Below are 288,358 nucleotides of genomic sequence, written 5' to 3'. Positions count from 1 at the left end.
GGAACATGCCAGAGTGTAGCAGTGTGTGGTTTTCTGACAACACTCGGGTCTTATGGTACAGAAGAATAAATATGTTAAGATTTGAATACACAGATGATGCTTGTTTGTGGGATCAATTCAATTTTCGTTTTGCTTTTCTAACTGGATTTACTGACAATTAGAAGATAAATACACAGTATATCACCAGCCTTAAAGCCAGTGGTTTAAGATGTTTTCTTTCACATTTTTCTTCCTGGGCTGTTCAAACCGGGAACCCTCCAGATGCAGCTTCCCCAGAGGACCAGGCTAAGGCCGGTCCTGCAATGTGTCCCAGCCTGCCAAGGTTTATGTCAGCAGGATGGATGCCAGTTTCACCCTCTGCCTCATTCTCACCCCCTCTGGCTTCATCATACATAGAAACAAGCCTTGAACTACTTGTGTTCCTTTTTTTTCCCAAACTGCTGGCTCTTTATTTGAAACCTGGCAGATGAACTGTGGCCAAAACAGTGCTGTGCTTGAATTCTACATAGTCAAATCAGAGGCAGGAAGTTAGTTGCAGCTGACAATTTACAATAACCAGAATAAAATAAATCAGGTGTCAGCATTTAAAAAAAAAAAAAAATACAAGTCAGGGTAAGGATGTGAGTTGTTGCTACAGTACCCACTACCTGGAAGCACTTTTTGGCAATTCACTTGGTAATGGCTTTTAGTGACTTATGTAAAAAAAATAAAAAACCTTACCACTGACATTTACATTTACTTACATTTACATTACCTGATTTATCACTAAAATATGTTGTTACTACTGTGTAACTCCTAACAAGGGCATGACTTCTAAAAATGAGTAAAAATCAAGGTTTTTAAACTCAATTAGATGACAGAATAAATTATGTATGAGACTACATTATATCTGTTGTAAGATCATTTATATTGATAATAAGAATAAGATTCTAATGTCAAATCATATTAGAGATAACATTTATCTTGTATCTTATCAATATAAATGTCAGCCAATGTGGAATTTTGTCAGTAAAAAGGTGATATTTTTTGCTTCAACCTGCTGACAGTGCATTTTTGGAGTCTGTGAGAGATCTTTAATTTTAAAAATGCAGAAAAGAATCAGAATCAGGAATGCTTTTTTGATCACTTCGGGGAAACTGAGTTATTTTGCAGTTGCTTCAACCAAGAACAGAAATAACAAAGCATGGCGGATCATAAGAAAAATAGACAAAAGGAAATACTATGTATGTATAAATAGCATGTAAAATATGTACATTACACTACAATTAACAATATACAGTACAGAAAAATAAATGAGGAAATATATAGAAATATGTATATTACGGTGTAATAACAGTGTACCTAAACAATAACACTGAAAAACTGGTTTATAAATAAGCATTAAACGCAAGAATATTAACTGGAGTATTGATAATCGTATGAGGTGTTTCTCTTTCCTTCAGAATGGAATTATTGGAAATAATGCTTTTTCTTCAGAATTTAAACTTTTCATTCAAGGTAGAAAAGCCTGAAAACCTGCATTACGACCAGACACTGTAAAACTCTCCATCAATGCCTGTAATAAAGATGATGAAATGTATTATAATGTATTCAAGACTGAGACCAGTTTATAGGCCTTAGGACTCTCTCAGGTCATGGTCACTGTTGCCTTTAGCATTTTATGTCCTATTATTTTGTCTGTGAATCAATCTTTGCAGCATTATGTTAAATCTGATCTGATCAGAAATCAATACTTGATTATATCAATCAAGAACCTCCCATGTATAAGTAACTATGTAACACTACACTATGCTGTAGTAGTGATCAATTATTGTCTTTACAATAACCAATAAAAACAGTCGTTAGAACAGCATTTGTGCATATATTTAGTATTTCCCATCCTGGAGTGATTTTTTTTCCTTTTCAATTGCAGCTTTCAGTCATGTCTCCCCTTCCTCACCTCTCACATCCATTTTAGGCATCCACCCCTTCTGTCTTTTACACAGTCCACAACGTCATCAATTTGCTTGTTTTCTTCAGCCCACACAGCAGGTCAGTCTGACAAGGACAAACAAGACGCTGGACTGTGTTAGCGTGTGTGTGTGTGTGCTAGCGCGTGTGTGTGTGTGTGTGTGTGTGTGTGTGTGTGTGTGTGTGTGTGTCTGCCCACCCTCATGCCTTTCTTTTTTTTGTCTGTCTGTCTCTCTTGATGTACACCAAGGAAGTTAGGTATTACAGTTAGTTATCTTCCTTTTTGAAGGGCCAAAAATAAATATTAATATCAATAAAGAGCATAAAGATCTGTTTAGTGGAGACAATTATGTTGTGTTTCTAAAAGCAATGAGATTTTACTGATCAGTTTTGGACAAGCTGACCATCTGACAATATCAGGCCAGGCTGAGCCAGGCTACGTCAAAGTCAGTGCTAATTTAGTCATGACTTGTGAGGCACATGAACAGGCTGGATTTTAGTGGTAAAATAATGGAATGATGAGAAAGCAAGGAAAAAGAGGAGAAACCACAGGCACCACAGACTAACCTGTCACCATCTTGGGCTTTATAATTTATTTGGATAGCTGACATCTGACTCTGAAACGTATCAGCTGACTGTACTACAGAAATAACCTCAGCAGGCTTGGTCTTTTCAATTAGCAACAAATGTACAGCAAAGCGATATGTCTGCTACAAGGTTATTGCTCATTACTCTCAAAATTTGGTGGGCATTTGTTGTCGATAACCCTGGTTAAAAGGGCAAACATGTCTGCTCAATCAGGGTACAAACAGGGGTGTGGTAAACTGGCTTAGCCAAGTCCTCTAAACAGCAGCCCCCCCTGCCCGTTTCATGCACGTGCACAAAAATCAGTAGGCATGCAAATCAAGTCTTATGGAGCTGAAGTTGTAACTTGATGCTTCATGTTCAAAAACTTCACGTTTGATGAGAGTCCCAGCCTGAAGACATCTTTAGCAAATGTTCAGTCAGTGTGGCAAAATGGCTCAATAGTGCCATAAAAAAATTTCAACAAAGCAGCCCCCATGGCACATTTCATTCACATGTATGAAAATCGGCATGCACATGTATTCAGTCCAGACACACAAAAAACCACAACCTAAACCCAACAAGAAGTCGGCAACTTTAAATTTACTTCATCATATTTTACCATTTAAAGGTATTGAACTTTAAACTCCTCCAAGGTAATTGATCAGATCGACTTCAAAATCAGTGTGTGCAATCTAGAAACATTCACAATGAAAAATTATTACATCTACATGTCAATCAGGATTCATAGTCATAGCACCACCTGCTGGCAACAGCAAGTAAGTCCTGTGTGACAATCATAATATGATTTATATGAAATTTTCATGGTGTGATATACACTTGATATACTGGAACATAAAGGATAATTAGTGGGTGTCCTGTAGCACCACCTGGTGGAGATACCACTGGATTCTGAATGTCCTGCGATGTCCAAAACACTTGAGGTTTTACCCTTTTGTTTAAAGCTAAAACAAAAAGTCAATCAGTAGTTTCACTGTTTCAGTCATTTTTCAAGCAAACATCATCGTGTGCTCTGAGAACTTGTGATGGCCATGTTTTCTTCTTTTTTTTAAATTTTGCACTTTAAACAACTGATTCATTGAGAATGTGATCAGCTGATTAAGTCCAAATTAATATATTAGTAGCCATTGTTTAAAATAGGTGGTTCTAACTTCTCATGATAAAAATCGACCAAATTAAATATTGACATAAGCCCTCTCTCCTAGTCTACTGCTATATATCTGAATTTCTTCTGCATAAGTTCACTTCCCTGCATGACATTTTCAAGCTTCCAGGTGAGGCAGACTCATGTCAGGTACCGCAGGTGTCTCTTCCTTCTTCTGTTCAATAACTGCATGAGCTTCTCCCACAAGCACAGCGGTAGACCAATTCTAATGCCAAACACTCCATGACGCTCCATCCTTGTCAAAGTCCTATCCATCTGACTGTGGGTGGAAACAAGGAGAACACAGCAAGGGAATGTAAACTCCCCAGATCTATCAATCCCACAATCCTTTGCCGGCAAGGCCACAGTGCCGAACACTGAAACTCCATGCTGATCTGATATATGATTTATGGAAACAGAATTTCAAAATGTACATGTAACAACCAGAGAAAAACAATCGAACTATGTAGAGGCTGGCTTGAACCAATATAGCTGTTCAAAGAAAGTCTGAAGTCCAACTGAAAACTCAGAGTGAAAACTCAAAGACTGTTCAAAAAAAGAAAACATGACAAAAACCAGTGTGATTTGGAACAAAATGAATGCAAATGAATGCCAAACAACTATGAGCACATTTATGTTCACATTGCAGAAAAGCTGACACAAAGACTGAGGACAGCAATGATTAGTCAGTTTATTACTTTCAGTATTGTTGTTGTTGTTCAATGTTCTTTTTTGTTTTGTCGTCATTGTATTTGTTTTAATCAAGCCTTCAGGCAAACATTTACTCTTTCAGTGACAGAAATGTAAAATTAAGCAACCAGGAGAAATTGACAACTCCATTTTATCACAAAGAAAGAAATCTTTCTATCTGAGGAAACAGTTCATTAGACACTGGCAAAGAGAGAGAAAGAGGGAGAGAGCAGGATGTCGGGTTTCAGATGGATTCAATTTTCACTGTTTCTGATGCTGCTTCAAGTGAGACGATATTTAAAGATGCAGTTATTCCAACAGGACATGTGTTTAATCATTTAATCTTCAATTTTTCACACAAAAATGCTACATTTTCTCTGGTTCAAAACTCTAAAATGTAAATTTCAGCTGTTTTTCTTTGTCTTGTATGACAGTAAACAGAATATCTTTGAGTTTCTTACTTAAGGTAAACTAAGCCATTGTACTGATGGCTCATTATTCCAAAAACCCAGTATTCTGAAAAATATCCCACTGAACCGAAAGCCCATTTATCCCGAAAACAAACAGCAATTTCTCCAAAAATACACTCTCCCTACAGTTGTTAGTTCAGTGACTGCTGTCCATGGTGCTGAATCAGCAGGGGTTTTCCCCTCTGTGGTTTATCTTTCTGTCCTCATACTCAACAATATATCAAGGAATTTTACTGTTGCAGACAAATTTCCACTGTCAGAATAAAATCATAAGCGCTCCACCCAAGTGTTTAGGGTTAATGCTAACCTGACCTAAACCAAACTGTAGGGAGAATGTGTATGTTTGGAGCAATTGGCATTTTTTACAAGATAAATGGCTGGTGTACAAATGGTATTTTGGTTCAATTGGACATTTTATCGACTACAGCAAATAGTCATAATTGGGATTTCTGAATAATGAGCTGTTCACAGCAAAAAAAAAAACTTTTGGAGGGACATTACACACCAAAAACAAAAATCTATATTTTTCCTCATACCTGCAGTGCTATTTATCCATCCAGATAGTTTTGGTGTGAGTTGCTGAATTTTGGAGATCGACTGTAGAGATGTTTGCCGTCTCTCGAATATAATGGGACTAAACAGCACTTGGCTTGCAGTGCTCAAAGAAAAAAGCACAATTGAAAAACTGCAAAACAGCAATCTCTCTTTCCAGAAATTATGACCTGGTTACTTAAGATAATCACAGACCTTGTTGTGAGCAGTTTCATGTGTGAACTATTTTCTTTCTATGGTAAAATCTACCAGAACTATTTTCTTTGTGTTAGAAAAGGAAAGCAGACATCTCAATAGACAATATCTCCAAAACTTGCAACTCACACTAAAATAATCTAGATATACAGCATTACAGGTGAGAAGAAAAATAAGGATTTTTGGTTTTCTGTTGTGTTACAGACCAAATGAATTATCAAAAAATGATCAGTGAATTGCTTAATAATGACAATAATTGCTAGCTGCAATACCTAAAATTTAAAGTATATATATTTAATATTTCCTACTGGCCATGTGTGGTGATAGAGTTCAGGGACCTCCAAACAGAGTCTCTGATTGCATGAATTTTGCAAAAACACTGAACTGTTTCAGATCATTAAGATTTCTATCATTCTTTTAGACAGAGAGGTGCAAGATACAGTGTAAATTGCTCAAAATTACATCTTGCAATACATCTAACCCATTTGCTTTTGTACTAATATCTATAACTGCTTTTCAACTCCAAACATGCACTTTGCCAAGCTAAAAAAGTGCCATTCATATTCTAAGTTAATCGATGGAGAGGCGTGTGTGTGACAGAGAGGAAATTATGAAGTGAGGTGAGAGGATGATGAATGGAGGCCACTGAAGTGGGTCCCAGGTGTACAGCTGTGCAGCAGGTGAGGACAAAGCCAGACAGGATGATCTGTGATGATGGGAGACAGATGATAGAGAAACAGAGGGAGAGAAATGACACTTTGGGAGAAGAGGAGAGACACAAAACACTGCTGGTGCCGTTGCCCTGAGGATATTTTAATGTAAAATTCAGTGTTGTCAGCTGAGACCCATGAGGCCATGGTAACAGAGAAATACATCCCGTAGGTTCATGTGTTATTATTACATCTGAAACAATCTGGCAATTCAAAGAAAACTAACAGCAACTATTCTGATATCAGAATAATTTGTTTGGTCATTTTTAAGCAAAAGTACAAACATTCACTTGTTTTAGATTCCTAAATGTGAAAATATCTTGTTACATACAGCAGAAAACTGATTATGATTTGATTTTGGACTAATGGCCAGATAAAACAAGCAATTTGAAGACATCACGTTGGCGTCTGGGATATTGAAGAGGGCATTTTCAAAATTTTCTGACATTATAGAGATCAAAGGAAAATTATTTGTTGCAACCTTTGTTAGTATCTATTGATATAAATGTAACATTTACAGGTCGCCATTTGTTATTTGTGATTGGAAAATCAAATACTGTATCGGCCAAAAATCAACATTTCTGCTGATATGACAGTCCCATAAGTTGACATTTAATTAAGTGCATGCAGTGCGAGTATTTCTGTGGTGTGAAGATTTTTTTTTAAGTGTCTGAAACGAACAGCAAAGTTGCTGTCATCCCAATCATTATGAAGAAGAACAAAGATAAACAGGCACCAGTGGAAAACAAACCATCAGCAGTAGTTTTCTTCTTTTGCCAATGAATGTGTACGTTTGAAAAGCATCATATTTTATGCATCTACATGTGGGGCATCACAATAAGAGTAGGCATAATATATGTAATATGTATGCAAGACCTGATGGTCTCCATAAAGGTTTAAAACAATATGTGCATATGTTGGTATTAAATATATTAAAAATATATATCAGGTATGCCAATATCAGAAATTCCAATATTGCACATTCCCTGTTACGAACAATGACTCCAGAAGGACTTTGGTTTAATTTCTGCATCTATTTGTTAAACTTAAATGAACTGAAACTGACTGAGCTCATTACACAAACAAGAAACAAGAGAAGAACCAGAGCAATGGTAGAGGTTCACCTGCAGTTCAGGTAAACTCTGCATTCTTTTCTCAACTGGCAACCAGGGCATTAAGGTTATGATGCGGCTTGTTAATTGCTTGTACAGCCATAGAGACTTAGTAATAATTAAATCATTTTACCAGTACAACATGTGCTGTGACTCCTCTGATGATTAATGCCTCAAAATTCAATGCATTTGACATAGCTGTAAACTACAGCAACCATGTATGCTAGACTGGTGGGCAGCAGCAGATCTTCTTGCTCCTCAGCTTTAGATCTACTTACAGCACTGTACATGGCTAACGCTGCAGACACAACAGGAAGCAGGTTAAATTCCCAGACATTGACACAAGCTCAATATCATGTAGGACATAAAACTGATTATTTCTGCTCCTCGCAGGGTCAGCTAGCTATTCTTCAACATTGAAAGCTTATGCTTAACAGAAAATATGCTGTATAATCTAAAAGCAGCAGCTGTGCAAATGGTAACTCATTTTAAATCGGAGAAAAGCAGACAGGGCCTGAGAACAGATTTTTTTTTTTTCTGTGTATATGAGTGAATGCAGGCAAACATCTGTGTATGTATGGCAGTGCTGCTATGTGGTTCGTGTGTTAGCGAGAGATATTGTGACTATTACTGTAATTGCCATTTCGATAGCATAGTCCAAACACGCAGTCTACCAATTATTCAACTGAAAAATGAATATCTGAATAAAATGTTCTTTTGCTTTTCAGCAGGGAGAGCCAAGCGCAGAATAGACTGGAGTGTGAAATCCCAGAATTGAAATTTAATAGGAAAAATTCAACTTGTTTGGACAGCCAAAGAGCATTGGAAATTGTGTGTTTACCCACTGTGTAAAAGTTTAATAGCAGGAGTCGATTTGTGCATAGAAATAAAAGCAGAGATCAGTGTGCCACAACAAAAATGAACCAGAAGAGAAGAATTTAAGCACACAATATATGCATACACCTTTTGTGCATGCACGCATACATTCATAAAAGACAGCTAAACAGATTATACACATGCAAGATTTATTTACATGCATGAGTAAGACAGGTAGCAAAAAAGAAATGCATAGAAACATGCAGACAGACAGGAACATATAGGAGCGATAGATAGCAGCAGATTGCCTGAGAGACGTGCTTATCCTGTAAGGTAAAACAGCGCAGGCTGGTCATCCAGAAAATAGAAAGTGAAAGATGTTTTAGAGGGAGACAGTGGATAAAAGGTGATCCTCTCTCACTCTCAATCCCCCAGCGGTCACCCATGCCAAAATAAAAGCTGTCTGAGTGCTGAGGCAGGGGTAGAGACTGCTGGGAAAAAAAAAGACAAAGACAGAAAGACAGAAAGAAAGAAAGAAAGAAAGAAAGAAAGAGACACTCAGTGCTAAAATGAAGAAGAATTAACCCAATTGTAATTTCCATTTATCACACTTTTTTTTCACTGCGTGGTTATCTAAAAATCATAATAGATCTAAAAGGTTTTTAGATGAAAAGTGAACAAACAATGTCGATGTCAGATGAGATTACATGCCACAACATTAACACCACTGACAGGTAAAGTAAATGACGTTGATCATCTTGTTACATCGGTGGCACCTGTCAAAGGGTGGGATATGTCAGGCAGCACGTGAACAGTCAGTTCTTCAAGTTGATGTGTTGGAAGCAGGAAAAATGAGCAAGTGTAAGGATTTGAGTAAATCTGACAAGGACCATTGTGACAGCTACACAACTGGGTAAGAGCATCTATAAAATGGCAGGTTTTGTACAGTGTTCTTGGTATGCAGTAATTAGTAGCACCAACCAAAAGCGGTCCAGAGTAGAACTACCAGTTTACCAGTGACAGGGTCATGGGTGCCCAAGACTGCACATGGGGCGCAAAGGCTAGCTAGTGTGTGCCGAAACCACAGAACAGCTGCTGTAGCACAAACTGCTGAAAAGGTTAATGCCGGCTATGATAGAAAGGTGTCAGAACACACAGTGCATTGAAGTTTGCTGCGCTGTTAAAAGTGTATTTCATTGTAAGTTGAAGTAATATAATGTACCAAGTCTCATTCAGCATTCTGCTTTAGTGATGGCAGTCTACTTTTGTGGATTATAACCACTTGAAATTACATCCTGTTCCCTTACTCTGCTATTTTTATTTGAGTGAAAACACGTCACTTAGGCTTCTCTTCATATTGTGCATCTGACTTTATGACGTCCACATCTTTTTCAGATTTTCCTCCCTGCAGCTGAGCTGCTATTTTCTCTTTGTGACTTGGAAAAAAGTTAAGTCTAACACAAGAAAAAAATATGTCTTGTGATCAAATAATGCATTATGTTAGATATATGATCTACCTGAATTAGTAATTGTGTTGCTTAGGTTCTTCTAAACTCCCTGAACTAAACTAGCTGTTGTTAAGTCAAGCTAACATTAAGTCATGCTATCATTAGCAATTATAAAAATAGTGTAAAGCAAGTTCTGAGACTGTCACACCATAGAAATGTATTATTAACCACCCAGCCACATTTGAATGATTGAATGAATGATTGAATGATTGCAAAAAATTGCTAAGTATATAAAATAAGCTCTCAAAATCAAAAAATGTAGTTTTCTCTGCTCTAAAACACTGGTTATGCTATCTCAGTGTCAAACCCCACTACTACCTGAAAACCTTAAACATGGACACTTTGTTTAGCAGCTTTATTGGACATGTCCAGACATGTCTGAGCCTCTTGAGTCAGAGGATGGTGGCAGGATGTTTTTTTTTTCTTCTATATCATGCTGTTGAAACTGAAATGAAACTGCTGGGCTGATTTGGACTGAGAGAATCACTGAGAGGTACATTTGTAACTGACTAGTAAGGAGGGGGAAGGGGAGGCAGTGTCATTCATCTGTCGGTTTGCAGGGCTCAGACAGTTCTGGGGGACTATGGCTCCAGCAGGTCACCGAGCCATGCTTCAGGTCTTTCCAAAAAATTCTTAACAGAAAAGATCAACCAAACACTGGTTTATTATATTTAAATATGATAGTATATAGTATCAAGTACAAATTTATGTATAGCATTAACTTAATTCACAAGTGAATTGGGAAGAAACTGTTAAAAACAGAAACAAAAAGTCACTATATGGCAGACTGTTACGTTACAAAAACTCTCTCCTGGTGACAGCAGACTGCTGCAGTTACAGACCATTCGTTCATAAGGGGTTATTAAGTTACTTTTGTCTGCAGTAATGTCACTAGACAAGCACATAATAATAGTTTCTTAAAGGCTCTGTATTGTGTTTGCTGTCATAGAAGAGAAATAATAAAACCCTGTTCTTCTGTGTTACTACAGCATCCTCCAGGCATTCTTCATTCTTCAGTGAAACACTAACTTACCACGGATAGTCTAAATTCTACCAGCAGAAACACTGAGCTAGCTGACAGATAACCATAGAGACAATGGATAGTGAGGGTCAGTCAAAGAATTGGATATATTTCCAACTCCAGCAGTGAAAAGTGCAGCTGAAGGCTACAGGTAAGCTACACCGTGTCATCTTTGAAGTGTTTTGGGGTTTTTTTGGTTTTTTTCCCCATCAGACTGGCACTGAACGTGTGCAAGTACAGTAGGCATTGATGTAGAGAAAGAACGCAATTGTCAAACCCACCTTTTATTTCAATTATTTAAAAAATGAATGGTCATTTAGATCAATTGTGATTCAACACACCACTATATTGTTACTACTGATGTTTTCAGGCAAGACAAGCTTATAGACAGCACATTTTCAAATATTAAAGTATTTTCAGTGAAATTATTTGCAGTTGACTAGTGTTGACTGGAAAGTTTTAAACTAACTCAGAAGCCAATTTTATTACAACAAAAAACTTCATCAAGGCTAGTCTGACACCTCAGCTGGCGAACAGATGTCTGCTTCTTGTCCTTCATCACAGTCTTTCCTGTCCTTACAGCAGGTGGTTTGCATGTTAGAAAATGCCTTTTCTTCTCATATATAGGACACTTCTGTTTGGGATATGTTGCATATTTACCACAGATTTCCACTGAGACAGCAGATTTCCAGCCAAAACAGCCAACAAGCAGATGGTTTTCTATCAGGCCACTCATATACACCTGAATAATGACACATGCTGCTGGATGGATAATCGTAACACTATCAATTCTGCATGCCAGCAAACAATTACATTTTCTATTCATCAGAATCAAAACGCATTGCTTGTCCAGACAGAGGGATTCAGCCTGTGGACAAAGGGAGATTGAACATCAACAATGGGCAGACAGACAGATGATGTAAGCTGCGGATTATGATTTGAATAATTGCGGGCCCTTATGACCTCTGCTGGTGTTTCACATTGCATACTCATTGATCTGGATCGCTGAGAAACAATAAATAAACATCAAAGTGTGACACTCAGGCCGGTTCTCTCTTTCACTCTCCGACTGAAATGTCTCTAACTCTTCCTGCTGCGTTCTTCATTATGGCTGCTTCAAAGTAAATCAGTGAAGCAAAGTGACTTTCCAAGCCCCCTCTCTCTCCCGGTGGGGATTCTGCAGAAATTAGATTTTTACAGAGCAAAGGTTTCCTATAAAGGAATAAAAAGGCTGTTGTTTGTCATCTCTCATTACTACAGACACATTCAGTCTTTTCCTGGTGTGACACGTTGTTATGTTAAGCAAAGCTGCGATCAGTGCTGCCGTGTTATACATGTAAATACTGTCACATTGCAGAAGTGGAAAAGATGTTTCTTCAAAGCAGAACTGGGATGCCTACATCTAATGAATAATTTACAGCCACGAAGCAAACATGACGTGTGCAGCGCTCAAATATAGGTACACTGAATGAGAGCACACGTACGCTCACACTGTGACGAACATCTGGGAGTGCAAACATTCAAAAGTGAGAGGATGTATAATACATGTATGCAAATCTCATTTGTGCAGCAGAAGACACGTATGTGCACCTCTGAACTCCTCTTCCATATGCAGGCACAACTGGCGATTAACAATTCCAGACGTGCACAGAGTTTAATTGTGCCTGCAATGGCTCATTTGACAACTTAATTGTGGTGTTCCTCTAAAATCCGCAAGTAAAACAATTTCCCAGCTGTGTGAGGTAAACACTGGTAGACACACTGGAGGAAGTTAATTCTATTCTCCTCTCTATGGTGCTCCTTGTCACATCTAGGTCTATTACTAATGATTATGATTAATTATTGATAAATCTGTTTATTATTTTCTAAATTAATCATTTAGTCTATAAAATGTCAAAAAACTGTGGGGAAAAAATGTTTTCTGAAAGCCAAAACTGACATCTTCAAATTTATTCCTCTGTCCAACCAAAAGTCCAAATCCCCAAATGACAAAGAAATCTTTACATTTTAGAAGCTGGAACTAGCAAATGTTTTCTTTCCATCAACTAATTAATCAGATAATCAGATAATTTTCTTGAACGTGCACTTTATTCAAGGTAACGTTGTATTCCTCACTAGCTGTCGCCAGTTTCTATAACTTCTGGGAACACACAGGATGCATTAGAATACGTCTGAGAGTGAGGAAGAAGTCAGTGAGTGTGACTCAAAGTAATGTGAATAAAACTTCAACATTACTTCATTCTTGAACATGATTTGTTGTGTCAGATATCTTTTCTTCAGCTCTAGTGGTTGTTTAAAACCAAAGACACCTCCCATGATACCACTCTACTTCAGGACATCATCAAACTACATCTTTTGTTATTGTTTTAACATGCATTTAAGACTTTTTTTAACATTAGCCATTGTGATCACCAACCACTAAAAAAAAAATTTATGGACCAAATAACTAATCTTTAATTTGAGAAAATGATCAACAGATTCATCAATCAATGAAATAAACAATGAAAAGAATTGTTAGTTGCAGCCCTACATTAGTGATTTCACTGGTCAAATGCTCATTTCTAAAGCAAAATTTAAGAAACAACACAACATCAAAACAATTTCCCATCACTGATTTGCAGGAGGTAAGGGAAACAAGTGTTCATCTACCTGCTTGGTTCTGAGTGAATATCTTGCACATGAATTAAATCTTCATGCTTAGACTTTATACTCAGACTGCTGAACCCTTCTGCTATGAATATATTCACATTGAAGTGGTTCCACAGACTATTTGGTGCCAACAAGTCAAAGATAGACTGCCTTTGAAAAATTATAGAACTGTTGACTAAAACTACTCAAGTTTCAGTTACTGTATGCTGTTATATATGTTATATACTGTGTAATTTAACTTATCAAACAATGAGAAAAATTAGGTATTTTCTGTGGTTATGATGTAGCAAAATACAAAATAATTTATCACTGAATCATGTAGGGTAGGAAACTGCTGCTACGCTGCCATTCCCCAGTCAGTTATGTCACAGAAGGGATGTTCCTATCAGCTGATGTGTTGTCATCACTGATAGGGACCCCACCACAAGTTAGAGTATATCCTTATCAGGGCAAACCCAAGGACAAACAGTTTGTCACCAAGTATTGATCACTATTGATGCACTGAATAATCCAGCAAATTACATCATCTTAGAGACAATCAGGACTAGATTTCATACTTGATTCATGACCAGTATTGACCACGACTATTGAACCAATTCAACTGCTCTTCATTCTTTCAGCACCACTGGCCTCAGAACAGATTCATTGCTTGTAGTCTCTAATATTTCCCCTGCTCCTCCTCTCCCTTGTCTCTCCTCTACAGCCCCCCCCCCCTTCCCTCTCTTCTCACAAATGCCCTTTGAGACAGGCGCAGAGATCTTTATTCATTATCATAATCCCCTGGTCATGTCTCCTGAATACATTGCCATTTAAAATCTAACATGCATGCATGCGCTGTTATAATAAGCCATACCCTAAAACAAAAGCTAAAATTATCCCAAAGAGAAGTACGTTCTGAAATGTGGCACCTTTTTTTTCTAAAATCTAATCAACAGTTATAACCGTGAATGAACTGAATAGTCTGGTTCACAGGAGTGCTGAAGGCGCGTATTAATCAGGGACTTTTTCAGGATGGAAGATTCGGGCAGCTCAGTGATTTTCTCTGAGTTATGAGAGGAGCAAATGAGGAATGACTCTCCATATACCGTGATACTTTGTAATGATCCCAAATGATTTAGGGTAATCTGACATCACACCCTCAGCCTCACTCCCCAGCAAAAATCTGAGAGACCTCACTTGTTATGTAGGTCTCTGAATTCAGCAGGGCAGAATATCACTCCACACAGTTCAGCCAAGAACTTTTTCTTAGCAACCTGAACTTTGGTGCAAGTCAAACAAATGAGGAATATATAACGGTTAGATTTCACAAGGCAGACACCATTTAAGACATGATTTTTTTTTAAAATATACTTTACACTCATCAGTATGAGACATCGAGGGGTGGTGACAAAATGTTGGTATGTGATGAGACACCAGGGTGCATCAGCACCCTGGCAGTGTATGTGACACTGCCAGAAAGCCTCTTTTAACAGAAAAAACTTGATTTAGGATAGGACCATGTTTGGTGTTAGAATAATGTACATCACAGAACATCCTGTTTGTGTTTGAGCCATCCATCCACCTCACCTCCTCCAGACGCAGACATCTCTCTCTTTATAGTACGTCAAAAGCCTGGTTTGTCTCCTAAAGCTCTGGATGGGTTTACACCGGAGTCACTTGAAAGCCTGGTGCATCTCTTTCAGCTGCTAATGGGTATTGTTGACAAGCTGGTGACAAAACGTCAGTATTTGATAAGCTGGGAACGAGAACGTGCTGTACTCTCTGATCAGGAGAAATGGGGAGAAAACTTGAGAGGTGATGAGAAGCGTTGCGGAATCCTCACTGGCCAAACTGAATTGGCTCTTGCACGGCTGACACAGTGCGCATCTGCATAAAGTGAAATGATTCTTTCCACATGTCATGTTCATGCTGTGCACTTCAAGCTACACTGCCCCGGCATTCACTGTGTAGCCAAGTGTTCACTTCTTCATATGAAATTAATGGAGATGGAATTGGTCACTTGCCAGGTCATGTCGGTGTGGTTTCACTCTGCAGGAAGCCGCCATAGTTGCACGCAGTGGCTGTGATTGATTCATTTTGAAGACGGTGTAATTTGTGACACCTCAGCTACAATCTCTAGCACAGGGACATGTATCATACTTTGAGTACTTTAAATAGCTATGAGAGTAAGGTAATGGCCCGAGGCAGTTCAACCTGCTCAAAACCACCTATGAATTGCAAGCAGAGCCACAAGGACATTCAGTGGATTCAGGGCTGAAAAAAGGCCTGAATGTGTTAGATTTGTCATGTAGTGGAACATATTCATTTTCCATCATCAGGTAAAATATTAATATGGATGTATAGCGTGGATCTGATGTGAGCCTTGTTAATATGTTATATGCATGGGTGTAAATTAAACATACAAAATAAGAATGGTTGTGTAGATGAAAAACTGATGTAAAGGGAAGCTGTGAAGCAAATCTGTTTTATTGTAGACTTTTCCTTTGTATTTGTCTCCTGAATATGAGTCATATGTCCCCATTTTCTTTACCCATTTAGTCATTATATCCACATTACTGATGATTATTCATCAAAAGGTAATTGTGTTAACATTTTGTGTATCTACAATACATCCCTCTAATTGTTGCAATATTAAGAGATATTTGGTAAAAAAAAATATTGTGATATTTGATTTTGTCCATATCCCCTACTTTAGCCCTTCTTTATATACTATGGGATAGTTTAATCTTCATATCCTATAAAATCATCACTTCTGGAGAATTTATGGTAGTTATTTTAGGGAAAATGTGTATCGTATGTTTCATATATCACAGTATAGCATAAATATATTGGGATATTATTTATATTACATCAACAAACCTACCTCATCATCATGTTTAATGTTGTCTTTTTTTGGTTGGTTTTCTACCTTTTCATTATTTAAGTACTGACAATGACTGGAACTCAACCAAAAGTCAGTTAAATCAAATATTAGCATATTGTCGATATATTAGTATATATCTACCATTTGGCAGTTATATGAAATGCTACTTGAATGTCTGATGTCATTTAGCAAAATACATTCCTTAAACATGTCATCGTCAAAGTCATGACCAATATATCATTATCTGAATTTTAAAACCCAAATACTGATATCATCCACAAAAATCTTGCATTCATTAGGCTATGATCATAAACCACCGAGATTTAAATCTAGAATATATTCCGTTCATGTTATCTTTTACATTTTGAAATTGATTCAGCTCATGTCTTTCCAGGGAATAATGTTCCATTTTCTAGAACAGCAAAGCATAAAATGAAAGATGAGACATGTAGGAGCTGCAGACATGTCACATGAGTTCTCTAGCTCCTCAGCTGAATCTGTTTTAATTTGATTTTGCGTAGCTGGGTTAGCTTTTACCTTAGTTTGATTTGGTTTTTCATTGGTTTGAAATGCGGTTAGTGTAGCAGCTACAGTGGCTCAAGCTGCCCCTGCTGCCAAAGTGCCCCTGGACCAAATCAATAAATAAAAAATACACTGTTGTTGATGCTGCTGCCACTGATGCTGGTGCTGTGCTTTTTACATTATTAGTGATAGAGTCCGCCAGGCCCCTGTTTAACAAGCATCATTTTTAGCATTGACATTTATTCCTTTTAATGACTGATTGAAACGCTGCACTGATACTTTCTTTCTTTATATTCATACTTTCTTCTCCTTTTTTACTTTCTGCATGAAGGAAAACCATACAAGTTGTTCTTTAGGCTATGGGTGTCACAATTCCAATATTGGATCGAAAATCATAAAAAAAATTTGCTTTCGGTTTCAATATCCAAAACCAAGGGCAGGATTGGTATTTTTTTTCTCTTCACCCATGCCTACTTGTGTGTGTCGTAGGAAAAAAACTAAGTGACTAAGTGTTGTTTATGGGTAGCTGCACTTTTCAGTGCTGATGTCGGATAGAAAATACCATTCTTTGATTGACCCTCACTCCATCATTGCTACCGTTATCTAGCAACCAGCTCATCGTATCCACTGGTAACTTTTACCTGTTGTAAGTAGCATTTCACTCAACCTGCCTCTCAGGAACTATTATCAGCTGTCAGTGCTGAAACAAAAAATGTGATCAAATCATGACCTTAAAAACAGAAGTCAAATCAAAATGCTCAAAAAATACACAAAATAATGAAACCGTACAAAAGCCTAAAATTTACCTGTGAGAAATTGAGAGGATGGACAGCAGACTGGATGCAAAGCTCAGAATAACAATTAATTTTACAAGCAGAAAGCCAATAACAGCACCCTAAAGGCAGCACCGTGACATGGCTGGATGAGTTCAATATGCTCATCGATCTCCTTGTGATTTGTTAGTCACAAAAGGAGCTTAAATCCTTTTGCTTCACTCCAGTAATTTTTGGACTGAGGTTGAGAGTAGTGTTAATTCTGTTGATGTCCTTCACTAACACGCTGTGGCACCATGTGGTATTAAATACATTAAAGGTTCAACGTGAATGTTTTTTTGTACTTGTGGGTCAGACATCCACTCACCCGTCAATTTTTACTTAACCCTGTAAAATTGTTTTATGAATTATGACATGTTTAATCTAGGGCTGCAATGTCTATAAAATGACAGAAAATAGTGGAAAATACCCATCCCAGTTTTTCAAAGTCCAGCCAGGTCTTTACATATCTTGTTTTGTCAGTCTAAAACCCAAAGATATTTAGTTTATAAATAAGAGAATAAATGAAGAAAGAGTGATATTTGCATATTTGAGAGGCAGAAAATTGCATGTTTTGCCATCAATCAATTATGAAAATGCCTTTTTATTTGCCCTGGACCAGCAGGCAAGGCTTATTGTTGAGCCCTGATATTTATATTGATTATAACTGGTTCTCAATAATCTTGTAATTATTGTGGAGTGGAGTGCATGGAGCTGGATTTTTATTTGGTGTCGTGGTTAGTGTGTCATAACTGTCAGCGCCTTGATTCACTTGTTCTTGTACATGTGATTTTGTGGACATTTCAGTGCTTATATGTATTCATGCCCAGTGAAAATTGTTTATTATGGAATAAACCAGCTGCATCTTGGACCTCATTGCTACTGTGTTTATTAATTAATTTCTTAATTCTTGTTTTGATGTATTTATTTTTTCTTAATTTAGTCTGGACCGGTTACTTTATCTGGTACGGCTTTGCTTTGATTGGGTCCTGTGTAACAGTAAATCAAGTGCTTGTTGAGTTGGGATAATTTGCCTTCTCTGCCAAGCTTCCTACACACTGAAAAGACTGCTAGCACTCTGCAATCTTTCAAAGAGTATGAGGCTAAGTGCAAACACACACACACAGTCATGTCACGTACACTTTTAATGCTGCACACGCACACACAAATCTGGTACTTGGCCTGTCGCCAAGTGCAACTCTTGTGATTCTGTTTGTGTGTGTGTGTGTATAGGTTAAAAAACCTCGACAGGGAGGGAGCCGTCTATAAGGGAACTCCTAATCGCCAACACAAAAGGCCTCTATTGGTCTGCTGCCATCACATTTCACTTTGTGTATAATGTAATCTCTTTAATATCCCGGTCAGTCCTTTCAACCCCAGGAATGCTTAGACAGACGTTTTCACCATAATTGCCTCATAGATCAGGTCGGCTGCGTGGGGCCACAGTATCCAGGTGCTGTACATCAGCTGATCACAGCTTCAGATAAGAGCTAACCCTGCCTCTCAAGGTGAGTGCATGTAACAGTGGGTGGTGTGTATGTGTGCATGTGTGTGTGTCTACTTGGATTCAACAGAGATGGTCTTATCCATATAAAACAGCTGTACCATAGCTACTGCTGGATGTCAGGCACTCTTAGGTCCTCCTCGCCTGCCTGGTTTGATAAAAACTTAACTCAGAGGTTGTTTGTCCATCATCTTAAATGCTCTTTCTTTGCCAAGTTCAGTCTCTTTGTGCCACTCAGGACCAGTGATGTCAGGACCTTTAACCTAAGAACAATTCTTGTCTAGGCATCACAAAAATCCCTTTCACACAGAATATCAATGAGAAGTTCAGGGAAGAGTATATTCTTTGTTCCATAGGCTGCAATTTCCTTGATTAATCAATCAATATTCTATAAACTATCAGAAAATTGTAAATAAAATATAAATTACAATTTCCCAGAGCCTGATGTAATGTCCACAGACTGCTTATTCTGCTCATTTAGCAGTAAAAAATCCCCAAAATTCAGTTTAAAAGGATATTTTAGAAACTGTAACTAGTAAATGTTTGGCAGTTTTTCTTGAAAAGTGACTCAAAATGATTAATCAATTGTCAGAGTAGTTACAGATTAAAGAAAAAAAACAATGTAGAGACTCATGTATGAATAATCCCTCTCAATCGTCACGATGCACTAGAAGTAGTATGGTACTGTCGAGGGCTGCAAATAATAATTATTTTGATGCTGATTAATCTGTCGATTATTTTCTTGATTAATCAATTGTTGTTTGGTCTATAACATGTCAGAAAATGGCGAAAAATGTCAATCAGTGTTTCCCAAACCTCAACATGAGTCCTGAAATATATTGTTTTGTCCACAAACTAAAGATATTCAGTTTACTGTCATATAGGAGTGAGTTAAGAAGTTGGAATAAGAGAATTTAGACCTTTTTCCCATTAAATTACAACAACCAATTAATCAATTATCAATTATCAATTAAATTTGATTAATTATTGCAGTTGTAGTAGTGTCTATATCTGCAGAGACCCTACCCTCTGCCTATATTGTCTTATTTTCTCATATTCTGCTGCTTTCAGGACATTTCTCGGCATCCATCTTTCACAGGTGGTGTGTACCCCACAGCCAATAACAGTGTCAGGTTGAGAGGTCAGGACTCTATAAAATGTAGGGACCAGCTACGACATTGCATTCTCTGTTTCTCCTCTGCTCTCTGTCTGTGAGAGCTACACACAGCAGACTAAGAGGACACAGCGACAGAATGTACATGGTGCAGAGGAGAAGGCATGTTTATTTGTGCTTTCGAATCTAACCACTCAGAAAATAATGTGTTATTTCTCTGATTCACTGCTCCATTCTCACCAAAATTCTGAACACATCCTGGTTAATATCGGATGACGGTAAACTGAATATCCTTTAGTGTTGGACTGTTGGTCAAATAAAACGTGCAATTTAAACATGCCAAACAAACATGTCTTGTTCTTTCAGGTATTAATCATGTCAAATACATTAGGCCTTCCTCAGTAAAATGGCCTTTTAATTTTAACTCTCAAGATAGACTATCAGCTGACTCTCATCAGACTACCTCACAACTTAAACACAGAGAATCACGTCACTAAATCAATACATTGATTACTAAATTTGTCCACAACCTCAAACATATCAAGGACAATGGACAAAATATGAATAACAGCTCTCTGTACAGCAGAATATAATTTCATTGCACCCCAAATTACAGCCCCCTAAATGACCATTAAGTTGAATCACCACCTCTCTCTCTAACAATTTCAACCAAAATTGAACATTAAAACCTTAATGAAGGTAGAATTTAGTGCAGGGTAAGTGCACCTAATAAACTGGCAAAATTATAGTAGAATTATAAACATTTAAGATGAGGTCACTTTTGGTCTCAGCTCCAAATAATACTTTTATATTTTCCATTCATTGTATATAATAGTTTATTTTTGCACAAATAGAAAAATGAATAATACAGCAACCGAAGTAATAATACACAACCATGGGCCGGTTTGCAGCATTTCAATGGCTCCCTAGATCTCAGCAATTTAGTTGGTAACAAAAAAACTTAACACAACAAAAATGTTAACACGCACAAATAATTTGGCTTCAACACTAAATGGTTCCAACTTGTGAACTGCTTATTGCCAAGAGACCAGTGTGGGGCACAACACATAACACCTCAGCTACACTGAGAGCTGACTGGGCATTTATGGCCCTCTTTTACATTTTAATGTGTCTTTAAAAACCCCAGGACAGTCACTATACAGACTGAGCCAGAATAGAACAGGTGGGCTATTACACTTAAAACCCAATTCATTAAGGTAATCCAGGGATCTTCATTTTTTTAATCTCAGTTTCCAGCACTAAGTTCTCATTGCTCATTGTGTTTTTTTGCTTTAGGAGTCTCAGATATTACTTGTAAGTCAGTAGTGTGTTGGATTTTTCATGGATTTTCTTTAGATCAATTTTCTGAAGGTATCACTGATTTGTGTGTTTGGTGCAACAACAAATTAGCCAGCAGCTGTGTCCTAACATGGCATTTGAAGTATTGAGATCAAAAATAACTTGTCTGATTAAATCAGCAAATCAAAGAAAATTAAGTTAGGTGAGTTATGGTGAGGTGCTCCCTATTTTATATTTACCACGTGAAAAAGACTTGGATAGAGGTCTCATGGGTGTGATAATCCAGGCCTTATTACTCAGTCATCAGTCTTTCCCACAGGTCCAGATCACTGTGACACACAGTAACTGCTTTCTTCAAGCTTTTTAAACCTCAGCATTTCATTCTGCTCACTGGCACCGTCTAAAATGAAATTATTTTAGTCCAGAGAGACATAACCCTGCTGGAACAGGGTCAGCTTGGGATTTCACAGGTTTGAAAACTGTATAAATCAGGCCTCAGCTGACTCACTGCCAGGTTTTAAGGACGACCTTGGGCTAAGCAGGCTGTATATAGAGTAGATGGTATTTAGCTGTATCTTTGCAGCTGCGGCCACAAATATAAAACTGAGCGGAGAGATGAAGTGAGGATAATTAAAAAGGATAAATAAAAAGCCCTTCAGCAAATGTTGGAACATTTGCAGCATTTACAATACATTGTATGTGATTACACTGCAAGAGAGGAATTTAACATAAAGTGGAAATATGAATGAGAGGAGAAGTAGCAAGGCAAAATTATTAACGTGGGCATCCATGAGTGATAAAGTTATTGAAAAGAAGTATGGACCAAAAGGCAAATAATGAAGAAAAAGTAAGAATGCATGTGTCTGTGAACAGGAAAGGGAAGGAAAATAATACATGATTAATTATACACTAATGCTGGAGCAAAGCACTGACCAACCACTGAACTCCTGCAGGGAGAAACAGAAATACAAACACTTCTTTCTCTTCTTTAATCTCCTTCTCTTATTCATTAGAGTCATTTCAGTCTTCTTTTCTCTCATTTTCCTTTTCAATTTAAATTTTCTCACCTTCAACTTTTCTTACCTTCAACTCTGTTGCCACTTTCCTGAATTCTCTCTGCAAGTGCTTCCCTCTATTTGCATCTCTCATTTCTTTCTTCTCACTTTTCTAAGTGTCTGTCCTCTTTTGTCTTGTTCTCGTGTTCCTCTTGCCTCCTTGTCTTTCTCAATCCAGTGTTGAGAAGGTTAAGCTGAAGTACTCAAAACGCCCCAATACCCCAACTCTCCCACACATACACAAAACCGCATGCGCACCATCACACACTAGCAAGTACTAATTCCCCAAACCCATTGAGATTTCCCTTTAAAGGCTTCATCTACAAAGGCTCAAACTGAGGAGGTTTCTCCATTGAAAACACAGCCTGACTGTATCACAATTGCAGCAACCTTGAGAAAACTAGTTGTTCAAACATCAAGGTGAAAGAAGCTGTTGCTGCATTCTCAATGAAGCCCGGTCCAAGTCCCTGGACACGAGAGTTGATCTGAGAGGATTCGGGTGGATGTTAGCAAGAAGGAGGGGAACAGGATCGAGGAGCCCAATAGGTCAATCAAAGGATGACGTGGAGTTAAGGATCGGCATTGTCAAGGACTTCCAGCTGTCGAGTGAAATCAATTTCTGTGGGTCCAGGCATGTCAGGTCGAAGGAAGTTTAAATCGACAGCTTCGCTGTGGCACAAATCAGCAGAAACTTGCAGAACTGCTGGTTTCTGAAATTTTGCTGGAAGGACTGCGGAGGCACCCAGCTGTGAGGGATCTCAATGCTTGCAACTGCACTGCTGACTCACAGCTCATACTTGGTTTTATACAATATTCATATTAATTTGCTTTATATTTTCATATTTTTTATAGTCTTATCATGAAAGTACTGCCGTTTTGAATGCATGTGGTTGAGGATTGATTAGATTCTGAATATGTCTAGTTTCTTTCCAAGTCCTCGTTCAGGTTTTTGCCATATTATTTAAGTAAGATAAATACCATTCAAAGTTTAAGATACTTTTATTTTCAGTAGATTTTGTTTTCCTGGTTACATAATCTTTTAAAATGGTAGATGGCTTTGCATCAAATTCAGTTAACTTTACTGGAATTGCTATGGAATTGCAATCATCTTTTAGGTCAAGATCAACTTGACTTGCCAGAACTGATAAATGAAAAGCCGGAGTTCAAAACACAGTAAGTTTTTTATAGGTTGTGAGTTTAAAAAAAAATCCATATATTGATCTTTCATTATATACTTATACATATACTTTTCCATGGATGCGAGATGCTTTAATGCCATTAGTCTCGTGTTAATCTCTACAGGATTAGGAAGCTTTCTGCAGAGTGCAAGTGCAGAGAGTTGGGGGCCACAGATCAGAAGACATACAGAGACCAGTACATAATTTATAACCACATCCCAAAATGAACTAACACAGTGAGAAAATCATGTTGGAAGAGAGTGGAGTGTCTCTGAGTGGAAATATCTGTTCTGTTGGAGTTGATTTAAAGACATTATGAGCGCGGTGCCATGACGGATCATTGCTGTCTACTTACAATGTAACTCGGATCATCTGATCATGCTGGAGAATAAATTCTTAATGTAAACATTAATATTTTTAATAATGCACCAGGTTAGAGACTTCCTTGCACAATTTACAGCATTAGCTCTGAGAATTTCTTTCACATCTGAGCAAAATTAGTACTGTAAGTGAAATATCCCAAAACAAATCGATATTGAATCAAATCAGGAATCTGGTCCGGACCTTGTGAATCCAAATCAAATCAATTCAGCAAATTAGTGGTAATACCCAGCTCTAGTGTAGTGCTGTTATACCAATACTGAATATATGAAATGTTTTCAATATTATTTGTTCGCAATGTGGATACTTGGTACCAGCTGCATGAGTTGACACACACAGACCACTACAGTAACCACACGGGCCCGCCTCCTCTCACTTACTCACTGTGCTGTCTTCCCCTCACCATTCATCTTATTTGCATTATTTGTTGTCTAATTATTAGCCTTGTTATATTCAACTTTTAATAAAACATAAAATTTTACACCCTCAATGTTGAGTCAGTTTTTTTCCTGTTGTATCAAAAATGGTAACGCATCAATATTTTTCAAGGTATTATATCAAAATTAGAAATTCCAGTATCATGACAGCACTGCTCTGGTGTTACTTTTATTTAACTCCTCTGATGGAGTATAGATGGCTGAGACAGGAGTTGATACAAGTATGCCTCTTCAATAAACTGTGCTAGCTAGCTCAGAGCTTTCTTCCCACTTTAAGTGGCTCTTTATTGTATAAAATTATGAACAATCCTATGAACATGGCGCTGGGGGGAGTAAATTGGCACTAAAGAGAAAATAGAAGCTCAGAGAGCTATATGTCACATAACACATATGGGAGCCCTACTCTTTTCCCATTAGTTCACAGACCTGGGGAGCCCTAGGGACTTGAGGATGTGAGTTTCATAGTTGGACCCGTCTCATTAGCTATCATTAGTTGACTCTAGGGCACCATGACAGTGACTGGGGACATCAAAAACACTGCTTTCTTATAACATGTTGCAGCAAATGCAGGTCAAATCCCCTTAGTCAGGGGGAAAGGAGCACAAATTCATTAGTGTGTTTCTTAACAATACCCAGTTCCTTTAAAACTTCCACTTTAGAGATTGATTCTAAATACCTAACTCTGAGTGAATACCAATGTAGTGAATGGGAGAGTTTCAGTCAATATTGTTGGTCAAAGTATGATCTTAAGTGGACATGCTGTCTGTAGCTTATTAAGATTCACAGACCAACCCCAGCCCCACCTCTGGACTCTCCACTGCCTACACAAGACTTGGCCAGGATTGTTTCTTTGACTTTGGCTAATACAATTCCAATATCTGAGGGCACTTAAAACCTGATTATGCTGCTCTGGCTTTCCACAACACAGCCTGACTGTCTGATGCTAAGTAAGTAAAGTGATTTGCTCCTGAATTAATACAGTCGTTGAATAATCTAATTAGAATGCAGTTACAATGACTGTCAGACTCTGTTAGACTTTCCTCCCTTTGCTCCCAGAGGACGGGAGGTTGTAAGCTGCCATAAGACACAGAGGGAGAGGCAGGGGTATTAATCAAACACACACCTGCATTTCATCAGTGCATTTTTCATTCTTAGAGTCATGGACGTAAATACAAACGTACTTAATAGTTGTTATTTATAGTGTGCCATTATTGTTACAGTGTAGCTGAAAGGGTTCATATGTCCCACGACTTCTATGAATCACTGCATCATTACCATAAGTAAGTACATTCGTCATTGCTAGTAATGTGCGACTAAATTTAAAACAAGAGCCACTGTTTCTTGTGCTGTCCTCCTGACGTATGAAGCAGATATTAAGTATGAGGGTTCTTTGCTATTCAGACCAGGCCCCAATTTAGCAAGTCTGGGCTTTTAATCTGCCCTGAAATTCCAAGTGTTTTGATTTGTTAGTAAGTCAAACCATCTGCTCATTTGCCTGTTTTTACATTTGCATTTTACTTTATTTGTTTGCAAATGAAAAAGCAATTCTAAAATATGTGATCACCCAACGCCATACAAACACACCTGCTTTTACATGGATTTAAAGTGAACAAAACCATATGCAAGAGATATAGGAAGCTAAAAGTTTATAATATCTCCTAAAAGCTCAAGGCAAGATAAACAGAAGAAAAATAACAAGCCATTTTGTTGCACTTATATATGAAATGCATACATAATTCTCAAACACTGATCAGAATGGTAATACTGTTATCTGGTGTGGTTTTTAGTTATTTGTACAAGAGACACAACTTGACTTGGCAAGAGGAGTTTCCACCATGATTTTCAATTGTCTGTCTTGCACTTAACACACGCAGACACAAACATATTCAAGCACTTTTTTTTAAATCAAATTAATTAATTGAGTGTATGTGTGTGTGCTGAAATACAAACCACTGAGCTTTACTTTATTTGCAAACAAGAAAAATACTGGTTTGCTGGCTGTGTCTGTGTCATGATAATGATCATCATGATGAATCAAGTGAGCGTGGGAATTTGGATAGCAGCAGGGCCGGGTGTGAAAGTTTGACTAATGTAACCTTAGCTAAGTCTAAACAGACAACGTTGAAGTCAGCTGCTAACTAACAATCATGGATAAAAGAAACAGCCGCCTGCAATCCACCCTCCCTAACGTGTATGTCGCCTTGAGGATGTTTCTCACTTTGCTGGTGACAAACTGCAAAGGGGAGCACTCCTTTTCCCACATGGCGAGGATTAAATATTAACTGAGAAAAAGCATGAGTCAACAACACTTGAACTCTCTATCAATAGTGTTACAGGCAATAGAGTCGGAACTCACTTGACAGAGACTTTAATAATGTGGTGGAAGAGTTTTCGAGGAGAAAGGCCAGAAAGAAGACCCCTGCAAAGGGTTTCTCTCAAATTATTCACACATTATGGACTATGGTGGATATATTTTTGCTTCCAACTTGTTATGTACAATGAGAAGTAGTTGACATTGGTTGTTTTTGGAAAGCACACAGTTTGCATTATCATCAATAATGTGGATATAATAAGGCAGGGATTTACTGTATTTACTCATTTAACACTAAACCATGTGAAAAAGTTGAATTATATATCTGAAATAGAATGACTGAGACTTTAAGGAGTCATATTTCTGAAAAGTATGCATATCACACATCAGTCAATCTTTGTAACCCTTATTTTTGCAGCATATTTTTATATTGTACATAGAAATAGTAAATAAACTTTATGTAAACTTCTGCATTTAGCTGTTCCTGCACATCAAGCTACTGCCATCAGAAAATTATACATAAAATAAGATAGTAGGCCCAAATGAACAGCACAAATGTGTCTTTAAATTAATATCCTTCACATATGAAATTGGACTTGAAAGTATTGGACTTTGAAGTATAGTGCTACATCAGCTGTTCTTGTTCATCAAGAAGTAAACAATAAATAATTAGAAAAAATGTAAATGTATACCGTATATGTGCTCCTATCTCCAAGGGGTAGCTGCATTTTTAAAGCAACTGAGAGTTCTTAGTTTTTTTTTAGATTACTGTAGTTGGTCAATGTTGACTGTTAAAGCCAGAGTAACAGATTGAGTGAATAAGGTCAGCAGCTATTATTTTGTTTCCAGAGATCAGAAGAAATATGCCAGAAAGTCTGAGCACACGTGTTTTATGTTAAGCATGTGACGTAAAACTGATCCATTTGTTAAGATATTGTCACCTCAACCACAATGCTAATTTCCATTAGCACATCAGTGAGAATTCCTGTAATGTGTTAGCATCAAGCTAACAGACAAAGCATTTTTAAAAGATTGCTTCAACAATCATTAAAAACAAGAATCGTGATAGTTAAGAGAATCAATTGTTTTCTCCAACCCCAAAGATAAATGTAATTTCTAGAAGACACTGGTGCCTGCACTACAGGTTCTTAAACTCTTTCATGTCACGGACACCCCAACTCACACCCATTTTGAGAGGATTTTGTCTTAAGTAATCCACTCTGAGTAATTTTTTATTTTTAGGTTTGAAGATAAGTCAATCTAGTCAAGTCAACGCCTGATCAAACTTAGATCACTCTAAATTACAGTCAACCAAAACAGATAACTCTATGTCTTCCCTTGTTGTTCCAACTTCCACAAAATGTCAAAAAAGTAAAAAATTATATTCCACCTTCTGCTGGGCATCCCTTACAACCAATTTAAGGATCCCTGTTGATCCCTGGAGCCCAGTCTGAAAACCACTGGCCTACACAGCAGTACTGTGCCTCAACTCATCCTGTGTGGACACTGATAGAGTACCACTGTTTTAACTATGTCGCCTGTGTCAATATGGTGTTAAAAATGAGGAAAATGCTGTTTATAAAATATGATCCATTACACAATGTGACACACCATGAATAAATGCAGCCGATTTTATATTTGAGTGATGCTGGGTATTAAAATAGACAAGTAGGTACTATTCCGCCTAATGTGAACTCATATTTGAATGGACATAATATAAGTGGTTGTCAATCTCCCTGCTTTGCTTTTTGCTGGTACAGAGATTCTTCAGGCATTTAAGGTGAAAAGGATTTCTTTCCACCATTCAGTCAACTCAAGAGACTTTCTAGAGGAAAAACATGAGATTATTCTCCTCACAGACAGAGGAAACTTTTGCCTCTACTTCTTTAACACATGCAAGGACACCCCTCAAGGTGACGGACTGTCCGCGAGAGGAATTTCATTAAACCTAAAAAGCAATTACTATGGGAGTGTAGGTAGCATCATGTTTTCACCCCCTGCTACTGAGGTCAGACATCAACATTATGACCCATCCTCTTCATTAGCGTCCATCAGGGGAGTTTGTATAGCATCGCATCCAACTTTTTCTGTTGTTTAAAATGCATAGATGGACAGTAAGGTGGAGTAATTGGTAGATAGCGGGCTGGATATATGAAGGATTCTGTCGAAAGAATATTTAAGCAGCCCACAGAGGTACTGAAACTCATTCGCATTAACTCAGTGTGTCAAGATAACTCCCATGCAAATGCAAAACCTACTGCACCAGAGAAGACACATTTATTTGTCTGAAACTAGTTGAATTTCAAGTCATGTTATAATGACTTGCTCCCTGTTGAACACATGTCAAGACTATGGCTGAACAATATATCGAAATATTACCAAAATAGCAAAATATGTTGGACGTCAGGGGTTACAAGAGGTGATAATTAAACTTAAGCTTTGATAATTGATTTATTTTCCAGTTTTGTACATTAAAGTATCTTAAAATACCACAGTAATGTGTGTGAAATATGTCCAAGTAAGAGATGTGTTATCTTAGAGTACCATTATAGATGCTGTGCAATTGCCATATTAGTGCTTTACCCCCTCAGCAGCATTTATATTAAAATTTCAAGAAAACAAATATACCGTGATGCACTTGAATGATAGTGCTTTAAATTATACTGTGATATGAATTTTAGGTCATACCGCCCAGTCCTAACATGATGACAACATCTCAGAATTATAAACGACTTGTCGTAAAAAAAAAAAAAAAAAAAAAGAATAAAAAAAGATCATAGTAATAAACCTCTGTAGTTGTACACTACATAAAATTGTCAAGATAACCCACAAACACACCCTGAATGTAATTGTCTTACTTTTTAGTCATCAGCCGGTTGTGGACAGTCGTGCAGGTAAAGTCACATAGAGCAACTGGAAATGGAAAATTTTAATATATTGCCATACCTGCAGAGACCCATGTCCTGTCTCTTTTAGACAAGTTGATGCCATAAGATTCATTGAGCAATTTATGGCTCCAACTGTAGGCAGGCAATCCAATACAGGCCTGTTGTTATTGCCTATACGGCTGGGTGATTGTATATTTAGCAGACGTGACTACAGGCTCTGTGCAGCAGTAGAGAGACCCAGGACAAATTCACAAATACACTTAACACACTGTAGAGATGCTGGAAACAGTTGAATTGATTTGTTCAAGCAATCTGAAGAAGCAGAATAATTTTAGAATTTTATTATTTGGAAAATTTATTCGTCATACGCGCCTTAGAATTTTCTAGACTCTCTGCACCTCTCTGGCCCCTCTGGTGGTCTAAACCTCTATGCTCAAGGCCACCATCACTCTCACATATCATTTGTGACAACTGTGATGAAAGAGATAGTATATACCCACGTATGATACCACTGATATCTGTAAGGCTGCATTTTAAGCTTGACGATAACAGAAAAAAACACTGTTTTTCCTTCACTGGATGCATTTTCCAGTGGCTGTTTTGAACTTGACCATCACACTACTGAAAAGTCTTTGATGGAAAGACATGTGATACAAGCTGCTGGCTCTGTCCAGGTATATTTAGCCTTGGTTTGAGCAAAGCTAAAAAATCAAGCTCAAAATGCAAACCACTGGAGGCAGGAGAATGTTCCTACTTTCAGATACGAGTCTAAAACTGTCTTATGTGAGAGAAAAACCTCACTCAACAGAGACTGCAGCTGCTTTCAGCACTTCCAACAGCATCTCAAGTACAAACTGAAGAAAGCAAAGTGCCTTTTTATCCAGCAGTGCCCAATGCTGCGCAATAAAAATGTCGGCAGGTATTTATTCCAACTAAACACTTCATAAAAGCCGATTTCTGTGATTTTTTTTTATTCTCTCTCCACTACAAGGTACTAATGCGTAAAATGAGCTTCTACTGTTGGATTATGGTATCCCACGATTCACCACAAAGACTTTCATATTACTGAAAAGTACTAAGTATGACAAATGCCGAAAGACAGTATGTAGGACAAAACGAAATTGCAAGTCCCCATTTCTTTTTGGGGTTTTGTCTTTGAATGTGCCTTCACCGCCATAAGGGCGTTCAGTGACTTTATCACCAAGGGCAAAGGTTTGGTTTCAGAAGTGGAAAGGACACAATGAAGTCAGAGGTATTCAAGCACAAACATGTAATGCAGGTGAATGGGATTTTCTGTATTTACATCTATCTAGCATATAAAAAACAGTTGTCTGTATTTTCTTGTTGTTTATGCTTTGTACTTCTTCTGGCTTTTGTATTTTAAAGGCCCAGCTAGAGACAGCCAGAAATAATGTCTCTCAATCCCCCACCCACAACCCCCCAGACATGTGTGGTGGTGGTGCCTGGATCAGCAACAACCCCACCAGTACCCCCTTATTTTCTCATTATTTTGCTGTGCTCAGGACCTGAGAAATGTGTCTTCACTGTTTTTGCCTTTTAAAATATATTAAACAGTTGAAATAGGTTTAACCCCAAAAAACGTGCAGAGGTCAGCAAGTTTCCTCTCAGGCTGCAAAAAGACCCTAAAATCCTTTAAGTAACCTGAGAGGTAAAACCTAGGATAGAGAAACTAGCTTCTGCTAATAGCTGTCGATATATGAACATAGTAAGATTTTTCAACCCTTGATTGGAATAACAGGCCACAGTTTAGAGAGATTTTAGTGAGTAAATTAAACTGAAACTGTAAAAGTGCACGGACAAAATTTCAGCCCTGAAAACGTACGTAAGAAAATATTTAGTTTGTAGTGTGAATATTTATTCTTTGTAATGGGGCCTAACAAGAACAAAAGCTGGCAAATAATTAAACACTATTCAGTACAGTATTTATTGGTTACTGAAATGCAAATAGCTGGAAAATGGCTGTAATAAAAAGCTTTATTTCTCCTCAGAATCACTGCTATTTTGAGTATAAATCCTATTGAAAGTGGATTATAATTAATGTGTTGGTGGAGGGAACCTGACCAGCATGGTTCCACTGGAAGTCCACTTTACTCTGCTGTTTGAGGGCTATTAGCTCAGAACTAATTATTTGCATTGGTTTTTACTTACTTGGGCTCCATGGCCTTTTCCCAAGGATCTGTTTCATCACAGTGAGTCTAGCCTGAGGCATTTCCTTTCTCCAGTCAAGTGTACTCGAGACTAAGCAAGCGTTTTATGCAATGGAATCTGAGCGGGGAGAGGGGAGGCTTTTTGCTGTTGAAAAAAAAAAGAAAAAACTTTTTTCTACCAGTGCATAATGCCTCGATACCTCCCACCCAATATGCTTCAATGCCACTCATCCCTCTTTTGCAGAGCTGAGAACTAAAGTTAAATAAATCATGATATTTATGAGACTTATAGCTGTGAACCTGCAGTATATTTGTCACTCAGACAGTAGAGAAAAAACACGTCAATGCCAAGGCTAGTATATGTCTCCCGCCAGTAGCAAAATAATCACATTAGTCTCTTTTCATCTGTCCTCCCACCACCTCCATCTCTGTCTTCTTCACTGCAGTCATTATGTCTCAATGATCCTCTCTCTCAGTCCAATTCTCCCTCTCTGCCAAAGTGGCTCTCTCAGCAACGGTAATTCTCATTAATTATCACTGCAGGCATGTTCCAGTGCCAGAGAGCCCCAGGTGTCTCGGTCAAACCTCCCTGTTCCTGTTGGGGAGAGTCAGGCTTCGCTGGAACAGGCAGGAGGTCAGAAATCTTTACCACCCATCAGCGCAGCAGAGCTTAACTTTATCTGGGAGATAGAGGTAGATTAATGGTTTGGTTCCACTGATTGTGGAGATAAAGTGTGATTTTGAGGGCCAAAGATGGCTTTTCAATTGAGGATGTGGCTATTTTCAGCACACTTTTTCCTTAAAAATGCTTCCAAAAACTTGTATAATTTTATCCCCTAATAAGAATATAATCTTGCAGACAACACTAAATACTTGTATGTAGCAGCATTAAGATAATGGTTAGACAATTGTACATAATGGTATTAAAATGTGATCTGTATCTGAATACGTTATCTAGATTGTTGTACGGATTGCGTTTACACCTACCTAAGACCTGAACACAATGGAAGCCAAACTACCTCCACATGTGATCAGGCAGATCTGATTACATTCTGATTATGAAGCATTTAAAGCATTTGTAGCATAAAACCTGAGCAGACAGAGGTGCAAAACGCACTGCCTTTTTTGAAAGCCATGCATGGGGTGTTTTGTTTTGTTTTTTTTATTGTTCTAGACAAACACTAAATCACCTGTCCTTAGCCCAGTTGTTTTTTTTGTTTTTTTTTTAACTCCTTTTACTCCTTTTCCGCTCTTCACTGCTCCACCTGCAGTGGACCCCCAGAACAGACCCCCAGAAAAAGAAGAAATCAGAGGGCAATTTGCAGGGAAGCATTCAAAGTGAGCTAATGCTTGCTAAACACAAACCATGAACTGTATGCTACCAATTAGCTATTAGTACTGTTTGAATTAAACAACCTACCCAACATCTCAGGCACTACACTAACTTGCCTCCAGGCTGCTGTTTTCTGTTAAAATTATGGTAACTACAGTTGGTAAAAAGTTTGTCCTTAAAGATTGTTATTTCAATGCGCTGTAAACTTCGTCATCACCACCACAAGAGGCTCATTTCTCAATCAATGCAAGTAGACAATGGGAAAAAGACGCAAATGACGTTGGGTGCTTTTTATTTTTAACTGTGAAGAGCTGCAGGCATTGAAAATGCAAGCCGCCCAGGGTGCATTAGCAGCGTGCAAAACACTTAGCAACTGGAAAAAGATGACTCTCACTACAAAAACTGCACTTTGTCTGACCAGGTCAACTGGTGCTTTCACAGCTCACCTGTTTGGGTTCATTTAAGCTGGTGGAAATGTTGTCAGTCGAACTCTACAGAACCATACCAAGACCACCTGAAAAAGAGGTTCTTGGTACACTTTCAAGCAAATTCTAATGCAGTTTGTTTGTGGTTTGAAAGCAATGCAGACCAACCACAAGACTCAGTAAATCTTAGCATAAAAACAAAAGTTCAAATACTGGTGAAATACTCCACTAATAAAGAAGGTGATCTCCTGATCTGTCCAAGCAATTTATCCTATCTATAATTTAGCCTGTATTTGTACAAGATCAGTTTGTAAATAACACAACACTAGCCAAAACAAAGTTGGGTCATAGCGTGAGTGATGGGATATTCCCCGATAACAGACTATACTTATAAAAATTATAGTCTCTCTCTAGTGGATTATAGTTGTGCTTGTATCCTATTCCATATTTTATGAGTTACAACAAAATATACACCCCACCCCTAGCAATACAGTAGAAGATGCCTCTTGTTATTAATGTCTCTTCCTGTTTATAATTATTTATGACAGATGATTTTGATTTAGAAGACTTCATGTTTACAGATTTGTTTATAAGAAGTACGTGTGAAAATATAACAGACCAGATCTTTTAAAAAGTAAGAACAGAACCAAACTTTAGCGCCTGAAAACTATTCATAAAGTGAATATCTGTATCTCAAATTTTTCTGTACCTAATTCATTTATTCAGTAGTAGCATCAAATAAACTATTCAACACTTACTGCATGTTGGTGTGTTCAATCACTTTTATGTGTACATCCTCCCAGAGAAGCCCGCTTTACTATAAAATGCAGGTATCCAGATTCCACTGGTATAAAGTCTCTCTCCAGGCCAAATTGTGTCACAGCAGATAGTAGCGGCACGACACAAACTACAAGGATCAGACAAACGCTCCCTCTAGGCAAAGTGGAAGATAACACTGAGGAAAAAACACCCTTGGAGGATTAGGAAAGTGTAAGCTCTCCTAGGAAAATGATGACACTCTGGATAATAGAGGAATCCAATCTGCATCAGCACAGCTTCATAATCCCTCACCTTTTTGGCCCGTGTCCCACCAGGAGGGAAATGCTTTTCCTCATCGCTATGACAACCTAACATCTTCCAAATACAGCACATGCCTGAAAGGCTGTGTGCCTCATTAACAGTTAATAAAAAATCTGGTAAAGGGGGGTTGTTTAGCCCATTTTCACGACACATTTTTATACCTACTGTACAAGTGAAGACGTTTTCCACCAGGCATTGTTCAGTTTTACCAAAAGTTATTTCAGTCAGCCAATTTCTCCCCAAAACTTCACAACAGGCACAGAGCCAGATCCTGCTGTAATGTACAGTAGGAGTTACTCTGTGAGGACTCAGAACATGCTGCTGAGCGGCCATCCCCCACAAACCACCTCCAGCCACTGAGGGGAATAGACTATCTAGTGAAATGAGACATACAAATCTAAACCAAGCAGTCCACCTGATATGCAGCAGCAGATAATGATTCAGTTATGCATATTAAAATCACAAAATTGATGGCTTGGAGCAGACAGCCTCTTCTTGTGAAACGCTATGTAGTGATGATAAGCAGCTGAGGACCATTGGTACATGGGTATGAGCTTAAGGTGGCAATTTCTGCAGTAGCAAAGAGTATAACAGCAGCTCAGCAGTTTAGATGTAATTATGATATGAAGAATAGTAACACAAGCTGTCACATAATCACATTGGTTTGAGCAGATATGTTTTTTTAAGGTCTAGAATGAATTAATATGTATGTGGGGAGGAAATAGGAATGAGAATCCATCTTATCCATGTGAGACAAACATCATACAGAGTTTTTCATGCAAATATGACAGGGATATCATTGTTGAGAGTGGGCTGTGTGCAAGACAACAGTAACTTCATCCTTAAAGGGATAGTCTGGATTATTTGAAGTCGGTTTCTATAAATTAATCAGTATTTTACCTACAGTACATGGCAGTCAACACGCCCCCTGTTTAGAGAAGCAGCAGGATTGAGGGTCCTTGTTTTCCTAAGGGCCAGTGACTTTTTATAGTTGTTCCCAAAGAGGAGAGAGCATATGCAGCCACCTACAGAAAAGAGGCTGTGCCCAGCATTTTTTTTACGAGTGCTCCATATTTTTGCAACCTGCCAGTATTTTAAGTTAAAAATCTCTGAAATGTTCATAAAGATGCAGGTGTTGTCACCTTTTTTCAGGAAATCAATCATATATTAGATAGGGACTCATCATCTTGGATCCCAAGAAAAAGGAGGCTTTTCCTTTTTTTCCATGTGCACTGGAGAGCTGAGACTCAACTCATGTCTGTGAAGGAGCCAGAGGGAAAGATGTTTTGTGTCTCTGTTCAACTCTCAGCACTTTCGTAGCTTGTTGTAGCACTGTGTGTGAATCTCTGTGGTTTGAAGTTTAGTTTTTCGCCTGTATCGCTGTTTGTACTCTGAGGTCACTGGTTTATTTTACTGTCTCCTTTCAGCTGATAGCCCCTATCAAGACACACCTTCAAGCAAGCAGCCCTGATGCATACCCTGCTGTGCCGTGCTGACACGCCGAGTCAAAGCAAGGCAGCACATCTTCTAGTTGGTGCTCAGTGAAAAAATGCCAAACAAATAAATACGAACAGATCATGAAATCCAAAGGGGCGATGCTAGACTGTGCAACAATGGCAGTCATAGGAATGTTCAAGACATTGATGTCATTGAAAAAACAGCCCAGAGACATTCCAGCGCTCTGCAGCATCCTGTCATCCAGCACCATTCTGCCAAGAAAAACAAAAATGCTATGTGGACATGGGACCTAAATGTACAGGAAGGTAAACAATGTATTGCTGTGGACAGGTCAGGAGCAAAATGTATTTTAGCCACCTAAAAAAAGCCCCACCTTGTTTTATTGTGTGACTTTGGTGTTTTAAAAGGTTGGTTTGGATTCACTTAAGTCACACAATGCAAACAAAGAAACAGATGAAGGCAGTGGTAGACCAGCAACCCCCATGTTTTACAAGGTAAAATTACTGTTTTTGTCAAAAGAGTCTGGCTGTGCAAGAGAGAGCAACATTTGCCTTATATAACAGTGTTTTTTCTGCCAGAAAAAGCTGTCTGATGGCAAGGCAAAGGTAAAGACATGTAAATATTCTAAATATAGTGTACACTTAAATTGATATTGACAATTTTAGGTTTGCCCTTTATCAAGTGACTGAAATACCTTTTGTTACTGACTATGTTCACAGCAGTTTGTTACTTTGCTTCCTTAACCAGTACTCCTGTTTCTTCTCCACAATAAGGGGCATGTCGACTGCAATCTACTATAGGTAATCCACCAACTATTGACAATTACCTCATACAACCCCATGTTAAATAATCCAAAAAATCCATTTAAAGCATACATATATTCCCATCTTCTATTTGAGACCTTTGAACCAGCAGGAAACCTTAAAACTATATCAACAACATCTACAGCAAAAAATCAGTTTAGCCCGGAACAGTAATGCTCAAACATGAGTGATCATATTTCACCGCAATGTAAATCAACAGTGTGAAAGCACTATTCATCAGGAGCCAAGCAACCAGCAAAAGAAAAACGAGCTGAACCACTACAAGAAATTGATTCACTATCAATATCAGTGCAAACAATGCACATACATAGATGGAGGGCAGTATAATTTAGCTGATTATCAGCCAGAGGATGCCAGGACATAAACCATAAAACACATCTGAGAAGACAAAACAACAGCCAGCCATATCAGCCAGCACAAAAATGATGAAGAGAGCCAAAACACCCACTCTCAATGTGCATGTTAGAGGAAGCAGCAAACACTTACCTTGATGAAGTGCTGATCCTCTGTATCCCAGCGGAGAATATGTGCAGTGATAGATGTGTTTAAAAAAATATCCTGATATCTGTAACATCCACCAAGCCAGCAGGCCTATTTCAAAACCAGCAAACCAGCTCAGTTGTATACATCCACACATAGTTATTAAACCAGAAATCCCCAACTTATATGTAGACCCAAGGTTTTCAAAGTGGGAGGTGGGCCTCTCCAGGGGGAGTCCTAACTGTTTCAGGGTAGGCTCAGTGAATTGAAGTGAAAAAACATTACATTAGTTATCTAAAGGAGATCACATAGAGTAGCCTAAATGTGTGTGCTTTGTTTAAAGAGATAGTGTTAGGGATTTTTACTTTTTCCCCTGACTTTCCTGGAGTCAGAAACTAATAAATGCCTTTCAACAGACCATTTTTATATATTTGGCGTAGTTTTAAGCTATGTAAAAAAGCAATCCTGGGCTATCTTGACTCAATTCTTGAGTTTCTAGGTATCAAATAACAGAATCACAAACCCATAGACATCCTGAACTTAACTCATACGAAACAGTAAAATAAGGGGGTGCCTTTTTCCGAGCTTTGTCTGAGAGGAGGCCCACAGTCTCAGACTTTAAAAACCGCTGCTGTAGACAACAAGCACAAATTGAGACACAGACTACTATTACAGCACAACAGAACGATGGCTCTACTTGCAAAGAAAAACCACAAAAGACAAATACAATTGCATTAGCCTACATGTTCTGAGTCCAAAGCTTCACCAAATCATACTGCACAGCCACAAACATACTTGCCAACCCAGCATCAAAATTGTCCTGTATTTCTCCCAATTTATAACAAATGTTCACAGATGTTTTTCCTTGTCATTATTACAAACCGTTTCTGGCACCATACAGCATGTATAACCCCTATGACTCCAAAAGTCTACTGTTTCTACCAAACGTCTTACTGGAAAGAACAATTCCTGTTTCTCAAGGAAGATTTTAAAAGAAAGCGGTATGTAATTTGTAAAATCTGCAGTGTCAATTTTCTTTTAGGGGCAGGACAAAAAAAAGAAAAGAAACATCAGGCCAGAGGGGCAAATCATTCTGTATACTTCCCTGAGAATTAAAAGTTAAGTTTAAAGTATTTAACATAAAAATGCTGTTGCACTGCATACTTATCAATTTGTTATTTTAATTAACCAGAATGGAGGGAACAGTCTCTGAAACACACCTCCCTATTTTTGAGATCTCATGGTTGGCAAATAAGGCCACAAATACAACAGCTTCACCCAAACATGAAGAAAATACTGCAGTCACAGCACAGCAGTACAAAACAAGTTTCAGAGAGAGTGCAGAATACATGCAGTGATAAATAGACTGCGGTCTAAAAAACACTCCAGTATCAGTAATATCCACCAGGCAAGCAGCCTCATTTCAAAACCAGCCACCCAGCTCAGTTGTAAATATCAACACACATTTATTACATCCTAAATTTCAGACTTGTATGTCAACAACAAGAAGTCAAAATTGAGACATACAGCAATACTACAACATGATAAAGCTATCTTCCACTTTGAAAGAAAAACAAAAACACAAAACACAAAACACAACTAATGTACATTACATAGCTTCACAAAACACACTGCACAGCCACAAATACAAAAGCTTCAACCAAACATGAGGAAAACACGGCAGTAACGGCAGAGCTAGTTAGTAAGTAAACGGGTCTTACCTTTACGTGGTTACGCTAGCTTGGCTCCAGACATCCGTCCACTGAGTTTGAGGTGTAACAGTTGACAGTTCGGTCCGATGTCAGGGTAGAAATCACCCACAGCGTTAAGGTCCACTTTCATCTGTCTCCAACCTGTCCTGATATTCTGCTTCGGACGATGTTTCATCAGCTTCAAGGTAGAGAAGTTTCCTTGCTCGCATTCAATATGTTAGCTAGCTGCGGCAGCACCACCAGTAGCAAAGCTAACTGACTTGTCGTCTACTTCAGTTAATTTCACTCATCGTTCTACCTTCAACCGAGTCTCTCTTTTCTCTTCCTCCTTCTCTGTTCTCACTTTAGGTCGCGTAGGAGTGTTTCACCTGTTCATTTTCTGTTTATCATCAGCTAGCTTGGGCCAAGTCCCAGCAAGAACTCCAACGGCTAGTTCCCAAACTGCGTTTCTTAGCAACAGGTGCGTCCAATCAGTGTAGTTGCGCGCGCGCTCATTGCTGACCTGCCAGATTACAAAAGCACGCACATCCAAATGCGATAAATACTAGGTGCTGGACAGAAGCACATGTCAAAAAACTAGGAAAAAATAGAGTCTGTAGACTGGATAATGTCCTTCAAACATGACACAACTTGCAAGTACAGTACCATGTCCAAGGGCTCAGCTGACAGGTCATGTGATTACAAAATGAATACAAAATACCTGACTTGAAAAAATGTCCTCTATTAAAGCTATTATAAGGAGTCTTAAACTGGTTATGAAACAGTCTAAATTTAATACTGATATATCAGCAAACAAGACCAAATTCTGGTCAAATTCTACATGAAATCAGATGAAATGAGCCCGTGTTTATAGTTTTCCAGTCAAAGTTGCGGTGAGTATTACGTTCGCCAGTTAAAAAGAAGCAGGTGATTTTTGTGTAGATAATTTTATTTTTGACATTATATTTTGTGGCTATTACAATGGAAACACAACCACTTCCATCGAAGTCCACTGAAACAATTAAATAATACATTTTATAAACCTATTTCTTTAATAAAATAGAATAAAATGAAATAATTAAAATAATCCTTTTACAAAATAAAATAACAAACCATGGAATATTGCAGTGGTTATTATATTTATTTGTATCATATTTATTGCGCTTACAGTATTCATGATAACATGTTGTGGGCTAATATTGTTGTAGGCTTTAAATTTGAAATATTGCACAATGACTGTCTCTGCCTCACTAGCTGCTGACTTTCTTATAGCCACATAACTGTCCGTACATGTCACTGTACTATATATGGCCTATGCTAATATACTACCATCCATCCTGTATATATCTGACCTTTTACTGTATTCATATTTATACTCCTGTCTATACTTGTAGGCCTACTTATGCCTGCACTTTTTATTTTGGTAACTTCCATACATGTTCATACTGTTCATATCTTAGCGTATTTATATGTACCCCTCGTTGTTGATTCTACGCTCAACAAAAATATAAACGCAACACTTTTGTTTTCCCCTCATTTTTCAAGAGTTGACATAAACAATCTAAGACTTCTTCTATGCACACAAATGGTTTATTTTTTTCCTCAACGTTTAAGCACAAATTTTTATTAAAAATCCACATTTGTGAGCCCTTGCCATAATAATCCACCCACCTGACATGTGTGGTATATAGAGATGCTGATTAAACAGAAGGGTTATTGTAGGTGTTCCTTGGACTGGTCACAATAAACAGCTGCTCCAAAGTGTGCATTTCTATCTTGAAAAAGGAAATTTAATAGACACTGAACTGTGGACCTCATATGAAGGGTTATAGATAACGATCAGGTTGTTGATTGTGGCCTTAGGTTGCCCACTCCCCTTCAATGACTGTGAGGAGTTGCTTGATACTGTCAGGAATTAGAATACGCTGTCATGAAAAATGGGACCAAAAACAAAAGTGTATCATTTACATTTTGCTGTTTGCACATCTGGTTAGATGCTAAAATGCATTTCCGTGTCTCAGTGCTCTGTACAGTGACAATAACGTTGAATCTAACTTACAACATTTTGTACATTTTTTTTTATAACCTTGACAACATTTGATTTCAAAAATTCAGTTTGCTCAGTCTGTCCGTCTGTCCCTGCCTCTAGCAGGCCCCAGTTTCCCTGCAGGCCCATGCACTTCTGAGGGACTTTCCAGACCTGCCATTCTCCACCTGTCTACCACATGCCCTCAGGACTTTCCCACCAACTTCCCCCAGCATCCACCTGCTCACCAGCTCATAAGCCCAAATCGATCCCACCTGCTGACACAACTGCATCTCATTATCTCATCAGTCTTTCAGCGTATATAATCGGCTCATCATCAGCAATGGTGGCAGAAAATGTACTTACTGGGGCAGTTCACCCAAAGTGAAAATGCAGTCATTATCTACTCACCCTCATGCCCACTGCGGTTCGGGTTTATTTTGTTAGTCTGCAAAATACTGCTGGAGTTTGTGAAGTGAATGGTGGCCAGTTTTCAAATGTAAAAAACAACTGGGAAAAAAAAGCAAAATATGCTTCCATGCTACTCGTCTGGCTTAATCCACGTCTCCTAAAGTCCTGACATGCCATTTGCACACCGTCACAACACACACACACAGTTCAGACAGTGTGCTTGTGCATGTGAACGTGCTCTAAGCTAAGGATCCGCAGTGAAGACTCAGGCTGAAATCCTGGTGTAAATGACATTTTTTAAATCACCTTGGCATGTTCGGGGTTTAGGAGACTTGGATTACACCAGATGAGCAGCATGGAGGCATTTTATGTCTTTATTCTGTTGTTTTCTTTACATTTGAAAACTGGTCACCATTGACCTCCATTGTTTGAGAGATTCTGCAACACTGTTTTCCTGTGAAATTCCAGCAGAGTTTTCTGGACTAAAAATCTAAACCTGACCGTCAATAGTATAATCATAAGGGTGAGTAGATAACTGAATTTTTATTTTTGGGTGCTCTATCCCTTTACAGAGATGGATCACCCCAAAATAAAAAATACATGTATCTTTATACATTATGAACATGTCAGATGCTTGCCGTCGCTCAAATAAAATGCGACTAAATGTCACCTGACTTGTGGTGCTCCAAGTACCAAAAAAATACATTTTTAAAAAATCAACAGCAATGTCTCTTTTCCAGAAATCAGGACCCAGATACTCAAGACAATCTACTGACCTTGTGAGCAATTTGATGTAAGAGCTACTTTCTTTCTGCAGCAGAATTTATCAGAACTACTTTCTTTCTATCAGAAAGAAACATTAAGCTGCTCATAACAAGGTCTTTGGGTTACCTTGAGTAACTAGGTCCTGATTTCTGGATTTAGACACTGGTGTCAAATTTATTTATTTATTTTAGATTCTTTGAGCACTTCAAGTTGAGTGCCATTTAGTCCTGCCTTGAGAAGGCAGGCATCTTCACGGCCAATATCTTTAAAACTTGGCAAATCACCAAAGCAATCTAGATGGATAAATAGCACTGCAGGCCAGAGGAAAAATGTGTACTTTTTATTTTAGGGTCCCTTTAAAAATACTCAATGCAGAAAAATGTACATTGTGTCCATTCTACTATTGTATATTATGCCATGAAATTATTATCAGTGATAGATTAGTATAAAAGCAGCATTTTACTGTTGTAATTTGTTTAGGTGGAGCTCATTTTTAAGTCTTTGGCATATTTGCAATGAAATTACTTAAACAATTAAATAGCCATCAATTGATTTTCTGTTTCTGTTTCAGCTGTATACTGTTTTGTACTTTAATTTATAACAAAGCATCATATTTTCTAAACTCTTCATATGCTTTTTATGCAAAATCTTAATTTGTAAAGTAACCAGTGTAGTGGAGCAGAAGTAGAAAGTGGCATAAAAAGAAAAATAAAAGTATCTTAAAGTACAATACTTCAGTAAATGTTGCTGTTCCTTTGTGTTCCAGCTTGTTTTCTTTATCCTGAACCTGCCTGCACCTTTTGCCAGCTCCATTCCTGTTAACCTGTGGATTCTCGCCTACTTCTGTTTGGACATGCTTCCTTTGCCTGTAAGCCTTTCTATCATCAGTTTACCATTACAGTAAAATCACTGAACTGTTTGCTGTCTGCCTGGTTGTCTGCATTTTGGTCCTTTTCCTCGCTGCCTCGCACGCACCCCGTGACATTAAGACATCCATGGTTAGAGGCAAACACCTAATGTACTGAAAAGGTTTGGCAGCGGGAGCGAGGAGGTGCCAACATGATTATTCTGCCCCATTCCTCTACAAAGCTGTCCTGAAGCGATATGATTGGCTTCCAGCAGGATACTTTGCTTATGAAATCCTACACGAGCAACAGCAGCAGAGTTCGCAAACAAGCTTCACATGAGCGTTGACATTTGAATAAACCGGTTTATTGCAGAGGGTGCTCTGATTGCATCTACAGACCATCTACAAGTGACTTTGTATGCACTCACACCAGTGACATATATAAAGATGGACGGCATGACAGCTCCCTAAATGTGAAGCCAAAACATCTGGATCACCCTTAGGTGGTTGGCTGCAGTAAATCCTGTCCCCTCCATGTTAGTAGAGGGGACATGGGCCTCTTTTTAAAACAGTCTTAACATTCTCTAAACTGTCTCAACTCTCATAGGAGATCAGTGCATGCAATGCAGTAGTGAGCTTTCATTCACGCTTCAGAACCCAGTTTTGGTGTCAGTAAATTGGCCACCAAAGTGAAGAGATGTTTCATCATCATGTGAGCTGCACTGCTCAAAGGTTTAGCTTTTTTTTTTTTACTATGACAGTTTCAACCCTGGAAATGTTTCTTATATACAATCTCTGTATCTCAGTTTTGTTGTGCTTTTTTGTCGACACTGACTGCTTACTGTACAAGCATGTCTGTGCAGTTTGTTTGTTGTGTATCTCGTGTAGCTTTTTGGTGAAAGTTCACTCGGAAAAGTCAATGCTGCACAATACTGCAGAAAAAATGCATACAGTAAATGTGTTTGTGTAGCAGTGTGTTGCATGCAGGGGTGTCGTGGTGAATACAGAGGTGGTTAAAGTGTACCTCAACTTCCTTTTTCTTCCTGTTTTATTGATGTTGATGTAAAAATAGATTAGTAAACTCCCAGCCTCATTTCCACACGTGATACTGTAAACAGAAAATTCAACTTTGATCTTTCATGTAAAGTCATATTTACCACAAAATCACAATCAGACATTCCATGTCATAGATATTTGTGTAATATGCATCTATATCTGACAGATTTTGATAATTGAATGCATCATTTTGAATGTGATGGCTGAAACAATGAAAGAAGTCCATGTAGATCACCTCCGTGTTCCCAGCTCGCTCCAGCTTGTCGTCCTGGTGCCCTCTGAGGTAATTATAGGAGTGAACTACCTCGACATCCTCCCCCCTGGGTGGATTACAGAGGTCAGATGAGGCTTATGTGGAAGTCCACAATCAGCTCCTTCATCTAAAGTAAAAAAAAACATACAGGAATTTAACCTTTAGTTAAAACAAACTGTTTATTTTTAGCATGTGTCATCCATTTTTATCATACAATGTTGACTGAAAACATTGCATTTATTAAATTGTTAACTCTGTTTTAAAAATTAGAAAAACACTTTGACTGGGCTGTGACAACAAAATTAATTTAATGTCAGATGAATTCTAATGAGAGCTAAGCAAAAGCAGGTTTAAAATCCAGATTTTAAATTAAGCAGAGTTCTGTTGCACAGTTAAAAAATTTAGTAAATCCAAGATCAGTGATGCAAACCATAACTTAATAGACTTTAATCAATATGGAGATGCTTTCTTACCCCAAATTAAGATAAAGAATAAATGAGTGCTGTTGAGTGCCACATATAAAAGGGACGGGGAAACCATCACCGTCAGCTGATCTGTATTTCTTAACAAAACATTGAACTGCTTGCTAGCTAGCGTAAAAATACACCAAACATGAGTTTGTTTACTAGTTGACAAAAAAAAGTAAAAGTCATGGCAGCCTAGCCTTCTTATGATGGCTCAGCAGTGAAGCTCCAATTTTAAAACTCAGCTGGACTGAGTTTGTCCCTTGACTTCCTTAAAGGTACTTGATTGTTTTGCTCAATCCATCTCATAAAGGCAGCAAAATTAAAAGTTAATCCTGCTCATGCATACATTTAAAGTTAATACTGAATCACAGTTTAAACTGGAATTTAAAGTTCTGGTGCTGCAGAATAAATTCAATTCAGGTTCAAAGTAAAACTTAAGCTGGACCAACTAAACTTTCTTCCTTTTAAGATAGTTCTAAAGTTTGTTGCAGTGTAAATTTAAGTTAAACCATGATTTAATCTGTTTAAAAAAAAAGAATCCTTGTTGGTGCGACACAGTCTCTGATATGGATTCAAGATCTTGGCATTGGTTGCGGTCATGGCAGTGAGTCAAGTCCGAAGTCCCACACATTTTGTCCCCTCACAGTCTGTCGCTGTCACAGATACTACATAATGATGGTGAACACTTCACACCATCTAAAGACTGGTATATATTCATAGAACAGGATATGAAACTGATTCAGACCCCCGTTTGTTCTTATTCTTATTTTTTTTTTTCCATTTAACATCAAGCCCCAGGGCAGGTCATCATGTTTTTTTCCTTCACATCATAGCGAGCTGGTGAATCACTGAGCACCACCAGCCTTATGCTTTAAATAACATCTCAAACAGCAAAATCCATCCAAACACTAGATAATTCTTGTTTTGCATAAGCCCCTCTTTAAGCGATAACACACAGGCATTTATCTGCTTACACAGAAAAAAAAAAAAAGTTTTTTACTGTCTCTGTCAAATCATGTTGTTTTTGAGGTAATTTAGAAGATACAACATGAACCCAGACAAGGCTAGAGATGCACAATTTGTCTGTCCAGATCTGTGTGTATTTTGTCTTTCTCTGGCACTGAACTTTTACTGGGTAATGAACTGAGTCGCTGATCATCACACACAAGGACTTCGAGACAGTTCACTGTAAAAGAAGGTTTGATATGAGGTGGAAATAGTGCACATTTTACACTGTAACTCGTTCAATATTTTTATTATTATTATTATTATTATTATTATCGTTAGTGTTGTTAGTAATGTTCACCAATCTTCCTGAAGTTCATTTATGAGTGTATATAATAATATACAATAATAGCTAGAGTTCAATAATGATATATTCATGTACTTCTGAAGCCCAGTTTGTAGTTTGTCTTCTATACTAAATAAGACTGGCTGCCAGGTGAGCAGGAATCGGACCATTTTGTTTTTATTTATGTATGATAACCTTTCCGGTGTAATCAGGCTCAGGAATTTGTCAAGCCAGAGAGAAACATCTGGAGATTCATGATCGATCCACCTTTGAAGAATACATAACCTTGCTGCAAGCCAACAAATTCTCAACATCTATTTATAATTAACAGCATGTTTTTCTCCCTCATCTAGTCCGACAATACAAATGCCTTGATTTAATGTTGAGATGCATCAGTTTTCCTTTAAGCACTACACCAAAATTCAACAATATTTGGATAAATATATTGCTCTGCCAGTATTTCATTTTGGCCAGATTATTATTACAATCAGGATCTTATATGGGTCTGATGAAACGGGTAACATGCAGTTCATGAATGATCTTAAATTGTGTTTCATGAGATGCACTTGAGCAACTTATCTTTTTTGCATTTAATAAGTTCTTTTCCCAATCATCTTTGCTTATTGGGGTCCCAAAATCCAATTGCCAGGAACATCTACTGACATCAGTATCAATTTTCTCACATTTAAGAAGTTCCCCCGTACTGATAACTTAATGTCTTTTTATGCACTGAGGCAGATTTAACCAGAAATTTTTCAGGAAAGCTAATCTCAGCCTTCTTTTTATGGTGGGAAACCTAATGAACATAACAAGTATCTACAAAATTGAGTTTGTTCTGGTCTGTACTCTGTTCTCAACTGAGAAAACGATTTCAATTTCATTTCCCACTGGCAAATGTTTGTTTTTTATTTCTGTGTCTGCAAGATATCTCAAACTATAATTTACTCATGAAAGCGGCCTCTTTGCATTTTACTCATTCAGCATAATTATAAGAATTAAGTATCAATCAATTAAATATTATGTATGTTATTTATAAGGATGCTGCACATTTTGTTTAAAAATTGTCTGTCTTAGTATGATGACGGCAGCTAGAAAGAGACAGGAAGGCAGGGGGAGAGAGGGGGAATGACATGCAGCAAAGGTCCACAGGCAGGAATCTGACTCTTGATACATGGTGTATGCATTTACATGGGGACACTGAGGACATGTCCCCACCACTTTTTTAAATTGTCCCCAGCACTTTTTGTTAAAAAGCATAGCTTGCCCCGAAAACAAAAGTATGAGAATGCACTGAGAATTGTTTATCTGCACAAAAAGAAAACATACAGAGTCATGAGTGGTTGGATTTGACTCATGAGCTCTGCAACATCAGAACAACAACACAGTTTTGATGAATCAACCTGCTGGTAAAGTTGATTTATACAATATCTTTAGCTAACATTGTTAGCATATTCCTTCAGTTGTTTCTGTCTGTTGTTTTCTGTTCTGATATTGGATGTTTGTTATTACTGGACTGACTGATATGCACTGATGTTTTCTACAGTAGATGTAATATTGTCTTGTTCGATTGATTGACTGTCATGATGTTGCAGTTGTGAATGTGATGGATGACTGTTACCTGTGCTGTAGATGTTGTTTTGCATTTTACTGAGTATTTTAAATATAAATTTTAAAAATGCCTCAGAAATGCTGCAGTAGTGGCAAGTGTCCCTGGCTACTGTCTATTTAAGAAGTGTTGACAGGACCAAATGTCACAAAACAGTAAGGTTTGGAGAGTTTAATATTTTCTGAGGTGCTACAGGGGGTAAAAAGTTTGGGAAAAGTTGATATAAACAATTACTAAAATGTATCTATAACTTTTCCATATGAGAAGAAGTACTTTAAAGTAGTCAAGGGGACTTTTTAGATTTAGTTTAGCTTTGCAGCAAAGAAATGTAAGTTTGTGGTAGGATGTGACTTCAGCTATAAGATAAGATTTGGGCTGGAGGTTGCACATTAAACAGATGGTTAAGTGGTAAATGTAGTGGGTCTTTACAAGCATGAAAAGACAAATGTGTGTATCTGCTATTCTTCAGCAAAAAATCAATGGACAAACAAAGGAAGAGGTCAAAGAGAGTCACTTATCTATTGATTTTAATGTGCAGCTCTGACATTTAACTATTGTTTGAAGACAAAATAAAGCGATGACAATGATAAACTTCTGTTAGTCGGGGCATAATCTGGATGCTTTTGTTATTACTTTTTCCAACAACGTGTTCCTGTAGTGCTGGCAGCTGCAGATTAATATCATTCCTCCAGAACAAAAACGCTGCTGTTACACAAGCTCCCTATGAAAAAGCCTGACCTAATAAAAATTGAGATACATCAGAACGTAATCAGCCATATACCCAGGGGGTGCATTACTACAAAACAGTCATTAAGACACTTGACAGCTACAGGAATAAATTACTTCTTAAACTGCTCTATGGAACGATTTGACAACACGGTCTGACGGCGACATGTTTGCTGTTTCAAGCTGATTTGGGTGATTTTTAAGGACATAAGGACATAAACAAATTTGCTGCAGGAATTATAGAAAAAGGGAGATATTCTTATTATTTGCACTATTATTTTGCAGACATTTTAAGAAGAATAACTCAAAGGATGTGCAGTCAGGATATTTTCTTTCCAAGCATCGAACATCTCAATCGTTACCCATTAACCGGAGATGCGAGACGTCGCTTCCCAGCCACAGGTTTCGCCATTTGGAGAGAGAACGCTGAAGGTTGAAGCAAATTTGTTTTCGTGGCCCAATCTGGAATGGAGCACTTGCTTGATCAAGTTGACATTTAGCTCGAACACAGAGGTCACTCCATTGCCTTTGTGGATTGGAATCAAGATGAGATGATTTGTACTCAATTTCTCAATGGTAATCTGGTAGAAAGCAACTCTGCACCACCACAGCGTAGGTTTGTGTTTCTGAAGGTTTGGGTACAACAGAAAAACAAAATCGAGTGGTTTTATCGGTTAACAAATCCCTGCTGGAGAACAGGTTTTATTGGTGAAATTATAGCTGCTTTAAAAGGCAGAGGGAAGAGAAGAACACACATTGTGTCAAGCAGAAGTACAGATGCTTGTGTAAAAAGAAAGTCTCTGGTAAAAGTAGAAGTACTGATTCAACTTTTTTACTGCAGTAAAAGTGTTAAAGCTCTGATTTCTACCAGCTGTTTCTGTGCTTTTTTTTTTGCCTTCTTACATCTTTTACATGTTATTACGCCTTTTTCTTCTTATTAGTTTTTTGTCTTGTTGTTTGTTGTTTTATGTTATTTTGCTTGTTTTGTTACCTCTTTTACATCTTATTATGCTTTTTGTCATCTTCTTAGGTCTTTTTTACATGTTTTTTTGTCTTGTGTCTTTTTTGTCTTTTTGCGTCTTTTAAATTGTTTTCCTTGTTACATTATTTTGGTCTTGAGTCTTTTACGTTATTATTGTTTTTTGCTACGTCTTTTAAGTCGTTTTTGGTTTTGTTTCCTTTTGTTTGTTTGTTTGCTTTTTGTCTTGTTACATCTTTTATATTTTATAATGCCTTTTTCATCTTGTTATGTCTTTTACTTTGTTTTTAGTGTTGTTAGGTCTTGTTCATCCTGTTACTTTTTGTATTGTTTCGTTTTATGTCATATTTTGTCTTGTTAATATCTTGTTTGTCTTGCTGTGTCATTTTTCATCTTGTTATGTTTTTGCATTATTGCAAAGTGGCACTGATTTTCTTATATAGAGAAACTATTTTTCCCAAAAAGATATTTTCATATACCATCTATAAATTTCACAGACTGCAGACACTTGTTCACCCTTTTTATTTTATCTTAGACAACGTGACTGATGGCAGCAGCACACCCACCATGTCCACGTGAATCCAGTAACTCTTTTTTTAACAAACCACAGCAGTCGTAGCCTTTAAAACTGGGACAGATGAAGCCTCTCAACATTATATTTAGGTAGAGATACTCAGTCGTGACATTCTAGATGTGGACAGATGGTCATCAGTTCTTGTTGCACTGCAGTGCTATAAAAGCAACATCACTTTCTTTTACTTGCAAAGAATAAGCACAAGGCTTCATCTCCCCTTACTACAACCACGGGAACCGGCACGGCACGGTGCATTCACAGACACTGGTGGAGTTTTGTTTTTACACTCTATTTATTAATTCATAAAGCTTTTATCTGCCTTAATGTAGATGAATAAAAGATAGATGTCTCTTATTACTGTGCTGCCCGTGTGTGATTTCTCAGAAACTACAGATGTCAGTGAAATTTCATGGAGCTTTTGGCCTTCTGCAAAGAAAGAGCTAATTTGGTTTGAGGCCAATAGGACCACCATGTGCTAATTTCACTTTTATTAAAATGTCCTCCTGGGGCCAGAGAGTGAAAGACGGCCACCCCACCTCGGGGTAACTCTGGACTCAGACAATCAGTGACGAACTCAAGCTGATCAGTGACACCAAATGTCAAAGAACGCGAAAAAACATGGCTCATAATTTGTGGTTTCCTAACAGTATTTTGAGAGATTGCACTAAACTGAGGTAAATATACACAAGTGAGGAATCTCATTTTCCTTTTTTCCTTTTTCCTTTTCCTTCCTTTTTTTTTAGTTTGCTTTCAACTTTAAATGTAGGGTTATTTAAAGTTCTGAGTAACGTAAATTTTGTTGTGGACGTTACTTCCGTTGTGTCACTTCCATTGCATACATAACGTAGTTAATTCAACTCAAACCACAACCTTTTCTTTAACCAAACCAAGTAGTTTTTGTGCCAAAACCTAAACAAACAGTGACCGTCTTTGCACATCAATTAATGCAAATTAAACCAATCCCCGTGAATTTTGTGTGACCTTGCAATTTTTCCAAACAGTTTTCCGCAAATTTGACAAACCACTGTAGCATCCTGCGAGCTTAAACCCATCATAGCATGCCTCCACACAAATGTCAGACATGTACGTGTGTGTATGTTTTTTGGCATTTTTATTTATTTATTTATTTATTTATTTATTCATTTATTCATTTTTGTTAAGGGTACTGAAAAGAACACAAGGTCTGGTTCTTGTTAGCATTTATCAATGCTCTGTGCACTGTTGTATTTTATAATTTTGTGCTTGTTTTTGAGTTTGAGCTCCCAGGTGCACTTCTTCATTTACAAATAAAGTAAGTTTTGGTCGAATTTTTGTAATCCTGAGGCTTTTTGGTGAGGTTAATTTTAACACTCAAGAGAGTTGAACAAGTTGCCTTTTGATTTTTTTAAACAGTCCTTTTTGTATTTTCACTTTTCACTTATTTTCAAACACCTAAAAACACTGCAACATGCATCACATTTATTTTTAGAAAAACTGCTGTGAAATTAGACATTTTAGGCAACAACAATCCCAAAAAAAAACCTCACAAAATCCTGGAGGGACTGACTTATATTCTAGGCCAGTTCGTCTAGAATATCAGCCTCTTTTCATCCTGCTTTTCATGTTGGTCATACGATCCTGTTGTTCATATGTGTTGTGTGTTACAGACGTCTTGTTATCCATGTGGCAGTCAAATATATCAAGCAGTGGTAGCCTTTTTAAAGCCTTCGTGCTCATGTTGTGATCGCTGGCAGTATTATCACAGCGAGCCATGTCACTCCAGCTTAGACGGCTTGCAGGGAGCCCAGGTCGCCATGTAGCTGGATGGCCTTATCCCTGACTCACTCCTCCGCTGAGTGCACAGCAAGGTTATGTCACTCCAGCAGGCATACACTCTGTGGAGGAGCTGCACCGCCACAGTGTCGCTGCTCCTGTTTGGATGAACACAGCTTATGCTCTCTCTCTGTCTCACAACAGAGTCATTTTCACATCACTGTGAGGCTGTCAGCAGGGCCACGGTCACCTCGCTCTCAACCTACCACTCTGTAAATCAGAGCATTCACAGATAATGTGATTCTGAATTACATACCAACCAGTCAGAGTATTTTGCCAAACATCTTCAAATATCTCAATATTATGAAAAGGATCCCTACAAGGACAAACTGTTTTCTTAAAGAGTAAAATCTTATTTCTTTAACCAAAAACAGCAGATTTACTGCTTGTCAAACTCACCACACTCTCTTTAGAGAAGCAGTAATTTTATCATCACAAAATGCAAAATCAAAACTGAAACTAGAACTAAATAAACCTCACTAAAAACATCTTGGTTCATTTTTCCTCTGTTCCAACAATCACCAGATCTGTTTTGGTCGAAATAAACTCTTACTTTACAGAGTTAGATGTAAAAAAAAACATGCCAAACATCTTCATAGCAGGTGCAAAATAAGTTACGAACAAAAGATACAAGGCTCCATTTGTTCACTGCTATTTTTGTGGCCTGATGTTGCCTGTCATGTTAATCCACCAGATGACCAGAGGAGAAATAGTGAGTGAAACAAAGTTGAATGACTATGATTTATGTAGGAGAAATAAACAAACAAGAGTTTGCTAATGCTATCATGCTGGCCTTTACTTCATTAAAATTCAACCTTAATCCTTTTTTTTTTTTTTTTATCAGTTGCTTCCCCAGTGATTGATAATAACTGATAATAACTGGCTACAGCCACAGTGTCCTTTGAAATCTCTGTTCTGGAACACGTTTCATGTTAATTGAAGTTCAAATTAATGCCGAATGTTTGTCGAAAGAGTAAGTGTCTGTTTATGCATTGTAAGAAATCATTAATAATCTTTTTAGAAGGAGTAGATGTTTATAACGGTTAAATTGAGCAAAATGTTAATGGAGTTTGGCAGGTAGTGTGACAGGCGGCCATTGAACTCATACTCTGAAGTGTGTATTTTCAGAGCAGTGGTCTTTTGTTTCCAAGATAACGGGCTTAACTTTACCTTGACAGACAATTAACAGTTATAAACAGCTGATCAGCTTACACAGTGGATGATTTGCCATCATTTGTTATTTTAAATTTACAATATTACGTGTATCTTGCTGTCCTTCAGCATTCCTGCTGCCTGCCTGAGAAATAAACACAACAGACAGCGAAAACAAACATTAAACACACAAAGAAGAGGCTCAAATAAGGCAGTTGTGTTTCTCAGTTACATGGTTAATATTTTTAAGTTACAACTAAGATGAAGGACACAGCAGACAAGAGGTACTTTTCACAGGTCAGAAATGTTTTAATATGTTTGATAAACTGAAACTTCAACTTGTTTCAGTCTTTCCATTTTAATTTGTCTTACAGCTTCACTCAGTTGTTATATGTGACTGAAAAATGGAACATTTTCAGCAGGGAGCACACGCAAAATGTTCGTTCCCCTTGTTCGATTCACGAGTCTTTATCTTCACCTGTTTGCCATTTCATGATGATTTCATGAGCAACGGATCACAGACTTCATGTTGTGTTATCCCTCGGTGTTTCATCTTGATGCTTTGACTTTGTCCCGAGGCTGAAGCTGTTAAAACATGGCGCATAATTTCCCTGTTTAATGTCCTAAGTCGCATAAAATATGATTTAAATGCCAAAGAAGTCATCTTAAAGTGGCAACATGCTGCTTTTGACATTAGGCAATTCTTGTATCTGGCAGCCAGAGGACAGATGATTTATCTGTTTAGTCATGACCAGAGACGAGGAAACGAGAAAGACAAGAAAAATGATTGGGCTTAAAATAATGAGCTTCACATGAAGCAGGCAGCAACATGCAGATGGATTAGCTTCACACGTGGTACTGTGGCCACGAAACAACTGCAAAAACAACAACAACAAAAACTTAAATTCACAGTAAATGAACCTATATGATACTTGAGTGTATATTTATTGCTTTTTGAGGATAAAACAATCACAAATGAGACCCTCTTATCCAACTTACACTCATCACAGAACACATTCTCCACACATGGTGAAAGAAAGAACATGAATCAATAAGTCAATACATAAATAAATAAAGTAATACACAGCAAAACGAGGTTCAGAGGGTTCATAGAGTTATATTCAGCAGGGTTATCAGACAAGAAATAAAGGCACAAATACATGAAGATGTATTTCGAGATCTCAGTCCAGGGCCTGAACCCCATCATCTCCAATATAGTCCAGAAAAAAAACTTAAATGGTCGGTTCTTGAGCCAGAGGCTTATAACTTCTGCAGTGATAAGTTCCATAGTGCCCTGGGTCCAATGTGAAACCGTGAAATCCACTGAAGAAGAACATATCTTGCGCTAAAAAGAAGCACCTTAAGCAGCTTCACTGAGGATTTAGTGCTGGGGATTATATCCCAAATATGCAGAACTTAAAAATATTTATTTCTTTACACTCTTTGACCCTCATTAATAAAGAGACAGTCAAAGATACGAATGAAATAAGAACCTGCAGAAGTTTTACACTCATTACAGTATTTTGAAAGCACAGGATTAAACTGATGGTGACTTTTTTTAAACATCAAAGTGTGAGGGTAAAGGGTAAAAGTGAATGGAAGTTTTTAAAGAGTGTTTTTCAACCTGGATCCTACTTTCTCATGTTTTTGTGTCTAAGTGACTAATGAGGACAACAGTTCTTTGAATCTGGTCAAGTATTAAAAGAGATCTGCAGCTGGTTTCAGGTAAACTGAGTTACAGTCCCTCTGGATAACTGCACACTGTCAAAGAGGTTCACTAGAAGTGTTTGCTTTTGCCACTGATAGGTTCAGATTGTTATTCTAAGTGTCTGACAATATTATGGAAAGGATCCCTACAAAGACAAACTGTTTTCTTAAAGAGTAAAATCTTATTTCTTTAACCAAAAACAGCAGATTTACTGCTTGTCAAACTCACCACACTCTCTTTAGAGAAGCAGAAATTTTATCATCGCAAAATGCAAAATCAAAACTGAAACTAGAACTAAATAAAACTCACTAAAAACATCTTGGCTCATTTTCCCACTGTTCCAGCAATTCCAAAACAGATCTGTTTTGGTCGAAATAAACTCTTACTTTACAGAGTTAGATGTAAAAAAAAAATATATTCTGGCTCCACACGTCGTTTCTCCCAGCTGCTTCTCTGATGTTTGATCTCCCTGGTCGATATCTGAACCACGTGTCGCTGGAGGAAGGATGAGTCTGGCGAGTTCGACCAGAGCAAAAAAGACACAGCTGTTTCTGATCAAACAAAACTTATCTAACTTTTTTTTAAAAAGTCTTTCTTTAGAAACTGTTGTCCCCATTAGTCACTCAGCACCATGTTGAAAAAAAATGCAGAAGTTCCCCTTTAAAAACTTCCATTCTCATTACTTTCACTTCTCAGTTTGCCTGAGAAGAAGCTGGCACCTGAAAACTCATTTACACCCAACCTATTATTCAACCAATTGTTCTCTTGTTTTGCTGACATTAAACAAGTTAATTTGTCTGTAAAGGAAATGAAATTACTTGGTATTTTGTACCTGCTCATTAGCAGCAGGACTATTGTTCATCCCCAATCTGATGTCATATTTTCTCACCACTGCATTCATACAGTGGCTTATTTTCATGTTCTACGATTGTAATAATAGTTCAATAGTTCACGCCAAGAGTGATAACTGTAATATTTTAATTACTGTGTACAGAAGCGAGCATTAAAAGCCCTTTCACACCAAACTTGTTTGGTTCGGACTTTTCAGTTTGGTCTCTACAAAAAAAACTACAGGTGTGAAAGATCCTGACGAAATATGGATTAAACCTTTTCAGATGAAAACAGGAGGTCTGGCTCCAACTGAACCATGGTTTGTCTCATTTATACTTTCAAAACAATAATTTTTGGAGGTTTCTGACTTTCAGACTAATTACAGGAAGGTCTTGGATCAGAATCACCAGTTCAAGGACAACAAAACAAAATGTAGTAGCACATTGGGAGAGGAAGAGACCAAATCTTTAATTGGCCTGTCGACTTTTTAAAGAATCATTTGGGGGGAACTCACAAAAGTACGACACCTTTCAATTATTTTCCGTGAGAGAGGAATTAAATTGACAACACACCAACATCAGGCGCACACTTATCTACAAAAAGATCGTTGCCAGTTACATGCAATCTCACGCACGTGATGAAAGACAGGACGTACTTATTTCATTACAATTTTATAGTGTGCTTGAATACTTGCAATGTGAAATCCAATCAAATGTATAGAATTTAATGAAAACACAAACTTTGGTTTGGCCCAAGTTGAGACTTTCAGGTGTAAAAAGGCTCTAAGCTTCGTCAGCTGTGTGCAGAAGACTAATTCACCTCAACCTTTATTTTTTCAGTCAGGCATCATCAGTGTTAATCCAGTCAGCCAACTACAAATTGCGTTAATAGTACACGGTGCTTTGCACAGGACTCTTCCTTCACATTTTCCTCTGTATTCTTTCAACCAGCAATTCCAGAATTATTCAACTCAACATGACTGCAAACTCAGGCCAATTTACAATTTAAAGAAGTTGTTAAACGGTTGTTTTTATCTCCACAATGTTATCCTTATGGACTATCTTTGTAAACTGACCTTCAATAATTAATTACTTTGTGTACTTGTATATATGAATGTCAGCAACTGTGGGTGATTTTATCCTTTAACGGTTTTATCTGCCTTCTCTGTCCTTTTCCTTTCTAATAGATTTGGTTATGGTTATTAATTTAGCCCACTTAATAAATTAATAAATGTTTAAAAAATAAAACACAACTTAAAGATTAATGAATGTAAGCTGTATATTATACCCGTGTGGTGTCACTCTGTTGTGCTGTGATTAATAGGACTATTTGTTTTTGAAATACAACTTTTAAGAGCAGATATAAGAAACTGTAAAATACCATAATGTTAGTAAATAAAGTAGTCAAAAAAGTGAAAAAAAAAAAAAAAAAAAGTCTAAAAATGCCCCTTTGGATGATTGAAAAGGACAGAAAAATCAGAACTGTCACCACGTCACTTTTGAAAAACAGAACAAAAAGAACAAAACAAATTCATCAACTGTTGCAGAATGACGAATGACCCATAACAAAATATTTTAATGGTAGATAAATAAAACAACACATTTACAAAGCTCCTTATTTTCAAGCTTGACAGCCACAATGAGAATTCTCCATTGTTATTTGCATCCATTACCCTTGGAGAAAAAAACAGAAGAAAGGCATTGAAAAGCTTGACACACGGTGAAGACGAAGAAGTAAGCCTGTCCCTTAAAAAAAACAACAACAACATAAAAAAAAAAACCAACAACCCTAAGGTACCTGGAGTGCCAGCAGCTGTGCCGCACTCCGCCGTGTTGAAAGCTTGATGAAAACAGTGCTGCACTTGACTACCAATCCACCACCCTTGGGAAGGGGTGTAGATTTTGAATGAGCTTGATATCCACTGAATGAGAAATAAATGCCTCTCTTAAGTACCTGTCAGCAATGCGAGCGGAGCAGCAGCTGCGTTACGCTTCACTCAGAGCTTTTTAAAGCATCTTTGGCTGAATACGAGGGACGTAGAGGTTATTGAAAAAGCTCATAAAAAAGTAAATGCTCGCATAAATACACAACAGATTACATTTTCATTTGACATTTGAGACATTTAGCTGACACTCTAATCTAGGAGAATTTAAAGTGAGTGGAGCGGCAGAAAAACCTTCAACTGCATCATCAACCACAAATAAAAAAAAAATCAGGATGTAATGATGATTAACTAGTTTTTAAAAACACATAGACAGGTGTCTTTTTAAAGGCTGGAAAAGGGGTGAAGTGATATAATCAGGAAAAGAACCATCAGTAGAAAGATGAAGCTGATAAAGACTTAAATCAAACTGATTGTTCTTTGAATGTCAGCAACAGATTTAAGTTTTTTCCTGAGTCAGTGTGAAACTTTTTGAAAAACCAAGAGCCATGCTGGCTGCTATAGCAACTCTGTGGTTTGCATAAACACAGCACTGCTTTGAGCTAAATGCTAATGGCGCCCTGCTATCCTGACGTTTAGAAGGTTATATTGTAGTTTAAGCTAATATTGCTAGATGGAACAAAACACAGAGTGTTGTTATGTTGTGATGCACAATGACAACATTTCATGATTTGCTTCCTGTTTCCTCCCACAATTGGTCAACATTGACTTTATTCACCATAACAATGATCTCTTCCCTACGTTTAACCATGTTCTTATTATTGTAAAAATTATAATGAGGATCCCCAAACCAGAAGAAGAAGAAGAGGAAGAAGAAGAAGAAGAAGAAGAAGAAGAAGAAGAAGAAGAAGAAGAAGAAGAAGAAGAAGAAGAGCTGGGGTGCTGCACTATGAATGAGAAAGTCTGTGACTGATTGATGAAGTAACATCATTGGTCAGCTGAGTGTTGGAGTTTCCTCAGTGACTGTTGCTCTGTTAAAATATAGAGACGCAGACAGTCCTGACATACGTCCTTCAGAGATAAGACCGATGCCACTTTTGGCGATAGGGACGCTACATCTAGCGTAAACAAATCTTAACAGCAAGATGCAGACAGTCCGCATCCTGCGCGGATCATAGATACTGCCACTTCTTGTATATGTTTCAAATTAAAAGTCTTTGTTTCAAATTAAAAGCCCTCTAGGCGGACTGGGTGTTAGAGTGATGGTGCTGCTGCACAGCCAGCCGCTATTTAGTCCACTGAATAAGGCATGTTGTCTGGCTTCAATCTCTGCTACCATCTCATCTTCCAAAAGTTAAAAAGTAATCACTGACTGTAAGTTAGGTGCCATCAGTTTTTAGTTTGAAATTTATAGATCTCATTTTACAAATTTTCTTCTTAGAACCTATATAAGCAAGGTTTTTTTATGCTTAGCATCTTGTGTAATAACTGAGCAATGCAATAATTCAATGTGCAGCAATGTTACTGTCTGCGATGCATATAGCATTTCTATTTACACGATACATAAATCTATATTTTTCTGTATCATGATGCACATGTAGTTCATAATTTCCATTTTGTATCTGTGTATATTTGGTAGTGGATTGTATAAATTTTACACAAATTTATTTTTTACATTTTACCATCCATCCATTGTCCACTTGTCCCTGATCGGTTGCAGGGGAGCTGGAGTCTATCCCAGCTGACACTGGGCGAGAGGTGAGGAGAACATGCAAATGGCCCCACTCCAGCCAAATTTTTAAATATTTTCTTTTAATTGCTCTCTGCAATATTTTTTTCTTCTCTTGAATGAGTCAGTTAATAACGTGAACAATTTCCCCTGCGGGGGTTATAAAGTATTTCTGATTCTAATTCTGATTCCGATAAAGCACACTGTTGGAAATGAACTTAAGACTAACTTCAAGTACAGCTTCAACAACATTTTTAAAAATGAGGCCCCTCGACTTGAACTGGCCATCCTCCAGTTCCCAAGCCAAGTCCTTCCAGACTGAGATACTGAGGGACTTACTTTAGCCAAAACTGTTATCTGTTCCCTCAGTTAACCCAACCCACAAATATTCTTTGTCTCTATCTATTAAACAAGTTGTTTCTGAGCCTGAACCTGAATAAACAATAACCATAGCAGTGAGAGACCAGACAACACTCTTATTTCTTCAGCTGCTGCAATGACAATGGTGTTGTCCTACTGAAAGTGGCATCAGATCAGAAAAACACTCACACGCATCGTTCTCAAGGGCTGTTGTTTAATTTGGAGGACCTGTTGGCACATTACGCACAAACAGAAACGTGAAAAACTTGCTCTTTAAACAAAGACTCAGCCTTGTATTTACTGCTTCAAAGAGAGCCGATAACAAGCAGCACATCTGCCTTTTACCTACACACGGTGACATTTAAGGACTCACGTACCCACGCTTCAGATCAAGTGCTGAAATTAAACTTGAGCGTGAATAGAGACAGAGAGAACCGGGCTCGCTCCTTCACATGGAACGGTCTATATGTTCGAGGTGTGGAGACCCTCTTGTCAGGTGCAGAATTGCTCTCAAACTAAGAGATCACTCATACCAGAGCGCTGACACACGAAGAATGCAGTGTAATTGTGTGCATGTCTGTCATCTTCTTTGTGCCTGTTTTCTCTTGCTGTTATTGGCATTAAAATCCGTCCATACCTGTCCTCCCCTCTCCATCCTCTTCCTCTCCTCTCATCTGTTAATCCTCTTTCACTACAGCTCTTTTCTCACCTCCGTTCTTCCCTCCTCCCTCTCACTCTATATATTTTACATATGTCTCCTAACCCTCTCCTCATCCTCCTCTTCCTCCTCCCTCCTCTCTTCCTTATTAGTATTCATGACGGTGTGGCCCATCTATCCCAATGAAATGCTGTTGCATTTAGAAATGTTGCAGCCCTTCTGCCATCACATTCCTGGCTAATTTCGGATCATCATGATGAAAAATCACCAAGGTTTCCCCGCAGCCTCTGAGCCGGAGCCTGGAGTCTGTGTGTGTGTGTGTCTGTCCGTGTGTGTGTGTTGAAGAGTGACTGTGTGTGTGTTATGAGGTTTGCTAGGATTAAAGCAATGACAGATATTAAATGTGGGGCACAAACTCACTTCACAGTAGCCGTCGTTGCATTTACAACCGCAATTTACCGTAATTTTAAAAAACAGTGCAGGACGGCGATTGCAGCTCTTCAGATGGTGTCTGTTGTGATAAACAAGCTCTACACGCTATAAATTCTGTATCAATGCCGACACACTGTGTTCAGCTGCACTGAATCTATCATTATAGTCAGAAATGGAACCTGATGGATTTGATCTTATCTTGTATTAAAGAGATAGTTCACCCAAAAATGAAAATTCAGTCATTATCTACTCACCCTCGTGCCGATTGAGGGTCGGGTTTATTTTGTTAGTCTGCAAAACACTGCCGGAGTTTCACAGGAAAACAGGGTTACAGAATCTGCCAAACAATGGAAGTGAATGGTGACCAGCTTCAAACATTAAAAAAACAACTGGAAAAGATTCGGCAATGCTATTTTCTTGTGAAACTCAACTAAAAAACTAAACCCAACCTTCAATCGGCATGAGGTCGCATAGAATTTTCATTTTTGGGTGAACTATTCCAAAAGTTGCTCCTGACATACTTTGTCTCCAGAGAGGCCACCTACAAATTACCAAATTTCAGTCAGCTTCAGTTGTATTTTGAAATTAAAGGAGCAATATGAAAAACCCCAGTGTTAAAAAATTAGTCCAACAATCCAAAGAGTTAGAGCCATAGTCTGCATATTAACTCTTTCCCTGCCTTTGTTTTTTTGCAGTGCAGGTCGCAGGGGCTGTGGTGTGAGTAGCTTCGCTGTGTCATGGCTGCTCTGGAGGTCCGGGGACTGCAGTGGGAGCAGCCCTGCTCTCTGTGCCCAGATCGCAGCACTCTCTGACCAGGCTGCAGTATGACCTCCGTGCGCTGCGTTGTGCAGCCTGGCCGTGCCTCGGCTGCTGTGGAAGTCCGGGGGCTTTAGCACGAGCAGCCCTGCTCTTCAGCTGGGCTCTGTGGCCAGATCATGATGCTCTGACCCTGATCTGCAACTGAGCAACATACAGTATCTTCATGCATAATAGCGGCAGGGAAAGAGTTAAATAAGTTGAATCCTTATTTAATACACAACCTATGGTTGAAGCAAGTTGTTTCCTCTCATTTTCTCCTCCCCAGACTCAAAGCACAGGCAGGCTGCAGGAACACTGCACTGTAAGTTCATCAGCTGTCAGCTGAAGTGAAGCTCATCCTGAAAACAAAAGCCCACCACTCCAAAAAAAAAAACACACACACTGGAGTTCACTAAGTTCTGGCTTAGCTACTTTCCAAGTCAAATGCTAAAATGTTATGCTACCTGATATACTGTTGCTCCAACTGTCTGCTTCTGTTGCAGATTAGCATCAGTGTTTCCCTGCTGGCTCTATAGACCTCTGCTCTGGGACAGCCTGGTCATGATACTTGATATTTTTGCCCCACTAGAGGTGAGAATAAAGTTCTGGCTTGATATTTCATCCACGCAAAAAAAAAAAAAGTTATCATATGAGCATTACAGTTTGACGGGGTTGCTCATGCAGCTGCTGACTTTCTGGTCGCGTCTCACTGACAAAAGAACAAACCAATATATTCTGCTCCATTCGCAGAGAGAGATATCACAGCTGCTCGGAGATCTGCGGTGTATTGTCCACGGTCAGCTCGCCTGCAGTCAATCTTCACAGGTCAGTAGAAGTCAATAGGAAGTAAACACACAAACAAACACACACACACATACACACCTGCTCTTTGTTGCCAGATTGCTGACTAAGCTACTGTGGTCTTTTTTTTTTTTTTTTTTACAGCTTGTTTATTGGCTTAACTGATGCTGACATTGCATCTTGCAGCCAAAATGAAATAATTGTAAGACAACATGTACCAGCTTTAACAACAGACCTCTGTGTCCAGATATTGTACTGAAACTATAAACTCATATCCATAACCACTGCATAAACCCTTCTATCAATTAATTTATTTTTCTTAAACATTTCTAATTACATTAACAATCTTTTTTTCCCCCATACGAATAATCATGATGCAGTCGGTTTAATTATCAATAATTCACAGTCTGCAGGAATGAACTCATAAACAGGGTCACTAGTTGAGGCGGGGGTTGTGTTGTTATCAGTGGCACACTTTGGTTGTAATATGGATTATTCAGAACGTGTTGATCACAACAGTCAATCTTTTTAATCATCATCCGATGTGACCTTCACCTCCCCGTCATGCTGTTTCATCGGCTTTCCTGTATAAGCCCTCCCAAACAGTCCTGCACCATTTCACGCTTCATTTAACATGGCCTCTCAAAATCACCAGTCCAGAATGTGTGATCATTTTCTTTCATGTTTAAAATATCAATTTAACATAATAAAAATGTTTAACATACATTTATATATGATGTAAGGAGCTTATAATGCAGTTATTCATCAGGAAAAAAAAGAAACCTTGAGTTTCATTATTATTCATTTATTTATTTGCACAGTGACACTTTATATTTAAGTGCCTGTAGTAAGTGTTAGTCAATGGGTAATAAGGCCCTTATAAGATGCTTATTAATATCATTATGCATGAATAAGAAGAAGTCTTAATAACAGGTACATTTCTGTAGATTCTACTGCAGAAAGAAAATGCTTCTGCTCACAAAGATGTCTGTGGATATCTTGAGTAACTGGGTCATGATTTCTGGAAAGAGACACTGCTGTTGAGTTAAAAAAAGAAAGAAAGACAATTCCGGCTGCTGTGAGCGCCACAAGCTAGGTGTCATCTTGTTCCATTATACAGGAGAGAAGGCAGACCATCACAGTCGATATCTCCAAACCTCTGCAACTCTCACCAAAACAATCTAGATCGATAAATAACACAACAGACCGGGGGAATAATATGTATTTTTGATTTTCGAGTGAAGTGTCCCTTTAAGTAGTCTATAAAATGTTGATACATTTCTTATAAGTGCTTAGAAATGTCTTATAATCTAACAATAAACATGTTTATTGTGATGCTTATTGTGAAGAGTTTGCATTTATGATCAGTGGTAGTGTAGATGGAGGTCATAATTTTATTTAAAGATTTTATTTTATTCTGTTTTTTTTCTCTTGTTATTTTAGTAAGTGATTGGTTTAAGTGAATTGATGCATCAGTGTTCTTATCGTGGGTCTTGTCCTGAGCACACAGATATATATGTACTTTTTATTTGTACTTATTTACTTATTCTTTGTATGTCGCTTTATTTCACGACGGTATGTGAATGAAAGCAATGTATGAAATCAATACATGAGCTATGTGCATTCAAATTCTGTTATGACTTGTTTATAACTTCCAAAGTGAAAGAAGAAAAAACAGTAAAAACTTGGTCACAAGAAATGATCTTAAGTAGTCTAAAAACTGTTGTTGTGCTTAGAAATATCATATTTTCTAAACTAACTGTATTTACAGTGTTATTATTGACTTTTATAGTCTTATTAACACATGTTTATGTTAATAAGCATCTTATAAGGCCGTTTTTACCTATTAACTTAATGCTTAATACAGTCACCTTTATATAAAGTGTTAACTTTTGCTTTTAGTTCATTGATTACAAAATAAAAAGCAGCCATCAAGAAATAAGGGTTCTGCCACTTCTGAAGATCTACTTCGTGATGTCAGGAGACCAGTTTGATGCATTATTAAAAATGCTGAACCACTTTTCACAATGCATTTGAACCTGTACAACAGCTGGCGGCACAGTCGATACACACTGCCCAGGGGGAAACAACATCTTTCTTCAGAAAAATGCTCACGTCTCTCTTCCAGCTAATCTTCATTCATATATACAGGACTCACCTCTTTGGAGGCTTTGATGGTTGCATAGAAGAGGGAAAATCCAGTGTTTCTAAACCACTTATGACAGAGGACAGCTGCAGAGTCGGTGTGTAAACATCAGGGATCACACTTGAGTTACGGGTTTTAATGTCTGCAATTCTCAAACAAAAATAACAGACAATCCTCCAGCAGCTGGATCCTCAGGGTCCTTGTCATCAATGACCTCCTGATAAGGGTGGTACTAAGTATAAGAACTGCACAGCTGAGATTACAGGCGACTCAAGAGGGGAATGATCTACAGTGCTTTCAATAATAGACATCTACTGAGGCTCGATGCTTCCATACATATTCTCCACAAGTGGCTGATGCAAATATGTCTGCTGCTTTAGTCCAGACTGCACAATCTCAGAAGCTGCTGAATGAGTGGAATTCGGTGCAGACATTTTGATCCCCAGGGAATCAAAGTTTGTACAGAAATATAGTTTATTTTTATGGGTTATATTGATGCCGAATTGACAAGAAGACTGTTGCCATACAGCACAGCACAGAGTGTTTTGGTGAACATACGGCATTTGTTAATATTTCATCTCGTAAAGGGAGTTTGGCGTAATATTTTCCTTTACTTTTTAACATTTCATCACCGCTGCCATACCTCCCCTTGCCTTGTACAAATCTTGTGCCCCTACTTCTAACTACAACCCGGCAACCACGGCCTCGCAGAGCTGCTTGCATAACTTCTAACTCTTATGGGAAGGCCCAGATCCACGCTACATTCTCATTCTGAGCAGGGTTTTAAGTGCGGACGCTGGAAAAGTGACAAAATGAAAAATACTCAAACCAGATGGCATGCATACTTGATATGGTCATTTTCTGAGTGCGCTGTTTATGGATGCTATTCCTCCACAATGCAATGGACCCTGGGAAAAAAACAAATAAATTGTGGATGCTGGAGAAACAGCAGAGAAAAGAGATCAGAGAAAACAAAATAGTTCTGAATAGTAAAAAAATATGTTGCATGTTAGTCTAAATGAGAGTCATCTCCCAAGGTTGCAGTTGTGATGGACATCTGACATTGCACACATTATCAGATCCTGTTAGTATAAATTAATTAATTAATTAATTAAGCTTGTTTATTACGCTTGTATTAACAACCAAAGAGAACCAAATATCAGGAAAACTCATCTCTGATGCAATATTCACAGGAAATCATCTGCACAAAATTCACCCAAATCACTTGTTTGACACGATTTTATTGTGTTCACTATTTGGGTTCATTTACATGGTAGCTGTTCTGTATTTTCATGCCTTGAATATGATATGAAATATCCATAAAATAGAGTTGACAGTTTACTCAGTGATGAGATCAGTGAAATACAGAATTAGCATGTGGATTTGAGACACAGAGATAGTCTTGTTTGCGGTGGTGTAGGCCTCCTGCTGTGATCTACAACATTCATAAAGACGTCTGACAAACAGATCCTTTGTCGGTTTGACAGAACAAAACAGTTTTCTGGTGAAGATGTCTGCGCATCGGGCGTAATCAGCTCTTTTATTCCAACATGACACCCATCACTTGGACCAGTGCAGTTAACTAAATGCTGCCTGACCAGCCAAGTGTGCAAAGCTCTGCCTCACATCAGCGTAGCTGCTGTCAGTGGATGATGGATGATCTGGTCCTTCAGGCTGAGTTGAGTGAATTCTGTGTATTGTTCAATAGTGTTGAGGGCATCAAATGTACCAGCAGCTGCACTGTATAGTGTAGCCATAAAAATCAGAACCAGGACATGACAACCACGATGTTCCTGGAAATAATTTATCAGAAAGTTGAGGTTTACTTCAAGATTCTGTCCTACTTTTGAGAAGAGGGAAAATCATGTTTAGCTTTGTGAGCGTTTACTGTGGTTTTGTCTTTAAAAATTAACACTTTATTTTGGGCGTCATTGGGTAACCTTTACGTAAGTTTGGTATTTTTCAACCTGGATCCCATTTTCCATTTTTGTGTCTAAGTGACTAATGGGAACAAAAGTTTTTGAAATTGGTCCAGAGGGAGAGAGAAACATCATGTACAGCCAGAATATTTTCACATCTTACATGATGAAATAATTGAATTTATTTCAACCAAACCAGAGCTGGTGACTGCTGGAACCGTGGGGGAAAAAGTGATGAGTTTTATTCTGTTTCTGTCAAGTTTGAATTAAGATGACAAATTATGATAAAAGTAACTCTTCCTGAATGAATTAATCAGCTATTACTGGTTAAACAAAATGTATCTTACTCTTTAACAATTAAGTCTATCAATGTAGAGATGCTTTCCATAATGTCAGTGTCAAATATTCAGTTTAAAGGTGGAGCCAAAAATTCAGGGGACACACGGGAGTAAAAAGCAAGGAAACGCAACCTTTACAACATAAAACAGGAAATAACTGGACAAACCTCAAAACAATGACAGTCTGACACTTATAATAACAACCTGAGCCTGTCAGTGGCAAAACAAGCACTTTTTAGAGGACATGCTTTGTCTGTGCAAAATTGTCCGTAAGGATTATGTTGTCTTAGTTTTGTTACTGACAGCTGCAGTGATCTTTGTCAATACTGGACCAATTTAAAAAAATCTTCTCCATTACTCACTTGGACACAAAAACATGGGAAACAAGGGTCCAGTTTAAAAAATAAGAAGTAAAAGTATCCCTTAGTGGTCTGAAAGAAAACTTCTTGGATCTGTTTTAAGGCTTTACAAAATCTAGACTGTGACGGGAGACTTTGGCCACTCACAGGTCAGTAAGATAGTTGATTGTTGAGTCTCATTCTCAAAATGTCACTATTTGACAACCTGGGAATCAAATCATCTTTGAGACACTGATACAAACCATCCCAGCGACCTGGGAATGAGATGCAACAGTCAATCTTTCTCCAACTTTCTACCCCAGCTGCAAAGGACGCATGCAGAAATTAGTACGACAGTCCAAATAGTGAGCTGTTTGGAGCTGTTTCCCCCCCCAGCACCCTCTTCCCCAGACTTGGGGAAGCTCAGGCAGGCTGCAGGAACACTGCAGGAGTGCAGAACATGCACAACATCATAAACTGACTATAACAAGCAACAGTGAGTACTGTACTGCTGTACCGTAAGTTAAGTCTGTCTCACTGCCTGCCAGAATCCATTAACATAATGTTCAGTTTTAATTGTTGTAAACATCTACTCCTTCTACAAGATTGTTAATGATTTCTTATGACTCACAAATAGACACTTACTCATTCGGTGAACATTCTGCATTAATTTGAACTCTAATTAAGGTGAAAGGGGCAAAGTAAAACAGTTATTCCAGCACAGAACACTCAAACGGCTGCAGCTTTGTTGCTTTGTTGTTAGCATGTTTCGTTAACCTCTAATGGTATAGCAAGGTGATTTTATGATTTATTACAGTAAATATATTGTTTTAAATACAATACAATGTCAAGCTGCTGGCATCAAGCAGCCTTAACTGATGTGCAAATGGAGCCTGAAATACCAAGAAATACATGAATACATGAAAATACATGAACAAAAAAGGGGTCTGCCTTTGTGCTAATGAAAAATGTTTCAGTTTGAATGCACACACATACAAACATAATTGTAGAATCATGTGTAGGAGTGCACACACACACACACACACACACACACACACACACACACACACAGTACTTTGACCATGTGTCTGTGCACGCCTGCAGCAAAAAAAAGAAAGAAAAAAAAGAGACATTTGAATGGCTGAGTAATTCGTGGGAACAGCAACATGAACAGCACTGGCTGATGCAGCAGAAGTCCTTGAGGATAAAGCCGGGGATGCGTGTGCTCCGGGCTGGAGATGCGGTGGTCTTTCCAGTTTATTTAATATGATTTCAGTTAGCACAGTAGAGAGGCAAAAAGAACAAAAAACACACTGTGAGGATTGCTTAAATTTGTCAGATGGCTCTTCAGTTTTTTATTCCACATTTAGAAATGATGAGTGGATTCAAGTGGACATGGAAAAAAAACAGCAGACCTTGTTATGAGTAAACTCTGGAAACTTCAACTCTGAAATTTGTACTTCTTAATAAGTAGACAAAAACATCTCCTCATTTGGTCTTTTCAGTGTTTCTGACTCGTACATAAACCCTGCAAAATGAGGATGGAGCGACGTGCTTATGGGTGTCCTCGAGGTGCAAACATTGGTGTAGCAGCAGCTGGGACTTACATATGTTGCAGTGGCTCGCACATAGTGGATGTAGCAGTCACGAACTGGACTTTTTCTGGTGTACTTTATATTCCCACAAAATAATGTGAATGCTAATAATGAGTTTTTTAACCTTGGAGGCAATGCAATGTTTTGGAAAGGTGCAGTATATACAACAAGACATGACCCTCCAAACTCTTTGTATACCAAGAATCTCTCTAACTAGTTCCCTCGAGCACCGCTGTGGAGAAATCCAAACCTGAACTTCCCTGCCTAGTTACAGTTGCTAGAGCTACGATTGGACAACTGAACGGTCAATTTGTGTCACAAATAAAATGCATGTTCTCAGAGCCGGCGGTGACCTCCCAAGGGGCCAACCAACCTGACCCTTGTGCACCATTTACCATTGTAACACAGTCACACCTGACACCCCAGTGCTCCCACTACAATCAACCCTCCTTTAAACCAGTTTGCTCAGTCTGTTGCTCTAAGAATAAGTAGCTCTATATTGCAGACAGAGTAAGTCATAAAATATTTATTGAAAATAATATTTTCTACTAAATCTGTAATATATTTACTGTAATAAATCATAATATGACAACATTATGTCACCAGAGAATAAGGAAACATGTCAAATATTCACTTCTCTGACAGTGCTACTCGGACAAATCCTACACAATCCTATCCTAAACAATAGTCAGTGTCAAACCACTGCTTTCCATCTCGCATTAGTCCAGATTTGTTACTAAAACTTGATTGAGGCACCAGATAAATCATTGCCATCACGCCCATATCTGGACTGGTCCTTCAGATGGGGCTTTTTCATTGGCTCTTTGGCTGCACAAGTCAAACCATGCTGTGCTGATTTGTATTTCCATTGCACTGTGACGGTCCATCTGGGGCATGAGTGGGGGACAAAGCATCCCCAGCCCGCCTCCAAACAAGATGCAGTGATGAACTCCCTTTTCTCCCCCTCAAACAGAGATTTAACTCATGTCTCTGCAGGAGACCAAAGAGTTAGAGGTTTTTAGAAGTGGCTGTGCAATCAGCTGTCATTACTTTTGTAGCTTCTAACTGAATTTCTGTGGTTTGAGGTTTAGTTTCTCTCCTGTGACGCTGTTTCTACATTCAGGTATCTGCTTTATTTTTTATTATTTACTTCATTTTTAGCTGCAGATGACAAAACTAGATGAGTTCACTCAGTAGAGTGTTGATCTCCACCAGGCAACCTGTAAAGAATATTTGGATGTAACCCCTTTATAATCACCAGCATTTGTGATTTAATGACACATTTTCTTCTCTTTAACTATAACAGATTACGTTTACAATTATGGAAGATCAGTCAGAAGTCAGTATATGTTATATATAAGTTTAATATAGGTTTTTTAATCCCTGTTCGTCACACACATGTACACACCCACTCACAACCCATAGGATGATCGCCTCCAGGCATAACAGGAGACTTATTGTGAAGAATTTATAGGAAATGAAATGGGTTTCTCCACTGTTTTACAGCCGCTCTAAAGACAAGTATGCCACCAGTTTTTCAGACACACTTTCCAGCAGGCAGCACTGTTGTAATGGAGATGCAAATCCCTGCCATGCTGGGCTGATGCACCGAGTCAAACTGAGTCAACCCAAGTCAAACCAAGCCAACACATGTATGGAAACAGGGCTAATGGAAACAGGGCTAATGTGCGTGTATTGCAACTAATGTGGTAATAACTTATGCATGATAAAATGATACACATGTCACCTTTAAATAAACCATGACTAAACAGAAATTACTCTTTTTCTGCTACTACCTACATAACTGCTCTGTAAATCACATATTCTGTGCTGCAAAAGGAAGACATTGATATTTTAACACACTGTCCTCCCAGTTTGGTTACTCTGACCCTTGTTCCTGTCAGTGCCAGAGCTCAAGGCACTGAGGCAAAGAGGAACATGTCTGACGTTTCCCCAAACACCCTTTTTTTCGTCCTTTTAACAGTAAATTACTTCTAACAACTCATTTAAAAAAAACACATTAACATTTTTTTTTCTGTGTAAATGACTAAATGTCATTTTAATTGGGCTTTTAATATATTTAACAACTCAAAGAGGTTGCAGAAAAATGTGAACTTTCAGCAGGAATCTCGTCTGATAGGTTTTAGTGGGATTGACAGACGCTTACACAAAAAAACGTTCCTCCCCGAAACTACCTCCCTGTCATTTACAACCCCGTCTTACAGTCATGATGCGTGGGGCGGTAATGGGAAGTGATGCTGCATCGTTAGGTGTGAATGTGTGTGTCTGCTAATCGCCTAATAATTGGATGTGATGGCAGAACGTGGGCCGTGGTGATGAATTACCGGCAGTCGAGCTGTGAGCACAGCAGGTAGGTGGCAAATGCTGCAGGTGCTGAGTTGGTGAGTGTGTGGTTTCCTGCTGGTGCTACACACACACACACACGCACATATGTTAAGACACACTCATGTTACACTTTTGCAAGGATAAAGAATTTGCATACACGCCAGTCACACACCTATAGGAGGAATTGCATACCAAATTCAAACATAATGTAAGATAGAGGGGAACAACTAAAGCCTGAGGACACACACACATTCACACACACACACACTGGTGCGGCAGTCACATGGGAAAGACATTGAATCAGAGCTTATATAGAGGCAGCCCACCATGCCGAGGAGATCTGCTCGCGGCGAGCTGTGCAGACTGCTGAAGGAAGCTTGCCTAATCTACTCTCTATGTGAAGTGGCAGTCACACTGGTTCAGTCACTGTTTCGGGGCTTGAAGGAAAAGGATTCTTGCCATTTTCCTTTGTTCTCTCATTGTCTTTTCCATTTCATTGTCAGCGCTGATTTTACCCCCTCCACATATAGACTTGTCATTCCCGCAGAGGGGAGGACGATAAAACTGATGAGAACGGCGCTCAGCTTTGCACAGAACTGAGAGGATTTATTCCACCTAAATCTTTCAATGACTTCCCGATCACGGTTTGCCATTCCAGGAATGACTCGCTTAGGAAGCAAAAAATCTCACCACAGACAATTATGCCTTGTAATATGTATAGAATATTCCTTGAAGCTGCCCACTTATTTGTAAAGTAAACTGAGTTCATCAGGGATCCATGCAGCAATGCTTCTTACTAAAACTCTAAATTTGACAGATTAAATCCTGGTGTGTTAAAACAAAGTGGAGAGGTACTTTGGTGAGACCAAACAAACCAAATCCCCCTGAATGGCACTCATGTAAAACCCTTTTTTACTCTGGATGAATAAAACACTAACACCCAGCCTTCAGTGGGAGAGGATGCACTAATTTCCAGATTGGGCACATGTCTCTGCAACAGTTACAAATTTCCACCCCTTCTCTTGCAGAGGCAATGAGGGCACCATGTCACCTATATTGGTAACTTCTGAGACTCTTTATTCATCCGTCCAGCAGTGCTTGACCATCATTCCTTGCTGCTTTCTACTGTTTCCTGCTGTTGAAAGGGAACAACACGCTGCGTTCACTCTCTACTGTTTTCAACTTTTTCCAGCACCAGGAATCACAGTCAGACCTGTGACATCCACTGTTTCTCTGTGGAGACTCTTGCACCTCCACTAATTGATGCACCCCCAGTCAACAGCAATGTTTATGATACCACACAGAAAAACTTGCTATACTTCTCATATCATCACTAACCAGTCTTTTTTAGCGTGACCTGGCTAAGAGGGCAGCATAAAACACAGTAAATGAGAGAACCACAATGTCCAGCTAATGATGCAAGTACAATTTCTGTAAAAATCGACTTGAATCCCCCCTGTATCAGCTCTGACAATTTCAGGTCCTTCTGTAAATTGTTCCAGGAGGAAGGGGCTGCATATTTTAAAGCTTGTTTGCCTAGTTCTGTTCTAACTCTCGGGACCAGCATCTGCAGATTAATGCGAGAGCGAAGGCTGTATTGATTTTGGTTTCTGCACATGTATGTTCACAGATAAGAAGGAACCAGGCCAAGAATAGATTTATATATAAAAGCCAACCAATGCATGAGCCTATACTGGGCTGGGAGGATCAGAGGTGCAGTGCCCTGCTCTTTTTTATAACATACAACACAAAACAGCTGCCAAGCAGAGTCGCCTTTAGTCCTGCTGTCCTGAATTTCTGAATAATATCAATTTTTCAGACATGTAAATGTTATTCTTATAGAACAGGGGGGAAAAAACACACTTTGGTTGACCAGGTCATAACTACAGAAGAGTTTTAGGGCCAGGCATAAGAAGAGAAAAGGATGATTAAAACAAAAAAAAAGTATTTTTAAAATAAAGTCAAAATGTCAAGAAAAAAGTTGAAATACAGTCAAACTAAACCAGACGGGATTTTGTGGTAATTCCTGTCTCAGACTGCAACTGTCTGAGCTCCACACCTTCAGGATAAAACAGCTTGATCCATTGTCTCATTGTGTCTTGTGATACATGTCCTCTCTGAACTTCATGCAGGTGTAACCATTGATATCCTTGCATTTGTCATTTACCAGCTATTTCAGTTCGCACTAATGCAGCCAGCTCTTCCAAGCTTGTGTGGTTTCTCCTTCTGAACAGAGGCAGTTTTCGTCACAACCTCTTCAAAGTCCTTATACTGATTACCACACTGTGTTTATGCACTAAAAGAGAAAGAATGTCCCTGTTACAAAAAAACGATTCTGATGTACAACTTCACTGATTCATCTACACAAGGCATTCTGTAGAGGCAGACAAATGAAAAGTTTGACTTTAGTCTTTAAATTTCTTTCCTTTCTTTATTCTCAACATTTTGACTTTTTTCTCAACTTCAACTTTATTCTTGAAATGCTACATTAAAAAAAAAAAAAATCTCTGATTTAGTTTGACTTCATTCTCAACTTTCTGACTCTATTCTCACTGTGGATGAAGAAGAAAAAAAATCATCCTCTTCTCATTTTTTCCCCTTCCATCTGGCCCTAATACTCTTCTGTACATAACCCACTGACATATGCAATCAATGATTGTCACAAGTCACAAGCATTGCTTAATTTAATGGGGTCACACTCCAAATAAAATGGGAAGCTAGTTGGGTTACTAGATCCCTCAGGAGCTTCTTTAGTTATCTGAACATCACATATAAATTCTTATACACTGCTACAATGCTGTTACCAAACTCAAAGCAATTGTGTGTGTAATTACCCGATAAGGCTTTTTCAAAATTGGACTGATCTGCCTGAAGGCTCCAATATTGGTTTCTGATTGGTCCCAAAGAGGTCTTCACCATTTGCAGGTGCCAAAACATACTCATTATTCTTTTTTGTGCTGAAATAAAACCAAATGAGCGGCACAGTCTATTGAAAATTTCTGTTTCATCTGTTTAACCTCCCTGCTGCATCCAGTTGACGGCATTTTGAGGCATCATATTATTTCCACAAAATTTCAGGAGACGAGGCTTAAATGAAATGTATATTTGATCAAGACCACCGCAGAAATGGATTATCCTCTCTGTTAAGTGAAAGTAAAATCACATCTTAGGTTTTCACTCTGAATGTGTTCCACTGTTGCAGATGTGCTTGCTCGCTGTCACGGCCCTACAAATGTGAAATGATTCAGAACTAGCCTCAGGACAAGATTTGGGATAGAGTACATTTTACCGATGACAAGAAAGTAGAGAGAAGATATCCCTGAAGCCCAGGCAGGACTCGGTGTTCCACTACACTCGAGCTGGATTGTCAAGGACCTCTCAACTCCAACCTGCTGCTCACACTCGACGTGGAGAGCTGCCGTTTTCACACCCCGTCCCTGGAGAGACAGCTGTTCAAAACGTGCTCCTCCGGCATCCTGCATGACTTTTTCACCCTATTGTTTTAGTCAGACACACAAAAATGTCATTTGATTCAAACATTCGTTGGTCAAATATCATGACTGAAAGCTGCTGTTACTTGTGTTTGCAGAAAGATTTCATGGGTCAATATTAATCTTCCTTTAAACCCAGCATTGGATTTCACACCGAACGAACCCAGATGTAAAGATCATGTATTAATATAGGTCTGATCTCTGCCAGGAAAATGTCAATCAGATATGAAATCGGTAGAATTCAGATGGGAGAAAAAGAGATATCTGCTAAAAGCTTAATAAGATCCCACATAAACTGAAGATGATAAATTTTCTGTGTGTGATCCGAGGGGAGATTCTTGTTGGAGCTTTCCACAGCTGGAAACCTGGATTAATGGGCTAGGTCCCATCTTTCCTCCTTCAACTACAAAGTGTTGTATATGAGTGGCTCCTCATAGATACGGGCTTGAGAAGGCTGATGTAGATACAGATATTCGTGGTTTGATGCTTCTAATCTTGATATTCTTAGAGCTGGGAAAAAAAATTATTAACAATCCAAATGTGAAAGATGTCACTTGTTGTTACAGACCTGCAAAGAATCATCAGCAGACTGCAGTTTCACTTTCAGCTCATTGTTTTGGTTTTTACCACAGATGTTTCCAGATGCTGTTTGCAGCGACAATGCTCTGATAAACCTGCTGTCCCACCTGCCCAGCAACAAATGGCTAAACTCACAAGTCAGTCTCTAAAAATTTCACTCAGTAGAGACTGAGGACAGTCTTCCAGCTTTCGTTGCTAAATCTTTGTGGAAACAATTAAAACCTCCATCGCCAACCAATCCAAAATCATTAAGGCAGCCCTTCATATTGGGGTGTTGACATGCAGAAGTCATGTATCTACTACTAATGCTTCCAGCCAGTCATGTCCTTGAAAAAATGTAAGTGGAGGAGGTTTGTTAGCAGCAGCACTCACCAAAGTTCAAGCAACTATTTTGCATTTAGAAATCCCCAAGATGATCGATAGGCGGTGAGAGCTCCTCAAGACTATCAAACAGCAGACAGGCAAGCTAGCTGGTGAATATAGTGAAGCATTTAAAGATCCATGCAGGAGAAACCGTTAGAGACTAAAACAGTGAAATTGCATTCTCCAGTTGGCCAGAAACACAGCTTCAAATGATCGTTAGTGATGGTGCATAACTGCTGAATGAGTTAGCAAAGTTTACTAATAAGTTCAATATGTCAACTTAGTATGTGATAATATGTTACTGTTGTCTTTTCAACTTGTTTCTGCTGCCCCTGAGTGGCCAAAAAAGTCATTGCAGGTTTAATGACTTTAACAGGTAAATCATCATGTACATAAATGTAGTTTATAGCAACCACTTGCTAATATGTTTGACACAACAACTTTATGTATGTATGTTTTTGTTTTGCAGCTTGTTGTGCTGCCTCCATCATTTTTATGCAGCATGTAGACCAACATTGGCCACTTAGGGCTCCATCATCCACCCAACACAGCTTTCATGGCTGGTTTCAACCAACACAGTTATCATTCTCTTACCCTGCACCCACATTGTATAACTAGCAAATGTGCTTATGGCCGTCTGCATGCACATGAGCATGTTGGTCTTGAGATGAGGTGTGGTCAGGTGCATTGTTGGCATGTTGCTATCTTGAGGCAGCAGGAAGGGATTGCGTTATTTTCCTGCTGTTTAAATGGCAAATTATTCAGATAGTAAGATGCACCTACAATAGTGGATTCACAGCGTGCACACACACAGGGATGGACAATAGCACATATTGGTACTTTCACCAATTTGCAGTCAAATAGAGTTGTTTAATGGGACAGAGGACTGGGAGATGGTGGAGGTAGACGCTGTCCATATCCACTTCCCACTGCTGTCAAAGTCACTGCTGTGCTGCATTTTGCAAGTGGGTCATTCCAGCATCCCCTGAGTTCTATTTCCTCAGCAGAAAACCCTTCACTTCTCCAATTTGCTGAATGCACCATTTAATTAGCAATGCGCCAGGTGCAGGTGCACCTGCCTTTTAAAGGGAATGAAGATAACACTCATGTGACGCCCAAAACACATACAACCCCTTTGCCCTAGATTATGCAGTTTAATTAGTATAATAATCAATATTCGGAGTAACCTCAATTTATGCAGCATGTTTTAAAAACAAGATTACAAAAAAAACAAAAAACAAAAAAAACAAAGGCAATAAAATGACACTTACAATACATAATAGATATCTAATATGTAAGAGAAATTATGACAACAACTAAAATAGCTGTGATCAGAAACCTCCATCACATCAGAGATGCATCAGTCATTCAATAGGATTTTGTAAAATGGCCAATATTTGCACTATAACAATAAACATCTATATTGTATATTGATAAAAACCTAAAAAACAATGCATAGCATTCTTTGCTAATATTTCTGCTGGGAATATATTCTGACCGCTATGAATTATATGCAAATGTAAATTATTTAATAAGCATTACTTTATATAGGTTACATTACTCTTATGTTCCTCTCTGCTGAATGAATAAATGCATAATATTCTTTTCAATATTTCACAAGCAGATGGACAGATCAAAGCCTATTTTACTTTGTGTCCTTATTCAAATGAACAGATTTTCTCCCTTTCTTTAAAGAAAACAGACATTGTGTCTTTATCTTTGTCTGCTTCTCTGGACAGGAATCCCCAACAGGAGGATCAGACAGGGTCAGTGAATAGGACCGTGGTTAGCATGGCCTCAGCAATCCCTATCAAGTAGCAGTAATGTAACATGAGGCTGGAAGAAAGAGAATGCATGTCATCTATTTTAACGTTAACTTTGTTGAATAAAAGAGAAAAAACCAAAAGACAAAAAAAAGAAAACAGTCAAAGGGTAGTCACAACACTGGCCCAGAGTATTAATAAATCTCTTAATACTGGCCACTTGTTATTTTGCTCCAGTAATGGTTCACCGTTCTTTCAGCCTCTTGCAATTTTCACTGCTAGAAATTAACATATTTTTCTTGCTCTTATTAAAGAATTTCAAAATAATTTGATTTCTGTCAGGAACGAAGGGGAAAGGATTGCAGGGGAGCTACAAGTCTCAACCCAATTAGTGACCTCGTTCACTGAGCACATCTTGTCTTTTTTTCCCCCTTTCCTTTCTTCATCACACTCTCCATTCACTCCCACCCTCTTCATACCCCTCCTACTCCCCCCTAAACCCCTTTCTTTTCTTCTCCACTGGACTTTCTATCCTGTCACTTCTTTCCCTTCTCCTGTTTCCCTCTTTTCTCCTTTCTTTGCACAAATGAGTCCATTTTGCCCCGGGGATGAGACCACGGTGGTTAAATCAGATTGGGGCGAGGTTATATTTGGACTGTGGCAAGAGAGAGAGAGAGAGAGAGAGAGAGAGAGAGAGAGAGAGAGAGAGAGAGAGAGAGAGAGAGAGGGACAGAGAGAGAGGAGCATCAAACAGCTGGGTGATGACTGCATGGCCTATTTTACACCAGCAAATTGGCTGACAGTGGATTCCCAGGGCACATTGAGCTGACAATATTAGTAATATTAGTTTAATAAAAAACCCCAAACTCATTTGAAACCACCCCTCTAATTACCATTAACACACATGGATAATAATGCTGAGCCATGATGATGATAATGTGGGAAAAACTGGAGACTGAACTGACCCTTCACCAGAGTTCTTAATATAAAGAAATATCTGAAAATAAGGGATCTGATTATTTGTTGTGGTGTTTGAGGTTCTTATCCAGTGTCAGTGTGTTGCCTACAGAAGATGGCAGGTGGAACGCCTACAATTTGGAGAAGCAGAGAGGAGTACCAACATGGATGTCAAGCAATGAACTACTGTGAACAGGGTCAGCAGCAAAACATATTTTTGGAACTTAAAGTAGGTCCACCTAAAAAAAAAAAATCAATATCAGTTTAAAGTTACGATATATTCTGATTATTTTCAGATGGATTTTCCAATGGGAAACAGCTGCAATAAGCAAAATATCGCTCTCTGCAAAGCAACCAGACTCCTTTGGTTAAAACAGTAATTTTACCTCACAGAAGATGAGTCACCATTAACCCAAAAAAAACAGATCAAGGCAGTGGCAGAGCAGCAAATCTGAGAGGTGTTCTGAGAGGTAAAATGACTTGCTTTGCAGAGATGCATCCACATTTGCATGCATTCACACACACAACCACTTGACCTCAGCGGCTAAAGAAAAAGAGTTGGACAAAGTCACACCAATGAAAAAGGGACCTCTCTGCCAAGACCAGTGATGCCTCCCACAAGACAAGAAACAGACGGGGGGCATTTTTTTTTTTTGATCCTGTTGAACTGTGGCATGAATTACACATATGATGTTTATCAATTTAAAAGATAATTTTACAAGTCAAGAAAGTTGCAGTTGTTGAAATATCAGACTGTAAAGATATGTAATTATAAAGACCATACATCCAACAGTCACATAAGTAACATCATGACTCTCTACTTCCAAAAGCTAATGTTAGCCACTAAAGCTACGATCCCTCTGTGTTTTGTACTGGGATGCAGTCATGCAACAACAGATCTTACTTGTTATTCCTCTTCACAGCTGAGAAAAGGACCAGCAGCCTCAGGTAGGATGACATTGCAATGGACAGCGATGTTGGTGTCTGTGGCGTATCTTGTGCGAGACGTACTTCACTGAGTGGTTTCACACAAAACTAAACTACAATAAACTGCAACAGTTTTGATTTGACAAACATCATATGTCCTCTCTATGATGCCTTCCACAGAGTCTACAGTAAACGGTTCAGGAGTATGGTCATGTGAATCAGTGAATCAGTTTAGAAATTATGTGCCTTTTTTGTCACAGGCCACTCCCATTGACACGTCCCCTTTTGCCATTTGTCATGAGCAGTTAACCAGCTGTTGTTTGACTCATGACCGACCTTTTCACTAAATCTTGAGCAAGTCTGTAAATCCTTTGAAAGTTATGACCCTTTATGCGATAGACCACTCCCATTACCACATCCCCCTTTGCCCAGTTGGCATAAACACCACTTCACATACACACACTTGACCTCCATGCCAAATTTCAGCCTCTCTGGGTAAAAAACAGGCTGCAAAGGGTGGCAGTTTTTTTCTAGACAGACCAACTGACACATGTAGGAATCTGTAGTGTTGCTGGTTGCAGCTAAAAATCTGAACTATGTCTCCAAACTCATTACTCCCATCAGTTTTACATTGCTTGCTATGATTGACATTACATTCTCAGACTGAAATAAAGACAAAGATTAAAGCAAATAAAGCCATATTTAAGTAAACGATCACACAAGGGTAAGATGGTATTTTGTTGGCAGGGAAGGGAGGTTGTCTTTGCAGATTTGTTTTCATACGTTACAGCAGAGAGAATATAAAATATTTAGCTCTCATTTTTGATGTTGTTATTTCACCGTTTCTGTTTTCTTCACTCCACATTTGAAGATAACTTTCAGTGTCACCTGGAAACCACAACATCACCATCGCCAGCTTCCATGATTCATACTTACATAATGACATGAGGTGTGCGGAGTCATTAAGAAAACAAGCGTGTGTGCCAAGTGTGGGGGACCATGGCAGACTTGGCAAAAGTCAGACCACAGTTTGAGGCTGGACCTGGGACTCTCTGGAGTGAGACCAGATTCAGCAACAGCTTTCACCCTCCAGCAAATGTACTAAAAACTCTCATGGGTTTTGAAATAACTCCAATCTACCCAAGTGTATGAGCAAGAGTGTACAAGGGTTTTGTTAGGATCAACAGATAAAACACTGTTTATATCCCATAAATCATTCACAGTGGGAAGAAAATGTACTGGTGTGGACATTGTGAAGAGAACATCAAATCTATAGTTTGGCGGAAAATGGTTACCATCAGTGGCTAAAACCAGAGTGGACCCCAAATACGGTAGCTCTGCTTAATGCTTAAGTAATCATTATCATGATAGTAATCATCATCGTTTTTATATTCATAATAAATAAAACAGTAGTGTGACACCACAGAATTAGTGCCAAAATTTGCTTGGTTACTTATCCTTTTAGCCTCTTTTAGCTCATTGTTTTGGTTGTCAGGTCTCATCGTTGTCAACAACAGCAGCAGGAAGCATTTGTCTGCAGACAAGCTCGGTTCACAGCAGAAGAAATATAAAAGTCTTACAGCTAAAGAGGCAGACATGATGTCATATTGTCCTCGGATGTGGTGGAGACAAAAACAGAGCTAAAAAGAGACTGAATATGAGTCTTAACATTCGTAAGGTAAGAAGAGAAACAACTCCAAATAGTAATAATATTGTTCCATGACTGTTGGATTAGTGTCTAGACATTTGTTTGCTAACATGTCGACACCTGTGTGTCTGTTCTTGTCTGCCCCCTGGTGGCCAAGACTTGATTGATGCAGCTTTAAATTGTTTTGATGCTGTCAAAAAGTGCTATACAAATGAGTTTGCATCAATTCCACAATAACCTTTCAGGACATTGTGATTGAAGTAGCCTGAGAGAAAACTAGACTTCTGCACCTCCTCCTGGCTCTGTTTTCAGGCTGCAGAAAATCAGGCCTGTGACCAGGGACTCTGGCCAATCACAGGTCATTTCAGAGAGAGGGTTCCTCTGAAGTGGTTCCTCTGAAGTGGCTGGCTGTTTTTGCAGGGCAAGCGATTCTTTACGCTGCCGCTTGAAGTTGTAGGTTTGGTGGGAAGGACTTGAGTGAAACGACGCTGTGGAGAGAAGCAAAAGACTTTGAGCTGGTTTTGAAGACAGAAGCTTTAAGCTGAGCACTGAACACTGTTTGATTCTAGAAATATTGTTTTTTAAATCCAACTCCTACTGTACAAGTAAATCATCTGCAATGTAAAGCCAAAGTGCACTGTGGTAATGTTTTTTGGTCTTGTGCCATTCAGTTTTATTTTAACCATCAAGGGAAACCTGAATATATTGGTGGAGCAAAATGTATGGTGAAAGTGTAATGACTGGTCAAGGGAGCTATTATTAAACCCCATAGGCTACGGTGTATTAAACCACAGAAATAAAGGTAGGATGAACTCCATTTTTATGAAATGTTCTGTAACCAATGGTGTCAAATTCCTGCACTTGTAAAATAGGGAGGAGTCTCACAATAAGAGGAGCCTCATTGGGTATGAAAGACGAGTCCTGAGAATTTCCAGTCAGTGTGCTTTCCTGGGTGGACCAGTCCCCAGTTTGCTGTCCTGTCTGACCCTGCGTGTTTACTTGAACATTAAGAAATACATGTTTTGGAGGACCTGATGACTTGTGGCCCATCGAACGTTTTCTACCAACGTCACGAAATATGTGCTCACACTGTGTGGTCCGATCATCAGTCCACAACCTGACTGCTCATACTGTATCTATCTAGCTTCACACTGTGAGTGAAATCTAAAATAAACTGGCCCGTCGACCCCTGCAGATCATTCTGGCTATTAACGATTGTCAATATAGATTTGTTCGAAAACTAAGAGGCAGGGAGAAGTTTGTTTGCCAGTAATAATGCTAAGAAGGCAGAATCATGCTGCCTTGATCGTCTGTGCGAGCCTGTGTGCCAAAAACTTTGAAAAGAAAAGGAGGCGCCGGTGTTTATAGACTCTCAGGCGGCTAAGAGATCTTGTTCATTTTGCAGAGAGAATTTGAGGTAAGCTAGCCATGTTGTACTGTCCGTATTTTCCAGATTTAAAAGCTACGGTATCCTGAGAAATACAGCATTGTGTGCACTAATTTGGCATGGGCTTGAAATAATGGACGCTCATTTATATGTAAATAGTCTCAAGATACCAGACGATCTGATATCTTGCCATCTATCGATCATTTGGAGATTTCTAAATGCACAGTAGTTGCCTGGACACAACACTCTCCCCCCATTCTCCTCAGTGGTAGGCACACAACTTTTATATGAATTTGAAGGGCTGCTCTAAAGATTTTGCATTGGTTCTGCAATGCAGGTTGTTCTAAAATTCTCAGGAGAAGTTTAAGTTTTCAAATAAAGAATAAAGAAAACACACCAATAATGCACTGGGCCTTCTGTTTATGGATGCATCACATCCAAATATTGAAAATTCAGAACTTCTGTTTTGGAATTTGCATTTTTTTTTTCTTTCTTTTTTTGATGGACAACATTGGTTATAATCATCGGGTCGCTCATTATCAAAGAGCCAGGACTCCTCTGTGGAGCTGCCATCCTACATCAACAACTCATCAATCATACAGGGAGAACAGACGAGACACGCCGACTGATTTTTACACCAACGGTTGCAACAGTCGACCAGAATCCACCACAACATAATGTGAAAGACATCTTGTTGGTACGGCTTTGAAGGCGTCATGTGTTTATCTCCTTTGAACAGCCACATCCAAAGTAGCTTATGAATTTAAAATCAGCCATACATTATGTATACAAGGAATTTCTCACTTTCTCTAAGCAGGGCTGCATTAGTATGAAAATGACTGATAATTTTGACATCTGTAGATTCAGAGGAGTATTTTCCTTCAGTGTTGGAACGCTGTCAAAGTACTTCATGATGACAAAAATGTCCTACATGTAATTACCACATAAAGGCTGATCTCAGTAGGTTAAACACCTGAAGGGTTGAGGTTCTACCCATGACCATTTGCTCCTGAAGAACCCTCTTTTGAAAAAGTGTTTCTTAGACTAAGGGTTCTATAAAGAACCCTTTTCATCCATTTATAGGAGAACCTTTCATAGAGGAAAGACTTCTTCATCAAGGGTTCTTTGTACCATAATATAAAAATATTCTCTGTAGAACCCCTTGAGTGTGTTCTAGATAAAACCCTGGGAAATCCTTGAAGAACTCTTTCATCATGGTTTTTTGTACCATAATATAAAAAGGTTCTCTGTAGAATCTTGTGTTCTAGATAAAACCTTTCACATATAGAAAGGTTCTCAGCATAACCCCCCCTGGGAATGTAAAGAAGTTCTTGGAAGAATCCCCTTGGTAGGTTCTAGAAAACCCCTTTTTTAATAAAAAGATTATTGTTGCATTTGTCCGAGTTTTCCTTTCTTCTTTCCCCGCTATTTACACTTAAATATTATTACTTCCCTCATTCCCTGGACCACCATTGGGGAATGTGACAACATAGAGGGGCTCTCCGGAGAACCTCTCATAGGAGGTTCTGGGTGGAGTCTCTGGGAGATGGTTCTAGATAGAACCCTTTATTTGCCTTCTAGGTTCAACTCTCTGAAAGGGTCCCAAGTGGAAACTTTATAAAAGGTTCTATCACAAAGCAAAAAGGTTCACCTATGGGGACAAGCTGAAGAACCTTTTATGGTTCTAGTTAGCACCTTTATTTCTCTGGGTACAAAACAAGCACTTCATTTCTTAAATAACTTCTACAGAGCGCTGCATTTGAGATCTGATATTGTAGGAATATACAAACACAAAGGGTTTTTTTTCCTTTGAGTGAGCATTAAAAGCGTGTTTAGCCCTAACTATTTCTCTACCGCCTCCACAACAAAGGATTATTTATTTCTCCTCACCTAGAAAACCACAACACTACTGGGAAAATGGTGTTTCTTTTGATACATACATTATCAACAGCTACTCAGGTTGAAAACAAATCCCACTGAAGGGGGCAACTTTGATGAAATGACGCAGGAAGGAACGTCGGGGTTGTCAAAACTGTTGCCACAAGAGAGTCTTGGTTCAATATTGAGATGCCATACATTTCATCCGATATTTAATTTTCTGCTCGAATCGCAGAGTGAGAAAGTAATCATGCGCACGCGTGTCATCATTTAGACAAGTTGTCATGCCAGAATTAGAATTTCAATATGGCAGCATGCATCTGTCATCCCCAGATTAGACGTTCCATCTCTGCGGTTCTCATCCAGCAGGTGAAGTATAGGTGAAGTGCATTATATCACTGACAAAGCTTTCAATGCCAACTGTTATTCTTTCTCTCAGTTCACTGGTTTGTACTGGTTACACTCTTAGATTTAAAGGGTCCAAAAGGGTTCCTCCTGAAGGGCTGAGGGTTTACCCACAACCGTCTGCTTCTGAAGAACCCATCTTTGAAGACAGGGTTCAGTGAGGGTTCTTTTCCATTAAGAACCCTTTTCAGCCAAAGAATCCTGTTGAGGATTTCCACGATCCCTGAAGAACTTTTTTGTCACCTGGGTGTGTGTGAACCCTGGGTGGGTTCTAGATAAAAAGCTTCAAATACAAAAAAGTTCTCGGTAGAACCCCTGGGTGGCCTTTAGATGAAACCCTTGGACTATAAAAAGGCTTTTGGCTGAACTCCCTGAGTGGGTGTTTGTTAGAACAGAGGGTTCTTGGTGGAACAACCACTGAAACTTTCTCTGGGTTTTGGGTGGAACTTTTCACAGATGATTCAAGGTATAACCCTTTATGTTGGGTTCAAGTTAAAACTCTCTGAAATGGTTCTGAAGAACTCTTTGTGGTTCTAGTTAGCACCTTTATTTCTAATAGTGTATTTGTCAAACCAGTAATGAGTGGTGTGTGTAGAGATGTGAATGTTTGACAGCCATCAAAATAAAACAGGTGAGTGCATTCAAATGACACACAGAAGAGGAATTATTCAGTTTGAAAACAGGAGCACACACTCATCAGTGTCTATAAAAGCACAGAACAAGTCCAAGATTGATTTTTTTGTCTCATCTCTCTGATAAAACTCTACTATTAGCTGCGTGTAATTCCAATCTCTATTTAAGAATAAATTGCATGTTTCATGCGTATAACTGACTGGTTCCTCAAACCACTATTAGTCACCAACAGAGACAATTGAAATGATTGCCATTTATCTCCCACATTCACACACACAGGCTAACAGAGATCGTGGATCTCATCAGCGAAGACTATGTGTGCATTCATGCATGTGTGTGAATAATAATAAGCACTTCGCACAAAGTAATAGATGAGGTTTTCAATCGTAGTCAGCTGTGTATCGTGAGGAGAGTCACTGGTTACGCCTCTGCATAAGTAAGTCCAGTGTTTTCTTTAGAGGTGTGAGTAAGCAATGTACCGGACATACGATACATGAGTTATAACGTCTTAGGGATGAATAATGTAATACAACAACAACTCTGCAGCAGCATTGCATTCAGTTGTTCCTTTCTCAACGTCACCCGCTTGTTAAATACTCACTGGGCTGAAGCTGCACACTCATTCTTTCGTAAGTGACCAGATCACAGAACCGAGAGCCGAGCAGAAAGGCACATGATAAGGTCAGAAGGTAAGCTGATGAGGAATGTCACGGCTGGGAGAAACACTAAAGACTCAAATAATTGACTCTACTTACTCTACAGTCTTTTTTGTATTCAGGCTAAAAATTAAGTACTAGTAAATGAGGGTGCTTTATTGTGAAAATCTTGTTGAAAGTGAATACACAGGTGACTGTTAATTTTGTCACCTATTTCTTTCTCTTCATTCCTAGTTGTGCGTCAAAAGGCCTTTTGATCGTAATTATTCATCCTCATTTTGTTTTTTAGTCAAGTTTTAGTTGATCAGTAGTCTTGGCATTTTAATCATGGAGCGTGCCATGTCGTATTATTCATGTGAATACTGTTAACATTTTTTTATGATAGATAAAAAGTAATATTGTAATAATCACAATATTACTTATCATAGTCATCTTAGTCAGAGAAAACTGTAGCAATTTCAGTATAATTTTAGCACATGAAATATTTTTTATATGTTGTTTTTATTTATTTATTTAATGCTTATTTATATAGGGATAAGAATGTAGCATAAATCAAACCTTACAGTTCCCTTTGGATGGTCTTTTGTTACACAGAACCATCTGGGAACACGTCCATAGAGACTGTTTGGAAGGGAAAGCAATTGGATGAACCATCATTCACGTCTAACACGGACTAAGTTTAACCAACCAATAAATATTCTCCAGTTCTGACATAACTGATGCTCTCACAGTATCTACGCTAACCTTAGCAGGAGACGCCATTGTTGACTCAAGACAAGCCGTCTGCATGGGCGCTTCTCGCTGCCTGCGGCCGCCAGCAGTCCCCTCTGAGGAACTTGATTGACTTGTTCCGCCTACGGTGTAGACACAAGTGGATAGCTTAGAGCCTGGCTAGGTGAATTCTTGTGTGATCAGGTGATTGCGTGATCTCGCGATCTTGCAAATCCAGTTGCCTCACGTGGTAAACTCAAAAGGGCACCTTTCCACATTTTCTTCACCAGAAGGGGACAGTAGAGGGCTTTGCATCACATTGCCCACTGGGAGGGCACTGTGTAGGGCACTTTTGCACATTTTGTAAACTGTAAGGACACTCTAGATGACACTTCACATTTACTCTACAAGCAGGGCACTCAAGAGGGCATCCCAGGTGGCACTTGATCATCTATTTATTTATCACACAGGAATATGATGCTACTGAATAATAACCCTTCAACGGGTCTTAATCCATATGTAATCAAGTATAGGGCAAAGCCATCAGAATTCCACTGAAGCTGCACTGATTAAGTTTTTGCCACTAGAGGGCAGAAAATTATGGACACAGGAAGTAAAAACAAGCTCCTTCATTGTGAATATCAGCCAAATTTAATTTCACTCAAGTTGCTTTGTGATTTTTCAGTATTCAATCTTTGCACCCTACACCAATGGAGAGAACGAGCTACTAAAATAGAAGCTGTTATTAATGTAAATATTACTGGACACCCTATGATTGATAACAGGTAGAGGAAGACGAGTTAGTTCAGCCATGGTCATCACTGATACGTCTCCAGATTTAGAGAATGAACCTGGAAGTATTATATATTTTTCTTGCTGTCAACAAACCCCATGAAAAGACAAAAACCAACATTGTGTTAGTCCGTCTCTCTCAACTTTCCTGCCTCTCTCTGGCTTTCAGCCCCAAGCCTATTAGTTCCTGAAGATGTACATTTTATAAAATGGGTCACACTATTACTTGAAAGAACAAAAGACTAAAGAATTTAATAAAACAAAAGAAAGGACAGTCACCTCTTCAGCCAGCTCCAAGTATTCGTTCTGTTGTCTGCTCTGATACACTCCCTCCCTCCCTTCTGTCCTGCAGTCATCCCCTTTTTCCGCCATTCCCGTCACCTGAACATTCCCACCCACCTGTTCCCTATTACCCACAGCAGTCTTGCAATACATACAGTACCAGCCCATTTCCATTCTGTGTGTTCCAGATTGTCTAGTTTGTCCCCACCCTGTTCCAGCCTTTGTTCTGCCTGATCTGAAGACTGATGAACTCTGCATGTTCTGACTGGCCTTCTTGATTTTGATCCATGCCTGTTTTTTTTTTAATTCAAGTAAACTTGGACTTGTATCCTAACTTATCTGCCTGTGACTCATGCTTTTGGGTTCAAACTTGCTGTTTTTCTGAGCCATTTCAAGGACATTGCACATTGCTCAAACATGAGTAGACAGTGTAGGATTTGTTGGGGACTATTTTCACTCTGTCTAACCAGTGTGCAAGATGAACCGACACAAAATTTTGTATGGATGTTCATGGTTCCCAGGGGATGAATCCTAGTTCCATGATTTTTCCTCTAGCACCATAACGCAGCTCCCATACCAGAGGTGGCAGAGGTTGTCATTTCGTCTTGTTACATCTTCAAAGTGATTTTTGTTGCTGCATCATTTTATTCTTCTTACGTCTTTTTCATCTTGTTATGCTGTTTTTGTCTTGTTACATCTTTTACGCTACTTTCGTTTTGTTACGTCTTGTACATAATTTTCATTTTGTTATATTTATCGTGCGTGATATGCATTGATCGATACACCAAGGAATCATGTTTTCTGTGTGTTATCGTTTCATCCATTTAGGTTTAAATCAGTCTTGATGTTGAGAAGGAAACGCGCAGGTATGCAAAATAAAAAATAGTCAACCAGTCTCATCAAATGCATTAAAACAAAAGTAATTAGCCTGCTTTGAAGATGTGCAGTGTATTGTGGTGCAGTGGGGAGTTTGTGGCTGAGACAGAACCTTTCTGTACAGAGTTTGCATGTTCTCCTCATGTCCGCGTGGGTTCTCTCCAGGTACTCTGGCTTCCCCCCACAGTCCAAAGACATGCAGCATAACAGGTTAACTGATAACCCAAAATTTCACATAGGTGTGGACGTGAGTGTGAGCAGTTGTGTGTCTCTATGTGTCAGCTCTGCGATGAACTGGCGACTTGTCCAGGGTGCACCCTGCCTCTCGCCCCGTGTCAGCTGGGATAGACTCCACCCCCCCTGCAACCCATCAAAGATAACCGGTCATGGACAATGGATGGATGAAAAGTTAAAATTGGTCAGAAAAATAAACACTGATGTAAAGTACAGATACCTGAAAAATCTACTTCAGTAGAGTAACTTAGTATTTGTACTTTGTTACTTCCCACCTCTGCCCCCTACAGCTCACTCAAGGACCCCTGTTAGTCCCCATACCCCAGTTTGAAAACCACTGTATATAAGAAAACTTTCACTTTACACTATACTATACAAAAAAAATTTTTTTTTTTTTAAACTTAACAAATCTCTGCTGTTTTCATCTGGCACTTGTCAAGGCATTGCAGGTGTTTCACCATCTGTTGCCCGTTGGAGAGCCGTGCACTTTTAGATTGACTGTAAAATAAATCTACAACGCGACCTTTTTTTTTTTCTTTTTCCTTTTCAGGAACTGCGACTTTGTCCAAACTGAATCATGTTGTGGTGTTCCCTCCTTCCTGCTGTATGGTTACTGGAACATGAAGTTGTAATCGCGGCTGTCAGCGGTTTTTATACCCAGCCGTCGGGAGGACACGCCCCCCGGGTTCCCACCACTCACAGGGCAGAAAGTGATTAGCTCATCGCGGCTGTCAGTCACGCCTATCTACCGTTGCTTCCTGTGTGAGCCGTTGGACTCGGTCTGTCTGCAGAGAGTCTTCGGTATGGGCAGCCGCCTTGCTCCTCAACTTTTTACCGGAGATTTTACCACTGTTCCTCTTCGTTTGACACGGTTTATGTCCTCTGGAAATGGATATCTGATCGGAATAAACGGAAAGTGAGCCCGACGAGAGTTAATTCGACCGTTTAAATTCATTTTTTGTTGTTCGAGTTGTTGAAGGAAGAGAGGGGAAAATGCCAGTTGCAACTCTTCTGCCTTTTACCGCGACCCCGAATAGGAAGTCTGCCAGCCCGACCTCTTTCAGGTTGACAGAAAAATTCATTTTGTTATTAGTGTTCAGCGCTTTTATAACCCTGTGTTTCGGGGCCATTTTCTTCCTACCGGACTCGTCCAAGCTGCTTAGCGGAGTTTTCTTTCATTCCTCCGCGGTGGAGACCAACACCCGCACCGGTCCGGACAGCAGCGACTCGGGTTCGGCTGGAAACGACGAGAGGGTCCTGGCCAAAATCAGGAAAGACCACGAAAAAGCTCTGCTAGAGGCCAAGGATACTCTACAAAAACGGCCAGACGAGATTAAACAAGACATTATATCTGAGAAGGAGAAAGTTGTGAAGGAGAGTATGGGTTTAGGTGGGAAGGATGACAATAATTTACCTTTCGTTGAGTACCACCGCCCGCCCGGGGCGACTGGACACGAACCTCTGGACCCCGAAACCAGGGAGCGACGGGCTAAAGTCAAAGAGGTAAGGATCTGTTGAGCTCTTGCGCTGCTCGTTCCATGGGGAAAAACGTCACGCCAAACTCTGTTTAAAATCTGTCATTTTTAATTCGCTTCGTCTTAGGGCTGTTCATACTCATTATACAACATGACTCAACACCTAACACGAATCGTTCATATCCCCTCTACAATTCGGCGCACATATAATACATTAGTGGGTATTAAAGTGAATACAATTTTAACTTTTACAAAATGTTCACTTGTTATAACGAAAGTCCTCTCCGCCGATGTATATCGCGCAGAGCTGTGCCAATGAATGTGCGCCAAGTATACAACTTGTGATTTCACTGAATCCGGACTGACTGTAGTGAGTAACCTGTAGCCGAATTGCGCAAAATATCTAGGAGTGTTTAGCTGAAGATCTTATGTGACGTTGTGTGATCTACGCACACCTGTCGGTGGATTTGACACGTAAATTTGGCAGCTTTTTAAGCGGAGTTCGGCGTGATGTGTTTCGTTCCACGAAATTTTACAGCAGTCAGTTCCTGGGGGGAAGGAAGGAATGCATGTTGGATCCTCCGCCCCCCTCCGGGCTTATATACCTGCCTTTCGAGTTTCCCCTGTCAGAACAATACGGGGCTGCTGTTAAGCCAGCTCACCGGTGATCATGAATAAATCTGGGGGACAAAACCCACCTTTTAGCCCTTAAAGATCTTAAAATATGACCTAGATTCACAGTGAAGAAGGGGGTATTTTAAGAGAACCTGGAAATTTATGCTGCGTTTGAAAGCCCGACATTATTATTAATTGTTCTAATTGGACTCAAAATAACCCTCATATTTGTATTCCCAAATTGTATATATTACTTTTATTCAATAGCTTGTGTGTCCTCTGATGTGTCATTTCACACCGGTGAAAGCAAAACGTTAGCTTTATAGCCTGCAGCAGGGTGAAAAACACCAACAGGTAGCATGTCTGGTATCATTGTGTTATGTCACTGCACAGTGTGTACGTCTGTGTGTGTGTGTGTGTGGGAAAACAAGTGAAAAGCCCAGTGGTGAAGTCTCAGAGGTGGTTTCAGGTGGCTGCTGCTGTTTTACCCCTGCTATTATGAACCCAGCTCTCTAAAATGCTCACTAGGATTTCTACATGGAGATGACAGTCATATCTTCAGTGCTATTTTGAAAAGGGAGTTCTCACAGGGGGATTTTGGGGAGTAGGTCTGCTCGGCGCGATGGCTCGATTTCCATTTGCTCATTCAGGTGGTTAACTGGTTGACTTGCACAGATGAGCGCTGAGTGGGTGAGCAGATGAGGATTTGGTGTCCTGATTGAGCACATGTGGTCTGTGTGTAGACGTTCAGATGGACTGATATTGCCATATCATTTGAACATTAGAGATCTGCAGGTCACCGTGGCCCAGAACTGATATGAAGGAGGTCAGGATATGACCTTTTCAAGCAGCCTCTGGGGTCTTCTGTGGGACTATGGTCAATACTGTCAAAAGAAATATCAACATGATGTATTTGACTGAATACACCAGTATTAATTATACAGTCATATTGGAGATTACTTTTTTCCTTTTACTCTCTACATTTTAGCACAAATATCTGCATTTATTTATTATATATTTATTACATTTTCAAAACGGGCTTGTTACTTTATTTTTAATGCATTTGATCGTAATTATTGATTATTTTTTATTTGCCATTGTGTGTCGCCTTCACAATATCAAGACCAATTTCAACATAAATGAACAGAACAATACACAATCCACAGAAAATGTTAGAGCTGCCACAATTAATTGATTATGTATCAATTATTAATTAACTGGCAATTATTTTGATAATTGATTAATCATTTTGAATATTTTTTTGGCAGAAAAACCCAAAATTCTCTGATTTCAGCTCCTTAATTGTGCACATTTTCTGGTTTATTTAGTCCTCTATTACAATAAACTGTGTATCTTTGTGTTATGGATGAAACAAGACACTTGAGGACGTCATCTTGGGCTTTGGGAAAATTTTTCACCATTTTCTGTTAATTCATAAGCCAAACAACTAAATGATTAATCAAGGAAATTATTGACAGATTAATCAACAGTGAAACTAATCATTAGTTGCAGCCCTAGAAAAGATGATTCCTTGGTGTATCCATCAGTGCATATCACATATAACAGATAAACAAGGTAAAAATTATGTCCTTTTATACTTTGAGTACATTTCAAAGACTTTTTGCTTTTTCACAATTAAAAAAGCTGAATTAATACTTCTACTTGTGCAATCTTTTTTTACGCAAGTATTTGTACTTCTGCTTGAGTAAAGAATGTGTACTTTTGCCAATTCTTATATGAGGAAGACCAATCTTCTTCAGCTATAAACGTTAAATAAGTTCAGAAAATTGAATCAGTGAACGGTACTGCAGCTTTCAAGACCCTGAAAAAACAAGATTGAACTTAATCCCAAGATTATATTAACCAAAATTCCCCACACTGTCAGACTTAAATCACAGCATATTTTATAGATGCATTTGTTGTAAACGCTGTCCTGAAACTTAAAAAGTTCATTGCATGTATTTGATTTTAAAGGTACAGTGTTTGAAATGCCAACAGGGGATGTTTCTGACCTTAAGATGACATCACCTGCCACTAAAAGGTTAAGAGACCCTGCTGTCATGTTGTCAACCACACGAGTGTGGCATTAAACACATCATGTCGACGAGGGGCCGTACTGTTTACAAATGACAGTTTGCTGATGGTGTGCGTCCTCCTGTCAACTGACTGTCCTCACGTAGGCTAAATCACGGCTGTCTCATGTATTTGTCATCATGTCGACAGTGCACAATCCCAGGCATGCAGTGGAAGTGCAGCTTTTGTACTGAGTAGTTGTCTTTCCTGCCAGTAAAAATAATCTACAGGCCACTAAATCAAATAAAAAGCATAAGAATGAAGTCCTTTCCATGCTAAATAGCAGCATTTAATGTGAAATAAAATTGAGTTATTTCTGTCTTTAATCTGAAATTGTAACAGTTTACTCTAGAGATACATTCCCTTAATTTATAGCACATGTTGTGAATTTAAAGGGCCCAGCCAACCGAGCCCCTAATGCCTAATTTCCTCCTTTCCAGTTCTCTGTTTATATTTTGAAATTCAACTGTGAACCATGTGACTTTCAAAACAGCAACAGTGAGCTGGGAGAAAAGCCAACATAACCAAAGTCCCATTGAAAACAGCAACTGAATATTTTTTTGTGTTGTTAAGGCAGCTATCAGTGTTTAAAAAGTGCACAGATTGTCTCGCTCTGGGCTATTTTTTCAAATTGGCCAAATATTAGTTTCATTTAAATCTGAATGAAGTACCGCTGGTGCTAAGGGCATTTGACAAAATCTTTCCACAAGTAGCACAGATGATGCTTTTTGAACAGTTTAGCAGCTTCAGCAGCCTCACTGATGTTTGGATTCCTCCTGTGGATCTCCTTTTTTTGAAAAAGCATTTTTTCTCAGAGGTCAGAAGTTGGAGCTGGGAATAGTCACACATAAATTGACCACAATCCAGTGCAACAAGTCAGAGAAAAACTTCTTTGAGCTTGATAACAAAGTATTCTGCGGCATTTTGAGCATACAAACAGTGGAGGAGCATGACCACAAACAATACTGTGTGTATACTTGATTTGATGAGCCTCAAGTGCCAATAAACAGCTTTACTACTGTTGATGCATGGAGCAGCCATATTTAATTTTGAGGCTGGGGTTGGAGAGGTTCCTTTGACTTTCTGAATCGGAAATCCGACTTCAGGGGACATTCCAGTCAGAAATTTACAACTGCAAACTTGGAAATTCTGACTTCCCGGTTCAAATGAAATACATCATCACAGTAAAATAAATACCTCTGTCTTGAGATCACTTGAGTTGTATTTTTCTTTTTAAAACAAAATCAGCTGTGTTGAGTTTTTCAAATGTGGACCTAGGTCATAATAGGCCTTGTCCACCAACATGGAACCGGCCACGTTCTGATTCATGCGCCTAATTTTGAACCAATCGGAGTAGAGTTGCATCAATTAATTCATAAATTAACACAGACTTGTTTATTAAATCAATCATCAGCTAATTTGATAATCCGTTAATTAGAGTAATTTTTTAAGAACAGTTCAAATTTTATGATTTGAGGTTCCTAGATGTGAATATTTTTTGTTGGTTCCAAGCTTGAACCAGAAAATAGCAGGTTGTCATTGGGAACCATAGTGGATGTGTCATATTCTACAGGTTGTTGTGCATCATACAACACTGTGTTGACGATGCATCCTTGATTACAATGGTTCCACCCCTAAGTGGTGGAAACGCAGGCTGGTTCGCTACATAGCACCAAGGCCCCAAGAATCTTGAATGAAACCGGATCAAGAACCAAGAACTAATTTGGTTCCATGCAGATGTGCATTTCTAACAGGACTTCATTCCTTTTTATAGCTATGCTGTACAGCAGGTTCTGAAAAATGTGATGGGTGAGATTAACCTGACTGATCACATTTTATTGAAAGATCAGGCTCCTCCATGGGCAGCTATAACCAGTTCTTGCTGTGAACAACACCATGCAAAACTGGACAGGATGTTGACTACCATTATACAAAATATTTGGTGTTTGTGGTGAGCACTTGAATGGCTACTGACACTGTTTTCCATCAAGTCACCATTCCTGTGTGACAGCTGCTTATAGACTGTGCGGCTACAGTTTGGAACAGAGAAGAAAAACATGGCTGCCCATCTGCAACTGGGTACGTCTTAATCTCCGTTTGCTCAAAGTAAACTCACAGTGGTGCAGAAATGGTCCATGACAGTGCAATATTTTCTGACAGGAATACAGATGCAAAAGTCTGCCAGAACCTCCAACCTAATGAAGCAACTAATGAACACATTGTAAATTTATGAGAGAGAGTGTAGTGCTTTGAACTACAAGAAAAAGACATCACAAAAGTCTGTTTGTATATCTGCTCAGCGTGGCACAGGGTGTGTCAGACATGATGTACTTATGGTGGAGTCAAATGCAGTATCTTGTTTGTAAAAGAGAAATGGTATTTTAACTCTCCAGGATACAAAAAGCTGGCACAGTCATGACAACTTGACTGGTAGTTTGTGTTAAATCTAAAAGAGAAGCCAGAGAAGCATGCTTGATATCAGGCGTTTAAGTAAACATTACCATTCTTCTCTCCGCATTCAAGGTAAATCAGTCGCTGTGTTCATAATAAGGTAGATGAGACTGGAAAAAAATCAACAAGGAAAAGAAGAGTTTTTCACAAACCTGTTCATCTTATATTTAGAATAAATATTGACCCAGTGTTGGTTATGCCTTGTATGATTAAAGAGCAGTTATGAGAAATATCAGCTGATGTGAGTTTGCCAATATTCCTGGTGATTTGAGTCTTGCGGTTCCTGCAGCTGTGTCCTGCTTTGGTAGGACATAATTGGACATGCTGATCCGGTATATTTTAGGTATTCAGTTGACGTCTCCAGAGAAGACCAAGCGTGTCGCCCCAGATTACCTGCCACTGTAGTGTCAAAGTCAAAATAGCCAGACAAAAATATCCTTATCATCATCAATGAGTTCCAACATGTTTCAGGATATCGAAAAATGCTCCACACCAAAGAGATTTTTGGGGCATTTTCACCTTTATTGGACAGTACGAGAGTGAAGAGGCAGACAGGAAGTATGTGGAGAGAGACGGGGCTATGGGATGCTACAAAGGTCCCCAGCTGGAATCGAACCAGCAACGTTACAGACGTGCTGCAGCTATTTGGCCATCAGGTTGCTGCAAGCACTGCTATTCTTAAAACTAGATCTAATGAGAGAATTGTTTGTTTTGTTCATGTATCCTTTTCAGGATTTCATGCTTTTGGGCTGCAGTAATTTCTTGGAACAATACTACTAACTACCACTACTAGGACTAGTAATAATGCTTGTTGTTGTTGTAGAAGATTGACTTGTAACAGTAGTTGAAGTGGAGGTCATAATAGTACAGGTCAAAGAAGATGGCATTTTTAGTAGTGTTTAAATCTGCTGATTACTTTCTTGATGTCCATCATCTGGCCCATAAAAATGTCATCAAAAGTGAAAAATACCCGACACAATTTCCTAGAGCCAATGGTGATGCCTCCAGATTGATTCATTTACAACGTCAAAACATTACGATAACAAATGAGAAAGAGCAACGTGCAAGCTACCCTTGCCATCGGCACTGACACACCCCCTTACCATAACAGATGCTGGCTTTTGAACTGTTTGTGCTGGTAACAGTCTGAATGGTCCTTTTCCTCTTTAGCCCAGAGGATGCGTCGTTTTGATTTTCAGAAAAAAAAAAAGCACTTTGACATGTTGACTGTGTTTTTATTTATTTTTTACACGGCATCCCAACATTTTTGGAATTATAGTCAGAATAGAATAGTTTTAGAAGAAGTCATAAAATCAGCATTCAAGGAAGTCATAGCTGAAAACACAGCTTTTTCCCTCTCTCATACAAATAAGCTTTGAATAACATTTCTATTGATGTACTTTTCTTGACCAGCCATCTAAAAACATTATGCTCAAACTGTGAATATTCAGGAAGAAATATGTAGTTGACAACATAACTCAGCTATGCACTGTTGCTGCTTCTTTTTGTTTTAACTTTTCACACACACAGAACCCACCATTCCAAATTTCATTCCATTCAAAAGGACATTTAATCAAAATGCATAAATTGCATTCGGCTGTTTTGCTTTTCTCTTCTTTGAGCTTAAAATACCTCCACACAGCTGACATGCTGACGGGTCTCACTCACGTTCCAGCTGCTGTTCACCGTGACACATGCTGCTACTCTGTGTTACTCATCACACATCTCTCTTTACGACATGTTCAAAGTTTAGTTGAGCGTTTACGTGACAGTCTAGGCGGCATCACTGGTCGACACAACGCTTAAAGATATTGTTGTAAGCGCTGTCCTCCCTCTGCTGAGCGCCTGAATGTACCTGGACCAAAATAGCATCTGGTTAACTTGTGCATAATAATTAAAGGACAAATAGGCTGACATAATTTGTAGTCATAAGTGATGTGAAGAGGCAAAATATTCACCTTATTCTTATTCAGATATTTTAAGCCCCATTTAGACAAAGATGCATCTGACAGCTTGAGTTTTTTAGGCTTACTGTAGCTACATCCCTTGTCTCTTTTTGAAATTTTCTACACTTTGTGTTCAGTAAAGCCAATAACTCTGTTGACACTCTCTTACATTCCCCTCTTGACCTCTGTTGGCCTGGTGTTACTTGGTTGAGGCTTCTTAAATCATTTGAAGATAAAGCTCTGTGATGCTGGCTTCTTACTCATCCTCGCCACCATCTGACCCAGTTATCCAGGGATGTGCCCCTGCAGTGTCACGGTCTCGGTGGGTGAGTGTTGTGTTTGTGATGGGCAGAGGACAGGCTGCACTGGCCGCTCTGTTAAGGATAAACGACTTGTTGTGAGCGACCGTCACAATCCCACAATCAGCTAAGTCTGTTTGTCTGCTTGAAATCAAAGTGTCTCAGGAGACCCTCTCCTGTCTGCAGCCTGGACCTTCAGTCACTTTCGGTAGAGGCTTTGGAGGCAACGGCAGTAGAGGGTAATACAGAAAATGCTGGCTGATAAACAGAGGGAAAATCAAGGCAGATAGGGCAAATACTGGATGTGTAAACATCTGTGATATTTGGCACAGTGAGATACTTCTCTCTCTGGAAGCAACATGTTTCTTACCAGGATTATATTTTAGGAATTATAGCATTCATAGCCTCCTGGAATATTATGACATATATGACATATTGATGTTGAAAATTCATCTAACTACCTTCTCAGAGAGAAGGACAGTAGAAGAGAAACTTCATGTGCATGAGTGGTGAATGAGACCACATGTGGATGCAACCGAAACTGATCTCAACTTCCTTTGGTAATTATGCCCTAATTCTGTGTAATTGCGTGGTCAGGCAGTGTACTTGTGGAATTACCAGTCTTGGCAGAAGTCTCTTTAAACACTGACAGGCAGAAATTAACGTGAGAGCGTATGAATAGGTTCAAATGTGCATATGTGGACCACCTGCGTCACACTTCCTATATGAAACTGGTATCAGCATGTGTGCTGGATTCCAGCGCAACTGGTGCGGAAACTCTAACTGTTGATCTCTTGAGAAAAATAGCATTAACAAACCATGAGGGAAGAACATCTTTATATTTCGGACGGTGTAGGTCCAACTGGTAAGTTGTGAAATTTCATAACTCAGTCCCACAGGAGACCCTTTATACCTGACATCAAACCATGTCTCCTGCATATTTTTTGAACCTGCATATCTTGGCTTGCCAAACAGATTTTCATACTCATTACCTACTGTCATTTCCACATGCAATATTTTAAAATTAAACACCTTATCTTGCCTGTTCCCTGTCTACAAGTGTCCTCACAATCCATATTTAAAGAATGTTCAATTATTGCACGACTAGAAAAACTGTGGGACCCATTACTGGAGGTGGGTCAGGGTTGGCCAGGTGCCACAAATCCATATTAAATACAAATCCTTTGTCAAGTTCATCATAAAATGTAATGTTTTTGTGTCAGCTTTATTCATTCACAGTGGTAGTTGGTTGCTGAACTCAGATTTTAGTTCCACCAAAAGTCTTGGCCCCGTGTTACCTTAAACCTACTTCAAGGAGTTTTTAAGTGGTTATGAAACAGCCTCAATTTAATTATGATACTTCTATAAATGAAGTGATGTCCCGGTGTCCCAGGGACAGCAAAAATAGCACCCGGGAAACAAAGATATAGTGTCCGGGACAATTCAATTTATTACATTAATGCTTCATGCAATATACAGAATTTAAATCAGCCTAATTAATAATTAATTACTATGAGATATGTTCTGTGTGAATATGTAAATTTACATCGTTGTATATTAGGGTTGGATGATTTCCACCTATCTGGCATATGACAATGTCCACAGTGAAACATCATGATGGATGATGATATCATTGTTGGAAACACGCTAAGAGAGGCCTCCAGGAAAAAAAAGCAGCAACAGCTTCTTTTTATTTTTCTCTCCCACAAATCAAAAAAAGAACTTCACCGGCAACTCTGAGGGGACGCGCCACCTTGGTGGTGGTTAGAAAAGTGAAATTCAGGACAGTTGCAGTGTACTAAGGTTGCTCTATATGACTTGTAGTACAAAAGCAAACAAGGCCATCAGTGAGAAGATCGGTTAGTTCCATAGTATTCTTAATGCCCGCCACAAGGATGGATTCTCTGTTCAATCAGATAAAACAAGCCTGTGTTTGCATTTTCACAAACAAAGTTACACTGAGTAGTAATTTAGGTGGTTTTTGACATTATATTTTCTAGTTATCGTAGAAGAAAGACTACTGCTTTTCTCCACAGGGACCTCCAAAATCAACAAAATACAGAAGTTCCTTGTAGTAGCTTTAAATAAAAATTATTCCAGTGATTTTAATCCACAAGACAGATATTTGAAGTTTAAAGCTACTACAAGGAGTCATGAACTGGTTATGAAACTCGAGTTGATGCTGATGCCTTTTATATGAACTATGTAAACAAATTTGACCATCAGCTACTTGAAATGATTTTCAGAAAGCAATAATTAAATTTTTGAGGTAATATTTTGTTTTTATGGTGGAGTAAACACTTCCACGTTTGTCCACATTGGCCTCCAAATCAGAATATGAAAGTTCCTTGTCGTAGGTTTAAATTTGTAAAAACAGCACTAATAGCAGTTTAAAAATCTAAAATTATACTGTTTACTGGGAACACCCTGGCTCTCCACTGAAACTCTATTTTTGTGGCAGCATTTTTAAAATAATGACAGACTTGTTGCTAATTAATACACACAGACTCACCTTTTCTGCTCGGAGCAACCGCTGCTGTCCTATCTGACTCATCATCCTGCCACTTGTGCGCACGTTTGTGTGTGTGTGAGTGTGTACAAGTGTGCATCTGTGATATGATGAGTTGGAGCTTGTTGCTGTTTAAGCATGCAAATGAGATGCAAATGAGCATTTGAGTAGCCATAAGGACAGTGTGTTTCCAGTATTTACGCCTTTCAACTCACTATCTTAAAGGACAATCGCTTAACATCCTGCCAGCCCGTCAACCTCTGTCAGCACCTCTTCTCTGAAATGCACATACACACAGGAAACTGCAAGCAGCACACATGTCTTGCTGTTCAACCGTCTTGTCGTGGATTACACACTGGCGGTTTGAAAAGGTTTCTCCTCACTGTCCAAAGCCGACTATCTTCTCACTCTTCCTCCATCTCTTCATGCCTGTAATTTCCATCCCCTTTCTTTTCTTCCCTCCTCCCTTTTGTCCTTTTCATTCCCTCTTTGTTGCTGCGTCTCCTCTCTCTGCTTCCCCTCTCCCCTCGCTCCGTTTCTGCTTTGCTGTCTTCAGGATACAGTTCAGTTGCTTTTGCCCACTCCCAACACGATTGTCTTTCCACTGTGCATGCATGTGTGGGTGTGTCTTCATGCAAGAAAAAAAAAACAAAAGCCATTTTGCGGCTTCACCGATCTTTAGATTCGGAGGTAAAATTCTCTGTTTCTGCCTCTTCCCGTCTCTTTCTCAGGCTAACTTGGCAGCCTATTTCTGTATCGACCACATGAACTAATTGCCTCTTTTTCCCAGGTCCTACTTCTTTTCTTAGAGTGGAAACCAGATGTGTGTGTGTGTGTGTGTGTGTGTGTCAGAGTTACTGCTGGCCCCTCCAGGTGCTTTCTTTAATTGTCTAATGGCTATAATAGCTGCAGAACACAACCAGAACTACTGCTTCCTGCATGTATGTACAGTAATGTACTTGTGTGTGCTAATGTAGACAGAGAAGTCCTTTAAATCTTCTGGCAATGGAAACCCTGCTCATTTCCAATGCTAATTTTAGTAAAGATGTAGAGACGTCACTGATAGCTGCGTTTACTTGGAAGCTATTGAATAAATGGCCCAATAATGTGAACACTTTGATCAAAACAAACCGGACCATTTGGAAGGAACTTGAACTCTTTGAATCTTTTTATAATTTAATCAAAGGAGGAAAATTGGTCATGTAAACGGTCCTGTGATTGCTCTCTATTTTTAGAATATCTCCAGCTAGTTGCATGCAGTATCACATCCGGCCTGGTAGTATCATGAGGTCTAACCCTTCTGCAGAGGGAAATAAAGAGACTAACAGCGACTTCTTCTGTTCTGAGTTGTCACAAATCAAAAAGCTGGTACTGTGATGTTCACTATGAATTGAAACTGAAAGCCACCAGATTCAGTGACGTTAAAGCTGCTTTGTTTTGACTCTATGGAAAGCACGTGGTTTTACTCCATTGGTCGGGGTGCATGCAAGATAGTAGCTCATTTCCTACTATAAATGATATGAGCATGAAGCATGGCTATCTGTAGAGATGAAATGATAAGCTGATTAATCAATTAACAAAATAGTTGACAATTTTCTAAGTAATTTTGCAAGACCCACTGATGCTTGTCAGTAAATTACACTTTCATTTCATTATTCTCAGACAGACAGAAGACTGTAACGGGCTTCTAAACTGGTGCAGTGAACATTTATAAAAGGAAAAAAAACTGCATGCTTTTCTTTTTTCTGTTCAGTCAGAAAATTACTTTGATCATAACCAGTTAGCCTAACTATCAGTTGATGTTTCATATTTAATGTCAGCGGAGTAAGAGCCTGAAAATACAGCACCATACTGCACCATGCATCCCCTTTCATGGTGCGCTATGGTGGGGGGGCTTTTTTGCTGTTATTGACAAGACAGCTGAAATTGAGTAGAGAGAGAGAGAGAGAGAGAGAGAGAGGGGAGAGAGAGGATGACATGTAGCGAAGGGCCACAGGCAGGAATCGAAACCAGAGCTGCTGCAGATGACTGGCGGCCCCGGCACATGGGGCTCATGCTCTCCCAACTGAGCTACAGAACTGCCCCCCTTTCTACTTAATCAATCAAGAATCTGTCTTTGAATTGAGAACTGATCCTGAATCTAATTGTGACACAAATAACGTGCTTTTTCAGATTTTTCGTGATTTTTTTCCTTTTTCTTTTTGTTTTTTTTTTACCATTTTCTGACATTTTATAGACAAACAACGTATTGATTAATCAAGAACATGATTGACCGGTTCATCAGTGGCCCTTAGTTACAAACTTAGATTGGTATAGTACTTGGCAAATATATGTGTTTTTTTTTTTTTTTTTTCAAATTTTAATATTTTGTCATTTAATTTTGTAAGTTTAATATTTTTAACAATGTTTCGGTCAGGGGGAAGATTTTATATGATAATGCCATAATTTGAATTCATTCATGATTGATGAGATCAAAGGAAACTAAATGTAAATTCCCCTGGTTGAAGTTATGAATTGTAAATGACCCAGAGATTGTAGCCTACTGCAATATATCAGGATGTCCACCGTCTTCCCTTATAAAACAAATCATGCTGTACCTTCAGCCCAAGGCCAGGATGCTGGCAAGGAGTATAGGATCCAAGTAATGAATATTGTGATAGTGTAATAAAGTCACTGTAAATATATAGTCCTGGTGGATAGCCTGCGAGGCTTTAGATACTTTAAATCCATATATTAATATGGATTGTTACAGCGCGGCTCTTATAAAGTCAGTGCAGATCAATTGGTCCAGTGGTTGGGTTTTTGGGGGAGATAGCAGGCTGTGCTGGGGGAGGATGAGGATGAATGTGCTCATTCCAGTTCTTATGTTTGTAGCCTCCTGGCTCTGAGGTCTCTTTAGGAGGGAATATAGACCCCAGGGAGACTGATGGGGTCATTTTGCATATATACACATATACTTTTGGTGCACGTCTTCTGTGTATCGACTGTGTGTGTGTCTTGTAGCCTTTGTGTAGTCCAGCCATCGCCGGGGGCAAGCCCCAGCATCCCACACACCACAAGCCTGGATGTGGAGATGGTGATATATTAAGCGTTATTGCCTATAAGCCATCTCAGAGGTGCATGTAGCGCTTTACTGCTGTTACTGTATCTACTCTCCCAGCTCCGTCCCTGCTCATGCATAGTCATTGAGCATTCATTTGGAAAAAGCTGGGAGGCAAATAAATTAGATGGATCGTTATTACCATTACCTAGTATTTGTGCTATAGGTCAAGGCAGCAGCAAGCCTCCAAGCATGGACGGGAAACTCTTCAAGCAAACATATACATTATACCAACTGAAAGACACGCACATACCACCTACAGCATTACAGCCATGATGGTTGTGGACATGGAAAGTTATAGAAAGTTAGAGATGTACTTCACGCCACCAGTCCTGTGATTGTTCTGTACTTTATACCTACTCTACCAGCCACTTCACTTAGTGCCGACCATTAAATTTGAAACAAAAAAGGTTGGCTGATAAAATGAAAATCTCTCCTGCAGGTCTTTGCAGAAAGCATAGTTGGGTTTTTATTCATTTTAATAATCATGACAGTAGGTAAAATAAATCAAGCATGGCCAGAAAGCTACTGCGTTGATCATTTAGGTTTAGAGATTATCGTCATATTATATGGGCAGGGGAGATTAAAATTTGTTGTTAAATTCGGCCCCAGGTGTGAGGATCACTTTTTGTCACAAGCCTGAAGTTCTACTCAGGCTCCACGAAAAATGGCCGACGTCTCCAGAACAGCTGGTAAATGAAGTTTGAATTTAGAATATTTTATCAGCAAATGACAGTGTGAAGGTTTCTTGTAGTGATGAACCTACAGACAATTATCACCTGAATCTGCTAGTTGCAGAGCTTCAGAATGAGTTTCAGTCATTGTGTAGCTCTTCAGCCCACAACTTTAAATGTTTTTGTTAGCTCTCATGGTGTTGTTTGTAGCCACAACAGGCAGCTGCTTTTCAGTGAAAAATCTCCAAAAACTCTCTGCACACTACCTGCTCAGCACCAAACAGCAGAGAGGAACAGTTAGTTATTATCAACTTAACAACAGATGATATGTCAGTGTTGTGTTCTCAACTTTTCACCTCAAAGTGCCCAAAAATCTGTTATTATAGGTTTTAACAATTAACACTTCTATCGAACGACTCTTAGATAATTTCTAGAATAATCAGCTGCTGTAAAATATCAGATTATATAGAATACATGGGATATTGCTTATTGCAGTACCAGTTTTAGGATGTTTAAATTTTGGGAAGCTGAGACAAAATTGCAGAGTGTGTGTGTGTTGTGATGCATGAAGGCACCAGATGATGCAATTCTAAAAAAGATGTAATGTTTTTAAGTGCTCAAAGTGTGCCGTGCCAGTGAAGTGAAATGAGCGTAATCTGTTGCACATGTCATGAAGCTGTGTTGTTTGAGTTAGCGTGTGCCTCTGGAAGATGGAAACGTGCCTTCAGTCATCAGATGGAGGTATAACAGTCAGTCAGCTGATGTTGTGGTGCCTTTAACTTACACTAGACTGAGTGAAATTAGTGACTGAAAAAGCTGGCTAAATGAAATGTCAATAACAAGTCATCAATAACCCTTCAGGCTCCCTCCACACATTATTCGAACCACCTCCGTTTGATGCTTCAGTCCACTCAGTCCTCTCTCTCCTCTACTTGCAGCTTGTAGCCCAACCATCAACACAGGTAAACATAAACTAGTGTACATGCACTTAAACTATCAAAGAGCAAGTCCAGAGAGATAGAGAGAGAGAGAGAGAGAGAGAGAGAGAGAGAGAGAGAGAGAGAGAGAGAGAGAGAGAGAGAGAGAGAGAGAGAGACTGCTAGCCAAACATAACAACATCTAAAATAGATGTTTAGGTTGGGCAAAGTCTTGTGATGTTTCATTTTATATTTTTCCCACTCAGACCTCCTGTATGTACAGACTAACATTTTCAGCTAAAGGTGAGCTTTGCTTTTCTTTATTGAATCCCATCAATACACCACAGGCTTTGGAAATGGACCTGGTTTTACTGGTGTGTGTGTGTGTGTGTGTGTGTGTGTGTGTGTGTGTGGTCTCCTTTTCCTGCTGTGGGCAGCTGCCTATTGACAGATTCCAGTAGCTCTACAAATGTGACCATGTTTTATTAGGTGCACCAGAGAGTTATGAGTGCCCTCTCATTTGTTGTCTGTTGGTTTCTCTTCCCTTTTTTCTGGTGCTCATTTTTTTTTTTATCTCTTTCACCCACTTTCTGTCCTTACACACAGAAACCATACTGGTATCCATTGATTAGATTAGAGTCCCCTGTGACACTACTGAATTTTTTTGGGGCACTTTTGCTGACAGGACTCTAACTATAAATTCCTACACAGTTCCCTCGCCTTAAGAGAGATTTTTTTTAAGAGGCAGCATTATTAGACACAGGTTTATATTTTCACTTTGTAAATTTTGATCATATTTTAGTGAGAGGCCTTTCTGTTTTCTGATCTACCTCCATTGACTGTGTTAATTTGCTGTTGCTGCTGTTTGCCATTAATGAAAACACTTCTCCCATCTGTTTCACATTAAAACACTTCCAGAACTTCAGAGGGCATAATCCCTTCACTTATTGTGAAACATCTGCAGGAGATGTGTTTCATAAACGCACAGGTAACATTGAGAGAAGTACGGTTGGTGTTGAATTGGTGAATGAGAACAGCATTTCTGGTAAAAGGAGAAGCAAAGCGGAGTGGTATCACATGACTCTGATGTTTCACTGGTGGAATATTATACAATATACTGCAGTGTTTCTCCGAGGTGGACAGCTTTGGTGGGGGGGCTGCAGGGTTGGGGGTCACTGGGGGCTGCTTATCTGAAACCACTGCACATAAATTAAGTAAATAACACACTGTGGTTTGGACACCTGTAAATGGTTTGTTGGAAAATTGACCACAACAGGGCTCTGAATTAGATTTAAGCTCTTAACTTGCAGAAACAAAATACTGAAGTACAAATAGTACAAACTGTAAAGCAAAAAATGTTGGTGAATAATTCTCTAGTTTCTGAAAGAAACAAATGCATCCATATTTTTACAGTAATACTGAGCAAGTTCGCCAGTTTTCTAAACAGTTAGTGAGACTAGTTTCTGGACAGAATAATGGTAATTATTAACACAAGTTTTTACCAACATTACAGCATCCAGTAAGTACACTTAACATTAGGGCTGCAGCCAAGAATTATTTTCATTATCGATTGATCTGCTGATTATTCTCAGAATAAATATTCATCATTTAGACTAGAAATATATGGATTCGAACCCCTTTTTCTTTTCCTGCCTGCCAAAAAAAATCATAAAAAATGCTCATCACAGTTTCCCAGAGAACCTCTTTTGTCCAAACAGCAGTCCAAAACCCAGAGACTCTTTATGCATTTTTTCTTGAAAAAAGGTGGAAACGATAAACCAATTAACAAAACAGATCATTGTAGCTCTGCTTAATATCGACTTGACCAGAGGTTCTTGTTTGTTTTGTTGTTTTTTTTTCCTCTCAGCTAAGAACCCTTTACAAGATATGCAAAATATACTGGGGACCCTCATAAATGTGTCCCTGTGGAGAGAGCCATCATTAATGGGTGGCATGAATCAAAAGCGCTTGACTCAGGGAGGAAGGTTTATAAATATATATGTATTTATTTATTTTTTTTATCATGATAACTTAAATGAATGAATCTGAAAACTTTTCACGGACAGCCTGGCAGAGTGCCACAGACCCCTGGGGGCCCGTGGACCCCTATTTGAGGACCACTGGACTAGTCAGTGCAACGTCATGAAATGCTGAGTGAGTCAATTTATTTTACTACATGAACCCGAGTAATTTTAGATTTTAAATCATCAGTGAGTTCTGCACCAGTAACAACAACAGAAACATGCTGTTGAGGGAAAGAGACAGAAGTAGAAAGAAACCTGTGGTTTCTGACCATAAATGTCTCTGAACGTGAGGAATTCATAACATAACATAAATAAAACGGTAGGGAATGAATAGAATGTACTGAATTTTACATTATTATACTACGAATAATTAGTTTCCTTTTCAACCAAGACATTATTTGAATATGCCAAGCAGGTCCTGGTCTGTATTCAGATGAGGCATGTGCTTAGCTTTTGGATCATTAGCAGTCTCCAGTAGGACTGCAGGATTATTAGCATTCTTTTTGTTATAGACAGTGATGTATGTGGCTGCTGAGCCTCATGGGACTGTGGGTGAACACACACATGTAAAATCTATGGGCCGGAGCTGCCATTAATGACCGTGCCTTGTGCTGTTGTCACACTAGTTGGATTAGCGAGGCCAGGAGGTACAATTTGTCTTGTCTTGCTCAGAGCTAACACACTGCTAACTCATTAGCATTCAGAGGTTATTGATTACATTTAGAATTGGTGTTTAGATTTTTGGGGATTGCAAAAGGGCAAAGATGTGTAAAATGGCATCAGTTTGTTGGGTAAAATTCCTAATATCAACACAGGTAGTATGTTTAGAATAAATCAATGTACCTCTGTAGTCTAATGACTTTAGTCTTTAGTCTAATAACAATTTCTTTTAATATTCCTGCTTATGTTATGTGAGGGGCTCTAAATGATTAGATGCTAATGATAACAAGAATAGAGAACAGTGATTTTTTTTTTCTTGTTTGCAAACCATTACTGTACAATGAACACCATATATCTCAAAATGTAGTAATTTTAATGTTTTCCGATAAGTTGAAGGATTAGATGTTCTTTCACAGACTGATAGAATTCGCCTATGTCTTAAGTAAGCCATTTAAAACCCACTGGATTAACTGAATTTGAAAACAAATCTGTTTTTAGTAACACATGGAAAGTTGATGTTTCGGGGATACATGGATTTTCACAGGACAGTAATGAAATGTGTGTGCATGTAACACTTCTTAAAGCCATTATTTAAGAAACCCTGCTGATAGCCAGTTGTTTGTTAAATTAATAGCTTTATTAAAGTTAGAGGGAGGAGGACAATGTTGAGTCTAATTTAAAGGACCAGCATGTAAGATTTAGAGGGATTGAATATGGCAGAAATGGAATATAGTAAGTTTCCATTACTGTATAATCACCTGAAAGTAAGAATCATTGTGTTTCGTTACCTTAGAATTAGCTGTTTATATCTACACAAATGTTGGTCCTCTTCCACGGAGTCTGCTAAGTTCAGCTGCCATGTTTCTACAGTAGCCCACAAGTGGACAAACACGGGTGAAGTGAAATGTTTGCAATCTGCAAGCTCACTGCTAGATGCCTCAAAATCCTACACAGTGGTCCTTTAAAGTAAGAACAGCACAACACCAAGCAAATATGACATCTGTATGATTCTTGTGTGAATGTGTTCAGAAAACATCCTTTTGCATTCAGGTTTAGTTTAGTGTTATGTCTGACAGTGCGTTTGTTACCTGAGCTCGCTCCTGATGAGGAAGTGCTCCACTGTCACTGCATCCTGAGCTTAGCAATGCCCAAGACAACTACATTTTTCTTAGAGAAATACAAACAAGGCAGTGCACATTTTCCCCCGTAGCAGAAAGATCATGTGTGGAGCCAGAGAGGTTTGGCTATGTGAGACTACTGCAGCCCTGAACTTATCTAGACATTACCTGGGGAGCTGTATATGTAAAAGTGCAACATGCAAAAGTCTTTATCAGTTGGACCAGATGGTAACAAACTTAACCCCTTCTGCTCTTTCGTGCAAAGTCTGTGTAGTGTTCGATTCAGCCTATATGTGAATAGAGCAGGTCAATGTCTGGAGAATTCACAGCATTCAGCAAGCGACTGAGTGATTTCTATCATGCAGATGTCAGGCCCACTGCATGCTTTACTGAACCCCTCGCCAAAACCAAATTGAGTATTTTCAGTAGGTGAGAACACATCTGACAAAGATAATCCTCTGTTGTAGCCCAGCTATCTGGTACTTTAGAAGGCAGCCTTAGTTAACCTGGCCTGGTGCTGGTGTGCTAAACAGGAGCCAAGCTAATCTCAGTGTTAAGAGATTCCATCTTTTATATTTGGTGCAGTGAAATGTCATATTACATTCTTCATGCCAGCAGCAACAAGTTGCAGCACAAGCACTTTCATACTTTCGCCAAGTGGCCAACCAATCTCATCTTGAAGGAATTTGTTATTGTCAGTTCTCACATGAAAGCAGTGTTGCTGGATGCAGATTCGCAGGGCCTGAGAGAGAATTATGTCGCACACAGGAAGAGGAGGAGGAGATGGAGGATTGCAATTTGGAATGTATTAACACTCGCCAAGGAAGACACAGTTTCATAGAGTTAGTTTTGTCTTGATTAGAGGAGACTGAAAGTTTAACATACTCTATTGTATATGGGTCCTGTTCAGTGACTTGTATATTTGATGTGGGACAAATAGTCTACATAATAATGTGATTTCTTGTGGTACTGAAACACAGAATTTACACAGAACAGACACAGAATTTAGAGCGATTGCATGTGAATACATCATACTGGGAGACTTTTCAATCAGTCTTCACTTTCACCTGCATTTATATTCAGACTTTTGAATGTAAAAGTGAATAATAAACACCAAAATCCTCCCAAAAGTTTTGGGAAGATCTTCCTAAATGGGTGTGTTTCTCTCTGCTGACATTACCAGGGATGCGAGCCAAAATTCAGTCCATTATGCACACATCTGTCACGTGAGATGAGCTTGTTTTGTCTCGTCAGCTTATCATATTTCCCATACTGGGTTTTGTTACCACATGCTCGGGTTTCCCTTTCATTCAGTGGCTTGTTTTGAAGTTGACCCACCTGTTTGCACATTCGTAGGCATGTCTGTGATGTTCAAAAAGATAAGACGGCCCTCACAAAGTCCAAGGGCAGAAATGTGCCATTTCACATCCTGTCAACAAGATGCCAATTTATTCTTGGCAAATACGAGCTTCTAGGTGTTGGCACAAACCGGCTGGCTGCTTTCAAATGCTTGAGCTGGTTTGGATTTGAAACCCTTTAGGCTGTGAGCCTCCAGAGGGGATGAAGTATTTTGTGACCAAGCCTTGTAGCCCTGGTGATGGAGATGGAGGAAAATGCTCTTGGATATTCACTATTAACGTATCCCAAGCAATCCGGGGGGTTATGGCCTGCTGATTCTCTCTCCCTAATCCAATTCAGTCTAATACCCAGAATCATAGGCTGTCAATCACATACTCCATTTATTTTTCAATCTCCTTTTCCTCCCCTCTCTCCTTTTTTCCCTGTGAGGGCTAGCATTTTAACACACTGGCTCCGCCACCATCCTGCATATTGTATCAGTTAAGTACCTGATAATCTCCTGATTTAAGGACCATAAGAACTTGCTTATCTGACTGTTGGACTGTATCACATCATCTTTTTTATGCAACAAAACACATTTTTGGTTTGAAAAGCTAAAATTAGATAATGAAAGTGTATTTTTATTTGCAATATGGTTTATTTGAAATACAATTTGGTCATTTTTTTCATGTTTCATTCAGTATTTCTAATTTGATCCTTCAGAATTTGCCTGATTTCTTGGATATTACTTTCTAGGGCTGTGACGACATTGATTTTTATCTTACCACAGGGACAAAGCAACATATTCCCACAAGATGGTGGTTTACAGTGACTGTGACTTTCTTATTTTATTGAAGCACACTGTTATAAGCGTAACGTAGCTCCATTAAGGAATAGGGCAGTTCGTAATTTCTGTGCAGTGTGCAAGTGAGTGAAACTGACTGATAGTGACTCTGATGCTCGTAGTGGAGCAGAAACTTTAGATACGTTGTCAGTTTGGCAGTAAATGTACAGTTCAGGTTACAGTGTGTCAGTTAAATATTGATGATTCTTAAAACCAAGAAAAGTCTCGCCTATTGTTTCCTAACTACTGGAAAAGTGAAGGAGGGTGAAGTAAGACGAGCAGGTTAAGGCTAATGCTAAACTAATGCTAATGTTAGGGTTGTTCCATCAAAATGTCCAACGCAAGATGTCCTCTGCTGTTATTTATACATTTTTCAGCGTTGAAAACAGTTGTTGTTGTTATTTTTAGCTGCCCACCAGTAGTCTGAAGATGCCTTTGGTCGAGTCTGTAGACCAATCAGAGGCCATGTTCCTGACTCGTCAACCAATCAGGATGTGCTTCTGACTTGTGTGTGACAGTGCTGATCCGTAATGTATTAATAGATTCATGCGCCTATCTCAACATGAGTTCAACCCTTCAAAGTAAAGTTTGTGGTGATGATGACAGTGAGCTCAAGTTAAGTAGGTATCACATGATTGCGGTAATGCAGTTATTGTCACAGCCACTTGCATTCAGGGTCTCTCATCCTCATGTTGTCTGTTTGACAAATGATTAAGGTTTTTATCTTTTTGTAAATTGGCAGCCAAATTAAGCAACAGGACGGTCTGAGCTTGAGGCAAGGTTTACATACTTGAAAGGCATTTCATTCAGTTGTGTTTACAGTCTTTCTGTAATTAGCATCTGATTTACTAAGGTTGCAGGTAATGACACGATCAGCAAATAGGACTGCCCTCTGGGCACGCTCTGTAAGTGATAGAGAGCTGAAAAGTTGCAGTATTGTGGTGGAATTTGTGTGAGATCAGCAAGATCAGAAGTGAAATGCAGTGATGCTGAAATAGAAATATCTTTAATAAAGCAATTCCAGCAAGGACACAATTCAACTCCAGCTGAGAAAGAAACACAAAAAGATTGCTCATGAAAATCCACGCCATCGCAATATAAATGTCGTGCAAAGAGAGTGCATAGTGCCAGAGTGCATTAGCATCTCTGTGAATGTCAAGTTTAATGACCACACGGCCATAACTCCCTGTTTGCTCTTTGTTTTGGCATTATAAAAATGGTCATTTGGTATTACTGCTGTTTCTCTTTCTAAGAAGCTTTTTTTTGTTGCTCTAGAACTTATTCACTGCAGCTTCCCTGCACATTTTTCTGCTGTGCTCATCCACCACTGTCACCATTATTCCACTAGACAAACGTTTTACCCATCACACTCTTTTTGAAAAACTTACACCATTGCAATTTGTGTGGACTTTTTGTGTGATCTTGCCTTTCTTATATCCATAAAGGAGAGAGGTACATTTAACCCTTTGACCTTAACCTAAAGGACTAGTTGGGATTATTTCAAGTACTTATTGATCGTTAGTATATTACCTACAGTAGATGGTGGTCGACACAACCCCAGTCTGGAGAAACAGAGAGTACCAGGGTAGGAAGCTCAGCACTGTACTGCTTTGGACAGGGTTAGAAGTGAAACATAATTTACCTAACAAAAAAAATTAGTTCAAGGGTAGACTATATTTATATTTTCACAGCTTTACCTTGCTGTCTGACAGCCTTTTCCAATGGGAAACCGCTGTTATGTAAGTCAAATATTGCTCTCCCCAAAGCAACAAGACTCCTTATGGAAAAACAGTAACTTTACCTTGCAGAAGACCAGAGTTGCTGGACTTCTGCAGCCTCAATTGGTTAGTTGTGTTATTGTATGACGTTGATGAATCTGAACTAAAGTTTTTAAACACTTAAATCTTCCTTGAGGAGTTTGGTGACTTTGGAGAGAGCGATGTTTGTCTTGTACAACGGTGGTTTCCTGTTTGAAAAGGCTGTCTAATTGCAAGCTAATGTGGTGAAAACATATAATGCACTGATACTGATTGGCTAAAATACATTTTGCTGCTTACCCCGACCATAGCAGCACATTGCATAGCCTCCCACACCAGTAGTCCTCTCTGCTTCTCTAAACTTGGGGTGTGGTTCTGTTGTTAACATACTGACTATAGATAAGTACCTCATATTACCCCACTTCAAATAATCTGTGCTATCCCTTGAATTCATGGTCATGTTAACGCAGTTTGGTCTCTAATGTGAAGGTTAACTGCCGAGTCTTCTGCTTTCAACACCTCTTCCTCTTTCCCCCTGTGCTTTTCCCCTCAGTGGTTTGATCTCTAGTTTGTTGTGGTTTGTTTTCCTCTTTTCTCCGTGACACATGCGTTGGCTGTGTGCTGTGGTGTGCCCAGTTCAATTTACTGTGGAGAGAGGCAAGCCAAGTACACAAGCTAAATTATTCAGTCTGCATCCTGCAGCCACTCTAACACATGGAATGAAGAAGATGAGTGTGTATGTGTGTGTGTGTGTACATTATAATAGATTACTGGTCATTAGGCACAGTGGTATACTACATATTCTGATAGATATTAACTCATTTGAATGAACTTAATGGCTTGATTTTTTAAACTTGGAATATTATATCAGACATGAAGCCATTGAGAAAGGTCAAGAATAAAGACATGAAGAGACACAAAAGGGGGGAGTGAGATGGGAAAGTCTTCAGTCAAGCACAGTAGTTGCTAGTAGATGCAATTTTATACTTTAAACAGAACAATATGTAGCAATTGTGCATGCAAAAATGAGAAAAGCAGTCCAAATAATGAGACTGCATATGGTAGAAATCAAATTTAATTTACAATCTATGGTTGAAGGGACTTTTTTCCATACGCCCACTCCTCCCCAGACTCTGGGAAGCTCTGAAGGCTGCAGGACCACTGCAGTAGCTCTGCAGGAGTGCAAGACATGCGCAACACCATGAATTGACAATAACAAGCAAGCTGCAAGCTGGTCTGAAAATACACACCTGGGAGTTGGAGTTGAGGCTGCCTGTCTTGCTGGCTGCCAGACTCTATTAACATATTGCTCAATATAACTGTTATAAACGTCCACAGCGTCTGAAAGATCATTAATGATTTCATACGACTCATAAAAAGACACATACTCATTCAGCGAACATTCTGCATTAATTTGAAGTCTAATTAATGTGAAACAGGCATACAGAAACAATTATTCCCGTGCAGAATAGAAATTTCCAAGGGGGGCACTGCAGCTGCAGCATTGTTGTCAGAGAAGTCAGTATTTCAACTTAACATATTACTTTGATTTTTGATGACATATCATAGTCATTTTATGATTCATGACAGTAAATATATAACAGTTTTCTCTTTTAAATTTGACCAATTTCATGTCCCTCAAAGCCTAACTTAGAAACATAATATAGAGCATGATAGGGTGCTTAAATGTACTATTGTGTGTGTAGTGATGATATTAATTTACGTTTACTCGTGCAGAATCTCATCATAATGTCTGAATACATTCAGTTCAGACTGACACTTTCCTTTAGATAACCACTGTGGTATTAAATCAGTCCCACATCCATCACATCAGAGGAAAAGCACTCTGACCGGACCACAAAGGACACTATCAGCAACCTAACACATGTGCTGCCATAATCCAAACACACACACACGCGTCAGACAGTTTATTACAGACTCCACACCTGTTTTCATAGCCTGGAGGTGAGAGTCTCCTCACTGGATGTAGACTGTTGTGACCTGTGAATCTGAGTGTTTAAACACATCTACCAAACAGCAATAACTGAAGCCCGAGGCACTAAACAGAGCAAACCCCGCACCGTTCTATCCAACTCATTTTCTTCTGTTTCCTGTGTCTTTTTCTTATGTTATAGACTTGCCTCATGCCAGACGTTTTATCTTGTCATAGCAGGAAAAATGCAGTTGCATCTAATAACATGTAGTGAGCCAGTAAATCATGCTGGTAAGTTGGCATCAGAATCAGTTTCATTGCCAAGGAGGTTTTCACATACAAGGAATTTGCCTCGGTGTCATGATACCCAAATATTAAACTTCAACACATTAATGGTATACAGAAATAATACTTGATACCTCTTTCGATACCACAGCACAAAGAATGCCAGAGGCATACGATATAGTGTGATTAATTTTTTTCTTTGTATAATTTACAACGTGCACACGGTTCTGGCACAGAACTCACTGAACACTGTCTGGTTTTGCTATGCTGCAATTTTTAGGCAGGGCAATAAAGACTGAACAAACTAATATCTTGAATGAGCACTTAAATCATTTATTTTTCATTAGTACTTTTGATACAATAATTAACTGTAATTATTAACTGTATTGTTTTAAACACACGATACTTTTGACAGCCTTATTTATTGGCTAAGCTAATGCATAACAATAAACATAATGTGATAAATATAAAGAAAGAGGAAAGCGAGTACTGCAAGTCGAGAACATAGTAGGAAACTGATAATAACATTAGGGCTGGGAACTATAGTATATTGATATTATTGATATTAGTCAATCAAAAGAAAATGAACCATTTCAGTCATTTTTCAAGCAAATATATTCAATCATCTGCTGTTTTCAGCTTCTTGAAGGTGATGATTTGCTGCTTTTCGTTAAATAGTCATCCATACAATTCTGTTATAATTAATATTGAGGTATTTGATGTAAAATATTGTGATATTTGATTTTGTACATATTGTACCACCCTAAATAACATGAAAAATCCAATATGTATATCATAAAAACAATAAAAACAATGTAATTTAGATCAAATTAAGGAGCTGTATATTTTTATGCAGGAATGTGCAAAATATTTGCCATGGAAGTATTAATTAGATGCACAATATCAAGACCACAGGTTACAGTAAATTCTCTAACTGCAGCTTCATGTTATTCTTACTAAATGGGGATTTGTCACCCATGTGGAACCACTGGAGAAAGCATGCATAACCTTTGATCTGTGTTTGTACCACCAGAGAGTTTCGTTGGTGTTTATATTCAAGACACTGCTTGTCTGGTTCCCTCTTTGGTCTTTTAGGTGTGTTTGCAGAATTGGCATTGTGGAGGATGAAGTTAATAACATCATTTGTCATTTATGAGAGTTTAAGACACAGATAAAAGCCAGGATCTGGATTTAGCTTGACAAATGATCCAACGAAAACCTCACGTTCACATCAAATTCTCCAGCCGACTATGGCTGAAATCCACCCCCGAGAAGCTGCTGGTGTCCTTTTTAAAGCTCCCTCACAAAGCCACTTCTGCCCTTCTGAAAAATAAAGATTAGGACTGAACTGATCTGTTCCACAAAAAAGGGAAGAAAGGATTTGGCATAGCCTTCTCCCACCACTGCACTAATAGTTACAAATGGAAGACTTTTAAACTGTTTTAGCTGGCTAAAGAAGATTCATTGGATTGCTGCCCAGCTGGTAAAATAGAGGGCCACGTAGGCTTCCAGCTGGGAACTTCACTGGACCATTTGTCTAACAGTGAATCTTCATGACTGGGACAAAAATATATCCGCAGAGAAAAGGCTTATTTTTTGGAAGAATTAATGAACTACTTCTGTCTTAAATGCTACTGCTGGAGGAACTTTGCATGCACACATAATTCTTAACAGAAAAAGAGGTGTTTTATATTCAGCCTCAGACTTTTTGCAGTGAGCAAACAGAACTGTTTGTTTCATTAATTTAATAAGGATGGAAACATCATGAACTAAATTTATCTTGTGAAAATAATATACTGAGGGAAATGAAATTCACAGTAAACTGCATGCACAAAACTTTGTTTAACAACCAAAAGCTTGATTGTCTAAAAGGCTGATTAAATAAAAAAAAATAAGCTTTCAGAAATCTGTTTTATCTTCCCCAGGCTTCTAACAGGATATAAACTATCAAACTTTATTTGAGCAGGAATTTTTTATCATAGCAAATTACATAGCCACAACTGTAATGTAAATTGTGCAGTAATAATTATGCCTGGGACTATCTAGGTATTTTCAGGTAATAAATTTGCCTAAAAGATTAAACAATAGCATAGCAACTTTATTACCCTCCTTTTAATGTGTGACTTAATTACTCTGGAGTGGAATGAATCTAATTTGACCCGCTTTGTAGTGGAGACATGGCGTAATTATTACATTATCACACGTTTAAATATCATTACCAAGAAAATATTAGGCATTTTGAATATGAAAAGAAGAAATGTCATAAAATAGAGGAAACCATTTGGTTTGAGAGCCCAGGGCTGTTTATTTTTTATGTTCGAGTGGATTTGATGGTAAAAGTTAAGTGTTTTTCAAAATTGGATAAACCCACAGTGGGTTGTTTGGGTTGGTGGGATGTAAATGTTGATCGTTGCCTTTGTTTAATGGGATTGTAGAAGTGATTGGATTAGCAGACAATTACTCTCCTGGCTGATTAATGGACCCAGGAGATCGACACTTAAGGATTAGAGTCGAAAAAAGATAAGTTGATTAGTTGATAGACAGAAATCCAAACTTTTTCATTTATTGATTTATTGTTAAAGTAAAATTTCTCAGGAAAATGTTTCTTTTTCAAGCCTCTAAAGTTTAAATTTTGTTTGCTTGTTTGTTTTCTCGGTTTTATGATGGTAAACCAAACGATTGGTTGGACAGAGCAAGACATTTGTAGATGTCACTTGAGACTGCAGGAAACTGTGGACATTTTTGTGGTAAACTGGACTTTTCTCACAATTTTTAAGATTGTGAGAAACAAATCAAGTAGACTAATGGAGAAAATAATTTGATTTAATCTCTATTGAAAAGTCAAACTGCTGCCCTACACTGGATGAGCCTATGTAGGGATGGGCATCGAGAGCCAGTACTAACACGCTCCTGGACAGGCAGCGCTGCTATCCATATTTAATGTTTCAAGATTGGCAAGTGCGGTCTAATCGTATGTGAGCTACTCGCAGTAATTGGAAGGGTTTGGCTAATGGAGACTGAAGAGTTGCTGTAATTTTGGCCAGTTTCTGTCCACTGTACCGATCCTGGAAATGGTATCATACTCTAATTTCATCTGCAATGTCATAAAAGTGTTTGAAAGCGTGTTTAGTAAAAAGGTTAAAGCCATAATAATGTGTATGAGTAGACAAAAAGCTTTTTAATTTGTTTCTGTCAAATGGCCAAAATGGGCAGTTTCCAGATTTCGACTCAATCCAGCCAATTCATATTTCGTCATTATTCTCCATTTCCTTCTGCCCGAGCCATTTGAATAGAGCACAGGGTGTATTTTCTGGCATTCTCCGCCGTTCAGTCTTCAGCGCTGCCAACCTGTTAAACAAATGAGTGATGAGCTCAAGCTCTGCTGCCGGCCGCCGCCTGCCTTCTTCCCCCTGCCCGCTGCTGCTGAAGCGAGCAATGGATGTAATGGAGGGAGGGAGAGGGGAAAAAAAAAAATCAATCTGCCTTTCACAAAGTCTTCATTAGTTTGCCTTTTGTCAAACGGCTGGGTCAAACCCAATTGGGCTGCTTCCTACACCAAGAGAAAGGTCAAGTCAATAAATGTGTGTGTGTGGTCCGATACAGTTGTGCAAACCCGTACACACACACACACACCAGGGAGAGGTTTGAGAAGGGAGCGTTTAGCACTTCACCCGGTGGCATGAAAGGCACAGAAATGAAAAAAATTCTGTGAACCTTGTTAGATAACATCCACACAAAAAACCCCAAGAAACCCTTTCCCATTATATTCCACTCTCTAAAAAACAGCATGTTTTCAGAGTGGAAATGTAGCCTAGGTTTTAAAACGCATTCGTCATTCACTTCAAGATTATACATGAAGTGTTTTTTAAGCTTTCAACACTTATGAGCCGTGCCTCTTCAGTTCTTTCTTTCTTGATTATATATGTGAACTCATTTGTTAGAATTTAATTTAAAAAAACAACACTTGTCCTAGCCCTACAACACATGGCTGATAGCTGTTTTTGGCTCCATTTCTGGTCGCATAATGAAAGTAATCATATCGCCGACACCTCAGCGCTCGTGTCTCATTGTTACGTCTTTGTTGTCAATAAATGCGCTCCCACTGGGGTGTTATTTTACAGCCAGAACCAGGTTTTTAACCAAACAGTCGGCCACGGATATAGATTTTCTCCTGCTCTTCAATTTCATCATTCTCTCCTCTCCTCCCCAGTCGGCCGTCAGCTAATATTGATTAGTGTGTAATGTTGCTTTGCCGGCCGGTGTGGTCTGTTGACCGTATTATCAACACTGAGCGCTGTTAAGCACCAATCAGGCTATTAGGAAAGCCGCGTTTTATGACCCCAATCAGGTCAGCGCGCTTTGGCACAGGCTCAGCTTGTTAGGAGTGCAGGAAACTATGAGATTTAAACGAGAAACAGAATTTATTGACCTGGATTTTACTCAGTAGATGGTCATTGATTAGTCAGTGGTGGTCAGTAGATTGAATCATCATATTTATATTGGGATATGAAGAGGATTTTTTCTGATTTCTTTTTAATCATAATCTTATTTTAATTGATTGGAAGTTCTCTAGATCATAATAATTGAACTTATTCTCACTTAGAGATCATACTGAGTGGTTACATCGGTTTGTGACCGCAGTCCGATCTCCGATTTGGTCTTTGCTCTTTGCCGTCTACCTGATAATGTGACTCAGCAAGCACTTTGCTCCTCTGGTGAAAAAAGTACAAATGAAACCCTAATTATGTGCCTGCTGTGGAAATAAATATTGTCACATTTGCATAAATAAAAAGAGACCGTCACACCTGCAGTTTGGTTCGTTTGATCTCTACCAAGGAGAAATAAAAACATACATCATCGTCTTTTAGTGCTGGTGGTTTGACTTATTACAAATGAACCAAGAGCAGCATGAAGTCATTGACTGGAAATTTTTTGGTGATGTCATCCTGTTTTACCGCCTCTTATGTGTTTATTTATGTTCTCTGGTGTCCTTAAAAGAGGAGATAAGTGATTATGAGCATTATTAGTCAAGACTGCAACTGGACATTTTGTCGACAAACAACACAAAAAGACTAGTCAACTAGTCTAAATTTGAATTTCTGTTTAATCTGCAGGGGAATTAGTCATTAGGTACATTCCCAGTCGTATAGTTGGTATGTAGTCACTAGGTTTTATTTTAGAGGAACTGCTAAAATACACAGTTGTAACTAATTTCTTCTTCACATCTCAAAATCCCGTTGGTCTGCTTTGCTTTATACTGCAGACAAACACATCAGAGTTCAGTTGTAAACAGAGGCCCTCTGTTTCAGCTTCTGATCTGGTTGTTTGGTCTGCGCCAGAGTTCAATGGACAGCTGTCACACCGGCATTAACAGACCAAACCAATCACGTTTGACACACTCCAGCCCCCACTGTCTGGTGCAGAACATCAGGGCATTGTTTGTCTGTTCTTGAGGAAAATCAATTTTTGCTTTTGGTGATAATGATCACACACAGCATGAGAGTATTGTTTGAATCCTGTGTTTTCTTATGCCAGTGTTGTTCTGTTGTTTAGTTCCACATCGGACAGGCCTTGGTTCTTGTCTCATTGGTTACATTTGGTAGTTTACATTTCAGAATGAATGGTTTGGAGGGTTGCTTGCAGGGCTTGTTAGAAGATGTAACACTTAATGAATAATCAGATAACTTCCAAACACTCTGATTTTCTCAGTTTTCTTTCTTGTTCTTTTTAGCGTTTGCGCTATTTCCCGTTTCACCTAAACTTTTCCCTACCCAATATGTGATGCAGTATCATGTCTGGTTTATATACAGTATTGTGTCTGTGTTGGCAAGAAATACTTTGTTGGAACTGGAGCAACTGAATTTCTCCCTCAAAAGGTCAGGAAAAAGATGCACACAAGAGTGTCATTCATAATTGGCAGCTTTCCTGTTTGTTTGTCTGTCTTAATAATGTCTTACTAAGACATCAGCTTCACCTGAGACTTGTTTTCAGTGTACTGTAGGTGGAAGTTTTCTGTTGTGTTGTGGTTGCTCTTTCGTTTCACATAGAGCTGCATGCACAGTTTGGTATCTTCTGCTGTAACAGCTGCAGCTAGCCATCATGGAAACAAAGTATTAAACCCACTTTTCTGTCAGCAGAGACTGTGAGGAGGCAGCATCTTTTTTTTTTCCAGCAGTACAATACTGACCCATATATGGCTGTTGAAATTCTAAACCGCTTAGGAAATCCCTCACTGATCCCTGAAGAACTGGTCCCTAGGCGGAGAGACGGATATTGTCCTCTGTCTCCGAGCAGTGAGAACATGTGAGGAGACGAGGTGGAAAAATGGTTAGGTGGTGAGGTTTTGCTCCACAACAGCATGGGTCAGAAAGCAAGTTTGTAAACGGAAATGTCAGTGCTCCTGTGGGCTGTATCTTTTCAAGATTTCTACCGGCACAAAAGGAATTGTGGCAACAGAAACCTTGTTTTCTTCTTAACTAAGTCAGTGTAAGGGAATTGCGCTGGGAATAACAGGTTACTCTGAGTGTCACGGCTCACTTGTCCTCAGGGCTAATTGCATATTCATTTGTGTTTAGTACTGCTATGAAACCAGAGGATTACAATACTGTCTTTATATATAAAGCTCTGCAGCAACTTATATACAATAATTAAAATTAAAAATACAAATCAATTAACTATCTTATTTCCACGCAATTAGAGCTGGATGATAAATATTGTGGATTGGTCAATAATGGGAAATATTTATCATTATTTATTATTCTGATAGTGAAATTATAGCTGATAAATATTGGCTATAATAATATATGATTTGACAGATTATGTCAAAGCATTTAATTTGTATTCTTAGACAAAATGCTCGATAAAAGCCAAAGGATTTGTTGTTTTTTATGTACTTTAGTAGAAAAAATAAATGAACATTTGAAGAGTAAGAACTGTTCTTTGTTCTTGTTGGAATTACTACAACGATAAATCAATTAGTAATCAATAATCAGTTAGTTTAATATGTGGTCAAATATTTGATATGTTAATAAAATAATTTTTTAAAGAAAGAAAAGTCCAAATTCTCTGATTCCAGCTTCTTGAATGTGAATATTTTCCAGTTTGTTTACTATGACAGTAAACTAAAGTTCAACATTTTTCACCATTTTCTGATATTTTATGGACGGAACAACTAATTGATAGAGAATAACTGTAAATGGAAAAATTAGAGAGCTGTGAAATTAGTTGAATAAACTCCATATTGTGTATTCCTTCGTGCTGTTTCCATTGTTTTGTCCTCACAGAGACTTACTGATGCAATTATCAAGCATGCAGTTTAATGACCTGCCTCTAGTGAGCACAACAACAGGGAGGCATACCACGGATAACATTTAACAAACAATATTTTTATTAACTCAAATTCAATTAAATTAGATCTAATTAAAAAAAAACAACTCAAGTATTCAACAACATGAAGTGGTGGAAATCAGAAAAAAATAATGTTGTGTGATGAGCAAAGGATGTGGGTACGGATGATTAATCAAATTATTAAATTAATCTGCAACTGTTTTGATAATGGGTTTGAGTATGTTCTTGAGGGAAAAAGTTGAAATTCCCTGATTCCAGCTTCTTAAATATGAATATATTTGTTTTTTTTACTGCTATGACAGTACACTGAGTATCTTTGAGTCGTAAGACAAGACATTTGAAGACGTCATCTTGAACTTTGGGAAACACTGACATTTTTCACCATTTTAAAACAAACAATTATAAATAGATTATTTTAGAGAATAATTGACTAATTAATCATCTATGAAAATAATCATCAGTTGCAGCCCTTGTTGTAAGGTGCAAAACAAACCCCTCTTTGGCCGCCCTGCTCTCTGGAGGGACAGAACAGAGGGACTGATTAACAGAGCCTGGATTCATAATCTGGCAACACGGGCCAGGTGTCCCCAGAAAGCACTGATTACCAAACCACATCTGTGCAGACAATGCTGACTCACGGCAGGGGTCACCTCAGGAGCAAAACCTGAGCTCCTGACTTCTTTTTTGAAATCTCTAATCCATAATTATTCTCAAGACGAGGAGACGTGGACCGCAGTCATCACAGGTTTGGTGATGGGAGTTTTGTGTGCTCCAGCTGCGGATCTCAACTGTAATATCTCTCGTTCAGTTCTCCCAGAATGTCTTTTGATGAAAATACATGTATAGAATTTGAAATCCATTTTTGTAGTTTGCTGTGAAACCATGTGTATTGGAGCTTTGGTTATCACCACAAGAACATTTTGAGCTTTTCAAAGTCTGCGTTGTACTATAGTGCTTAGTGGACTGTTACAGTCTGTTCAATAGTTTTTTATTTTGCCTCGGCCAGTTGCATTGAAGCCCAAAGCATTGAAAGTCTTTTGAAAAATTTAAAATACATCCCACTTACAGCATGACCATTGTTTTCTATCATTTCTGCGTGATAAATCAACTAGTAGAGACTTAAAAGTGTCTGCATTATTTTGTCAGAGTCATACCATAGCTGAATGGTAATGCATTGCAGGCTATTTAAATCCACCTCTGCACTGACAAATGCATTTCCATTGCAATGATGGTGTAACTTTGATGACATAATGTTCACTGTGATGGATTATGTCACTCGTGTGATTTTCTGCAAATTGATTTTTTTTTTTTTTTACCAAAGTGGAAACAAATGGCCGCCCAGAAGGCAAGAAGACACGCTGAAAAATCTGAAACTCTACAGCCTGGTTTGAAAAATGGTCATCAGGGATATAAAGTATACGTGATTCAAAGTAAATGGGTAAAACAATATAAAAATACTTCTTTCACAACTCGAGGAACAAATGTCTAACTGCTTGGTGCACAGAGAGTTCTTTCTTCACCTCCTCACCTTTCATTTTTCTGCCTCTAAAGCCACCTTTTGTGGCTTTCAAAGAGCTGTTATTTGTGGCAGGCTTGGCTTCGGTTTTCCTCCTCAGGTCAGGCAGTCACTTCTGCAATATTGAGTTTCAGGTGCTGCCCCACACCAGAGAGAAAGTTGTCCCTTTATCTCCCCATCATTAAACTGCAGCTCACCGAAGGAATTGCTGCACCTGGGTTACTGGCCGGTATATTTGCACATTTGTAATTCTAATTATTTGTGCTCGGACTCATTTGCATGCCACACTTTGGTTAATACCGCACGCACAGGTGGGACAAAATGCACCTGCTGTGCCTGGAGGAGAATGTTGTAATGGTGGACAGTTTGAGCCTTCAAACACAGGTGTGACTGTTGACGGTGATAATATCTGGATTCCATTTAGCCCGGTATTGTGAACGCTGGCTCAAAGGCATCTAATGGAACAGAGCCTTCATTACTGTTATCGGCTACACCTGTGCTTTTTGTATTGTGATGACATGCCTGTTGTGAGAGAGCTCTATACATGAGAGCAGCCATACGTCACTTATCTGTCGAAAGAACGGCCACACCCTCTTTTGTTTGGTGATGGCACTTTCACAGCTTATTTTCAAACTCATGAAAAGTAGTGACACCATGCATAAAAGCTGCTGTGTCCCATTTTGCATGTCAAACAGTAAAATAAACCTGTTTGTGGATGGCCTGATGCACTGAAAATGGTAAACTGTAGACCCCAATCAGTCAATACATGTAAGTCTGTGGCAAACACTTCATCACAGGTTGCCTGCAGGTCAAAGTGAATCAGGACAGAATCTTGGTCATGGTTTAACTAAAGTTTTTACTTGTTAAAAAATATAGGCCTACTTAAAAATACCCTGCTTAAGAATGGAGTTTGATTCAACAGTCTGTCCACTCAGAGATGACTCACAAGTCTCTAAACTAGGAGTGTGGGGAAAAAACATTTCTTAATGGCATGGCAGTTCTCCCTTGAAAGGTTATGTCTCAATGCAGAAAAGTCAATAATTGGAAATTTTGGTGAGTATGGGTGAGAGTGAGCAATCACACATGTACACAATCCGACTGGCACCTGGGTTAAAAGCTTATGGAAGCATTTTGCCTCGCTTGAAGTTGAAGGGAAAAGGGACAGAAGAGGCGCACTATATGTGAGTTTTGTCTAACTGAATCAGTTGTGGGTCATTACACGTTATTATCACGTCGTAGCCCCCTGAATCGGAACTGACTCGAACTGCGAGGTGCCAGGAGATTCCCATCCCTACTCTGAATGCTTCGCTCAGTTGAGACTGAGGATGATCTGAGCTTTCGTTACTAAAACTAGGTGGACACAACCAGAGAGTTAAAAAAAAACTGCACTGAGAAACCAATCCAAAGTCTTTAGGGCAGCCCTTCATTGTTGCAGGAGTGACATGCAGAAGCGTAACACTGAGGAGAGTGAGGGCAGAGCATCGTATCCACAAGTTGTGTTATTGAAAGAATATAAGGGCCGCAGGTCTGTTAGGGGCTATTTTTTTGTTGCTTTCCAAGTAACTAATTTGCATTTTGAAATCCCCAGATGAACCGTAGACAGTGAAATCTCCCGATTATCTGAGACTACGCTGGGAGCAGAGGGTATTTCACTGTTAATAATTCACATGAATTGAGTTGACCTGCCTTCTAATAATGAACCTTGTAAACAGCATAAAGTAACATAGGAAGTGGGACTAAAACCGACTTGTTTTCTACTTCTCTTGGCTTGTATTAAAATGTTCCATTCCACCACACTTCATGTATTTGTATTTATGTATCCGCTTTCACCCAAAAAGAGGCGTGGCATGACAGAAGGACAAAGTACTCTGATGCGCTGCTGTCCTCCGTCTTATCTCTTACTGACGTTTGTCTTGAAGTCAGTGAACCTATTAGCTGCCACTGAGCTTAGGTGTTACATAACCAACCCTTATAACTCACCTTGTGTAATTTTGTCACCACCTGTCACTCCTTTTTCCATACATTCCCATACATTAGACTTCCCTCCAAGCCTTTCGGCTGTGTCTGTGTGGTGCACGGAGCCTTATTCTCCCCTCTGATATAGATGCAGCTCTGGGGTCTGGCACATTTCAAAATGTCATGTCATTTTCATGATGTTTAATGTGTCAAACCTCACATCTTCTGTGAGACTTTCAGTTTATTTTCACTCTCTCTGAAATACATAGAGACTCCGGGTATCTGGGAAGTGCCATTTACATGACGCAAGAAGCTTTATTTTTTAATGCGTGTTTTTGCCGACTTGATCATAGTGAATCTTTAATGTGCTCTCTTATTTATTCCCATAAAAAGCTGCATGTGTATCTGTAGCCATGCATTGGCTCATGTGAACTCACAGCTGTGGCTGTCTGGACTCAAAGATAGGGTAGAGAGAGATGCAGTAATGTAATTTTTATTTTTTTTTTAACGGAGGCGCACACTGTTTCTTACATCTCTACATGGAGAGAGAGGGGGTGGATATAGAGGGGGAGATTAAATCCAGGATAGCATAAACACAGACGTGGCTGGTAAACAGCCCTGCAGCACCCGAATCAACAAATCAACAACCATGTGAAAAAGCACTTATAAAAGTTCTTCTCTAAGTGCTAGGAAGCACTTACTTCATCATTTTAAACTTCTGATGAAATCAAGATCGTACTTCTCTCTGCTTTTTCTCGTACTGTTTGAAAGTGATATTGATGAAACGCTGCAGATTTGCTCAGCTCTCCAGCATTTTCCTGCACTTGTATCTTTACGTCATGCAGTGAAATGACATAGTTTAAAGAGGATATCAGTAAGAAAACAGCCCCAGAGCACGCATGTAGTCCTATCACCTTATAACTGTACTTTCCCATTAATTCTCTGCTCTTTTTAGCCGTCTGTTATCATAAAAATGTTTCAGATACTAATGTCCGTATGTTAGTTCTAGTTGTGATCGACGGTGTCCATGTGGCAGCTCCACAGCAGAACCTTTACAAGTGAAGAACCTGTAGAGCTGCAATGAATTAATCAATTAATTGATTAGTTGTCAGCTATTAAATTAATTGCCAACTATTTTGGTAATCGATTAATCATTTTGGGTCATTTTTAGCTTCTCAAATGTTAATATTATCCTGCTTCTTTACTTCTCTGTGACAGTAAACTGAAACAGCGATCAGTTCTTTTCACCATTTTCAGGCTTTTTATTACCAAACAACTAATGGATGAAAAAAGCATGCTTGACGGATTAATCGATACTTAAAATAATCTACATTAGCAACAACTTAAAGGAATATGCCACAGCATTTTCATTTGCAAACGTCAAGGGATTAAAGTAGTTTATTTATCATTATACAACACCATGAAAGCTTTAGTCCCTTCCTGCTACAAATATACATAGACAGATATACAGGCAATTAAATTTAGAATAAAATAGGACAAAACATAAAAAAATAGTTTAAGATTTGCCCTGACAGCTGCTACATGGCAGGTCTTCCAAAAAACTTTTCATCCTCCTGTTTATTTGACATAAACAGGAAATCACATGCTTCACTACTGTGAATGAAGTGAAGTGTTTTCTGGGTAAGCTCACGTTGGTGCCTTTCTGTTCATGTTTCCTGCTGAATTCAGTGAGATAATAAGTAGCAGTGTTGTGCCCACCCGACTGAAATTATGTGATTACGGCGCTGAAAATGCATTTCGTTGATGAAATACTGTAGTCGTGTCAGAAGTGCTACCAACGTCATAACTTTTCACAGTGTGACAGATGGCTGAACGTTGCTAAAACCACTGCATGTCAGAATCAATTCAATGACTCTGAGTGACTCTTTTATAGAATGTTTTTTTTTTTTTTTTATCTCAATCTGATTCAACTTTGAAGAGATGTTTCATAAGTTTACTGGAATATTGCTGAAAGATTGAGTGAAAAATCAATAGTTGCCTGCAGAGCACCTTCCATTATCCTCACAGGCCACATAATGCATCTCTGTTCTTTACTTTTTGGTTTATTTACCATTTGGTTTTGGCTTTTTTTTCCATCCTTTTCAATGCTTCTGTTTAAAGATAAGTATGAATTGCTTGTTATCACCACCTGTTGCGATAATCTATGAATCATTTTGATTTGCTTTTGTTAAAGTCCAAATTCTCTGGTCTTAAATGTGAATATTTTCTGGTTTCTTTACTTCTCAGTGACAGTAAACTGAATATCTCTTGAGGATATCATGTTGGACTTTGGGAAACAGTGATCAACATTTTTTTTACCATGTTGACTTTACTTTATGGACCAAACAGCTGATTGATTACTTGAGAGAATGATTAATAGATTAATCAATAATGAAAATTTAGCAGTTGCAGCTTTACTTCTATTGTTTCTCCTCTTTTTCGTACATCGACTTGTATGAATGGTCTTAAACTCAAACTTGTTGAGTTGTTTCCTGTTTACTTGATTTTTCTTTTCCATCAGTTGTGTATTTTCTGATATTTTTCTAGTCTGCAGTTGTGTTTTCCTGCTTCCTATTTGTGTCCTTGCTTTCTGTGACCCAGCCTGTTTCTCTCAGCATCTCCCTCTGTCTTTATCTTCCTCTCATTGAGATGGCAGGGAGTGAAGCAGTCAAGCATCTGTACTTCACCACACACTCACTGGGGATGCTGTTTTGGCAGGCGGATCGTACACGAGTGTGTGTGTGCGCCTTGATGTTTGTGGGGTCCAGAAGCCGCCGGTTGGCTGTCTGATGTCCTTATCTGCCCAACAACCATATTGTCATCAGCTCTCTCTCTCTCTCTCTCTCTCACACACACTTGCACACAAACACATAATGCACCTGTTACAAGGACGTTAGTCACAAGTGTTTCCCCTGAGACGGGATTCAGTTTCAGCTTCACTTTCACCACAGCAGCCTCTGGGGGAACTCACAAACATACAACCACGCACACTCCCTTCTGTCCTGTTTTACACACATTCCCTCAGTTACAGATTACTTAAGACACCCTGGAGCAAATAGGGTCATTAACCCCAGATCTTTGCACACCAGTCAATGATTTACCATCATCACTGTGTGTGCTGTTCGAACAGCAGTGTGACTGAATCAATGCCAAGTTTTCATTTTGGGGACATTTAAACGAGGCCTCAGTGGACTTTTGTACATCAGTGCTCATCTGTGGTAACATACCACTTTGTTTGGCCTAATTGTTGTATTGATAACACATATTTCTCTTTGTGTCAGTGAAACGCTATTTGTCGGGCTGCTCATTAAGCGTCCCTCAGGCTTGGAGTGGCTCCACTCTTGTTTTGTTTCACCCAAAGTCCAATATTCCCATTAAAGATTTGTTTTGTGTTAAATTTCTTGCCCACTTGGGGGAGTGTGTGTCCTGATTGCAAAGTCTTGGCCTTAGAGCCTTTTTTTTTGTAAAGGACTTTTGACAAGAGCTGCAATGATTAATCAGTTCTTAAATGTAAGGGTTTGCTGATTTCTTTGTTATTTATGATAATAAATGAATCTTGGCGTTTTGGACTATTGATTGGACAAAAGAAGCAATTTGAAGGCGTCACTTTGGGCTCTTCAAAATTGGCTAAAATAAATGGCAGATTAATCAATAATAAAAATAATAGTTGCAGTCGTACTTTTGTCAATCTATTTAATAAAGTTATTAATTGTTTTTAAGACACTAAATATTATTTAAATGCCAAAAATCAATTAAGTTTTTCACTGATCTTTGCTGCTCAAAGTGACATCACTTTGAGCTGCAAAGATCCTTCACTTTTATTACCCACAGACTGATGAATAAACTACATTTATTACATTTCTTTTTTTTTTTATATTAAAAATGTCATTAAATGTAAGAGCACTCCAGAGGTCTCCATACTGTTATCTATACTTAGTTGTTGGACAGACACCACAATTATGAATTGAAAGTGTCTGCAGTGTACAGCGTCAGAGTGGCAGCAGTCCCATTTCAGACACAGGCTACATGTTTAAAAGGGACTAATGACAGCTTGGCATGGCGTTGCTTGACAACTTGATAGTTTCACAGACTGAAATCTGCTGGAAGGGCAGTTATATGAAGCCCCGGCATCACCCAACGCTTGTGGGGTGGAGGCAGATATAAAAGTGAGTTTTCTGCTGTTCATTACGTTACCATGAAGGTGTTAATTGGTGCTAATTTGCCTTGATAGGGAGCTAACATTACAACCGCTGCATACTTAACATTAGTGTTACTTTACAACCTGTCTGTGGACGTCGGCTACAGTTGTTGGAATCGGTGTGGGGGATGTTTGATAGATCTGGCAACTCAAAACTTAATGTCTTTTGTTCAAAGCATGGAAAGGATCAAAGTAACCTGTCTTAAATTGTAGATATTGAGCATCATTGCTCATATCTTTTGTTATAAAATATCTGATGTAATCACTAACATGAGTGTTGTCACGAGTTTATTAACTGGTGGGAAATTTTCCTCACCCTGGCATCACTGATCTGAAGCAGTGTGAATACAACAGTCTACTATTTGTAGCTGCCGTTGGTTCCAAATGCACATTTTACAGGGTATTGTACCATTTTTTTTCTGTTTCAAATTGCCCTTATTATCTTTTTTTCCTCTGATGGAACCCCTCCAGCAACAGCAGAATTTGTCTCTGCTCCAGTTTTGTTTTATTTTTGTTTCCATATCAGCCAATTAGCCAATTTCCTATTATTTTATTCCTGTATGCATTAGAATACAAAGACAATAGATGTTGTTAATTACAAATGTAAAAAGAAGAAGTAAAAAGAAGATTTTTTTTTCTATTATGAGGCTCATGTTCATTGGAAAAAACAGACTAAATTCTAATCTGCATGTTCATCAGTGTGGGTGCTCTGTGAGTCTTTTAATTCCCTGCTGCTGCTGTGTGTTACCATGCTATAAGAGGAGTTCCCCTCCATTAGCTGTCCTGCTGACAGGAAACAGTTGTCGACAAGGTTCTGTCAGTGTGTGTGTGTGCACATGTGTGTACGTGAATGTATGTATGTGCTTGTATGTCAGCAGTGAACACAACACAGTTATTAGTTCACAGCCTGAGGCAGATCAATAGGCTGAGAAGAGATGTGAGGAGAGAGACACGAGAGAATAGGAATGAATTGAAGAGTGTGAGAGGAAAAGGTGATTATCAACACTTCTCACGCAGCCATTCTGTACCAAATAATCTCATCCGTGGCCTGTGGGTGTGTGACTGCATGCTCCTTGAGGTGAGAGCAGGTGTGTGTGTACTTAAGATCTTCCGGTTAGATTGGACTTAATGTTGGTGCCCTAGAAAGCCACTGCACCTTAAACACAGCGCCAGTTGGCAACAGAGCCATTGTGTGTCTGAAATAGCTTCAGCCGCCAGATCCTAACAGCGGTCAGCCTAGAAAATCCTGAGCAGTTAATCCAATTACAGTCAACACATAGGGATCCCGAGCATTAAATCCAATAACAGTTAATGCACAGGAATGTTTACCAGTGTGTGTCACACTCACATTTACATACTGAACCAGAGAACAGCACCCCTCACCTGTTGATTGAATGCAGTTTTGTGCTATTTGCCAAAATGTAATTCTGATATTTATTTAAATCCAAGCCTGGTTCCAGAACTTTAAATTTCTCGACATATCTCTGATTTTTTCAAGCATTTCAAGAGAGTCAAGTTTGTTAGCGGTCGAAGGTTTACGAAGATACCTGGATATCCTGGCTTGCTAACATGTTCTAGCTAGCCTTGTTAGCTAATATATTAGCTACTATCAAAATCCTGCTCGTGTCCCACCTCACTTGTGCTTCCTCATGTTATCATGACAGATCTATGTCTTGCACTGTAATTAGTAGCCCTTATAAATCTAAGTCTACCGCTAAGCCTGTTACCCTCCATCGGCCAAAAAGGTTAACACACTAGCTTATGCAAGCAGGTGGTTTGTTTGTACTTAAGTAAACATGTCCTCTCCGTTGTTTCCGTGAAAGCATCTTGTGTCTTAAAAGTATTATTGTATGCTAACTGTATACCGATATAAAGTATTAAAGATACTGGAGGTGATACTGGAGTGGGTGGATACTAGGGGTTGGTTACAGCACAATAACCAAGTCCTCATCAGACTTAACAAACAAACAAGAAAACAATCTGATAAAGCAGTAAAAGAAAGAGTCAGTAACTGTCTGGATATCTTCTTTAAATGCAAAATAGCCTTAGATATAAATTGCATGCATGTTTATAACAATAGGCTACATCATGCAGTACATTTAAAGAACCTGCACATCCTTGATACACCCAGACAGGTATAGGGATGGGAATTGATAAGATTTTTACGATTCCGATTCCATTTTCGATTCTGCTCGGTTCGGTCCTTTATCGATTCTCTTATCGATTCTCATTTGGAAAAAAGGAGAACAAACAGGAAGCTAGATGTGAACTGGAGCGAGTACCTGCTGGCTGCACTGGTGAATGATGTCGCCACGCACGTTGCGTAGTTTAAGCAAGCTATGCAGCGTGCGTGGTGACGTCATTCGTCATCGTTTGCAAAATTGGCAAATGATTCCAAGGAACTGAAACACTGGGAACCAGTTCTCAACAAGAACCGGTTTTTCGATTCCCATCCCTAGACAGGTATTTGCACTTATTTTCCTTGATAAGATCTCTTGTGCCTGTGCAGACAAAACTTGATTGACATGTCTTTGAGCCTGCAGTTAGCTTTGTTAAAAGTGGCGGGGCAGGTTAACTAGTAACACCTCTCATGTCTGTCTCATTCTTATTGCTTCAAGAAGTTTGGTAACCTCATTGAATTCCAGCATACCTTCACCGACCTTCAACCTGAGCAGAAGTCTCTTTTCACCAGGATCAAACCAGTGAAAAAAACCTGTGTGGGTGTTCAAGGTCTTTAAACGTACACTTAAACATGTATTAAATTGAATTGAGTGTTAGTTGGTCCATAGCATTGTCCCGCTGATCCTGTAATAAAGCTGTGTAAGTTCTCTGTTGCTGTTTGCATTTTGTGCCGTCTTGATCCCAGCATCCTTGAGCAGACCTTGGATCAGCTCTCATGTGTTGCAGTGCGGCATGTGGAGTGGAACAAGAGTCTTTGAGTAGATCTCTTAATGTGACATGCATATAGGAGCAGTAATTAGCAGGCTCACTAGCTTTAATTAGTGGGTTTAAATGGAGGAAAGCTATCGCTAGCTGTCCTTTTGATGTGTGTGGGAGATGTTATGCAAATTAAGTGGCTTTTGTTCTCTGTTTTTCCGTGTATGTGTGTGTGTGTTTAAAATAAGGGCACATGTGAAGACAGAGCAGCAGTTTTGATCTTGTGAGTTGTCTACCTGTCAGGGAGGGTTAAACCAATACTAAACCTCTCCAAGGTTCAAAAAGAAGCAACGCTATCGATGTTATGTGAGCGTATGTTGGTGTGGTTATCTGTGTGTCTTTATACAACACTGAGAAATGCAGATGGAGCACAAGGGATGAGAGGTAACTGTGCTAATTATCCTTCCCCTCTTCCTCTCGAGCATAGTATGGCATATTCCCTCATGTATTGCCATCTAATAACCATTTGTTCTGTGAAAAGCATGAAATCAGAGTCTATTCATGCACCGGGTTCTTCAGCTTGCGTGATGTAACCTGCTGAAGACGGTCTTTGATTGAAACGTTGTCAGTCATGCTCACAATATGAATAAAAGAATAAACTCTTGGGAGCGTCACAGCAGTGCGTGGGTATTTATTCCTCTTTTTCTTTTTTCAGAGGTGTCACTGAGCACCTGCACAGCGCTGGTGGTCTTGTGCCTTTTTTAAAAAGTGCAAAAATGATCAAGTGTTTTTTTTTTTGTTTTTTTTTTTTTAACCTCCTGTTTTGTGCCTTCCTTCTGAAAAAATATTCTGGGCCATAGAGCACAAGGGATGTCAGTTTTTTGTTTGTTTTTTTGTTTTTTTTGTTTCTTTTTTGATTGATTCACTGTTTCAGTCAAAAATGCAAAAATGATCTGAGCATTTCTTAGCCTCCTGTTTTGTGCCTTCCTTCTATAAAATGATATTTTGTCAGTTTTGAGGTTTTGGACTTTGGGGTGGGCAAAACAATGTCAACTTGGCTCTAATGAGTATTTTGTATAGTTCCTAATATTTTATACAACACTATGAATGAAAAACTCATTAAGTGATGATGAAAACAATTGTTAGGCAATTTGTAGTCTTACTAATGCCATAGATAGACTTTCTTTTTAACTACACGTTTGCATACATGTATCATTAATTTCTGAACATCTCATATTTGGGAAACGATGATTGACATTTTCACAATTTTCTTGACATTTTCTAGACCAAAAGAAACAGAATAATGAACAATCAAAATAATAGTTACAGCCCTTCATTGATTCATCAGTCAAACACCTTTATTAGTAAAAAAGCCAAACGTTCTCCAGTTCTAGCTTTTCGAAAATGAATAATTGCTAATTTTCTGTTTTAAATTATATCAAACTGAATATTTTGGGTGTTGAACTGTCATATCTCAAATAAAGCAAGACATTTTAATATGTCCACTTGGCTCTGATGAGCATTTTTGTGTACTTCCCAAATTTTTATGCACTAAATTATGAATAAAAAATATTTAATTAATAATGAAACCACTTGTTAGGCTTTGTAGTCTTACTAATGCTGGAGATAAACTTGCCTTTTAACGAAGTGTTTGTATCATGCATCATTAATTTTTGAAGAAGTGCGAAACCAATGCTCCAAACGGACGCAGGATACACGAGGCAGCTGTGATGCATAAGCGAACGTGTAGTTCATAGCAAATATCTCTGACCTGACAACACTGCTACTCGTTAAGTAGTAAATGGGCCAAATAAAACCAGCAACCGGTGGACAGAGTTGTCAGTGTGTGTTTCAGAGTGTACAGCCTCCACTAGATCATGTGCTGTTCTTTTTTTAATGGCCGTTGTAATATAGTGCAGCCTTTCACCACGTGGGTATTAAAACCTCATTCATATTTTATTGAACCTCACTTAAGCGTCTCTTGCTCTCATCCTTGTACGCGTGATGGCTGCAAGACAGGTGGGATGGTGTCGTCGTCCTGAAAACCTGACTCCCCGACTCGTTTCCTGAATTACAAAGCGACTGACTGGTTGATTGACTGGTTTACAGGGCTATTTTTAGCCACTCTGGTAACAGGTCACACTTAGAGAGCGACTCGTTGACCTACTGGTTTACTGCCCGCTGTGGTCATTTGTACCCACTTTTGAGATCATCACATTTAATTGCTGTTATTCTCAGTGAGTGTCTGTCATCTAGTGAGCTAACGAACAGTGAATCAGCAGGAACAGAACTAACTGTGCCACTCAGCACACACACATATGCAAACTACTGCACACACATGAATGTATATGCTTGCAAAAGGATATGGGTACTGAGAGGATGTATTGTACAGTAATAGAATCCCCCGGGAGAGTTTGTGCAGGCTGTACATCACAGTGCTGAATGCTTGTGTATGTGCTTTACTATATAGGTGTACAAAACTACCATTGTGCTGCATGGGTGGGCATTCAGCCTACAGAATACTATAGGTTTCAGTACAGTACCACTAAGAGCCTATACTGTATATGAAGAGCGTGCTATCACTGAAGTGTGTGTGCAGAGATTTTCCGTCTGAAGGTGGAGGATAAAGGGTTTTAGTGCATCTAATCCAGAGGCAGGTTCTACGTAGAAAGCTCTGGGACGATGCTAAACAACCTGGATTAGCAGAACAGACAAATGCCGCGCTGGAGGAGGAGTCACATCTGAGACGCTCTGAAATGAGCGTCTGGGTGTTAGATTGGAAACCAGTGTGCTTGCTGCCATCAAGGTCTGAGCCCGCACCAGATTAAAATGAAAATGAAATGAAACTTCAATGATTCCTGCAGTGGAATTAGGTGCTCTCAGCAGCACATAATAGGACTTGGCAGAGGAAAATGTTCCTTTTTGCAGCGAATTGAGTGATGTTTGGGCGTTTTTTTTTTAGCAGGGGTCAGCCAATCAATCAGCCAGCCATGATAATTGGCTGACAGACATTGTGAATAGGTCATTTGCCACCTGATGCACAGAAAAACATCATTAAGTAAACCGCTGCTCCTCTGGATGATTCAATCTTTGCAGCTGGAGCGACTACCATGTATACTAGAATTAAAAACTTTATAGTAGTAGTATACATGTAAATACAAACAGACAAATATGGTCATACAATTTATTATTACTCAAAGAGGTTTGTTGATCATGTTATTTCACTCATTTGGGCTTGTGTTATTTATTGTGTTGTCTATTGATTTCAGCTTGAGCTGTCCAGAAACATTAATCATTAAATTCAGAGCTCCAGTCGTAAGATTTTTTTGATCGGATTGTAGCCTTTTCAGCTGGAACAGATCAAATGGTGAGAATTTGGAGTGTCAAATCTTGGATATCTTGTCTACTCAATCCACTCAAATTCTCTCTTTATCTTTTGTTGCTGCATTGTAAGATAAGAAAGGCGTTGCATCATTAAACCTATGGATAATACAGCAGCGTTCGGTGGAATCGGGAGCTGACAACAGCTTTGATTTAAATGTCATGAAGCTGAGATAAATTCCTTGTAACTCTGGGATAAACACTGTGAAGAGGACTGATATAGACAGCTGATTGTCTCAAATTATTTAGCACCTTAATGTCCAAGGTGCAGATTTACAGTGACTGTACAGGCAATGCCAACATGACTCAGCAGCAGACCTAAGTCGATTAATCAATTACTTGATGGACAGATTGTTTGTAAGCAACTATTTTGATAATGGACTGGAGTTGTCATGATGCCAGAATTTTAAGCTTTGATACCAAGCGATAAACCTTGCACTGTGCTGGGACCGAAAAAGTAAAAGACAGTCTTTTTTTTTCTGCAAGCCAACTTTCAGGCAGGACATTTAATCTGAACTAATACAAGGATGTTGTGTCATTTTAAACACAAGAAATAGGAAAAAGTCTGAAGTACCAATTCTTTTGACAACCTTACAATCAATTAATCTGTTATTTAATTTTTTAAAAGTGAAAAGTAACAGTTTCTTTGTCTGATATTGAACTGATAAATTTGAAATTTTTGACTGGTAGTTGAATAAAAGTATGTTTAGATTAACTGGGAAAAATGAACGGTCTATTTGTTAGTTGGTGAGTAACAAAAATCACAGTAGCCCTACAGAAATGCCAAAAATATGTGTTTGGGTAATAGCTTTAAAAAAATAAAGTTAAGGTCTAAAGTCTTTAAACTCTCAAATATTGATGTCAGCCTAGAAAATACAGCAACATTTGGGCTGTTAACAAACCCAACCATGGACTATATGCACTAAATATTTCAGCTTTTGCCCTTATTCCAAAAAAAAACAACAACTATATTCTTACTAAACTGTTTGCATGGTTAATGAAAATGAATATTCCACTAATATTCCAGTTTACATGCTGCTGTACATACTCTGATTATGGAAAAGTGGAACAGCTGGAGCTTCTTGAGCCATTTTGCTTCTCATGAAATGTATTCAACACCTTCTTGAAAAGGTCGGCGTTGTGATCTTTGTGTGTAACCAAAAACCTGTTGATATCAGAGTCGTTCATGGTGTTCTAACGTAGGTATAATTCCTCCTTATGACCAAAAATGTGGGCTTTTCTGCAGGCGTCTTGCAAACTGTTGCCACAGAGCTAACTGTTAACAAGCAAGAGGACGTGTGTTGCAAATTGCAGTGAAAAGCCCAGTTGAGACCCATATCCTGATTGCACTGTAGTATACAAACACTGTTAAAACCTGGATAATACTGCCATATCCCACATCTTAACTGGAAAATGCTGCATTCAGAATAAGGCCTAATTCAGAACATGCTGTTTACATGTATCACTTTCAGAATATTGTCCTACTCTGAATAATGGTGGAAAGTCAGTGTGCATGTTATCGTAGTCAGTGCATGAAAATGACTTAATTCTCTTTGTTGAGCTCAAAGTTGATTGTCCTCTTTAACTCTCTTCATTTGTCATCTTCTCCTCCTCTCTCCCCACCCTCCTCCTCCTCCTCTCCCTCCTCCCTGTCAGATGATGAAACATGCGTGGGACAGCTACAGGCGCTACGCCTGGGGTTCCAATGAGCTCAGGCCCGTCTCCAAGCAAGGCCACTCCAGCAATCTATTTGGTGAGTGAGAGACCATACACACACACACACACACACACACACACACACACACACACACACACACACACACACACACACACACACACACACACACACACACGATTGATCTCTTGTCCCTGCCACCGGCGGCCTTGGCCTTTAGATTAGCAGCCAAATTGGCCGTCAGTTTGAGTCATCCATCTATGGACGCCTCTAAATGTCAACTTTATCATATATTTATATTCTGTTTGTGCTACTTGCCAGTTGTTGATGTCTGTGCTGTTAATGAGCGTGGTGACGCGGGGCATCTTATTCCGTCAAGGCTTCTTTTTCTGTTTCTTTTTCTTTTCTGATATTTCTTATTTCTTCATCTGCCTTTCGGTTGTGAAATAACAAACACAACATGCTGCCAGATGACTACGGGGCCTCATTAAAGGAACAGTATGTAACAATAGCGTGTGCAGAAATGAGTACGGCAGTCCAACTAGTGAGTTGGAGCCTTAGACTGTATATTAAATAGGTTGAAATTCTATTTATTATACAATCTGTGGTTGAAGTGAGTTGTTTCCCCCTGCACCCTGCTTTCCTGACTCAGGCAGGCTGCAGGAACATTGCAGGAGCACATGACACATGCAGCATCATAATTTGACCATAACAAGTGATGACGAGTCCAACACTGTAAGTTGATCAGCTGTTTATAACTGTCAGTTGTCTGTCAGTGTAAAGTTTAATACGTTATCCTGAAAACTAAAGCCCGCTGCTTTGAAAACACACACTGGAGTTTGAGTTCTGTCACTGCCTGCCTCACTGCCTGCCAGACTCCATTAACATATGGCTCGATTTATAAACATCTACTCTTTCTAAAAGATTATTAATGATGTCTTACAGCTCATAAACAGACACTTACTCACTTGGCAAACATTCGGCCTGAATTTTAGCTCTAAAAAACATGAAACGGGCAAACAAACACAGTTATTCAGGCCCAGAATAGAAATTTCAAATGGAGACACAGCAATTGCAGCCTTGTTGTCAGAGAAGCGAGTATTTCAACTTAACATGTTCCCTTGATCTCTGATGACATATGGTGGTCATTATAATTTATTACAGTAAATATATACAGATTTCTCCTTTAATAAATACTATGCACACACACGCTCACTTGTCTTTCTCCTATGACTGAGATGAGCGAGCCAGCCCTCAGTTTGGTTGTGTGCGTGTGCAGCAGAAGCCAAATTAAACTGGGATAATAACTGCATCTTTTGAAAGTCTTTTCTTATACCCCCCAGCCACACACACGCATTCATACACACACACACACAGACACACACACTACATGTTGCTCCTCGTGTTGTCTCATTGTGTTTAGTTGGCTGAGATCGCTGGCTTTAAAGCTGGACTCGGAGAACAGAGAAATCTCGCCAAAGTAAATATAAAGCTAAAAGGAGAGGATCCCACAGATCTGTTACGACAGCACTCGTGCCAATGGCAGAGGATCAGTGCAACTCATTAAAACTGTAATACCACCATGATCACATTTAATCTGCAGTGTATTTGGTTTTCTCCTAATTGTGTGAGGAGATAAAGGGACAAGTGACTTGAAAGTATTTTGACTGGTTAACATTTATAAGTCATGAAACTGATATTTTTAGGCAGTTTTAGAAGATCTAGACTCAATTTTATGAACGATATGATAAAAAAAAATGTTTGATCTTTACTGAGACTGTGTTAGAGTGGTGTGTTTGCAGGTGTTTTGCGTGTACGCTAAGTGTTTGTACACATAGTGAATACTGTAATTTATTCAGACTGATTGGATTAATAAGAACGGGAATTGGATTTTTAATTTGTTAAGATCTCATTCTCGCTGTCTCTTGACCTAATTAAATTCTCAGGGAGGATGTTTGTTTGGATACCTTTAGCTCCAGATATGTGTGTGTGTGTGTGAGCATGTGTGTGTCAGTGGGTGGTGTGTGTGACAGTTTAGCATAGTGCCGTTGCAAGCTCTCAGCTAGATAAGATGACATTCATGTGTGACAGAGGTAGCTGCACCTCCACTGCTGATAAGACTGGTCTCTTGATGCCAAGATAGACTTGATCTGGTTTGAAGTTTTCTCTCAGTGTTGTTTTTTTTTTTAATGCTGCCCTCCTTTATCAAACTGCAGGTCTGTCTGTCAGAGAAACCATTTAATTAGATTTTTCTTCGCTCCTGTAACAACAATATATTTTCATCAAGATTATTTCAAGTCAACTACCAATTAAGAAAAGAATGACTGTGAAATGGATGGTGTCAGCTGAGTGGGAGGAAGTAGAAAAATGTAAATGTGTGGTAAAAAATAGATTATTTATATCTTGTGGGCAGTGGGAAAAAAAAGCTGCAAACACATTGACTTACACATTTTCACCTGATAAAATTATTATAACTAACATGTTAGCAAACATTTGCATATTTACACATTCAGAACATGTGTTTCTGGCCAGTATTCATTTTCATTTTAGCTCAGTTTTGTTTGATGAAATTATCTGGCTTTATAGCTCCTAAATGCTCCACTATGTGCAGCAGTCACTGACTAGCCAGCCACTGACTTTGTCTGTCTGCAGTTTGGTGCTTAGACAGGCACTTTACAGTATTTATTTTAAATTTTTTTTAGTGTTTTTTTTGTCACTTTTCTGTTTGGCCAAACTTGCAAAGACAAGAGTTATTTTTAATCTAGGGTTGTAATGTCTAAAAAAGGGCAGAAAATAGTAAAAAATGTCCATCCCATTTTTTCAAAGTCCAAAGTGATATCTTAAAATGTCTCATTTGGTCAGTCTAAAACCCCAAAGTTTAATATAGTAATAAAATAAAGGTGTAAAAGCTCAATATAATTGATTTCTGGCAGATTTACTTGTCCGACATGGTGTTTTACTTTCCTTTGGCAAGTGGGCAAATCCTATTTTTCATTGAAAAAAAAATCTGCCTTGTTGGGTGTGGGTTGATGAGAACGCTGAGAGTTGTGGGTCATTAAAAACCAAAACAAATACCTAAAAGATGCTAAAATGCTTTTTAGAGCTGAGGGAAACTCCTGAGTTTGGTGATAATTATCACTCACCACAAACAACCCATTTCATAGTACACATAGTAATCTAATTCATTATCTTTTAGAGTGGGTATTTTTATATATTCATTTTGAATCAAAAACATTTTAACGCACCAAGTAACAGCTAGGCCTACCTTTAAACATGGTTCAGATATGAGGAACAAAACATCACTTGTCCTTCATCTTCTATTGGTGTTAAGTGTCTCATCAAATAACTTACACCTACGTTATGTAATTAATTAGACCGTTGAAGTTGACCTCTGAGGCCTGTGATTGGCTCTGGCTGACACAGACTCAGATACAGTTTTCTGTACAGTTTTATTCAGAGTTTAATGAATGGAGGCTGACTGAGTGAGCTTTCTGTCTTACATTAGTCCTTTACCTTGGAGTCTTCACTGCATAAAAAGGCAGAATTCATAATGTGGAGTTATTTTTGAACATCACGTCTCTGAGGTGTTTCTGTATCTTACATCATTAATAGAGCAGAGTTTGCGTTATTTGTGTCAAGGTACGAGAGCTGAGCTGTTAATTTTTGGGTTGCTACTCACATGTTTCTGTAATACTATGACAGTGCTTTGAGCATATATATGTAGGGTGGTACAAAGAAAGTTTGAAGCCACAGACGTGGGTCAAACCTTTTTTGTTTAATTTAAGCACGGAGATGACTTTTCTGATGTTTAGCCTCCCTTTTTTCTGCCTACATTCAGTCTCTCCGAGAGACTCTTTCAAGCTTTATCTGTCAAAAAAAGAAAGGATTGTCAGGCCACTGGGAGCATGCATAATATTTGTTATTTAGGGAAAGACATTTTATGAGACAGGACCACTCTGCTGTCAATCTGCATCTTAGTGCCAGAAAAATCACATTTCACACTTGTATCCTGGAGTGAAAAAAGTAATGACGTGTCAAATGTACACAAATTCCCCACAAGAAGTTGTTTTCATACAAGTGCCGAGATTGAAATACATAACTCAGTCACACATAACAGTCTTTGCCCAGGGGAACACGCCAAAACCCCCACTAAGTCTATTCCATTATACAGTGTGGAAGATTTACAGGCTCATTTTTAATGATTGCCTTCTTATGTTTAATGAGGAAATTCAATCAGCTTTGTGTAAATTCCATCCACTGTTTCATTACCGGAATTTATCATACGTAAATGTAGGAAGAGAGGGGGATGCAGCTGTGTGAATACTAATTGTTAGATTAGCCTGTTCAACTCTCTGTGTCTCTATGTTTCTCTCCCTCAATCCATCCCTCATGTCTGGGCTATAGAAAAGTAAATAGGTTTTAGTTGGCTGCTCCGCCAGACCTACTTCCATCAGTAAATAAGACAGCGTTGCCCCGGGGCCTTGTCACAGCCGTTTCCAGCTCCTATGGAACATGATGTATCACGATAATATTAGCCTGACCTGGAATATTATGCAATGAAGATACTTTCCATACCTGAGGCTGTTTCCCTGATATATACTGTAGTAACCTTTGGAGTTCTGGTTCAAACTAGCCAGGAGAGCTGGAAAATTAAAAACTTTGCTAACTGTAGTAAAAAAAAAAAAAAAGAAAAGGTCTGCGATGTCCTTTCCAGAAAATAAATCAAATGAACATGATATGTGTTACTGGACCTACTCCAAACTCTCCATCAGGAATGATTTGTAGCAGTGGTTTTTAAACTTTTTCTGTCGTGGCCCACTTCATGCCCCCCAGCCTGCAAAAATAGATGTATTTCTTTTTTTTTTTTTATCATTTTGTCATTAATCATTGTCATTAAAATACAGAGGACACTACTAATAACACGAGACAAGTTGCATTTTTTTAAAATAAACCCAAGATTCAGCTTCAGGGAGAGGTTTTCTGATACCAGTCCCAGTACTGGAAATGCGTCTGATACAGCGTAAAACTCTGGATTGGATATCGGCAAGTGTGTGGGTTTGTGCACCGATCAAATATCATGTGTTTATTTATTTATTTATTCGGCCCAAAAACAGGACTGTGCTGCCAGATATTTTTAACCTGAGCCTGAACATACAACAGTGACAGTTATAATATCCATACATGGTTAGTAGTATACAGCCGTTATATAGTATAATAAATGGATAATTATTTAACATGTGCTTTTGGAATTGTCACCAGACAAAGTTCAGTCATTGGAATTGGTTTTAGAAAGGAAAAAACTAGTATCTCTAGTTTCAGGGGAATAAAAATGAATGAATTTGGCCTCTAAATGTAAGGAAAAAGAAGAAAAATGTCCAAAAATTGCTTGTTTTTTCTTAAAAAGAGTTCTAAACACAAAGATATTTAGTTTTTTATCACTGGAGACAGGAAAGTTGCAAACCCCTCAAAACTGAGAAACTGGGACCAGTGAATGTTAGTTGATTAATCTGTCTATTGACTAATCAACAAATAATTTCAGGACCAGATTGTAGGATTTGGTGACACCTAGTGAGGTGAGGTTGTAGATTGCAGTCAACTCACCTCACCCTCCCCTTCCAAGCATGTAGAAGAAACTATGGTGGCACGTAAGAAGGCTGAAAGATCCTTTTTAAATCTATGTAAGATGGGCCTTTTATTTCCAGCGACATCTTTTGTGACTGAAGACTGAATAATGGATTTTTAAATATATAAAGCCTAGAAAGAATCTATTCACTTCAGAGCTGTGCAGGAGAAGAAGACTGCAGATGGGACGGATCCTTTTTGTGGGAGGTTGAATCTGTCCCCTCTGTGGTCTTTTCCCTGAAGGAGCACAACTCCTCCGTCTCAGACGCCAGCTGTGCTGTCAGCTGTTTCCTTCTCTGGTGTGTAGGAGGTTTTAATGTACTGTAGCGTTTACCATATTTTTGGGTTTGTAGTAAATTTTTTACAACATTTTCAGCCACCAAATACTTCAAAACACTCAGTCCTCAACTCAAGCTTTTAACTGACAAACATTAGAAGAAAGCGCTATTCATGCTGGCTTTCAGGTCGTATCTCAGTAATTTTTCATGGACCCTGATCAGCCCAACGTTTTCTAACATTTCTTATTATGAGGACTGCAACCAACGGTTATTTTCTGTATTTTCTTATTTTTTATGATCAGTTGATTCATCCTTTTTCTAAAAAATGTCAGACAAATTCAATAACACATCATATATAATGAAAAATGACATTTTCTGTTGATCAGCTAATTGTTTAATCACCTTATAATTTCAGCTCTGCTTGTTATCATCTTTTTTCTCTCCTTTTCTTTCATTCATTGCAAATAAAATATTCATAAAAATGATATCCATGCAAACTGAGCCCTCAGGACTGCTGAGGAAAAAAGCTGAATTCTTTCCCAGGGTGGGAATTTACCAGCAGCCATCTTCCCAAAATGTTGGCAGACAGCTATGTTTATCTTTTCAACCAACTACTTTGGCAGACAACCAGTGATTTGGGTTGTTTTATCACACAGTATTAGGCCTACAAAATGTGTTTTTATTTAACCCAACCACTTAAATAGTAAAGAGCCAGAGATGAAGAGGCAGATTCAGTCTGCTCCTAATATTGTATTACACTGTCCAATGCCCAGAGATCTGCTCATGTCTTTCCCTTAATGTTAGCAGCTGTGTGCTGAAGACTGTGAGTCTGTGAGATTAAGTGTTAGAGGGAAGCACACAGGTTGTGTTAGTATTTGACAAATTGTTTAAAAGGTCAAGATGCTGATCAAGTGACTCTGGATGTGTAACTCATTTGCAAATGAGCGCATACAAACATAAACTGCAGGAGACGGGGTTGTCCTGAGAAATAACGTGCACCTGTCCATAACATGTTGTTAATCTGAGGTCAGTGCAGAGGAGACACACGGGTTGAAACGTAAAGAGCAGTTCAGTGCAGAGGAGCAGCTGGTTACACCTTCAACACCTTTAACTGCAGCTGCAGAAACAACACAACTCTTAGACAGCCACGGGGATCCTCCTCTTATTGCTTTTTTTGTTGTTGAAATGACCTAATTTTCCCATTTGGATGATTTGTTTAAAGGTCCTGAAAACTTGTGTTCTCAATCTTTTTACAATTACGGAGTCCAACACGAACACAATATTTTCTACCACAATGTAAACAGTGTTGCAGTGATTTCTATAGTCATGTTTTTCTTCTTGCTTTTCTTACTGATTTGAAGAAAGGCTCTCGTGGAAAAGGATAATGTCACATACCTCTGTGCACCAATCAGGATTTGATTAGCTGAAATTTCGAACTCTTTGGCTAACCTCTGTACCAGAGGTTCTACAAAGTGTTGATGACTGAGTGCCAATTTAGAGACACGTCATTTGATTGAGGGCTGCAAAAAAAGCTCCATGAAGTTGTTGTAGTATTGGTGATTGAAGTTTAAGAGTAAAACCCCTTGACCACCAAATGCATCTGTTCAGAGATAAGACACATCACTTTATTTACCTCGAGGTACAACGAAGTAAAAGTTGACCAACTTTTCTTGAAACCTTATTTCTCCTCAACCATACAGCATTTTTTCTGTGTTCCTTACTGTTTTTTAAAATGCTGAATGACCAAACCATCAGCACTAGCACTGATGACAAAATGTAATTTCCACAACACACTTGAGGTCCCACTAGAATTTGCCTTCAAACAGAAGAAGTTTTTGTTCCTAACCTGACAGAAGCTTGTTAGGAGTGTGCAGTTTGATGCATTAGCTAAGCAGTGTATTTAATGTGGGCTATTGAAAGTAAAAGTGATTTAAATATAATACATGCATTTTATGTTATGTTGTGTACGGACGCTGCACAACATGTTTCTGAGAGTCTCATCGGTCCTTGTGCCGCACTTTGAGAACCCGTGCTCTATACTGTGATGTTTCATAGAACTGTAGATTATCAGACTTAAAAAGAGAGTTGACTGATTTTATGCAGCTTCAGTATTGGTGACTACTGTAAGTACAAAACTTTAAATCAAAATGACATTCAAGAACAATAACATATTGTAAATGAAATTAAAATGAAGTGCCGTATTGCAATAATAATTGAATTGCGCATTGATTGGGCAACTGAAGGGCAGACTGATTGCTGTTCCATCCAACGTCTCGACTCCTGTAACAGCTTTTCATTGCAGTGCAACACTTTCAGTCACAAACAATATTTCATCCAGAATATTCAACATTCTTGTCAATGCGGCTCTGTAACACAATTTGTGTAGCTCGCATATGATCTGTCCTGTAGAGGCTGACTGGTAGTGGCATTTTGGATGCAAAGTCGATAATATTGTGCAGAGTCGATGGATTAATTTAATAAACGTGTGCACTGTCCACAATCTCGATGTCAGTAACTGTAGGGCTGCTCCCTGGCAGAATATTAAACCACGACAATTTAAAACTGAACCTGGATAGAGTAGGAAAAAGCAATGATGTAATGCTTGGATTTCATCTGAACGCCTTGTCCTAATCAGCTTTTTTGTTGGTTTGAATAATTCAGAGTTTTGAAGGACAGTATAAGTATTTTGTAAAGCAAGACTTAGCTACAAGAGAACAGCCTCCTGTCCCTGGAGAGCCTGTTCACCCTTTTTACTAAAATTAAATACACCTAGAGGCGATGATGGCATCCATCTCTCCTCCTGTCGTTTCCGATCCCTCGCTCCATCTTTGAGCGCTCAACTCAGCTGTCTATAACGAGCATACTGCTATTGAGACTCACCCACACGAACAGGTACACCTCTGTATTTCTAAATCCAGAGCGGGTCAAATCCTTGTGACAGATGCTTTTGTGCCTTCAAGGAGAAACCGTAACCTGCTGAATATAGACGTGAGAAAATAATCTAGTGGGAGTGAAAATGACAGACAGACAAAGTTTCCAAAACGTCTCCGTTCTACTTCTAATATTCAAGATTTGAGGAATAAATCTTGCATAGGATTCTTGTAACTGTCCAAATCAAACGTCGGCCGTCCTTATGAGCCCCCGTCAGAACGACCACCGAGGGCTTTTTCCACCCAGATCTCCCGGACCAGAACACGTTAAATGTCCCCTGGAAGATGAATTATCACCTTGTTAAGTTTCTCCGGATCATCAGGAGCTCATTTGGAGCTCAGTGCCAGTAAATTGTCAGACCCAGCCTTAAGCCATACCCCGACTCCTGTTAGACATTATGGAATTTAATTTAATCTCAGACCCATTATAAGACAATGAGCCAGAGGTGGAGTTTGTACCAAGGTTTTATCATAGAGTCCAGTCCAGTTTTTTCTCACAAGGAGACGCAGGCAATTGAAGAAAAGTTCTCTAATATAGCACTCTGACAACATGGAGAAGACTGCTTTCTAAATCAATGAACGCATTACTCCGATAGCAGAGGGTTTCAGGTGAAAGAATCTCGTTCGTCCTTACTGTGGGAGCAGACTGCAATGTGGCTTATTTTCTACTCAGCTCTCTGGGAAGTTTTCTCGCAGCTACAACAAAGAGAATTTGAGTTTTGGATTGTAGCACTATAATGGATCACTGTGTTGAATTATTTTAAACTAAAATTCTATCCATGCTTTTCAGCAACAGGCACTTACTTTATAGATCTAATGTGATTGTGAAATTCAAGGTTCAATGTTGATTTATTTATCGCTCTGCAGCCCAGACAGTTGTACAACGAAGTGTAAGCTGTCGCTGCTCACAAAACAAACAAAAAAGACCTTTTATATACGTTGGAGTGCAGGGAGAGCCTGAGGAAAGAAGCTGCTCTGTAGTCTGGTGGTACAGCAGCAGATGCTTCAGGGCGAACAGGCTGGGGTGGGTTTCAATTAGAACTGATGTGACATTTCCCATCACAAGTTAATATGATGGCTTTGATGGTAATATGATGACTCATGGGGTCAGTGAGAGGCTGGGCTGTGTAACAAGTAGGCTAATGTAACTTATTGCTTCCAATAATCAGTGAAGTAATTGGATTACTGCTTCAATGAGTAATTGGTAATGTGTTATTAATTCCATTTACCCGGTCACTTGCCCAAAATTGGACAGGATATATGGTGGTTTTTGGCAGTGTCTGGTCTGGCTCTCGTCTGTACAGGGATTTTAGAAATACTGAGGTCGTGACTGATACTAGTTTAGCGTTTCCACAAATAACTGGTGCCGATTCTTGTTTCCTGGAAAAGTTCAGTGTCTCAGACAGATGGGAGAAATTTGGTGGAATGTCATCTTAATGCAACTTTAAGAATCAGTGTTTTTTTAGTGAGCTGGTGCTCCAGTTTCAGATTGCAGTTGAGCTTGACACAAGGGCGGGGCAATATATTGATATTATATCGAAATCGTGATGTTATATCATCTTCGATTTAGGACACCTTTATATCGTGATATGGCATTAGTCATAGTCTTTTCCTGGTTGTAGTTTTTCTATTATTTGCCTTTACCCACTTAGTCATTATATCCACATTACTGATGATTATTGATCAAAAATCTTACTTCTAATATTTTGTGAAACCACCAATAGTCATCTGTCTGTGGTGATATTGAGGTATTTGGTTAAAAGAATACTATAAAATCATATGTTGACACATCTGTACACATTCATTTGCTATGATTAGATTACTTATGATCAAAAACTAGCGGGTTTACAACTTTGCCAACGCAGCCAAACATCGAGCAAGTAAAACAGCATAAATAAAGATAAAGATAGATAAAGCAAGTGAGCCAGTATCAGGACACATCTAAACAAGTTAAAACAGGCTTTTCTGGTGTCTCAATTTTGGAGTACAGCGGTTTTTCCAGTAAAGCTGTCTGTGGTTTTTCCCGCTTGTGTGGATTCCTTGTTGTTCCTCTTTAATTGACACTGTTGACATGCCACTGGTTGTACTTCACAACAGCCAAACAAGCTAAAGGTTGAAACGTTAGTTCTTCTCGCCCGGGCTTGCCTCTCATCTTAGCCAGCACAGGAAGGCACTCATGTGTTCAACCGACCAAAAAGACCTTCCCATGGGGTTTGCATGTGTTTGTTTGTGTATGTCTCTTTGTTGTTTGAAAGAAACACATTTGACTAGGCCACAGAACATTAAAGGTCACTACAGATGTCTCCTGTTGCAGGCAAAGAGAAAAAGGCAGAATTTTTAGGTCGTTTGCCATGTAGCCCAGTGTGACCTGGACTGGGTTACGACAGAACATTGTTTTGTGCATTCACATGCATTTTCTGCGTGTGTGAACTAAGATGCCGTCTGTATTTTTGGTCTAAGCTGTGGGCTGTTTCAGGGGAAAATTCCAAGCTGATTTATCTGCTGACTCACAGTAGCTACAAGACATGTCTACTACATCACACGCCCCTCAAAACGGGTAGGTCTAGTCACCAAAACTACTGGGGTAGGGTTAGGAAAAGATCTCGGGGGCGGTTGTCATGTAGTGTGAAGTGGATTTGAGAGACTGCAGCTGAACCTTTCTCAAAAATCAGAACTCTGAAAATACAACTCAGTTCCAGTAAATGGACTGTTTGGTAGTTCAGAATATAACTTAGACATGTGGTACAGGACAGATGACACAAACTGGCTTATATAAAAATTTGCGCAGGTAAATTTGCGTGGGCATTATTTTTAAAGTTTTCCAACCGGCCATCGTCACCCCACCAACCGGCAACTGCCAATATTTACAAAAATTGCCCCGCCAGTAACCCCCACCAGTGATGGATAGCCTGTTTGTCTGTGTTACTCAGCCTGAGCTGATATATTGTTTGATGCTCGCTGTTTGCAGATACTATCAGTGTCCACCAATAACTAACAGGAAATGTCCGTGCAGAAATATGAAAGTAAAGATATGAAATAAAGACAAGTCTGCCAGGATATGAATAATATCTAGCATGTGAGCACAAATATATGATAGTTTACTGGTTTCAGGCAATAATGGACGAATATTTATTGAATATCAATTGACTGTTGGGAGCCCTGGTGGGCTATGGGCCATGGGTATGGATGTCAATGGTTTGCATCCAGCCAGGGACCTTTTTTTGTAAGTAGTTTCTCTTTTCTCTCATTTTCTGTGTGCCTTGTGTATTCTTATCTTATGTATTCAAATCCAAACAATCAAGTGCATATGTTTTAGTGTCGAAATGCTATTTTGCCAAATGTTTTCTCACCTGACCCGTCGTGGGTTTCTGTGTGACGACTGAAAAACCTCTTAGATTGAGGGAAGAGAGGGAAGAACAATAGTATTAAAAATACATTTATTTATAGACACTTTTCACAGTCATGAGTCACAAAGTGCTCTACGACAGCATAAACCAATATACAGAATAAAGTGCAAAGAATAAAAGAAGGAAGCTGACTCTTCCTTGAAGGACGGGCATCAGCATTTCTACCTCTGTCACTGATTTTTGTTAAAGGCAGAGTGGGAGTTTACATTTGAAACCCCCTGAAGAGAATGCAGTTGAGATGCCCTTTAAAAGATGGAATAAGAGATTGTGGAGAAAGACATTCGATTGAGTCTCATTCCCAGGTCTTCGAATACAGATGCTTTCGGTTGGTGGCTCAGATGAGTCACTCAACAAAACAATAAAACTTAACAATTGACTATCTTTCTCCAGAATCTCTTACTTCACTTTTAAAGGGCAACTCGACTTCATTCTTTTTGTCCTTTTTTGGTGAAAACAGGCACATAGGATGGGATTTAAAGGAATATTTTAGGCTATGTGCTGCTCTCTGTATTTGTATTGGCTGCAGTTTGCATGGAAATAATTCGATTTGTTAATTAAAAAAATCGATATGGTGCATTTCTAATAATTCAGTCAATGGTGCATCATTACACACTTCAATCATCTTGATGACTTCATCAGTCTCCTTGGGCAACAACTGAGAAGTATTTGCAAGTTTATTGGCAACATGAGTACAGTTTGTGTGCAGTTTGTTGCCCTGTGCTCCAAGATGAACTTTTCTAATTAGTCCATGATATAACCTTTGATTTTTTTAGATTTATCGAGGTGAATTCATTAGATAAGATGATAAATAAATATAAAAAACATGTCCTGTACTATTGTACTGGGATTGTACGCCTCAGGATGGGCTCTTGATCTTTGCCAGCCATCTCCCCTCTGCTAGTTGAGGTAAGCTAATTCCCATTATACTTCGACAGCCTGGTAAGACTTTGGTTATTTGCTGGACAGTTGGATGGATCCGTAGCTACAGGCAGTGTGAAGAAATAAAGGCCTGTGTATCTCCCGAGACACCCAGGCTTCGCAGCGCAGGTTATCTGCTTGGCCCTGCCTGCAGTGTTTTTAAAAGGCCGTTGGATGAATGAATGGCAGGCTTTGCCACAGATGCTGCCTGGGTTTTGTGATGGTCTCTTTTCTTCATGTTGTTTTTCCCTTCCTGTCTCCTGTGGCCTTTCCTCCATGCCAGCCCTCTCAATGGCTTTTCTGCTCCCTGTCCCCCAGAGTGATGCTGCCGCTCCTCAGATCGCTTTACTTTAGTGACAGTAGGAATACCCAGACGGAATAAAACCAGAGCTAAAGCCTCCCTTTACATTTTACACTTGACCTTCAAATGTCAGGTTTATGTAGCGTCCCCATTATGACAGCTAAAGTCAGTTTATGTAGCCTAACCACTTCAGCGTGAATAATTGTTTCTACTACCACGCATACAGGCATATTTCTGTCACCTGGGCTACATAATTGTACCTTAAAGCCATTTTTGTCCCCCTAATATGTTATTACTGCTTCAGCGACATGTTTTTATGCTCCAAACACAGTTATCTACTGAGTGTGGAGTGGGATTGAGCAGGTCACTGGCTGCACCAAGCTTTCTGCCAGAAACCGATTTGGGTTGTTGGTTTAAATCCAGCACAGATGTCTGTTTAACCACGCTCTATTATACCATCAATTATTACACCAATAAATGTTTCCCAGCTGCCTTTTCCACTGGTTAATTTGGACACAGAGTTTTTATTTTTCTTTATTTTTTTTTAAATTTACAGTAGGGATGAGTCCACCACTACAACTAATTTAACTTAAAATCAATCTCAATAACTTTGCTACTCTGTACATCCTATAATACTGCTCATTTTCACCTCTTTTGTGGATGAACAAGGACATGAGGAGGGTGTTTCTGTGATGAAAGTTTTAAGAGCCGAGGCAAGGTTGCAGTTTAAAGAAGTGTCTATTAGGGAGGATGAAGAAACGGAGCCGCAGAAGCTTCACCCTCTCCCTTAAAGTCGGCAGTGTGGTAGAATTTCTCTTTCTCTTCTCTTTATCTCTAAGCTTAAATGAAAACAGTCATGCTGCTATATTTTCTGTTTCAGTTGTTTTTTTTTTTGCTTTAACCAGCACCTCACAACAATGATGTCAGCACATATAAGGAGATATACTGGAAAGAACATGATCACCACTGCAAAAAGAGACTGATGTGCTTCCAGTTGCCTTTTTTTAGAAGAAATTCTGCAGTGTACAAAAATCAAAACGACATACAAAAGATGCTATTAAAAAAACACAATCTTAGACATACAGAGAGTTACCTCTTGTAACATACAGTGAGTGAACGAACTGTAGCAGATAGAGCACAAAAAATTGCACATATATTATGGCCAATGTTGCAGCGACACCAGTTGTGATTTCTCCCCCTGCAAATGAGTAAGAGAAGTGTTGGAGTTACATGCATGTTAAAGGTTAACCACACAAAAATATTATCAAAATATTGTCATTCAGGTTTACACTTTCCTGATACTGGGTTTGATTTGGGCTTGATTGTGCTCGCATGATGGAAATTATGGTAACCAAATAAAACAGTCCTCAAACTGATTAAACAAAACCTCTCTTGCTCCGAGTCTAAGCCAACTCATCAGCGGGGAACTGAAGCTGTTATCTCGCTCCAGACTTTCATAAAAACAGTTATTTTACCCAGAACAGCACAGGAGTTGCTCAATCTGCAGCAAGTAATGTTAGTTTGGATACAAGCTAATGTCCTAAAACACCAAAGTCACATGATAGAACAAACTAACTAACCAACTGAGGCAGCGGTAGTTCAGCAGCTCCTGTGATCTCTGAGGTAAAATTACTGATTTTTGTCAAAGGAGCCATTTCTCAAGAAATGGTCTAAACAGCAAAACAAGCTGTTTTTAACCAGGTTTTCTAATAGTTATGAACTTGTATTTTCGCTTAGATTTTGTGGAAGCGTAATAAGAAACTCAACATTTTTACTATTTCAAGCCAAATTTCCACAGGCATTTAAAGTTTACCCCACTGTTACTCATCTGTCTGTAATGTATCATTCATAACCTTTTCACATTTTAGAATTAGATTCTTATTTTGTTAAAGTTCAACACTCATGTAGTGCTGGTTCTCAGGGCAAAGATTACTGAAAATTGCTCAAGAATCCAATAAAAATGTAATTGTGTGACAGTTCTCAAGGGTCTTTATCAACCAAGTCTTTTTGATGGTGTCCACTTCAGCTGGAGGACTTTGTAAGCCACGATGGGGGGAAGCACAATCTGCAAGAACATAAGATCATAGTCAAACAAGATTAACTTTAGTGCGGTAAACTGAGATGACACCACAGACAGCCAGTCACCAGGATGGCGAATGAGGCTTTCGAACATGCTGCCCAGCCTGCCATGTGTGTACTGCAGCCATCAAAGCCACACGCAGTGTTTCGTCTTGGTCACAACCCCATCATTGTGTCAGACCAAATTTGATTCCGTTTTCCTGTTTCCTGCCAGCCTCAGAGCCCAGCTCCGTCGCTGGCAGAGCTAAAAATATTGTTATCGCCCACCAGTCAAGAAGGCTAATGTTTTTGGTGTCTTTCTATTTCCAGACAAGTCATTTACTTGGTTATATAATTTGACATTGAGTCCTGGGCTGCAGCCTCAGCTCCCACACAGCATTGTGTGCGTCTGAATCAGATATTCAATCTCTGTAATTGAAATGGATGGAGTAATTCTGCTCTGGCCTTCCCTCAGGTTTTCATGTGTGTATGTGAGAGTGCATGTGTGTGTGTGTGTGTGTGTGTGAGAGAGAGAGAGAGAAGGGAAGGGGTTGTATTTGGTTTTGTCTGAAATGATGTAAATCACACTCTGCACAGGGGTGGGTGGGACACAGACAAGGGAGCACTGCAGCAGCAGAAATGGGGGGTATCCATCACAAACACACACACACTGCAGCTCTGTGTTGTTCGTGCTCTTCTCCCGAGCCTTTGTTACAGAACCTTGAGTCTGCATCCACATTAATTAATTACACACACTCACACACACTGAACAACAGGCCTGCTCGCCCGGGCTTTGAACCTCCCCTAAGGCCTACAGTAACACACTGCAGCTGCACCGCCCATTTTCCTGATTCCTGATGAACACACCTTAAACACACTCTCATAGACATGAACACGCTCGTGCACACCCCTCGAAGTCTGCGTGGTCCCTGAAAGTTCCCACGCCTGAATAAACGAAGCAGCCAAACAAAATTAACACCTAAACTTTCCCAAAATATTCTCATATCTGCAGTCCGCCTCTTTCTGTCTCATATTTTACAGCTTTGCTTTAAATGCCCTCTCTGTCTCACTGTCAGATTTTCAGCACTCACACACACGTACAAGTGAAGTGTGGTAATGCCTTTCACTGCAACCTTGACAAAAAGTGTTGATGCCTGAGTATCTGGCAGCAGAAGCCAAAAGGTTAATACACTTTGGGAATGTGTGCGTGCGTGTTCGTGCGTGTGCATGCTTTCTGCCTACGATAACACGATTAGCCAAAGGCTTAGCCATCACTTTTCCTCACCTCCCCTCTGTGACCTCTCCGAAAATACAGTGTAGACTCAACGTCGAGGCGGTAGTTGGGGCTAAATGGGATCACCAGCTGGGCCCAGGGTGTCGAGATCTGGATCAAATTGTAGGATTAGGGATTAAACCTGGAGTTTGCATTGAGTTAACGTTGCGATATTGGGCACACTGGGACTGCTCCTCTATCCTGAGAGAACATTTCTGGGCTGAGAAAGGCAGTGAGCTGAGGAGAAACTTCAAGAAGGGATTTTTTTTTTCTTTTTTAAGATAAGAACAGGCTTCAGTTTTTTTTAAATATCAATGACACTTTGACTGCTGTCAGTCTTTTGAAGGCTGAGGCTGCTATTTTTGAGCTAAAGCTGCTGAGTCAGTGTGTAATGCCAATATTCATTTATCTCTACCAGTAAAGCGGGAATAAGGTTATGCTCACAGTCCTGTCTTTTTTATTTGTGTCAGAATGAGGAGAGAGATGGAGAAACATGGAAAGAAAGAAAGGCAGCTGACATTCAACAAAGGTCCTCGGCTGGAATAAAAATGGATGCGATTTCATATGCATCTGAACCATTTGCCCACCAGGACGCTTAGATAAGTTGTATTGAAGATGGCCTTCATTATTGCATATAAGTTTGGGGTTCGACAGCATTTTATCGAACCAGAATGTTTTCGAATCTCTCTCTTAGTTAAAAGAAATATATATTGTTTTCATGCTTCAAAACTAAAAGTAGCTCAGTGGAAGTATTATAATATTAATCCTACAGTACTTTATTCCTCTGCAAATATCAGCTACATAAATCACAGATTTTTCATCATGCACAATGCATTTAATTTTGCTTGAAGGCGAAATTGTTGTTGCACTGCTAAAGGTCACATAACCTGACAGGTCAGTGAATATGGTGTAATACTGGCAGTGGGCTACGGAGGAGCACTCGTCCTTTTCAACTTATAAAAAAAATGCCTCAAGTTCTTACTGTAAGATGGTGGGTTGCAGATAAATATTTAAGCTAGGTACTTGTCAGTCCCCTTTATTGAGAGTACTCTCCCAACAGTGTTGCACTTCGCAGTTGTTTCATAGACTTCAGTAACCTTTATCTGCACTTTAATTTAAGACTAGACTTGTTTTGATACCAGAATTTTAAACTTCGATAGAATACTAGTACTAAGAAATGATGAATGATTCCTTTCCTATCCATTTCCTATTCCTATCCTAGCTAGGATATTCATTTAATTTGTTTAAGCACTGGTCTCTGAGGCCACCAGGCTCCTAAATTTTGTGGCCAAAGTACATTTTTGGTGGTCCAAATATAAAATTGTGCTAAAACAATAGCGATTTAACACAGTCTTCCGTAATTGTGACGCTTCTGTTGTCCACTTTTCCCATGAATTGTAATGTGGTCTTTCCTGAAAGCATTTTTTTTCATGAAAAACAGGCTAAACTTCTCCGCTAGGCAGCACACACTGCAGTAAATTATGCCCTTAAAAATATCATATTCTAGACACCAGCTACAACATATCTGCCATCTCATGGTGACACCCTGTACTTGAATAAATGGGTGCGTTACAGTGGAATCCAGGCATAGGAAAGGAAATTGGCTGGAAACTGGCAGAAAATCGGCAAGCCTCTGAAAGGCTTTTGGAAGGGCAGGGGAATTTGAAGTGGCTGTAACTGTAGCTAGCCAGCGATGAGTACTGTTCACTGTTTTCATAGACCGTTGCACTAAAAGGCACAAAGGCTCGCAGTATGGGTATAAAACTTGTTGGTCATAGGGGGCCTCCTACATGGCATATTTGGTGGCCACAGAGTAACTTTTTGTGGTCATGGGCAACGGTAAATGTTGAACCCTGCCTCTGCACACAAATAGGATAATTCTTTTCAAATTAACAACGTGCAAACCATGCTGCTACAGAAACAGTCACTGAACACTGGCTGGTTTTGCTTGAGCTGAGATCTTAAATGAGAACATAGATACTTTTCTTTTATAACTTTCAACACTATAAATAATGGATGTCGTATCATTTTAAATACCTGGAATCAAAAGAGTACTGAATCTCTGTTGCTCAATTAGCACATGCTTATGTCACCAGTTTTTTCTCTTTGCACATGCCTCTAGTGATAGAAAGAGGATATATTGACTGTCTAAGAGAGATTTGATAAGGGATTTGTTGGCTGTTGAGTTTAACAAAGCTAAGTGACTTGGAACCAGATCCAAAACGGAACTGGCAATCAGAGCTCATCCCTACTCTCGTATAAAGTAGGAAGGATATGGGCAGAAGAAGGACAAAAGTGATTGGGGGAAAAGGTCTAAGGAAGATTAATTCATCAGCCAGTCACACACAATAAACGCTCAGTGTTTTCAGATGCACTTTAAAGCGTGATGCTGCCTGACAGAGGGGAGTAGAAAGCTTCAGGCTAAAGGGCACCACAGATTGAGTCACAATCCATGTGACCTGTAGTTGTAGGGCTGACTTTATTGTTGGAGCGGAGCTTTGCTTCACACGACTTCTGTGACATAATCCACGGCTCCGTGCTCAGGTTGAATTGTGTGCAGCTGGGAGCCCTGAATAACGGTGCAAGGGACATACGCAAACCTCACCAAGGAGCTCAGCGTGACCCAGAGCTGGAGGGCACAGCCGGCTATTGAGGTCACACGTTGCGTGCATGATGTAATCCACATGACATTTACTGTTCTTTAACTCTTCTTCTCAAAGCAAAGAAACTCATCCCACATATGTAGATGTGATATTACCTTATCATATACTTGGAGTATGATCTAATAAAGTCTATGAAAATAAATGAAATGGGATTACTTCATGGAGCTATACAAATATGAGCCTGATGCAATATCACAATGATTGATTTAATTGATAAGGTTGGTTTAAGTCGAATGTGTCTGCCAGAAATCTTTTTTTCTTTATCAGTCTGCACTTCTTTTATTGCAGTTGTCATTGTTGATTTGTTGAGTTGTATTTTGTTTTTCTGTCATCATCATAAGAAATGTAGTCAGCCAGTTTTTTGCTAATGTTCACTTTAAGTTTCACTTAAACCATTAATATAAATGATCATGTAATGTTTTCAACTATTAGGGCGGTTAACTGATTAGCAGTTAACCACCAAGAATGTTTTTGACTGGTTAAGCATGTTGGTGAATTTGCATACAGACACACGCTACTGTCTAGAAGAGATTTGCAAGTTTGTACATCTTGTTTCTTTAGTGTGCTCAACAACAAATAAGATTATATGTGGTAAAAGCCTATCCCACTTCATTTAAAAATCAATTTGCTTTGTCCGCTCAGCTGATTGTAGCACAACAAGTTAAATTATGAAATTGTTAACTCCATTCTCAACCTATTGATTATTTGATTGACTGATGCAGCTGTAATTGAAACTGTTACGTTTAGCTTTGTCTTTACCAGGGTTGGCAAAAGGAGCCCACTGCCGTCCTGAGTCGGCCACCCTTATTTCCCTGCTGTAAAAACTGAGTCCTGTTGTCCTTTTTTCAGGGGTATACTGTAAGTTTGTTTCTCAGTCTGCCAAATCAACATTAATGCTGTCAACACATCTTGGACCAAACCTTTGTCCTTCACAATACGATAACAGGCTTCAGCAACTCCAAATTATGCAGTAATGGCTTAAGCAGTGTATTGAAAATGCAGAGACACTCTAGTCTAAGTCACTTTCATACGAAAGTGACTTAGAGCTGTAAATGTCGACGTTCACATACAAAATTTGAGCTGCAGATTCTTAAACACGTATAAATTACTTACACTTTGGTGGTGATCCCTGCAAAAAACAGAGAGGAGCACTGCTGCAAAAACTGTTTCACTGTTTTTTTTTCTTTTAGTCTTGAAGAGTTATGAGATTAATTACTGTGTTGTAGTTTCTATGAGAACATGATTTTGATTTTTCACTGATCGTATCTTTTAGAGTTTTCCCGTAGTAGGGGAGGAAGTTGTGCCAAGCCAGCACTATCACTGAATTTCTTGCCCAATATGGTTTTCACTGTTTCCCAAATTGTTTCCTATAAAAACCACAAAGGCAATCTGCTGTCTTCAAACTTTATGGAAGGCTGTTTATTGTGCTACATAGCCGTGCACCTACACGCAGAGTGGAGGCAGAAGAACTGGAAGGTCCAGTTCGCTTTTTCTGGAGCTTTTAACCTCAAAATAGTCCTGCTTTTTATGTTTTTGTCCCACTGATATATTTATACCAAGAACAGGTATCTGACATATCAGACAAATCAAAAATATATGAAACAAATATATGAATAAGAATATTAATTTGCAAATATTGGTGTGCAAATCAATAGCAGAACAGAAAGGAAATGAATTTAAATGTACTACAAATGCATTCAAACATATGACTGTCTTTAAAATATGTAACAGTTGGGATTCAAAGAGATTCAAAAGGGATAAGTGCAGACTTATTGCTTAATCCCATGTACACACACACACACACACACACACACACACACACACACACACACACACACACACACACACACACACACACACACACACACACACCATGCTAAATTTGTATTCAACCTGCAGTTTATAGATTCAAACTTTAATGTGCACTCCTCAGTGAAGACTGAATAAGGAGAGATCACGTTGACCTTTTGACCTCGATCAACACAATCAGTGGCTTCTGTGTGTGTGTGTGAGAGAGAGAGAGAGAGAGAGAGAGAGTGTGTGTGAGAGAGAGAGAGAGTGTGAAAGAGGAAAGACAACATCACATTTGTCGATCACTCTCAATCACTCATGCACACACCCACATCACAGATTACAGCTCTGTCTTTGCTGCCTGATTGCGTAAAGTGAAGGTTATTTTGTTCTGAACAAGCAAACAATGCATCACTCTCCTGACACACACAGACACACACACACAGCAGTGAAGGAAGGAGTGAAGAAAGTTAAGGTTATTATTGACACCTCGCTGATGTAGTTCTATACCAGCTACTAATTAGATTTTGTTCATGACATTGTACAGGATACGACAGGTAGGAGTGAGTGTTTTGGTGTGTTCAGTTCAGAGTGAGGACATTCACCTATACATGTGATGAATGAAGCTTGCAAGGTGTGGTACTTTCTTTTCTCTTCTAAACCCTCCATCACCTGACTCAACTCGTTTTCTGTGAGAGGAGGGAAAGCAGTTGATGAGGATGGAAGGATGCAAACAAACAAAGGAAGGAAAAAAAGGAGATTAAGTAAGGAAAGAGGCAGCAGGATGGGAAGGAGAGAGGAAGGATAAAAGTACTGAAACAAGAAGACTGAAAAGGGAGACAAGATTGATGGGTACCTCATTAGATGACAAGTGATGTCGGAAGAGAGGAACAACTGGATGGATTGTGTTTCGAGGCGCACAGGAATGGAGGCACTGATACAGTTCGTTAACGACTTTTGGACCCCGAGTCGCCCATTTTTTCTTCCATCCCTCTCCCGTCTGTCCTCATTCTTTGTCTGGAAACAGAAAGGTAATGACTCTTGTCTGCTGAGGACACCAGCTCTTTCATTTTTCATCTGTCCATCCATATCTCCCTTTGCCATGTTCTGCTTTATCGGTTGTGTCAGAAAGGTCGAGCATCACACAAGCATGTGAGCCTTGTTTTCTTCGAACCGTCCCTTTTGTTAGTCAGCTATTCTCTGCAGAGCCCAATGCAATCATGTGTTTCTCCTCTGACATTCAGTGTATACTTAACGAAGACAAAAATATAATTAAAATTTTGCAAAAGTAGTACCTGCAAATAGCAGGAAATTCATTCCTGCTAATGGTGCACTCTTAGCTTGTCGCACTAGTACCTATTACTGGTGTCACATGGTGTTCAGGCATACACAGTTACAATACTTGCCAGCCGCCCCTATTGTGAGCATATTATCAATGCTCACAATGACATGTCTGCTCCATACAGCAGCAGAGTCGCAGCACGGAGTAACAGAGTCAGATTTCAGATGTAGCATTGAAGGCTAATCACAGCCTGACATGTGGTTGGCAAGTGGATATAGTTGCGCTGACTTAAATCTGCTGGAAGGGCAATTATGCAGAGCCCCAACATCACCAGTCATTGTGTGCAAGCAGTCATAGAAGTTGTTCAGTACAGTCAAAACTAAGGCTAACTTGGCTGAACAAAGTTACATATGATTTAAAAGCCTTCTGTATTTGAGGTAGTACGTCCCTTCAGCATGAGAAGCTGTTGCTGTTCATCACTGCATGATTGTCTCCATGTCTCATTCATTATTTTCTTCCTAAACCTACCCAGTTATAGTTCCGGACTGATGCATATGTGGACAGCTGTGGATCGCATAGACGCCTGTTAGTTCTGTTTATGTTTGTTTCTGGAGTCTGCTTGGAGGAAGCGCTCCACACCATTTTGTCAGAGCAAGCATGGGAAACGTCGGTGACAACAGTTGTGAGTTGTGTTAGTCTTATTGTGTTAGTCTAGTTCATGTATTTTCTTGTAAAATATCTTGTGTATTCGATAACATGTGCTGCACGTGTTGTCGTGAGTTTATTAACCAGTGGGAAATTTTCCTCACCGCGGCATCCCTATCTCACACTGGATGCAACAACAGGAAACAAAGCCAACTAGAAGTATTTCCTTACAAATGAGCCGAAAATGTTGGCAGTCGAGGACAAACCACAGAGGCTTTTCTGGAAAGAACTTTTACAAATATAAGGATTCTCCCAGCGTGACAAGCCCACCACCTACAGCAAATATCATAAGGCCTGCCTTCCCCTACCGCTGTTTCTTTACAGAAGCATCCTAGACTCTCTCCTCCCCCGCCACCACTCATGTTTTACAGAAGCATCATAGACGCTGCCCTCTGCTGAGCCATCTGCTGCTTCACCACGCTCACAGTCACAAACGAAGACAAAATCCTCAGCGGCACTCACATCACCTCCAAAATCATTGGACTTTGCTCTCACAACCTCTAGACCTCAGCTGAATCCCGTCTCAGTTTTTAAAGTCTCCCCATCTGGGCACAGACACAAATCCTGGCTCTGGTAACAAGCTGATTTTAGCAGATTTGTCGGTGCCCTCCGCCATCAATGCCCTGGACAAGCTGCCTCACAGACATCCGAGATCTTTTTGATTAAAGGCCAATCTTACTTACTTAACTTGCTTACAATCTGCGACGGGTATCATCTTTGTACTTTATAAAAAGATGAGTATGAGTATTCTTAAGATTATGTGCAATAACTGAGAGTTCAGGAAGGATCAATGACTTGCCAGCAAATCCAAGGCCACGACTAATAATGTTTATCATCAAATAATCAGCCAGTTATATTCTTGATTACTGTACTCTATAATATAAAAACAGTCTATACTGTAAGCAAGGTGATATATTACTGTTTTTTTTAAATCTAATTTTAGGAGAATTGTCACAGTATAAAGATTAAACCACCATATGCATAAAAAGTTAAAAAGTAAACTTTTTTTATGCAGTCAGCACAGTGAAGATAGATATCACCACAATTAACCACTGCCACAATATCTTCTTACAGCCCTAATCTTTAATGTAATATTGTGTTTTAATGGTACAAATGGAGAAATCCATATGCAATTTCAAGTCTTTAGTTTACAAGGCCTTTCAAAATTAAGAAAAAGATTGTAATTTAGATTGTTAATAGTGATTAGATAGATCTTGATATTATTTTAGGTGTATATTTTCCTTTCAAGTTCACTGAGAACGACAGCTGTTCTCCATCTTTAACAGTAAACTAAAAGTATATCTTGTAATTTTGTCATAGAAAGATTTCAGTATCCAGATAAATTATTATTAACCGGCACACTCTTACATATTTTGGCTTTCAATTTGAGTGTCACAAATGTCAGGTTTCCACTATTTAAACAAACAATGAGTTGAAAAAAAAAAAGAAATATAATCAGTAGTAGGCATTACATTAAAGCCCCCCACACACCCATCATCCACCCACACAAGTGTTTTCACTGATTTTGCCTGATTAGACCTCTTCTCAGGGCAGTGGGCTTGATTAACATCTGTCTCTCCTTCCTGTTAGTTTTGTTGAACTTGTCAGGGTGGAACAACTAAAACCTTTACCAACCCTTATCAGCACATAGAGAATAGTTATTTCCAGGGAAGGTCCACACAACCTCAACCTGAACGGAGATCGAGTCAGCCACAATAATTAAACACACTTAAAAAAAATTAAAAAACTGGAAAGAGAATGAATATACTTCTGTTACCTTGAGATATTTTCCTTTTTCAGAAGAACAAATTTCAAGAAAACCTCCACAAACCTTTCCTGTCCTGTGTAGCATCTTTTCTTCTCGTATCAGTATTCTGGTCACTCATGAACCATCTGTACCTCTCACCTCTCACATCTCACACACACACACACACACACACACACACACACACACACACACACACACACACACACACACACACACACACACTCTCTCTCAGGTACAGGAAGAGCAGTGAGGGGGAAGGAAGCACAGTGACAAGACAATGGACGGGAGGAAAGTGTCTTGTCTTCTCTTTGTCACTCTGGAGGTTTCAATGGAGTGAAAATGTGAGATGGATGAAAAACAGGAAGGACAAGAGACTACAACAGTAACTGGATCTGCTGACACCTCCATTCACATCATCTCTCTTTGTATAACACGACCAGAGGCTTGACAAAGCACTCTTTATCATTTGATCACCAATAACTGATGATGTTTGCCTTTTGTTACAAGTTTGATGTTTGGTCCATTCTTATTTTTATGCCTATGATGCAGCATGATTGATTACACATTTATTGCATTTTTGATATGTGTTTCCTTGCATTATCGTTTGTCATTCTTACTTTCTTCAGAAGGGCTCTGAATAACAGTGTTTGTCACTAAAACATGCATGCTTCAACCAAATGTTAAATGTTTAGGTCTGACTACATAAGGGACACCCTTTTAAGTATGGAGCTAGACCGAAGAGGCAATTAGTTTGGCTTTATAGGCCTCACTAGATGTCCACAAACCAGCAAGCTTAACACTTCATCCAATAAACACCAGTAAGAACAGCTGTCGTTTTAGCACTTTACTCAGTCCAAGTGTAAAATACACAAAGAAAAACATTTAACTGGGCAGTTTCCAGGTCTTTACAGTAGGTTAGCATAGTCCTCTATTAATAATATGCAACTAACTAACTAACTAATTAACTAAAAATTACCAGAAAAAAAACAGCTAACACTGTCATAACACAATAATGCACAACTTTCATTCAGATCACATGGATACTTCACTGATTAATATTAACTTTCAAACATTGGTTTTTATCAAACTCTGGTAGGATGGCAAGAGATTATCTTTGGTTACCAGCACATGGCTGATTTCTACTTCAGACCTCCTGCCTGATGGGAAAAGAGAACGAAAAACTGTTTTATCTAAACTTCCAGCAGGTGTCACTGTTGTTCACTGGATTAGATACATTACAGAACATTAGCTTAGCTTCACATAAAGGTTGGAGGCAGGGGTAACTGGCTAAACTGGCTCCGTAAGTAAGAACATCCACCTATTAACACCTCAAAAGCTCATTTATTAACATGTGTCCCAACAGAGAAGTAAAAAGTCAGTTTTAGTTTCCAGTCAGACTGGTGCTTTGGTGAGAGTTTCAGCTGGGATATGTGTGTGAGCAGCCAGTTTGCTACATTTAGTGCATTGTGTGCATTCGCTATATACAAAAAATAAACAAAATTAACTTACAGATATCAAAAATATTCTTACATCTATTTTCCTTTAACAGAAAAATACAGCATTGCACCTCCTTACCGAAGTAAGACACACTTAATTGTTTTTTTAATTCAGTTCATTCAAACTTTCAAACAGAAAACTGAAATTAAACTCTTGATTGAAATAAAACCTTAATTCACCACTTTAAATGTGAAAATATTCTGCCTCTGCAGGCAGGTAGTTGTGTACTGTGCTGCTGTCGCTGAGCAGCGTCTCTTGCTTCTTGTTCAGAGGCAGACCATTAAATTAGCTAAATAAAACTCCAAAAAAACAAACACACACAACCGGTGATCGCCGACATATTCGTCTAATAGCCCAAACCTATTATGCTTAAACGTTATCGCTGAACTTTTGCCCAATGACCCCAAAGATAAACACCTACCTCAGCTTTAATACCATCTCATAGTCTTTCCAGTGGATGTTTTGGTCTGAATATAATTAAAAGTTAATGATTCAGGTTTATCAGCAGCTTTATCCAGGAATAGTATTTGTATCTATTTCTTTGTAATAAAAATCAGCGTCACAGCTTGTAACAGTTGACTGACTTATCATCTCACAGTGGGTATTTTAAAGAAATAATAATAATTTCTAGACTGAGTACTGATGGACACCAGTAGCTCTGCACCTCTTGCTGATGATTCAGCATTGTGTCTAATGGAAAGCTTTTAGCTGCCTTTACATCCTCCCACCACTTACAGAGGGATATAAACCCACAGATTCTCACAATAACAAACCTGCGGCTTTCTGGCTTTCATCTTGACTCTACTTCGTAGCCACATCATTTTCAAACTTCTTCTCTCCTGACTTGGACTGTTTTTCTACCCTTATTATTATTTCAGCGTTTTTCTTTTTACCTTAACTCCCTGCCCTTCTCTCTGCAGGTCGGCCTAGATACACTGATGTATTAATGTTTTCATACCTGCTTTCTGTCTCGTTCCTTTCTCTTCACCTCCCCATCATCTATTTATTTTCTCTTTTTTTTGCCTTTTCTGTCTCATCTCTAAGTGGTCAGATAGCTCAGACAGATGAGGCCTTATGTTTATAACAAGTATGTTAGGACTAAAAGCTTTGCTGACGGCTCGGCGCTGCATGCTTAATGATTTATTGGGCTCCCCGGCACATACGCAGACGAAGGTGTTCGGGTGGTGCTTGATTCGTTAAGGGGTTTGGGTAATGACAGCGGTGGAATGATGGTTTGTGTGTCTCTGTGTGTCTTCCCTCCTGCTATGAGGCTAATCACCAGAGATGAGCAATACTCCCGACGTTTCATCAGCGCCGATAATCGCTGCCTCTCACCATCTGTTGAGCAAAATAATTTATTCAACCTCCAAACATAACTCTTAACTTCTGTTGTTTATTCAGAGCGTTTTCAGTGAGGCTGCTGCTAACACCTGTTGTCATTCGTACTGATAAAAGGAATGGTGCACTGACTAACAAGCTTTTAACATTTGAATGAACTTTATCTCAGTTTTTAAAGTTAAACTTTTTTTATTTATCTTCTTTACCAGCATTTTAAGTTTCCTTTGACCAGACAGATGATATATAAAACATGCTACTGAACACAACAACCTTGAAGAATGTACTGAGAAAGAGCCAAGTTCTAATCTGTCAATCTGTTTCTCTTGCAGGAAGCATAAAAGGAGCGACGATAGTGGATGCTCTGGACACTCTCTACATTATGGAAATGTCTGAAGAGTTTGATGCTGCTACCGACTGGGTAGAGAAGAACCTCGACTTTAATGTGGTAAGCAAGTGTGTGTGAGTGCCCTTGTGATGATCAACTGAATTGATTTTACAAAAGCTTTGACCCACTGCCATAAACCATGATGCAGTCAATACAGGCTTGAATCATTAATCTCAATGGCAGAGAGGAACCTTGAAGGTCTGGCCCTTAATGGGAATTTAATGTAAAACACCTTTAAAGTTCAGGTGTTAATGGACCAGAGACTCAGGCCTTTACACCTGGTATTAACATGTGTCCCGGGTCCAATCACAAGTGGACAGCACAAGTACAGGCGTGGATGCACCAAAGACACATCGAGGACGCATTGAGATCCGATTGGAGGTGGTCTGGGCTGCATATGGCCTCAATATTTCAGCAGTGTGTATGGGAATGTGTCCTGGGACATATTCTTGGACCACCTACTCAGTTGACGTCCTGTAAGTCTACACAAAACAGCTGTCCGATTTCCTTTTGGTTCACTGTCACGCAAATCATGTTTCGGTTCTTGTAACTGCAGGAGATGTTTGTGAACACACACTCTGTTTCAACTGACTTCACCATTTAACCCCAATATCCCCACACATGCTTTCAAAAACTGGGCATTTTTGACAATTGTTGCATCAGGAGAAACTGCATAAACAAAATGGCTACTGTAAATATTTAATCATTCATGCCTTCTTGTAAATGCGACATTAAATACAATATTAAGTTGTGTCTTTCTTTGTAAAAAAAAACAAAACAAAAACGTGGCAGTTTGTCACAGCATTGCTGTACCGGTGGCTACTCTGTGTCTGTAGTGCCTCTTCCTGCCAGGAATTTTGAGCACTGTTTCAACTTGTTTCACCATTTTAGCGATATTAAATGTGTCGGTTTTCACAATTACAGTAAACTTTAACCAGTATAGGAGTAGCCTTTGTTGCGTGTGAAGAAAGTCCCCAGACTTCTGCAAAACTGAGCAAATTTTTGAGAATTTGTGAAACACTGCCTCCAACAATTCTTAATTATTTGAGCTTTCGACTTTATGCAGATCTTACACCATCAAGGCAAACTGTGCCGAAACAACAACGCATAGACACGACCCACCAGAAGTGTGTAGTGACGTCTGCATCTGCAGAAACCGCACCCTACTCCCACGCCTTCTCAGTTTTCTCAAGTGTTCTCATTTTTTGCAGTTTTTGGGACACTCAACCAACCCCAAATGTTGGTATTTGATGTCCTGTGAATGAGACTCAACTATGAATTATCTTTCTGGTGTGTTTATGAACAGAAACAGACAAATCTGCCTTCAACTTTCTTTCTGCAAAAAAAAAACATTGTGTCAGTATGTGGCAGCATGTTTGCCACTACTGTTTTACTTGTGCTGGTTGAAAACAAGGATGCATTTCATGTTTGCAAATGTGAATGATCTACATGTTTATTTGCATATACAAAGGGGAAGTGAGATCTGATGACAAGTCACTTGAAATGCATGGAGATGCAATCTTACGCCATGTGTGTACTGATGTACTGAAAGCTGTCCACTTGTGGATGGATCATCCATGACACATTGATTGAAAAGGCTCTGAGACTCGGTCACGATGTAATTACAGATCTGTGAATGACAAGAGATGGGAGCACTGCGTCTGACAGACAACTGGAGGTGAAATAAAATAACTAATTTAGCACCTAGTTTAGATAAAGTTAGAGCCGAACTTCAGCCCATTAGTTTGCAGTTTGACTGTCCCTCTAAATAGGAGCTGAAATGGATGCTGGTCACTAGTCAACATTGTGGATCTCAAGATGCACTTGAATGCAAAACAAAAAACTAGATTTGGCAAAAACTCAAAATCTAGATCAGTACCTGTATGGAGTTTCAGCCAAATCTCTAAAACTTTGAGATATGTTGCTGACAGACGCACAGAAGTGAAAACATAATCTGCTTCCAACTTGCATTTAGTCTGAAGAGGGAAAAACATCACTTGTCAGAAAATTGTTGGATCAGAGAGAAGCACGGTGGGATATTTACTGTTAATATAAAATGATGCAAGTATTGCAAGAGGTGGTAAAAGATAAAGGTGTCTATTAAAGTAAATGAAAGACAAATCTGTCTTCTTCATATTTTGTTGTCTGCTGTGTTTGTATCCTGCCATCACCTAGAATAATAGATGCACAGTTTTCTACTCATTAGAACACTTAGAAACTCAGGGACCTTTTGAAAGCTGGTTGCCAAGGACGAAAGCTTATACACAGCGATCTCAAGTCCCGTAAAAGTTTTATGTTAAGCTCATGAAATTGAGAAAAATACGTAATTGCATTTGTTGCTTGATGCCACTTTTCAGACAAAGGCTGAAAGTCATGATAGATTTTTTATTTGGACATTTATTGGCTTTGATTCAGGTGAACACTTTGTCTTTATGTTCATGATCTAATGTTTGAAATAGTCTTAAAGTAAACTTTCTAAAGAGACGTGACAAGACGAGCAGGGAGCTGTCTGACTGGATTTCACCACATGTAGGTCACTGTAAGTGAACTGTAAGTGAACTGATGCTTTCCTTCGCTAGGATTTTAGAGTGTGTGTATATTTATTTATTGCATGTGTGCGTGTGTGTGCGTGTTGTTTACGATCAGCAATAGGATGGGAAAAAAGCCTTGATGTTGCTGCACTTAGCCATCTGCCTGTCTAAGCTGAGTCACTGATGTGTGTGTCTGTGGGTAACAGAAAGCAGCAGTGAATATAATATAGCACGATTTTCAGAACTAGAAAACATTAAAACCTTAAGAAAATATTCTATTAAAATTGTATTTTTAAAGCTTATTTTCATTGTAAGGAGTCAGGAGACCAAACAACTAAGGCCTTATAGACACAGTACAATCAGGACATAATATAATAAACATAATAAGCTCAAATTGCTGGGAATTTAATATTTTATATACTAAATGTAACCTTAATGACATGATATAAAACTTAATGTTATTTTCAATATGGTGCAATTATCCAGGTTTCTAATGGGCTCTGCTGGGAATAGATCACGATGCACGTAACACAACACAAAAGTTGTTTTGAGTGAAACAAAATTTCTGTTGCTCTGACTTTGCCAAATATCCCAAAAATGTGTAATTTACACAAAAACACATGTAGATAAACAATTTCCATATCCTGAAATCAAATCTGGTTTGATAAGTGAAACATGACACGTGAGCACAGGAGTCAAAGAAATGTCTGTTTCTGTGTGTGTGTGCGTGTGTGTATGTGTGTGTGTGGACAGGAAATGAGTGTATTGATTTGTCTTCCACAATGTTATCAATAAAACCCAGAGGCAAAGAGCCAAAACACATCTCATGGATCCATACACAAGTCTATTACTGCTTACTGTTTTCTTAGCGCAAACACACACACACACACACACACACACACACACACACACACACACACACACACACACACACACACACACAAACACACACACACACTGAGTTACACACAAACATAAAGACGTGAGACTGTACTAAAATACTGCTGAATGGATAATTAGGAATGAATCTGTTTCTGAGTTTGGTTTCTTTCGTCCTCTCAGGTTTTATTATTCGAAAAGCACTGGGTTGTGGACAAAACAATACATTTGAGGACGTCATCTTGGGCTTTGGGAACAATTTTCACCATTTCTTACATTTTAATGATCAAACAACTAATTGATTAATCAAGAAAATAATCCTTAGAATAATCTATGATGAAAATAATCATTAGTTGCAGCCCTAGATTAAACAATCGGCCGATTAATCAGATCGATTATCTAATAAAGTGGACGAAAAAGTTAGTTTGCTGTCAATGTAGCATTAATCCATAGGTGAATTAATAGATCAATGTGCTGACATGAAACACATTGTAAGAGTCACCCTTCAAATTATTAATTTATAGTGATGACAGTAATGAGCTCAACCTCTATCATGTGATCATGTGACCGCAGCGATGCAGTTATCATCACATCCCTAGTGTAGATCATTTTCTCAATTAATTGATTAGTTGTTTGACTTTTGATTTTTCAAAATTTCCTGACATTTTATAGACCAGTCAGTGTTTCCCAGAGCCCAAGGTGATATTCTCAAACGTTCTGTTTAGTCCACAATCCAAAGGTAGTCAGTTTACGGTCATAGAGGAGTAAAGATACCAGAAAATATTCACATTTAAGAATCAGAATTAGAGAGTTCAGTCAAAACAATTAATTGATTATCAAAATACTTGGCGATTAATGACATGACTTTCCCCTGTTTTGATATTGGTATTATATATTGCCATTGAAAAACCCGTATCCATCGACCTCTACAAAATATTGCACTCAGTTAAAAATACTGAGATAATTTTCTACAGAGAATATAATGAAGTAGTTTTGATAAAAGGCATCAAAGGTATAGAAGGACTGTATGTTTTTCAGTGCTCATTTCCGAAGAACTGCTGTACTTTTGCTGATAAGCCTAATGACACGGGAACATGTAGAAACGTCTGCAAGTAAAACACACACACTTTGCCCCTTTTCTTTGATGTTTGCCTTTATTGTGGAACCGTCCTCATTATAACGTCCCTGTTAAGAGCTGCTCATTAAAGAGAAACAGAATAAACAGTGGCTTTGTCCCTCCTTTAGTGAAGTCGTGACTGCAAACATGACCATGTTTGCAGATACCAGTTTATGCATCTCAGGACTAAAGACTATGTATGTCTAACATGATATAAACATCAAGTACTGTAGTCAAGTACGCCTTCAGATTAGCTTTAATCCTCTTCACTGAGCTGTTTCCAAAACTGTGGATGTTCAGTGTTTCAGCTTCACTTGTGGAGGTTTGCCACACCTGAATTTCCAGTGCCACCAAAATCCCCTGTGCATAATCCTGTCTTACTTTCAGCCAGCAGTCGTCCTGTCACTCAAACCGCACGCTCACAGCAGGGGGCCCATTGTCTTCTGATCTGCTGCAGTAGCATAAAGTCGAGACATAAAGCTACCTCTGATGCTCGACACTTTCTGCGTGTGCTTTAAAGTAAGTGCTTTTTAATGGGGAGGCAGTTATTGTGAAGCCACCACGGGAAGGCTTAAAAATTTAAATCTATTTAGGTTTGCTAATGTTAGTCGATTTCGACATTTCTCCTCATTTACCTCAGATGTTTTTCTGAAAAATCACGCAGACAAAAAAAAACAGATTTGACAGCATGATAGATGGCATGGAATCACAAGACGAGGACTGATGTTATGTCTTTATGAACAACGATAAACTTTTGCAACTCGAGTGAAATAAGCCAGGAAAGTAAGTCTTTAAATTACATTCTCAGAAGAAGTTTAAAACTTAAAAATGCTCCCATTGCACCACAGCTTATAGGAGCCTTTAAGGCACAGTTACCTTTAGTTGTCAGATAACTTTTTCTCTCTTTCCTTGTGAGACACAGGAAAGAGAGAAAAAGAGACAGAGAAAGACAAAGGTTTGTTTAACAAATATGGGAGCTTGTTTGAGACTTATGAATACAGAAGTGATGACAGTAGCCAGGAGTGTTTGTCTCTGGACGCTCCGCCAAGAAGACCTGAAGTAACAGATTTAGAAAAGGAGGGAATCCACATACGCTTCATGTCTTTAAGCTGCATGTCCACATCAATATAACTGTCCCTAAGCAAAGCACAAGGGTTCAGGTGGCTTTGAATTGTCAGCACACCAGCGCACAGTAACATGACAGCAGTGGTCAGTGGAGGAAACAGTTCTGCTATGTTTTTGTGCTCCTTGTAACTGCTGTGTAAACGGTTTCTCTCAGAAACTGCGGGGTATGGACTAATGGTTCATACCCTCTCAATGCCACAAGAGCGGCTGGCTAAGGAGTAAATTGTGCAAGGGACAAAAATATGATGTAGCTAGTGGTTTTACTAGATTTTAGTGAATTTAATTTAATTGATCTGGCATTTGTGCACTCAGCCAGAGCCACAGGAGCCAGGGGAAATTTAGCCAGCAGTATTCAATGTGCAATGTTTTCTAAAAAGATTTTTCCTACTCTGTAGCCACAGTTCTTTACCTTCACACAGTCTTTGAACATTGCATGATATTCAGAGAACATAGTGGCCGATGTACTATATAATGCAGATATCAAAACAAAGATAAGTGATATATTATTCCATACACAGTACAATCTAATATACATGGTTATCTTAGCCTGTAATGTGTGTTTTTAGATTGAATTTTTATTGATTAATATAATAGAAAAATACATTTGGTTATGCTGTAAATTGTTTTGGTGTGAGTAGCTTAGTTTTGGAGATATCAGTCGTAGAGATATCTGCTTTCTTTCCAATATAATACACAAGCCGAGTGCCTTTTAGTCCCATCATATTGGTGAGAGGGCAGATATCTCTACAGCAGGTATCTGAAACACTACAACTCACACCAAGATGGATAAATAGCACTGCAGGCCAGGGGGGAAATGTGTAATGTGTGTGTCAGAAGCAACTTCATTATTCTGTACATCATAACATAATATATGTCAGTGCCAGGCAGTAACAGTTTTAGATTAGATTTGCTGTTATCATTTAAAAAAAATAGATGACAGGGGAAATTAGGCAAATGTTTAGCAGCAGGACTATTCGGATATTTATTTGTTGGGTAAGTATTTTGTTTGGACATTTTAATCTGCACCGCCAAATCTATAAAACTGTGCATTAATCAAACTAACCCTGCACACACCTGTCACCTCTGCATTGATTTATTAAAAAAGTCCTGCCGTTTCCAATGCAGATGTGGATTATTATGCAATTTTGAGCTGCATTTCAGCGCTGTCACTTTATGATTGATATGTCTTGAGAAAGGTCCTTGACTTTTATGAATCAATGCACAGGTGATAAGTGTGTGCAGGAACTGACTTAGTTTCTTTAAAATGTGCTTTTGTGAGATTTGATTCCCCGCACCATAAAAAAGACCTTCCACTCATCTTAATCAAGCAAACTGCCAAATTATGCATTACAGTAGCGCAGCTGTCAGGACCTCCGAACCTCTGTAGCCCAGAAAATGGTAATTGTGACATCCCTAGATGTTGGTAAAAACAGTACCTGGCATGACTTCAGCATTACTTTCTGCTATTTTAAGTGCGATGACTGGAACAGTGTTTTGCCTGCATCACAAAACCTGAGAAAATATGACCGCAGCTCCAACACCTCACTCAGAGTCCCAGTGCAGGAGCCACACAGGTCACTGCCATTATTTCTTCACAAGCAGCTAAGCAGCACTTTTAAATCTATTTAAAGAGAAAGAGCAAGAGTTACAGGGTTTGTAGCACTCCCCAGACTTCTCCTGTCAGAACTCAAACGCGCTGGAACACAACTTACGATCACAAGCTGTAAAGTGACTGATGGGGAAAAGGTAACCGAACTTTTCCTGCAATGAGAAAACTAAAAGTACAGGTTTGAGTTTTCTGCAGTTTTAAGGCCAACAGCACAGTTTGTCCAGGCAACAAACCATTTATAAAAAAGATCATAAGATACACTTTTAATCTAAGGAGGTCTTATTGGACTATTATCTCATCGACTCATCTTGCTATAGTCCTTAATTAGTTCTCTGCTGGTAAAAGGTCATGCTTAGTCAGTTTCGTGTGAGCTCTGTAATGGCTTTAATGTTGCAACATCAGGAGGCTTGACTTCTCGCCCTCCAACTTTGTCAGGCCCTCTTGCTGGAGTGAGATAACGCCACACAACTGCTGACTCAGAGGGTCATTGTCCGACAGTTTAAAGCTGTGATGGATGTTAAAGTAAGGCAGACACTGCAGGAAAAGTGCTGGAAATGTTTGCTTAAAAGTACCGCATTCAGAACTGGTAAAATTAAGCTAAAATATTCCTAAATTCCAACAACTTAACTGTTTCACTTTTCTAGCTTATTTAAAACTGCACCGCTAATAAAAAGCAGGCAATAGGAAGCCATACTATTGTCTTTTTCTTTCCAGATGCCTGTGTTTTGTGGAGGAAATGATTCAGTTTTAATTAGGACGAATTAGCAACACAATCTAACTCAACAATCAGTCACTCAGACTTGGGGAGGGGGATGACGGGACACATTTTTGTCTGGCATATAATTTGTTTTTTTTTTCACAGGACAGAGTGTATTGTCCTATCTGCGGTTGACAGCAGTGGCTTATGAGAGCTGTCAGTCAAGCACAAAAACTTCATCTGAGTCAGGAATCTGTTCACAAAGACGTGAAGAGAGTGGGAGAGAGAGGGAGAGATGAAGCTCCATTGTTCTGCTGCCGAGACAAATGGCTTTACAAACTTGCAATTTTTGTTATTATTTGTCCCATTTTCTCTGCCAAAAACTGTCTAGAAATAGAGGCATTGTATTTTTAGATGTAGCACACTTTATCGCTGTCATTTATGGAAATGTTTGGTATCTAAGGATTTCTTTTTTAACTTTGTAGGCGATGTGAAGCCTGTGACAGTTTGGAATAAGTGCATTTTATCAGCCTTATCAGATTTTTGAAAAACCTTTCAAAAATCTGCTGATAAACCAGAGGACAAAATGACAAAAGATTTTGCTCATATATTAATGAATATCTTTCAGCGTGCATGTTTGCTAGCGGATCGATTCAATGAGGCTGCATTAAGGCTTTGCTTTGAACTGAATGCTGAGACGATACACAAGTATTGTGATGTGATTTATTTACGATTTATTGTGTTTACTCTTTTAGTAATGTGCTACATTTAGCTGTTCCTGCTCATCAAGTAGAGGACAATAAATAAAGTAGAAAATACAAATATTTGTGCTGCCCTTTCCTGGCATGCAGTGTCTCTTCCAAGTACTAGCTGTATATTGAGTTTGAGTTTTGACCGTTTGAGTTTGCTGTAGCTGAATTAAGAATGTGAAATCAGTGAAATGTGACCATGTGGCTTTTGCAGGTTCCCCAGCAACATCTTTTAACCATCTTCAAAGTGTGGTTTTCTTTTCAACATAGACGAGCCAAGCACACAACATATCTAAGTACAGGAAACAGAAAATAAGAAATCTGATAGAGCTTCCACTGGATACCAAGGTTGCTCAACTGTTATTGGAGCACAGAGCCAAAAAGGGGTGGGACTTAAGAACGGTCAGTTTTCATCCTCTGGCAACCATGAACGTTGGCACCAAATTTCATGGCACTGCATCAAATAGTGGCAGAGATATTTCATTCAAGACCAAAGTGGCGAACCAACCAACACTACCACCCTTTTATCTAGTGTGCCTAAAAATACAAATCCATTTGAAATTCTTTTGTGTCGTGATAATACTCCAAACACCCACAATGCAGGATAAAAATTCTACTCCTGCAGCAAAGGTACCCACTGCTCAGTACTCCCTAAACACATGCATGATACACAACACCATGCACATTGCTAAAATATTGCTGGATTAGCCACTTCAGAACACCTTAATGGCTCATTTGTTTATGTTGCTCATTCATTCACTCATGTTTCTTCTCTTTGTCCCTGTTGCAGAATGCAGAAGTGTCTGTGTTTGAGGTGAACATCCGGTTTGTTGGAGGTCTGCTCTCCGCCTACTACCTGTCCGGGAAAGAGGTAAGGAACATTCAGAAGGTTCCTGTGGTGTTTTTTCTCATGGTACCTCTGCAGTGAAGGAAACTTTGAAGTGTGATCTTGCTGCCTGTTTGCTGATTGATGTAACAGATGGAACAGAACAGATGATGGATGGTGGAGGTTGAGTGAATGAATGAGTGCTTGAAATATGCTGAAAATATTTGTAATATGCCCTCTAATAGCTGGTACAGATAAGTGTATCACACTGAGTGCCATAGTATGTTGGCACTCATACCAAGCTAGTGTAAGGGTTAAAGGGTAACTTTGGTAATGACTAATGGAAACAACAATTTTTGGAAGTGATCCTGTATTGAGGGAGGCCGCTGCAGCTGTCAGCTGCAAAACAGGCTGCAGTGTAATCCTCATAGGCAGTTGTGCGCTGTCAATGTATGCCCTCTGAAAGTGCTCGTTTTTGCCACAAACAGGATCAGGTTGTTATAAGTGTCTGACAACATTATGGAAATAATAAGATAAAACCTTTGGTTAAACAACAGCTGTTTTACTGCTCTCACCAAAACTTCATTCAAACTCGAGTCAATCACCAATTCTGGTTTGATCAAAATAAACATTTATTCACCGTCTTAAATGTGAAAATGCAGAACAACTTACCGCTCAGTGTCAGCAAAACCAAGGAGTTGATCATTGAGGATTCAAAGGATTCAAAGACACACACCCCTGTCAACATCAGTGGAGCTAAAGTGGAGCAGGTGAACAGCTTTAGGTTCCTGGGAATCAACATCATAGAGAAGCTGTCAAGGACATCAGACATCTCCACCCTGGTAAAGAAGGCTCAGAAACAGCTGCATTTCTTAAGGAAAGTTAAGAAGACAAAATTCCTGTGCTAGGAGATACAGAAGTAACCGCTGCTGTACCACCAGACTGAAGAGCAGCTTCTTCTCTCAGGCTGTGAAACGACTTAATTCATCCCCAGATTAGTTTGTGCTATATTTTTATTTATCTCATCAGCCAATTCCAATCAATCAAGAAGGAATCTATGTTGAAATCTTGTTATACAACCTTGTTGTAAATTATATATGAATCTCCTTGTATCCTTGAAAATGCTCTGGCTGTACACACTGTTTCTCTACGCTGCTGCTCTGATGTCAGACCTCCCTCTCACTCCTCTGAATTAAAGATTTATTCCATCCAAACCAGAGTAAGTGATTGTTGGAACAGTGGAACGACAAACCAAGAGAGGGTTTGGGTGAGTTTTATTTTGTTTGAATGAAGATGATGATGATAAAAGTGCTGTTTTCTGTAAACGGAGCCTGCTGTTTTTGGCAAGAGCGATAAAACAACTGTGGTTAAGTAAAAAGGATTTTGATCTTTAACAGAAAGGAATGTTTCTGTAGGGATCCTTTCCATAATGTTATCAGATGCTTCTCAGCCTGTCAGTGGTGAAACAGAACTTTTAGTGGACATATGGATGTTGCACAAATGGTCATAATGACATTGTAATACTGGACCTATTTCAATTGCTGTCCCACACAAAAAGATAGGAAAACAGGGTCCAGAGTACCAAAGTTACCCTTTAAACACACCATGGATTACCTCACATATAAAACTCAAAAGGTAGCATCTAAGTTCTTTGGTTTTGCAGACAGAACTGTCTTTCTTGTTAGCAAGAACCTTAGTAAACCTGAGGTTGCCTACAAGGCGCCTCAGACATAGAAAACCCATTTTTCACACTTTCTTTTTAAAGACTTAGTTTTGTTGAGGTGAAATGGAAAAGAAAGGTGGTGTTCCATCGGCCTTGGGAGACAGAATATATTCTGAAGTGTCTGAGTGCTGACAAATTATTGCTCCCGACTTGCTTTATTCAGAAAAATGAGAGAGGAGAGAGATTCCACAGGGCTTCTCACTTTACTCATAGCGCCAGTCCTGCTGAGTCGATGTGTATGTGCATGTGTGAATCAGCTTAGTGACAAGAGGCTGTGAAAATGACATCAGCAGGGTATTACACTCAGATCATGTTCAACTCTGCCAATGCGGGGATTTCGTGTTAAACTGACTTTTTCTCAATATCTTCTCTTCTTTCTCTCTTTTAATTACACGCCTCAGTCTCTTAATGAATGATAAGGCTCCTTCAAAGAATGGATAACTCCACAAATCACCTGCAGAAAAGCTTTTAAAACCCCTCAAAACCTGTTACCCGCTGAGTGTATTTTTGAAAGATCTTCAGAGTTCATTGCTGTTTCTTGACTGATGTTACAAGAGGGATTTCTCTGAGTGACTTTGATCTTCGCTCTCGCTGTATTCTGTGCTTTAATACACATATACAGGTATACACGCGATCCTGTATCTCCTCTGCTGTGAGCGAACCGGAGTTGCGAGGCTAAGTGCTTCTTTATTAGCAGGGAGAGCGAGAGCAGGCAGGAGTCAGACTGGGAGTTGTCTGGTTGCAAAACCCATTTCCAAGCACAATGAACATTTCAGCTCTGTAACACACAGAAAATATACAGGAACTTTATATCTTATTTGTCCAGCCCTGGATGTTCAAGCTATGGCTTTAAAAACAAGCAATAACGACACAAACCGAAACAGTAATTGTCCCTTATTAAAGAAAACACTTACCAAAGTAAAGTTTTAAAATGAAAAGAAGAAAATGGAGTATTTAACGACGGCACTTTTGTAGACATCTAACAATTTAAATATTAGTTTGTAATTTATGCATCAGTTCTCCAAAATCAGTAACAAAGATAGACTTACACATATATAACACAAATCATATAGATTACGCCTTTAAATGCATCTCTCTCCACAGTAATTTCAAACCTAAACGGTACTTTAAGTCGGCCTTAAATAGCAGCAAGACTTCAGCTAATAAGTATTTACATTGTTGGTTAATCTACTAATTATTTTTAGGATTTATTGATTTATTTGTAATTTCCTCGAAAATGTTAAAGTACGGGAAATTTAAGCAGGGTTTCTCCAGTTATCCAAAACCTGGAAAAATCATGGAATTTCATAATGTTGTTTTCCAGGCCTTGAAAAGTCATGTAATTAGAGAAACCCTTCAATGTTTTTGACCAGTCATGGATATTTTCTTTCTTTCTTTTTTTTTTGTAACAAAATGAATTGCTCCAGTAATCTTCTGTGAATAACCTTTTGTGCAAATGTAACATCATGGCGAATTTATTTTCTGTAGCTTAAATATGTCTCAGTAGGTGACAGCATTTTGTTCACGTACAGTTCTTCATTTTCTCCTCACATTCTCCCATATTCACTCTCAGCCAAATGATCACATTATTATTTAAATCAAATACCAAAGAATACACTCATTTCAGTTTTCTGTGATGTGTGAAAACCATTTCCAGACTTGTAAAACTATATTTTTTGATAAAGGACAATGCATTGTCTGTCTGGAGTATTTGGAGTGAACATGAACAGGTCCAACTATGAGAGATCAAAAATGTTGTTGCTGTTATACTTTCATACAATATTTAACATTTGGAGAAAAGTACACAACACTTTAGTACAAAAACAGACCTGTAAAATATAGGTTGTGATTTGTCAGGGAAATTTTATTATGGGTGTCATCTAAAAGTCATGGAAAAGTTTGAATGTGTGGGAAACTTGTTTAACGTCAAGATTTCCATAAGGCCAAGATGATGTTGCTTTATTTATTTATTTATTCGTTGAGAGGGATTAGAGCCTCTTATCTGCAGCCACTGGGAAGCTCCACTGAAGCAGTTTGGGGTTAAGGGCCTGACTCAAGGGCACCTCAGAAGTGATAATGAGGGAGGGCCAAGCGCTGCCATCCACTTTCCCCATCCAGATTTGTCCTGCAAATGGAAGCAAAATAAACAAAAGCTTTTATTTAAGAGTGTAGAAGGACAGCATTGAGCTTCATTGTTATTCACAGTCATGACAAAAGCCTGCTCCATTGGAAACAGCAGCTTGCAGATCATCTGAACTGATAATCCTGTCAACAAGTGTGAAACAGTGGAGGCAAACTGTTACTCCTCATCATTTCTCAGCAGTCACTCTTAGCTCCATTTCTTTTTTATGAGAGTCAGTCAGTTCAAGACTCCTGTATCTCATCTGAGCTGGAGGGGGTCCCCTCTCCTTCAGCTGCAGGTCAGGGTCCCCTGAAGGATGGAGGAGGTGTAGGATGGATGGCTGACTGCTGGCCTTGGAGGAAGGCTCTTTATGGACAAGATGACTGACTGCTGCAGGTGGTGCACCACTGAAGGACTGTTGATGCAGGGCTAAAAGACTGAAGGGGGTGTTGGGGATTAAACAGCATCAATCCCTGCTGGGTTCAATGACAGATAACTGGGAGATGTACTGGAATGAATTGAGCTCATACTGGCAGAACCCTGAACAGACACAAACACAAAGCTTGATCCTGTTCATTTTTAAATATATTACAACCTCCAATTAATTCAGTTTTAAAACGGTAAAATAGTACACACAGGAGGTTTCAGTATTAGCAGATTTGGGGCAGATAGTGACGTAATTCACTCAACAGACATCTTATTAGCATCACTGATACATCTAACAACCTAGATCCCTTAGTCTTACATCTTTGTGAGTTATAAACATTATGCCAAGTAATGCAAAATGAGAGCCACAGCTTATATTGTAAGTAAGTATTTATAAGTGCACACACAGTGCCAGTGTCTATGTTATTATTTATTGATGTTATTTTGCCCTGTAAAACAAGAGTTTGCACACTTGGTCAAAGCAGCCAAATGAGATTCCTCTAATTTTCACAACGAAAGCAAATTAAACTGTTAAGAATTTATGCATGAATGATAATTAATTAAATGAAATAACTTGCATTCTGAGTTGTCACATCGTACTTTTTTTTTTTGAAGAGTACTCCAGGTTTCCTCTTTTACATACTAAACGTCCACCTGTAAAACCAGTCCCTTTGTCAGCACACTTCTGATAAAAGCTCTCACAGATAAAATGGAGCTGTACATGAGGTACATTTTGCAGAATGATATTTTTATAACAAAAATGGACTAATTGAACACTGGTCAGGCATTATGTAACTCTCCATTTGGAGTATCTATTAGATGAGACTGTACCTGACCTCCTGAGAAGATGTTCAACCCTCAAACCCAAAGAGACCGTCAGAGCAGAGATAGAGAGAGCGGCTGACAGCTGAATAGAGAGGAATACAAAAGATTAGACAGTGACCTCAGAAGCTACTCAGGCCCTTGACTTCTTCTGCATTCTGTAGTGTGGCTGTCTGAATTGGAAAATGGATTCACTGAAGATAGGAGTCTTTGTTAATGTGAAGCCCACTCAATGAAAAAGTGAACACTGATTTTCGTTTTTCCTTTTTCTTCAACATGAATTTTCCTTAGATTACATTATAGTCTGTGCCCTGACGAGCACCGTCCTCTGAGGAGCCTCTGTTTTACATTATGTACTCTTATAGAGAAATGGAACTGATCCCATCCAATAATGGTATAGATAGAAATGATGCCGTCTTACATTTCTATCAAGTGTAATTATTTAATGCCATTTCCGAGTTATGATGTCAAACCTGCTTCTCATTTTAAACTCTGGAGATGCAGACCACGCCACAACTCAACAAAGCTGGAGTGAAGAAATATACTAGCAACCTCACTCATGGTTCAAACAATAAAGCAACACAAAATAACAATTAAAACATAAATGTTCTTGACAAACAATTTACAAACTGGGGTTGAACAATGTCTGCTGAACTACTGAACTGACATATGGTGATGTCCATAGTGAAATATTGCCATGGATGTTTATATATTTTGGGAATTAATTACAATGTGGGCAGTACTTTATATTTTTTCCTCGGCAAGTAAAACGGCAAGTCCGGCCTCCATTTTTACGCTCTCTGGCTGACACTCCTTAAAATACATATTCATCAGTTCTGCATCATCATCCATGGGCCCGACCCCATTACAAACACTGACAAAAGGTAACATTTGTATTTTGTGCTATGGAATAGTAAATTTAAACTCTCAGCAATGCATGATGGGAAAAGAGGGATGCCTCTCAACACTATCTGCAGCACTTGAGCCTCACAAGCCTGACTGGATGTGAACTTAAACACATTACTACTACTACTAATACTACTAATAATACTACAACTACTAATAATGAACATCATCAAGAAAAAGGGCTCTGATATCGATTTTAGCAGATATTTAAATTCAGATTTCGGAATTAGATCGGAAGAGAAAAAAGTTGCTCAGTGCATCTCTACTGATATAAACATGAGAAAGACACTTTGTACCGGTGATTTTCAAAGTGGGGGCACAGGCCCAACTTTGGGACCTCCAGGGTTTTCCAGGGGGGCTCGGCAATAACAAAAAATAGATTTGGAATAATATATCACATTTCAGAATGTTATTTGCCATGGCCATCCTTGTTCTTACCTGCCAGTCAAAACATCATCACGATCACGTCAAGCTGTCAGCGCTGACCTGGACTACTCCCTGCCATGAAGCTGCTCTGCTCATGAAATTTAGTGCCATCTCACAAAAAGTGACATGTTTTTGAAAAGGAGAGGACCTGATGAGAAAACCAAAAGCTCTGCTGCAAAAACTCTGCAGAACTCCTGGCCAAATGAAACTCACAAGTATGATGCGGCGCACATAAAGTCTTGATTTACTGCTGCACGTAAAAGTGGCTATGAGCACCCTGAATGTGTTCTCTCAAGACCCTCTCAAATTAGTTTTTAAAAACTGTCTGAACTTCTGAATCACTTGAAACAAAAGCACCGAGCGAGGCTGAACAAAAGAACAGTCGGCTTTGGGTTTTTCAAGACATCTTGCAAAAGAGGGGCAGTAGCCTTAACTTAATGCTATATGGGGGACCTTTGCATGGAAAAGTTTGGGTATTACATGACACATAAACATCATAATTTTATTTATAATGAAAAGTTTTCTCTACTCTCCCAGAATTTTGCCCGACACTACATCTTTGGTGCTATTTTTACTGTCCCCTAGACAACGAGACGTCCTTAATTTCAAGCGCTATGAACTCTCATTTAAAAAGTGAGAGAAGAAAGCAGTTTAAGTGTCTGTGCATAGTTAAAGCATCAGTCTGTAGTCTGGTTTGCTGCACTTACACTCAACAGCTTTTAACATTTACTCTTCAACTGCCATTTTGACTGCTACTAGTTAAACTTCAACTTGCAGTTTAACTTCTTTCAATCTTTACATGGGAACTGAAATTTCACATTTCTGGTCAATCAGAGGTGAGGGTCTATCACCAAACCATCCTTGGTGTCAGCAGGCTTAGATGAATATTTTGTAGTTTTTGGTTGAAGCAGGTTGAAGGAGGAGTCAAAGAGCGATGAGAGGTGTTCGAGACAGACAGAAGGAGCAGGCAGAGGAGAGGAGTCACTCCAGTTCTCCCTGTTGGTCTTCATCTGGCTCTGACTCAAAGAGACCTGGGCCTTTGATGAAAATTTGATCAGTAAAAGTACAGCTGGTCCTGACTGTACGCACCCTGCTGGCAGGCTTTTAACATCCCAGCCTGCATACAGATCACAGCGTGTAACCTCATCCACTGAAGAAAGGGAAGGAGGGAAGGGCTGTAGGAAGGATGTAAACAATGCATGGAGAGATGAACAAAGTAGAAGGCTTCCAGTCCTCCTGCTAATCAAAGCTAAGTGCTTCAAGGAGGGAAGGACGGACAAAGGACACACAGCAGCAAGAATGAAAGAAAGAAAAGTCAAAGAGAAGGAAGCAGTGCATGAAGGAGAATATTGTGGAAGAAAAAAAAAGGGAGAAACCCTGAGAGAAGTATGAAAGAAAGTACAAAATTAATTGAACGGAAGCAAGTAAAGAAATTTGAAACATGAAGAAAATGGAGAGAGATGCTTTGTCACAAGTCTGTACTACACACTAACTGTACACACACTCATACTAATCTTTACTTTTTTCAGTTATAATAGAAATATCAACCAACTTAACTGTTTTATACCAACAGGAAATAATATAATACTTGTGCTGCAGGACTTTTTCTTTTTCTGAGGTTTTCTTGAGCTGTTCATCAGCCACAGTACATTTTTCCTGCTGTGAGTGGTTCCTGCATTTTCTCTGTGCATTGCATTGTGGGAGAGTGTGCATCAACAGCAAAATCAAAAATCAAGGCTTTTTAGCCGTAGATGTATTGCAATGAACTAGACAGGGTATTTACTCAGCCTTGCCTCCAGTTTTTCCAAGTGGCCATTCACGGTATTGCAGCAAAAAGTTCCCCCGCAGCCGAAAAAGCATTTCTCAGAGCATTTCTCACCAGAGACACCTATAACTCGTCCATCACCCTCACCCACTACTCTGTATTCACACTAGGAGCACTGACAGAGTCCAGCCTGAGTGCGATCCACTCTGCACTATAACAACGATAACTCCAGGGAGCGACTTCCAGACGGAGTGTGAATCAGGGCTGCACGATATGGTGAAAAAGTCATATTGCAATTATTTTGACTGAAATTGAGATTGCAGGATGCCGTACGATCAGTGGGAATGATCGTTTTTGCATTACAATTTTCATTTTCAAGACTTTTACTTGTCCTTGATTTAAATGATGTTTTGTCACGATTTGGATATTGCAGTCGGCCATATTGCGATTTTGATAATATTGCCATTAATTCTGCAGCCCTAGTTTGAACCTGTGCCAACAGTAAATGCAGAGGTGCTGTGGACTTCACACATGGCAGCTTAACATCAGTCATATAAAAGTAACGAATAAATAGGTGCAATGTTTCAAACCATGTTCATAGTTTTTTCTGCTGGTATGCAAGTGAAATAGGTCCTACATTGCATTTACACCTGCAGCAAACCCTGGTGGAGGATTAAAAGACAGAAATTAGAAAGCAAAGAAGAGCGGAGAATGAACAAAAGGGAGGAATTGGAAGTAAGAAGTGAAACAATAAGAGGAGTTAGAAAGAAATCAAGGCACGAAGCAATGAGAAAAGGAAAGTGATCTTGGAAGAAAGAAATGAAGACATTATCTCAAAAGGATGAAGGGAGAGGTGATTTTAAAAATCTTATTATAGCGGTTTGGATAAACAGAAGAAAGAAAGTAATGAGGGATGGATGGAGGAATTATCAGTGCAAATGAAGAACACCTGAGAAATGGGATAGTGAGTGAAAAGAGAAATGTTACTTGGTGAAGTGATGTTATAGTATCGTTTGTATTGAGCAGCAATCCTTTCACCTCTCCTATGTATGTATAATTACTAAAAACAATAAAATCCTGAAAGGACTTCTTCATGAAGTGATTGTAGTGTGTAAAATTCAAATTACAGTGTGTGAATCAACAAATCCTCGCTGTGAAGATCTGCTTTTAAAATTTGATGTTAGTCATTCAAAAGAGGAGGATCTCATCCTCTCCAAGCCCTTATCCTGGAATGATTATAATGAACAACAGCGATGATGCTTGATTGTGATGAAAACTAATCCCAATCTCCTTTAGTTGTGTCTGACACGGTAATCTGGTGACGGCGGGGATGAGTGTCCCAGTTGCCCGTCTCATCCCTTAGAACAACTGAGATTAAAACGAATATCCCATCACTGGAAGACCAAAGCAGAGGCTTGATTCTCAGGTATCTTACGGGCCTCCTTTACACACAGAGAAATGGTGACAATTTAAAGGAAAATTTAAGGTTTTTGAAGCAAAATGCAGACATTTAGGTGTACGAACTGCAGATGTAATCGAGCAGCAGGTTAGGGAACTGATGCGAACAGCATGAGCATTTTAATTTTATGTTTATGTGTTTATGTAACACACAGCTATGTGAGAACAAGTGATAATCTGGCCGTTAAAATGGTTGATCCATCATTGTGGAAGACTCATTCGGTTACTTAACAAGGTCTGTTCTGTCAGTGTGAAGGCAGACGTGTACAGTAATCATAAGTTAACACATGAGAAGACGCAGCTTGAATAATTGAAGAAAGTGAACCATGTCAAGTGCACCTCTTACAACTCGAGTGACGACCGCGGTTAGAGCTCACTGATTGAAGTCTAGTCTTGAAAGAGTTACTGGCTGCTGTAATCATTCCTCCTCTCAAAGCTGGCCTTGAAGAGAACGAGAACTACTCACCAAAGGTGCACAGAGATGTCATTATTTATATCTGTATCTGTTCAACAAACTAAATGATCTGTTGCTGTATCTGTATTCTGATAGTGGGTGTGTTTTAGAACAAAAGTCATGTTAAATTGGGTGAATGCTTTATTTTCCAACCTAATACTTATTGGCAGTGTAATTGTTGTGCTGTCAAACCATCAAAATGATTTAATATTGGCATATAATTAAGCATGTCATATACGTCCACATCCTCTTACTGTATGTTTCATCTATATCTGTCTCTCTTTTAATGTTTAGCTAAACTAACTTTTATGCTTTGTCTGAAGCCCACCACCACCTCCGGTTTATCTGGGGGATATTGAAAAATCAGATATACAAGTCTATATAAATATCCTTCAGACTGAGGGAATAATCTTGGAGCACTGATTTTTTCTGAATATTTTTTCTGAGCCATTTTGGTTGTATGTAGTGAAGGTTTGTTGTAGTGATTTGGGGCTATACAAAGAACCTTGACCAAACACCAGCAATAAACCCAAACATGACTGCCAGGATAAAGGTATCGTTGATTTTGACATCCCAGACCTTTCGCACTGATCAGACGATACATACAGGACAAAATGTATGAGTTAGTATTCATGGCCATACATCAAGCATACAGGAAACAGATACTTTGCTATGGCTAGTCCGACCTTTGTATCAAGGCGTCTGAATGGCCAATCAATGGCTGGCCAACACTGCCACTCAATGCTGCATCCCAGTGATTGCGATTGGCATTTGTCTGGAGAGACAGAAACCGTTTTTGTTGGACCACTGCACAGATCTGTGTTTGACTGATTTTGCTTGGCACAGTTTGGTCCTTCCATGGATTTCTGTGGCACGAACAACAGAAATTAGCTGAACTTCAGGTTCCTGTTGCCAGGCCTCGATTCATTTTCTTTTTCACTGTCAGTGATTGATCAGATGGCACAAGCCTGGCTCAGGACGGCGCAGAGCAACTTTGCCAATTCCTTCTGCTAATCGATCGGCTTTTCCGCAAGTATATTCTCAAATCTCGGCACACACTGATATGCAATCAGGCAGGCATTCATCTCTCTGTTTCACGCTCTTCAGTCTTCATGATCAAATCACACAACAGCTGATTACTGATACTGTTTCAGATAGATTGAGTGGACTATGATAGCGGTCCTTGAAGCTCTCCAAACTAATTTTGATTCAGTCTCAACCATGATTTCAGTGTCATCAAAGGACACTAGTGCTGCTGCCATGTAAACTTATATGATTAGACTCCACTAGAAAATAGACCCATAACCCACACATGTTTGGAACAATATACAGTTTTTTACCACATAAGAAATTGGGCTTCATTAAGCCATTTTCTCAAGCCATTAATCTCATATGTTTTTCTATTAAGGCTGCCACCGACTAGTCGACAAGTAGTCGCTGGTTCAAGCCATTTAGTTGACTAGTCATTGCATGTTCATGATATTCATTTATTTATTTAAATATGTTTTGTGGGGGCACAAAGCAAGCCGCTTGCTGAATGCTAACAGCAAAAGGAAGGAGACTGACAACCTTGTTGTTCAAAATACACAAATAAATATTTCACAAAAACAAGTACTCATGGATTTACCAACATGATGGATGATGCATACTTAGAAATAACTCGCTTTATAACTCACCTCTCCTGTTCCAACTATGTCTTTGTCATCCCCTGAGTTAGACTCTTGATTGGATCGGCAGTAAATCACCTTGTTACCGTATTCCTGGTCGTCAATCCGGTCTCTGTCAGTCTCTTAGACAGTATCCGAGTCTGACAGGACATCTAATTGAGCTTACTAGTCAGTGGCAGCTACAGCTTCTCCGCTCTCCTGTTCCTGCCGAGTCTTCGTCATCTCTGGACTCAGAGTCCGAGTCAGAGCTGCTGTAAATCACCTTGGTACTGTATTCCCAGTCTTCAAATTGGCCAAGGTCCATGTTGCAACAGTCCCCTGGGCCTAACTTAGACTCCTCAATCACTTTTGTCCATTTCCCATAATCCTCTGTAGTTCTAGGGTATTTACCCAGGATGGACATTATCTAGTTCTCTTAGCATTTGAACTCCTCTGCTGTTCCTGATGACAAGTGATAAGCGAGCCGACAAATATCTCCACGTTCTGACAGTAACTGCATGTAGGGTGCTTGTGTTATGTAATAATATATTTCCCCCAGTCAATAGTTTGCATTCATGGTCAGTCTGATATGACAGAATGCAGCATTAAACAGAACAAGAGATGTGCCGAGATCAAGGCAGAGAAACCAAGAGGCATATTGTGACTGACAGGCTTACAGACGAGCAGCTCTTGCACTGAAGTTTGGAACCAGCAGGGAGTCTAGATGTACACAACTTTCTGATGTGTTGCTCTGCCATATGGCTGACAGGGTGGCGACTTGAACAGCTGCTCACTTAAAGAATCAGGTTATGTGGCTCCTTTACTATATTTTCTCACACGCTCTGCTGACAGCTTTGTGAAAATTTCATGAAAGTTAGGAACAGACACATAGGCCTGGGCCATAAAACAATAGTGATATGTATCATCAATCGACACTTCAGCAACAGCAATGATAAAACTGCTCAATAAAATGTTCAGTAGTTTTACTTAAATCTATTAAAAGCAAACCGCCATGAAAGCACATAACGAATACGCCTTGGCTCATAAACAGCCCATCGTATTCCTTGACAATGGAGCGTGCTGTGACTATCACACAAACAGCCAATCATATTACAGGTGTGTTGATCAGTTGCACCACTAACATGAAAATGAAAATGAATGCAGATGGTGAGGAAAATGTAAAGTGGAAAATACGGTTCAGCTCACCAGTATGGCTGTATTTGTTTTTTAAAGTCTATTAAGTCATTTAACTTTGGGTCTGATAAATACAGTGGTTGAATTCAAAATAAAGTAGTTAAACTTTTTTCTCCCCATCTTTATTAAGAATAGGTCATTAAAAATTCTCAATAATTATCGATATCGACTGAAATGAAATATTTTATTGGAATAAATTTTTCAGCCATAGTGCCCAGCTTTACAGCCACATATGTTTTATTTATCTGTTATTTGGATGTTCAACTTAAAAGGCGACTCCAAGCGGAAATCGGTGTTGTAGGACACAGTGCGTCAGTGGTACAGTTAGTGGTTACTCTGGTGATATGCTGCCCCCTATGTGTTTGGAGTTACCTTCGACCGGTGGCCATATTTTACATGCAGAAATCTACGTTAGGTTACATAGGAAAAATAGTTTAAAAAAAAGCCTAAAAAAACAAAAACTCACGGGCCGGTCCTTTAATGGCCACATGTGTTCTATACTAGAATAAGACCTTTCACAGCCCTGGGCTAAGTCCCTTGTTAGCCTTGAGCTAACAGCACCAACAGGATTTAAATTCCTCTCTAGTGCAGAGGGAGTACTAGTGTGATGACTAGTGTGAGTCAAGGTTAGAACCAAAGCAATTAAATGTTTAATGTCCTAACAAATTGAAATAAGTTGTGTGCTCAGCAGTTTAAAGATGTTTCACTCGCGGCTGTAATGCTTCAGTGTGATTCATTAGCCAACATTTATTGTTAGCCCTGAGTGAACGGATAATGAGTAATGAATCAAATTAGGTTAAGCTAGCTATGGGCTTTCTCTAGCCTTAGACTGAGGTTAGCCCATAGCTAAGAAACATAAGTGTGACATTAAAACAAAAATGATCTGAGAGCTCGCCTCGTCAGTCTACTAACTCCGCTTTGTGTACTCCTGTGCCCACTCCTGGCTCTATGTGGGGGTGTTAAAAATACCCATAACCAGCGCCCCTCAGGAACTACATCATAATGTTTTTGATGAGTGAGCATGACTAAACAAAAACTAAAATCTGCATGGAACGTTACCAAAGTAGTTTGGAGTATTGTATCAAATAAGAGCACAGTAAAATCTCTCACATGAAGGATTTTTTTAATTATAGGAGGGAATATGGTGTCTGACAAGCTGAAACGAGTTCAGTCTGTTACCTCAGTTGCCCTCATTTGTTCTCAATTAACACGCACCACACTGTAATTAGACAGAGCCCAAAAAACATCAGATCCATATGTACATGGTCCCAAGATCCCGCCACACAAACCGCGTCTGGATGTGGAGACAGACACAGTCACAAGAAGGAAGAGCAGCTGTGCTGAGGACAACAAATGAGAGGAGTGAAGGAATTATCTAAGAGGCATGAAGGAGGAATGTGGTCCAGCTTTTAGCCAGTGGCTCAGATAATGGAAAATACAGCAACGAGAGGAGATGTAGAGGTACACTGCATGACAATAGGTGGATGGCTGGCATAAGAAAATGGTTTTACATTGAGGAAAGAAAGAATGAGTCAGTGAAACGAGGATCGAGCGAGACAGGAGGCTGCAGGGCAAGAGCAGACTGGCTTTTTTCTGTATCTAGAATCTGCATACGGCATGCAGAAAGTTAGAGGAAATACAATAATATAAACTTTTTCACTTTTCAAGTATTTTCTTATTCTATAACATTAGTTTACAATGTGTAGCAATTGTGTGCATTCAAATTCTGAGTTAGAGAGGATAGAGGGTATATAAAATAGGTTGAATCCCTATTTAATATACAATTTATGGTTAAAGCAATTTGTCCTCCCCAACTACCAGCCAGAATAGAAATTTCAGTGGATGACCCTGCCAAGTATTTCATTTTAGCAAGTTTCCTTAATCTCTGAAGACATTACAGATTTCTCATATATTTTTTGATTCAAACTGAGTTAAAGTAAAAGATCACAATAAAAGGCCACTCTTAAAAGTGCAGTTTTATCATGACAAAAGACATTTATTAGACAGTGAACTATGGCTGTTTCACAGAGCGCCTCATATACCATTTTTTTTTCCCCCAGGAGGGCAAAACCATGACCCGTCCTACTCTGCCTCTGTTTGCATTTGTCAAAGTTCAGTTCTATGGAGGGCCCAGAAATACAGAGGTCACAAGGGAGTGAATGAACAAAAAGGTTAACTTTAATAAATTTACTGGCAAGGAATACAAACTAGCAAAGGGTGACCAGAAAGTCCATGTAAAATCAGGTCCAGTAAAGAAAATCCAAATCCAATTGAGAGAGGTAGCACAATAGAACGAAGAATAATCCAAAACGAAAAAAAGGAACAGGAGGAACACTAGGGAACAGACACGGGGAATGGATGTAGATGATCTGACTAATGAAAGAGGAAACATCCACTCACTAAAAACACTCATTAGGAAATCTAAAGGGCGGGAAGACAGACAAAGAAAGGCAGTCAAGAGAACAAAGACACACAAGGGAAGCTCTACAAATAAAAACAAAAAAACCCCAAACCCTGATATTCTTACCCTAACCAATCACTCCTCCTGTCTAAACCAACCAAACCAAGAAAGGCAATGAGTACTAGCCAATCAGAGGCAGAGTAGGGCAGGTATCTGTAGTCCTGTATGAAATAGTCATAGTTCAGTGCTTAAAAAATGTCTTTATCAAGATAAAACTAGTCCAAGGAACAATAATCATTTTGTTTAATCAGCATCATTATATGCCACAACTTTCAGTTGGAAAGATCTTTGCAAAGGAGAAGTGCTCACTCACACTCGACTTTAACTTTGTGAACAATATTTGAGAGAAATAAGCTTTTTGTGTACATAGATAATTCTGAGATCTTCTACTTCAATTCATGAGAAATCTGTGCAACAACAAAAGTGTTGGATTTATATTTTTCAAGTGTAAATAAATATCTGCAGTGTTCATACACAACCTGATTGTGTTAGGATTCAGACGTGACGGGCAGCCAAATAACAGAGAGTGGACACCTACAGGCAGAATCACACAAACACACGTGACACACACACACACACATGCATGAACAAAGAGGCAGCCAAGGGCAACAGTCATTGACAGACCACCTCCTGAGACGTCCAATCAGACACCCGTCGAGTGCGATACACACTCGCTGACACACACGCACGCACACACGCACACACACACATCCACAGCTCTCTATTTACTCCATCCCACTTCGTTGTGCAGCCACAGGATAGAAGGAAAGAGCAGGTCAGAAAGCTGAGTGGAAATCTTGACACATTCTTTATTTTTGGTGTCTGCCTCAGTGGACAGAGCGCACTACAGACAGGGTCAGGGTTTCATTTTCTCTGGGACTTGTCATGCTAAATATGCAGGTAGAACTGGGCAATAAGGAAAAAAACAAATATCACAATATTTTTTACCAAATACCTGTATTGATATGACGAATCGACCACTCTAGGCATGGTTGATTTGGTTTATTGAAAATTCAAGTACGCTCCTAGAGTTGTTAAACATGCATCTCAGGTAGACTGGAGGCTGCACGTAAGAGATATGGAGGCATTTATGTTCATAGACTGCTGACCTGTCAAGAGCGTCTGTATTTTCTGCTTAATGCGTGTGGGACGGGCTCCGGTCCCTCCGTGTTCCTAAAGAGACACAAAGGGACACAGCAGACGGAAAGAGGACTGATGGAGAGTTTCCTCCTTTGCTCCTGAATGCAGTTAATACCCAGGAGGCACCACACTGAGATGTCTAGAAATGTGAGTGTAGGAGTGAGAATGTAGTTCAAAAGACCTGCAGGAAATGAACTCAAGGTTTTGTTTTGTTTTTGTTTTTGTTTTGTTTTTTCAGCGTGTCATAGTAAAAAGAGAAATCTCTGACCTGACAGGTCGACATTAAACTGTCTGCTGTGTCTCAGACGCAGCAAAACAAACTTAAGATGTGATCGGTTGCTTTCTGCAAAACTGAAACAATAATTCAGTTATGATATAAGCTGATCGATCTGCAACGATGTTGACAATTGATTAAACCTCGAAGTAATTTTTCTTGCTAAATACTAAACATTTTCTGGCTACAGCTTCTGGATTGTGAGGACTGGATATTTTTCTTTGTTTTATTTGACAGTAAAGGTGATATATTTGGCTTTTACGCTACTACTTGGACAACACAAGCAATTTTAATTTTGCACCATGGATTTATGAATCTGTTTGGCATTTTCACTGTTTCTAAACCTTTAATAGGCAGAACGATTTAAAAAGAAAAGTATAAAACTGAAAATAATTATTAGTCGCAGCCCAAGGCCAAATTATAGAGACAACTAATCATCTTCTCAAGACACTGGTGTTCTTCATTAAAGCTACTTGTCAAATGATCAAATAGCTTCTAAATCCTCCTCCCCTGACACCTTCTTGATGCTGGATCAGGGGGCTTGTGTCTGATTATTAACCTTTTCTAAGTCCCACCCTTTTTGCTCTGTGCTTTAATAACATTTGAGAAAGCTTGGTACCTCTGTAAAATTTCTCCTCTCCTGTTTTCTGTACTCAGATATCCTGTGTACTCCGCTCGACTATGTAGAAAATAAAAACACATTTTTAAGATGGTTAAAAGACATTACTGCGGAAGCTGTAAAGGCAATATATATTCGCTATTTTAAGTTACGTCCTTTTAACAGAACTCTAGCTAATCTGCATCAATTATTGGTTAGCATGTTACCTAGCTTTTTGCTAACACTAGCTAGCTAGTTAGCTGGTGTTTTGCTGACGGGGTTTGACCTTTTTTCTGTGGTGCTTTTATTTCATTCATTACACCTCTATGTCTGGCACTTAAATGTACTCCAGGAGAGACTGTCTGAAAATATGAAAATATTTAAAGATACCATGTCTCCTTGCTCTCCATGACGATCAGCTTGTCACTCTGGTTTCCAGGGCAACTGTTTGGAACAACTATAAACACATTTGATTTCCACTGCAGTGGTACAGCACGTTGTACAAACCGCTTCTTTTCTAGTATAACCCAGCCCTCGCCCTCTGTAACATAACTGCATGATTTAATCATTTGGGTGGATGTGCATTCATCCATATTAAACTGTTTAAACTTAACACTTTCTATCAGTGCCTGGCGCACACGCTCACAGGCAGGGGCAAGCTCATTGACACAAAGCCGCCCACAGTGTAATCCCATCTCTGACCTCTCGCTGTGCAGGTCAGCACAACAACCTGCACTAGTGACCGCTGACAGCTGAGCCACAAACACACACACACTGCGTGGGGCGGAGCCGACAGACAGTTCTATCTTCTATCCTCGGGAAATCCTCATTCACTCAGTGAGAAAATTGGCTTTGGGACGGAAAGAGAAAAACAACCGCCCTGGTCCCTTTTCCCCTTTTGGCCATCTCTGCTATCCTCCTGCTGTGCCCAAGTAAAGCGCCTTACATATCCACACACATTCACACACACACACACACACACTGACGCAGCCAAGTAAAGGTTATTTACCAACCGTAGAGAATGAATTTTCTGGATATCTATCTTAATCTCTTTTCAGACTGGCCTAATCTGTTCTGAGGAGAGAGGAGGTAGGGCTACAGATGGAAGGAGGAGGATTGAGGACAGAAAATAGGAAAGACTATAGTCTGACCAACATGATACACGTTGTCACTCTGTTCGGTTCATCTAAAGTTTAAAAATCCATGCATTTGTTATTTTTTCTCTTATTATTGCTGATGTGCTGAAGAAGTTGTGATATAACAATAACTAACTGTTATTAACTGTTAACTATTTTTAGGGAATGGTGTTATTATTATAGTGATACCACTGCTGCTTATTGCTACCAGTACTTGTCTAAACTCTTATTGATATTATTTATCAAAATTTGGTGCTAAAACTAAAGACTGCACAGAAAGTGAAGCGATTTCTCGCCTCGCACAGCGACAAGGTGTGTGTGTCTGTGTTCAGTTCAGCCTCTGAGCTGAGCTGCGCACTCAGATACTCTGGTTCTTCCTGTTAGTTCCCTGCCGTCTCTCTTTTCTTCTCCATCTCCTCTTTGTACATCTGTACGTTCACAAAGTAAAGCACATTGGATCAGGACAGAATCTGCTGTGACATGCAGTGTTTTTTGTTTTGTGTTTTTTTTTTTCCCAGAAGCTCAGCTCTCTCCCTGACTGTCTGCACCAGAACTCCCTGGAGCTCAGCAGCTGTCTGGAGGCGAGCAGTGGCTCTGTCAACCCTGCTCTTTTTATTTTATCTGATTTTATCCATCCTACAATTGCTTTAATTAACACACAAACCAAACCATTTTGCCAGAGTTGGGCAAACTCTCTGTTTAGATTGTTGTAGGCAATGTCCATGTTTAGGTTTATCCGCATATTAACCACAGAAAAAAAATGCTGTATTTTATTTGTATGTTGCACTACTTGCAAGAATCGCTGAGTGATAAATCACATTTTTAGCATCATTGCAATATAAACACGTACAATAAACATACAGTATATTACAAAAGACTGCCTGAAACACAGTGAATAAGAAAAATGTGTTTATTTACACAGTCAATGCATTCACACTTAGCATGTGAACATTTGAACTGGACACATGGGCCATGCACCCACATCCACACCGCCACATGATCCCACTCAGATCAATTGATGTCAATTTGGTGGCACCTGTGAGGTTAGCGAGCACGATGGCTGAGTAATTAGAGGAGAGCGAGGAGAATGAGACAAAGACCTTGTGGGGAAACTTCTTATATTTGAAATTATTTTGCATTCAGGGGAGACGACATGTTACAGACACAGTCATACGTGAACATTGTCAACGGTTGTGGTATTCCAGAGGAAACAAGTTAATATACAGCCTTCGATATATCGCAAGTCATTTTGTAATTGCACTACTGAACAAGATATTCCTCATATCGCACAGGCTGAGTTGCAAAGACTGTTAATCAAGAGCCATTTGAGATTTGGTGTTCTGACCGAGGCTGATACTGTAGGAACAGTAGGAACAGACTCTTGGATTGACGGTCAGTAACTTGCTCTTCTGTGTGCACTCACATTGAGGAGCATGTCACTAATTGTGCACACAGAATCTTAGTGCATTGTACCTTGGGACACTACAATATAATCTTAAACATATTAGTAATTTTAGGTTGTCTCCATTAAGAACTTGTAATATTTATCCTCCAGCACCAACTTAATTGAAGCCAAATAAAAATCATGTAAATTAGACGACATGACTGTTTTACTGAATTACACAAATATACGCTGAATGAACAACAGTTGATTATTTTCAGGGTATAAACTGTCAGAAAATAGTGAAAACTGCTCATTATATTTTCCAGGGCCTCGAGATAATGCCTTCAAATTGGTTTTATCTGAGCAACAGTCAAAAACTTATAATGATATGAAGCAGAGAAAAGCAAAAGATCCTCACATTTGAGAGCAGCAAATGTTTGACAGTTGCTTGACAAATGACTGAACAGATAAATCAGTCATCAAACCTGCTGCGGATTAATTTTCCGTGGATCCAAAATCAATAAATCGACCAGCGGTTTTAGCACAGCGCCCACCCAATTATCTGTACCAGACCTTTGTTTTAACAAAGGTAATGTCAGGACTTCAGTTTCCATTAGGGCTCAGTTTTTTGGGTGGACATTATATGTTTCGTGCCAGGAACTTGTGCACTATAAATACTGTGACGTGATGAGTATCAAGCATTCATCAGGTTTGATTAAAGGAGTGAAAGGTAGCCTCTCTCTCTAATGGATATAAACAAAGGCTGGTCTTTGTAGTTCCTCTAAGAGTACAAAGCTCACATCACAGTAACTTCAAAGGGAAAATCCAGTCTAAAATAGAGCCTGTACAGTTATTCCTAGAGCCAGGGAAAAGACAGTCTGCAGAGGCCAAAATGAACAAGCCACTGTCAGGGTTTATTCTGTGTTGCTGTTGTAACACGGCTCAAGCTCAATAAAATATGAATGATAGAAAAAGACACTGTCAAAACTAGAGACAGCTCGGTTTTAGTGTAGAAATATAAAAAGGTTAGCTGGGAACTCAGATAAAAAACAGGTATATACAATTATGTGAAAGCTATGCATGATATATTAAGCAGTGTACAATATAATAACAATATAATTGTCTCTTATTTGCTAAATTAAATTATATAATGAATAGCCTGGTGGATTAAATCCTAATGATTAGTTTAAGAGGTGTTTATGAAGACAATCACACAAGCACACACTCACAGACATGCATTAAAGGTAAAATTGCCTTGCAGGGATTTGAAGATGTGCACTTGTAACACTGCCACAAGGTTGGATTTCCTTCTGTGGCTGACTGACCAAAACCACTTTAGATAAGAAATTCGGTTCAGTGAATCAGTAGATGGAGGGGAAGACACACACACACACACACACACACACACAAACACACACAAACACACACATTTACTTGCACGTATTTGATATTGTAAAGGTCATGCAGAGATAAAATAATTGATTGGATCGCTGATCACACAAGACTGTAAATGGAAACCGCAATTAAATGGAGCGAGAGCCATTTACTGTGTGCCAACACGTGCATGGTTAAATATGTCTCTGTGACACTTCTGGATTTTCATATCTAATGATAATCCTCTAATTATAAGAACACATTGTACGATTAGTAAGCTGGTAATTAATGTTACAAGTCAGCATATGCGAAAAATGACAATAAGGTGGTAATAAACTGGCGTCGGATCTGAACGGATCAGTTCGTAATTAATGAACGTGAACAGGAGCGACGTTCGATCCTGAGAGAGATGACGCACACATCATCAGCTGATTAAAAAACTGATCGCAGCAGAGAGAGAGAGACAGTGTATAAATATGGACAGAAATGTTGGCGCGGTACAGAAACTATATTCGCTCTTCTCCTCTGTTTTGTTTCCCTCTTCATCTCCTTTTAACTCTCATGTGTTATGGGGCTTTCAGTTTATACCTGAGAGTCGGAATTTCGAGTTCCCAGTTGAAAATTTCCCCAGTATGTTGGTGTTAAAATTTGCTGTCTGCTGTAGTATAAAATTCTCAAATTGTTGTGAATTATTGTTAATAACTATGGATATGAGTAATCCTGAGACTTCAAATAAAACATGAATATCATGCACCACTTACATCTGCTGTAACAGCTGTAGAGTCGGGTTCCTCAGTGATAGTGACATTAACCTTGTTTTTGAATTGTTTCTTAGAGTTTGTTCATTTTTATTTATTTATTTTAACCATGTAAGGTACAAATTGATTTTGTTTGTCAGTGTCTCTGTAGTTAGATAAAGCATGTTCTCTCTGAAAAAGGCCGGTTTGGACAGCTTTGTTTCTTTAATTCGATCAATAAAATTGTTTTCTATTCGGTTCCACATGCCATTATACACTAGAGCTGCAAAGATCAATCGATCGAGAGAAAACTAGTTGCCAACTATTTTAATAATCACTTCATACTTTTTTCAAGGGCAAACAACATTTGCTGCTTCTCTTTCTCATTTATGATAGTAAATGAAGAGTGTTTTGGTTTTGGACTGTTGGTTGGACAAAAGAAGCAATTTGAAGATGTCTCGTGGGGCTCTGGGAAGTCATGATAAGCTTTTTTAAAAACAATTTTTCAGCATTTCATAAACAAAGCATTGAAAATAATCTGCAGAAATTAGTTCATAATTAGTAATCATTAGTTGCAGTTCTGTTATACACATACTTGACATTTGAAGTGTGGCTTTTGAAACAGATATCTTATTCATCTCATGGGTCAAATAATATTTTTTTCAGTCATCAGTTCACTTGGTTGGACTGACTGGTGATATAACAATACCCATAGGCTGCGGCTGCTGTTCATCTTCACTGTCTGATGTTATGGGATTAACGTACAGAGCAGACGGCAAACTGAGACTGTAAGACTCCATGCTGTGTTATATATGCAAACACACACACACACACACACACACACACACACGTTTCAACTGTGTGTGTGTCTGGGATCCTGCATTGTATTCCCTTTGGATCAGTCTGTTGCATTGTTCCTTCAGTACATTATTAGTACACACTCTGTAGTCTATTCTGTCTCAAACACACACACACACACACACACACACACACACACACACACACACACACACACACACAGCCACTCACAGCAGTAGACTGCTTGACAAGGGGAAAATTGGTTTGGTCAACAGGGTCACACATGGGCTGAGTCTTTCCTGTGGCTTACTAAAGCCTTTATCAGTGCTGTATGCGTGTGTGTGTGTGTGTGTGTGTGTGTGTGTGTGTGTGTGTGTGTGTGTGTGTGTGTGTGTGCCTGCCTGCAAGCATGCTTGTAATTCAGGCAGTTGTGAGACTTGACTTTGTAGCCTCCTAACAACTACACGCACACACGCGGCCAGAGGAGGAACCAAGCCTTTCCTCCCGCCGTGCTTTGACAGACTGTGTAATTACTACAGCACACTTTGCTTTATTTTCCCCTCACTCCGCTTTTGTCCTGTGTCTTCACACACACACACACACACACACACAGAACAGAAGGCCATATTGGTCTTTGTAAGTCATTCATGCTGTGTAACATTTGAGCCTCCCCCAAACAAAAAGGAAGAAGTGCTGCTGTAGGATAGCCAAATGAGAGGATTTGCTTACAAGTCCTGCACAAAACTCCTCTGCAGCCCTCACCTCCCGGGCTGGAACACAGAACAAACAGACCGGCTGTATTGACACCTGCTATCACAACACCATCTGTATCTGAACATCTCTGCGCAAAAACTCAATATTTATTACAAGGACGAGAGAAACTTGCCCCTGGATCGGGGCGAGAAATCTGGAGAGGAGCAGATGCACAACCATAACTCACATCCCAAAGACAATTTTACATGAAGGCACTTTGTTGTTCCATCAGGAATGAGAAGAGAGGTAGACGGTGGCTCAAAGAGATTTGGATTCGAACCATTGACTAGAGTTGTTGCCATACCAAAATTTGAAACTTTGATACAATACTAGTACAGAAAAGACGATGCTCATATGTCTTGCAGTACCACAGACAAAAAAAAGAAATCTTGGCACACAAAATAAACCTAAAATAGTCACTGAAAACCGTCTGGTTTTGCTGCTTCCAGCCAAATTTCAAGCAGGAAGACGAAGACTGAGCTGACCTGAGGTCTTGAATAAGTACTTAGATCATTTTTTTTTAAAGTTTTGGCAGCGTACTTTCAATTCTGGAATGCAGGATTAAAAAAGTATTTATGCTTTGATATTTTTGACCATCTTACAAATTACCTATTATTAATTTGTCATTTTTTTCGATTGTGACTGAATCTTCTTCGCCACGGATAAAGCCAGCACAGTCCCTACAGAGGCACAGGTTTGGAAAAGGTTTGAGTATAAGATTTAGATTTTTTTAATAACTGAAATATTATCAGAGTGAGCTTCAGTCCTCCTAAAAGCAGAAGAGGATAAATTTCAACTACAAAATAAAACTTGTGCCATAAATAACTAAAGACTTCCTGAAGGGAAAGAAAAAGTAACTTTCAGCTGCACAACTACCATGTTAGTTTTAGCCATCTTCACTCATAGTTATCTGATAAATTTGTAAGAAAACATGTTTAGAAAAAGCTTGCAGGCAGAGTTGTTTTTTTAATGTTGCAGCACTTGAAGAATCAGCTGTGGGGTTTGGAAATGATGCACATTGCATAAGTATAGCATTAGCATTCTTGCCTACAGTGTGAGATAAATGTAAATGCAGTATTTTTAACCATTATGCAACACTCAGGTCTAATGGAGGAAATAGTGCGACTTCCTGTCTCGTACAAGCAGTCTGTGTTTAAACTTTCATTATTTACCCATTACCATGATCTCTCACTTAACGTAAGCGTACCTTTAAAGGGTAATTTGGTTATTTTTCAACCTGTATCTAATTCAGCTCATCGTGGCCTCTAATCTTGAAGGCAAGGACATTTTTAACAATGAGGTAAAGAATCCAGGTAAAGAATAAATCAGACATGCCAATAAAAAAAAAAAAAAGATTTTAATATGAGCCATGTATGCCTGATCTACATATCTAAGTACTGGTTCCCTAATTATTGAAGTATGGAGGAATGTTGAGGGAAAAAAAAACTCCCATGCATTTAAGGGACAGACACGGAAGCTTGGCTTGCTGGTGCATTTACAATTGCCCAAACCCAGACGAGAGAGGAGGGTTGCATCAAAAAGGCATCCCACATAAAAAGCCTACGCCAAATCAAATATGCGGATCATAAAAAAGTTAGATCCCGTGCAACGCCCAGTTTACCAGGAAGGCATAGATGATCTGCAATAGCGACCACCAAGGCTGCAGGTATACTTAATTTTTAATCACGCATTTAAGAGAGACAACTCAGGCACATATGAGACTTTATAGGGAGAAAATTCTCACATAGAGGATCTTGGGACATTAAAACTCTATCTGCTCTATCTGCTGATACGATACTATACAAGTACCAGGGCAGATCACATCCAGACAGAGTTTCCACCATCTGGAAAACTTGTTTACCGTTCATCTTGCTAAATTCATGCACTGGAGTCTTGGATTTGTGTGATGACATCCTTTGATCGTTGCTGGATTGTGGCTTGTGTTTTCATTAGTGTTTCTTCAGAACATGGTGGTTTATGTTGGTGATCGTTTGTGCCGGTTTATATTTTTAACCATCAGTGTGGTGCTTAGCACGTTTCTTCACCCCAGATATATTTTACAGTCGAGTTCAGAGGAAAAATAGTATGACAAACAATATCATCACAATAATTTCTGTCTTCTGTCTTCCCACTTTCAACCAGAGAGTTACTGACTGAGTATAATCAGTCAAAGTGGATCATATCAGTATGATGCATGTACTGGACCAGATCCAGCTTTTAGTGAAAAGCCAGCTATGTAATTATACTTACCCCTTCCCTCCATGTAACATGATTAAACCAATATACAGTATATGTCCAGCAAGCATGTTGACGTGTCCCTGTGGTTTCTGACTGACGGGTCGTCAGCAGGTTATTGTTAGAAACACAGAAATGTCTCTGGAGTTCATGTGTTGTGCTTTGTTCCTTATTCATGTCAGCCGGCCTGAGGGGAGCCAGGCTGCTTCCGAGACCCGCTCTCATTGGACCTTATCTTTTCCCCCTGCAAGGAAGATAAGGCAAAGAAGCTATTTGCCTTGTTAATATACTCTCACGCAGACACACACACACGTTCGTACACACACACACACACACACACACACACACACACACATGCGCACACACATGCGTCTTTGAGTGACAGAGGAAGCAGAACAAGAGTCTCTCCCTTTGCTCTCACATTTGAGTATTATCAAACCGTGGCACTATCTAATCACAGATTAGCAGTTGACTCTGACGTGCCTATTGTTCAGCGTTCCCTCTCCGCTCATATCTCTAACTTGTTCGCCTGTCATTCATCTTTGTGTCATTTTTTGTCTTATTTTACACAGTTTGCTCTGTTATTTTCTCATTTTTTCTTCTTTTCTACGTGTGTTGAATACATATGAAAATGTTGGCTTTAGATGTTGAGTTTAGATCTGATTTGTTTCAGCTTGTCCACTTCTGATGTAATGGATAAGTTTAATTACAGACTACATTTATTGTAGAATTGATCAATAATGCATCGGTGGTCTTAGGAAAACCCTGAACTTGTGAAACTGCAGTTGTAGTTTAGAAAGTTTTCCTGCAGTAATGCACTGAAGCCTGCTGAATGGCCACCTCTCTCCGGCTATAAGACCATCTGAAAACCGATGTGATTAACAAACTCGCATTGCCAGAGCGCAGACCAGCCCGTTGCAGCCCAATATTTTAGGTTTGCCTCGAGGCTTTTGCACTCATTTTGAAACAGTTCCAGCAAATGCTCTGATTAAAAAGCTATTGACCCAAACTGTTTCGCTTTCTCCAGCACAGACTGTGAAATACCAAGCTTCTCAGCACGCGGTGCTCTGTTTTTTTTAATTACAGCTCCAGCAAGCGAGCTGTAAATGTGGCATTAGAATGTAAGTGGCCTTTGCTCTGCTCAGCAGCATGAAAAGACCAAGAGTTTCCTTGGGCAAGGCTGGGGGCTGCAGGCTTACCCATTAGGCTGCATATCTGATTAGATCAGTTAGCGTAGAATAGCAAACCAGATTTAAAGGATAGTAGTAGTTGATATTACTAGTATATATTCTTCTTATGGTAACCAAATATCTCAGAAAGACTAAAACCAACCTGTGTAGCTAAAGCTGTATCTTCTTCCTCTGTGTGAAGAACAGCATTTTTGCCATAAAACTATTTAAAAACAGATCAGTGAGCCACACTGTTGCACTGAGTGACGTGTTCCTCCTTCATTACCACACACTGTAGTTATTTTTAGTCAATCCCACATACACTGTCCTGTTGGCGCAATTACTCATTAGAGCTTCAAATACTGTATGTATTAATCAAACACACTATTTACTCCAGTTTGAGTAATGCTTTATAAAAACTCTAATTATTAGTGATAGAACGATTAATCTGTCAGCCAATTATTCGTGCTGATTACGTGGCATTTTTAGACAATCAGCATTGGCAGATTCATGTGCTGAACAAGGCCGATAAACAAAAAAAAAATGTCTGCAGACGCATCTGCAGGCAGCCTGAGTCATTGTGGGCTGCTGTGGAACGACGCTACCGCTCCACCTTGTGAGTTTTAAGATGGTGAAACAGTCAGTTTAGAGGTCTGTACTGTAACTCTGATGCATTCTACTATAAACGTTTTTCTAAATGTCCTCCGTCACCAATTTTTTTTTTTTGTTAATGGTAACGCATTCATCCTAAATGACAGCATATATAATCTAAAACTGTTACTGGCTAGCATTAAATATGTATTAAATTGTAATGTGTAGAACAGAGTGGTTTCCAAACTTTTTGAAGGCAGACTTCCCAGGGTGCTTCAATCAATCAGTCTTTGTTGTGTCACATTCTAATAATTTCCACCATCCTGCAACTCGTGAACAAAAAAATTCTGTTTCCTTTGAGGGAGGGATTTTAGGATTATTTTTTGGGGTATAGAATCTGCCTCTGTATATGGAATGCGCACAAAGTACTGATCTCTTAAATTAAAACTTAATTCATAACTTTTTGCATGCTTTTCTATTCCAGTAATAATATATTACTGTCACAAAGTCTCCCTCCAAAATCACACCTTGACATTGCTTGTGACATACTGTACCCCTTAAATACCAGTCATGCTCTATCTACATCTACAGTATAACCTAATGTGTTTTTCAGTTTTATTAATAAATGAAAAAATCCATCTGAAACAAGATGTTACAGTCTAAGATAACCACGCATGTTATATTGTAGTATGTATGTAATAATATAATTATACGCTTTTCTTTGTCTGAATATGGGTATAATATATGTCAGCCACTACAAAGTATATTGATATATTGAAGTTATGGAATTGAAGTTCACTTGCTTGTGAAAAGTTACACACCACATTATGCAGCAGTGAAAAATAAAATCACTTTTTCATGAATTCACCCTCGCCTGTCATTGTCTGACCTCAGTTGTTCTCCAGACACAAAGCTCTTCAGGTCGGCTTTGGCTCTAACCCAACTGTGTCCATATTGTCTTATCTGGGCCGGGAGACAAAAAGAGTCCAAATTTTTGTGGGTGAAAAGTGCGCCATGCCCTACGGCTCTCTGCTCAATATTAATGCCCAGCGCCGGCTGCGTGCCTCCGAACTCCTCACCAGGCAACTCACTGCTCTATGGGACTTACAGTCCAATTACATCAGCTATCTCACAGGCTTTGTTACCAGGCCTCTGTGTGTGTGTATGTGTGTATCTGTACATCTGTGTATCTGCAGTCCCTTCTGATGTCTTTTTGATGTTAGACTGGTGCTTTTAAGGGCTAATACAGCAGGCCTGTCTTTCTATCATGTCTAACCTGGCTTTGAAAAAGAGAGAAAAGTTAGTGTGTGTGTATGAGTGTGTGTGTGTGTCTCAGTATGTGTGTGCCATCGCCTTAGCTGTGGAGATCTGAGGGTTTCTTTTTTTCTTGCAGACAGCAGTTTGACAGGTAGCTTTGTTTAACACTTGTGCTACACACCGCCTTAAAGGTCTTTGTTCTCTACTCAGCTTGTCTGTCTGACTGCTTCTCTTCCTAACAGCTCCTCTGTTTTTTTGTTTTCCAGAACAATACTTTTAAAAAAACAATCACTCATCAACTGCCTTTGTGACATAAAAAAAAACTAGACGTCCAGTGTGCTCAAATTTGACACCGTTAAAACAAAACTCATGGTTGAGACGTCCAAGAATTTACGGCTATAACAATAAACACATGACCGCTACTGCGCACAAAGCGAGGTTGCACTCATTACCATTGCATTCCATTGCACAATGCATTTGAGATTAGAATTGTAACACACATCCCCAGTCAGGAACACAGACTCTGATTGGTTGGCAAGTCAGGAACACAGCTGCTGATTGGTCATAGGCATCACGGGATTGCCAGTGGATGGCTTACAACATGCTAACAACTCTTTTCAACATGGAAACATGAATAAACAATCACAGAGGACACTGAGTGTTGGAACAGCAGAACGCTAGAGTTAGGATTAGACTAATGTCAGCATTAGCTTAACGTTAGCCCATCCTCCTCAGCTTACTTTGGGGTTAAACCTCTTCACTTTTCCATCAGTTGGGAAACATCAGAAGCTGCAGCATTTAACTGGAACACTGTAACTTGTACTCTCAGTCAACCATAGCTGCCAACCCACAGGGATACTACTACACACTCAGCAGGGTAAGAAAAAGTCCATACCATCACAGACATATAGGTAATTTGGTCCTCTACTTTGATGTACATTCCCTCTGCCCTTTATCTGATGTCTGCATCCTGGACATGTCTCTAAATTTGCTCCCTTCCACCTAAGAAACTTCTCCACACTCCATTATATTACTGTCTGACAGAGACCCTCATCCATGCATGTAAGGATCTGGATTAACCTAATTTTCCCATTAATAATTGTCCCATTCTCAGGAGCAAAATATCTCAAGAACATCTTGAAACAAACTTGGCACAAATAATCAGTTGGACTCAAGAGTGAACTGATCTGATTTTAATGGTCAAAGTTCACTGTGACCTTATTTCGCTATTTCATTACACCTGGCACCAACACCCTCTTGGACTCTGTGAAGAACTAATTTAATTTAGATCAAAGGTCAAAGGTTAAGGCCAGTGTTATCACACATTCATCCCATTCTCATGGATGCAATATCTCAGGAACACCTCGAGGGAAGTTCAAAGTTCAACCAAAGTTCAAATTTGGTGCAAACCTCTGCTCGGACTTTACAGTGATCTGATTGGAATTTGGTGATCAAAGGTCAACGTCACTGTGACCTCACAGTAACACATACGATTAAATTATGAAGTAGTGACATTTTATACTTTACTTAATACATTTTATTGAATTCATTCAAAGTCTTCACTCCATGTATTATGAGTCTGGACACATATGGATGTAAACTGCAACTTGAGGCAGTATTTCTAATTTTCTACTTATTTTAGTAAACATTACTCACAAAATGCTCAACACAAAGTATTTTAACTGGTTGCCACAGATTGCTTGCAGTGTTTTTATTGTTTATAATTTGTATAAGAAGGGACCAATACTGGACAGAAAGCATGTTCGCCAGAGTCACTTGCAAAAGGCAAAATAAAACATTTGTAGATTTACAGTGGTATTCAGAATGTGGCACTGTTCTCTAATGTGCTCACATAAGGGTTATAATTTGGACGCTGTTGTTGCTTTGACTTGCGTTCTGGTAGGTTGCCAGGCCTATCAGCGAGTAGAAGTAACAATAAAGTTTTGTAGCTGTGACAAAATCTCCGTCAGCTATCACGCACAGGGACCATATTCTTTTTGGCTGGATACAGTTGTGTTGACAATTTAAAGTAAATTCCTCAGAGCTGTTGTCTTTTCAAAACAGCCTTAAGGAAGAGACCTTAAATTCTTTAAGCCATGTTGATTTTTTTTCGCCTTTTGTCTAAATTTAACAGCCGTCTAAACCGAAACTGTTCTCTGTAGACTCAATCTGTCACTTGTAAGATATTCCTCTGTAAGTCTGCTTGGTTTTGTTGTTGGCACATGTTTTGAAGATATTTGGGTTCCCCACAAAAAAGGCAAATCTCACCGAGTGATATCGTCTCTCTCTATCAAACACTGATCCAAATCTTTTATTTGGTAGACGTTAGCTTCTTGTAGTTGATCTACGTGGGGAATTAACAGCCGTAATGCACACAAAACACATACCAGAACTCTTTTTGAAATAGTTGGGAAATGCCAGTGCAGAGATGACTCTTTTATCAATCAGAGGGCAGCCCTTAGGCTTGATAGTCCAATTTTTACCATAGACCTTTAACAAGCTCAGCTTTAGACCTTTTGCAGTGACTGACTGACATTTGATAATGATTCTGTGACATTTAGACCCCAAATCAACACGTCTGAGCCCATCTTAACCATTTTGATTTATCCTTTGCCTTTAGAAAATTAGGTCTGTTGCTAATTTGTCACAAAAGTGATTAGACTTGTGTTAACCCAGGTCACATATTCTCTCCTGACATGGTGTTCTTCACAGGCTGCTTCCAGTGTGTTTAACATACTAAACACGGTACAGGACGATGTGAACACGGTGCTTTTGCTGGGTCAGCTGTGACACCAGTTTGGTCTGCGTTAGCTTTGCCGGGGGGGGGGGGGGGGGGGAATCAGGCTCTTTATGGTCTTTGGTCTTGTTGAACTGTTTGAGTGAATATTTGACATTTTCCCTCAGATGAAAGCCTTCCAGGGTTCCAGCTCAGGCTTGTTCTCTGACAACACCGACTCTCCGCTGGGACACTTGAATAGCACTTCGCTTTACTCTCCCTCCCTGATACGCTCATCCTCTGATTCTCAGTCTCTTTTTCATTTCTACTTTTAGTCTGTTGTTTCAGGAAGTATATTCCTCTGAAATATTTAACATTGTTAGCTCAGTTCATTTTCTGTAGGCTATATTTGTCCCACTACCCTTCCTGATAATTCCCAATGTGGCTGCTGAAGTGAATGAACGGACCTAAATGGAAATTCTGTCTGTTTCCTGTAAATAGCCTACTCATTGTCTTAAAGGGATAATTTGGATTATTTAAATTGGAGTTCTATGAGGTACTTACACACAGTCAGTGTATTAGATGGAGGTCGACACGCCCCAGTTTGCAGAAGCAGAGAGAAGTACCAGCACAGAAGCTACACAAAGTACTACTGTGGACGGGGTCAGCAGCAAATTGTATTTAAGCTACTTAAAAAAGACCCATCTAAAAAAGATCAATATCAGTGTTAGTGTTGACTATATTTAGAACATTTTCACAGCCTTGCTTTGCCATCAGACAGCCTTTTTCAACCTGAAACAGCAATTATATGAACCAAATATTGCTCTCCCTCACTCAAGCAGATTCACTTGGAGTTGTTGATCTACTGCTGCCTCAACCGATTAGTTTGTTTTTGTTATTGTGTGACTTAAAAACTTTATTTGAATTCACTGTCCACAAGTCACACAATAACCAAAACAAACTAACTGATCGAGTTAGTGGTAGACCAAAAACTCCTGTCTTCTGTGAGTTAAAATAGCTGATTTTGTAAACGGAGTTTGGTTGGTTTGAAGAGAGTAATTTTTGACACACATAACAGCAGTTTTCTGTCAGAAAAGGCTGTCTAACAATAAGATAAAGCATCAAAAATATTCTAAATATGCACACACTTAACTGATATTAAGATGTTAAGTGACTAAAATGTGTTTTACTGTTGACCCAGTCCACAGCAGGACATTGCTTAGCTTCCTTCACCGGTTCTCCTGCCGTGTCTCCAAACCTGCCAGTGTGCTGACCGCCATCTACTGTAGATAATACACTGACTTTGGATAAATACCTCAGATACCACCTCTTCAAATAAACTGTGCCTTTAACCGGTTGTATCTGGCAAACTGAAGGTATTTCAGTGAATCAAGGAGTGATTTGTTGGTCAACCAGGTTTGAAACATGGTAATTATGTGTGTGTTGTCACTTAATGCTTGTCAAACGTTCATCAAACAGTTTTAAATAGGTTAAGTGAGGATTACTGAGCAGTAAAATCTTTCATCATTTCTCTGATCATGAACATGTCAACCTCTATTTTGTCATTGTCGTATAATTATGTTTCCATGGCAACTTCTTCCAAGCCTGTAAGTTCAGCCATGCATACGTTTTCTTGGTCTTTGGGGGAATTTGAGGTGAAGACGAATTCTCCGGTGCCTCCACTGACATCAAAATTATTTTTATGGAAGAGAGAAAAAAATGTTTTCCATTGTAGTTTGATCCAGTATGCAAATTGCCACCATGATCCTCCTCTCGAGCTGCTTGGCCAGAGCGCACACGCAGTTTTCTGTTTGTCAGCGGTTTCATGTTTTTTTTTTGCCCACAGATAAAATCAAATGTGAGCAGGAAGGCAAGAATCCAATCACAGTGGCCACTTGAGATGCATTTGAGATGCATCTAAATGTCAGGTGTGAACTGCAATCTGTCTCAGCTGGATCAAGACACATTGTGGATATGAGACCTTCAGTCTGAACAGATTCCCATCCTCCCACCAGACTATAGGCACTTAATTGCACTCATGCACAGAGTTATAAAGCTGCATTGTTGTTACAGAACATACAAGGTCCTATAGCCTTATCTCAGATTTGAAAATGAATTATTGTTTAGATTTAGAAGCTTTAAGTATAAGCTTAAAAGTATTATGTTGCCCAAATGGTCCAATCCCCTTGTGTACCCGGGTATTTGATACGATAAGTGGATATTAATGGGTGTATTGATAATCTGGCAAAATTGACACGTATTGTAGCAGAGCATTAACCTCCGCTCGCTGCTTGTTGCTCACATTGCAGTTTTCATCCCCTCAGCCCATCTAAACGTGCTCTCCTCCCCTGTAACTTTCCTACCGAGGCGGCAATTTTCTATGTAAATTCCCTTTCCCCGGTCTTCTTCATTTCCATAGCAACACCGTCAAAAGAGCTGACTGTCAAAGGTATGCAGAGTCAGCACCCACCGTGCCACAAGAGAGGAGAGGAAATATTATCAGGAGTTGATTCTCATTCTGTGTGCATGCACGTGTGTGTGTGTATTGATATGCAAACGCAAGAGCGAAGCAAGGATTGCTAATATTGAGATGAAGGATAAAGCTAAAAGCGTTTTCCTGTCTTAGAAATCGTTTCTGCTTCTCTTGTCAAGTGTCTGTCAAACTCAGGAAAAAAAGCTTCCAGCAGTGAACTCAGAGAGGGTCTGACATCCCTGTTGTCACAGTTTGACTGACATTATCTTGACGTTTTTCTGCCTTGTGGGACAATAAAAGCAGAGTTAATGTATATATGCTTTAACTGATAATAACGTGATAATAACGGTTATCTCGTTGGATTTTCTTATGTACTTCTAAACTCTCCCTTCATGTCAGCTGCAGCACAGATTAGATATTTAAGTTGTGTAATGAGAAAGTTCAAGAATGGGAGAGTTAAAAGTCTGTGTGAGGTTTTCTTCCAAACACATTATACATGTTAGAAAATATCAGCTGGAAACGCATGAAAAGGCTGTGAATGTAGGACTGAAATTTGGAGTTAGACCAATAAACTGTTAAAACTGCATTTTTTGGTGGGTGAATCTGAAATCATGGCTCATTGATACACCGGAGCAAAACTACACACAGTGTAAAAACAAAAAAGTTGAGAAAACGCAACTATTTAATGTTTTCAATTGCAATCATCTAATTTTCAAGCACCCAAATAATGACAAATCAGGTCCACAGGTCAGTGTGAATCATTTTTGAAACACAATCTTATGCAGGGTTTCTAAAACTCAAAGATTCAATTTTCTCTGATGATGAAAAATAAATTTGATCTAAAGATTATAGGTTGCCAAAACATAAGCGTCTAATTTTGATTAAAACCTCAGAAATGTGGTTAATGCAGTTGCCTTGAAATGAAGAGTTGTCTCTACTGTTATTTACAATAAAGTGCATTAGCATTCAAAAAGCAAGTGATGAGAGGACCAGTTCTTCTAAGTATTCCGGTTCAATTCGTTCATCTGCCACGAGTGAACTGACTCACGAATGGCAGGCAATTACTGCCCATTTCAGTTCTGAAGCTGAAGGAAAAAAAAAATTGCCATCCTGTTGCAGACTGAGAGGAACGAGTTCATTCCTGGGCAGGTCACTGTTCTCTGGCTCTGGTGGCTCAAACACATCTGTCTGTACAAGTCCAGTAAATCTGTGAGACAGAGCATATTTCAGGTCATAGTGGTATTTGACACTTGAGACAGTGGACACGCCCCCAGGCTTTCAGATCGGAGAAAACTGCTCATTTTTTCTTTTTTTCCATTTTCTTTTTTATTGAAAGATTAAGACATATAGCAAACAACTGGTACAGTATTTGTCTTTGCTTTCATATAATATACTAATAAAATAAAATTATTGACAATGATGGTTAAAAAATAGCCTTCAAACATCAGATCAAAAATAAGAAAAAGAAATGAATATGTGCAAAATAAAATCAGATCAATTCTAATTCTCATGTGTAGTACTATTCTCCTTGTACTCTATCCTAATAATCATATTCAAATCTTGGTCATAAAAACCAAAAACAAAACAAAAAAAACTGTTACCAGTATACCTAAAAAAAACAAAACACACAGAACATTTCAACATCTGTAGCTGTGAACCAAGGGGTATTTTAATTTAAATACTTTATCAAATAAAGTCTGATCTAATTGGAGTTATATACTCAATCCAATTTTTCCATAGTTTCTTGAATTTGTCCTGTTGTAATCTAAGAGAGAATGTCATCCTCTCCATCACATATATATCATGTATTACATTAACCCAGTCGTCAACTGTAGGTACCTCTGTCCTCAACCATCTTCTGGTGATCGCCTTTTTGCTTGCAATCAACATTGTCTTAAACATATATTTATCCCCAAATCTTGTAAATGGTATATTTAATTTTCCCAAATACAATACCTCAAATGTAAGTGGAAGTTCGACCTTCATTATTTTGTCCATACATTTCTTAAGCTCCTGCCAGTATCTATTAATAAGCGGACAACCCCAGAATACATGAAAATGTCCAGCTCCATCCACTCCACATAACCTCCAACATCTTGTATCTTCATATTTTTTCTGTGCTGGTGTAACAAAATATCTTATAATGTTTTTCCACCCGTATTCTCTCCATGACATTGAGCAAGTTGTTTTCCACTGTTGTTCATTAATTTCTTCCCATTCACCAACTGTTAAAGCAATGTTTGCTTCCCTCTCCCACCTCTCTTTTATATATACTGTATCATTTCCTTTCAAATTTTCTACCCCTGTATATAATTTTGATATTAATTTCCTACCCAGATTTGACTCATAAGCTGAGGTGAATATTCTAATAATTTCTGATCCCCTCCCATCTATATTTTCCCCTTTTATGATTTGCTCTAAATAGTGTCTCAACTGCAAATATCTGTAGAAATCTTGATTGGTCAAACTAAATTGTTCCTTTACTTCTTGGAAGCTTTTGATTTCTTTGTTCTTTAAAAGCTCCCAGTGTATCTTTGGTCCCCTTTCCCATCCTTTAAACCTCTTATCTGTTCTATTTGGTATGAAATCAGAATCATATGCGATCCATCTTAACAACTTACTATGTACTATTAAGTCATTTTTTGCGATTAATCCAAACCATATCTTAAGTGATACCGCCAGCCACGGATTTGTCTCCTCTCTAATATGTTTACTCAGTTTGTTGTCTACTATTATAGCCTGTATAGGGACCCAGTCTGTGGTACTAGTCTCAATTTCTTTCCATCTTGCTGAGTAGGAGGGATCACATAAATTTAACAATGTTTTAATTTGTGCAGCTTGGTAATAGCTTTTTAAACATGGGAGAGCAATGCCTCCTTTACTTTTGGGTAGCTGCAACGTTCTGTACCTGATCCTTGGTCTCAGTCCTTGCCAAATAAATCGAGAAATCATTTTATCCCATTCCATGAATTCCTTATCTGTTACCTCCACTGGTAAAGTCTGGAACAGGTACAGTAACCTTGGAAGTATATTCATTTTAATCACCTCCACTCTTGTTATGGTACTCATAAATGGTATTAGATTCCATCTTCCGATATCAGTTTTTATTTTAGATAGTAATGGGGCATAATTATTAGACTTTAATTGGCATAAGTCCTTAGCTAAATTGATTCCCAGATACTTCATTGATTTGGATTCCCAGTTAATTTTATATCTTTCTCTAATGGTTTGATCCGGTCTATAATTGAAGGTAATGACCTGAGTCTTTTGGACATTTATTTTGTAGCCGGATAGTACTCCATAATCTGTGAGAGTTGACATAAGTGCTGGAAAGGATGTATTTGGGCTGGATAAATATATTAATACATCATCTGCAAACAATGCTATTTTCTGCACTCCTGCCCTCCCCATATCTATACCTTTAATATTTTCATTTAGTTTTATCCAGTTGCTTAGGGGTTCCAGAAAAATGGCGAAGAGGATAGGACTTGCTGAACAGCCCTGCCGACAGCCCCGTTCTAATGTGATAGGATTTGAGAGACTCCCATTTACCTTGATTCTAGCCGTTGGCTTATTATACAGTGCTTGTATGGTCTTAATAAATGTTTCGTGAAAGTTAAACTGCTCCAGCACCCTATACAAGAAATCCCACCCAACAGAGTCAAATGCTTTCTCTGCATCCATCCCCACCACTACTGATTCTACTTGTTTTACTGTTATATGTTGCATTACATGCAATGAGCGCCTAATATTATCTTGAGTCTGTCGCTGTTTTATAAAACCTGTCTGGTCTAAATGGATGATTTTCGGCAAAATGTTTTCTAGACGTCTGGCTACAATAGCTGTAAACAGTCTATAGTCTTGGTTAAGGACACTAATAGGTCTGTAATTGGAGCATTCTAACTCATCCTTTCCTTCCTTTGGAATTACAGAGATGATGGCTTCTCTCCATGAAGGAGGAATTTCTCCCTTCTTCAACACCCAATTAAATGTATTCTTCAGCAACGGGATTAAAGATCCCTTAAGTGCTTTATACCATTCTGAGGTGTACCCATCCGATCCCGGGGACTTGTTAGCCTTAAGATTTGTTATTGCCTTATCTATTTCTTCAGCTGTAATTTCTGCTATCAAATCCTTGTTCTGCTCTTCTGTTACTCTAGGTAAATTTAAACTCTTTAAGAATGAATCTATCTGGGCTTTGTTGTTAACTTTTGGTTGGGTATATAGATTCTTATAATATTTTTCAAAACAATTTTGGATATCTTCTGTTTTGTACATTATAGATTTACTATAGAAATCTCTTATTTTATATATACTGTTTTTTGCCTGTTGCTTTTTCAATTTATAAGCCAGCAATTTTGTTGATTTACTTCCAGCCTCATAGTATCTTTGTCTTATGAACATAATTTTTCTTTTAGTCTCCTGCGCATGAATATAATTTATTTCTGCTTTCTTTTTTTTTATTTCTTGATTTATTTTTCCATTCAATGTGTCTTTATGTTCCCTTTCTAACCTCTTTAAATCTGTTTGTAGGGTATTTAGTTTAATCTGTTTCACCTTTTTTAAATATGCTGATTTGGCAATAATCTTCCCTCTCAGGACCGCCTTACATGCATCCCACAGGACGGGTGGGGACACCTCTCCATTATCATTTTCTTCTATATATGTCTGGATTTCTTTAATAATTTCGTCTTTCATTTGTCCTTTTAATACATTTGAATTTAGTCTCCAGATTGTTGTTTTCCTCTCATTTGTCAGATGTAAGGTTAGATATACAGGGCTATGGTCTGACAAATCCATTATTCCTATATCACATTTTTTAACCTTATGTCTATCCTTTTTGTACATCAAAAAGTAATCTATCCTTGAATATATTGTGTGTGGCGAGGAAAAGAATGTGTAATCTTTACTTGTAGGGTTCAGTTCCCTCCACACATCCATAATACCCAGTTCAGACATCAATCCCTTGATTTTTTTGCTTATAACAGTCTTTTGTGTCCCTCCCGCAGAGGAGTCCAGTTGTGGGTTAAGTCTTTGATTTAAATCTCCTCCACTAATCAAAGTACCTTCTACCTCTGATGTCATCAGATCAAACATCTGTCTGTAAAATGTCCAGTCTGAGCCTGGAGGGGCATAGATGCTAAGAAGGGTAACCAACTCTCCCTCCAGTCTCCCCCTGACCAAAATGTATCTTCCCTCTTTATCTCCAATCACTTTTAATTTCTCAAATGAAATCCTCCTTGATATTAAAATAGCCACCCCTCTCCTATGTCCTGATTTGTATGATGCAGAAAATATTTGATTATAACCGTCTCTCTTGAGCTTCTCATGCTCGTTCTCTGTTAAGTGGGTTTCCTGCAAAAATATTACACCTACCCCATCCTTCTTCATCTTGTTTAGTATCTTTCGTCTCTTAATTGGGTTGAGTACTCCATTTACATTGTAGGAAGCTACTTTAATCAAGTTTTTTTCTGTTGTCATTCATTTTTTTTATACCTCCTCTCTCGTATCCACCTCCTCTCCTCCTTTCCACAACCCCCCTTTTGCTACAGAAACAATAATGAACGATTAACAAAGTAAAAATATTGCTTGGAATGAACAATATCCAATACAAAAACACAAAAACCTCCTTAAGTGAGGTCTTTATCACGACCTTAACTGAGCCCTGTTGTTTAGTCAGCTCTGAGGGATATCCTCTGATTCCTAGGAACAGAGGGCCCTCAATGCTAAAATTAGCATGTTCCATATGTCCATAAACGGCTCCATAAAAAGCACTCCCGACGTTATAAACTCGCTTCGAGGAAATAACATTTTTAAATCAAGTCCCACATGTTATGTATGAGTCTAAACCTGTGGCTCATCTCTGTGTCTCTTAAGTGGCGCTTAACGTTACCTGAAGACAGTCGGACCATCACCGTGGTGTCCCATGTATCATCAGTCATTTCCATCTCGAGCTCTCCTGAAGGCTTGCAGTTTCTGCTTATACCCATGTTTCGCCTCCCCTGGACCTTTTCCATCCTTAGCTCGACTTGTTCTCCACGTTAATCGTTCAATCTTCTCCATCCAGTTCTCCGCTGGTTTTATGACCGTCACCTGTAAACCTCTGACAACCATGTCCTTGGTAGCCTCCTCCGCTGTGTTGTAGGTGCACGTTTCTCCCTCGTAGAACACCCGAAGCTTCGCTGGGAAAGGTGTCTGGAAACGAATGTTCTTCTCTTTCAATACTTTTTTTGCCTCGGTATACTCCTTTCGTTTTTTCAATATCTGCGGAGCATAGTCGTGATCCAAGAACACTTTTCTCCCCTCATACATGAAGCCCTTTTTCTGCCACGCTATCTTAATAAGTTCTTCCTTGCTTCTGAAGCTTAAAAGTTTCACTACAATAGACCTTGGCGGGGCGTCTTTTGGAGGTCGCGAGGCTAAAGCACGGTGCGCTCTTTCAATCTTCAACTCGAACGTCTGCGGTAACTCCAGCTTCTCCCTGAGGAGAGTTTCAACAAAAGCCATCATTGACGGAGCATTTTCCTCCGCTCCTTCTCTTACACCGTGAATCCTGACATTTTCCCTTCTCGAGCGTCCCTCCTGATCCGTCATTCTGGCCTCAAACAGTTTCTGTATCTCAAAGAGCTCCCGTGTGGCATCTTCTATGTTCTGGATACGTTCCTCCGTTTCCACAATCCGTTTTTCAGCATCATCTATCCTGTTGTTGGTCCTTCTGATGTCATCTCTGATTTCCTTCATGTTTTCCAGGTTCTCACGGCGAAAGTCTCTTATCTCCTGTAGAACTGTCCCCAGGTCTGCCATGCTTTGGGTGGTTCGTTGTGTTTCTTCTTCGTTTAGGTTCGATTGTCCCACTGGCTTAGTTTTCACTCTATTCAGCTTAACGTTAGCTGTTTCTCCCGCTAACTCCACTACTTCTTCCGACTGCTCTGATGACTCTTCTGTTAGTTCAGCTAGCGTTAGCTCTCCTGCTAGCTTGGTTTGCTCACTATCGTCATCGGTGTTTAAATCCACGTTTTTGGCCGGCTTTCTTTGTCTTCCTCTGGTCATACTCAACGCCCTTCTTCAGAATTTCTTAAATTATCTCACACTTTGTTAACTTTTAGTTTTACAGGGCTTTCTATTTATCAATGTCGGGGAGCTCGCTCTCTATGCTGCCGCCATGTTGGAGGTACGCCCTAAATTCAAACTGCTCATTTTTTCACAACTTTCAAATCTAATTTTATACACTTGGTGATTTTCTTTAATTATTAAAAATTGGCTGGATGGTTAGAAACATGTTTCTATAGTGTGACAAACTCAGATGACACTTATTATTCTTTTACATAGACCTACAAAGACATATAAAGACAGACATATAAAGACGGACGTGTCTCCACTTCCTCCCACTGAAAAACTGAAACCAAAAGCACTTGCATCTGTACAGTTTTGAAGTCCTGCCCAAGTAATAACAATAATATAACAAATTAAAACCCAAATTATCAGAAAAGTGATCACTTGAACACATGTCAGCATGGTAAGAACTATCTAAAATGACAGAAACCGTCTTGAAGGGGGCGGGCTTTATGACCTATCCTGCAGCCAGCCACCGGGGGAGAGCGAGATTCACTGAATATAAGGAGCTCCACCTCTAAAGTCTAAGTATCCATCCATGCATAAGAAAAAGAGAGATATCTTTACTTTGAGTATAAGATTCTTTTCTTCTATATTGATTTTTTTTTACTGTCTTTATTTCCTTTATTAGTATAACAGACATCAGTCACTTTGTCACTGGAGGACATGAGGTCCTTCTGTCAGCCTCCCTCTCTCTCCATCATCTTCATTGTAAACAGCAAACTCTGTGTATTTGTGCGTCCTTTTGTGTTTTATCACAGCTGACAGGCGGCCCCTGCCGAGACACAAAATTCACTCAGGAGTTGATCTCCCCCTCTCCCTCCCTCTGTTTCTCCCTCCCTCTCATTAACATTCAAATTGCCTCACCTGCAGCACTCTCTGGTAGTTGAGGTGGAGTCAGAGTTTAATTATTTTGGACAGTAATAAGTATTCTTGGGAGGCACTTTATGGAAAGATCCTCTTTTTAACACCACGGCGACCCTGGAAAAATGTGCCGTTTCAGTGAATGCATTCGTCTGTTCCAGAACACCTGCTGAGGCTCAGTTTTACCACCGTTTTCATACTTATTCAGATGTATGTCACTTCCATGTAAAACTATCTGTTACATTGCTATATTTCCCCCCCTGAGGCGTTCTGCCAGGAAATGTTTTTATACCTTGGAGACATTTGCATTTTACACCTCAGTGAGTGCCAGCAATGCTTTCTCCTGCTGTAAGTCAGAGTTATGAGTTCAGAGTCTGTGCTGCTGGACAAACTATGCAAAGAAGACACTCTTGTAACTTACATCAAACACTTTGGTCCTGTGTTTTGTGCTTTTTCTCCTTTATTTGCATATCAGACAATATGGAAAATCAATATTGATATATATATGTATATAAAGGCCATTTGTATGTCACACAGTCTCTCCTCTGCTTTCACTTCATCTTCCTAAAGCTCCAAATAATCATTTAATCGATTAACTGTCAAATACTGAATTAAATGCCAGCTGATAAATGATTAATCAGTTTGAGCAACGTTTTGAGAAAAAAAGTTAAAATTCTCTGGTCTCAGTTTCTCAGATGTGATTATTTTCTATCTTCCGCAATAACAATAAACAAAAAATCTTTGTGTTGTGGACAAAACAAGACATTTGAGGACATCATCTTGGGCTTTGCAAAACACTGATTAGAAAGTGGAGGAAAAATATTGATCACTTCAGCTAATCAATGAATCGAGAAAACTGAAAGATTAATGGACAGTGAAAACAATTGTGAGTTCCCCTTCTCTCTTCCCCTCTTGTATTCTCCCCTTTCATTTCCTTTCCTTTCCTTTTTTTTCCTCTTTACTTTCCTTTCTACTTTACTTTTCCACTCCTTTTGTGTCCCCCTTCTCCTTTTCTCTTCCATGTTTCTTTCCCTTCCCATCCCATCCCGTCCTGTGCCGTCCCGTTTCCTCTACTTTACTTTCCTCTCATCTTATTCCCTCTCGCTTTCTTTCCTTTATCTTTTCCTTCTGTCCTTTTTCTTCCTTTGCTTTCCTTTCCTCTCAAGTCCTTGTCTTCCTTCCTTTCCTCTTCCCCTTTTCGTTTTTTCTTCCTCTCCTCTCCTCTCCTCTCCTCTCCTCTCCTCTCCTCTCCTCTCCTCTCCTCTCCTCTTTCTTTTTTCTATTCCCTGCTGCTCTTTCCTTACCTCTCCTTTCCCCCTTTTCTTTTCCTTTTTTTTCTTTTCTCTCACCTCCTTTCCTTCCCTTTCCGCTCCTCTCCTTGTTTCCTGCCATATGCTTTGCTTTAATAATTACTCATTTGCCTCCTCGAGCCTGTGTTTATTTTTCTGCCACCCTTCATCCCATGTTCTCCCTCCCTGAAGCAAAGTTATTAAACAGAGAGAGACTGAGAGAGAGAGACTTTGACGGAGAGTAGAGAGGAGGACAAGAGCAACCATTCACACAACAGCAGGCTTCTTAACCACTGAAAGCTGTCACCTCCTCAGAGTGCTGTGTGTCTGTGCATGTGTTGCCTAAAGCCTCTCCAATACAGCTGTCAGGGCAGCAGCCTGCAGACGGGCCTCATTCAGCTGACACCCAGACACTCGTACACTGGCCTGCTCTCTCCATATTTACACTCCTCAGTCAAGTTTTTGCCTGCATGTATTTATTAATTCATGAAGTTAAATATCGCACTTCTGGGCCATTTTTACTTTGTGGAAGTGTCCTTGAGTGCCTTTTTTCTTGAGTCATGCAAAAGGAAGACTTTCACTTCATAAAGGAGGTCATACTAACACTATATAAATGTATAGTTAATGTCTGAAAGATATTTATAGTGCTGCAGTTTCATATAAAGAGCAGTAGATGTTGTATGGCACTAAAGAACTCAAAAGGAATCTGCAAGAAGCAAAAATGATGCTTCATAAAGTTTCTTTGCTTACGTCAGTGTAGTTATCAGTTACTTTTCAAGAGCCACATGAACCACTCTTCATTTTACTGAAAGGAACATATGTAAAATTTGAAATAGTCTGCATGTTACTCCAGTTATTTTCTGCCAAAACATTGGTGAAGAGTGCCAGTAGCAAATATAAGGAGATGAATTATCATTAAAACCAAATTATGACTGGGGTGCTAACTGCATGCCAAATTAATCAGAGCACACAAGGCCAAATTGGCTCCGAAGTTTCCATATGTCCAGTTACTGACAAGCAAAATGGACTTGCAAACACATCGAGCTGCAGAGAAAAACTCCCAGCAAACATCACGGAGAACATTGGGGGCAGAACTGCATCGTGGCCCATCGTGTTGTTCAATATCGAGCCTGTTTGTAACCAGTACGTCACTTGACCCATCTCTCTTCTGCTCCACTCTGTGTGTGTGTGTGTGTGTGTGTGTGTGTGTGTGTCTGTCGGTGAAACAGAAAAGAGCGAAAGAGCTTGACTGTAAATGCACTTAAGAGTCTCTCACTGAGCTGAAATGAAACAAGGGCACATAAATTAGGTAAACAGCCTAATATAAATACTAACATGACAGAATTGTCCTTCGATGATTTTGAGACAAAGGTGGCCACTTAAATGTCCACTTAAAGTCACTTAAATGACAAAATCACGATTTGACAGACAAAATGCCTTTATAAGAAAATGCAAAGCAAAGATCGTGACAAATTTATTTTGGCACAGGAATACACATAAAGACATTTGCAGATTGTGTAATATTTCTCTGCACATTTCACTCTCCTGGCTCAATTTTTTATTTTACAATTACCAACAGATGGGTCAGAACAATGCAGAATTTTGGTTTTTTTTTCACCTTTGGCAGAAATTTCAACAAAGGTGGCAGCCAATAATACAAAGGTGACCCACTTTTGAATTAGATATGCAGGGAAAACCCTGGATAACTGTCTTTTACCTTCTCAACCTCATTTAACAAGGACTGTGCAAAAATCTCACTTATAATTTAATTTAATTTGTACAAAACTGTTAACAAATTTGGGATTTTTAAGTGACAAATTGTTATCTAAGACCCCATTTAATTAATCATCAGTTGGCCATGTGTATGTAAATAGAGTCTTAAAAATAGATGTGCCAGTTAAGAAAGTAGCAGATTTATAAATTAGAGACAAGAAAAGGATTTGAAATAAATAGAGAATGAGAGGAAGAGGAAGAGTTTCATAGATGGATGAATAGAAGAGAGAATTGGGGAGGAGGAGGAGAAAAGAGGAAGAAGAAGAAGGAGTTTCATGATGTGCCCTGGAGTGATGGGTTTGTCGGCGAAATGAGGAGGAAAGGCGAGGGAGGAGCTGATGAAGGGCGTAGGGGAGAAGAGGGCAGCGTGTCAGGGTCCTGGAGGATGAGGAGGAGACGAAGGCAGGCGGAGGTGTCGGCACGCATGGCTCAGTCTGTCCCCACAGACGTGACTGTAATCTGGGCCACATGCTCCACAAGGCCTGCTGGGTGATTCATCTTAGTTAGGGAGCTGTCCAGGGGACTCTCTGAGGGCTGCAGCACATAATCATACACACACACACACACACACACACACACACACACACACGCACTGTTAACATGTATGGTTAAAGAACTGGAGCTGGAAACTTGATTGGGTGAACACACACACACACACACACACACACACACACACACACACACACACACACACACACACACACACACACACACATTCACAGCACACTCACTCCCACATAGTTAAAATGTTAAAATCCTTGTGGGGACCTTTCACCTCCTTCTCCTCTCTCTAAACACAATCTAAACCTCATTCTGTATGTGACTTAAACACTAATATGAGCCTAAATTGATGTAATTTATCTTTGTAACGCCCTATACGAACACACGTGTCCCTATATACCTGTCAGCTATAGTCCCATTTTGTAGGGAAACAGGCTGTAAGTTATTCTCTAATTACAAACATATTAATGTTTAAAATAAAGTAGAAATAAACCTGCAAAACTCGTTAAATTCGGCACCTGGGTCAGTGGCCCTGTGCTTCAAAGTATGACGCTGTAGATACGTGCAAAGCTCGGCGGTTAAGTTAGAAATAATTAATATGCAACATCTGGATAGACCTTCACAATAAAGGCACAAAAACCTACTTGGTTAGGATTAGGAAAAGATCGTGTTTTGGGTTAAAATAAGTTAGTGTTACTCAAGTTCACATACAGAACGTAACTTAGTAGGGACGTAAGGATACATCGATCTGGATCAGTGTATCGATTCAGTGTTCAACAATCCAGTATGATCGAAGTGAAAAAAAATTAACAATATCCCCTTCTTTAAGATACTGCCTTTTTTTTACAGTTCCCGTGGCATGTCTGTGTCACAGACGTCTGGAAGAATTCAGTCATAAAATTGTCTAAACTTAATTTATTTGCTTTTTGTGTTAAATGGACATAAGATATAATCTGAAATCAATAGCAGGCCCCTAAATTGAATCAAATCGAAATTGTTTTGTGGCAGTGATTTTTTTATTTAAAAAAATCAATATAATATTGTATCGTGATGAAACTTGTGATCTACACCCTGATAACTAGGATAAATTAACATACACAAGTAAAAAAAGAGTTGGTTCTACATGGGACACAAACCCCGGCCTCCTGGGTGAAAATCCTGTGTTTGTTTGACTCGTGCATCCACCTCATCTCCTCTATGCGGAGGGAACTTGTCGCTGCAGAACCATACTTTGAAGCATAGGAGCACTGACCAAGCTGCCATATTTGCCATATTAGCTGGATTATTCATGTCTGAGGGTATAACAGTGCATTTTTGGCATGTCTCCTTAAGAATGACTATAATGGCAATAAAGCAGTTAATACAATAGATGCAGATTAACTTTCTGCCAATCGACTAATCGTTTAATTAGCTAATCGTTTCAGCTCTAAAACCGTGTTTCAGGGTCATTGTCCTTATTCTAAATCAGAGGCTCCAGTTTGTTTTATCAAACATTAGTTTTGACGCAAATTATCAGTTCAACCCAATTATTTTAACCAGTAATTTGGAAATGACAACACTGGAGAATATATAAAAGGAATAAATAAATTACTCCCTACGTCTTTATTAGGCTTTGCCTCATGAATACCTTGAAAACCAATTGGTTTAGATAATTGGGGTACACTGGGGATTTGTTCACACCCTGTCTTTTTGTGTTGTTTGCTCTGCTCGACTCCTTTTTATTAATGTTGCCGGGTCCCCGCATCTCAGTAATTAAGTCGGTGAGAACTGTATTTTCAGCCCGTGGCTGTTTGGAACGATGGCCAAACACACACACACACACACACACACACACACACACACACACACACAGACACACACACACACACACACACAAAGAAGCCTCCAGAAAACTTTTGTTCTAAAAAGGAAAGCCTTGTCTTGATCGATGCCTTGGATTTAATGCGTTCTCTGCATTGTGTTCTTTACAAACAGGATTGGTGTTCTTCTATAGGGTATACAGTGGATCAATTGCACACTTTGTTAAGAAGCCAAGTTTTTGTGAGCATTAATATGTTGTGTTTCCGCGCACTGCAGGGGTTGGCAGTGAGGTCATCTTTCTGTTTCTGTTTACTGTTCCTTTTGTTTTTCTGAAATCTGAAACTCTGTTGTTACAGAAACACAGAACTGTCAGTGACAGGGCGTGCATTGTGTTTTTACGCCTCATTGACAGCTGTCCTCTTCACATTGTTGACAGTGGTGAGAACTAATCCATACCCTGTGGAAATACATCACTCCTGTTTGTGTAAAAGCTGTATCGACTTGGCCTTTCTCGCTTGCCTATACTTCATTTAGCGACTTCCTACAGTTAATATCCCACAACGCCTTTCGATGGCCTCCAGATAACTTGTCAGGGCTCCAGCTACGGGTTTAACATGTACTTTGAGGTAAAAATAACAACATAAATGACAAGAGATCAAGTATTTAAGCTGTCAGTTTTGGAGAAACTGGACCTCCCTCACAAGTGGTTAGTCTAGAAACAGATGTTCTGATGTTAAACTACTAAAATCTGCTTTCTATTGAATGTTTTGGGTGGTTGAAATTGTTTCTGCTGCCTCTTATTTTCTTTGTTCTGGAAATATCTTGAAACTTAAAGCTAGACTTCTAATCTTAAGTCCAGGGTTAACCTTAAACCAAAATAGAAACCTTACAATACCACACAAAGTCGATGTAACCGGCTGAAATGTCTTTAGTTTATATGAGCACACTAATTACACGCATAAGAAAACTTGAGCTTTACAAGGCGAACTCCCCGGTGGTACAAGTTGCATGCATGTAACTGCATCTTAAATGGTCCCCGTCTCCCTTTCTCTTTTCTCTATATCTCCCTAAAACACGGACTTAATTCATATTCTGTGGATTTAATGACTTTGTGGAGGGCAAACATGGTGACCAAGATTTCTGGAGGAAGGAAAATAGGGCAAATTTCTTTTTTCTGTTTCCCTTTCTACCTCCTTTCCCTTTTCATTACTCCTCTCAGGAGCTGTAACCAGTCCTGCTGTGTCTCTGATTGTCTTTTGATGATTCTCTGACCTGAATCATCGCTATTAGTTTGTTTTTTGTCAGGTAATTACCAGTTTATTGCTGCCGTCCACTGTCATAAATGTGGCTGAAAAATGACTGCTATGATTATTATTATTTAGCTTTGTGTTACATGTTGCAGAGACGTTCAGATTTGAGGCTAATATTGGCTTTTAGAGGCCTGCAGTAATATTAATGGTTTTATCAATTTTCCTAGAATTGTAGTGGAACAACCACTTTAACTGTCTTTTGACTTTCCAGTAAAGCCCAAGATCCTATTACTATTTCTTCTAAAAAGGATAAAACTTATTAAAATGTGCCTTTAGAGAATCTGAGCACATTTAAGCCTTAGCATTTTCACCAAGTACAACAAGTAAGGGAGTCATCAATCAAAAAATACCCAGGTATTTATAAGAACTTCCCTCAAGAGTAACCACTGAAGAGATAGTTTGTGACCTATTCCAAGAGTTGGTCAACAACAAACTTGATCTTGTTTGCATTTTGAATAAATTTCTGTGAAATAGAATGATTTAAGAGGGTTCATTTAAACTGCTAAAAAGAGCATTTAGCAAGTATTCAGTGGCTTGTAGAAGCAGTCAGCTATATAACAGTGTCATCAGCATAGAAATTCAAATCTGACACGTTGTAATCCAGATTATTTATATAAATAGTGAACAAAAGTGGACCTTATACAGAGCCCTGTCGTACACCCCTGTAGATTGACCATCATATCTAATGCACTGTGATTAATTATTAAGGTAATCAAAAAATATTTGGGTAGGAAAGCTTCATGCACTCAAAATGAGTTTGTCTGAGGTGCTTTTTGGTTAGGGACACGTGTACATAAAAATCAGGGGAAAAAAATCTCCAAGGCACACTCTTTTAAAAACGCTAAAATGCATTTATTGTCATGGCATGGCCACGTTAGACCTTAAAACAAACAGACGTGTTTAGGCATCAAGCTTTTGTCAGTGAGTCCAAGGCTTGAAACTGAAACACGTTGCTCTAAGTTCTCACAGTAAAGGCATTTTGATTTTTTTTTAAAGACAGTTCCTTGGCGTTTCTTCTGATTTTTACTTCTGTGGTAGTTTGAAAACTGAGTGACGTCCTCCTCTGTCCTTCATTCCTAAACGGTTGATGATGATTTTCAGTGGCTTCACTCTAAAATAGTCCTACTTTGCAAAAGTCACACACCTTTAAAGCCTGCAGATAAAATCACCGCAGTGTCTCCAGTGAAACACAGTATTAGATTATATTTCGATCGTTAATTTCCTGACTGTCAGCAGGTGAGACGACGCCACAAAGTTCTTCCTGCTGTCACTTCTTTTATTCGTTCAAATATTATTCAACTTCTTCTGTTATCCAAGGTCGATCTCAACATGACAGGCACTCAGAGGTCCAGTACTCATTAAAATAATAATCATGCGCCCTTAATAAATGCTCCGATAGTGATAACTGATTCATCCAGTTACTTAGGTTAACATGCAGACAAAAGCACACAATGCTAAAGTTGTTCTTTTTCCTGATGGATGCTTTTGTCAGAAGTGCCCGTGTGTGAAACATGATTATCACCATCAGCCACGAGCTTCATGTGTGTTCCTCCGTTTGTGTATAAGACAGTTGCTTATTAAAGCTTGTTGGCAGTTTGCTTGATGGCCTTGGACGCAAGGTGTGTTTAATTTATTCTTCTGTGCGTCCCTGGGAGTGTTTTTATTCTCCCCCTCAGTGTGCTCCTGGCATTATTAAAGACATTAATCACTGGGATCTGACGCCTTGTTTCAACACAATCCTTCTCCCACAGTGTAGCCCCAAACACACACACACACGCACATAAACACACACACACACACACACACACACACACACACACACACACACACACACATAAACACAGTGGTGTAATTCAGTGTCAACAAGTAGCACCACAAATCTTGGTTTGAAAGTGAATGAATGAAAATACAGTAAGATGAGATCGTGTGAGGGAGCGTATCAATGTTTTTACATTTTTTATCATTTCATTATTACCAAAGTCTACGAAAGAATCCATAACCTCCAAGGTGATATTTTACAAGGACCTTGTGATCTGACTTTTAGATTTTTCACATTTTTCCAATATAAACAATGTCCATCATTGTTTATGTCAGTGGTTCCCAAACTGAGGGGCGGGCACCCCTTGGGGGCGTAGAGCCGCTAAAAGGGGGCACGGATGACCAGAGGAGAATTTTTTTTTTTAAACCCGCTTTTTAATCTGTTGCGTCCCCAGTTATTGTTAATGATTGATAATAATTATGGGGTGGGATGTGAACTGTTTTTGGCATCTGAAGGAGTTTGGGAACCGCTGGTTACTGATGCTTGAGCACGGCACAGAGCACATGAGCTGTGGAATTTGGTGAAAGTGCTCAAATTAATCATTATGAGTCATGTTTTAAGGAAAAAATGTCCAAATTTTTAGATTTCAGCTTTTCAAATGTAAATATTTTCTTGATTCTTTAGTCCTCTAACAGTAAACTGAATATCGTTGGGTTCTGGACAAAAAAAAAACAATGACCAACATTTTATAGACCAAACAATTACACTAGAAAATTATCAACAGATTAATCAATAATGAACATACTTGTTAGTTGCAGCTCTGTGTAAACAAGGTTTCCATCTGATCATTTTCACTTCACTTTATTTTCTGTTTTTAAAATGTAGAATATAATACTGCACTTCTTTCTCATATTGTTTTAGTTGACACAGTTGGGTTTTGAGAACAACCTCGTGGACTAATTCAGTTGAAGTTTAATCTGGCATTTGTGCTTACAAACAACCTACTTCTCCAAACAGCATGAAATGTGTGATTGTCAGATTATATACTCTAATTATGTAATTAAATGCTTAAAAAACAGTTTTTAACTGCTGTGAATAATATTTATTCTTGATTTTGTTTTTCTTAAGCCTACATCAGCAGCATGCTACCTTTACATGCTTTTTAGGGCTGGCAAGTAGCACATTAGAGCCTGACTGATATATCAATACATAATGCAGATTTTCTTTTTTTTAAACTCCCCAATATTGGTGTCAGCATTGGCCCCAAAAATCAAATATCAGCCAGGCTATAGTTAGTTTTTTTACTGGACTTTAAACTGAGTTGATTAAAAGTGATGAGAATGAATCAAACAGTAAAGATGCAGGCTGAAGAACCAAAACACACTAAGAGGAAACTGAAAGGAAATGCAAGGTCACTTCATTTTCTCTGTGGGTTCTTCACTGTGAGTGACGCCTTTCAGAATACAGTCATTTGATCCCTTGTGAATATAAAATGTTGACCTCTACCTCCGACTCCTACTTGTTGTAACAGTCTTTTTTCTTTTTGGGCCAGAGTTTTGAAAATCCAACATACCTGTCATCCTTCACACAAAGTTCTGACTTTTGCAAGGGGTCATTAGTTTCATTTAAGATCCGGTGAAGTGAGTCTCAGCCAGTCGAACCATGAATGAAGATGCTTGTATGGGGTTAGGCAGCTTGACAGGAACCAAATACATATATTTTTTAAAACGTTTTTGCAGCTCAGTCTCTACAGTCACATTTTTTTTCTAAAAACAGCTTTTCAAAATCGAGAAAAACAAGTTTTGTCATGACTTTGGTGTTTAATTTAATGTAGATGCTCAAATGTTCATGACTTTGTTCGCGTGTGTGTTTGTGTGTGTGTGTGTAAAGTGTGTGGCATCTTTGTCAACATACGGACCTTTTGACATTGCTGTTTCTCGCCCACAATGTTTAAATAGTTTAATCCCAGACTGTCATTCAGACATACATTCTTTATTCCTCGTGAATATCATATTTCTGTTACTGCTCTTCTTATTCCAGCTCACAGTAACCTTTTCCTACCTCTGACTTTTGAGGGAAAAGCTGTCGAGTTGCCGCATTGTTTTGACAAGTAGCCTCTTGAGCTTTTCTTCTTCACAAATCTTTTCTCCACCCTGCCCTCGTCTCTCACACCCTGCTGAGTGGTAGGTCCTTTGGGAACAGAGTTGCCAGCTTGCTGACACAGTGTATGCTACTGTACCACCTCTGTTTTTATGAAAGATATTACTACACTGATGGAAAGATGATAACACGAGAGGTCTGCATGCTTGTACTTGTAGTTCATCCAATCCAAACAAGATTGAAGAAGATAAAGAGGGTAGCAGGGTTGCTGTCCTAACTTTAAATGCTAATTTGGTGGATTTGTGACGACTTGTTTTGGCTTTAAGTGATAAAACTTTATCAATACTATTCATATAGTACATTTTAGAGTTATTTAGGAGGCTTAACCTCATTTTGTGTTCAATATTTTAATCATGTTTCAAGCACTAGCGTTCCTTTGTAATTAAATCACGTAATTCAACATTCAAATGTTTGGTGAGTTAATGCAGCAGTTATAATAGGCATTTAAAATAGGACTGTCTTCTGCAAACCTAATCAGATTCATAGTTAGTCGGCTGTGTCAGATCAGAGCCGTGTTTGATTTGCAAATGCAGCAAATCAAGTAAGGCTGATTTTTTTTTTTTTTAAAGAATGCAGTAAAACAGCGTTGAGAAGTTTTGCTTGGTTTCCTTCATTTGTATTCCAGATTCAAAAGCCTTTTATGTGTGTGTGAACGTTCCAGCGTCGACGCCTCCACAGATTTTTTAAACTGCCTCGTGGATGTAAATGATGTCCTTCCTTTAACAAGTGAACTTGTTTCCTCAGGACAGGACAGGACGGGACGAGATAGGCTGTTTCTATTCTAAAGTTAAACCACTTAAGGTTTTATTTTTAACATTTCTCATGGACTAAATCAATGGTAAAGGAGCGCTCCCATTTAGGGCTGCAACTAACGATTGTTTTAATTTTATTTTTTCATTTCATTAATCTGCTGATTATTTTCACAATTAATCAGTTGGTCTATGAAAGGTCAAAAAATTAAGTATCTGTATGTTCCCATTTGACCTTGTGTAATTATAATAGTAATTTATTTTTTTTTTAAGAAAAGAAAAGACGAAAAAAAATTCTGACATTTAAATGGCAAATCTTTACATTTAAGAAACTGAAACAGACAAATGGTTGACATTCTTGCTTGAGAAATTACAAAAATGACTTCTAAAAAGAGCAACACTTTTTTTTATGGAAAAATCAATTAATTGACTTATTGTTGCAGCTCTCCTCCCGTTCTACATCAAGGGATAAAAAGGTTTTATACGTGTGGATTGCAATAAAACTAAAACAGACATGGCGTCATTCTCACTCTTGTCAGTGGGCAGCAGCAGCAGCAGTTCAGGTCAAGCTGCTGAATCCTTGGCAGCAGTGTCAAACAGTCCACCACGTCGTCTTGGTCCAAATCCCATTCTATCTTAACTGCTTGACTAAACCCTCGCCAGGAGCCAAATATGGAAGTACTTCGCTTTTTACAGCCAACAAAATCAGACACCTAAGAGACATCATAACCCCTCAGCTAAAACTGCTACAAAGCTGTCTGGTCAGATATGCTAAGAAAAAAGCTAAAACTGGAAAATCAAATTCAATAACATTTCTAACTGACAGGTATTGTAAGAAAAAAAAAAGTTTTTTCATTGCAGCAGAAACATTTCAGAATGAGACCAATAACATGATTACGACTAGTTTGAAAAAGGTCAGCAATCAAACATGATGATTATTATGAGTCCACAATCAAGCATTAATTATGTTACAAATAGTGCCAAAAACAAGAAAAATGTGCTACACACCCAAGAAACAAATCCTAAACATTATAACCTTGAAAAGATCATGTCGATTCACATTAAAGTGTGTTTGGAGCCCATTTTTGTAACCGTGGAGGTTTTTCCCTCAGTTTGGCCAGATGCAAACAACTCCATTCAAGTTTAAAGGCCCATTGGGACATTAACTGGGTTTATTAGAGGAATATGGCAGTAATGGAATATATTATTCATAAGCATGTTTAATTAGTGTATAATCAACTGAAAATAACATTTGTTGAGTTTTCATTACCTTAGATTAAGCGGTTTATATCTACAGAGATCACTGGTCTTCTTCCACATAGTCCGCCTTGATGCACCGCCGTGTTTCAACTAGGGATCTGCGTGATCACTTGTCCGCATCAGAAATACTAGTTGGTTAAACCATTTATTAGTATTTTATTAATGTACAACACCATTTAACTGTTACTACAGCCACAATGTAGGTTGTGTCAGAATAAACAATGTGGAGCTACACTGAGCAGCAGCCAACGTGAAACACGTTTAGAAAAAATAACATATTTAGTTGTTGTCATGTTTTGTAGGATAATTAGCAATGTGCGGCTTCAAACGGCTCATATACATGCAATATTTGTGGACAATGTTTATTATTAAATTGTGCTCAGGTTTGTCTGGTGTGTCTGTTTTCTTATGAAAGGGAATTCGACAGGAAAATTAGTCACCTGGAACACCCCTATTTTCTACAGTGGCCCAGAAGGGACAAACCAAACTCAAACTCTAGACACGGCTTTTTGCATTTTGCCTGAGTTTCACAGCTACAGTTGGCTTTCCTTCACGCTTGGAAGGGAAGGTGAGACGAGGTGTTGCAGTCTGCAGACCCACTGCTAGAATCCAATAAATCCTACACAGTGGTCTTTTAAGACAAAGGTCAGAAATCATGTTGCATTTACCACAAATTCACTTTTCAAGGACATCATCACCCAGTTTTATTCAGGCTCCAGATCCAGGTAATTTGATCTTTTGCTCTTGCTTTACAGTTGAATAATCATGAAGTTATTTAAAGCAACGCCAGGTCTCTGCACGCACCAGTGGCTCCAAGTGGAATAGAGGGAAAAAGTTTAACTTCACTACTCCAAAAGTGTATAAATTTATGGTCTTTATACTGAAGCACACAACACAAGCTCATGTTTACCAGCTCAGCCTGTGATGTCTTATTCTAAAAGATACCGATAGAAGGAGAAAAACCTCAAAGGTTAGTGAGTCCAGCTTTCTCTGGGTGGAGAGCCGACTCACTGCTGTTTAGGAGAAGTTTGTGTTTTTACTTTCAAGATGTTGCTGAAGTTTCATCACCTCTAGTAAGCGGAGAATCATTAAAGCATCCAAATTTAATTCACTTTCCTCAGAAAGTTTTTGTTTTTTAGCAGCAAAAATAGAAACTTTAGAGAACTTTCTAGTTTGGGTAGTGAGGCAGTAATACCCAAATGTACGAAAGGGAAACACTGCTGGATGTTGTGAATGTGCAGAGTCCAATCATTCTGCCTGTTTAGTTTCCACAAACTGTAATTAGTCATGTTCAATCAGATATAGGCTGATTCTTCCAGACTTGTTTAATTTCACTGGTAAATTGGCCAGAAATTCATTTCTGCAGCATTAAACTGGTGTTAAATTGTTTACATCATGCCTTTTGAAATATTCAGTGGATGTGCCAGAAATGTTTCCTCTTCAGCTCCAGACTTAACATCTCATTTTGAGTTTTAAGGCCTATTGGAATTATTTTCACTGGAAGGTATCTTATAATTACGTTTTTACATGCTGCTAGTGACTGTCTAAGAAACCATACGGTGTAAAAAATCTCTGTAATTTCGCTCAAATTACAGATGGAAAACATTGATGTAGCTGCGAGCAACAATAAGGCAGCCAGGGACGGATACTGGCAAAAGATAACACGGACAAAAGGAAGGAGACAGGAAAGAGGGAAAGCCTGGAATAAAGGGATAAAGAGAGTGGAAGGAAGGAAAGAAGGACTTTGCTACAGGTGTCAGCTATGAACATCTTCTTCTGGGAGCTTTACATCAATAAGAGTTTAGATTTTTAAACAACAGTATTGGTGGTAAATTCTGAAAAACTCACAACAATACATTTAGAATGTAAATCAAGTTTTGAAAGAATTTGACTTGTGAATTAATTATATTTTCACTTTTGTCATGTAGATGTCCTTGTCAAAAGTGGCCCAGGATGAAAACACTGGCCTCGCAACTGGAATTTATCCGCTGGTGTTGTACTTTGACTGGTGCTGCTGCTCCCAGTGGCTATTTTTAAACCTTCTCTAAGACTAGTATTAACCAGAATGCTTAAATGTCCTGTTTTTCTGCATTCGGACTGGAATCCCGCAGGACCCAGTGCAAATCTCACAGGAGCAGGCGGTTTTATGTTTGTTGTGGTCAAAAAATAAGCTGTAGGTCCTAGGATTTAGCCCGTGTTGCCAACTTTTTCGCCAGTTTTGGCGACTTTTCAGACCCTCTTCAGAGTAGTGAAGTGTACGGTCTCTCTGCCAACAGCATTGGTGTAGGTGTGCCTCCACCAGGGTCTCTCCCTCCCCATCCCCATGTTGCGCTGAGCTGCAGGCATCCCCAGCCAGTCTTCTTCCCTTTGTACATGTTTACTTCAAATATTCTGTGTCCCTGTAGTGAGCAGAGATGAACAGATTTCTGTTTAACTGAATGAATGTAATTAGAAGTTAGAGTGTAATTATGCCCTAGAACTTAATTTTGCCATGTTATTATCAACAATTATGCATCTCTCTATTAATACCACAGTTTTCCCTGAGGGACAGGAAATGACACAAAATCAAAGAAACCTTGTTACTGCAGGGGTCAGAAATCTGTCAGGAGTGGAACGAACACATTGCGGGAGCAGGCAGTAATAACCAGAAGTCCATCAGGATTGAGAAAACAATCCCATGCAGGGCTCTACTGGGATGTTTGTGGAACTATAATGTTGTGTTGGCTAGCAGTATGGGGATAAAACTTGGTGTTCACAAGGGACCACCTATATGGAATATTTTGTGGCCACAGACTAGTTTTTTTGTGGCCATGGGGCAGTGATTAATATCAAACCCTGCTATACAATAGTGAATGGAATATCTTTGGAGTTTTGCGCTCCTGGCCAACAAGCAATTCAGAACATAATATCATGGGTTGTGGTGAATGACATTAAGCAATTAGTCTATTAAAGGAGAAACATGTAATCTATTTATTGTACTTAGTCTCAGATGACCTGTCAGGTCATTTTACGATTAAGGAAACATGCAAAGTTGAAACACTCGCTTGTCCAGCAACGATGCTGTAGCCAGTATGTTTTGTTTGCTTGTAACAAATCATCATTATTCTTTAGAAGGAGTAGATCTTTATGACAGTTAAATTTAGAATATTTATGAATATGTTAATGGAGTCTGGCAGGCAATCACTGAACTTGAAGAGCAGTGGGCTTTTGTTTTCAGGATAACAGGCTTAACTTTACATTAACAGACAAATGACAGTAATAAACAGCTGATCAACTTACAGTGTAGGACTTGTTGTCATTTGTTATCATCAAATTATCCTGATGTATTTCTGCAGCCTGCCTGAGCTTCCTAAAGTCTGGAGAAGAGGGGGCGCAGGGAAGCGACTCGCTTCGACCATAGATCGTATATTAAACGGGGATTCAACCCTTTTCAAATACCGTCTATGGATCCAACTCACTATGTGGACTGCAGTACTCATTTTTGATGATTATTGCAGTCCTTTAATGCTCCTTTAGCTGATAAAATAATCCAAATTAATCCATAATGAAAGTAATATAGTAATACTAGCCTTATAACAATGCAGTTCCATGGTTTCTCTCAGTAATACTCATCAAGTTAAAAAAAAAGTTATCTGGTGTCATTGTTTTCATGGTCAAACAGCAGCCATAGTATTCTTGAGTAATGGGTCTGAAATGGAGTAAATCTTGTTGCTGTGTAAAAGTCCTGTCGACAGTGATTTTGTTTCTTTAGTGGGGTGCTATGTCTTTCTCAATGTCCTCTTTCTGGGAGGAGAAACATCTGATAATGAGACGCTGTCCTTTCTCTCTTTCTTTCTTTCTCAGGTATTCCGTAGAAAGGCGGTGGAGCTGGGTGAAAAGCTGCTGCCAGCCTTCAAAACGCCCACTGGCATCCCTTGGGCTCTGCTTAACCTCAAGAGGTAGAGCGCACACACACACATACACACACACACACACACACACACACACACACTGACTCTTTCTCTCCCAGCAGTCCACTCTGGTGGTATTTGAGGCTGCAGGTCTGTTTTTATGGTTTGATACTTTAAAGAGCTCTTTGGTCTGAGGCTTGATGTGAGCCGGGTGAACACAGGCTCTTTTTGTTCGGCTCTCGCACACGGAGCAGAGATGTTTTAGTCTTACATGACAGAGCGGACTTGTCTGACAGAAGCTGTTTGGTTTTTTCACCCAGGACTACATGCCAGCGGCTGGCTCCGAAACTAAACTACCACTCAAAAGACAAACCAAAAGTTTCTGAGTGCTCTGACAAGGTTATAGGCCACAGACAGCCTTTATTAATACACTGTGACACGATGGCCACACACACACATGCAGAGACACATTCAGGGCAATGATGTAGAAATAAAGCTAGTTTTGTTGCTGATCTTTCAGACTTTTCTTCTATTGGTTGTACAAACTGAGCAACTGGGATTTTTGTCTACAGTAATTTGGCATTCAGGTGCTAAGCTGTGAAGCAGCTTTACTATGTTTTTATATATAGTATCTCATATTTTTGGAAAAGGTGCTTTTAAGGACATGAAAGCAAATTAAATGCAGAGGAGAAAAAACACAATTTATGCCACTCTCCAAAATTACGCTATTAAATTCCAATGCAGAACGTTATTTATCAATGTTATTAACCTTTGTTAGAGTTTTTCTCAACAGATATATATTGAGAAACCAAAAAGGAAATTAGTTTTCAAGTGTACTTAAGTGAGTAGTGCTGTAGGAATTGTCCCAGTGGTGGAGGAAGGAGTCTTTTTCCATACACATGAGCTGACCTGGCTTGACTCAGTTTGACTCGGCACGTTAGCCAAGCACATCAGGGGTTTGCATCTCCATTACAACAGGGCTGCCCACTTGAAGGTGCATCTTTTAACTGAAGACGAGCTTGACAAAGCTCAGGCTGAGCGGCTGTAAAGCAGTGGATACACCATACATATACATCTTTGGAACCATGCTGTTTCTTTAAACCGAATATGAAACGGTAAAATAATGCAGATACTTGAAAGTGCAAACACAGGAGAGAAAACAAACTTCAAAGCACAGAGATTCAGTTAGAAGGTACAAAAGTACTGAGTGCTGAACATAAAGAAACTCTGTCTTTGGAGGTGGGTTTGGGTTGCTTTGGCCCCTCTCCAGTGTAGGTCCATCTCGGGCGTGGCTCAGCACGGTAGTAGTGGTAATGGAAATGCAAATCAGCACAGCACAGTTTGACTTGGTGCGGCCAAATGTGGCAATGGAAAAGCCTCCTGGTGTTTTGTTTTACTGGTGTCACCAGTCAAGTGCAAACTGCAGTGGTGCAAATGTGAATTGTCGTTGGGGAAAAAAAACAGAAAAAAAGGAAAAATACATAAAAATAATGCTAATAATAACACCCCTCTGTGTTTCCTTACATATTGTAGATTCTGGGTCCCGCCTCTACAGTGGGACCAGGAAACTCTACAAGAACGTGATAACAGATGGATGAAAACAGACAAAACACTTGGTAACCCAAGAAATGAGCTTGGAGTTAAACTGTGTTTCTTGGTGATAGTCTTGTGCTTACTGTTACTATGCATAGCACAGCAGGCTGATATGGCTAACAGTTATCTAATGTGAGCTTACCATACTGATGCAATGACTATTGCTAATGCTAGCCTTAAAGACTGGCAATGATACTTGTACACTGGGAAGTAGCACAGCAATGGTGTTAGCATAGCGCAAAACACAACAAAAGTAGAAACAGTCCTGTGTGGCAGTAGTTATGGTGGACAATAAATGTCATCACAGCGTACATTAGAATGGAATATAGAATGCAAATTATTAATTATATTACAGAGCAGTTACTTTTCTAAGCTTTGAGCACAAAGCGTCACCTGTTAGGATCTGTGATAATATCATTATCTGTCTCCAAGAACATTGGAACCGTGAAGAACGTTCATACGTCTGATATCCCTACAGTTCAGTTCCTCTGTCAATCACATGTTATGAGTGGAGGACTGTTTTTTCTCCTCCAGTTTCTCTCTATCTGTCTCTCCCCAGAGAGACTCAACACTCTGCTGTTTGTCAGCTGTTAATTAAAAGGCAGGTTGTCCTGACGATAAACGTGCTGTGACAAATTAATTTTCTCTCTGTCTGTATGGGTGAGTGGACTCTGCCCCCCCTTTATCCTCCTCCCTGGAGTGAGAAACACCCCAGGGAGAAACTCTGTCTCTATGTGTGCGTGTGTGTAAATTCATGTACTTGTGTGTGTGTGTGTGTGTATGCATGATCCCCTAGAGGCCTGAGCAGATTGCCGGTGATGATGACTTTACCTGCATGACTGAGCTATGATAGCTTGGAAACACACACACGCACATTACCAGCATCCCTGAAAACACACACACACACACATTGCCACGCACACATTATACACCACAGTGGCTGATGTGCCAGTGAGCAGAGAACTTAAACTTCTATTTGTAGCTGAAAGTTGTCTTTTCGTTTGTGACATGCAGACATGTGACAGAATAACATCAAGAGAGGAGCCATATGTCTAAAACAAACCAGTAATTTGTTTAAATGTATGTTACTGATTCCTGGAAATGACTTTGTAGGAGCAAAATTTAGACCCACTGCACTATTGCCTAAATTGGCAGTTACACATGCATCAGTGCGCACGTATGGTGTTTACAATATGGCGGACTGGAACAATCACCTACAAGCCTCATAAAAGAGAGCCGTGACAGAGCAAAATGCAAGTTAGGGAAGTCAAACATGACCAAAGATGGTATAAGACTGTAGTCTGCTACAGAATCAACTTATGTTAGTGTGTCCAGCCACCCCAGTTTGGAGAAGCAGCAGGAGTAGAGGTGTAGGAAGCACAGCAATGTACTGCTGCAGCTAGCCTTTTCTGACAGAAAACTGCCTTTACAGAAGCCAAATGTCGCTCTCTTCAACATAACCAGACTCCTTCTGCAGAAACGATAATTTTATCTTGCAGAACATGGCAGTTGCTCATCTACTGCTGTCTCAGTCTGTTAGGTTGTCTGTGGTAAATCCAAACTAACCCCACGTGTCAATAATGGCAACTTGGACAACTATCCCTGTAATGCATTAAAATTTAAAATAGTTGAACGTTGCAGCTGTTAAGTCGTATGTTCAGCTACTTAAGCCTAGTTATATCAGTACACAGCTCGGAAAAAATACTTTCAACAGTCTGGTTAGATTGTCAGATAAATAGACCGTCTTAACATCTTTTCAAAGTCTCCCAGTGTGAACATATTTTACTCGCTGTGTGCAGGTTAAACATAGATAGAGGCAGAGACTCACAGAAACAGATCAAACGTTCTCATAAGTGGGTAGTTGTGAAGAAACATCAGTGAGGTACTTTTGAAGTAGCGTAGTTAGGAGCTTTTAAGAGTGCCTACATAACCTTGACCCAGATTGAAGCAAAAGAAATCTGTAAAAGACACACAGACGCACTTGCAAATGAGGCCCAATTATCATCTCTCCCTTCATCCCCATTTCTCCCTCCTCTCTGTCTGTTTTTACTCCATTTCTTTCTTCATCTTCATTTAAAACCTTTTTTTTCACATCCCACTCTCCTGTATTCCCTCTCCGTCCTTGCTCAGTCCATCCATCTTGCCTTGAGTGACCCAGTATCGTCGTCTGTTTTGGGACATCATATTGTAGGTCCACTCCACTCCATGGCCTTGTTCTCTTTATTTCCTCTTTGCAGTTTTTTTTTATCAGTCTACCCTGCAGCTACCTAAAAAGCCCAAGTGGGGCCACAAGAAACAAGGCCACAGTTTAAAACATGTTGCTGTTTCTACACCAAATAGACCCTGTTTGCTCAGTGGCTGTGTTCATTTTAGAGGACAAGATAAATGCAGTAAATGTATGGGTTTGCAGGTTCTCCAGGGAAATTAATGAGACCAAAGTTAATCAAAAAAAAGTATTTGTTGTCAAAGTCTCTACATATTTAAATTCATTTCTAAAGATGAAAACTTTAGACTGAACATAGTGCACCATAACATCATCTTAAAGGACTAAATCTGCTTGTAAATAAGTACAGACTGCTTCAAGAAGTTTTGGGTTGTGCTTGTGACAACACAACTTGGATGGCTTCACTACATAGTTGTCTGTGAGTATTTTGAAAACTAAATGTCCTGTGTCATTATCACTTTATTATATAAATGCGTCTTTAGCTGGCCATTGACTCTTCAAAGAGTATTATAACACCAGTGTTTGGGTTTTAAACCTACTATGCAGAACTTTTGTCTCCCCCATCTGGCGTGGAGAGTAATTACACAACCATTGCCAAGACATACGACACAAACATTAAATGATGGAGTTACCAGATGAGGTAATTATCTATTTTCCGCTAAAGAAAAGTTGATTGTTTTCCTTTTTTTTAATCCTTCCCCTGATTTTCCTTTTCATCTGGAGCATCAGAAGCTGTTCTTGGATGCTTCTCCTTTGGTTGCCGTTGCCTACTCCTTTGCTGTGGTTGCTCCCTTCAGCTCTGCAAACCCAATCATCCCCGGTTGATGTAAAATGCATGACTTACCAGTGCGTCAGCGCAGTAATGTCGCCACAGACACCAGATTTAAATTCTCAGGTATACTGCAAAATACAGAATGGCTGAACTGGCGGTAAAGGCTTGAATGTAATGGGCACTTATTTATATGTAAAAGTCTTGAACTCCTCCTGGACGATGTTTTGCTACCCTCTCTGGTTGAAAGTTTCAAACCTGTTTCACTTCATCACACCTAGAAACACTGATTGATGTGGTTTATGGCTGCACAATTAATTACAATATTATCCAAACTGTGTTGCATGACCACAGGCAATATCCAAATTACAGAACCAAAACCAAATCCCAATTGTTTGAAAAGTGAAAAAAATGCGTGGGAAAATAGCATTATAATGAAGCACTGTAGTGCTGCTGAGATGCCCTGACCTAAAAATCTTGTTCTTCAGATGAAAGAAAACATTTGTTTGGTACAGACCTCAACAAATATCTCAAATTCGCAAATTTACTGTTTTTCAGTAAAAATTAAAATTCTAATGTAAGAATGATCATTCCCACTAATTGTATTGCATATCATAGATACAGTTTCAGTCAAAATAATACAAATATGACTTTTTAAAAAACAAACAACCTTAGGTTAAATCACAGGAGGTCAGAAAAAAAACAACACCCCGGGTCAAATAGGCAAGATCTGAACATAATTTCCTCTATCTGTCCCCCTTAAAGTCCACCTCTGATCATAAAATGCTCTGCAAGAAATAATGAATTGTGTGTGATGACTTTTAAATTTTGCAAAATCTGTTCAAACACCTTGTTAAAATTGTTTACGTGTATTTCTACACCTTGCCTTCACTTAGTATTCAAAGATTCATGAATATGCAAAGAGCCCCACACTGCACAACCTCCCAGTCCCACCTCCACCCCTCAGTAGCTGCACCTGGCTTCTCCTCCGTGTTGCTAGCCAGTCACAGTAACTACCTACATCTGGCCTCTCCTGTGGGTTTGGCATCATTGCTAATGATATGTATAGCACCACGACTTCAGTTATTGTGATTGGTTCTCTAGGTTTATGATGTCATATACCCAGCCTGACTGAATCAGTTTTTTTTTAGACTGCTCTTGCTCACTGCAGTTTCAAAGCAAAAAATGCTCAGAAATGGTGTTTACTGCTTATTTCCCTCCTGATATGTCTAGTAACACATGAAAAACACCACATGGACATGTTAACAAGGTTAAAGACACAATTTTCACTGGAGGGGCTTTTTAATTTGTTTTTTTTTCACTCCTTATCTTGGGCAAACACTTGAATGAGCTTAAAAAGTGGACTCGTGCTTGTAAAAAGAGTTCACACTGGTCAGGGAATTCCTTATGAGAATTTATATACTGGAAGCAAGAGATGTTGAGCAGAACAGCGAACTGGAAATCTGCACTAATAAGCTCAACCAATTATTGCTCATCCATGAAATACCAGAAACACACTGAGATAAAGCAACATACATGTTTGTGGAAGCATTTTGAATTAATCATGATAGAAGTTCAAAAGAAATCTTCATAGATTTATTCATCAGGGTGATCAGTGGAAAATCTTGTCTTGATGTGCAGTTGATTTATCTTCAGGAGACACTTGAAGCAGCCTCAACTTGGCCACTTGCGGTGTCTGATAAATCAGGGGTACTGTACCTCAGAAAGCATCAGAGGCCGGCCCTTGATTCATAGGACCCCCCCGCCGTCACTCTCTCCTTCTCTCTGGCTCTGTGCATAAACCCATTGATTGCCACTAACTGAGCGGAAAATGCTCCTAAGATCCGATCGATTCATCCAATTGATCTGTCACAAACTCTGGTAGCACTGCTGCCAGATGGACAGAGGAACATTTGTCCCTGAATTTAGCTTTGATAATTATAGTAGAAGAATTACAAAGACAAAGAATTACAGCTCTGAGACGGCTGAGATCCAGTGAAATTAAGACTATCAGAGAAAACTTTCCTGTTTTGATTTTTGTTTTATCTTGTCTCCCTTTTTTTCGTTAATAACAGCTTGTCTTTATACTGTCAAATACTTATCATTGACTTGTGGGAAGTAGAAAAGTCATCAAGCATACAACAGTTGGTGAGGAACTTGTACAATCAGTGAAAAGATTTGGCAGTTTGGATGAAAAGGTTTAGATTAGCCAAAGTTGTGAACATTCTGAACAAAAGTAAGCATTAACAGAGAATAAAGAACCAATATTAGCTAATTAAAAGCTGCGTAGATTTGCTTTTATTCAGGGAAAGCCTCAGAAATGTTTACTTTTTTTTCTGCTTCCTTTTAGTAACAGAAAAATTATATTGTAAGACAAACATGGAAATGGTTTTGGCAAAGTCGGGCAGTAATTGGGCTTGGATTTTACAAATGTGTCACTTTATTAATTAGGCCTAAGTGTAATATTTTCACACGTTTAGTGCGTTGGATGCTTTTCAGTTTAGTTGAAGAAGAAATCAGACAGTTTATCCCTAAATATATTAACACAAGTGTGTGAAAAAATATCTCAACTGGTAGCTCCTTCAAAATTCATACTTACTTTTCTCCTTTTAACTCTTATTTTTTCCACTTTTCTGCTGAAACATGTAACTCTTACGGCAGAAATACACTCATAAGTATTGGAAAAGGAAGCTTAGGGTTTCGATTAAGGAGCAGTCTAACTTTAGACGATCACCAGTGTGCTCACGGCATCTTTTGGCCGCACAGCACTGCTGCAGACCTCCCCAGGAACTCTGGAGAAATTAACTTCTGTGGTCAGAGTTACACTTTTATGCAGTTTCTGGAAAGTTATCAGGCTAAAATTAATTTGTAAAATTGGTAAATTAAACAGCAGCACAATAAAAAAATACTGTAAGTCTTGATACATATTGTTATATTTAATTTCATTTATTTTTATTTTGTTTTTGGAATATAATTGTTATTATGTTTTTATCAGTAATTATTTGATGCTTTTTTCCTTTTCTTTTTCTGATTCTTTCTCTTTTTCCCTGAATATTTGATGCTGATGTTGGGGGGAGTGGGGGGTTTATAAAGGTTAATGTATGTATGGCTGTATGCCGCTTGAATGCCAAAAAACAATATAATAATGTTGACATATTTGTCATATCCCATGTTTTCCCAGAAGTGACAGAAACTAGTGGCTAGTGGGAAATGCCTTAAATACATTAGGCATTTCTCTGGGTTTGACCATTGTTGGAATCAGTCCACATCTCAACAAAATCTACAATAAGTCTAGTGTTTCAATGTGGAAATGTTCCATATAAAAGCTTTATAGTAATGGGAAATCATATGAAAAATTGTCTACCCATACTGTATGTACATGTGTGGCTTCTTGTAATATTAAGTTGCTTGAAGTCACAGCAGCACAATCAACTGTCTCCCCTGTTTCCTCTGACGCTGTCTGTCTCTCTCACTCTTTCACACAAAACACACACACACACACACACACACACACACACAGTAGTTACCAAGTCATTATCTGCTTCGGCCAGTATGTCCCATAGCTCTTCTATTAACATTCAGACTGATAAAGCTCTTGCAAATCACTCCCACAGCACTGCATACTGACTGGCCTTAATGGGATCAGGCATTGTGCAAATTGTGTGTGTATGTGTGTGTCTGCATGCGTTTGTGTGTGTATTAGTTTGTGTTGAGGTGTCGGGATCTGTGCTCCGCCTTGAAATTAGCCCATTCCTCCCTACTACAGGCATCATGATGATTGTTTCCCACATGCACGCACATACTCACAAAAACAGTTCTTATAATTGACTATGAAAGGTTTGAAATATACTCCAGTTTAATTTTTTTAACGCCATACTAACAGAAAACTTAAAATTGCGAAAGACAAAGAAGATTTTGAAATGATACTTGTTCAGTTTCAGTCAGGTGGAGTCACGGGAAAGTTTGAGCCTTTTGGGATTCTGATTCTACTAACTTGAAGACAGTATCTGCTTTCCAAAAAGACAAAAATGCAGCTAAAAGCAATATCATCATCTTAATGACACTGCAAGTTGGAACTTACTCTTTTGCCCCGGCTCTCTTTTCTTATCTCGTGGAAGAAAATATATAAAAAAGTCAGCTGCTCCTTCAGCTACAGGCTCTGGGACTGAGGCAATCAATCCTGAGCTCTTGGGGTCTTGGAGTTTGATTAATAGGTCTAGATGGGGAATGGCTCTATTAGTACAGCCTGGTTGTCACACTGGGTGACCCTGTGAAGTGGCACTTTGTCATGGAGCATTTTCTTCGAGATGCGATAGGAAAATTAACTTGTTAAGTCCAGTGGATGTGTGGAAACGCTGTGCTAAGTAAAGGCTGATGATGGTGTATTAATATTGAGTGTCATCAGCATAGCAGCAGAAAAAGAGTCATAAAATGTGGAATAACATGATCAAATCAAGAGATTTGCTGAACCTCTATGCAGATGACATATTTCTGTCCTAATTGTAGTGTGATCTCGCATCCAGGACACCAGTGTCCCCAATTAAAGAGGCCCAAGTCTCGTAAACAATGTAAAAAAAATTCTAATAAAAATTAGGTCATCTTCAGCTAACGGGAGGGAATTAAAAAATGTTTTTGGCAGTTTATAGTGAGTTTTACAGCCCAACCATTACTTTATTTTTGAGGTAATGCTAATTTAAAACATAAATGTCTTAGATTAAGTTTAACAAGTTTGCTAACCATTTTTAAACATAAACAAATCTCAAAATAATCAAATATCTTTTATAAGGATCTCTTAAATTTGTTTTTAAAACTTGTGACCAAGATGCGTACTGAGCGGAACTTTTCACATTAATTTGTTAGCGCTCTCTGGTGGACAAAGTGTGTACTACGAATGTATCTTGGGCCTTTCTGTAATTCTGTTTCTTATAAACTAAACTCATTTAAACTAGAAATGAGAGCCTTCAGATTCTTGTACATGAACACAAATCATCAACGTTTTTGGTCAGCCAAACTTTCTAAGCAAAAAGGAAAAAGGAACTAGTTATTTTAACCCAAACTGCAATCGTTTCATAAACCGAACCAAGTAGTTTTGGTGTCTAAATCTACCTGGACATTTATTTTAAAAGATTAACAGGATGTTGCACATTTAGTATAGAATGACCGTGGACAATGGTTTGAGAGTCGTGCTGAGAGTCAGGAGAAAAATGGAAAATTTGTGTGTGTGTGTGTGTGTGTGTACACAAATTTTATCTGTTAAAGACTGTGTTGGAGGTCGCTAACCAATGGACAAAGGGAGGAACCTTTATGTGTGTTCTTACAAAGACCCCAGTTATGAGTACATGCATGTACACACAACGGTCACACAATCATTAGTACTGGTAGTAACGCTCTTTGACTGACCTGGGGCTCTTTTTGAGAAACAAAGAAAAGTCTGGCATTCAGGGCATCCAGATATTTTTTTTTACAGCAAACAAACACACACACAAATTCACACACTTTCCCTCAGTGCAGCTCTCCTCGACAGTAACCTGAGGCAGTGGAAGGCAGCCATGATTTAAGGCCTCTAATTAAGTCGCTAACTGTGAATCTATCGCAATTCACATTTTCTTTACGCCTGGAGGAGGAGAAGTACAATAGATTTTAGGACAGAGAGGAAGAGGTATTGAGGGAGGAAAAGCTGGGAGGAAAACAGAGGTCATGGCATGGATGAGAAGGGGAGTGAAAGGGCTGGCACAGAGAACAAAAAACTGGGCCAAAATATAGGCTTCATCCAACCACAGAGTGCAAATGAATTGGAGGAGTGCTTTCTAACATAATACTAGAGGAGCGTGAGAGGGCACTTCCTGGCATGACATGGTAATTTATGGAGATGGAATGCCTTTTCTGTTTTTCCAGGTTACTGCTTGGCACCACAGAATTAAAATCACTGTTGTTGGCGCTACAGAATGGACTGGAGGGTATAAAACCAGCCGGCTACGATTTGTCATTTCACAGCTGGCCAGGAAATAGCTACGGGTGTGCGAAGGCTGAAAAATAAGAAGATTCGAGACCCCCAGAAGGACAACACAAGATAGACAAGATGCCAGGAGAACTGGAATATGTCCTCCAATGCAAACCCTCATAATTCACAGTGGCATCAGGCTGTAATGACCTAGTTTTTTCTAGGCCAAGGCTTTGGATCCATATTTGTTGCATGGACGCCTTGAGCCCTTAGTTTTTTGTTTCTTCGCTGGCTATACGATGTGGAGACAACATGTAATGTCAGATTATCTTGATGGACATTAAGTTGTTGAAACTGGAGGACTAAAGATACCAAAAAAATTCACATTTGAGGAACTGAAATCAGAGAATTTTGACATTTTTTCTTTCACAAAATGGCTCGAAACAATTGATCTATTATCAAAATAGTTGGCGATTATTCAGTTAATAATTAATTATTGTTACAGCTCTACTAAAATATGTTTGAAAATATTTTGGGCTAGGATTAGGCAGTGTAGAAACAGAGTCTTGATCCACGTTTGATCAAAACTGCCTGATTTGACACTGAGTTTTGGGAGCCTTTGTTTGAAAGCATGACTCAAAATGGTGGCTATCTGGTCACAGTCTTCCTCATACAAATGGTTCAATAAAAATGTTTCTTAAAACATAAATAGGCAATGTAGTAACAAAATCTTTATCCATATATGATTAGCACTGACTAGTCTGACTGTTTTGATCTTAGTTGTGAGAGTCTGAATTGTTGTGCTGGACAGACCTGCTGACTTGACGCAATTGGATAAATCTACAACCAATCAGGGCGAGAGAGAGAGAGAGAGAGAGATGGAAAAATGCATCCTAATGCCCTGTTAAACTTACAAAATGTAGCATGTGTCAACCTCAAATATTTATTTTTGAAAATGTAATAAGAAACCAAAAATACCATTAATTTAATTGCGACTGGCCTGACTTCACATCTTCCTTTCAGTAGTTATGAAACAGGATGAAACACGGGTTACGCAAATTAATTAAAATCTATGGGCATGGAGTCCTGTTCGCCAAACAAACTGCATCATATCAGTCCTGTCAGAGGTGGATGATGCTGGCTGATCTCTTGATTTATAATGAAAGTTCAATATCAGCTTTGATACATTTGTCTAAGCTTAACATAATCTCTAAAAAGGTCCTCCAGTACTAGGTCACCATAACATTTAATTAACGTTTCCAGTCTATTTTGCAAAGAGAATTACTGAATGTTTTTGAGTGTGCTGCATTACATTACTACTCGTTGGTATAAAGCATGACTCATCAACACATTATGACGAAGAGTGAGAGACACCACTGTGCCTCCTGTGAGTGAATTCATCAAACTGAGACATTTTATTCATCTAGCTTTTGATAAAAATCTTCATGCCCCTGACCGATGTGAAAAGTAAGCCAACCTTGATCCTTTATATTACATTGCAGTACAGTTTGCAGCGTGAAGAGAGGTCAAAACCAAACAGTGTTTTTATAGATTAGAGTTTGTACAGTAATAAGTGTCATTACACCCACTGTGAGAAAAGGGATGTAGAACGTGCTACTTGGTAACAGTGTTTGGAAACTGGGCCAGCAGGACATCTGCATCAGTAGTCAAACACAACGGTGGACTCCCATCTGATGGAGTAATACAGTTGCATTGTGCTGTATGCCAGTGGATGAATGCCAGTTTCCAATCCCAGTATGGGAAGTGACAGAAACAACAATGAGTTTCCACCAGGACACGGGCCTGAATGCCCCTCACTAGCTGTTGAAACAGGTTCATTTTGCCCAAGATGGAGCTCAGGCAGCTTCCTGACCCAATGTTTTTATTGGGTTTACCAGCATTAATGTATTACTTCGATCAAAGTTCGTTCACTATGAGTTGTTATAGCAAGCAGCCACAGTGAAAAAACTCACCAACATCTCTTAGACACCAATGGTGTCCGTTTGGTTTCTTCACCAGCCTCTCCCTGCTGTCAAATGTGTTTGGTAAGAACAGGTGTTGTTAATACAGTAGAGAGGTAATATAAGTTAGGAATGTCATTTTCTTTTCTTTTCTTTTTTAGTATTTTGGTGCATTTGGTGTATTTCTAGTACAGCTGGAAAGAGGGAGGTGAGGGGACAACATGCTGCAAAGGAGCGCAAGTTGGAATCAAACATGGATGTTATGTTAAAAGGCAGAAAAAAACACTAGTAGTCACAGCTTTATTGCTAATATGTAATCTGTCTTGCTTAAAGGTATGGTGAGCAATTCTGGAGAAAGATGGTTGATTGTTGAATCTCATTCCCAAGTTAATTTTTGTGAATGTGACTCAGCAATCAACTGTCTCCCCGTCCTGTGATCGGTCAAAGTGTCCTGTCACAAAGAAGATTTTCTAAAGCCTGAAGACAGAGCCAAGAAGAAGAGAAATCTAGTTTTCTCTCAGACCGCTTGAATTCCATTATGCTCAAAGGTTATTATGGACCTTTTGCCAAATGACGCCAAAAATAAAGTGCCTACCCCGACCTTAATAGAGATTTAATGTCCATTAAAGTGAGCCTGTGTTACGTTTGCTGAACAACGACCACCATGGTTTCAAGTCACAATCACAGATTAATAATAAATGTGAGGTCAGGTCAATTATATTTTTGTCAAAATATCACAGATCACACTTGAATGGGCTTTACAGTCTGTACAGGACCTGACTCCATCTATCCTTAGACCCTCAAGAAGGGTCTGCAAAATGACTCAGTAATGTCAGTTACACAACACTGACATTAGTCACCTTATGCTACCAGTCATACCAGACCAAATAAAACTGTTTCACCAAAACAAAACATTCACTGTTGTCAGTGTTTTATTGCTTTTGAATGCAACATTCATTTATAAAAGGGTGTTTATTCCTTTGAACAGTTACATATTGTTTCTTTAAATAAATAAAGTGTCATATTTTGCCTGAGCAGTTCAATAACTTCAGTAGCTCTGTCCAGACAAACAGACCGGGTTTGACAGCTGTTTTTTTTCCAAACTTCTTCATTTTCTAATTAACTTCCAGCCCGCTTTACAGATCTCAAATAGACGTAAATTTATCTTTCTGAAACTGGCAGACACCCTGACAAGATCAATGATATTCCAAACACACCCTCATCTATCTGTCTCCAGTATTTATACTTTATGTCTGCTCTTCATTGGTCTGTGTCTGTTGGGTTTACACAGCAGCTTTTCCCTGCTGTATCTTGTTTTGTTCTCCTTAACGGGGATTTAGTGTTTCTCACAGCGGGGCTTTGGGAGGGATTGGGATGGACATGGGTGAGTTGGAAAGGTGTGATTATGCCTCCCCAAATACCCACTACCAGGGACCGGGATTTATCGTTCATCACAGGGTTTATAAAAGGATCGAAAAAGATGGATAGACAGATCAAGTCTACAGTTGACTGAGGGGAAGTGGAGGCAGCAGTGAGAGTTGTGTACATAAAGGAATAATGTTCTTCTGGAGCACTAATACAGCTGTATATTTTAGATTTAAACTGAGAATACATAATGTCATACACATGACTATGCTTACATTATACTTCGGGTTAACACTTTATTTGACAGGGCGTGCATAAGACTGTCATTATGCCGTCATAACCATGACATGATACCCGTCATGACCATGACGGAGTCTTCAGTAATGCTTATGACTGTTGTCTTTATTACGACAACTTGGTACTTACCAAGCCAATAATGTCTTTGTTATGACAACTTGACGTTTAATGTCTTTGTTATGACATCTTGATGTTTATCAAGCCAATAAAGTCTTTGTTATGACAATTTGACATTAACCAAGACAACATGACCTGTCAAAGTCTTTGTTATGACAACTGGACATTTACCAAGACAACATAACCCATCAATGTCTTTGTTATGGCAGCTTGACATTAATCAGGCCAATAATGTCTTTGTTGTGACAACGTGACATAAACCAAGACAGCATAATATCGCCATGTCTTTGTTATGACAACTTTACATTGATCAATACAAAAATGTATTTGTTATATAACTTGACATTAACCGAGGCAAAGACTTCTTTTTTAGGATAACTTGACAGTAATTAAGCTAATAATTGACAATAATCAAGCCAATAATGTCTTTGTTATAACAACTTGACATTATCAGACTAAAATAAAAAGTTTAGCTTTTTGTGTTATCACTACATTATACTGCCATACATGGTTGCTTTTGACACTTGCTGTCATGCAACCATTATAAGTTTGTCATGAATATTTTCTATGATCTAAGTGGTATATTTCGGACTTGTCATTAAGATGTCATTAAGTTTTATTACACTGTCAAATGCTCTTGTAACAGAGTCATGAATAATTTTCTGGACTTCATGTACAGCGGTACTATTTGGACTTGTTATACAGATGTCCTTAAATGTTATTGGGTCTGTTCATGCTTAATGTCAAGTTGTCATAACAAATACATGATTGCCTTAAGTAATGTCAAATTGTCATAACAAAGATGTCTCAAGCAATGTCGACTTTGCAATAAAAATGACATAACTGACCAAATGACACTTTGCAACAACAGTCTGCCACTCAAAGATTTCTTCACCTTCGTGACAGGTGTCATAACATGGTTATGACAGTGTAATGGCAGTCTTATGAACACCCCTTCAACTAAAGTCTTACCAACTTATGTGCAGGCAATCATAGATTAAACATCCTATTTTAACATCGGCATCATTCTAAAGCTAACAAACACTCAGCTCCCAGCACAGTGATGGGATTTTTCCCTCACCAGTGATGTTCTCTGACCCTCATCTGCAGCTCTGTGCTCGCTGCCTCGTGCCGCTGTGGTCCTTTCTGTGTTTGGTTGACTTGATTAAATCCATGGTGTAATGGGAAACAAATTATGGCTTGTGCAGCATGATGAGTTGAAGGGGGGATAATTAGTATGTTCATCCACCTCTCTGAAGAGATGTGTATGTATGTGTGTGTGTGTGTATGGCTCTTCTCCCAATTCACACTCCTTCTCCTCCTCCTCCTCCTTCTCATTTGCTGGATGTCTCCCATGTGTGTTTGTGCGTGCATGCAGCTCATGTCCATGAGTCCTCATAGTTCAGACATCCTGGTGTGCTCTTCACAGTGTAGTGAATTGTTAATATGTATTCATGAGTAGTTACTTGAAGCGTTGCCACCAGAGTCATCAGTCTTTAGTCTGGAAGTGATCTGTCAGTGGCTCTAATGATCCGGCGCACACACACACATACGCCCTGTCACTTGGTCGTCTGTCCTTGTCAAGTCAGCTCGGGTTAGTAACTCTCACATATGGCCCGAGAGTCAGTGCAACCTCGTCATCACTACCGGCAACGTCAAGGGAGAGGGTGGGGTTCTGACTGACAGACAGATGGACACCGGCAAGGATAAGATGTGCTGCCAATGTCAACTGTGTGTGTGGGGGAAAAAAACAAAGTGAATGCACCCACAAATATGACAGATGGAGTGTGAAGTTGTAGCTTGGATTTTTTTGAAGTGATCTGTAGTGATTTTCTGGCCAACTACTGCCTCCTTAGTGTTAGGGCGTCCTTTTCAAAGAACAGCCTAATTAATATACCTTTATTTAAAAAAACACGTTGGAAATAATAATTTTCTGTGTTCTGTGTATAATCAAATTTGAAATTGGACTTATATGTAAGGCTAAATGCTGTGGATCAATTGTATTTTCCAGCTGATAATTGTCAGTTGTAAGTCAACTGTCATTATCAGCTTATTATTATTTTCTTATTTTGATTCTTTAAAAGTCACCAGAATGCATGAAAGTCTATGAAACTCAACTTTTTGGGAGGAGAGGACCTCCAGACCTCCCGCTTTGGTTTCAGATTCCTCTCTCTTTAATGTCCATATCCATTTTCAGAATCTGTTTGTAAATGTCACTAAAGCTAAAGATGACTAATATTAATGTCTTTCAAAAATAGCATGCAAATTATCATGCAGCGTTTTAGTTGTCTTCGCGATTTGAAGTATGAGTCAGTGCTGAGAGACGTAAGTTGATTTTTTGAAGATTTTTTAAGCTGTCAGTTTCATATCAAGACATGCAGGTTCTGCTGTGCGCTGATGAAAAGCTTTTCTAACATGACTCATGCTGCATTCTTGTGTTTTTGTCCAGAGAGCGCTTACAAGTATTAGAGGGAATTAATATAAATTAACCGCAATTAAAGACAAGTTAAGGTGGTTCTGCATGTGTCTCAAATTTTAAATTGTCTCTCTCTTTTGCTAGCTGTGTTTCAGTGAGCCTTTTTTGCAGTTTTTAACCCTCTGCCTCCTTCTCTTTTTGTCTTTGTCCAGTGGTATTGGTAGAAACTGGCCGTGGGCGTCAGGTGGCAGCAGCATCCTGGCGGAGTACGGCACCCTGCATTTAGAGTTCATGCACCTCAGCAAACTCTCTGGAAATCCAGAGTTTGCACAAAAGGTAACAGACACAAACGAGGACAGATGATATTACTTTTTCCACACTTAATGGTTGTGTTTTGCAGAAGTGTGTAATATCAGGGAACAGGCTTTTTCCTTCCAAAAGGGAGGAATTACCCCTTTACTTTATTTCCCCATACAGATATGGCTGATGTCACATTTTCATACAGTTTCTATCCTTTCAGAATGTTGCATATAATAATTTACACGCTGCAATTTAAACAGTTGTGGAGTTTGATGTGAGCTTTACTTGATGCTTCTTTGATCATTAGGTAATGAACATCCGGAAAGTACTAAACCGCCTGGACAAACCTCAGGGGCTGTACCCCAACTACCTGAACCCCAACAGTGGCCAGTGGGGCCAACGTAAGTCCTCCTCACTCCTCTATCACATCAAGCTTCTTCTGTCTCACCATTTCTCCTACATTTCCCACATGCATAGCACTCGTGTGTCAGTGGACAGGCCGCCCTTCAGCTCCGGAGTCAGACGCTGTGCCGGCCGGTCTTTGTCCTCCTGTTTCAAGGCTGCCTCAAAAATTGAGCAGCTAATTTATCATAAACACGCAGTTCTAATCCCTTTTTAAAACTAGCTTCTACTACACACATGCAATCATGAAGAAAGTGTTGGTTGCTTAAGCTGATATATAAACAGAAAAATCAGCGAATGTGTTGCAGATGAGAGAGCCACGACTCAACATTAGCTGCACATCACCAGAGACCGTCATCCATTTTTATCATTTCAGTTTGAGCCTCTCTGTTTGTCTTTTGTTTTGACATGTCTCTGATTCATAACATTTCACTGTGCATCCATCTCAAACAGAAGGGTTACTCACAAATCCACACGAAGAATAATTGACTTTTTACTTGTCCCTCCAAGCAGACATAAATAATCCTCCTTTTTGCATAGCAAGAATATGTTTCACAAAGTAAAAATCCTTCTGTAGAACAAAATTATAATTAAAAGGAGCATCCAGAAAACTGTATTCCACAGAATCACAACTGTAAAGCAGCCTCCTTCCTTCACTAACTGACGTCTAATGAGCATTTACTTCTCGACTGTGACACGAGGAAGCGCATTTTACCACTACATGCCTAGTAATAGACCCACAGTGTAAAAAGCATTGGCAACTAACAGCAAGAATGTACAATTAGTTAAGTATATTATGTTGACTTCAGCTCTTACAGCACATGTTGAACAGACAATCAGTGCTGCTCCTGTTTGTCTTCAAGGAATTAAATCCTTCATATACTTGAAGTTTGTTGGGATAATCTTTAGATCTGCTTTTGATCCAGTGGACTATCCTCACTGGCAGAAAGAATAAGTTTGTCTTTTGTGGCTTTTTGGTCATCACTGTTTAAACAGAGAGTAAACATTTCTTTGGGTGTGCCTCAAGGCTTCGTCCCAGGTCTTTTTATTATTTTTTTTTAGAAGTTTTGCTTCTGCTTGGAACAATCATTTGTATGTTTTCTAAATATTACATCTCACTAGCCATGTTTCTATAAATATATTTTAATGCACATTTTGAAGTATCGCATTAGAAAAAGTAGATGGACACAGAAAAAAAAAGTTTTAAAACTCACATGAGGTGGTTTCTACTTTTTTACAAAAAAGAACGAATGCACGGATAGAAGATGGAAACACTTTTTCCAGATAATTTCTGATGTAGCAAACATTTAACTGACATAGCCGATGAGCTGTTTCCGCTCCGGCAGTGTCCTCATCACTTCCATGGCTCTGTAACACATCCATGATGGCTTCCCACTGATCTGAAGGAAACCCCCTCACATTAATACGTGAAATTGCTGAAATGTCGTATTTCCATTGTTTTTCACCATTTACTGCTTTTATCTGTTTTTCACCTTGTTTTCCAACTATAGAATTGTCTCGACCTACTGCTAAACTCGACGAACTGACTCCTAAGTGGATGGACACAAGCATTCATTTGCATTTCCTTTTCCCAGATTACTTGAAATGTGGTTAAAATGTGGGAGTAATCAGGTGTAATCACAGCTTCTGTTACCAAAATGAATCTGGCCAAGTGCTTTCTGCCTTGTTGCCGCAAAGTTTTATGGATACAATTGCAAGACTTTCTCATAATTTCCTACAGAGGAGCAGAGATGAAACGGAGTCAGACGGAGGTGGTAATTTCCCACCTTAATACAGTGGATAGAAAATGAAAATCACAGTCTGAAATCTTTGAGTTAATAGTTACCTGGACTTTGATATCAGAAACATTAATATAATTTGCATTTATCACTCTAATACCGTCACCAAGGTTAGACCCTTTTCCTCCCAAGTTGACACTGAAACACTAATGCATGCAAATTACATCTTGCCTGGAAAGCTGCCATGCACTTTACGCCGATCTCTCAAAGAAAACTGTTATACACCTGTAATTTGTCCTGACTAACATCAGAAATGCACAGATCCTTCTGATCTTATAATCACTCAACTTGCTCCCACTCGGATCCACAATTTGTCCATGAACTCAGATCCAGTTATTGTTCATAAATGATCTCTTTCCTACAAATCCACCAACTTCTTTTTGTATATCTAGAACCAAAACCTTTGATGATAATACGTAATTATTTCTTCACCTTTTTTTTTTTTTTTTGCATTTAGTGTAGAAAATCTTCATCTTTTTAATTCGTCATCATTCGTTGCTGCCTTAACGTTGAGGCAGATTTTAGTTTTTTAGATTTGGAATATTCATATTAAAAATGTTCCTTTTGACTTGTAGTTATGTAATAACGATTAAGTCTCTTTGTATTATTTATCTTCAGAGTATTTCCTTTAACTGCCTCAGTTTTCCTTTAATCCCCCCTTTTTTTGGCCAGTTTAGTTTATCTTTCATTATTCTTCATTATTATGAACAAATTTATTCTTTAAAAAGCAGAATGAATTGCTTGAAAAGTGCCATATAAATTAAAAATTTTGTTTGTCAAAGTCTTCATCCCTGGCAACAGTGGCTGAAGATAAATTAAAGCTAAAAAAAAAAAAGAACTTTTTATGAACGTAAAAAAGCAGTGTGTCTCCTTAAATGTTCTTTTGATCTAAATTTAATATATGATGACAGACTGATCCAAGAATTGTACAATTTTTGCAACAAAAAAGATTTTATATTGGGATATACCTTCTCATCACTCTTTCCATTTGAACCATGTTCCCTGTCTTTACATTAGTGTGACCCACTGTTTATCACTGTCAGGTACTTTCCTCCTCTCACCTCCTATCTTCAACGTCAGTCTGTGTGCACGTGTCCGTTCACGTGTCCACGTCTCCGACGGTTTGTGGTAACAGGGTATAATTTCGAATCCATTATCAGACCCTTCAAAACATGTAGCTGAACAGGTAATGATGGTAATAACAGAGAGGTGAGACTTTGAGGAAGAGGAGAGAATGGAGGCGTTCAGAAAAAAAGAGCAAACATATGTAGCCACAGAAACAGATATACATACACACAACGGAAAAAGGTTGTAAAGTATAGTTTGGGACACAAGAAGTCCAGCAGTAAAAGCCTGTCCAACCATTAGCTGTCAGAGTAGCAGAGTAGATATAATGAAAGTGACGCTGAGAAGAAGCAGGAGAAAAGCTTGAGGACAAAATTCAACCCACTCTTAAAGTTGTTTTACAGGAGTTTTGACCACTAGACAGCAGAAATTGGACTACAGAAAAAAACTCTGTGACAGTCCTGAGCATAGTTACTTTATCAAATGACCAATTTCTCTGAGGAATAGTTTGGACGTGCACCTTTTTTTACTTTCTTGCATCAAGTTAGATAAGAAGATTGACAGCACTTTGTTTTCTGTACGTTGGATGGATCTACATCCAGGAGACGATTGTTTCCAGTCTTTATGCTAAGCTAATTATCTCATGGCATTAGCCTCATATATAGTGGAAAGACAGCGTTGAGTAAAGTACTGAATATCCATACTGAAGTAAAAATTCAGTTACTCCCATAAAAATAACTCAAGTAAAACTTTACTATTTGATAAACTAACTCAAATACAGGTAGAAAAGTACCTGGTTAATAAGTTACTGAAAATACAAGTTACTTTCCATTTTAATATTTTTAACATTAGCATTGGAGCATTACTTTAGATTAAGAGACAACTAGCTACAAGATAAGTTCATGTCAATAAAATCAAAGATTAATAATTAACATAGCTAATGTTAGCTAACTAGCTATGTGCAGCTTACAACTGTACTGTTTCAACGTGACTGCAGAGTTTTTAAAAGCTGAAAAGAGATTTTGTGTTTGTCATCAAGCACAGCATCATGTAACTGTTGTATTTTTTAGATTTTGGTATAAAAAAGTGTGGCCAGATGTTGCCAGGGTAGAGATTATTGCTGGAAGTTGTGTCTTGTTCTGTCATCATGGTCAAGAGTAGAGTAGAGCAAATAGTAAAAATACCTCAATAAAAAGTAGATGTACTGTTTAAAAAAGGATTATGAGGCTTGTTACTTACCCCTGTGAATGGGATTGATATTCTTAAGTGTGTTAGAGTGTTGTTGATCTTCTTTGTCTAACTCTTGCCAAGAAAGCAAATAAGTGTGTTTCCCAAATTTTCAAAGTTGTCCTTAAAAGTTTTGGCAAGCTAATGACAACCTGCAGGTTCGACAGAGACACACTAATGTCACCTAAGTCCAATTTTCAGCAGTGGTTTTTCTAAATCCTGAAATAAGTTTCGGTGTCATTGGTCGACATTTTGACACAATATCACCAGGAGGTGTGGAGCCCCAAAAGCTCAACACAGCATGAGTAGCATCAGAAAAGTTACCCTTTAGCCTGCTGCGTTTTAAATCGAGCCACCTACCAAGGACTGCAGAAATTAGACAAATTAAACCAATAATGGATTAAAAACTGACTTGGTTTGAAACAGCATTTTGCATACAAAACAGGACAGGAGCATCATCTGTGTGATTTATTGTTGCGAGACTGTGGCGTTTGAATCAATAGGAAAGGACACATGCAGTGGTGGAAAGGGAAACTCAAATTATCAGAAAAGAAGAAGTGTTAGGATTTGCTAATATGTTTTTTTTTTTCCTGCTGCCAGCTCATGAGCAGTTTTTGAATGAATTAAACCTAATTACTTTTCATGCTTAATTGCTTTAATACCTATTTTACCTTGTGACGGTTCATGAACATGTCTGTTCAGGCCAGTCACTGTTCTACTTCTTTTAAATTCTACAAGATAGTTGTGGCATAAAATTAGAAATCCTTTGATTCAGCTTTACTATTTAGTTTTTTTATATCTCCGGATAAGTTTCACAGTTAATTAGAGTCCTGTCTGGTGTTGTTTTTGATACCCAGCCCTTGATTTTGGAGGCCTGTAAGCGTCTGTGATGGTTAAATATGGACCTGCACCTCTGCTCTCCTTACTTTTATTATCTGATGAATAAAACTACTAGAGGCACATCCACAGTTATAATTGTTGGCATTTAGCTGACACTCTTAACCAGAGCCAGAGACTGTGTTTTCATCCAAGTATTTTATGCAAATTATGACATATTCAATTAGGAATGCTGAATAGAAACAGCAAGTTTCAACAGAAAAAAAAGAGAAAAATCGCTTTTATGCCTGTCTTAGTCAGAGAGGGTTTTTCATCTAGAAAGAAATTATGCAATAGTGATGGGATTTGTTGAATAAATTATGACCTAGGGATGTTTGCAGTCTAATGTTGTCTGAAAAATATCTCTGCGCCACAGCCTCACAGAAATGCCTACCCTGTAGCCCGTGTCTTTCACAGACTGTACATGCTTACAAGTCATGTTTAAGTAGGTTTTGGTTTTATCCAAACGGCCGTTAATGTTACCATGTGTGGATAAGAAATGTCGAGTCATAGTTTCAACTCTCTCCCTGCTTTGAATTATACATTACAGATATGTTTGTTCATGAATTCGTAATCGCTTTCAATGACGAAGTTTGTTTGGCAGATCACTGCTGCTCTGTTTTAAAGGTCCAGTGTGTCAGATTTTGGGGGATTTATTCACAAAATATGGCAGAAATTGAACATTTTATCTATAAGTAATGTAAGATAATGTGTGTCTTACCTTAGGGACCCATTACATGATATACATAACATATTAACTTAATCCAAATTACAATGTTTTCCTAAACCTAACAAAGCCGTTTTGGTGCCTAAATTAATCGAAACTGCTGCCTGTCCGCGATGTTAACTACGTCTTTAACGTCACTTCACTTTCATAACCTGCTTAATAGGGCTGCAACTAATGATTATTTTCGTTATTGGTTAATCTTTCAGTTATTTCCCCAATTAATCGATTAGTTGTTTGGCCCATAAAATGTCAAAAAAATGGTGAAAAATGCTGGCTCTTAAATGTACTGATTTGCTTCTTCTCTTTGTCATTTATGCCAGTAAATGAAAAGTCTTTGGGGTTTGTTGCTTGGACAAAAGAAGCAGTTTTGAGTAAATGATTAATAAGATAATGATCTTCAGAGTAATCGAATAAAAATAATCATTGGTTGCAGGTTATTGGTTTCCTCCTTCCAGTTTAGATGGGGCCTTTAACAAGTGGAAAGAACTAATACAGGTGATTTGTATATAGATGAAACATTTGCTTCTTTCAAAAAGCTTCAACAGAGAGACGGTCTGCCACAGAGTCAATTCTTTAGGTTCCTTCAAGTCAGAAGTTATGTAAGTTTGAAAATGCAGGGCCAGATAGGTTTGACAAATGCTTAAAGGAGTTGGCAGGGTCAGATCATATAATATCCCGTTTATGTGATATATTACTCGACCTAAATCGCCCAACTGCAGCCATCAGAAGAGCAGAGTGGGGGAAGGAATTTGGTACTGGGATACAAGACGACATACAGGTCGAGAGTCTAGGTTACATACATAAATGTTCAATAAACACACGTCACTGTTTAATACAGTTTAAGACTTTACACAGATTACACTATTCCAGAGAAAAGTTATATAAAATATTTCCAGAGGTCTCCTTTATGTGAAAAATGCAGTTTGGAGGAAGATAATTTTCTTCATGGTTTTGCTCTCTGTTCCAAAATACAAGCTTACTGGGTTGATATTTTCTCTTTTTTGTCTAAAGTACTCAATAGACCCAGACCCAATTTGATAATTTTGGGGAAATCCAAAGTTAAAGACACTTCAACAGGCACAACAGCGTCTCCTGACTTCAGTCCTTATTTCTGCAAACAAGTTAATCCTATTATTCTGGAAAAAGAAAGATGTTCCAAGTTTAAAGTTATGGGTCACAGAACTGATGGAAACACTTCACCTTGACAGAATCTGATTTATCATTAAGGACAAACTGACAGATTTTGAGAGGATTTGGCGACCTTTACTCTTGCATCTTGCAGATGGAACCCAGTTTTAAACGCAGTCGGGTGGTCGGGATGGGGACGGGGATTTCGGTAAGACGGGGGAGCAATGCCTTGTCCTGTAACGTTTTACCACCAGGCTTCACGACGAAAATATTTGAAACAGTTGCAGCCCTGTTTGTAGTCATAGCAGAAACCAAATCAAACGCTGGCTCTGGAGACGGCCTCTGATGGTTTTTGTGAGATTTGTAGCCACAGTAGGTTCTCCTACACACTTGGAGGTGGAGGGTGAGATGAGCGGTATTTAGTTCATCACAATCGACAACCTCATTGCTCGAGGCCTCTGAATCCTACACGCTGGTCCTTTAAGCCGTCTCTCTCTCTCTCTCTCGGTTGTGTGGGGCTCGTGTTCCCGGTTTAACGTTGTATTCATAGAAGGCCCGGTGCTCTTATCAGCTCAAAACCGAACCATCTTCGCCGCCAGCCTCCTCTCTCTTCACTTCAAGATGATCACAGCTGACATTTAATCTCTGCGCTCCACAAACAGGCTGGACTCTGTTAATGACACATGCATATGGATGAGCCTTCACTGACAATCAGCAGGGCAAATACACAAAAGTACAGCTCGGCTGGCTGGAGGCTCACCTATGATAATAACCTCTCTCACACACACACACACACACAGATACGCACACACACACATACAATGCTGCTGTATATCATAGACTGCAGGTGTGTTCTCCTTACATTACACACATACATCCTGTGAGGATGATCTATGGATGGTCCAACAGTTGTAATCAAAACCAACCCACGTGTAGGAGATGTGTGTGTGTGTGTGTGTGTGTGTGTGTCGTTATGTGTGTTCTAATCGTTGTTTATCTGTGTGTTGCAGATCACGTGTCTGTGGGTGGCCTCGGGGACAGTTTCTATGAGTACCTGCTGAAGGCCTGGCTGATGTCTGACAAGACTGATGAGGAAGGCAAGAAGATGTACTATGATGCCCTACAGGTAACACACACACACACACACACACACACACACTGCTGGCAGCACATACACATACACATCTCTTTGATAAGGGCAGAGGTGACTTTGACTCAGTTTGATTAATAGTTTGATCAATTAGCCGATCAACAGGGAAATAATGAACTATTTGAATAACTTATAAATCATTTGAGTAATTTTTCAACAGAAATATTCTCTGGTTTCAGCCTCTGATTTGCAAACATTTTCTGTTTTATGTGATAGAAAACTGAATATATTAAAGATTTGAACAGTTTTCTTTTTCTAACACACTGTATTCCAAGCAATTAATCAATTAAATGAGAAAATTACCTGTAGTTGCAACCCTAGACTTCACATTCGACCACTACTATAACTACTGTAGGTTTATTCTTTATTTGTTGTAAGAACATTAACCCCACTTACATCTTGATTTAGAAGCAAATTTTAGATTTTGCATTGAGGGAATGATCCAAATTTAATAAAGAAGTTACTTTTCTTATACTTTGAATCAGGGATATAACAATACCAAAAACCCAAGGTACAGTAATACCACAGTAAGTCCACAACACCCTGTATAATCATGTGATAAATCTGATTTTTACAACTTAAAGTGCTTCTGCTTTCTGTCTCTAATAAAAAAAGAAAAAAAGTAGCCAGCCATGACCTAAACATGTCCAAAAACTGTCATGAATTGTCTTGAATGTTATATGTGTATAACTGCAAATGCGAAAACAAATGCAGTCAAAAACTTTCAATATGGTGATATAAACTATAAAAAATGTTTAATAACTTTTCTTTCACTGTTGAATAGATTGACAGTGAATTTTAGAGGAACTTTTATTCGGGTTTTGCCTTTTTTCCTTTCCTCTGTCAGCTACCGATGTTCTGAAACAGAAATCATTATTTATCACCTCTCTAAAAGCACCATCTGTGAATAGTGTTCAGCCCAACCATCACATCATGTTACAGCACTGATCTCTGTGCTTTGTAATCTCCGATCTGTTGCACGTCTGCCACTGAGGCCTGTGGTCTGTTTCATGAGCGAACAGCCCAAAATGAAATAAAACACTGCGCTGTGTTCTGTCAATATATGAAAAGTTCAACACTACATGGATAACCGCTTGAAAACTTCGAATGCACAGTATACAGCAGTGCCCTGTAATTGGAAGTATCAGGGTTTGAACATCCCGTTTACACGTGGCGAGCTGCATGGATTTTCTCCACAGGGTTTTGCATCACTCGTTCACCCTCTGAGTACTAATAAATGGCTGTTTGATAATAGTGGACAACAAACATGAGGTCAGGTTTAGATATTGAAAAGTGGTCCTGCTGCTGTATTTATTCCTCTCTGCAGGGGGGTATTATAGGAATCCAGCCCCAAATAACCTTGAAGCTTGAAAATGTTGCTCATGAGATAATAAAAGGAATAATTTAAATAATGACCATGTTATTACCATAAATATGTTCTGAGGCAATGGGAGAATGTAACTGGTGTTTGACTTAATTGGGTTTTGTCCAACTAATGTAGATTTTTTTTATTTTAGTTAATGTGGCAATTTTGTTATTAAGAATTGTCTGTTTTTCACTGCCGTGCAAAAATATTAAAATATTTAGTGTTTCCCCTTTAATCCTTCACAGCCAGATAGTGATTTTGAGCAGATGGGAAGATGATGGCACAGACGGAGCTAAATACACTTTTGTGCAAAAAAGACGAAGACAAGGAGCAGATGAATCTAAGTGAACAGACAATACACAACTTAAGTTGTGGTGACAAGCGACGGGTCTCAGCTGGAGAAAGCCGATTCTCCGATTGTTTATCTGTTACACACTGGGGAGCAAATATATTACATGGTGACTAAATTACAGAATTAACCATGCAGGGACACTTAATATAATACACACATAATCCCTCCACATCTTTAAGGATTATACAGGAGGCGTTCTTGAGTTATTTGCCAAAAAGAGATCCTGGGAAGAGAGTGAGAGCAGCAACAGGGTGGATGTCTGAGTCAAATACTGGATTTTTGGGTTTGTAAAGTGTCCCGATCACAGCCAAACAATTATGTTTATATAAGTCTCTAAATTGTTTGTTAGGAAAATGTTGGATATTACACCTTTAAATACCTTGGTTAAAGGGTCAGTCTACACAAAGTAAATCAAAACCTGCAATGCAATCATGCAAATCAAAATGCCTCAAAATGTCACGTAGCGCTGAGCAATACGTGCAAGTTGGGGTGACGCTTTGTCTGTTTTCAGGCAGGAAAAAAACTGTCAGACTGGTCACAAACTTGCTCAAATTGTCGCTAAACAGTACGCTAAAATCTGTTTCTGAAAATATTTGAGGCAGCAAATCAGCAGTGAAGTAATCTTGATTCGTATCTGAAAGTCGGGACGGGTGACGCTCGTCAGTCAATCGTCTGTCAAACCTGCTCCGTCTTAAACAGGAGCTTGTGATTGGCCTGAAGGAATCTCTCTGAATGGATGGTCATCTGGTTCACAGGCTTCCATCTATCCATCCAGATTAGGGATGTCACTAAATCAAGTTAGAAAGTCTGAGTCCTCTTTTTGTCTGAAAAGTTTGGTGGCACCGTTTTTATACTGATTATTGTGAATTTATTATTAATCCCTGACGTTCCACCTTGAGCACATACTCATCTGTTTCCATGGATGACTCTGTTTGCTGTTTTTTCTTTTCGAGGAATGAGGTGGAGCTGTGGCTGCAGCTGCTCATGCTGCTATCTTACCAGTGTAGCTGTTATTTTTTCCACCATGTTTTCTTCTTCCTTCAGCATTTAACAGCAGACTACAGCCTCTGTACATGTAAATGCTGTGTCCGTCAGGTCAGGAACTTTACATTTTCAAAACTTTGGCATTGAGTTGGTACTGAAGTATTATTTTGTGTGACATCTCTAATCCAGATCCATCATTTCTTTCAAGCAATCATGGCACGATTACCTGTAATAATCCACAGACTTTTGAGTTTACTTGAGTTTGTGCATCATTTGTTTATAAGAAGGAGGCCGCGCAGAAGGAAGCAGTATTATCTTTATGGATGAAACACTCAACAGTTTGTTCTGTCAAAAGTGCACACATCCTGTCCTCTGGGCATCAGAGCATTTAATCGTTAGGAGATATAAACAGACGCCAGATATGCAGCCAAACATTATAATTGCCAAACTGATAACAGCAAGAAATATGTAACTTGTCATTTCTGGGGGGAAAAAAATGTTGTGCTCAGCTTTAAAAATGTTATTTTTGTTGCTTTTAGCCCCACAAACCAGTTTCTGTTAAGCTTTGTTGCACTGGGGTCTCAAAACTCACTGTGTGTGGAGTAAATGGTAGTCAGGCGAGGTGATTTCATTTATAAATAATCTATCATACACAGAGGCAGGCTCAAGGTGCCGTACAGATAAGTTAAAACAACACAATACAAAGTTGGAACAACTCAATTAAAAGTTAAAACAACATTCAAGGTAAAACATTACAAATTTAACAGCCCATAATAAATGAAAATTCTGTATAGAAATAAAATTAAAACAAGATAAAGGAATGAAAAGTTAATAAAAAATATCTTTAAAAAATGTTATAAGTGCTTGAGAATAATAAGGTTTTCAGTCTGAATTTAAAAAGCTGCAAGAGTTGATGACTAAAAATCACTTCTCCTTGTTTAGATTTTAAGCAATAATCCTTTAAACAACAGTCTTTAAAATGGGAAAATATGATATGTGTTTAAAAAAAGAAGAAAAACATTGAAATAACGTTCAAAGGCAATCTGTGTTTAAAGTCTGCTCTCTCAGATGTACCTGAGAAGAGTTTTCTTTCTCTCATGTCTGCATCACATCGAGGATCCAAACTAAAAAATGATCACTCCGTCTTTCAGGCGATAGAAACCAACCTGATGAGGAAGTCGAGCGGCGGGCTGACCTACATAGCGGAGTGGAAGGGGGGTCTTCTGGAGCATAAGATGGGTCACCTGACGTGTTTCGCGGGTGGCATGATCGCTCTGGGTGCTGACGGGGCGCCCAGCGACAAGACGGGCCACCAGATGGAGCAGGCCGCCGAGATCGCGAGGACCTGTCACGAGTCTTACGCCAGAACCGGTAAATACTCTCTAATAAATGAAGAGGTGCTAACTAGAACCATAAAGCATTCTGCAGCTTGTCCCCATAGGAGAACCATTCTTGGTTCCTGGTGGAACTTTTTAGAAAGGTTCGACTTGGAACCCTCTCAGAAAGTTCAGCCTTGAACCCAATAAAAAGGATTATACCTAGAACCATCTGTGAAAGGGTTCACAGAGACCCCTACAAGAGGTTCTCAAAGAGAACCCTTCTATGGTTCAATGGTTCCACCCAAAACCCTCTCTGGAAGGTCTATCCAGAACCTTTCCACCCTCTAAATGTGCTAACAAGAATCCACCCAGTTTCTTTTTATAGTCCAAGGATTTTATCTAGAACCCACCAAGGGGGGTTCTGCTGACAATATTTTTATATACCAAGGGTTTTATTTAGAACCTGTCCAGAGGGTTCTACAGAGAATAAATTTATATTATGGTAAAAAAAGAAGCCTTGATGAAGGACTTCTTCAAGGAAGGCACTCTTAAGAGATTTTTGCTCAAGAAAGGTTCTTTGGATGAAAAGAGTTTGATGAAGAACCTTTGATGAAACTTCAGGGTTCCTCAGAAGCAAAGGGTTTGGTGAAGAACCCTTCTGGAACCCTTGTATCTAAGAGTGAATGCACATGAAGACAGTAAACACAGAACTATTCATGTTTGATCATGTTTTCTTCAGTTTGTTCTATTTTCAGTCAAGAAAAACTTTTTTATCATTTCTGTCAAAATAAATCATAAATATTTATTTTAAGAACAGTTTTATTCTTATTTAAATGAGACTTATTTTAATGGACAGATTTACAGCTGCTGCATGAAATAAAAAACACAAACCAAACGTGTTTCTAAACAGTGATCTGTTCAGTATTCCTCATTTCAAGAAGTTGCTATTGTATATTCATTTATCCGGTTATATATATTCTGGTGACGGCAGCGTCTCCTCCTCTAAAGCAGTTTTTCAATGAAGTCGATGCACTTTCATCCTTTTAAGCTTTAACACCAAATTAACATTTATTTAGAGAAAAAATTGAAAGTGGCCTCATTTAAGAGTCTTATTTTAATCAGTTTTTATTTTTAGTCCTCAATCAAAGTTTTGTATTTATCTCCCTCATTTTAATCCGTTCCCTCGTCACATTATGAGTCACCATGTTTTAAAGAGAGTTAAAAAGAAATAGAATCAGTTACACTTCATTGTTCTTTAAGGCTGTCTTATGTTTTGTTTCCATACACTGTAATAAATCAATAATTACTGTATACTGCTGATTATCTACAACGTTGTTTACATTTTCTCTCCTCCAAAGCTTTGAAGCTGGGTCCCGAGGCGTTCCGTTTCGATGGCGGGGTCGAGGCCATCGCCACCCGCCAGAACGAGAAATACTTCATCCTCCGTCCCGAGGTCATAGAGACCTACATGTACATGTGGAGGTTCACCCACGACCCCAAATACAGGGAGTGGGGCTGGGAGGCTATTCAGGTAAAACATCCGTTAATTGAAAAGAAAATTACTTTTTCATTTCATTTCACTGAGTAAGAGATGGGCAATTTGGACAGAAAGGTTCTCATTTGTGGTTTTACTTCACAAACAAGGTAATGAGGTAATAAAGGAAATAAGGGTGGCATCGAATTATTTAGCAATTTTTCCCATATTCTAAAAAACAAGAAAAATCAGGAAGGTCAGTTTTTTAAAATGATGTTTTGTGATATTTTAAGTACACAAAGAGTTTGATTGATGTTGCCTGTCGCTGATTTCTCTCTTCCTGTTGTGCGTCTCGATCGCCGTCCCTCATTCAGGCCTTGGAGCAGCATTGTAAAGTTGAAGGCGGCTACAGCGGCGTCAGAGACGTCTACGCTTCGACTCCCAACCACGACGATGTACAACAGAGCTTCTACTTGGCCGAGACACTCAAGTAAGACACACAAACTGAACGTCTCTATGCGCACACCCTTCACTTCTGTATGATTCTTATGATTGTGCTGTCATCGCGCTTTATAGGGACAAGGCCCCATGCATCACCAGACTGACAATCACACACACACACACACACACACACACAAAAAAAACAAAGTACGATGTTGTCATTCATTCAGAATAAGCTCCAGAGATTGGCTGAGGTCACTGGCAAGGTTTCACTACACACTCTCACAAACACACACACACACACACATATTCTCACACTGAGGAATCTATGAGACTTTTGCAGCTTTATGTTTCAGTATTTCAGTCATAATTAAATGCTAATTCATGACAGGTATGATATTAAGCTGAGAAATGAGACAAAGGTTGGTAATGGAATGAAAAATAAAAAATATTTTGGTGCCCTTCATCACATGAACAACAAGTTTGACCAGGATTGGTTGTCTGAGGTAGACACTGTAGTTCTGTCGAACGACAACTTAAAGGCAAAATACGTAACATTTTCCTAAAAAATTATGTATAGACTCATATGAACTTAATTCCTTTCGGCCATCACTTATGACCCAGTATAAGTGTGATGGTGATTGTACCTGCGGAGATCCTGCCCCCTACCTGCATTTCCTTATGTTCTCAGTATTTTGCTGTGCTCAGGACACTTTACCAACACAAAACGTTGGTATTTGACATCCTGGCATCTTTCTTGTGCGTTTCTGAACGGCTCAGACAAATCCTATTGATTCTACCATTAAGAGCGGTGTATTAATCATAATGTCTTTGGTCAAAATCAATATTTTTGAAGATTAACTCTTCACTCCCAGCCTGGCATCAGGATCCTTGTTTGTTTTGTTTTGTTTTGTTTTTGAGAAGTTTTCTCTGCCTTTTTGTCTCATCTGAACAGAAGCCCTGAGAGGCAGTGAACAAAAACAAATTGTGTTGATCCATTTTCTAAATCTGATCTAAATTCATTTCTCTGCTGTAGGAAAAAAAGGTTTTGCCTTCTGTTTGGAATGCAATTATAATTCACCAGTAAGAAAACAAGTGCATTTCGTCCTACTGAGAGCATGGAGCAGTGGTGCACTTTAGCCTCTTGTGGCCAAAATTAAAAAAAACAAAAACTTGTATCATAAAATATTCTTATCTGCTTTCACAGATGAATAAAATCTTAGATGGGTTAATCACCAGATGTTTTTTACCCCACTTGACTCAAAGGCCTCTGAACATCTGTGCTTTATTTGTGAATATTAAGTCATTTTACCTCTTCAGGCCTCTAAAGATTATCGTAGACACGCGCAACTTCACATCAAGGGTTAGAGGCAGACACGGTTTCTGTGTTTAAGTATAATTGGGTCATTTGTATGTCATTGTCAGATAGTAGAGATGTGAGATCTGACAGGAAATTAAAAAGCAGTCGGGGATGATATTTAACAGAGATCTCTGGTCCGACTCAAACAGGGGAAGTTGCAATCACATGGTGCTTTAACCACTAGATCACCAGGATGCCCCAAAACCGGATCATTTTAAGTGGTCAGAAACGAAAAGCGCTGCTCAAGACGAAGGGTGAACATAATTAAAGTGCAGGTTGATTAAAGGTGACCTGTGTTTTTCAAAACTAGTGGCGTTTCAGAGTAATATATTTATTATTGCAGTGGGTCAGGTGACATCACTTACATAATAAGCACAGGAGTGATGAAATAAATGTTAGTGTCAACTGTAGAGGGAAGTAAAGCCACTAGACAAAAAAACCAAAAAAAAAAACCCTCACACCCACTAAGATGTAGGTTTTCAGCATTCATTCCTGTGTGAAATGACTCTGCAGTAGTCATGGGTATTTATCAGCTCTAGCAGGCAATGATGGAAACATGACACCCGGGCAGATACGCTGGTTTCCGTCCCTCTTCCAGCGTGATGCCATGAAAGCTTGTTGCCTCAGTCGGTAATTTGTGTGACTGTTTGTCATCACCAGCCACAAATACCATCTGTCTCCATTAAAGCAGCACATTGTTGCAAATTAGTCAGCTTTGAGTTTTAAAAGAGAGATTGAAGTAAAAGAATAACATGTACATACTAATTTTGGTGTTAAAACGTATTTATTTATTTACATAACGTATAAATACATCAGAATAGTAGAAGAAGGCCAGTGTTAACAGTGCAGGCTTCAAAGCATATAAAACACATGAATTGTGTTATTAGGATGAACATTTGATGATTAAAAAAACTGTGATAGTTTATAATGAAAAAGAGGTGCTGTTAAACTGACTAAGTCTTTTTTTTTTTAACAGATTTTATTTCAGTTTTTGTGTAAAATCCACCCACACTGTACTGGAATGATTTCTCGTGTGAGTAATATGAAAATAATTAGAAACAAATGTAGTGGAAGGAAACCACTCTGATCGCAGAACTTATTTTCAGTAACAGAGCACCGTTCAACAAGCCCCTACACAGGGTCTATTAATATACTTACAGGTCGCTCTAACTCTACGACTTCTTATAAGAATTTCCTGTAAACCAGTTAAAGGCCTGAACATTAGATCTTTAATAGCAGAGCAGGACAGAAACTGTGAAAAACACCACATGTCCCGACACTCCACGGGCAGCTACGACTTCTCACTTCCCAGTAATAGTCGGCTGATATTTTTACTTAACCGCCCTTGTGTGAGGTTGTATGTGTTAATGTGTGTGAGGGTGTGAGTGCGTAGCCACAAATGGCTCTTTAAATGCGTTGTCAGCCACACAGTGTGATGTCTGGTGGCTAATAGGGCTTTCCCTCTCAGATGGCTCTCCGACTGTGGAAGGAAGACAGTCTGTTTAAACCATGATGAGAGATCCCAGTTAAATGAGGGCAAACGTGTGTGTACATGTACTTTATATGTGTGTGTGTGTGTGTGTGTGTGTGTGTGTGTGTGTGTGTGTGTGTGTGTGTGTTTGTGTTTGTGGGGTTTTCATGTGTCCGCCTATGCTTAGGAGAAATATATGCAGAAAACTGTTTTTACGCATTGAACATTAATGCACACATAATACTGAAATTTTAACATCAACAACTTCACATTTGCAATTTTTAGTGTAAGTATTCATGTATTGACTCATTTTAAAATGTGATTAGGACCAAAACAATTATTTCTATTATCAATTAATCTGTTGGTTATTTTCTTGACCAATTAATCAAACTTTTGATCCCAAGAGAAAAATAGTGAAATCTGTCCATCTAAGTTTGGTTGCTTCTGTTTGTTTTGTCAGTCCAAAGCCCAAAGTTTATTATTATAGAAATCTAAGAAAACCCACAAATATTAATGTTTGGAACCACGTTAGAATCTGTAACTACTAACTAGTTTAAATTTTGGGCATTGCCCTTTAAAAATCAATTATCAAGATAGATGCATATTAATATGCTTATGATTAATGGTTTAATTGGCTGATTGCTCTAAATGTAATCAGTTTGGAAGTAAGGAGGACAAAATAAAATTAATTTAAAATGTCTAATTGTTTTTATTATTATTTAAGTCATTGTTTTAGTTATTATGATATTATTATTACCATGATTTATAAAAAGATGACAATGTTTATTTGAGGTAAAAAAAAAAAAAAGATCGATGATCTGAACTGCATCTGTTCTTCATAGCAACAGTTTGTTATACAGAAATAACAGATATTAGATGCTGTAATTAACCAATGCATTTATGATAAGACAGTCTTTAAAACACACAATACACACAATATTGATGTAATATCGATATATTGCTCAACAATGTGTCTTCTCTAGAATTTGTTGTTTATTTTATTTTAATGTATTTGTAAGGGTCCGTGTACAGTATTAAACCTAAATGTTGCATTTGATGCGTTGTGCCAGTGAGCATAAGCCTAAATTTCATCTGCAGTCCCCAATCAATTGATATGTCTAATTGATTTATTTGTGCTTGGACAACAACAGCTGTTTGGGGAGCGAACCATAATTGGTGCACTAACCTGCAGCACCCTGTTGTTCCCACCTCTGACCTCTTTTGACACAAGCTGGCCTGCATGTCAGAAGTGGTGTTTAATTGCATGTTAATATGGAGATTATTAATCTCGTTAAAGAGGCTCTTATATTCAATCCACAGTGGACCAAACAAAGCCTCCGTTCTCGTCTTTCTGTTTTTTACTTCCATGGAAATCTTTATAGCCTCATTCCCCCATTCACGTCCACCTCTCCTCTCCTCTTCTTCTTCTATCGTTTTTTTTTTTTTTTTTTCCCTACGCCAGACAGCTGTTGACAGGAAGTCAAGGTTAGCCTAACAGAGCCTGATGGGGGCGAGGTGCCATCCAATCCAGCTTTTTTATAGGCAGTAAATTTTAACAAGCGTCACCTCTACTCCTGATTACACCACACACACACACACACACACACACACACACACACACACACATACACATACACACACACACACTCTCACACACAAACACCCTCATAGTAAGATGTCTGGATTCTTTCTGCAGGTCAACCAGGTTGTGACTAACAGAAAAGTGTTTATTTTCTTTTTGTCAGTGTCAAAAAATCCTATTTATCCGACATGAAAGAGTCAAAAAGAGATATGAATATTTTTATAGGTGTGATAAAACATTTCCAGGAGAGGCAGTACAAAAATAAAATGTATCATTAGTCTCCCACAGACAACTAGAGGAAAATATGAGTGTAATTGACCACCAGCCTGGACAGCAACACAATAATTACCTCATCAGTCAAGCCGCATCATATCCCTGATATCAGAGACGGACCCCAGTGGACACAGAAAATATCAATCCCATTTAGCAGCAAACCCATAAGTCTAATCCTCCTAATGTTACTTGGGGATCTTGGCATCGTGCGGAGCCACTTCCAGTATTCATCTTCCCGCTGCTGCCAAGGACACGGCCATACTTCACACCGCCGCCTGCCTTCAATCACTCACTGCTTTCTAGTGGTTTGTTGGCAGGCAGAGGAGGACGGGGACTTGTTGGAGGAGGTGGAGGGCTTCGTGGACAACCAGCTCCTCTGCTGATTCATTAGTTTGAGTCAGCTGACACTTTTTTTTTTTTTAGATCGTCCCTTTTCTTCTGTTGCGTGTGCTGAAGTTCTCCTCCTCTTTCTCACTCTTGAAGTCAAAGTCGAGTCAGATTTTATTTCTATAGCCCAAAGTCACAAATCACAATGTGCCTCAGGGAGATTTACAATCTGTGCGCCGTGCAATACCCTCTAAAAAACTCTAACCTAAACCTAAAAAAACTCTGCAAAGGGATGGTTCTGATAGTTCAAAAGACAGTGTAACTTAATTGTTTTTTTGTAAACTCATTCTGAATTTGATGCCTGCAGCACGTTCCAAAACAGTTGTGACAGGAACGTGTTTATCACTGTGATACATCACCTTTTCTTTCAACAGCACTCAGTAAACATTTGGGAACTGAGGACACTAACTGTTGACGTTTTGAAAGTAAAATTATTTACCATTCTTGTCTGATATATGACTTCATAATGCACCTCACATATTGATTAGGAGACAGGTCTGGACTGCAGGTGGGCCAGTGAACTCTTTTACTGACAAGCCACACTGTTGTAACCTGCAGAATGTGGCTTTGTCTTACTGAATCAATCAGGGACGTCCCTGAAAAAGACGTTGTCTGGATGGAAGCATGTGTTGCTCCAAAACCTTTATGTACCTTTTAGAATAACGGGGCCTTCTGGATGGTCTTAAAGTTTGTTTGTTTGTGTTACTGTGTGACTTCAGTTGATCCAAACTAACCTGTCACCAGCAGCCCGTGTCCTGCGAGTTAAAATAACTGATTTTGCCAGTAGAGTCTGGTTGAGCGAGAGAAAGCACTATTTGGCTCATATAACGTCAGTTTCTGTCAGAAAAGGCTGTCTGCTGGGAAGGTAAAGTGGTGAAAATAATCTTAATACAGCGTATTTGATGTAAACTTAATTAAGAGGGAAAAAATGGAAGAAACCTCAGGCCACAGAGGAGGGATCTCTTTCCCAGAATGGACAGATGTGCAATAGACGTTGCGTATACAGAATAGACCATCAAAATCACATCATATGCTAACTTTGAAAACAAAAATTCTGGTAAATGTAGATTATAAAATGTATGTGAAGACTGTGGATGCAGGAGGACATTGAAGAACATCAGGTGTCACTAGTGGGATCGCAGTGGTATGAAGTCTTTACCGTGGAGACCTGGAAGAGGACAGGCCACAAAAAGAAGGAACGACAACGGAGAGCTAGACAGAGGGGGGGAGAGAAAGTCGCACAGTTTTGAGGCATGTGGGAACAGACACAAAAACAGAGGGTTCAAGAAAAGTTTAGTGTCTTATTCTTGTTGGTAGGACAAAAATGGACTGTAAGAACTGGGGTTTAAAGATGAATTTAGACTAAAACTGGTCCACCGAAAGAATAATGATGGACTAATCAAAGAATACTCATTAATTGAACGATGAAGCAACCAATTAAGTTTTTAAGTTTGGATTTATGGACCTCAAAGGAGTCATCTCTGATGTCAGCAGGGAGGTAAATTCTCCTTAAAGAACTCATTTGCTTTCTTTTATTGATCTCTGTTTTTCTGACTCTTTGTGATGAAATCTGGAGTGATTATACTCGACCAACAACTGTCCTAAAAATCACTTTATTTATTTACTTTCTCTATCACCACCCCCTTGTTTTATAATGTTATTTTGGTGTTGCTTCATAAAATCTGATGACACTGAACCGCAGAATTTCATCACTCCAAGTTTCATAAACTGGCCTGAGCCGCGCCCATCCTTCCCTCTCAGTTCCACATCTGTTTCATTATTTTGGCAGGACTGCTGATAGATATTGCAAAAGCTGAACGCAACTGCAAATAATATCCAAAACACTGAACAGCAAACAGTGTAGTTCCCAAAACAAGTCATCTTTATAGAGAAATGAAGACAGGAACAAAAGCCTTTTTTTTTTATTTTAATACTGATAAACTGTCTGCACTGCATGAAAACCTATAATCAGGTGAAACGTACAGCAGATTTGCAATTGTGACATAATTATATATAATGATATTCAGCAATTCAGCCTCTATTTGACCACTTACAGCCTTTCCCCAGACTTTCATCTGTCTCATTTTCATCGGTGAATGTAGTTTGGTCCGCTGTCAACTAGCTCTAGTAACATTAAACTAGACTTTATTTGGGTGGAACCCCGAGTAACATCATTTTATACACAATACAGAGACTTATTTCTCCTTACTTTATGAAATATTTTGTTACATTTGTCAGAAAAATGTCATTTGCTGATGGTTTTCCACTTCCTAAAAGCTTTTCTTGTGGCCACAGAGCCATATTTTAATGATGCTTGTGCAACAGCCAGAGCAGATCGTTTGGTTGTGGGCCTGTCCAAGTGCACCAGCTGTTTGGGTTCATATCCTGTTGGTGTTGCAGCATTATGTGCAAAAGTGCTGAGTGAAATGGAAAAGTGGATATTTATTTATCGCCACACAGAGGGTGTCGCACAGCGGTGATATCACCACATACAGGGTGTGGTGATAAATAAATATACTCTGAGCCAGACACACTAAAGGTCTCATAGCTCTGAAACAGCAGAGCGTGACAACAGTGACTCAACAAATGGGAAAATCCAAGAATCTATATGGGAAAACTTTTCGATGCAGATTTAAATGAATATTCTGATCAGAGAGTGTTAAATTAAAACAGGAATATATTTATATGTTTAAAGGGGAACTCCACTGACTATTGTTAGTCTGAAAAAATGTTTTATAAATGTTTTATAAAGGAGTTGTGCAAAAGTTTGAAAATGAAAACATCATGGGGGTGTGGAGTTGGAGAGAAGTGAGCTCACCAGGCCTCTGTTCCTCATCTCTACTTGAGGATAGTGGCTCGAGGCTACATTAGCTGCTACCTGCACAACACACCTGAATCTACAGCAGAACTGTTGATGGTTGAGTTTCATCGTGGCCCGTGTTGGCGCCAGGTTTCTGACAAGGAAGAAGAATGTTTTGGACAAAAAAAAAAAAAAATCCGTGGTTCTGCTACATCACTAGAAAATGAAAATGAAAAGAATTTCAACCAAAATGCCAACAACTGGCCACGCACTGCTTTCTTTCATTTAAAATCACACCTGTATGCCGTGCTTGCTGGGTCGGATACCACACAGACAGGCACAGTCAAAGTTAAGGTCATGAAAATACCAACCTGTCGGAGCGCTGCCTCTGCTGCGTGTTGTGCCAACATGAAAATAGAGCCCTTGATCACAATATCTCTGCTTATATTTTTTATTTTTTTCAGTTCATTTTTAAACAAAGCTGTGAATGCAGCTGATGCGCCACCACTCCAAGAGTTGAAGGAGAAATCTGTAATATATTTACTGTAATAAATCATAAAATGACCCACCTCTTGTGTGCTAGAATAAGATTAATTAGAGTTCAAATTAATGTTGTATATTCACTGAATGAGTAAGTGTAAAAGTTGTAAAAGAAATCATCAATAATCTTGCAGAGGGCAGAGATGTTTCCTGTGTAACGGTTAAATTGAGCTGTATATTAATGGAGTCCAGCGGGCAGAGAGACCGTTCAGAGTGTGTATTAGTGTGTGTATTTTCAGAGCAGTGGGCTTTTGTTTTCAGAATAATGAACGTAACTTTACATTGACAAACAACTGACAGTTATAAACAGCTGATCAACTTAGAGTGGAGGACTTGTCGTTGCTCGTTATTGTCAATTTCCGATGTTGCATGTGTCCTGTGCTCCTGCAGTCCACTTGCAGCCTGCAGAGCTTTCCCTGATTCTGGGGAGGAGAGGGCAGGGGGAAACAACTCACGTCGACCATAGATCATATATTAAATGTGATTTCAACTTATTTAATATTCCATCTATGGCTCCAACTCACTGTTTGGGCTGCTGTACCAGTTTTTTCTCACGCAATCGCTCCTATAAATAAATTCTTCCCCTCTGCGTCTCTTTCAGGTATCTCTACCTGCTCTTCTCCGACGACGACCACCTACCGTTCGACCACTGGGTCTTCAACACCGAGGCTCACCCTCTGCCCGTCATCAAGAAGGACAAAACAGACAGACCCAACGAGGTGGAGTAGTGGACCCTCCTGCGCTGACACCCCAAAAAAACAAGTGCGAGAACCTCTGATCCTGTATACCTGAGCCTCCAGCTGTCTGTCTGAAAACAGTTTAGCCATTTGGAGTCACCAATGGTTACAGATGCCTCTTGACCGGATTTTTATTTTTAATGGGATCAAAATAGAGTTCAAGCCTGTCGGCGCCGAATTCTCGCTGTAGAATCCAGTTTTTTTGTTTTTTTTTGCGTTTGCTTTGTTCAGCTCCAGACACCGGTCTGAACCAACATATTTACTGCCGTAATAACTCAAAAGAATGCAGCGATATCGTCAGAGAGGTTGTAAGTTTTTCATATTCTTGCGTTATAAATTACTCTCTGAAGATGTCATTACATTACGAGGCAGTTTATTTCACTACCAGGTTTTTTTTTTAACTCATTCAGAGGGACAGTCTGACCAGATCTCACATCATTCGTCGGTGATTTTCTTGTTCGTAGCTACAGCTCCGCCTGTTAGTCTGTTTTTGTGAAGGAGAACGCTGACAGACCTGAACCAGTCGTCTCCATAATGTGGATATTTTTGGACCTGAGCTTTGGGCAGAAAAACTCTCTTCTGAGGATTACAAGGCTGACATGGTGAGCTTAAAGGACGCTCACTTTGTTTACTTCACATGCGTCGTCTTTTCCTTCTGCTGCAATGCTTCGACATCTGAATAGAAAATCGGTTTCCCTGTGCCGACGCTGGCGCCACCACGACTCAGCCTCTGCATCGTCCTCAGAAAAACTTTTCTAAGAACATGTGGTTGTCTCTGTGGGAGTAAAAGAAAGACGCAGCACAACCCCAGCCTCTTTTTATAACCCCACGAAACTTTTCGACCTCTGCTTCCCCCTCCAACACCTGACTGCTTCTTCCTCCCTCTGAGTTTGGTGTAACACAGGACGAGCAGCCACACCAGCTCTCTACCTGCCAGTAATCTCACTTTCCCCCCACGACGTTTACACAAAGCTGTCCCTCCTCTTCTTCCTCCTCCTCTTCTTCTTCTTCTGCTTATCCTCAGTTCATCTTTATCCTCTCTGGCTTTTTGGGTTCTTGTTTGGATTTATTTGTGATTCTCACACTTGCACCGATATTTCTGGGGTTTGACCGATACGTGTTTGGGGTTTGCCTCACAGAAATTACACGTTTGCAGTTTTATTTGTCACTACCCAGAAAAAAAACTCATTGTCAGTGATTACAGGGTTTGCAAAGTAAATGATTATTATTGTCTGACTAAAAAAAAAAAGATAAATCTTACCTCAAGGTCCACTTTTGTAGAGCTGTTGACCACATTTTGTGGTTTTATTCAGCAGCAAGAGTTTGCTCAGCTGTAATGGAGCATGGAGAGGAATAAGCCTGTGAGATGCTGTTGAATGCAAAGCAAATAGAAGGACCTTGAGGAAATGTCCTAAGTTGACGCCAAATATTGTTCGATTACAGTCTTTAAATTAAGATATTGAATTTAATTTCTTTCTTCCACCTTCTTTAAATGTTAATATCCTTAAGGGGATAGTTCTGGTTACTTGAAGTGGGGTTGTATGAGGTAATTATTGACAGTCAGAGTATTAACAGTGTAGGAAGCTAAGCAATGTACTGCTGTGGACAGGTTTAATAGCAAAACATAATTTCGCTATCTGTAAAAACAAGTCCATTTTAAAAAAATCTATGTATCAGTTTATATGTGAATATTTTCATCGCTTTATCTTGCCATCAGACAGCCTTTTCCAACAAGAAACTGCTGTTACGTAAGCCAAATATTGCTGTTTCCAAACCACCCGAACTTCATTAGCAAAAACAGTAATTTTACCCCACAGAACACAGGAGTTGCTGGTCCACCGTTGCCTCAATCGGTTAGTTAGTTTGTGTCATTGTGTGACCTCGGCATTTCAGAAAGTATGTTCAGCTTCACAGAAGTCAGACTAAAACAAACAAACCAACCAACTGAGGCAGCAGTAGACCAGATGCTCCTGTTTTCTGAGAGGCAAAATTACTGATTTTCTCTGTGGAGTTTGGTTAAGTGAGAGAGATGGTGGTTGGACTTCTACCTCATACAATCCCACTTCAAAAAATCCAAACCAGCCCTTTGAAATTAAGAAATTCTGTCTTTGTTCCTTCTTTCGCCTTCTGCAGATGTGAATATCCTTAATTTTGACCTTATTTTTTTAGACCGTTTTAGATCCACTAATGATTGATCATGTTCATCAGTCAAACCCGCGTATCGGTCAAACCCTCTCTTGCGTTGTTGAATCGCTTCTTCTCGTCTTCGTCCTCCTGTTGCAGCGTAGGGCCGGCTGTAGGATCTTCTCTCCTCTATGAGGAGACGCAGACACTCGACTTTGCTGTAATATTTCACCTTCACACACATACACACATACACGCACACACACACACAGCAACACCCACACACACACAAGAAGCCATACTGATTCTATACAGCTTTACCATTCTGTCGTCAAGACTTTTGTTCCCTTCATCCTCCACACATCGAGGGGTGGGGGGGGCGTGCGTGACTGTACTGACACAAAGTGTGATGCTGTTATCGTTGTTGTAGATTATGTTCAGAGAGAGCTCAGCTCATTCAGTTGGATTTTATGGTGAAGATTTCTCCTGACGCCACACAGAACTGTAGCCAGATAGAATCCAGTTTAGTCTTCAATCTAGTGCCTTCACTGTTGAAAAGGAGGAGTCGGAGGGAAAAGCAGCTCACACAAACACAAAAGAGTCGAGTTTTAAATAGTCTCAGAGCTTTAAGTGAAGTTCCAACGTCTCAGATGAGAATTAAACCAAAATTAGACACTGATTAAAGGATAATTCCTGCTTTTTAATTAAATATTCAATGTAATTTTGGCTTGAAAGTAGCCCAAGGGTTGGTCTATTTGGCCTCTGTGTGATTAGTAGGAGATCAGACTAACAGAGGTCTATCAGAGGATCACTTAAAATGATTTAAGAGTGACAAGTCTTATTTGATGATAATATTCTTTCTCCAGAGTAAAACATCTGTAAGGATGGGGTAGAGATACCACTCACAAGTTATTTCCTTGACTACACTGACATCTAGTGGTGAGATCTTTCAATTACAGTCCACATGAGACCTGGGCTAAATGGCTGGAGTCTGAAAAGTCAAAAATATTATGAAATATTCATCTAAATCCATATATTCTTTCACCAGTTATTCTTAAAAAATATCAAAATGGGAAAAGAAATGACAGTAAATGATTTCCCATCATTAAAAGCTCATAAAATAAGTTAAAAATCCTTTCATTTAAGTTCAAAAATGAAGAATCATCAAGTCGTGATCTTTAAAATGATCAATTTTACACATCTTGTATGGGAACTGTTGCTTTGATTGAGTGAGACAGTTGGAGTCATGAGCTTTGCCAGCCGTTCATTAGTCTGAGTCTTTATCTTGAATATTTGAGTGTGACACAGAAAGGTGTTAGATAATAACTCTGCCCACGTTGAGCTCCCCCGGTGCTCCTGCTCCCACAAATGAGCTTTAAACAGACTTTAAGTGTCACTGGGAGAAATGGCAGATGAAGTCATTATAAAGTTAAGTCAACAAGTCCGAAAAAACTTTTTTAAAGTAGGCTCATTTATCTCAGCCGTTTGAGTTACAGTTAAAACCACCAGGAGGTTCTTCTCAGCAGGTTTGAAGGGACAGTTCACCTGCGAATAATACAAAATACACATTTTTTCCTCTTACTTCTATTACTGTTTATCCATCTAATTGTTTTGGTGAGAGTTGCCGAGTTTTGGAGAAATGTCGCCTTTCTCTCAAATAGTATGGAACCAGATAGCACCAAAAATCCATGTAGAAAACTCAGCAACGTCTCTTTACAAAAATCATGAGCCAGCTACTCAAGATAATCCAGAGACCTTGTTCTAAACCGTTGAAACTGCTGATATGTATTTTTATTTTAATAAGAAGAATAAGCTTTATTTGTTTAGCACTTTTCAAAACACAGTGCTTTACAGAACAAGATAAAATAGTACACACAAACCAGATAAAAACAATAAAAAACATCATATAAAATGTTTCAGTGTAAAAGATAAGTCCCAGTAAAACTGAATATAGTCAAAAAAGGTCAAACGCAGGTGATTAAAGAGTGATAAAACTCAGACAAACTGATTTATTATCTAAACAGCTTTCATATTAAAGTAAGTTCTGAACAGTGATTTAAAGGACAGTACACAGTTTGATAGAGGTGGACTGTCCCTTTAAAGACATTTAGCCCAGGTATCACAGACCCACCATACAACAGTCTGTAATGGAAAAAACTCAGTTTTTAGGTTTAATTTAGTTTTTAGGTTTTATTAGCATACAACCAGTTTCTACCAAATTTCATAAAAATGCCCTGTTGGATCCATAGATTTTATTTTTTCATTATTTTATGTCCTCATACATCCAAACTTTGTTGTTTCTCTACTGCGAGATGATGCTGATCACAGCAGTCATCTGACCTTCAGATCTAAAGAAACTAAAGAGGAAAATGCAGAGAGCAAATGGTTGAACTACAAAGTGTTTGAGCTGCAAACGTTTTTTTTTAACGCCAGTCACATCCCAGATTATTCAAAACAGAAACCGCTAGATTTCCTAATTTTACTTAATCTTTTCAAAAGAATGAATAAATGAGCCCCGACCATGTAACGACCAACACAGACCTATCAGTCCCCGTTTAAATCTTAACACAGTGTTGAGTTTCTGAGCTGTGAGAAATCCCTCCATGTTCTTTCTATCACTGTACAGACGACAGTGTCTCTGTGTTTGATCTGTGTTTTGTTTAGTTAGTCGGTTTAGAGGCATTTATTATCCATGTGAAGTTGTATTATAATGGTTGATTTTTTTGCTGATTGTGTTAATTTATTCTGTTATAGTGAACATTTTGACTCGGAGGGTTTGTGAGCTGACACCCAGGTGGCGCTGTGGGTTTAAAGGTTCTTCACTGGACCCTAAATGTGGAGCTTCACAACAGTTTTTGTGGGTTTTCGCGTATTTATCTACCAAAAAAGGACGGCCAGGGCTGATGTCGGTAAGAATTTAAAGGTCTTATAGTGTACGTTTAGCATTTTTCAACATTACTGATGAGAAATTATAGTAATTATGCCACCAAAAACATCACCAATAAATTATCAGTGTTAAAAAAAATGCTACATATGGTACCTTTAAAATTGACGATGGCAGAAAAATGTGGTTTAATGTCAGAAAGAGGACAAAGAAACCACCTGGGAGTCGATCAAACACCCTCACAGGAGGAAAGGAAATGTATGAATGTACCATCCAATGTGAAGTGAAGAATATTTTATATGCATTTTTGTCTTCTTGTGTTCACTTCTCTGTGCTTTTGTTGCTGTTTTTTAGTTGTTGTTTTTTTTTATCTTGGAAAGCACAAAAAGTTGAAGCAATGTGTGCAGTGCAGGCAGAGAAACGTCTGCAGCTCATCAGAAAAGAGGGACTGATTTCTGATGGCTGATGTTAAATGTAGAGATGACAAGCCGTTAATGTAGGAAATGATCCAAATCTGACACATGAGGTGTATCTGTGCACGGAAGATGCATATTTTAATTTTTTTCTTTTCATTGATTTTTCTGAGGATCATAAATATGGACTTTCTAGAGGAATATTCAGCATCAAAGCATAAAGCAGATCTATTAAAGTGTTAATAGTACAGTTGAGTGTTACAACACTGAAGTTGCTTCATATGAATACGGAGAAAAAGAGACACAACGTCAGACTTTCTGCTTCTAATGGTTCAAGACGAAAGTGAGATTTTCCAGATTGTAGAAAGCAGTGCTGTAATGTAGCTCAGTGTCTGTTAGAGACACTCTAATGTTAAAGTTTGTGCCCTATAATTGGATTTTACCATGCAAATTTAAAAATGGCAAAGTTCCAACTTGCTGTTGATAAATATTAAGTTGGTGACCAATGAAAATAACTTTCCTATTTAAAATGATAGTTCAGACTACCTGAAGTGAAGTTGTTTGTTGTACTGATCGATGGTCAGTGTGTTAACTACAGTAGATGGTGATCAACATGGCGATCACACAGCAATTAATATCTAATTTAAGTGTATGCTATATTTAGAATATTTTCACAGTTTTACTTTGCCGCCACACAGCCTTTTCCAATGGGAAACAGCCATAATATAAGTCAATTATTGTTCTCTTTCATCCAACCAAACCCCATTTAAAAATCAGGTATTTTATCCTGTAGAACACAGGAGCTGCTGGTCTGCCGCTGCTTCGATCGGTTAGTTTGTTTGTGCTATTGTGTGACTTTGGTGTTTTAAAAGGTTAGTTCAGGCTCACAAAAGTAACACAGTGAGACAAATGAACAAACCGATAGAGGCGGCAGTAGACGAGCAACACCTGTTTCCTGCAAAGTAAAATTGCTGTTTTTGCCAATTAAGTCTGGTTGAGCGTGAGAGAGTAATATTTGCCTTATACAGCCATCAGAAAAAGCTGTTTGGAGGCAAGGATAAGTTGCAAAGTTATTCTTTATATACTTTTTTTAAAAGTGGTTCTTTTAAAGTGGCTAAAATACATTTTGTAGTTGTCCCTGTCCACAGCAGTACATTGTTAAGTTTCCATGCTGGTTCTCCTCTCTGCTTCTCCAAACTGGGAGCGTGACAACAACCATCTACTGCAGGTAATACACTGATGATGGATAAGTACTTAATACAACCCTACTGTCCCCTTAATGCATCAGCTAAGGTTATCGAAGCATCGTAGGATCATTTGATATAATATGCTGTTTCTGTAGTGATTGAGTGTATTTTAATTGAGACAGATTGATGGTTAGAAATGATGGAGTCAACCACTGGAGGACGCGTTCCTTCCTTAAATACAAATGTTTTGAAAACAAAACTATTTTAGTCAACGTTAAGGTATTGATGCTGCCTGGATTTGAAGTTTATTAATTCTGATGATCTTTGTCTGGTTACAGATCAAACTTGTATTCTTACAAAGGTTTTTTGTAATGGTGGGGGTTATATTTGGTGTTTTTTCCTACAATAAGTATGATGGTGTGAGTTGGTTATTTTTCAGAAATACCTAAAGGACATTTGAATGATTATGGTTTCCTGGTAGAGGACAGTTTCCCTCCCTGTGTTAAGAATTATTAGTGCAATTCTCCAGTCTGAAATTTTATTTTTAGTGCATTTTGGGGATCATAAATATGTTAAAGTAGCTGCAGCCTGCATTTTGGGACCATGGAGGCTTGGAAACGTCAGACTTTTACACTTAAAGGGCTGATCCACTGCATTTTCCCCAGTAGGGAGTAAGAATCTGTAGACAAAGCTGGGAATTAGACCCTACATTTGATGGATTTACTTCTGTTTTGAACATGTTTTTTTCCACTCATGTGACACAGATCTGGTCATTTTTCTAACTGAATAGGAAGAAAATACAGAATGTATTTGGATTTAAATGTGAGCCATCGGTGTAAGCTTTGCTTTAGCTTCACATAGTGGGACATCATGTTTTTTTGTTTTTTTTTTGTTTTTTTCTCTATTTTTTCCCAAAAAGGTTGAAATTGTTTTTGGTGATTTTCTGAATATTGTGTTGACGATCTGTTGCGTTCCAATGCCTTTCTATTGGTGAATATTAAAGGGGAATGCCAGCCTTTTTAGGAATTCAAAATTAAGCCAGTCCTTGTGAAAATGCACCACATTTCCCTGAAGAAAAGTCTAATTTATATCACACTGAGATCGCTTCTTTTCTTCACGAGTGGTGGTACGATCCCGAAACATGACTGACTGGCCCTGGGACTCTGGGAATCTGAATTTTTAAAATGGTTGGCATTGCCCTTTAAAGGTTTAATAAATGCGTGAAATCAACCTCAGAAATGTATCTGTACAAAATATTGCTGATAATCATTCCATTGCACATAGTTTACTTTGCGTTTATATGCAATATTTTGATTTTGTGGGGAAATCTGTTTTATTGTGTTAATATTATTATTGAAAAAAAATGTAAATATTCCATTCCGGCAAATGAGCCGTTCTACATTTATATAAAAATCTTCTGAGTTTATGGATTAAGATGATATTAATAAGCAGCAGACTTTTTAATAAACTATATTTGTTACACTTCTATTGTGAATAAAAAAATCTTTTAATAAGTGGTGGGTTTGTGTTGTTTTTTTAAACCAGGAGTCTTTTTGATTTATAATCCAACATTATTGTCACAGGGTCCTTAAAATGAGCACATTCACAGCAATTTATGTTGACTTCAGTACTTAAGATTAATAGATCTTTTTCACAGATATGAGATATTTGGGTAAACACTGGTGTCTTGTAGATTCAACAAGGTGCTGGAAACATTCCTCAGAGATTTTGGTCCATATTGACATGATAGCATCACACAGTTGCTGCAGATGTGTCGGCTGCTTCATGATGTGAATCTCCCGTTCCACCACATCCCAGAGCCGCTCTCCTGGACTCAAGAAACCAGTTTTTGAGATGATGTTATGTGCCACGGTGTCTGTGTGTTGCTGTACTCTCCTGTGCCCAGGTTCTGCCCCTCCCACCCTGCAGGTTGCAGTGGTTGGCAGCAGGTGGAGTCACTCTGCAATCAGGACCTGCGGTGTTAAAAGCCTGGAGAGTGGAGCTGCTCAGGGCCGGTGGGCCGTTCAGAAGACTGAGGTCTGCAAGTCTGCAGTTTAATCCTACTTGAGACATGTGCTTTGTTTGCTCTCACAGCCAGTAAAGTCACATGTCTTTGTGTTTCATGTGCTTTATTAACCTCCATAGTTAGTAAAGGCACTCATCCAGACGCCCCCATGTGCTTTGCTAGCCCTGCCAGCTAGCAAAGGCACTCATTGTCTTCAGTGTTTGTGTTCTTGTTAGCCTCCCTGTAGCCCTCCCTTTGTGTGTGTGTTGTTGTTTAATTAAGTAGATTAAGTTAACCCCTTTGTTTTATTTAATTTGTTAACTTAATTTTACACATTTGTTAGTAAAAGAACCTTTGTTTACATTTTTGTCTGTGTTCTCCCTTCTTCCTTTTTCACCCGGTTAAATTTTCTTATTGTTGCACCCCTCGTCCCGTAGCCCAACCTGGGGGTCATAACAGATGATTTGAGTTTTGTAACGTGCCGTGTTATCCTGCTGGAAGCAGCCATCAGAAGATGGGTACACTGTGGTCATAAAGGGATTGACATGGTCAATAACAATAATCAGGTAGGCTGTGGTGTTTAAACAATGATCAGTTGGTACTAAGAGGCCCAAAGTGTGCTAAGAAAATATCCCTCACACCCCCAGCAGCAGCCTGAACCGTTGATACAAAGCAGGATGATCCATGTTTTCATGTTGTTTTAACCAAGGTGTTCATAAAAGAAAACATGGTTTTCACAGGACAGAAATGCTACAAACATATAATGATCTTATAGAATATGATGCATCGCTGTAGATGTAAATTCAGTAATTAAAATTAGCTCAACCTTAGATGTAAAACGTTCACATTAACGCAGCACTAATATTCATCCCAAAACAACTGATATTATATTACTGACATGTTGCTGCACAGTGAGCACTTTTATTTTTCATTTAGTACTGATGACACTTACATACTTTAAATGATGAAAGATTTTGACCTTAATTTGTTGTGAAGTAGTTTCACAATGTGGTACTGATATGTTTACTCATGTAAATGATCTGAATACTTTTTCCAGCCCTGCATCTGTTCACCCACAACTCAGTAACATTTAATAGTTTTCCAGGAAATGACAAAAATCAAACATAATTAAAAAATAAGAGAACACTGACATGGAGGTGATGTATAGTGCAATATGTATGTGGTAAAAAACTAAACACTAAACGCTGATCTTGCCTTCATGGAATCTGTCTGTAATTTTATTTAAATATGCATTAAACTATGTGATTTACTTCATTACTGTTAAAACACATTGCTACTGAATACCTGCTAGTGATAAAACATTAAACATCAACAGTTAAAAATAGTACTTTAGTGGTGTTTGAGAAGAATACTTGATTTTATTTAAGTACACTGATATTTTACTTGCAGCAGAGTAATATTTCTGTAATGTAACAGTGCTTCTATGTGAGCACAGATTTTCAGTACTCTTAAATAAATAACCACCTCTGGTTATTTGGTTTACCTGTGTGCCTCTTGTGTGTGTTTCAGTCTAGAGTCTGACTGTAACACACTTTATTATATTTCTAAGAATGTTTCTTCTTTGAAGTCACTCCAAGCTGAAACACGTTGGTCTGATAATAAAAGTTATTTATGCTGAAAAGTTTTGCTGGAGTTTTGACCTTTTCAAAACTTTTTTCCACTTCTTCATGCACTTTTGAAGTCGATGAAATTGGGCTAGAAATCCCCAGTCTTTTTTCTTTTTTTTTTACACTTTCTTGTTGGATGTGAAAGTTCATTCTTGACCTTTAGAAAAAGTTTTTACAAAGAAATAATAACAATAATTAAATTAAAATCTAGTGAATGGACGCCATTCTGATTCCAAATAACTTTTCTCCCAGTTTATCTGTTTCATTGTAAATAATTCCACCAGTTAAACCAGATTAATTTATTAATTGTCTCCAAATCTTTAGAATAAAACTAATACCAGACACATTTCTGCTGCTAAACACCACATCAGAAAACTTAATGGTTGTTGACAGTTTTGAAGACTTTATATAAAAACCTTCTTCATCTTTCCATTACATTTCGAGTGATGAAAAGCACAAAGAAACCATTGAAATGTTTGTTGTATTCGGCTTTAGAGGAAATAAAATAAAGATAGGCATCACAGACAGCGAGGCCACTCTGTTTCCTGACACATCTTCTTTTTTTTTTTTCTTCAGACTAATTCTGGGCGTCTTATCTCTCCTCAGAAAGATTGAGAACATTTTTCTTATCGGGCTGAACCGTTGCTGTGGGACATGAGTCGGGGTAGCAGGAATAAGAAAAGATAATTTAGCACAATTGTTCATCTTTATCGCCTCTGCCGTGTCCCACAAAGATAAAAAACAATGCTGTCCGTCTTTATTGCTTTCAGAGAACCGGGGCCAATCAAGTCAAATAATTTCCTGATAGGAGACTTTATTTTTTGTGAGGTATTTCATATCCAGCGTCTTCCATTTTACAGGAGGGAGGTGACAGGAGGTAAACTGATGATTCAGACATGACTGGACTGAGCTGTGTCTATAGGAGAGACTTCACAACGTCACCACGGGGCAGAAAGCTGCACACTAACTCTTGTTTGAGCAAATAAACTTTGCCTTCTTCTTCATGTGTAGATAACTGAGTTATCCAGATTCAAATGTTGACATGAGTGAGGATCTTCTGGTTCTTTGATGCTGGTTTGAAATTCATCTGGAAGTGTCGGGGTGATAACTAAGTCTGTGCTTTAGTGAAAAAGCCTGGCCTGAATTAACCTCAGCTTCCACTCAAGGCTTAAGACAGTCCACTAAGATGATTCAGGCTGGTCTGGTCAATGAAAACTCGAGCCAGGCTAAAACAAGCTCGCACCGTGAGCGTGCAACATCTGAATGTCGAAAAGAGGATAAGATGTCACAAAAATGAGAGAAAACAGGAGCAGTTTTCTTCTCGGCTGCAGAACAAACTCTGAAGATCAAACTATACAACAGACATAAAGGATTCATCATGAAAAAAAGGCCAATATTACCACAAAAAAATATGGAAATAATGGGATTCTGGTACATGGTGCTCTGCCTCTTTTAGCTCGCTCGAGGCCTCATCAGCCGTATGGGTGCGATTCCAACTTGAGGCCGACCTACACGTCGTCCTCGCTCTCTCTCATTCCTCCTTTTCCTTTCTTCAGCTGTTCTATGAGGCAAAAAAGGCAAGATATACAAGCCTACTTATTGTTTCCTTTGTATCTTTTTAAATGAATGTCTAACCTGCTGCAGGACACGAGTCACAACTGTTCAATATTGATACTGATTTTACCAACAACATAATCAGCTGCTCTTGAAATTTTTTCTTATGCATAGGATGTTCATTTGATTTACAAGCATCATCTGCTCATTGACATGGGAAATCAGAAACCAGACATGAAGCAAAAAAATGTAGAAAAAATATGAGTTGAAGTAGGAAATAAAGACACTGGAGATTTTGGACATTCTGTGAATGTTTTTTGTCTTCACACTTTGAACAAATGAGTGAATAAATAACTTCTTTAAAACTTATGAGCACTTTTGTTCTTAAATTATACATTTTCAGCTTTTAAATAAACAGTTTCACACCGTGTCAAATAACCTGTTGGCCTTTGAAGACAGTAAAAGTTGTAAGACATGATTTCATTAATTTATTTTTAGTTAATATGTTCTTTGAAACTAAATTAAGTGCTTTAATTCATGCTTGATCACATAGAAAAAGGTCTGAACTGCCATGAAGCGGACCAGTTCAGTGTTATCAGTTGCCATGGTTACTGAGCAGGGGTTGCTATAAGCCACAGTCATGGAGCAGATCTCTCGCTGAAATTAGACAGACATATGAAAATAAGCCAGGCTTTTCCTTTATCCACACTGATGGAATACCTCTCTGCTCATTAAGAGTCAGCTGGATCACGACCAGGACGTTTCAGAGTGACCTGCACACTAATGCTGCCGCCGAACACTCGATTTTAGTCGTCAGTGGAGGAGACCCAGAGTCGACTCACATTATTTAGGGAGACAGCAGAACAGACAGTCTTGTGCATTTTAAATACCATGAAATTTAACTTTCAAGCTCTGGTTCCTCCTGTTTTTACTTTCATAATCTGTCCTCTGTGTGTCACATATGCAGGTGAACTTTATAACTGGACACTTTTAAGTTTTCTCTGCATGTGCACTTTATAATCAAACACTTAAAAAGTAATTTATGCGTGGACATTTTGACTAGTGCACTTTATTCTTTTGAGCTGGGCTGTTTGTTGGACCAATCCATGCGTGGCCTTTGCATTTGCTTCTCTTTTTCCTTTTATCCTGTGTTTTATTATGTACTGTTTTTTGTCTCATATGCTGTCTATGTGATTTATGTATTTTTTGTGTTACTGCAGATGACACATAAATTGACTCTGACTCTGAAGGCTGACAGGAACTGCTCTTTTACACTTTTGTTTTTGTTTTGTTTTTTTCAGTTCTTTTTATTGGGAGTTTCAGGGGATACATGGAACAGTGTATAATAATAATAGAAATGATAATAGCAGGAATAGCATTAATAAGCCTATCTATCAGTCGGGCCCTTGTTTCAACTAATTTTGCCGTTATTTCAAAATATGAGCTCACTGTTATTCAAAATAATTTCATCCAGGATGAATAAATCAATCAATCCTCAAACACAGAGAACCAACTTGCAGGATGAGAACAAACAGGCTTAACTTTAGACTGATAACAGCATGTTAGTCTGAAATAGTTCAGCCACCTTTGAAGACTAAAGTCAGACTGGAATTTATAATTACTAAAAAAAGTTTTACAAATTAGGGCTTAAGGTCTAATGCAAAGTGTAGCTGTTTCAGTGAGAAATCAGAATATCTTTAAGCCACAAAAAACATTATTTAGAAGTAAGATGAGCACAGTGATGCAAATGCAAAGATTGTGTGTGTGTGTGTGTGTGTGTGTGTGTGTGTGTGTGTGTGTGTGTGTGTGTGTGTGTGTGTGTGTTGACAGTGTAGTTAATCTTCCAGCATGTGTTCATCCAGCAGAAATCAGCCAGTTCTCACTCTGCCAAAAGGGTTTAATTCAACTCTTGTGCTCAACACAACACAGACCTGTAGGTGTGGAAACTGCTGATTTTATTAGTCTGATTGTGCAATTCTCAATACGTAACTAGAGCTGCACAACTAATCAAAATATTATTGCATTCACAATATGGCAAGTGCAATATCCTAATTGCAGAAACTGTAATTTTTTGATAAAGGTAAAAACGTTTTACAAAACAGGATTATAATTAAGTATTTTAAAGCTGCAGAGATGTCCTGACCGACAAATCTTGTTCTTCAGATGTAAAAAAAACTAATTGTGAATCATGGCGTCTGTAAAAACAATCATGTTTTTTTGTTTTTTTGTTTTTTTATGATATTG

General features: G+C 38.9%; 1 protein-coding gene across 1 annotated transcript; it reads left to right on the top strand.

Annotated features, from left to right (window-relative positions):
- The first annotated feature begins 89,428 nt into the window (after window positions 1–89,428).
- Window positions 89,429–276,504, top strand: man1a1 (mannosidase, alpha, class 1A, member 1). The gene is made up of 12 exons (XM_084737405.1): window positions 89,429–90,156; window positions 137,603–137,699; window positions 165,782–165,897; window positions 175,335–175,415; window positions 233,830–233,924; window positions 250,772–250,895; window positions 251,167–251,260; window positions 259,094–259,209; window positions 263,087–263,306; window positions 264,613–264,785; window positions 265,103–265,218; window positions 274,184–276,504. Exons 1-12 carry the CDS (start codon window positions 89,647–89,649, stop codon window positions 274,308–274,310), a joined length of 1,869 nt encoding a protein of 622 aa, XP_084593531.1. The 5' UTR covers window positions 89,429–89,646; the 3' UTR covers window positions 274,311–276,504.
- Window positions 276,505–288,358: the final 11,854 nt, after the last annotated feature.

This window comes from Lutjanus erythropterus, chromosome 15, assembly GCF_056507025.1.
Source record: "Lutjanus erythropterus isolate fLutEry1 chromosome 15, fLutEry1.hap2, whole genome shotgun sequence".
NCBI lineage: Eukaryota > Metazoa > Chordata > Actinopteri > Lutjaniformes > Lutjanidae > Lutjanus > Lutjanus erythropterus.
The sequence above is the reverse complement of the archived record's forward strand: the minus strand, read 5'-3'. Positions and strand labels throughout refer to the sequence as shown.

Excerpts from the sequence above, each read along its gene's own strand:
- man1a1 (XM_084737405.1), top strand. The coding sequence starts at position 89,647 with ATGCCAGTTGCAACTCTTCTGCCTTTTACCGCGACCCCGAATAGGAAG. Across the intron at positions 250,896-251,166 it reads ATCCAGAGTTTGCACAAAAG|GTAATGAACATCCGGAAAGT; the intron begins GTAACAGACACA and ends TTTGATCATTAG. Across the intron at positions 264,786-265,102 it reads GGGGCTGGGAGGCTATTCAG|GCCTTGGAGCAGCATTGTAA; the intron begins GTAAAACATCCG and ends TCCCTCATTCAG.